The sequence below is a fragment of the Leguminivora glycinivorella genome, chromosome 6, assembly GCF_023078275.1.
Source record: "Leguminivora glycinivorella isolate SPB_JAAS2020 chromosome 6, LegGlyc_1.1, whole genome shotgun sequence".
Taxonomy (NCBI): domain Eukaryota; kingdom Metazoa; phylum Arthropoda; class Insecta; order Lepidoptera; family Tortricidae; genus Leguminivora; species Leguminivora glycinivorella.
This window is the reverse complement of record NC_062976.1, coordinates 9,251,806-9,540,163: the sequence shown is the minus strand read 5'-3', so window position 1 is coordinate 9,540,163 and position 288,358 is coordinate 9,251,806. Positions and strand designations below refer to the sequence as shown.

Below are 288,358 nucleotides of genomic sequence, written 5' to 3'. Positions count from 1 at the left end.
TTTAATCCGGCATTCCATATGGAATGCGGTCGCCGGCCGCGCACCGCCCGCGCCGACGCCGCCTCTCTCCTCCATGTTTTCTTATCCACTCGCTTCCGGCCACCATATGGGATAGTGGGATAGGACCGAATCCAATAAGAATCCAATCAGCATAATACTCCTATCGAAAACTCGTATTTTGGTCCCTTATACACTCCGTATCAATCAATTGATTAGATGACGTCATAATGTATACAACAACTGCGAACGAGGAACTGTTTCTTTTGATGAATCCCAGAGCACGAAGAGCAAAACAACTACAAGAAAAAGTAGTGTACCGGGTACAGGCTTATTAGTTACCGATTGTTTATGTGCGCGAGTTATCTTACGCTTTTATATCGTTTGGATACGATTCGCCTGCCACGTCGCGGTGAATTTTCGTTATGAGGGTACGAAGTAAACAAGTTTTTGACTCACCTTCGTGAATATGCCACCGATTGTTAAAAATATCCACAAACTATAGCACAGATAATACGGTTTTCGTCCGTATAACACAATATTCACCACACCAAAACGACAACATAAATAAACGCAGCCACAAATCCCAACACGGTTCGGTTTGGAGCAGCGCTCTCTCGTGTTCGAAACGCAATGCGTCTCGGGAAAATGCACTGACACAGGGCGGGGTTGTCGAATGTCATAAACGGTCGGTTTCAGTGGTCAGAGACTTGCAGTGCGAACAGGATGGTCGCGCGGCACTAGCGCGCGGCTCGGCGGCGCGGACGGGACTGGGCTCTCGGGCGCCAGCGGGGCGGCGGGCGGGCGGTGTCGCGCGCTATATTGGCCGGCGCGCCGCGCCGACAACGACGTGGCTGTCGCGACTCCGAACTACCAACTACTCCACGGAGCATAGAAAAATCAGGATAATACTAAAAAAGTCCTTATCAAATCTGAAATATGTGGTTACCAACTGATGGAATTTAAGTGCTGATAACTCACCCACGGTTATACCTACACATGAATTTAAACGGAGGAATGTACCTACGCAACAACGAAGTTTTGCAGATACATAATAACGCAAATCGCTCATGTACATTATACACAGCTGACCGAGTCTTTTATATTCATCCTGATTCTGTTTTCATTAATATAAAATGACACAACAGACAATCATTCTTACCCTAAAGTTGACTAGAAGAGAATGTAACTTTGCTATTGCATCGCTGTGAAAAGAGTTTTCCAACATAAACACGCCTCAGTTAGGTCGGGGGTACCTTAGCTAGCAGTTTCCTGGCCGTCTTACAATTGCTGCACTTTCTTTCCCATTGTTGGTGCGATTAAATCAAACGTCTCCAGTGATTGAGCGAGATTAGCGAATGCGGCGGCTGGTGGGGGCTCGTTAGTGCACTTGCCGCGGGTACTTTCACCTATGCAAGTACTCGCGTAGCTGTCACTTGCACATGCAACTAATAACTCATTCACACACTGACGCCCCTAATTCAGACCATTCTATTACTTTTTCCAAGTTAAAACTAGGTATTGCCCACGTTTGCAATTGCACATACTGACGATCGACTCTTTCGAGCCTCGCTTTCAACTAAATTTCTTCTACCAATTTAAGAAATAGATAAGACTGAAGAAAGTCAGAAATTTGACAAAATGTAACTTAATTATATTTTGGTAGAGCCTAAATCATCAAGATCTTGATGATTACATAAAATATGCCCCCGCCCCATTAAGGGTTAACTGCGCACATCGGGATAGTATTTCTTTGCCTTTTCCTCGGAATCCAGACAGAAAATATAAACCCAAAGATCTCTCGCTTACAGTATATCTGATTTGTTTTGATATTAGAAAAATCGTGTTCACTCCGATTTTCACGCTCCTGAGAACGACTCTATTTCCCACTCATTAAGGTCCAAATTAAGGTGGTCTTGTGGAACCTGTATTTGGGATGGCGTATGTTCAAATATAATTGCACCACAGGCATCACAGGGACTTTTACACTGCATCCAGTAGTAATTAAAGTACAGACCAATTAGTTTTGCTTATAATTTCTAACTTTCATAACATTCTTGATAAAAAAGGACCAGGTAAAATGGCATGCGTATAGGTGCTACTGACCCATGTGGGGGACAATTTCGCTGGCATGGTGGGTCAGTAGGCAGAGCGCTGGAGTATCGACCCAAAGGCCGTGAGTTCAAGTTTCATCCAAGCCAGTAATTTTCCACTTTTAAATTTTACTCACTATTTATTTTAATAAAAAGTTAAAAATAGATCTCATTTTGATTGAATATGTTAAACCTTATTTGGAAAATCTTGTGGAATAAATCTGGTCGGTAAAGGGGTTAAAATAAGACTAACGATATATTTTTTAAACTCTTACAACGTCCCTATGCCGTTCCAAACGTTAAGTAATTTTGTTGATATCGCTTTAATACTACATTTAGGACAAAAAGCGGTGACTGAAAATGTAAATTTTTCATTTTACGAGACCTTCATATTCTCAACATGGCTGCTATAACGCAAACATAACTTATGATAAACTTTGCAGCTCCAGTCATGCGGATCCGGTTTTAATTAAACTCGTTTTTGATGCTGATTAATCGTATCTTATCATAAATTGAAATGGAATGTGTGTGGAAAAAGAGTAGAAAATAAAACTACACATTATTTTTAATTTTTATTGCTCTTGAATGCAAGAGAAATTTCTCGTCAGGTATTTGTCATATGCGGTATGAATACGGGGTATTACCCTATGAATTAGTCAGAATAGTCTGTTTATGAGTTCTAATTCGTTGGTATTTCTTACTTCTATATGAGACCCTTAAAATAATAAAGGAAACTAATCCAAAAAGACTTCAGTTCGACACATAAACTAAAAACCCTTTTATACTTGTATAAACGTTATGACAATAAACAATAGGTACGCGAACACGTACAAGGGTTCTTTGAAACGTTAGTATATTGAGTAAAGATAGCAAAAATCTTAAACACAATTATTTTTATAACCTAATAAATTGTACTTTTTACAATAAACTGAAACATAATGAAAGTGTAAAATCAACTGATTGTATTCAATCTACGGGATTCATTCGGCTCGAAGGACCAAATTACGTTATCACAAGTTTATATATCAGAAATAAAATAACAAGATTGTGCATAACCAATTAATTTTACGCAATCCGGCTCGAAGGACCAATAATGTTTGTTTACAGCCACGGATGCCAGGCCGGGTCCATGCGGCAGAGGTTGTCGTGGCTGGCGGCGGCGGTGACTAGAGTAGCCACCTTGCTGTCGGGGCCATCGAACTGGGCCAAGAAGGTGAGCCGGCCGGTGATGGCCGTCACGGCCTTGGTGACCATGTTGATGATGGTCTCGTTGTCCATTTCCATGGGTTTGTTCTCCGCGGAGGTGCCGGCGGCGGCGGCGAGGCCGGACTTGTCTTCCAGGCGCTTCCTGTAGCCGGTTACCATCTCGTCTCGCAGGATCGTGCGGAGGATCGATTGTATCTGAAAATAATCATTGGATTAGACCACTCTCTGAAAACAAATATTACAAATTAGCTACAACAGCGAAAATTAAAGGGGCATTCCAAAAAGTGACGTACCTACGAATACATAGCGTAATTATTTTAAGCTAAGAAGACGATACTTAGCATTTTGACGGTATGTAGGTACTAAGAGCCTAAGCTATTGCAAATTCAATCAAAGACATTGACTGACTTCTAAAATGTAAAGCAGCAGTAAGCTAATAGAAATAACAAGTGGATTATCATTACCTTGAAGTTAGGCGTGACGAGGCACCGCGCGACGGAGATGGCGGAGGCGGTGAGGGGCCCCGTGATGCCGATGGTGGTGAGGAGCTCCGAGATGTTGGGCGTCAGCCGGAACGGCACCGGACGGTTCCCGTCTAGTTCGCCTGCACAACAATCTACTGTTTAGATCTACGACTCTACGTTTATTATATCTTTAAAGAATACATGAATCGTTTTAGGATGAAGAAGCGGGTGAAGCAAACCAAGCCAACTACATGCAACATTTGTTAGGGCCATCCCACACTCAGTCTTTTGAGCGTTGGCGTCTAGTCAACGCTATAGAAAATAATGTCGCTGAGCAGTTGCGCCAAGAACTGGCAGAATGCCGAAGCTCGAGAGACTAGTAGAGTGGCACTTAATTAGAGCGAAAAGTAGTGCTAGAGTACAGTAAACATGTTATCAATGAGTTTATGAAAGCCTTCAGAAAAAAAAACATACGAACCAAAACGTGAAATAAGCCCATGCAGTCCAGTTTGCGTGCGTGATATAACACCATTTACAAGCCAGTGTGAAAAAGGGTACTTAAAATGACGTGTGAAATTGAAACGCATGCAATATTGTTTATTAAGCGGTATTATAGTAAAATGTGAATTAATTAGTCAAATTTCATAATGGATGAATGGATTAAACATCCATTCACTTGTACTATGTTTTTAATACGCAAATAGTAAACACGAAACATATAGCACCTACCTGTTACAATCTAAAATTTAACGCCAATGAGTGTGAGGTATATATTTAAACTCTTTTAGTTATTATTAGTTTATTAATGTTAGACAAGCATGTATTCCATTTGTTCAAACTTTCATAAACCGTATTGCACCTAACTCTTTCTGCAAGAAATATGGGTGAAGCAAATAAAAATTTAACAGGTGAAATACAATCCATAGAAAAAGAAAAAATAAAACACAATTGCATATTAGTTTTCAACATTGAACCCATTACAAACTTAAACACTCATGCATAATACCACAAATCACAAGTAAAGATAAAGTCGCCAAGCGCAAGATTGCAAGAAAAGGACAACATATATTATGAAAGTATGTATTACAATATGTACTACATTTTTACACTGATCCGGATCGTTACAACGGTTCAGTATGTAAGTGTTGATATGCACGAAGTACGGATCCGTACCCAAATCTAACGTAATAGTACATCCACAAACTTGACTAACAGCGAACACAAACAAACACGAAGTTGTGGAGAGGCGTTTTGCCCGTTCTGTTTGGTTTTGCCAATGATCGGCATCATTGTCGATTTTGTACAAATCAAAGGGAAGATCGACAAACAGGCACATTATCCAGGGCTGTGGCAGATGTCACTCGCTCGTGGTCACGCGTCAAGTACCTACACGCTAACTGTTCATTCGAATTAACAAGTGGCCGAGTGCGCCACGCGCCCGCCTGTGTAGTCGCGTGGCACGTACCTACTATCCTTCTGAGTTATACGTAGTAACTAGTATTGGTGAAATAAAGCGTAGGTATTTGTCGTTTTGCGGGCAAGTGAAGGATCTGTTACATTACTAACTTATTAATCTGTGGCTGGGGGTGCCGTGTTTGTGTTCGGTGATATAGCCGCTATGAGCATGGCTCAACCCAATGTTAGCTCTTACCTGTGGTGTCGTCGACGTCGAACTTGAAGTAGGACACGTTGAGCAGCCCCGAGTCCTGGTGCACGTACATCATGTCGGGGTTGAGGCGCGTGAGGTGGAGCACGTACTCGGCGAAGCCGGCCAGCGAGAGCTGAAGAGTGAGCATCTTCCTGAACGTCCAGTAGTCGGTGGGCGCGGCGAACGTCGCCGCCGCCCACTCGCGGAGCATGCCTTTTGGCACCATCGTAGATTGCACCTGGTCAACGATTCAAATTATTTAACAATTTGTTTTTTTATCATGTAGAAACGTCTGCGAGCGATATTACATACTTTTTAAATTAAAGGAAAAATTAACACCTCCGGCAGGACTCGAACCTGTGACCTCCTGCTTTGCCGGAGCTATCGCGCTCCCAACCGCGCTACGGAGGCCTGCTGGATGTGTGCGAATATCCACGCGTTCCCTCAATTCTTAAACGCCTTGAGGTGGCGTATAGCAACATCTACCGGTAAGAATACATCTTAACAGGCACTGGAGTCTCAATTTACATTGAGAATTCGCCAGTAACAATGTGCTAACCTATACTAAATTTGTATTTTATCACGTAGAAACGTCTGCGAGCGATATTTACATACTTTTTAAATTAAATAATTCTGATTTAACAATTTTCCAACAACTTATCTGAACAACATAATCTGAATCCAGCCAACACTTATCCGACTTTAAAAAAATACGCAAGAAATAATCGAGAACCGGTATCAATGTGAATAAGACTTAACATTTTAATAAAACGCCAAGCAGATCGACTGGAACTTTGTCGGCATACAATGATTGATATTTGGCTATATGGCTATAGCCGCGCGCGACAGTTGCCGTCATTATAAAGTATAAACCCAAGTTTTTCGGCACCCCATTCAAAAAACGAACCCGGGTCTCCTGCTCACGCACAGCAGCGTTAGCGGCTGAAGTCCTTTTTCTGCTGTCTATCTTTGAAATCTAGATGCCGTTGACCAACTCTAAAGGCGAGCAATGTGACCTTGCACCTCCTAAACGAACATGTTACTTGATTACGGTATAACGAGAGAGATGGTGTGTGGTCTATCTATCATACAGTGTATACGTACCTCCCGTAGAATGTCCCTTAACACCTGGTGCGAGGCCTGCGAGCCGCGCGCCTGCACGGCGGCCAGCCGCTCGTAGTAGCGCGCCACTGGCGCGTCGTACTCCACGCCCCTATAACATACAATTACAGTTGTATAGAACATCAAAGGTTGTGGAAACTATCTCTTTACAAGTAGAACTATACAGTCTATAGACTGGATTTGGAATTTTTATGTGGTTTTCACTCAGAATCGCGAGCTCTTTCAATCCTAATAGGAGAAAAAAAGTGTCTCCAGATTTTTTCCCCATTCCGTTACCACTTTTTCATACATTTTGTATGGTGGTAACGAAATGGAAGGTTTGAATAATGTATAGATATCTTGGGACATTTTTTTCTCGTATCAGAATCGAAAGACCTCGCGATTCTGAGTACGAATCGCGTAAAAAATACCCGTGTTACAAAAAAAAGTGGGGTGGACAACTTTGAAAAAAATGGCCCCTATACTTATCCACAATTTACCACAATTTGATGTCTTCAAGAATTAGGGCTATGAGTAAAGTAACATGAAAAAAAAGACATGAAATACCTGTTGGCGCACTCGGTGCGGTAAATATCCAACAGCGATATCGAGCTGGGATTGTCTTCTACGAGACGCATCTGCGGTGACACCGAAACGACGCGCGGTACTGTGAAATGCAGGAATCTTCTGGATGTTTCCTTCTGCTTGCCCAGGTAGTGGTTGAGCATGCGGAGCAGCTGCAGCACGCGCTCCTCGCGCCGGGCGTCCCCTAGGCCCGAGTCGTTCACGACCAGGTACGGGTATATCTTCCCGTTGTGTCCGCGGATGTACAGTCTGCGCGCGGACGTGTTGTGTTTCTGCACGATCTCGACGCGCGGCATGAAGCGCGCTATGCGGACGTGGTAATGAGAATGCTTGGGGAGCAGGAACTCGCCGGGTAGCTCGACCTCGGCCGTCTTTAGGCTGAAGTTGGATAGGAATCGGCATTTCTCTTCTATCAGGAATGACCTGAAAAAAAAAACGTTTATTTTTGTTTGTGCATTACCGAAGTGAAGATAATAATCCTCATTATTTTTTCCAAGAAATTGTATCGCTAATTACACCGGTGTTATCGGACATAATAACAGCATTGCACGGCTACACAAAATGTGTGATAAATAAGTCGTTAACGTTTTCTAAGAACGATTAAATGCTAAAATTTCTTCCTGTAATAAGGGTTCCGTAGTCAACTAGGAACCCTTATAGTTTCGCCATGTCTGTCTGTCCGTCCGTCCGTCCGTCCGTCCGTCCGTCCGTCCGTCCGTCCGCGGATAATCTCAGTAACCGTAAGCACTAGAAAGCTGAAATTTGGTACCAATATGTATATCAATCACGCCAACAAAGTGCAAAAATAAAAAATGGAAAAAAATGTTTTATTAGGGTACCCCCCCTACATGTAAAGTGGGGGTTGATATTTTTTTTCATTCCAACCCCAACGCGTGATATATTGTTGGATAGGTATTTAAAAATGAATAAGGGTTTACTAAGATCGTTTTTTGATAATATTAATATTTTCGGAAATAATCGCTCCTAAAGGAAAAAAAGTGCGTCCCCCCTCTAACTTTTGAACCATATGTTTAAAAAATATGAAAAAAATCACAAAAGTAGAACTTTATAAAGACTTTCTAGGAAAATTGTTTTGAACTTGATAGGTTCAGTAGTTTTTGAGAAAAATACGGAAAACTACGGAACCCTACACTGAGCGTGGCCCGACACGCTCTTGGCCGGTTTTTTCATGATAAATTGGAATTTTCAACACAATTTTCCTTTTATATCATTTTTGTGCTAACCTTAATTGGTCTGAATTGTATCGCCGTCGTAATGGGTGTAGGAGATATTGCTTATTCAAAAGTTGGCAATTGCTGAGCAACCAAATAGGATGAAATTGTCGTCCCACGAAAGCTCTTATTTTTACCGCTTTTATTTTTCCAACCACGAACTTCGCGCATAGCTATCTGCTATTAAGGTATTTATGTGTGCCGTTATCTGAGTTTAGGGGCCTTATTGTCGGTATTTGGATACGCGGCGTCGTATTTGTATACGAACATCGTTCATAACGCCGTAAGCGCCATCGACAAATAAGGTCCCTTTACCCAGATAACGTCACATATAATAGAGTATATGATACTTACTTGGGCAAAACCTTAGTCTTCGCCTCCAAAATCTTGACCCACTTCCTCAGCTTCTGTATGAGATTCTGCAGCTTCATCGCATTGGGCTGTGTGAAGTCGAAGTCGCTGGTGAACTGCGTCTTCATCTTCTGGAACACCGGGTCCTGCACGGTGGCCTGCGCGCGCCGCGCCAGGCTCTCGGAGGCGGCTGAAGAGAATACACCACTTGAAACATTTTCTGTCGACATACAAAATATACTACTTGTATAATATATGCATTCGCTGAAGCGAGGGATTTAATTAAATATGCATACGGGACAGGGTCCTTCTGAAAGGAAATGTAATTATTTTCATCTAAATGGCCATCGCTTTGCAGGCAGACGAGCATGGACGAGCGATAAATGATAAAACATCAGGCCCTCCCTATCGAACTTACGAATAGTGCGATAGGGTCGGCCTGATGTTTTATCATTTATCGCGCGACCATACTTGCCTGCCAGGTCGAGTAAGTTATGTATATTAAAATTTCGACAATGACGACTCTTTAAATTAGGTGGCTTTAGAAACTATAAATTTACTTCATCATATTTCTTCTACAATAAATATAGCTTTGTATTACTAATTAATGTGTGTGTGTGTGTATTTTAAATTAGTTTGTATTTATTGTAAACGCTTATAAATCGCTTTATTAGTCATGCCAATGAAAGACGTCAGCTAGCTAAATAACAATAATATAATTTGCGAGTTCAAGATTCGAACCTTTCAGGAAAATTATTACCCACCGTTCATTCATTTATTTTGAAGTCAATCTAAATAAAAATGAATCCCTATTTTCCTTGGTCAGTCGTCCATGGTATTACAGCTGGGTCGATTTGTTTTAGGGGTTTGTTATTGTAACGAGAAGGGTACGATAGATTTAGGGGAACCGAAGTTCGCTGGGTCATCATTCCTGAATGATGAAGTTGAGCGCGTTGGCTGACGGTTGTGTCGACATCACGTGGCACTTGGTCAGCCCAGATGAACCGAACTTCACCGCGTCGTCTAGAGGTAAATTAATCTGTATACTGACTTATCCCGATTCCAATGCAGATGCCGAAGGTGGAGACGACCTTCTTGATGAAGTTGAGCGTGTGGGGGGTGACGGTGGCGTCGGCGACGGCGGCGCGGTGGTGGAAGGCGACCACGTGGCACTTGGCCAGCCCCGCGCGCAGCTGCCGCAGCACCTCTTCGTACCAGTTCTCGCGGAACCACACCATCTGGGAATGGCAGGAAAGAGTGTTAGCATCAAACTCTCATATAGTCAATTAAACTTATAGAAGCAATTACCTCGCCCGGATAATGTCAAACGTAGACGTGCTTCTCAACGCTGCTAGTTGCCATTGCCATTTAACTCATAGTCTTAGTCATTTGTTCGCTGGTAATCAATAAACAGACGCACTAAAATAAATTGAACTCGATACTCAACTACATTTTTGCATCCTAATTCGATCCGGTCGCCGCATGTCAATCGTACATAGGTACATGTTATGTCCTAACTTAAATTACAGTCGCCGAAGATACCAACAGATTTTTCTGATATGAAAGTGTTTATCCCATAGGTAATAAAGAATAAAACAGCTCATTCTAGAAAAAGTAACACCATTTTGATATGTCACCTGATCAACGATGCCCTCTAGCGAGGAGAGCACGGTGGGATGTATCTCTCGTTGCAGCTGCATGATCTTCGAGCAGCGCCACATGGGCAGCGTGGCCTTGATGGGGCCGGTCTCGCCCGTGGGACCGCCGCTGGAAGACGATGCGCCTTGCTCTGCCGTCCTTCCCGGCTGAAACAATGTCATTTTAATTTAGGAATTGTCGGTACATCGTGTGATTAGCAGGCGTATCATGTCATTTCGAATCAGTTTCTCGCCCGACATCCATTTCAAAATCGCGACTTACTTTTCTGCTGATTTAACAAGTAACTAGTTACTTGTTAAATCAGCATGTATCTGAAGTTTCGAGGCTAGCCTCGAACCGAACCGAAGCTAGCCTCTAAACTTCAGATAGGATACTAAATAGGCTTAATACTGGCTATTTAACTAAATTGAACAGGAATCTAGTTACAAAAAGCACAACTAAAAACGCAAAATATTCAATGAACGCGTATTATACTTGATAGGTACTTACAGCGGCAGACTGGTGTGGTAGATTCGAGGCCAAATTTTCCGCGGTTTTGTGCCTCTCGCGTTGTTCTATCTTCAATGTCAAGTACAGGGTCCGAATAGGGAAATACACCGCCTGCGGGTACAATCGTCCAACCTGCACAAAAAATAAATTATGAACTATTGAGTTATTGAGTTTAGAACATACATAGTTATATTCTGGAGGTAATTTATTTGATAGCGGTAAGATTTAGAACCAATTCTAATGACAATCATAAGATCGGGGTGCCTAACCAACGTTTACGATCCAAAGCCAGGCTGGTAAGCAGTTGCAAAGGAGCCACTGTACGAACAGCACGCCACGTGAGTACTTGTCCAGTGATGCAGATTTCCTAACAGTATAATAAAGAGAACTATGACTAGTCGACTCGTCTTATATCACCGTTCACCTACACGAGCTTAGACTGTGGGCGCAGGAACGCGCCTCTTTCATATATTTGATCGCCATTATTCGAGGTGTGTCCTAAGTATTGCAGTAACGGAGTTAGGCACTGGTCCTATCGCGAGCTAGTAAACTATGAGCTATCGGCTATAAAAACGAAAAAAAGATAATCACTCCCGTGTAACACGGCGATGTTTATAGTTACTCGCCCAGCGGTGAGCTATCAATATCGCCGTGTCTCTTTTATTTGCACGGGAGTGCTTATCTTTTGTTCGTTTTTATAGCCGATAGCTTACTAGCTCGCGGTGGGACCAGTGCCTTATACTAAATACTTACGTGACTCAGCAAGTTAAGGATGACGTTGCCGTCGTACTGCACGAGGCAGGCGAGCAGCTGCGGGATCCAAGGAAGCCACTGAACCGGCGGAACCCCTACTGAGTATTTGTCCAATGCCTCCGCTAGACTGTTCTTCTCGTCATCGTAACTTAGCATCCAAAGGACCTGAAATTATAGAGGTTATGTTACCAACGACACAATAAGTCTTCCTAACTAGAGAACAATCCTCTTTGTATTTTGATTTTTGAATACATACATACATACATACATACATACAATCACGCCTGTATCCCATAAAGGGGTAGGCAGAGCACATAAAACTACTAAAGTTTCAGGGCCACTCTTGGCAAATAAGGGGTTAAAAGAAAACGAAACTGTGGCATTGCATATTACAGCAAAATAAATTTTTGACTATTTATAACTAGACAATTATAAACTATAAATTTTACTGAACGTTAGATTGACGCTAATCTAGACCTGAAAGAAAGCAATCGAATGATCAAAAATACCTTAGCGCAGTATTTCCTCGACTTAGATTCATTCTGATGCCGGCAAGCGTGCAGGAAGCACGTCATAGCCGACACTCCCACTTGGATCTGTCGCGGGTCCCTGATGAATATCTGCTCCAAGTAATCTCCCCACAGTGCCCAAGCTTTCACCAACGTGTCGTGTAGTTGTACTGCGGCCGCGAATGCTTTGTTAGCATCTTCCGAACGCCCCAACTGAGCTAATAGCAGTCCTTTGAAGGCGTAGAACTCGGCAGTCATTTCTTTTGTGAAATATTTGAAGTTGGTTGATTCGATCATGTCAAGGCCTTCTTGTAGTTCGTCCTTGCCCTCGGTCCAAGACATTTGTATATGGCACTTGACTTGCTGTCTGATTTTCTGGAAGCAATCGACTATCGGGACGCTTGGGATTGTGTAGATGCGGTGGAGCGAATCTAGGCACACGCCGGAGAGACTGTGTTTTCTTGCTATTTTTGCGAAGTGGATTATTGCCTAAAAAATAAAAGAGCAATTTAGACAAAGAGATCGATCAAAATTTGAACTTATTCAAGAATATTAGATAGTCAAATTAAAGATACTGACCTGGGCACTTGCATGGACACCCAGCATGCTATGGTTGCTCGCGTGGTCTGTCTGCGAGTCGTAGTGTGAAGCTATGAACTGATAGTGGTGTTGTCGCCACGTGAATATGGCGCCCCAGTGAGACAGCGGGTCCGCGACAACAGGGAGACGGTTGCGCCACGTCTTCACGATGGCTTTCATGTCATGGAGTGACGTAGGTCGGCTGTGGACAAGACCCTGTGAACAAGCATTATTTCAGTGATTTTTGAATATAAAAAATTGTGTACATCGTTTTTAACACAGACACGTTGTAACAGTTTTTTTTTTAAAGAAGAGGCATAAGACAACGACATCAAGCACGCACGGTTTAAATGTCTGCTCCAAGTAATCTCTGCACAGGGCACAAGTTTTCACTCAAACGTGTTCCACCCTCTAGCCACCGCGTACATAACATACGACCCAAATGAACTGATCAACAACTACTCACGGTGTGTATCTGCGCCGCTTCGCTAAGCTCCATGAGTTGTTGCGCGGCCCGCAGTAGCGGCAGGTGCGCGTGCGACACGACGCGCGGCAGGCGGCGCCACTCGCGCAGGCACTGCGCCGCCGCGGCCTCCGCGTGGCGCTCCACGCCGCTCAGCTGCTGCTCCACGCCCGCGCAGATGCAGAGGTAGCCGCGGTACAGATTCACCAGCCACGCTGCAAGAATACAAAGTAAGTAAGTTTATTTGCAAAGAATAAGTAGGTACATACGAGTACATTAGTGTCTTCGGTGGTAGGTGACATTTGGTTGCTTATTCTGCTATTTGTACAAGAAAGTTAATGGTGCACATTTCAAGTTTATGTTGCGGTTGCCGTGAAGGTTCATTTAGATCGGGCAAACGGAAAGTCTTAACTTCATATAATTATGTATCATCATCATCCTCCTTGCGTTATCCCGGCATTTGCCACGGCTCATGGGAGCCAGGGGTCCTCTTTGACAACTAATCCCAAGATTTGGCGTAGGCACTAGTTTTTACGAAAGAGACTGCCATCTGACCTTCCAACCCGAAGGGTAACTAGGCCTTATTGGAATTAGTCCGGTTTCCTCGCGATGTTTTCCTTTTCCGAAAAGCGACTGGCAAATATCAAATGACATTTCGCACATAAGTTCAGAAAAACTCATTGGTACGAGCCGGGTTCGAACTTCGAACCCTCCACCTCCGGATCGAAAGTCACACACTCTTACCACTAGGCCACCAGCGCTTTTTATGTATATAAGGGTCAATTTGCAACTTTAAAGTTAGCAGAATCTACTAACAAATCCGGACGAACTTGCGATTTAATATCAATAACCTCACCGTTAGGAGTGTAACCTGCATCATTGGGTTTGCAGTCAGTTTGCAACAGTTTGTCACTGCTAAAAGCACTACCGGCTTACCTTTGAAATGACAGCTTATATTTCTTCAAAGACATATCGTTAACTCGATGCACCGTTACAAAAGCACACTCCTAACCAAATCAACAAGTGTTTAGGTATCTTTTTCGAAATAAAACCCTAGAGTTTCAGCATGAGTTAGGTTTACCACCTTATTTATAAATGGGATTTAAACTTTACAAATAGGATCAGCTGGAGGAAGGAATCTCATATAAGCAGCAGTAGTTACTTACCCAATTCTTTAGGACAGTTGTACTCCACTTCAGCAAGTGCATCCTTCATAGTCGTCCAATTAGGGTTCCTCCACGCGCTCTCCAATATAAGGAACGGATCGCGAACGCTGCGAGTCAACCCTAGTTCAAGCAGAGAGTCCCATTGGTTCAACTCTTTGGCACATTTGATCCAGTGCTGCGTCCAGAGTGTGCACTCCTTGTGCATGTTGTATGAGGATGGATTGGCTGCGTACTCTTGTTTGAGTTTGCTCATTGCGGTGTCGTAGGCGCCCTGTGAATTGCAGATATTGTAATTTAACGCAAAAATACATACAAGTTTTCTAAGCATAGATATTTTTAGATTTTCATTCTCAACTAGACGGTAGGATTAGTAAAACAAAGACACAATTGATGGCACTAGACGGTTAACTTGTAAAAAAAGACGAGATGATTTTTATGAATGCAATGCATACCTGCGCCAGTTCGTAAAATCCTTGCTGCTCGTAGGCAATCGCAAGGTTGGTCTCGCGGTACCGAGCGTGCTTCTGCCACAGACCGGACCACATGTCTTCTTCTTGTAAGAGTTCGTACATATCGCTCAGGGAATCCAATATTTCCTGTAAAACAAGAAGAAATAATGATATAAAAAATAGTAAATTTAATCGGGACAGAAGTGACCTCTTTGGGTGCCGAAATAAGGTCTTATTCACCGGCAGCAACACAACTTTATATCGGTTGAGCGTGAAAGGTAAAAATAAGAACTCAATGAAAGGTAAAAATACCCATGTCAAATGAGAACACAGTGAACTGGTCGTATGAAGGAACGCCTTGATACATGTACATTAATTTTTAGTGTTGTAATGAGCTTGTAATACTGCAATGGAAATACTCACGGTGGGAGTAGTAGTTTCAATCTCGTAGTCGTAGATTTCCAACTGTTCCTTGGGCACGCGACCGGCAGCTTGGTCGATCGCCATTTGCTCCAGGTTCAGAGTCATGCGGTGCCACAAGTTATGAGTCTTGCCAAGGTACTTCATCATGGGCCTGAAAACAATGAGTACTTATTTGCCTATTCTAAAAATAATATAGGCGAAAATATATCTATCTTCAAATATTTGAAACCTTTAGATGTTTATAATAATAACTCCACGGCCGAATTCGGCCACGGCGACCGCTGTCAGCTCCGGTGCTGTCGCTGATGTGCTCGCAAGTGGCTGACGAAACCAATCTTGGCAGTAAATGTTCGCGAACATTGCGGGCACAGGACCTTTTAACCGATACAAATTGGAGTACAGATGTAGTGCGTATTTGTCATGCTAGTTCAGTCAGTCTCAGTACATCTTGTACTGAGACTGACTGAAATAGCATGACACGTTCGTACGTTTCCGTAACAATACGAAGGCAACTCTTTTCTCACTACATCTGTATGGAATTGAGTTACTTACGGTTTAATACTGACGGGTGGGTTGCACCTCGCAAGAGCTTCTATGAACGTGTTTAGAGCGCTTAGTGGTTGGTCCCTTTGAGTCACGTGGATGCCAGAGATTATGAATGGGACAATCTCATTCATTATTGTCTGAAAAACAAATACAGCAAATGAATATTAGACTAAATGGGGATGTAGGCAATGATAAAATTAATCACTCCCAACTTGCTACTAATGCAACGCTGAGATAAAATCAGAACCCGCCAAATCCAGCAAAAAAAGTGAGTGGCTATCAGGAGTTGCCATAAATGGAAGTGAGAGGTCACTTAGCGACAATAATCAATGTTCATTCCGTTGTAAAATTTCACTGTCTAATTCAACGAGAAATATTTATTAATACTATCTGTAAGAAAGTTTGTAAGACTTACCGGAAGTTGTGTAGAGTCAAGCGCACTCCAAAGAGACGGGAAGAGCCGTAGCCACGTATGATGCGCCAGTGCGTCATCCATGTGGCAAAGTTGCGCGCACGCTACTACAAGTTGCTCCGTGCGGACGCGCCGCGCCAGTTCCAGGAACTCGGACTGCTTGGCGACTATTTGGTTTAGAGAGCGTTGTCTGAAACAAACATGGGTTTTAGGGGCAAGTATAATAACGCACGGTAATAAAGACGAGTTTATTTCGATTCAAAAATAACGCTAGCACAACTCGAAATCTAATCTAACCACTAGGTCAGCGTGATGCCAGAAAAAAGCAATATTTTTGTAGAACTAACGTGGTAAATAGCCCTGAACTTAAAAAACGTGGAATCTGAAATTGTGATCAGCGTGGTAACCCTTTCATATTGCGCATAAGTGCGCAAGAAGTTTTTGGATCTAAGTGACATGTATCAGGTGAGCAGAGCAGGCGACAACTTTCATCAGAACTGGTGATGTTTGATGAATTCAATCCTATGATCAATAAGGACATTAGATTGCACCTGCTTTGTTTAAAACGTACCTATTTGGAGCATTCTTGATATCCTCCTTCTGATTAGAACTAGAGTCCAAGTCCATGTCCAACACATCTTCCTTGTCAGGATCCAGCGAGCTGTCTCCATAACCATCGCTGGACTCCTCTTTCACCGCACTGAGTATCACGAACGACTTGCGTTCCTCGCTGTCTGCCCAGTTGATGACTGCTGATATGCTTGGTAGCAGGTACTTGGTATTTGATAGGCGGATTTGGGTATCTAAAACAGGAAATTGAGAAAATTATGTATTGCCCATTCTTTTTTATAGTCGATTAATAAGTTTGCAAAGTCTATTGAAGGTAGGGTTTCCATCTGTAAAATTTGGTAACCCGCACAAATATCGTGAAAATCCATGATTTTAGAGCCCAAACCCAGTCATGTGAAAAGGTTTTTTTAAACATAGTGTAGTAAAAAACAGTTGAAAAGGTCGTAATTTATCTTTAATAAAAAGACTTTGATTTTCTTAACCTGGACTACGAATGGAACCCCCTCTGGATGCTCCACGGATGCCCTCTAAACTAGGACTAATCCGGGGAAACCTGGACGGATTGTAACCCTAATTGAAGGACAACTTTTAAATAGTACACCTTGATCCTCAAAGTACTTAGAAGGATGTGTGGCTTCATGGAAATCTGGGTCTTAATATTACAACAACGTAAGGACTCACTGGATACGCAGGTGACAAGGAGCAGTTCCAAACACTGCTTGATCCAGAAGTGCTGTCCGATATGCTCCCAATTCTGTGAGCAGATGATATAAAGAAGCCGATCAAAGACGCGTCGACGGACGCTCTGGTCGTATACTTCGAAGAATTTAGCGCGGATGTGCGGCTGCGGGCAGCGGAGGCCCGCTAGGAAAGCGGGCTCTAACTTCATAGAGAGCTCGGTCATTTTTAGCTGGTCGTCTCTGTAGAAACAATAATAGCATATTGTTAGCTAGTTAAGAAACTAACGACTGATGAGTACCTAGACCTACTTATAAAATCGTATGAAAAGTTCAAGTTTATTTATGATATTGGGACATACAGGGTCTTTTAGTGTTTCAGTAGTGTTGAGTGGCCTTCGCCACCAATTGGTTTTGTATGATGTAAGATGAGCTTAATTATTCCACGCCAATGAACTAATCAAAGTAAACCCTGGTCTGCCACTCACCTGTAGACATAGTTGATTAGCTCCAAGAAATGCGCATTGAGTTCCAAGTCCTCTGGGAAGCGTTTCTCTACGTAAAGCATGAGTTTGGCGAGCAGGATCGACTTCTCGCGCAGGGACGGCGCGGCGCCGGCTGCACTGCCCACCGCTGGGGTTCGACACTTTACCCATTCCTCTACCATGCGGGTTATGGCTTTCATCACCTGAAACAACAAGTCATCAATATCAATCATATATGCCAATGAAATATTCTTTCAGCTTGGGCAAAAATACTTATGATTGTTCGCCTGTTCTTTTAGGCCACATTTCTCAATCAATTGTCAATGCCATTAAATTTTGATAGTGACTTAAATAATTCTAGATAATTATTGCATGTTAACTTTAGAAATCTTTCTAAACGAGGCAACCAACCGCCCACAAAGTAAATAGCTTAATGTAAAATAATCACCTTAGCATCAGTAGTTTTCTCGATAAGTCCCACAAGCACGCTTCCAATGAACGTCTTCCTTGTATCGCCAGGCATTACGGACACGCGCGCTTTGAGTAAATCTAGCGCCAGTATCTGAAAGAAAAGCATAGTGTCAAACAATATTCATTGTTCACTGTGACTATACACACGTTGGGGGTACAACGACAAATTTTTTCAACATCTTGAGCGGGCAGAGCAGTGTCGGAGTAATACAACTGTTTCTATTCACGATGCCTTAGCTACACATGGATGGAGTGACGATGTGGTTTAGGTAGCGGACTCGACAACCTGTAAAAACAATAAGCATTATAATCTAGACTCACCAGTAGATCGGAGGTGGAGGCGTCAGGGTTCGGCGCTACATGGTCGCGGGCCATTCGCTGCAACACCCTCATAAGCGGTAGCAACAACCGGTCGATATAAGCAGGATTTGAAGCGCAGCAAGCCTTCAACATCATGAGCGGGCCGAGTAGGGCGCCCGCGCCGCCGCCGGCGGCTGACTTCTCGTATGTCGCGAGGCCTTCGAACGCGTATTTGCTGACGCAGGCGTAAAGGGTTTCCAGCTCCTCATACTGGGGAAGAAGAGGCTTTTTAATGGCAAAACTGCAGCATGTTTAGGACTATATTTTAATTACTACTAAAACTGTAGGCTAAATGGAACGAACGAAATCTTAATCGTTTATTGAGTAGCGTAAGGCCTCTAAAGCTGAGTCGGTACCCCCATCCCCAAACTAGAGAAGTTAAATTATGAGACCGGAATAAATAATTAAACTAGTAATGTTCTTAAGTCTGTAAATAAAGTATTACAATCAAAGGAGGTGTCACTATAAAATAGGCTCTTCAAAATAAAAGAAGTAAATTTCTAAAATTAAAGTCGCACTTATTGTGCTGCCTTGATATGAAGATTCTGGAAGATCAGCTCATGTACCCATCAACCAATGAAGCTAGTTAATGGTAAAATAACTCACACTTTGAAGCTTGCGCCGCGCCCGTCGGCTCCGTCGGGAACAGAGCAGTCAGCTTAGCCAGCAAGTTGTGCGTCAGCCGCACTATCTTAGCGTTAGTAGACGCGACACACGCCGCTAACCCGCGCTGCAGCGGTTTGAGGGCAGCTAACGTCTGCTCCCGTCGGAGGACGCCCAGCAGGAACGCGAGAAGCTCGAGAGCGGTGCACGCATTGGCACAGGCCGCTGCGTTGCTGTCCGCTGTCGCGAACACCTGTGAATAGGAAAACATTCGTAATTTTTGTACGTTGGTTTGACTACGCTTCCATAGTCACTAGCGACTTGATGCTTGAGCGAAGTTGATGTTTGCCGGCAACTTTTCGAAGTTGCGAAAGGTTGATACTTTCGCAAAATCTTGCTTTCTCAAAATGTCTTACGGATGGCCTTTTGAACTACGAGTAGATTGCCTTCTTTCCTAGGGTTTCAGAATTTTCTGCATATACATTACCTACATTATCTGCTCTAGTAAGATCAAGGCTGACACGTGACATACCTTGTCTAGCCAAGCCAGTTTAGGCTCGCAGTGATGTGGCCACACGTCAGGTTTGAGCGCAGCCTTGAGCAACTGTACGCAGCGTCGCGACAACTGCTCGCCCGGAGACCCACCCGCCGCGCCTGCCGCTACACTGCCTTCGTTCACCTGTACAAAAGGACATTTTAAAAATAATTTAATTTTATTGTAACAAATGTTGCACACTCTTACCCATTAGCACTGAGAGTCATACCACGTCAGATACACTGTTACAGAATTCGACTACACAGAAACTTTACGACAAAGATCACATCATTCACATCGACCTGTTGGCGGTTGGCCGCATTAGGTTCTGGGCTCGCGCTGGCTTTTGGCCTAACCCAACGCGTGCTTTGCGTCATTCGTGGTACTAACCTGACAGGCCAGGCGCAGAAGAAGGTTGACTACCACGTCGACATGTTGGCGATTCAGCGGCTTCGCTGCGTCAGGCTCAGGCCGCGCGCTAGCTTGAGGGCTCGCCCATCCAGTATTGAGCGCTTTGCGCGCCTCGCCCGCCATGTCTTCTGATGAGCCCCGCTTTACTGCGCCGCTGGGTGATGTTGCCACCTGTTTATAAATAGTACAGAGTCAGACAAAAGTTGCCATATGCTAGTTACATAGAAATAGTTTATAGAAATAAATAGTTTAATTTTTTTTTTTAGTTATAATAGTAAATCTTGAAGGACATACTGAACCCGTACAGTCACCTGGAATAATTTGTGTTCGAAAGGCGAAAAATATCTCATCATCCTACTTACGTTATCCCGACATTCATTCAAAGCTTTGACAACTAATTCCAAGATTTGGCATAGGCACTAGTTTTACGAAAGCGACTGCCATCTGAACTTCCAACCCAAAGGGTAACTAGCGTAAAATATCGAACACCATCTTATTTGTAGAGCAGTAAGAGTGTGAGAATTTCACCACCCCCTTTCTTCCCGTGGGTGTCGGAGAAGGCGACTATGGGATATGGGTTAAATTGTGGCGTAGGCGAGAGGCTGGCAACCTGTCACTGCAATGTCACAGTTTCGTTTTCTTTCAACCCCTTATTTGCCAAGAGTTGCACTGAAGCTTTAGTAGTTTCATGTGTTCTGCCTACCCCTTTATGGGATACAGGCGTGATTGTATGTTATTGTTGTAAGAGTGTTTCGGTGTCACATAGGTATTTTTGCAGCCTTCACCACCTATGCCTCTGTGTCACTCACCACATCATCGTGCGTGTGGTCGCGTATGCGTTGCAGCTCCCATTTGAGCGCGACTTCGGCGAGGTCTACGGCCAGCCGACGGTGTTCTAGAGACGCGCTGGCGGACAGACCGAGCCGCTGCATGGCGCCCACCATGTGGACCACGAGCGCGTGACGGACGGGGTAGTACACCTGATAAAAAAGTAAAAATTTACATACAGGAAAAAAAAACATAATTGAGAGATCATCAGTGTTGAAATTATTTCAAATGTTCATCATGTAGGAGCATCTCACCACTTTTGTAGTGTAGTCTTTATTTAGCACACATTTGTAGGTACCAGAATATGTTTTGTTAGCCCACTAGCATAACCACCAAATTAAAATTTTGAAAAAACCCCCGACTGCGACATAGTAGATCGATTTTCATGAAACATGACTAAGAACACTCCCGACTAACTCAGCTTTTAGACAAAAAAAAATCTAAATCGGTTCATCCTTTCGGGAGCTACGATGCAACAGACAGACACACACACAGATAGACAGACAAACAGACACGTCAAACTTATAACTCCCCTTCGTTTTTACGTCGAGGGTTAAAAAAATATTCCTGCCATTTTAATTTTTACACCTCTAAACAGAGTACTAGGCTAAAGGATCACACTAGAAGTTATGGGACTCGCCAATTACGCTTGAAACTTTAATTACCTTATAATGTTTCACAACCAGCTGCAGTATATGGAACAGCTGCTGCACCGAATGGCCGTCCTCGACAATGATCTTCTTCGTCCAGTGCGTGAGCATTGTGTTGCCGTCCTCCATACGCTGTGGCATCGCCGGAGTCAATATTTCAAGCGCTTGCCGAACTACTGATCTTGCTTCTACGGCGTGGGCTTTCAGAAGACTATGGAACACTGAAATAATGTGACAAATTTAGAACCAACCCCAGAAAGAATCAGAAATCGAGATGTTTACAATATTTTATCACATTTTTCAATAGCCGGGTCCACACAGAGCGAGGCACGCCGCTAGGCAATATGCTCACTCGGCAAACGTCCAATGTAGACGTGCTTCGGCTGAGGCAGGTTGCTCGGTCGAGCAAAACGCGCGTATGCCTCGCTCTGTGTCAACCGGGCTAAGATATAAATACTTTATACCAACCTTGTAACACAATTCGCTTGTGTATAGCGAATTTGGCAATGATGTGGCTCAGTAATAGATGCCCATGGTACCTGTAATAACGAAAATATTTAAAATACATTGTGACAATATGAGCATTAAATAAAACTATAGTGCTGCTGATATCTGCGGTACAAGCTTACCCGCGTACATATGACGCTGGTGGCAAATCAACACTACTATATCCTCCATTCATGATTAAGAGTCCGGTACGACCTCCGTCCGGTACAGATCTGCATTCAGTTCCGGACCGCCGGGTTTCTACAAAGTTTACTGACCTGGTCGCCGGGTCCACGTAGTTCTTTCCCAGCAGGCACGGCCAGGCGAAGGTCATCAGCCGCCGCAGCTTGTTGCCCTGCTTCTTGTTGTTGGCGTCGTGGATGTGGGCCGACGCCTGCTCTAGCAGCAGGCAGGCAAACTGCAGCAGCGAGATGCGAACTGCGTCCGAACAGGCGAACGGATTCTCCGGGTCTATTACCTGTCAGCAATAAATTTCACATGTTAAAACTGTTAAAATACATAAAATCATCTTACCATTACTTTCCTTTTCCTACTAAATTGCCAAATAAATCACGACTTACATTATTAATGAGCACCGAGACCACGTTGTCCGAATTATCTTGATACGGCGCCGGCGAGCCGCCAATGACCGTACGTAACTTCCCTAAGCTGACCGCGATGCATGGTACCTTCAGCTCTAGCGACATATAGGGCCTCTAGCTGAAGGCTTGGACTATATGTTTCAATATTAATCAAGACTTACATTATTAATGAACACCGAGACGACGTTATCCGAGTTATCCTGATAAGGCGCCGGCGGTCCGCCGACAATCTTCTGTCCCTTCTCGAAGCTGACTGCAAAGCACGGTATGAGGATCATCTGCAGGACTTTGGCCTTGAGTTCTTGAGACATGGAGTCACTAGAGAAGTGTTCGACGAAGTGGAAGAAGGCGAGGCGCTTCCAGTCCGCAGTGTAGTTTGAGCGACGGTATTCTCGAGGAAGTCGCGGAGGAACTGGATAAAGGAAATGGGTTTAGTTGCTGAATCTAGTATACACTTCAGGAAAAAAATGTGTTACGTATAAGCGAAAAGGTTAATTTTAGAAGTACATTATCATGACTCATGCGGTCGAAAAATTTGTAGTTTAGAAATAGAAACATCTAAAGAGGAATAAAATGTTACCTGGAAATCGGGAATAAAGCGGTCGCATAACGCTCTCAGTAGTTGGAACAGCAAGTTGATCTTGTCGGGATGGTGGCAGAAGTAATGTAGCAATATCTTCACGATCAACTTGGGCTCCTTCCAGTGGGTGCAATCTACGTTTTCTACCTTCTTGTGGGTTTCCTAAAACACAATTAAAAGTGGTCACATTCCAGACAAAGAATATTTAGATTCATATTGATGTACTTTCACATTACAAATGTATCCCCACCGGCCAGCGTCCTCCATAGGCGGCCTTATATGTTCATAAAGTAGTTATCACACTGACTGATGGGAATCGAATGTAAAAAATCTTGGCAAAAGCTTTATAAAACTCACATGATACTGGTCACTGCACCAAATCCTCTTCAACAGCTCAATCAAGTCATGCTGCGTCGACAACCACTGGTCGTCATACTTGATCAACAGCGAGATGACTCTAATCGCCTGGAACTGCATCTCCGCCTTGTCCGCGGGAGGGACGGCGGCGCTGGCGGCGCCGGTGTTGGCGGCGAGGAGCTGCATGAGGCGCGGCTTCTTGGAGGTCTGGAGAGCCTCGCGGTAGGCGGAGCCGGCCTCGGGGTGCTTCACGAGGTAGATGAGGAAACGGCTCCATTGCTGGTCTTTAATGTTGTTGTCGCTCATCACTAGGTCGAGGGTTTCTTTAGGGTACCTAAAAGTTGAATTTATTTAAAGACGGTCAAACAAATCTTGTCACAGGCGATAACCCTTTCGCTCGCAACAACGAGGTCAGATCTCGTTTCGAAAACAATTTGCGCTGTAGGTACTCTAATGTAAAGGTTTAATGTGAATTATTTGGTGTTGTATAGTCAATTAACAAAGTCTTTAAAGTCTAAATATATATGACTACTTTCATCATCAAATTTTCCTTCCACAACAAAATGTCCTTAGTCCCTATTTGTGTGAACTAGATCTGAGGGACGCGACAGCCAGAGCCAGAGCTATTAATGCTGCTGCCTATTGGGCATCTACTGTATAAATAATTTTTAAGAAAAAAAAACCGTCGCCTTTCGGGTTCTGGTGAAAGCTACTTGCGAATGTTGGATTATGTAGAAATGTGTAAGTATTTTTTAAAACTGCTTTTAATGCTTTAATTATTAGATGGAAACACAAATGAATATACGTATAACGTTAAGGTTTGAGGAGTTTCCTCAATTCCTCATGAATCCGATTATATTATAAGAAATCGAAGCTTGACAAACTTTGACTTCAAAACATATGCTTAACAAACATAACTAAATAAATGTCACTGTTCTGAACTTAAATGCATGCTTTTCTTACAAAAATACCAAAGTCACTATGAGTGTGCCGTTCAGGTTTGAGGAGTTTGGTTCTGGCCATCATCAGCAGTTCCACTGCACCAAATGTCACTGTTCTGGACGAAAGTGCATGCTGTTCTTATAAAAATACCAAAGTCACTATAAGCGTGCCGTTCAGATTTGAGGAGTTCGGTTCTGACCATCATCAGAAATTCCACTGCACCAAATGTCACTGTTCTGGACGAAAGTGCATGCTGTTCTTATAAAAATGGCAAAGTCACTATAAGCGTGCCGTTCAGATTTGAGGAGTTTGGTTCTGGCCATCATCAGCAGTTCCACTGCACCAAATGTCACTGTTCTGGACGAAAGTGCATGCTGTTCTTATAAAAATACCAAAGTCACTATAAGCGTGCCGTTCAGATTTGAGGAGTTCGGTTCTGACCATCATCAGAAATTCCACTGCACCAAATATCACTGTTCTGTACGAAAGTGCATGCTGTTCGTATAAAAATACCCAAGTCACTATAAGCGTGCCGTTCAGATTTGAAGAGTTCCGTTCTGGCCATCATCAGCAGTTCCACTGCACCAAATGTCACTGTTCCGTACCTAAATGCATGCTGTTCCTTTATTAACACAAAAATCACCATATGTATGCCTTTCAGATTTGAGGAGTTCCCTCGATTTCTCCAGGATCCCATCATCAGAACTGGGTTCTGAGAAAAATGGGACCAATCTGTATGTATATACATTCAATCAAAAAACGACGGAGATATCGAGGAACAAACATAAAAAAAAAAAAAAAACATACAGACGACTTGATAACCGTCCTTCTTGAGATATGAGGCGGATTAAAAACAAAGCAACCTCAACACGAAAAGAAAAAGTCCATATTTAAAGTCTGAAGGCATCCATGTTACTCACCTCAAAAGGAATTTAACGAGTGGTTCCCTAAAAGGCGAGCCAGCCTCGATCATGAGTGATTTCTCGGTGTGGAAGATGAGACGACATAACACGTCGATAAAGCGCGGCGACGCGGCCGGTATTTGGTGGAAGATTCCGATCAGGATTATGATCTTCTGCTCGTTCTCCATGTTCTTTGATACGCTTTGTAGGAAATTGCCGCCTGAAAGCAAACAATATATCAACTTTTATGTAAATGTTACAACAGTAATGAATCATACTATTTTCGTGTAGAAGTGTTTTTAGAGTGAGAAAAAAAAATTATAAATACACCGACAGTAGAACCAAGGATAATTTATATAGGATTTACAGCCTCCATACTAAGAATCATACCTCATTTTTTTGTCACCACCTATACCATCATACCTACAGTGATGAGGCCTACAAATTTATTTTTTTCAAAATGTGTGTTTCGTGATATCATGATATTAAAATAAAGAAGCATGACATTTGTTATTATAAAAAATAAGAACACGCAAAAATATTTCGGAAAAATATCATTTTGGCCACTTCCAGACTGCAAAACAGCGCCATCTAGTTTTAAGCCTAAAGTCCCATACATTTCAGTCGTAGCCTTGGTAGAACTAATTAATTCATTGAAATCTCTGCATTTTGAGATTAAAATTTCGTTTTTAATGGACGAGACATGTTTTTTCCGTGTACGAAGGGAAATTAGCTCCTCCAAAAGTGATAACATCGTATGGCAAGCTTCTCCGCGACTTAACTTCACAAACTTATACACTAAAAAACCGGCCAAGAGCGTGTCGGGCCACGCTCAGTGTAAGGTTCCGTAGTTTTCCGTATTTTTCTCAAAAACTACTGAACATATCAAGTTCAAAACAATTTTCCTAGAAAGTCTTTATAAAGTTCTACTTTTATGATTTTTTTCATGTTTTTTAAACATATGGTTCAAAAGTTAGAGGGAGGGGGGACACATTTTTTTTTCCTTTAGGAGCGATTATTTCCGAAAATATTAATATTATCTAAAAACGATTTTAGTAAACCCTTATTCATTTTTAAATACCTATCCAACAATATATCACACGTTGGGGTTGGAATGAAAAAAGAAATCAGTCCCCACTTTACATGTAGGGGGGTACCCTAACAAAACATTTTTTTCAACTTTTTATTTTACCACTTTGTCGGCGTGATTGATATAATATTGGTACCAAATTTCAGCTTTCTAGTGCTAACGATTACTGAGATTATACGCGGACGGACGGACGGACAGACAGACATGGCGAAACTATAAGGGTTCCTAGTTGACTACGGAACCCTAAAAATGTGGGTTTACTTTACCAACTATTCACAGAATTTTGCAAATATAATATATTACCAAAGCTTTAACATACCCCTGTTTGTCTGTATTGAATAATCCAACAGCTTCTTCAGCAGCTGCAGCAACTGTTCGCACAACTTTTCGCTAAACGTGGACGGGAAGAGCTGCGTCAAGTAGGAGAGTCGCTTGGCGCCGTTGACGCTCAGGTTTCGGTGGTCGCCCAGCGTCAGGAGTAGCGGTCTCATCACGGGGTGCACCATCTCCATGTCGATTTGGAAACCGGAGAGGAACTTCTGCATACATTCGAAACCGGCCTAGAAAAAATACAAGGTGTTATAGTACGATCTTTAAAAGTAATATCTTCTTAGGATTTCTTAAATACTTGTGTAACATTATTCATAATGATCTATGAAAAAAACCTGCTCTCATTTCTTGTCAACTTTTTAGTTAGAAAGTCGGTTTAGTTCCTTTTATCAATTTTATGAACTCAAACCTGGATATCGTTTTTAAAATTAAGACACAAAACGAATGTAATTCTATTTATTACAATGAAAGTGACTTCCTGTTTTTGGGAGTGGGTCTTTTGTATAGCTGCTATAGGTTAAAATATGATTTAGCAAAAGGGATTTTGTCGCTAAGCAAGAGCTGCACTTACTTGTTGTAACTCCTGGTCGTTCTTCTCCAAGGATTTGTAAAGCACTTGGAAGATCTTCTCGCGACAGTGCTTCTCCTGTATGTAGTGGCAGGCGGCGAGTGCCCTAAGGGCGGAGGCGCGCAGAGGCACTAGGTTCACGCCCTTATAGAATTACGTCACTAAGGCAGTAGTTACACTTACCTGTTGTAACTCCTGGCCCCTATTTCAAAAAGGCTACAATTGTCAGTGACATATGTCGAGCGACAATTGTCGATGACAGGTGACAAATTACAATTTTATAAAATATTTTCTATAGAATTGCTTACAAACATGACAGGCATTTTGCTACAATTGTATGTATTACAATTATGTTGTGAAACAATAATTATTATTTCTAGGCGACATATTTGTAGAATTGTCGGTGAATCTCGACAGGAGGATTAAGATGTGTCGAATTGTGTGACAATTGTAGTAATTTGTGGTTGACATACGCGTTGTGCAAAATGGCTGCCCATGCGAGTGGTATAGTGACACTATTAGTGATAGTGACAGTAATTCCTACCTATATACTTAGGTTTTCGTACTTAGTTAGGAGTTCCTGTTACTTCGCCGTCGATATAAGTTTCAATAATGCTACGTAAATATGAAATTAAATTTGTAGCAAACTACGGATATCTCAATTTATTTTTATCATTGTACCATCGGCAGCAATGTTAGTGCCTTATTACAAGGGCATAAAGCCTACCGATGATTAGTTAAGAGTGTTGCTGTTAGTAAACGCTATTGGCCCCTTCGTAACATTATTAGTACTTAGGTATATTTTTGAGATTTCTCTGCGTTAATACATATTATACTAAATTGTGTTTTTAAACTTATGTATCATAAAAAATACTACATACCTATGTACCTAAATAGCTATCATTAATATTATTTTATACTAATACCCTAAAATTAATTAGAGCGTTTTTAAATGAACTAGTTACCTTCGTATTTAGGTACACCGAATTCCAAATTCAAATATTTTTAGTTTAGAATAGTTTTAATTTGTTTTATTTGTTATTTGTATATTTTTATTGTAGTACCTAATGGTCAATGTTTTTACTTCTTCTTCTTTTATTCACGTTTATAAGAAATAAATTTTATATATCTTAATAATTCAAACTTATTAAATATTTAGTATAGTGCCAAGTTAGGTATATATATCTTAGATATTTCTATTTCTTTGCCATACACCCGTTTCAATGAAACGTTGAGCTATTCCTTTATATTTAAGTATTAACTTTCATTGCGGATATTAATTTGTTATCAAATTTATCAAATAACACGAATTTGCGGTCGGAAATCAATTTTAAGATAGTCATCTTTCTTATTATATCCATACTGCAATATTGTTTTTGAAACAAAATACTAACACATAATCAATGCCTACTTGATACACATAAATAATGTTACCGAAGAAAATTATATAATGGTGGGAGAGGATTTAGGTAATGAATAGTTTTAAATAAGTTTTATCGAAGTTAACAAAGGCATTTATATTTATAGTCAGCCAATAAACATAAAAATATCCATTAAATAAATTTACTTATTGCCATTTGAGTCAACTACTTACTATTCATAATTTGATACATTTATCCCTATGGTTAGTCGTGACAATTGTATTCTACAAAATTTGTCGCACCTGTCAGCGTGGTGAAACCAATAATTCTACATATGTAATATTTTGTGACAATTGTCGCACCTGTCACCTATATGAAATTGGGGCCTGGTCGTTCTTCTCCAAGGATTTGTAAAGCACTTGGAAGATCTTCTCGCGACAGTGCTTCTCCTGTATGTAGTGGCAGGCGGCGAGTGCCCTAAGGGCGGAGGCGCGCAGAGGCACTAGGTTCACGCCCTTATAGAATTACGTCACTAAGGCAGTAGTTACACTTACCTGTTGTAACTCCTGGTCGTTCTTCTCCAAGGATTTGTAAAGCACTTGGAAGATCTTCTCGCGACAGTGCTTCTCCTGTATGTAGTGGCAGGCGGCGAGTGCCCTAAGGGCGGAGGCGCGCAGAGGCACTAGGTTCACGCCCTTATAGAATTACGTCACTAAGGCAGTAGTTACACTTACCTGTTGTAACTCCTGGTCGTTCTTCTCCAAGGATTTGTAAAGCACTTGGAAGATCTTCTCGCGACAGTGCTTCTCCTGTATGTAGTGGCAGGCGGCGAGTGCCCTAAGGGCGGAGGCGCGCAGAGGCACTAGGTTCACGCCCTTATAGAATTACGTCACTAAGGCAGTAGTTACACTTACCTGTTGTAACTCCTGGTCGTTCTTCTCCAAGGATTTGTAAAGCACTTGGAAGATCTTCTCGCGACAGTGCTTCTCCTGTATGTAGTGGCAGGCGGCGAGTGCCCTAAGGGCGGAGGCGCGCAGAGGCACTAGGTTCACGCCCTTATAGAATTACGTCACTAAGGCAGTAGTTACACTTACCTGTTGTAACTCCTGGTCGTTCTTCTCAAGGATTTGTAAAGCATTGGAAGATCTTCTCGCGACAGTGCTTCTCCTGTATGTAGTGGCAGGCGGCGAGTGCCCTAAGGGCGGAGGCGCGCAGAGGCACTAGGTTCACGCCCTTATAGAATTACGTCACTAAGGCAGTAGTTACACTTACCTGTTGTAACTCCTGGTCGTTCTTCTCCAAGGATTTGTAAAGCACTTGGAAGATCTTCTCGCGACAGTGCTTCTCCTGTATGTAGTGGCAGGCGGCGAGTGCCCTAAGGGCGGAGGCGCGCAGCGGCACTAGGTTCACGCCCTTATAGCACGGCAGCTTGCCGAGGACCGCGTCCTCTGCCTCGCACAGGGAGAGCAGCTCGCGGAAGAATACCTTGTGCTCGTTTATGTTTAGGTCTAGAAGAAATATTTATAATGGAATTAGTCTTACCCTGGGGGCCGATTTTTGAGTCTCACGGCGTTCGAATTCAGAAAATTGTCACTGAAAATATTAGGCAATTCACCGTTTTCAACCGGTATTTTAGTGACAGTGAGACTCAAAAATCGGCCCCCTGTCTTGTCAATACCTTAAATCCATACTAATATTATAAATGGGAAAGTGTGTGTGTCTGTTTGTTTGTCCGTTTTTCACGGCCAAACGGAGCGGCGAATTGACGTGATTTTTTAAGTGGAGGTAGTTGAAGGGATGTAGAGTGACATAGACTAGTTTTTGTCTCTTTCTAACGCGTGCGAAGCCGCGGGCAAAAGCTAGTAAGCTATAAGTACGGCACGGATTCAGACTAGAATGCGCAAAATAAAAAAGTACTAATGGATTAGTTCTAACAGCCTACTGCAGCAAGCTGTAAAATGCAAAGATAATTTATAATTCATCCAATTTTGAGACTGGGATGAACAAGCGCGACTTGAATGAATTTTCATGCGAGAGCGCAAGTTGTGCTAAACCGCTTGGTCATATGTCAAGTCTCCGGAGATATAGGAAATCGAGGAGACTCTTTTCTTGCGATTATACTTACGGCATCACAGGTAAGCAATTTAAAATCAGTCTTTGGGTGATCAATAGCATAAAAATAAAAACAAAAGTCAAATTGAGTCGACTGACCTATAGTAAACAGCCTGGGCTTCAACGTAGTACAGAAGGTGGTGCCATCCATCAGACCCATTTGCGCGTTGGCCGGCTGGTGCCTCAACAGGTGCTTCTTCGGAGGAATGATGTCCGCTAGAACCTCGCGGTGAGGATCCATTACCTCTGTTACGGTCTTGCCTTGGAGTTCCGCTATCAGTTCGAGGGATTTCATTGCCTGTAAAAGTATGTTTTTATTTGAACTAAAAGATTACGATAGAAACGACCGGTCTGGCTCAGTCGGTAGTGACACTGCCTGCTAAGCCGCGGTCCTGGGTTCGAATCCCGGTAAGGGCATTTATTTGTGTGATGAGCACAGATATTTGTTCCTGAGTCATGGATGTTTTCTATGTATATAAGTATGTATATCGTCGCTTAGCACCTATAGTACAAGCTTTGCTTAGTTTGGGGCTAAGTTGATCTGTGTAAGGTGTCCCCAATATTTATTTTTTATTTTATTTATTTAAAGATAATTTCAATAGTCACTAGTCAACCATAGAACTCCTCATATTTCTCACGGTATTACACTGATGAACAACTGACTGTTGATTAGGACAACAATTGAAGATTGTGATTGATAACTTACCTGTTGTCTAACTAGCAGATGTGGACTGGTGACTTGAAGTACCAGTTCCTGTAGTACATCATGCAAAGCGCGCGCCTTCGCCGCTGCCACCTCGCCCTCCGGCTCCACGCCAGACACCACACACACCCTCACTAGCCGCTCCAGGTTCATCGTAGCCATATCGATAGCTCCTGAAGACACTTCCCCTGTCAGATCCATCATGACGAACAAAACCGCCTTGAGGAACGTGAACACGTGCTTGTAAACCCATTCGGGAGCCATTTTCTCGAACATAAACTTCACGGCGATACAGCCACCTAATTTTGCGTACCACGCACGCTCATAACATAACGCTGACATACGCTCAGCGAGATATTCCATAAGGGGTAGCCGGCATGCACGCTCTTTGCTTCCGAGAACGGTTGCTGCAGTCTCAATCATTAGGACTAGCGCCAAGTGTCCTGGCTTGCACAGTTCTTTCTCCTCGTGGCCCATAACGACGGCTATAGCGTCGACTAGAACTAAAGCGTCGAGACCTTCCTTCGGGTGACTGGCGCCTGCGAACGGCCCCGCTTCCTGAGCTATGGCTACTAGAGTGTAGTGACGCACGAGCGATATCATTGTTGGTAACACGTGGTGACGGAGCTCCTTGATCGCTGCGGCTACGAACATTCCCGTCAAAGCAGTGCGGTGCGTGTTTCGCACGATGGAGTTGGTGCATTTGTAGTAAGGTCCGTTTTGGGTTTGAATCTTTCCTTCGAGGAACGCCGGGTGATTGAATAGTTTTTGTAGCGTCGGTTTAGTGTCGTCCAGGTTGAGTGAAGCGGCGAGGTAGCACCTCAGCACTTCCCAACACTGGCGACGGTAGAAGGGATCAGTTGTACTCGATTTCAAAGCAGCAAAGGCCGTATCGATGACTTTGTCGACCTCGAAATCTATCGGTTTCGGTTGATCTTGGAAGTAAGCCTGTACCGCGGGCGGCGGCGCGTCTGTTTCGCGGTACTCCAAGCGCTGCGGCTCGATCATCATCTTGCGGTTGCCGCCGCCGAACTTGCCTAGAACTCTGAAGGCTATTCTGGCCACTTCATTATTCTGGAGCGTCCTCCACAGCGCTTGCATCAAATCTGCTCGGACAGGCTGGATATGCTCATACAAGAAGTCGGGTTGTAAATTGTCCACGCACAGCTCCAGCGTGCGCAGACCCTGAGATATCAACGTGTGGGAACCGTTCAGTGCGGACACCAATGGATCCATCAACATTGGTAAATAAGGCAATAGACTACTCAACCGAACGGGGACAGTTAAACACAATTCTACGAAAAGATCTTTCATATGTTGTTTATGAAGACCACTCTGAAGGCGGTTGAGGCCTTCCAACAAATTGGGGAGTAGCGGAAGAAACTCTTGGTAGAGCAGGTCGTGACTGCCGCCGCCGATCGAGCGGAACAGGGCTCGCAAGAGCAGGAAGTAGTTGTAGGGCTCCTTGGCGGTCATGGCGTAATCCATCGCCTTATTGACAATACTATGCAGATGGGGTCGCAACATTTGTTCGTTCTCCGTCGGGAATAAGCTGACCGAGCCGAACACCAGCTTAAATAATCTCAGGTACAAGTTAGACCTCTCAATATTGGTCCCCATTTCCTCCATCCGTTTGAGAAGGTACTCGACTAAAACGGTCGCGAATATCGGCGACGTCGCCGGATTTGAAAGGAAAGTGTTGGCGATTATTTGCAACGTCATGTTTTTATTGATTCTCTCAACCATGTGTGAGATCGTCGCAGTAAATATTTCTTGGAACGTTTGCGGGTTCATCATTGAAAACTGTAATAAAAAGAAAAATGTTCATACTTCAACATAGGATTAAATCTCACTTAACAAAGCCATAATCAACCAATGAACCTGATGTAAATCTGACCTTAAACACCCGCTACCCTAAAATTTGGATTCTTATTTCTATGCTGACATTATAGGTTGGATGTAGAAGGCAACATGGAACATATTTTTTTAAATTAAAGGAAAAATCAAATTTAATTTAAAAATATGTAATATCGCTCGCAGACGTTTCTGCATGATAAAAAACAAATTTTGCAATATGGAAGTTGCTAAATAGTAAAAGGAAGTTGCTAAGTCGGTAAATACTCACCACGCCACTGAAGTGCTCGAGAACCTCCTTCTCCTCCTTGGAGCGCACGTGTGGCTGCGCCGGCGGCTGCGCGGGCGCACGCGGCGCGGCCAGCGTGTAGATGTCGAGCGACTGCAGCCCCCAGCGGACCAGACGGATGAAGACAAGTGTCTCCCGGGCTGTGAACTGCTTCTGGCCCGCTATGGTGGTGGATGCTGTGCCTTCGGTGGTTGTGGTGCTCTGTATGAATGGTTGGTTTTGAATCATTTTACGAGACAACTAGGGCAATAGGGCGAATATACTAGACGATACTAGTTTTCCAAACTTAGCAAGACCATACTTGAAGTGAAAACAGTTATCGCGAAGAAAACTAATTTCTAAACAGCTAGAGTTTTATCTGTTTGTTGGTTAAGAAATGCTAAAAGTTGTTTTCCCTCACTTTCTTTTCTTTTTATCAAATTTAAAGCCAGTGACTAACAAATTTAATATTTTACAACGATATACAAAACGTAAAGAAATATCTCTATAACAGTTTGTACCTAAAACTAATTGAATGGCCCTGTTCCACTAGTTCAATAATCGCTTTGACACTTGATTACGTGCTATGTAATTTATAAACAGTATGAAACTGTACTACTCACCTTACACGAAGCGCATCCCCACGTAATAGTCTTCACGCCGCACACCAATGTTTTCACCAGCGTCCTATAGTCGCCCACATTCAGATTATTCATCTGAGAGCTCGGGAAGCCGATCTTCGACTTTTCTTCAGGCTTGGACAGGCTATCTAGGAAGTCTGGAGCTGGCTTTTCATCTTCTACTTTGATTTCGGTGGAGGTGGAAGGCGCTGATGTGGTGGGGGTGTTAGGAGTGGTGCCAGCGGCTACGCCATTGGGCGGGGTCATTTGTTTACTGGAAAAAAAAGGATTATTGCTCATCTTGTCATGACATGCTCCCTTAAGTTTGACTGTGCATAGATATCACCAGTTCGTTTTTCAGCAAACAACCCAAAATTTGGAAATAGTTTTGATCTTCAGCATGTCAAGTATCCTCAAAAGGACCTTGAAATAGTGCACCAGCTCAGTCATCGTGGTAGTCTATCAGGTTTAGGAGGAGCTTGTCGAGCTATTTAAATGCTAATATGTTTAAATCCTCAATAAAATATACGTACCACTTAGCCATAAGCGCAGGTAGCTGCAACTTGGATATAGTTTTGAACTTGAGCACAAAGACTTCGAGTATCCTCATGAGCAACTGTCTTCCTTGCGGCTGGGCGCCAGCCCCGGGCGCCGCTTCGCTTTCCGACCGCTGACGGATGCAGTCCACCAGGTTTAGGAGGAGTTTGCATGACATCGTTTGAATGCTGGAAGATAGAAATAGTTGAGACAGATACAATATCCATACCAAGTAGTAGCTTGGCTCAAACCGTGTGTCAACATTAGTGTAGGCAAAATTGTATCGTAAGTGAAGGTTAATAAACCAAACTGCTGAGTATAACCAGTATCCACTACAGTCTGCAAATGTGGTTGGCGCAACCGATGATAGTTGTTAGTGCACTAGAATCCCACAATTGACAAAACACCACAGCGTTAGGAGCGCTAAATCGATCTCACATATTACGTCCAATGGAGAGGTTAGTGGTCAAACCTGATAAGTTGAGCAATATTTGTTTTTGAAATTCAAACTACGTGCAATTTACGCAATGTTCACTTTATCTTGTTTTACCTCTAATAGTCCTGAAAAGTGTCCATATTCCACTCACCTAGTAGGCAACGATTCGTCATGAACATTCTTAGAAAAAAGATGTGCAGCGATGGCCAAGTCAGTCAACGGAAGGTGCTGTCTAACGTGGTGCACCAAATCCGCAAGTGTGGAGTATGCTAGAGGGCGTAGTGACTCGTGAACAGTCCAGCCACCTCCGAGTAACACGTCCTCGTCGAACAAACGCTCCATGTAGGGAACAAATTCTGAAAGGTTACCAGTGTTTTTATCTCATGTAGGATTGAATTACAAAGTTATAATCTTTCTTTGTCGGATTTAGGATAGCAAAATTTTTTAGCCTACTGGCTTATTTTATGTATATAATATGATATATGATTATGAATGATACAAGCGTTACAAATCAGTACTAGGTACTAATTGTAAGCAAAAATGGAATCTATAATGGGAATAAATTTCAAAGGAATTGGATTGCAAAAAAATTGAGAACCACTGATTAGTTATGACCTTATGACACTCTGCGGCGGCTAGGGCCAATAGCCTAATAGAGCTTTTTGAACTGTTTTTAAGAAGAAGTAATTAGAAGTATAGTATGAATTTCTTTGTACACAGACTGAAGTTTAGTATAAGAAAAAACTACTCACTCAGTCTCAAATCTGTAGCTAGAATATGTCTAGTTGCTATCACCAACTCCTTCCTTAGATGCGCCACTTCAGGTGGGCACAGCGTCAATAGGCCTATGATGCCTTTCACCATGAGATTGGCATGATTGGCAATTGTGTCCTGGTATATCCTAATTATGTAAGCTAGGAATGCTAGAGTTTTAATCTGAGCACCCATGAAGTCCACAAATACTTCTTTGTTGAATGATGCGGATTGTCTAAAAACAAATAATACAGAATTAAATAAATAAAAATAATTTATTTCAGATAGAGGTTCATAAATGGTTCGTAAAACATTTAAAATTAAAGCTAAGTCAGTCCAACTTTTTTCCATTTTATACACATAATTAAATTTCAGTTTAATTTGATTATGAAGTATCCATAATTATATTACAAATGAAACATCCATACTAATCTTACAAATCGGAAACTGTGTTTATTTGTCCGTCTTTCACGGCTAAACGGAGCTAGTTGAAGTGAGAGAGTGACATTGACTACGTTTTGTCTCTTTCTACCCCCCTCTCACTTCTCTCCATGAGGGGGTGTTTGTATGGAGCATTCTGCAAATATTCGAATTTAACGCGAGCGAAGTTGCGGTCAAAAGCTAGTGATTTTATTGCTGACATTTTTAACAATATAAACCTATGGAAAGCAATGGAAATTTGTGACAAAAAATCAAACAAATTCACTTCTTTTCATTGCTCTTGAGTAAAAAATACACAAGTTTATTTTTTTATAAATGAAATGTAACAGATTAGCTTTTGCTCCTTATAAAACAACTAGCTTTTTCCCGCGGCGTCGCACGCGTTAGAAAGAGACAAAAAGTAGCCTATGTCATTCTCCATCCCTTCAACTATCTCCACTTAAAAATCACGTCAGTTCGTCGCTCCGTTTGGCCGTGAAAGACAGACAAACAAACAGACACACACACTTTCCCATTTATAATATTAGTATGGATAACTTACCTATGTGCTGCCGCCGGTTGCAAAGTGATAGTCTCCATAATGAGAGGTATGAAGTTACTGACTTCCTGGTGCACATTCTGTTTGTACAGCTGGTACATCAGCACCACTATGATGGGCAGCTCTTGGATCACTTTCAGAGACAACACGGAGCGCGGTATGAGGTTGTACTGGAAAATTCAACAGATGACAGAGGTGGAGTTGTGAACTCCACCAGTGTTAATCAATTTAAAAATAGACTAGACAAACTATCTAAGTAGTGAAATCGTGCAAAGTGAACTATGATTTAGACGTACCAGCATCAGCTGCCTGTCTAAAACGAAATAATAATAATAGTAATAATAAACCCCCAGGGCAGCTTGTGGCGAGCTGAATGGGAAGTGGCGTCCCTTGGGTCCCATGCCCCCGAGAGTCGATCAGATCCCTCCCTCCGGCGTGCCTTCATTGACCGGCCGGAGTGAACACTGAGCAGGGGTCGCAGGACTCTCACCTCTGGCTTGCCTTAACCGGCCGTCCAGAGTGGGGTGCCAGAGCTATATGCTTGCAGGGTGGAAGTGAAATATGCATAAGACGCGAGTTGGCACAGTGGCTGTTTCGTACAGACTGGGTAGAAAGCGGCGCACACCTCTCCACACCCTGAGTCGCTCACGCTATGTTGTGCCCTTGTCGCTCCGTGCGAGCGGCCGTTTTCGGGGACCCATATAGTGAGTTGGCGAGTCACCACCTGCCTATTTTGTCATGTTTTGTAACATATGAGTAAGGCAGGTGCCATAGTTTTTCCAATAGCACCGGTTACGAATCCACTAGCAACTCAACATAATAGCCCGGTTTCTTTTTGTACCTTTATCTTACAATAGTTCTACACTAACCGGGGCTTGTCCTTGGGTGCATTACTATAGTGCGGACAGGGATAATCGCTGGTTTGTGTCACATTACATTTAGATTAAACTGTTCTAAAGGGCCTCTGCGCTGTTGGCTTCGGCCCCACGTATGCCTTACAAAGGTCCGGGACCCCATGGTCCCGAGATATGTAAAGAACAACAGTAATAATAATAATAATGAGCTCATGTAGTCAGACAATAAAAGATTTGAAATAGCTTGTGCATAAAAAATGATAAATAAAAATATAATTTCAAAACTCAAAAAGACCCTTCATTTATGAGTAAAATGAGATGTAAAAGTATCAAGACTGCAATTTAATGAGTTAGAATTTTTTGTACTTGTCTAGAGTCTAGACATAGCTGGGCACCGTTAATCAAATAGTTAACTTCGTTAATCGCTAATCCGTTACTAAAAAAGTTAACTTCGTTTATCGTTAAAGCGATACATTTCGACAAATTTAACGTAAGTTAAAGTTAATCGTTAATCCGTTAACACAATATTTAGTTGCATCAGTATCCACTATAACGTATTATATTTCTGTAAAAGGCCGAAGTACTCTAGGCTGCACGTGGAAGGCAGTGATCGCCTGAGCTACTGCCAAGAGCTGTGTCAGGAGAGATGCTGGCGGTGACGGGACTGTTGTGGCACTTTGGGCGGTAGAGGCTAGGGAAGCGAATGTGGTCGTAAATAGGGCTCGAATTTGCTGCCCTATCACTACAACAGTCGCCATGGTAAAGCTTAGGATTCACCGAATCAAAGTTAGTAAAAGCAAATCCACGTGAAGAATACTTTTTTAGGTAATATTTCGGACTTTTAGCAATCGACATCGGTAAAACCTAGGATTTACCGGCAAATCATAGGATTTGCCGTACTTCGGGCTTTTATAGTAGCGTTCAGAAGGTGTTTTTCGCAGCACAGATGGCGCCTGTGCCCTACTAGATTAACGATTAACGGACTCGGAGAAATTTAACGGAAGTTAACGAGTCCGTTAACATTTTTTCAAGTTAACTTAAAAGTTAATCCGTTAATCGAAATGTTAACTTCGTTAATTAACGATTAACGGATTAACGAGTTAATGCCCAGCTATGAGTCTAGACCCATATATGGTGTATTTAAAATATTGACAAAGGTACCTAAATAGGAGTATATTTAGTATAAACACAAAAAAAACTGGTACATATTCATTTTCAAGATAACTTGTGTAAAAATGAGCAAGGAAAGTATGATTATACAAAGATGGATATTTTCCTCTTTCAATAAAAATATTTTGCTAAAGAGTCGTTGAAAGTCAACAAATAGCATATGTATCTCAAGACTGGAAATTTTGTACTAAATTATAGAACACAAGAGTTGAAATGTGCAATGTTAAACTTAGGAAACTTACGGACACTATTATTTCATACAGTTACATAAAGAATGTTCATAAACTTATTCAAAAGATTACCGTGACTACACTCCCATCAAGTAACTTCTTCTCGGTGTGTATAGGGGTTGTGGTGTATGTCTCCTGCAGCAACTGCTCAATATTCACCTCCGACAAATCCTTCACCCTGATTGTGGGCTTTGGCTCAAATATTTTAGGCAAGTGGTTTGGCAAATCTGAGTATATACCTTTCACCCATTGCAGGAACTTGTGAATCTAAAATTAAACATAAACTTACATGACAACCTAAAAATTAAATCATTAAAGTATCTAAGGAATCAGAAGCAGAATTAATCCTTTCTCATGTAGCAAAATAAATCTACTATTGAATGACTTCACATCTTGGAGAGTAGAGGTATTGGTTAATGCTGGAAACATTCTAAAAGGAATAAAGTATGTTACCATCCTGTTATAATGAGACTGATCATAATTTTTCAAATTAATGTATGTTCTAACAATAAGGCATTAATATTATGTTTTCCATGCAGCAAACTTTGCTCAGTCACTAGGGTCGGCTCACACCGGAATGGCAGCGGCCGGCAGCGACGCGACGAGCACTTTTAGTGTGAAATAATTTTAAACTTGATCTACATATTTAAAAAGACTAATATGACTTGACTAACTCAAACTGGTCGCGCGGCCGCCCGTTGCGTTGTCAAGTTTGAGTTAGTCAAGTGATACTGGTCTTTTAAAATACGTAGATAAAGTTTTAAGTTACCTCGGCGCAGCAGCCGCTGCTCGCCGCTGCCGGCCGCTGCCGGCTGCTGCGCCCACTGCCATTCCGGTGTGAGCCGACCCTTAGCATTTATTTCTGACCATTAGTGGTCCTTCACTCAGCTTTGTGTCAAATAAGTTTTTAAAAATCAAAGGGCTAAGAATAAGAACCACATGTTATCTGATTATACTTACATCCACTTCAGTATTGTATGGTGGCCTATACTGTTTATGGAGTTCCATAAATATCTTCAAGCACACCAACACATTCTCCTCATTCTCAATCTCCATCAACTTCAGCATCAGTATCAGGATGTCATTCACATACTGCTTCAGTGTTTCGCTTATGGGCAGACGGTGAATCATTTCCAGAATCAGCTTCCGGACTTGCTGAATGTTGTACTCGGCTATAAAGTGAGGTTCTCCTTCTCTTAAAATTTTGAGAAATATGTTGAGCGAGTGAGCAAGGAATTGAGGGTATTGAGGAGAGCTCAGTATCACCTATAATGAAATAGACAAGTTGTTGACTTACAATAATTTTTGAGAAATTCCTTTAACATGGACAGTCACAAAAAACTTAATAAGTAATCTTAGGGACTTAATATTTTGACGCTCAGAGTGAATAACTCAAATATAAAAGAAATAATCAAAATAGTACAACGTAAGATTTAAATACATTAACCTATCAAAGGATATCAACCTTCTGTTAGTCCAATTTGAAGTCTTATGGGCTGCAAAGCACCAAACATTTTTAAAACTACTAAGTCTAACCCTTTAAAGAATTGAGTCTCAAAGGCTACTCAATCCTTAAGGTACCACCTACCGAAGTCTTCTGTAGGTCCTCACACCTTTAATACACTAGTTGCAGGGCTTACCTCGAAATTTTCACTAAGCTCTTGCGCAGCCTTCAACTTGATCTCATCCTTGGCGCCGGGGTCCGCCAACATAGTCACATAGCTCCTGTACGTGTTCATCTGGGTATGCGGGTCCCCCGGACCTCCCGTAGACATTGAGGCCATCATCGTGAAGTCTTGTTTTAAAGACCAAACTGCAGTCTTTCTATAAACTATTTAGTCGGCATGGTCTTTTCCGCACGAGCGCGGCTAAATCAGTTTTTATCGGTCTACATCCTAAAATATGCAGTGAACACTGGAATAACAGTGACATAAATAAATACGAATACTTAATTTATTTTAATTTGGACACTGAATTTTAATAAATAATGAATAATAAAAACATAAACTCCACAATCCACAAGTTTAGCCAAGCACTTTTTTTTAATGATGAGATGAGCACAGATAAATTATATCTGATGCGATATATGGGCGGATTTTTATTTTGTTGTAGCGTTTTGAAAAACTTGTGTTTTTATAAATGTTGTTAGTTTGAATGATAACAATTGTTTTTTCGTGTTCATTAGTCATTCATCTACATAAAATTCAATGAAATTAATAGCATTTTTGTAAGAACTGAGAAAAAAATTAACTTTAATCGGTGTTTCTGGAGCTGGGTGATCCACTGAGTTACAAACTTACTAATGTATAAAAATAACAAAAAAAGACATATATATATGTGAAATCTTTTATTAATATTAGAAATATTAACAAAATGAACTTAAATTTTAAAAAAAACAGTACAATAAACACAAAAGAACCCTCTAAAAATCACTTTTACATATCCACTGAGTGACATTGTGGTCAAAAAACTTTAAAACTTTTTCATAAAAACATAAAAATCTGTAGAAAAATTAACTATAAACTCCTATTAGATGTAAAGATGATGTTAGATTTATATAATATCATACTCACAGGTAGGCTAACAAAATCTTATAAAAATTTAAATTTACATCTAAGAAATTGCTAGGACAATTTCTCAGTGAAACGTAACATAAAACTAAGGGTGCGATTAACATAGAGCTAATTTAACTACGTCAAACAATTAAGCAAACTGTTTTTACGTGGATGTTAATATCTCAAATAAAAAAAAATTAAATTAACTGAGCCTTTTTCAGAAAAAGTGTACATATTCAGTGTCTTCAAAATATTTACTTTTTGGACTCATTTTACGCCTCACGTATGAAAATTGAGACCCTTAATTTAGTAATTTGTTTTCTTTGTATATTGCATCACATTCATGAAAATAATTAAACTTCCATATAAAAAAGTGACGATACATTTTTTTTTCATGTATATGATGTGAAAATATAAATGTGTACTTATAACGCGGCTTTATCGCTCCACTGAGTTACTTTTTAATCCACTGAGAAACAATATTTCTCAATGGAACGTAACGGTTACGCCTTTGAGAAACAAAATTCTGGTTGTAAATTAAATTATACAAACTCTTCCCATAAACGTTATAAATTATTAAAATAGTTATAAACTAACTAGTAATATGAACAGGTAGTTTCTTAATAAAATATACAACATACCTTCGAAAACGTTGTCACTATGTGGAACTCAGAAACGGACCTCTAAAACACGCTCGTAGTATCCTTCCTTCACGAGTTGTGGCGTGCGACTGACAACAAATAACCAATATGGCGTACACGGCAAGACATTATAATGTTGCCAGAATAAAAAATAACCTACCACTTTAGTAGTAAAATAAGTAAATATTGACGAAATTTCTCCGTAACTCAGTAGGATTTTCCACAGAGCCATTGTGGTTTATGTTTGAAATGATTTTTTAGTATTCTAAAACTATTTATGATAGATAAAGCGTTATTTAAATTAGAAATTAATGTACAAAGAAACATTTAAGTAAATAAAAACATATTGTTATGATACAAAAATAATATTTTAACGCATATGAAACATAAGTACTTCATGGTAGGACATGGGAAAAACAACACTTTTGTTGACTTCAAACAGAAGTTTTTATTAAAAATATGACTAATATTCATTCAAAACTAATAATTTCTGAAAGACAATTTATTTATTTATGCATAAATATCAAACGCCTGTAAAAAAGTGATATAAAATTTGTGCAATCTTTGTCAGAAGAGGTAGGACATGCCAAATTTGGTACCATACAACAAAAAAAAAATTTGCCCATATGAACACCAAATGTACACACTACCACAGAATTACAGTTAAACCAGAATGAGTAGTTAGGTCAAAAAGTGTGTCCACATGAGAGGTCATTGTTTGGGCTGGTGTCCCTCTCGCACTTACTGACAATGTCAACATTATTCAGTGACGTCATCACTGTCATACATTGGGGATACCAGTCAAAGTTCAAAGTTACTACCAAATCTACTAATACCCATTTGAACATATTTTTAATTATACAAATCTTTAATTTATTGGCATCAAAATAATTACATTATAATTATTTTTCAATTCTTTGAAATATATCGAAACCCTAGTTTGAATATAACACTAAAATAATATAAGAAGTTATAGGCTTCCCACAGACAGTCTTAAAAATTCATAATCTTAAAAAAAACTTGTATGCAATCTGACAGTTCAAATCTGTCAGTGTCTTGTCAGTGTCAGTTTGAACTGTCAGATTGCATACAAGTTTTTTTTAAGATTATGAATTTTTAAGACTGTCTGTGGGAAGCCATAAAGTCAGGTAATATACAGATAAAAATACTACTACCATGGTAACCTCATTAACACTGGCCACACGTGCGAGAGGGACACCAGCCCAAACAATGCCCTCTCATGTGGACCGTTTTCGCTAGTCCGATACGATCACTTTTCTGTCTCAGTGATAAGGTTCAATTTAGTATGGCAAAAAATGTGATTCCACAATCTAGTTTATTCATTCTAAATCTATGCACACTACACACATACCTTGTAAGATTAGATAATTGTGCAGTCTACCAACCTGCAGAAAAAAAGTATTTTAATATTATCTCATATTAAGATATGGTAACATTGCACTATGCTATCTTGTTTATGCCAAATTCTATATATTGTTTATTCCATGTCATCGGCATCGATGGATGCTTTTACATTATTTTTGTAAGAAAATAAAATGGGTTGAAGATGTAATGAAAACATCGTAGTGTTTGTGACAAAGTGCAATATATTTATGGGAAAGCAGCATAAAATGTAATAATGGCTGCTTTCAGGACAGTGTTATTCATAATAATCTGGCTTAGGAGTACAATAGTATACGGATACGACTTCATATCACAATACCCCAATCAACAAAATGAGACATTCCAATTCTATCACCTCGCTATTGATAAAGTTAGTGGACAAGTGTACGCGGGATCCTTAAACGCGTTACATCAGCTGAAATCCGACTTAAAACCAATACATGTAATCCGGACTGGGCCGAAACCCGATAATCCTATGTGCCATGCCAGTGGCTGTGATTCCGAAATAAAAACATCGCTAGTGGACAATGTGAATAAAATATTAGTGATCGACCAAGAGTCCCGTTTACTGATTGCGTGTGGGTCCGTCGCGCAAGGTTCGTGTTACAAATACAAGCTTGGTGACATTTCCGCGGAACCCGAGTTTGTTGCCGAGAGCGTAGCTGCCAACGATGCTGATGCCTCTACTTACGCCTTCATCGGGCCCGAGCGGTACATGTCCTGGGACCGATCAAACGTCCTCTACGTGGGCACGACATTCACCAACATCGGCGACTACAGGCACGACGTCCCAGCGATATCCAGCCGCGATCTCATGACTCTCCGCCTCGCCCAGTCTACATTCTCCAAGCAGAGCTCTATACAAATAGATGTCAAGTATAGGGATAATTTTTTGGTGCAATATGTGTATGGTTTTAATGCTAGTGATTATGCTTATTTTCTCATCATTCAAAAACATTCCCATCTCGCGGGTAATGAGGAAATGGGATACGTGTCGCGGCTGGCCCGGACTTGCGTTAACGATGACAACTACAACAGCTACACTGAAGTGACCCTGGAGTGTAATGTTCGGGAAGAAAACAATGGTAAGATTGAAGATGTCAATTACAATTTAGTTCAGGATGCTAAGATCGCTAGGGCCGGGACTAACCTGGCCACCCAGCTGGGCATTGAACCTGGAGACTCCATACTCGTCACATCATTTAGCCCATCTAAAGGTATCACTAATGAACCTGTAGCTAAGTCAGCAATTTGTGTATTTTCTTTGCAAGAGATAGAAATTAAGTTTAATGAGAATGTGCATATGTGTTTCAATGGTAGTACTAAATCCCGTAATATGGGATACATATCAGGCATGATATCAGATGGTAAATGTCCCAGTGTGGGATCTGTGGGCAACATACTTAACTTTTGTGAAGTAGGTCTTAAGATAAGTGGTTTGTATCCTATAAGAACTTCTCCTGTAATTTATTGGAATGATACTCTTGTAACCTCTGTGACTCTGTCAGTGACAGGGTTACACACTGTAGCTTTTCTGGGTACTAACAGAGGAAAGATGAAAAAGGTTCTAATAGATGCAGACAGGGCAATACAGTATGCAAGTGATGAGCTCCTGCCTGGGCAAAGGATACTGCCTGATACTACTTTATCACCATTTCAAAAATCTATTTATGTATTAGCAAAAAACACAATAGTGCAAATTCCTACAGAGAAGTGTACAGAACACAGTGACTGCTCCTCATGCCTCGAGTCCAATGACCCTCATTGTGGCTGGTGTTCTTTAGAAAAACGGTGCACTGTGCAGAGCATGTGCCAAAAAGGTACACAGAGTGCTCCCAGGTGGCTATCTCGGTACACTGGTCAACAGTGTATTGACTTTGAACAAATTATGCCTGACAAGATATCTATGAATGAGGTAACTACAGTGCAACTTGTCATTAGGACTTTGCCTGAACTACCTTTTGGTGATACATACAAGTGTGTTTTTGGTAATGCTCCTCCTATAGATGCGGCTGTGACAACAAGTGGCCTAGCTTGCCCTACCCCTGATCTTAAACATAGACCTAAAATATTGCCTAATCAAGACCATGCATATGTGCCACTCTCAGTACATTCATCAGAAACGAACAAAGATTTTGTCTCTAGAAACTTTGCATTCTATGACTGCTCCAGGCATACAACATGCCAATCCTGTATATTGAGTGAATGGGCATGCAATTGGTGCATTTATGATAACAGATGCACACATGACACATCTGTTTGCCAGAGGACTATCATTAGTGGAGAAAGTAACCCAACTAAATTACTTAACCATGGTATTGGACATTGTCCTCGAATTCGACAACACAAGCACCAAATACTACTCCCTAATAATGTACCCAAGGAGCTAGAGCTTGAGGTTGAAAATTTACCCCATTTGCAACCTGGCCACACTGGTTTCCAATGCATTGTCAGCATTGAGCAGGCTAACATGATTGTACCTGCCAGAGTTGAATCTAACCATTTCATTGTTTGTGACAAAACAACTTATTCCTATGAGGAATATGTGGGGGAATATAATGTTAGCGTAAAAGTGGTATGGAATCACAAACATTACATAGATACCATAAACATCACTTTGTACAAGTGTGAAATTCTTGGTTCACACAGGGAGCATGCAGACTGTTCCTTGTGCATCACCCGTAACTCAATTTACCAGTGCACATGGTGTGGAAATTCCTGTTCGTATAGTGAATCTTGCCTTGATAACCCAGTCACTGAATGCCCCAAGCCCCGAATAGACATGATCAAACCTCTGAGTGGTCCTATAGAAGGTGGAACAATAGTTACAATAGAAGGCAGCAATCTCGGTTTACGAGTAGAAGAAGTAACCGGAAAGGTACGCATTGGCGAAGTGCCGTGCGAAATAGTCGATTTCGAGGTTTCGGTTAGCATCACATGCCGCACTGGTCCATCTAACGGTTCTTCCGTGGCGCCAGTGATTGTTGAAAATGACGCTGGTTACACTGAGTCGTCAGTTTTGTTTAGTTACAAAAATATTAAATTGCAAGGTATATATCCTGCCCTTGGACCTGTTTCTGGCGGAACGCAACTAGCAATTGGTGGGCAGCACTTAAATATTGGATCGGCCATTTCAGCATACCTAGATGAGCTGCCCTGTTCCGTAAATAAAACCCAAACGTCCAATAGCAGACTCATTTGCATAACTCCGAAGGCCAATATGCCGCGCGTGATTCATACGATCACCGTTGCTATCGACAATGCTAATCGAACGCTAATGGGCGACCTGTATAATTATACTGCAGACCCAACTATAATGGAAATCAAACCTTTAAAAAGCTTCGTGTCAGGGGGAAGAATGATAACAGTTCATGGTACTAATTTGAACACCATCCAAAAACCACTAATGAAACTTTATCATGCTAAAGAGTTAGAACCTGTTAATTACACCGCTTGTGTTGTACTGAATTCCAATCAAATGGAGTGCCCCAGCCCTGCAATCAACAAAAAGTATAATGAAATTTTACAGGCAACTGCTTCTCAAACAAGTACGCCTCAGATAGCTATGAAAGTTGGTTTTGTAATGGACTACGTGGAAACGATGCACGATTTAGAGAAATATTTTAACCCTCCGCGAACACATATGGTTTTCGTGGAAGATCCTCACGTTTATCAATTTCCTAACAGAATAAAATCATATAAAGGTGACCCTCTTGTCATAGAAGGTGAGAATTTAATACGAGCAAGTGACGAGTCAGATGTTGTAGTCACTATTGGCACCCAACCATGTAATGTTACTAGTCTCACAATGCAACAGCTTCTATGTACCCCGCCAGAAATTCAACCTATGAATACAGACGAAAACGGTGTGCAAAACACAGACATCAATTTGCCCATGGTTGTAGTAAAAATAGGTAAAAATTTGAGATTTCCCATTGGATATCTTCATTACGAGTTATTACGAAATTACAATTTTCCACCCGAGGCAATAGCGGGCATTGCAGCTGGTACGTTCTTTTTAGTGCTTATTTTCATGATTGTATTGGTCATGTATCGACGTAGAAGTACTAAAGCTGAAAGAGAATATAAACGAATTCAAATACAGATGGATACATTAGAAAGTAATGTAAGACTAGAATGCAAGTTAGCTTTTGCTGAATTACAGACTGATATGTCAGACTTGGCAGCTGATTTGGAACATTCAGGTATCCCAACATTGGATCATGTAAATTATGTAATGAAAGTATTTTTCCCAGGCGTCTCCGACCACCCGATTCTAAACGTTCAGCGTCAATTTATTAATACACCACGAACTAATTATGACGCAGCAATGATTCAATTTGAACAGCTTTTGAATAATAAATGTTTCCTTCTGTCATTTATAGACACCCTGGAAGCACAAAAATCATTTAACATTCGGGATAAAGTGAATGTGGCTTCCTTATTAATGATAATTTTAATGGGAAAAATGGAATATGCTACCGATATACTAAAGTCGCTTCTACTGCGTCTTATTGACAAATCTGTCTGTAATAAACACCCCCAACTAATGCTCAGGAGGACTGAAAGTGTAGTCGAGAAAATGCTTACAAATTGGATGGCATTGTGTATGTATTACTACCTCAAGGATTATGCCGGTTCGTCGCTTTTCTTGCTATTTAAAGCAATAAAACATCAAATCGAAAAGGGTGTGGTTGATGCCATTACGCACGAGGCTCGCTATTCTTTATCAGAGGAAAAACTTCTAAAGGAGCAGATTGATTACCAAATCGTGACGCTGCACATTGTTCAGGATGATTTCGACGAAAAAGTTCAGTGCAAGGTTTTAGATTGCGATAGTATTTCGCAAGTGAAATCAAAAATACTAGATGCATTGTTTAAAAATACTCCGTTTTCAATGCGACCGTCCGTCCACGAAGTTGATCTCGAATGGCGACATGGGAGAGGAGGGCACGTGACTCTCCAAGACGAAGATGTCACAACGAAAACAGTCAATAGTTGGCGAAAGCTTAACACATTGGCTCATTACGGTGTTAAGGAATCCGCAATCATGTCCTTAATATCGCGGCAAAACGATAGTTTCAACACCCCTTATAAAATTCCATGCAAAAATTGCACAGGTATTTACTGTACTAACTCCCACATTAGAGTCGATAACAATGATCTAGATCACAATGTACATTTCTACCACTTGGTTAGACCTATTGAATACCATAATATAATAAACAAAACGTCCGAACACAGTCACAAGGCCATACCAGAGATCTTTTTAACGAGGCTTTTGTCAACGAAAGGAACCGTCCATAAGTTCGTTGACGATTTTTTCAGCACTATCTTAACAGTGAACGAAGTATTGCCGCCGGCAGTCAAGTGGCTGTTTGATCTCTTCGACGAGGCCGCTAGGACGCATGGTATCATGAACCCAGAGGTTGTTCATGCATGGAAATCGAACAGCTTGCCGCTCCGATTTTGGGTTAATCTTATTAAGAATCCCGATTTCATATTCGATATAAACAAAACGGCCACTGTAGACTCGTCGTTGTCTGTTATTGCCCAGACGTTTATGGACGCCTGCTCATTAACAGAGCACCGACTTTGTAAAGATTCTCCGTCAAATAAACTGTTATTTGCGAAAGATCTTCCCACGTACAGAGATATGGTGATACAGTTTTACCAGGCAGTTTCCCAATTACCTCAAGTAACCGACCAGGAGATAAGCACCTCTATGCAACAGCTTTCAGTACAACAATTAAACGAGTTTGATACACTCTCGGCCTTGAAAGAGTTATACATTTATGTCAGTAAATATAGAGAACAAATTATATTAGGACTAGAAATGGATCCACTTTGTAACAAAATGCACTTAGCTCATAAATTAGATAATGTAGCGTGCACAATGGAAGGTGACCCTACGTCTATATGCTGACTATATGATACCTTAAGTGAGGATTTAATTGCATTTACATAATTTTATTTATACATAACTATTTTGTAAAAAAAAGCTTTAATTTATTCTGAAAATACTCAGATCTAAAACAGATGTGTAAAAAGACTGTAAAATATCAGTTTGATTAAATCTAGTTAGGAAGGTTTATATGAAAATATTTTTTTCAGTGGATAATATAAAATACTTAAATTATATTAAGGATATCTATTACAATAATTCCTTCTCAAAGTTTTGTGTCACTTTTATTATTATTGGTGAATGTTACGCATTTACTCTCCCAGCGGCCATACTTTAGTGTCCATGCTATTTTTATAATTTAGGTAATTGTCTAGATACTCAAAATAGCAACAATAAATTGCTCTCTATTGTATTTGATTTCATTTTTATAGATCTGGCACTGTACCTCGATCAATTTTTATACTAAAAACTGAGTGTGTATGTATCTCAAAATATTTGATGTATTATGCTTAGGTGTATCTGTAAAGAGAGTTAAGTTTTAAGTTAGGGAAATGTTGTGATATTTGTATTTGGAATATTGATAAAGCATTATCAATTACCCCTTTGTAGTTGGTAATATAATAATATCAATATGAGTATTTATTTGTATTGTACCTAATGTTAACCTCTTTAAAATTGAGACTAGATTGATAAAAGCAGTTCAGACCGTAAAATATGACTTGGATAGTGAAATTGTGTCGGAGATATCGCTAAGTATTTCATGTTCATTTCTCATTTAAGCAAAGATTTTGAGGTGGTAGAAACTTCGTCAAATTAATGCTACAATTCTCATACCTAAATATATGTTACCGATACCGAATTGTCAAGTATCGGAACTAAAAATCCATCCATGATTTTAGCTTGATCTCATTTATTTTTGCTCAATTTTATGTTGCATATTTTTTCGAGAAAACTTTTAAAAATGAAGCTGTTTAGTCCGACTACGTAATTAATTATTATAATATTCCATTTACAAAATATTTTAAGATAGTATTATATAGATGTAACTTTTTAGTAAGGATAAGGCTCTCTTAAAGTTTTATATATTATTGACCTAGAAATATACTTATTTATCAAAACTACTGATTGTCATTGAAGTGGTACCGAAAATTAATCCTACCCCACCCTACCAGATTTTTTTTATTTCAGCCGCTCGAATTCGTGTATTTGGTTCAATAATTTTTTCGTTTCCACAGATTTTTAACCCCCGACGCAACGAAAAACGACGGGGTGTTATAAGTTTGACGTGTCTGTCTGTCCGTCTGTCTGTCTGTCTGTCTGTCTGTCTGTCTGTGTGTGTGTCTGTCTGTGGCATCGTAGCTCCTGAACGGATGAACCGATTTCGATTTAGTTTTTTTTATTTGAAAGCTGTGTTAGTCGGGAGTGTTCTTAGCCATGTTTCATGAAAATCGGTCCACTAGGTCGCAGTCGGGGGTTTTTTCAAAATTTTAATTTTGTGGTTAGGTTATTGAGTGATATAGCAGGGGGAAATTAGCTAAAATTACGGCATAATTAATGGAAGGTTTTTTTAAATTGAAATATGTACGTTATAGACCGAAGTTATTTTTCATCAACCCTCCCCACTCCTCCCTCCTCTGCGTCACCCCTCTACCCTCCCTTAAAGTGCCGAAAATGCGGTTTTTCTCGATTTCTGACAAAACTGTTGAAGATACAGAAAAAGCGCGTAGGAACGAAGTAATCCTTAATAAATTTACTACAAATCATTCATTAACACTTTGGTTCTAGCACTTATAGTTTACGCGTGATCCGTCACGAAAGTTGGTCCTTTGCTGCAAGCTTCTTTAGTGAATGTTAAGTTTTCGCCCAAAATGCATACGAAATCGTCGAAATTTGTTTGATATAACTAAAATATTGTAACTCATGACTAAAATAAAATTAAGGGGGAAAAATCACTACCATGGGTGGAATTTCCAATATGTCTTGGAATTCCAGTAACTATTTAAGACGTAATATTTTCACGGTAGTAGTCGCTAGGAGTACCATTGATCTATATAGTGTATCTATGACTGGGGATGAGCTTTTGGTAGCTGTTGGTAGAGCCCTGGAGTATCAATCCAGTAGCCGTGAGTTCAAGTCCCACCCATGGCAGTGATTTTTCCCCCTGAAATTCATTTTCAGTTTATAATATTTTAGTAATATCAAACAGATTTCGTAAGCAATTTGGGAGAAAACTTAACATTAACTAAAGAAAATTGCAGTAAAGGACCAACTTTCGTGATGGATCACGCGAAACCTATAAGTGCTAGAACCAAAGTGTCAATGAACGATTTGTAGTAAATTTATCAAGGATTACTTTTTTCCTACACGGTTGTGTCAGAAATCGCGAAAAACCGCATTTTCGGCTATTTAAGGGGGGGAAGAGGGGGGAGGGTTGATGAAAAATAACTTCGGCCTGTAATGTACATATCCCAATCAAAAAAAATCTTCCATTAATTATGCCAATATTTTCATACATAACTTTCCAGAAGCAACGGACTAATAGGTATATACGCGTTAAAGTCTCAGTGTAGTTAAAAAGCAACTATACAGCAGTTTGCAGTATGCAGGTAACTTTTTGAAGATGACAAAAAGTGTTATCTCCGAAAGGGTTTTTTATGGATTTGAACCTTATTACTATCATGAATTCATGATAGTTGCTTTTTAACTGATTCGTACTATAAAATCGAGGGACCACACAAATATGTATTAGATAATGTTATGTCACAAAGGAGCAAAATTACATATGACGAGAGCGTAAACTTAATTCAAAGCCTAACGAGAGATTCTAAAATAAAATCCTAAACTTAGTGAGGGATTTTGGTATTGACGCCCGAGGTGGAAACTATTTTTTTCTTCATTTCACATCGTCTATGAAAATAGTTACCTATTTGTTTTACAAGGAGGCAAAATTGTTGTGCCAATATTGTAACTGGAGCAAGCGACAGATTCCAACATTGAACCGCGAGTGTAGCGAGTGTTTCAAAAAGTGGAATCTTAAGCGTTGCGAGGGTTTCAAGGCACGAGGGTTAAACAAACTTTGCCGCCGAGTGAAACAAAATTTTTCACCACACCAACAAAATACTTACTGACTTTGCAACATCAAGCTCTATCAAATCTATCAAATTATTATATACTAGCTTTTGCCCGCGGCTTCGCTTGCGCTAGAAAGAAACAAAAAGTAGCCTATGTCACTCTCCATCCCTTCAACATGCCTTCATTAAAAATCACGTCAATTCGTCGCTCCGTTTTGCCGTGAAAGACGGACAAACAAACAGACACACACACTTTCCCATTTATAATATTAAGTATGGATTTATGATTCAAAATCATCATTAAGGTTTTTTTGGGTAAATTCTACCAGCCAGCTCAAAATATCAAGTTAAAATTTGTATGAAATTACTTTGCATGCACTCTTGTGGATGTAATACAATTTTGCAATTCGTTTCCGAATAGCGAAGTCTTTAGCAGTGGGTGTGGTGAAAAATCTGTTCCAAATAGTACATTACATCAGAGGCCGGGAAAATGAGGATTTCCGGCCAAGTGGGGATAGGGATACGAGGCCGGGAATCCGTTTTCACGCCGAGGCATGTATAGTGCTTTTCTCAAACATACAATGAAATTAAAAAAAATGCTCTGAAGGACAATATTTTATAAAAAAAGTTACTTTGCAGGCCTAGGCCTGAAAAATAATATGAAATCCCTTTACAGTCCTCTCGAGTTGTTGCGCCCAAAAAGCGATACTTCCCAGCCCATTTTAAGGAACGTAAAGACAATATTTCATTGCATGTTTGAGAAAACGTTATTTACAGCCCGGCAAGAGTAGAAAATAATGGGGCTCGTCTATGTAAACATTTTGCATGTGGCAACTATTGAGTCGCTTTGTATGAGGACAGTAAGTGTTGCTATGATAAAAAATAATTAGTTCCCTTTCTACTCCTTTTTTGCCTGTACTCTAGGGTAATCCGGGGCGGCATCGGTATAAAATACTAAACGGAATACGGGTTGCGTGAGAACCTGGAGTAATGAATGAAAGTCCCGAGTTCGTATTGTTTTATAATACTGTTTTAATATTCACATTCAAAACTCACAAATAAATAAACAATTGTTACTAACCACTTTCGTGGCTGAACACAGTAAGCTCCATCAATTACAACGTAGAAGGCAAAATCTAAACAATTATTGTGCATGTCATAATTATAAAAAACCTACACTTTTAGGCAACAAGATAATGATAATTAGCGATATAGAGATGCCTTTCATAAATATAATAAAATAACTTATGTCAGTATAAGACCAGTAGTAACTCTTCTAACAAACAATAGTAGTTATTACATTTATTACTGGTCTTTTTCTGTGCTAATGTGCTCATATAGAAAAGTGGCTTGCAATCACAGAAAGGTCCTTATTTGATTATGCTCTACCTATCTGCAATAAGTTCCGATTACAGCTGAAAAATTATGCTTATATTGCTCTTGCAGCATAGGGACCCTACTGTGATGAATAGCCACAAATATTGATATTGTACTTTTTCCACGGGATGTGTCTTCTAGCGTAGACATTAAAATCTCAATATGAACGGTTTTTATTCATAATTATTTAAACGCTTTAGGTTTGTCTGTAAACAAGTTGCCTATTCCAATCAATTCCCAAGTAGATATGTATTGTATACCTGACTCGTACAGATGCCGTCAGAAATATCGGAGCTGCCGAAGTGTTAATTAATATATGAACACACTGTAATGCCTTGAAAATAGAGGCGTGTACAGATATTTGTGAGCGCCTTCGCCGCTCCCATATATTTAATGGAGACATTCTCCAATACATTTAGTTTTTTGATGCTTAATCTTAGCATTTATGCTTCTAGGGAGACTAGCTCAGTACCTAACAATTTTACATAACACAAGGTATATTCTACAAAGGCCGACAATTTCAAAATCAAGCTCAGAATTCTCAGACACGTTGTTATGACCTTAGGTTTTCCCTAAGGCAATAAGAAGTACCAACATAATTTGATGAATTAATCGGCCCTAGTAGGTCCTCTACATTAATAAAAAGAAAACAATAAATATTGTTGCCGATATTCTTCATTAAAACTTTAACAACATTACAAATATACAATCATTTTTGTAAACGACGTATTGTTTCATGAAAGCACCAGCAAGCTTTTCTATACGAAGAATTTTTTGATTTTCAATCATTTAAGACACTCATATTTATTGAAAAAGGAAACAATTACACCTACATACATATTTGTTTCAATATATTATTATGTATCAGTACAATTTTCTAAAGTAGGAAGCCTTAGAACCACAATTTCAATGCCCGAATATCCTAACACTACATTTTTCGTTATAGGTAGATAATAATCATTTTACTTCCTCGGCTTTTACTTTAGAAAACCAAACTAAAATATTGCATAAACACAGCTCAATATTGTACTTTATATAATCCAAGTATCGTGCCATACATAAACTAGCCATTCTAAAGTTGGTATGTCTTCTATTGTCGATGTTTCACATCACATACTAAAAATCTATCGACCCTTGGCTTTTGAGATCAGATGGAAATAGTTGGTATCACAAACAAAATATCATAAAACCGGACGTAAAAGTCAAAGGCATATTCCGCAATTTACGATAGCAAACCCGTGTTCCTTTAGGAAGCAACCAGGAGCGCAAAAATTTCGAGGTCATATTTTATGTTTAAGGCAGTTTTTATTGACTCGTAGCCAAAATCAGAAAGGTGAGCTATGTGTCCGACATTTGCACATGAGTTGACAAAAGTTCAACAAATACTTTTGGATTCCATATCGATGACTTCTGATGCCGGTCACCTAATTATTGTTTAGAGTTAATATTTTAAGTATAACTTTATTAATGACAACAGTCTCACTGCTGCCATTAATAAGGAATGCGAAATTGCTACTTCATCCTTCTTACACTGGCAAGACATAACAATAACACACATTCGAAACACCCAGCTATAAAATAACTAGTACATATCTAGCAATATATTTTAAATGACACTGATAAGAACACATACTAACCTCTAGAAAAAATCAAGGCCGAATTAAAGACTGGCTTAAATTTGAATACTCAATAATAAATAATAATAGTTTAGCCACGCAGAAGTCATATGTGGTCCACTTCAAGGTTAATGTTTCAATCTAAAATTCCAATAGAAATTCGACCATATTGCAGATGAAGCATTGCATGCATTGGGCAGTCCCTACGTCCCATTCATCCATAGTTGTTACACTCTAATTTGAATCTTTCATGAACCAAATAAAGTAGCATTTCATAGCGTTTTGAAACAAACGAAATACCAATTTATTTATATGTAGAACAAGGTTCACATTCAAAATACGAAAACTATGGTGGGTCTTACGAGGATACCAGACACCGACCATTTTTGAGACCTTTCTCCTTAAATTACACATTCTCGCAAACCTCCGTGATCGACCATTAAGTATTTTGTGAATGTAAACAATAATACATACAATAAATAAATACACATTTCGGCGATCCTGGTACAGAATCCGTCCCTGAATGAAATGCTACACCGCATAGTAATTTAGTTCACAACTTCCAGTTTTCTTACAAATTATTTGCACTCTTCGGTTTGAATAAAGATGGTTAACGCGATAGTTGTGAAATAAATTAACGCTTTGTAGTATTTGTGCTTTACCTTTACATACTATAAACTGTTAATATGTCAAAAGTTAAAAAAATTTACAATATAAAATCAATTTGAGTTTGGTGACTATAAGAAATGCTATACATTGAGTCTAATTTGAAGCGATTTAAAAGTAATTCTAAATCTACTCGGAAAATTAAACTCATCGTTTAAAATAAGCAATAAAACATATCTTTCATAAGTACCTAGTGCAAATACAGTTGTGCATATTTTTAAACATTTAGAAAATACTAACACTCAACATAAATATAAATCATTGCATTGCACACCACATTTTATTTGAAACTATATCTATGTATAAAAAATCGCATCAATTTTTCCTTCACTTCAATAATATAATTGCAAATTTCTTCTACATCTAAATATAAAATATCACAATATTGAAAACCAAGCTAACCGCTGCAGTTCGATTTGTATGGAATGGGTTATTTGAGATTATTCAGCGAAATGCCATAACATGGAATTTATCAATACTTGACGATAACTGGTACACGTATCACACTCACAATTTCATTCGACTCGTTTTAATTTTAGTAATTTCTATGTGGTTATTTGGTTATTATTACGTCGTTCTGGCAGGGTTTCAACCTCTTTTAGTTTTCTGGTCGCATTATTAATCATTATCGTGTTGAGTCGAACCAATCTAACTCTGCAAGCCATTTGCAATACCAAAGTCTTATCATTATACATACATACATACAATCACGCCTGTATCCCATAAAGGGGTAGGCAGAGCACACGAAACTACTAAAGCTTCAGGGCCACTCTTGGCAAATAAGGGGTTAAAAGAAAACGAAACTGTGGCATTGCATTGACACGTTGCCAGCCTCTCGCCTACACCACATCAGCCTCATCATTATAGTCGTACAAAAACTTGATCTTTATAATAACACTCATTAATTTGGTTATATCCAAATGGTGGTAGAGTTAGTTTAGACAGACTATAGGTTGGAATATCAGTGGCAAAAAGGTTAGCCGGAAAAACAGGACATGTTTAATTTTATTATGCGACTAGCAACTGAAATCGGATTGAAACGCTGGCAGAACTACCCTAATGTCAGGTTTCATCCCTGTACCTATTGCACGGACGTAGCGTACAAAATTCCATGGACCAAGGAAACAGTATTTTTATACATAAATTATATTCGGGTAGAGATAGTTTTGTAAAACCTTCATACATGATAGGTATAGTGGTTTGTAGAGTGAGTACTACAGTCTGCTGTGAGATCATCTAATCTTACAGTGAGTCAGTGCCTGCAGATTTCTTCCTACTGTTCTACTATTGTTCCACGGGCGTAGCACACTAGTTGGATAAACTTTACCGCATCGGTGCGCCCCTATCGCACTTACAAATCGTGTGAAAAGGACGGCCTGATGACGTTATATCGTTTATCGCGCAACCGTGCTTGCCTGCCTGGCAGCCGCAACATTTATTTATTCTAGACCTGCTAAAAACTTTTCTGTTTACTTGGTCCATGGCAACTTATCCTAACCTAAGACAGTAAATACCTTCAAAAAGCTTTCCACAAGCGCGCCTCAAACATTTGATAGCTGGCGCGTCGTCAAACACATGTAAAACCTGAGGCAAATATGGTCTATGTTTTGATGGGCGTTTTGTCCAAAGGGTCTCTATAGACGATGGTGGCCGACTTGATGAGGTCGGGTTCCTCGTCTGAGACGGGGTCGGAGATGGACTCCATGGAGGAGCACTTGTTGTGCGCCATGAGCAGGCCGCCGGCGAGCCCGACCAGCGCGCGGTCGAGCCACGTGACGGGGTTGGCGTAGACGAGCCCGCCCTCGTAGAAGCCGAGGTGCCCGCCGTGGGCGAGCTCCAGGAACATTGTTTTGTCGTGGGAACCTGGAGGAAATCATGTTGTAAGTTTACACTTCTTGTTACCATCTACTACCTACTATTAACAGTATTAACCCATAGATGCATGGTATCGTATACTCCGTTTTACTTGCAAAATTATTTAAGAAGAATTGAAGTCTATGTCAATTTTAAACTTACTTACACAGATGATCAAGTCTCATTTTGACATCAATCTGATGTCTAAGTATGTAGACAGTTGTATAATTTTGATAGTATCGTTTTTGGTATGTACCATATCATCTAAGGGATAAGTAATAACCTTTTAGTACTATCGCGTTCAGCTTAGAACATTTGAATTACTATTAAATTAGGCAAAGTAAACAGCTTATAAACGTAAATTGTTGCAAAGGGTGACGGGTGTTACAGTTATTATTTGAAGAAAGTTGGAATATTTAAAAAATCAAAATAAATAGTCCCAACGTGAACATTCTTTATTGATATATTTCAACACCTCTCTCACTTATTTAAAGTCACATACAGGTCGAACGCGATTAATTAACATTATTTTACCTTTTATCCCGGATTGTGAGGGAGGCGATCGAAATTAAAAAATATCCTAAAAACTTTAACAGGGAAGACGGTTATAGATTATCGCCAACATGGGGACCAGTGATTCAAATGTTCAAACCAAAAGATCTATCTTCGGACCAGTGCGCGGATGTTGTGAGTGCTGTGTGTCGTGCGGTGGGAAATAAACATGAACTAAAAGCGGGTAGATTATATTTATTTGTCTACCCCGAACATTTATATAAATTAATATCGGGTAGTTTTGTGGTGTTTACATCTCCGGTGACACTTTGCTGGGACGTCAGTCTTCCGCGACCACGGCCAGGTTGCACGGTTGCGGTTTACGGTTTTTACGTTGGGAAAAAAGGTAAAATAATGTTAATTAATCGCGTTCGACCTGTATGTGACTTTAAATATGTGTACAAAGCGCGAGAACTTAAAGTGTTATACCTCTCTCACTGTTTATAATTCCGTCTGTCTAGCATATTTGGCACTTCACACTTTATCGATGACTCAAATTCCTAGATTGTTCGACGGCTAATATGTAACTGTTGAGTCACAGATGTTTTTATATCTGATAATGACTAAAAGAGGAAATGTACCATGGTTTGCAAATAAAGATTACTGATTAATGGATTACTGATGATAACTACGATAGAAGCAAGTAATCCGTCTGGATAAAACCACACCGCGTGTTTAATCTATCCTGCATCATGGTTCTACTTTTATCACTTATCACCACATCTTCCTGCCATCATCAGCCTGCTACGTTTTAAGAAGTATGGAAATTCGAATAGGATAATAGCATAATCATAATAGTAGGCTAGACGAGTAAGGGTCGTCCATCACACAAAATTGCTATTTAACTTTTAGAACCTCCACTCCCCTTTTCTCTTGTCAGGCTTCTTCCTATCTGTTTAGCACACTTGGCACATAAAAAAAAATTGCTTAGACATTAGAAATACATACATACAATCACGCCTGTATCCCTACAGCGAACAACTCAAGTTTCAGACTTTCAGTGCCACTCTGGGCAAAAAAGGGGCTGCAAGAAAACGTAACTAAATTGTGACATTGTAGTGACAGGTTGCCAGCCTCTCGCCTACGCCGCAATATAACCCGTATCCCATAGTAGACTTCTACGACACCCACAGGTGGTGATGAAATTCTTAACCGCCACGGGAAACATTAGAAATACTTACTAGCAAACTCTCTGATGAGAGGTAAGAGCGGTTCAGGTACTATGGGGTCGTCGCGCGCGTTGACGAAAACCATCGGGGTCTTAATGTTATGTAAGTAGAAGGCCGATGAACTCCACTTGTAAAGTTCCGCCACGGACTCGAATTCGTGCACTTTTCTGTAATAAACATGGAGATATGTCAGTGAAAGGTGAGAATATATTATAATTTATGCATGGGTAAGATGTAACCACAGAACTATATTTAGATAGAAGAAACAAGAGCATCTATTTTGTATAGGGGCCGAGCGTGTCAGATTTTGCGCTAAATTGCTACTTTCCTGTAAATGGAAATTTGTCTCAGGCCTTGCTTGATCTATGGTATAGGTATATGAAATTTGTGGATGTAAGGGCCTGGCCACATGGGCGCGTTGCGGCGACGCACCGCAAAAATTCTGCGTTGCGTTGCCGCGCCGCCAGTTTGGGATTAACTAAATATGCCGAATACCGAATATTTACCGAATATTCGGCCCATCTCTAATGTGGACGAAGGACAAAAGGACAGCCTTATAGACAGCAGGCAGGCAATTATGGTCGCGCGATAAATGATAAAAATATCAGGCCGTCCCTATCGCACTATTTGTAAGTGCGATAGGGACGGCCCGATGTTTTATTTAAGGCAAGTTTTATTTAAATCGATTAAATCGTAAATAGTGGCTTGCAGCTAAAAATAATGTTCAACTGGAAAAACCTAGGTACGTTTTTTCGCTAGAATCTACATTTTAGTAGGAAAATTTCTTAAAAATAGATTAAAATTAAACTGGTACAGATTTTTTTAATTATCCCATTATAGTGCCCTACTGCTGGGCAAAGGCCTTTCCCCTTGATTTCCTCAACTCCCTCTGGTGTTATTTTTCCGGCCATGCAGTCACTCATAAAGGCGTCCAAGTCGTCTCACCATGCATGCGACAGACCAGACGTGGCATGCACAAATACACTTCAGCATGGCGGTTTTCTTCCCTACTTACTTTAATATGTACAGATCGGGTGCCCTCTATTTCGCCTATCATTAATTCGCATAATATGAATTCGCATAACAGATTTGGCATAACATAATTGTTCATAACATTGAATAAGCATAATATTAAAAATGCATAATTCTTATTTCGCATAACAATGAATCTGCATAATTGAAATTTGCATACTATTATTACCTATAACTTTAATTATCCTAAAATGAATTGCCATACTTACTAACAGTATGGAGCAAGCGCTTGGATCAATCAGAGGCTGATTTCCCAATTTCGAGCGCTCGATTTTGAGTGTTTAATTTTATACTGTCTCACTTATTAAGCATTAAAATAGGCATTTATAATCCAACTAAGTATAACTAAGTATCACTTACCATCAGGTGTGATCGTGGTCAAACGTCTACCTATTCATACTAAAAAAAAAAAAAAAAAAAAAAAAAAAAGTAATCCTGCCTTCTAAGCCGCGGTCCTGGGTTCGAATCCCAGTAAGGGCATTTTATTTGTGTGATGAACACCGATAAGATTTGTTCCTGAGTCATGCATGTTTTCTATGTATAGAAGTACTAGCTTTTGCCCGCGGCTTCGCTCGCGTTAGAAAGAGACAAAAAGTAGCCTATGTAACTCACCATCCCTTCAACTATCTCCACTTAAAAAATCACGTCAATTTGTCGCTCCGTTTTGCCGTGAAAGACGGACAAACAAAGAGACATACACACACTTTCCTATTTATAATATTAATTATGGACGTATATCGTCGCCTAACACCCATAGTAAAAGCTATTAGCTTTGTATTGTGTAAGTGACCGGCCACATCAGAGCGTCGCGTGTCTCGGGGCGCGCAACGGACGTCCGCGCCACGCCACCTGAGTGTAATTCAAAAAACGTCTCCTCAGTACATTTTGTATAGGAAGGACGTAAGTAAGACGCGCCCCAGGTGGCGTGGCGGCGGCGTGGCGCGCCGCGCCGCCAAGCGGCGCGCCTTACGTCCTTCCTATACAAAATGTACTGAGGAGACGCTTTTTGAATTACACTCAGGTGGCGTGGCGCGGACGTCCGTTGCGCGCCCCGAGACACGCGACGCTCTGATGTGGCCGGTACCTAAGGTGTCTCCCAATATTTATTTATTTTAATTATTTAACTTCTTAGTATTATTTATTACTAGCTTTTGACAGCGGCTTCGCACGCTCAGAAAAATACCCAACTTGTTATTTTTGTTTAATACCCCTGTATACCTATAGATGACATTAAACGTCATTTACTTGACACTGACATTTTGAACATTTTTTTCGAATTTAACATGATATACCGGTTTTTTACAACTTAACTAGCCAGTCAATAGTCATTTGTTTTATTAGGGGGCAAAGTTGTTGTTCAACCGCACGTTCCAATACTGGGGGCCGATTTTTGAGTCTCACTGTCACTAAAATACCGGTTGAAAACGGTTGCCTATTATTTTCAGTGACAATTTTCTGAATTCGAACGCCGTGAGACTCAAAAATCGGTCCCCTGATACCCAATCAAGCGAAAGATTCCAATATTGAAGCGCGAGCGTAGCGAGTGGTTCAAAAAGTGGAATCTTGAGCGTTGCGAGGGTTTAAAGGCACGTTAACCTCAAGCGCGGGTCCAGCTTTGTGCCCAGGGGAGGTCACGTGGTAAAGGCCCAGGCCCCTCGGGGAGGTCACGTGGTCTATTTGTATGGCCAACCTAGGCTCCAGGGATCCCCCCTGGATCCACACATGGTTAACCTTCGTACGGCACGTTAAACTTTGCCACCGAGTGAAACACAACATTTTTCACCACCCCAACACGAACAAAATACTGACTAAAAAACATCAAACTAAATCAAATCCATCGATTTCTTCAATATTTAATAATTTAGTATTTTTCTGAGCGTGCGAAGCCGCTGTCAAAAGCTAGTAATAAATAATACTAAGAAGTTAAATAATTAAAATAAATAAATATTGGGAGACACCTTAGGTACCGGCCACATCAGAGCGTCGCGTGTCTCGGGGCGCGCAACGGACGTCCGCGCCACGCCACCTGAGTGTAATTCAAAAAGCGTCTCCTCAGTACATTTTGTATAGGAAGGACGTAAGGCGCGCCGCCAAGCGGCGCGGCGCGCGCCACGCCGCCGCCACGCCACCTGGGGCGCGTCTTACTTACGTCCTTCCTATACAAAATGTACTGAGGAGACGTTTTTTGAATTACACAGGTGGCGTGGCGCGGACGTCCGTTGCGCGCCCCGAGACACGCGACGCTCTGATGTGGCCGGTCACTTACACAATACAAAGCTAATAGCTTATACTATGGGTGTTAGGCGACGATATACGTCCATAATTAATATTATAAATAGGAAAGTGTGTGTATGTCTCTTTGTTTGTCCGTCTTTCACGGCAAAACGGAGCGACAAATTGACGTGATTTTTTAAGTGGAGATAGTTGAAGGGATGGTGAGTTACATAGGCTACTTTTTGTCTCTTTCTAACGCGAGCGAAGCCGCGGGCAAAAGCTAGTACTTCTATACATAGAAAACATGCATGACTCAGGAACAAATCTTATCGGTGTTCATCACACAAATAAAATGCCCTTACTGGGATTCGAACCCAGGACCGCGGCTTAGAAGGCAGAATTACTTTTTTTTTTTTTTTTTTTTTAGTATGAATAGGTAGACGTTTGACCACGATCACACCTGATGGTAAGTGATACTTAGTTATACTTAGTTGGATTATAAATGCCTATTTTAATGCTTAATAAGTGAGACAGTATAAAATTAAACACTCAAAATCGAGCGCTCGAAATTGGGAAATCAGCCTCTGATTGATCCAAGCGCTTGCTCCATACTGTTAGTAAGTATGGCAATTCATTTTAGGATAATTAAAGTTATAGGTAATAATAGTATGCAAATTTCAATTATGCAGATTCATTGTTATGCGAAATAAGAATTATGCATTTTTAATATTAAAGAAAACCGCCATGCTGAAGTGTATTTGTGCATGCCACGTCTGGTCTGTCGCATGCATGGTGAGACGACTTGGACGCCTTTATGAGTGACTGCATGGCCGGAAAAATAACACCAGAGGGAGTTGAGGAAATCAAGGGGAAAGGCCTTTGCCCAGCAGTAGGGCACTATAATGGGATAATTAAAAAAATCTGTACCAGTTTAATTTTAATCTATTTTTAAGAAATTTTCCTACTAAAATGTAGATTCTAGCGAAAAAACGTACCTAGGTTTTTCCAGTTGAACATTATTTTTAGCTGCAAGCCACTATTTACGATTTAATCGATTTAAATAAAACTTGCCTACTAAATTATCCATTTGCATATTGATCGTAGCGAAAACACGTACGAAAACGACGTACGTTTTTCTGTTTTACTTTTTTAAAGGCACAGGTCACACGTTTTTCATCAAATCTATGTCGTACCGTTTAGGTTTTTTGGCTAATTGTTACCAATCTTGAGTATCACTTTTTTTGCGCCATAATGAAAAAGGCCGTTTTTGGAAATTTTTTATTGACTCGAGCGTCTTTAAAAATAAAAATATCAAAACGTTCCAACACAGATAAGATTAATAATTAATAACAATCTGACTGGGAACAAATCAAATTATTTTATTGAATATTTTTTTGATTTGTTATTTAATAACCTAACAACAAAATTAAAATTTTGAAAAAACTCCCGACCGCGACATAGTGGACCGATTTTCATGAAACATGGCTAAGAACACTCCCGACTAACTCAGCTTTCAGACAAAAAAAACTAAATTTAAATCGGTTCATCCGTTCGGGAACTACGATGCCACAGACACACACACACACACACGGACAGACAAACAGACAAATAGACAGACAGACACGTCAAACTTATAACACCCCTTCGTTTTTGCGTCGGGGGTTAAAAAATAGTCTTTCGCTATATCGTAATGCTGCAAAGGAGATAGGAGGTGCAAGCACTAATTGTTGCCTTGGGCCTTGTCGTTTTTTATTTCGTGTATGATGTCTATTTCAATTTATAGAATAATCTGTGTTGAAAAAATCAGTCTACCTTCAAAAACCAGGGAGGAAATAGTCGAGAGCGTTGGTATGGAAATTGAACCATCCTGTATCGTCTTAAAAATATAATCGATTGTCGATTTAGCCCCGCTCCCCAGCTGCCAGCTTGCAGACCTGAGGTTGACTATGATTAAGAGAAGCATCTTAGCAGGTTGCCTCAAGGGCCTACTCCAAAATCCTGCCAGATTTCCGTCCATAGTCCATAATAGTGCGTAATTTTATTTTCACGAATTTATCGGATTCGGATCGGGCGTAGTTCGAAAGCGCTCTATTTTTAACGTAGGTACCTATCGTCATATTCAGATAGAACGAATATTTTCTTTACCTATGTATTTACAAATTGTCAAATCTTTTGGGAATTACATAAAAGTCATAAAATTATTTATTTAATTAAATTATGAAAAAAAAAACCCCGACCCCGACATGGTGGACCGATTTTCATGAAACATGGCTAAGAACACTCCCGACTAACTCAGCTTTCAGACAAAAAAAAATCAATCTAAATCGGTTCATCCGTTTGGGAGCTACGATGCCACAGACAGACACACACACAGACAGACAGACAGACAAACAGACAGACAGACACGTCAAACTTATAACACCCCTTCGTTTTTTGCGTCGGGGGTTAAAAATGTTATTATTTAAATCTACCCATCGATGTACCCATTGCGGAAATATAAATTAGAGAGGCACTCCATAAATGTCAATAAACCCTTAATTGCATGATTTTACTTTTTTTAACAATTTACAGATATATGACACCATGGTGGTATATATGCTGAGCACTGGAAAAATAATGAAAAAAATCTATCACCATTTTTTTAATATGAAACAACGTAACTAAAAAAAGATGATTTTTAATAGCATATTGAAAAATTCGAATATTGCTTAGTATTTTATCGTGAAAAACTTTACTAAATCTACTATTGATTCAATGTTTGTGATGCTTGGAAAAAAATCCATCACCAAGTAAAGAAGGGTTAAATATAAACGACACGAAGTTTAATTCGAACACAACAGTTCACAATTGCGAGCAGCGGTGACGCACCGCCAGTTTTGGCGGCGCGGCGACGCGCCGCAAAAATTCTGCGTTGCGGTGCCGCGCCGCGAGTTTTTGCGGTGCGTCGACGCACCGCGAGTTCTTGCGTCGCGGTGCCGCGCCGCAGATTTCCTGCCGCAAAAACTGGCGGCGCGGCAACGCAACGCAGAATTTTTGCGGTGCGTCGCCGCAACGCGCCCATGTGGCCAGGCCCTAACGGATAGACTCTGAGATGTAGAGCCACAGGATAAGTCGTGTTTTTTTTAAATAATGTCCTATCTATAGTGTAAGAGTAGGTTTAATGACACACAGACAGATATGACGAAATTAAAAGGGCCAGTTTGGTAAAGGGAACCCTAAAAATGTATGAATTGAAAGTCAAATACGGAAACAAACTACGTTCTCATCAAATGTCAATAAGCAATAAGGTACCGCACCCTTGTAGGTAAGGCTGAGCCTCAGTGGCTATGCCTAACAAAGCCCACTTCTTATTACGGGCATTTTCCCAAAACAGTTTTAGTTCATGTTAAATTACACATTACACCCCATTTCTACAAGTTACTTCGTGGTATCGAAGCGAAACTATTCATTTAATAGTACTAATGTAATAATGCTAAAACTGTATGCATTGTATGTTGTCTGATAAACCTATTGTTATGTTGTCAAAGTAAACGACGCGTGGTATATTAATTTGCACAAGTTACGTCAACCCATTATGTGATATCTTCCATTTCATCGCTCACGGCAAATTGCAAACAAATTGTCATATTGACATTATTGGTGGTAATGCGTTCTAGAAAAGGCAGAATTACCCACATGGAAAATCAGATGTTTGTAAAAGGCTGCTTTCACCGCGCGTTAGAGAGTCATATTCGTACTTTGGTTACCAAGCGACATAACGGTTTATGCGTGTAAGGACTATAAGGAAATATAGCGATGTATAAAAACAAAGAAACAAATTCATGAAATATGACTTTTATCTAAAATTATTTAACTTTATCATACAATCTTTTTTTCGTTTTGGTTAACTAAATAGTACAGTTTATAACCTGGAAAATAAAAAAATATTTTTTTCACACAAATTGTATGGGAAAAGTTTTTCTCGATTTGTGGATTTTCTAGCCGGAATTTTTTTGGTTCCATAGTTCCATACAAACTTTTGATCCTTGAGAGGAATGGGATCTTTTAGCATCAAAAAAAAGTTGGTGAAAAATGACTTTTTTCTCACACCCTACCCTATGTACCTATGTTTTTTCCAAAATCTGTAAACGCCAATCTTCATCAATTTGAAATAGATGGAATGTCTCCTTAGACCGTTTTCGCGTAGCAGCACGGGATCTGGTAGTTGCCCTCACTGACCCGCTATCAAAATATACCCTGTATATCTTTATAAAGCCAATTAGTCGAAAATTTTTTTTTTTACACATTCGACCAGGAAATAAATTTTTAAGTTATTTGGCGGTGTTAGAACGGTATAACAATAAAATGTAACAAAATCCAACCAACATTATTTTTTAATTTCGACACTTGCTTTTCGAGTTTAACTGTCAAACTTATATGACTGACAGGTCATTAAATAAGGCTTTTTTAGAAGTATCACTTCTTAGAGTGGTCGCTCCTTCAGAAACTAAAAAAAAAATTGAAATGTTGACTTACATACTTTTTGCAGAAATATTATAGTTGGAGACTCAATTTTCTTCCAGGTTATAAGTACTTTTTAGTTAACCAAAATGAAAAAAAGATTGTATGATAAAGTTAAATAATTTTAGAGAAAAGTCATATTTCATGAATTTGGTTTTTTTTTCTGCTGGCTGAACCACTGGGAATTATTCAACAAAACTTTGCACAATCGTACTACTAAGTGTAAGTAACTATAGAAAAAAAAACAACTTCTAATCATTAAAGGGCATTTTTTCTTCCCTTATCCTTTGTTTAGCAAATTTTTTTTATGGTGGGCCGCTAGAGGTTAATAAAATCCACTGAAATTAAATATTGCCTGAAAAACAAAAAATAAGGGACTAAAGCCAGATATATGTATATAGCAATACAATGTGGACATTTTTATATTCTGTCATAGTTACACTGTGACAATATTATTCAAGTGGACATTAGTATACATCGTCATAATTCCTCACATCTTTATATTTCGTCTAATATACATGTGGACATTTTTATACTTTGTCAAAATTATATAGAGACGAAATTATTCAAGTAGACATTTTTATACATCGCTATATTTCCTTTTAGTCCTTACACGCATAAACCCATATAAATATGGTTTAATCAATACTATAATTCCTGACTTTGTTAAGTAATTTATAGATAAATGTAACGTGAATGTATGTAATGAAACTAATGAATGAATTATCTTCTGTAACTGATTATTGAAACTGACAGTGTATGATTATGATTAATACCAATAAAAATCTATCTATCTATCTATGAAATCTGTGGTCTAAGCACAGCTCTGTTCTGTATGCCTTGGTAATAAGTAATAACGGTCCGGATGGTTCTCTATATCGCTCACCATGTTTTCTCCATAGTGTAAAAGGAAAACCATGCCTAATCGTGGAAAAAGATGCGAATGCCCGTATGAACGTAATGTAATGTGTGGGTAATGGAAATGGTAGATTGCACTGAATGATCATTAGCTGCGTGATTACTTTCCTTGACTGTCGTTACGTGCACATAATACCATACATGGCCAATACTACTTCTATAAATATCTACTGACATGAATGTAAAAAGACAGCAATTTTTTTTATGTCTCTTATGATATTGTAAGCTGTTTATGCCGATTTACCTACTAATAAATAAATAATTAGATAAATTACACATGAGATATTATACATAAATACGCATAAGCGGAACCTACTTACATATTTTGTACTCGTACTAAACTGAGATGTCTGGGACTGAGATTCGAACTCAGAACCTTAAAGCAGTGGTAACAACGACTACCCTAATATTGACTACGTCCATATATAAGAATTAAGAATTTATACCGTTGCGTGGTACGTTTCGTTTACATCTTTAAAAATGTAACAGCAAAGTAGACATCGAAATATCTCTGACGCCATCGCCATACCAACTACATATACATTATCGACTACTACACGTGCAGTCATCAAATATTTAGTCTTGGATACAATGTTACACATAGTTAACCTTAATTGACTTTGTCTGCCTACTAGTTTTAATTTACTTAGTTTTTGTTTTTAAAAACTAAGGCGTAGCACAGTGGATCGAAATGAATAAAAAATGGACATTCGCATTTTTTTCCAAAAATCCTATTTTAAAAAATGCTCTTCGGTTGAAAATGATATGAGAAATAAAAAATGTCATATAAAATTTTTCAAAATGAGGCTTATTTTAAGCAGAAAAAAATAAAATGTGTTTTTTTTTGTATGAAACTGAAAAATAGGTATCTTATTGTAAGAAAACCGTAACCGATCCCGCTTTCAAACCTTTACAATGTCATTGTCCTACTTTAGAACAGTAGAAAATAGTAAAAACCTTATCTGAGTAGGTGCCCTTTTTTTTGTAGTCCAATCAAAAGTCAGTAAATACAACATTTTTCTTAGTGCTTTATTTTTTTATTTATATTAAAAAAACGGTGTATTCATGACAATTTAGTATAAAAACAAAATATATCAAGGTTCTCAATTCGTCTATATGTTTTTTTATTATTATTTTTTTGTTCCACGATATCTCCGTCGTTACCGGACCGATTTTGAAAAATTTATTTTTGATTGAATGTATATGCATACAGATTGGTCCCATTTTTCTCAGAACCCAGTTCTGATGATGGGATCCTGGAGAAATCGAGGGAACTCCTCAAATCTGAAAGGCACACGTATGGTGATTTTTGTGTTTTTTAAGGAACAACATGCATTTACGTACGGAACAGTGACATTTGGTGCAGTGGAACTGCTGATGATGGTCAGAACGGAACTCCTCAAATCTGAACGGCACGCTTATAGTGACTTTGGTATTTTTATAAGAACAGCATGCACTTACGTCCAGAACAGTGACATTTGGTGCAGTGGAACTGCTGATGATGGTCAGAACCAAACTCCTCAAATCTGAACGGCACGCTTATAGTGACTTTGGTATTTTTATAAGAACAGCATGCACTTACGTCCAGAACAGTGACATTTGGTGCAGTGGAACTGCTGATGATGGTCAGAACCGAACTCCTCAAATCTGAACGGCACACTTATAGTGACTATGGTATTTTTATAAGAACAGCATGCACTTACGTCCAGAACAGTGACATTTGGTGCAGTGGAACTGCTGATGAAGATCAGAACGGAACTCCTTAAATCTGAACGGCACACTTACGAGTGACTTTGGTATTTTTATAAGAATAGCATGCATTTAAATTCAGAACAGTGACATTTATTTAGTTATGTTTGTTAAGAATATTGAGTTTTCAAGTCAAATTTTGTCAAGCTTCGATTTCTTATAATCGGATTCATGAGGGATTGAGGAAACTCCTCAAACCTTAACGGTATGCGTATATTTATTTGTGTTGCCATCAAATAATTAAAGCATTAAAAGCAGTTTTAAAAAATACCTACACATTTCTACATAATCCAATATTCGCAAGTAGCTTTCACCAAAACCCCAAAGGCGGCGGTTTTTTTTTTCTTAAAAATTATTGTTTTTTCTGATAGTTCTTTAGTCTTTACCCTGATGGTACCTTGAGATGAGACCAACAGGACAAATTAAATTAATGTCGCGTCAGGCTATCAAGTGCTATCAATACATAAATGTCGAATGCTACGTTAGCTTTGTAGAGGGAAGCTGCTCTTTTGTGGAGCGAAGCTACTCTTTACGCGGAGCTTAAACTTTTTTTAGAAATGTTGTAGGTGTCCCTTTTCATCAGGATCGCGTAGCGTGCAAACTTACCTATTTTTCAAGGCGAGATACTGATTTTTTTTTTTTCTTTATTGAAAGAGCTTTGTCACTGAGTGACGATGTCGCTCTGTAACTCTGTATGTACTACATTAAATAAGTATCATCGTCTACTTAAGCCTACATTTACAAGCTTATAAATTAACCTAGCGGCCTCTGACAGCGGCTGAGATAAGATGTAATTACAACCACCAATCTTAAAAAAGTTTTCCTCGTGAATCTCTCGCCGCACCGATTCGTCGCGGACACACTCCATCAAAATGTGATAAACATCTTCTTTTACATCGCACTCAGAACAGTTCGGTGATGGGACCTTACGCATCAAGTGAGCAAATTTGTTTAATGGAATGTGTCCACTTCGAAGTCTCATAGCAAGTGTTGTTTCCAGGCGATTTAAATTACAATTATCAAACCAAATTGACCTCGGAAGTTGTGGCTGAACCGTTCTGTACCAAATCCCCTTTTCCCGTGATCTTTGGTCATAGAACTCGCTCCACATTTCATGACATCGAACTTTTGCCAGTCTTAGGCGATCAGAAAAAGTAGGAACATAATGAAAATCTACCCAGTCAGTACAAGCTTCTCTTGCCAGTATATCCACAATTTCGTTTTCTGTAATGCCAATATGGGATGGTATCCATTGCAGCTTGATCGTCTTTGACTGCTTACTTAAGGACAATAATGTTTCCAAAACTGAGTAGGCTATCGGTGCTCCTCGAAACTTCGAGGTGCATTGAGCCAAATGATGCAGAGAGCTTCTAGAGTCAGTCAAAATTACAAATTTGTCACCCTGTATTGATTGAATCAAAGATAATGCCTCTGCAATAGCAATCAGTTCTACTTGCATAATTGAAATATCACTGCATATTTTGAGTTTGATTGATGATTGAGCTTGAGGATCATACAATGCTGCACCAGCACAATCTTTGTCTTTAGAACCATCCGTGTATATTTGGTAAAATGAATTATAATTAGCGTCTAGGTATTCAAGACAGACATGTTTCAGCTGGTTGCGGCTGTAGGATTTTTTAGGTTTAGTTATACAATCCAAATTTATTCGAATGAAATTCATGATATCAATATTGCTAGTCCATGTGTCTAAGGAAAACATACCCAACTGATAACTTGCATGAGTCTGAACGTCTTGAAACATCTTAGAAGTACTTAATAAAAGTGGTTCTTTTTAACCGACTTCAAAAAAGGAGGAGGTTCTCAATTCGACTGAATTTTTATTTTTATTTTTTTTATTTTTTTTTTGTATGTATGTTACTCGATATCTCCGAGGATCGTGGACCGATTTTCAAAATTTTTTTTTTGATCGAACGGGTCTAACCCCGAGATGGTCCCATTGGCACCAAGTCGGGGTCTGATGATGGGATCTTGGAGAAATCGAGGGAACTCTTCAAATGTTATAGGCACATGTAATGTTTTTAGTGTATTTTTCAAAGGTACACCAGTATTTACGCCTGATGGTAATAATTTTATGTGGCTGAGCTGATGATGGAAGGTCAACTCCTCAACGGTTAGGAGTTAAAGGATAATTCTTTCACTACTGTACACATATTCGGACTGATACATATAATATCACTAGGAACCACTAAAAATCAACAAATAAATTAACTTTTTAACAAAAAATAAAACCGCCTTCAAAAAAGCGTGTTACAAAACACGGAGAAACTAAAAAGCCAAAAATAATAAACCTTCGAATTCAGATTTCTTATCGGATTGCAATAATCTAAACATCCAAATTATAAACAAATCAATTATTTTTGGAGTCGGGGCCAGCCTGCGTATGGTTGGGTGGGGCAAACAGGAAATAGCAAGGCGACGAACAGGTCTGGTACCGACTACAAAAATAATTGATTTGTTTATAATTTGGATGTTTAGATTATTGCAATCCGATAAGAAATCTGAATTCGAAGGTTTATTATTTTTGGCTTTTTAGTTTCTCCGTGTTTTGTAACACGCTTTTTTAATCTCACTCTACGACGCTGGGTACACATAGCCAGGTCTTCAATCACATCAACAGACTGATTGCTAAGCAGCGCTTTAGATTTTAACCAAAACTTACAAGCTAAATACTGTCTGCGAATCAATAGAGGCTGTAAAAATAACTCACATTGCATACTATGTATAGGCGTGCTTTTTATAAAACCTCCTATAATGCGCATAGCCTGATTTTGGACCTTTTCTAATTTATAAAGATGGGTTTTTGCACTAGTGTCATATAGGAAGCTACCATAGTCTAATCTGCTTCTAACCTCTTCTTATAACCTCTAGCTAAATTATATGAGTGAGTGAGCCGGACATAATTAGATGTATTGGCCGATGCTTACATTATTTTATTTCTTGAAGCATCAACCAACTCAGTTGGGTTATTTTGTCATATTATGTAGTTTGACCAAATAAAACCTAAACCTGTATACTGTATAGGCCCCAAATTAATGTACCTATAGGTATTAAAATGTACATTTTACAAATTAATGACAAATTCGCAAGGAGCGATGGATCCTTTAAAGAAATCAACTTTCCATAAATGGTGTTACAAAAACCCTTGCATACTACATTTTCTGCTCTACAAAGCAAGTAGCAACGCATTAGTAATACAAACAGCAGCAACATATGATATGATTCAATAAACGCAACTATTGAACCAGCAACCTGCGTGTCATGTCAGGTTCCGACATTTATTTTCATGCTCATCCCACAATAGACAGGTTGATGATAGGTTGATCCCCTTGTTATTTTTTATTCTGAAATGTACAGTTTATATACTCACAATCAAGTTTTATTTGCAAGTGGCGCTTACAGCCTGGCAAAAAGAGTAGTAATTAAAAACTGGCAACATTGTAGTATCGTCCCTTTCAAATCAATGCATGTAAGAAAACAGGGCGCCAGTGCTGCCAGCAGCTGTAGGGAGAGATGTGAATACCCGTTTTCTATGACATAGGTACCGCACTTAAGTTCATAAGCTCCACGAAATGATCTAAATGCAATAATCATTCCCTAAAGAAAAGTCGCTTACCATTGCACATGCGCTTCTGACATTACGCATATGGGGTAGCAATATAAATGCAATCTTAATTATGAGCATATAAGTAGACTTAAGTAACCCTCAGTAATTATGTCTTTGTAATTTCTTGACGCAAAAACCGGATTTGGCGCAAGCGGCAAAACCATGGCTGCAATATAATGGCAACCTCCCCAAACCCTTTCTAGTTTTTTGTTTGCGTATCGAACCGGCCTCAAAGAGAATCGACCGGCACACCAGGTCCAGCTTGTTGCATTACATAAGGCTGATTTTTCACCATAGATGCTAAAAAGGAATAGGGGCATTTTCAGAATGTGGGTCCCCCCAATTAGCAAAAGTTGTTAACAAAAATTAACTCGCTGTCAGTCTTGTGACGACAATTAATCATAAAATCTGTCTAAAAATTTACTTTTTTCACATTATGAATGTAGATTATAGCTTAAAAGTTTATGTAATTAACACAAAAACAATATTTTTATTGAAATTTCATGCTTAATTATCGTCACAAAACTGACAGTGAGTTAATTTTTGTTAACAACTTTCGCTGATTGGGGGGTCCCAAATTCTGAAAATGCCCATAGAATGTTGTCTACCTAGTGTAGAGAGCTGCGCTAAGGAAATGAAGTGAATGAGAGCTTTATTCTAAATCGGGCAGAGTGGGACAAATTCGTATTCTTATTGACCTGCTTATTACGGCGCTGAGGCTGGGTTTGTGTCAATTCAGGTGGTTTGGTTTAGAGCCGGCGCTTAACGTTCATAAGCGCATCTTTTATTTTTACCTTGTATCGTGTCAAGTTGATGTTTTAGCAGGTACCAGGACCAGGGGATCATGTTTTCATTGAGGCCGTACATGCTCTCGAGTTCTGGGATGGGCACGTTGCGCTTGTAGGCACCCATTAAGTACCTAATCTACACAGAGTGATAGTTCTTACCTAGAATAGGCCTCGTCTAAGTCCGGCAGGGTACCAGCAGACACAATAGTGTTCTCATCGAGGCCGTATTTGCTCTTCAGGTCGGGGCTGAGCAGGTTGCGCTTGTGCCGCGTGATGATGTTGCGATAGTTGTCAGTCATCACGTAGAGGTAGAAGCGACGGAAGTTTTGCCATTGGAGGAGGTACACTAGAGTGCTGGAACAAAAGTTCTTTGTTAGTAAATGTTCTTGACAACATCCATGCCTTCAAATACTCGCTATTAGTACCTTTAAATAGATATGAGACTTGTAAGTACCGATTTACGGGTTACGCAGGAAATGAGTTAGATGCCAGAAGTTAAGAAGGATTTGTGTGGGATTCAGTCTTGAATCATTCATTTGTAAATGTAGATTTCGTAATTTTCGTACAAACTTATAATAGCGTATATAATAGCGTCATATTTTTAACCCCCGACGCAAAAACGACGGGGTGTTATAAGTTTGACGTGTCTGTCTGTCTGTCTGTTTGTCTGTGTGTGTGTCTGTCTGTGGCATCGTAGCTCCCGAACGGATGAACCGATTTCGATTTAGTTTTTTTTATTTGAAAGCTGTGTTAGTCGGGAGTGTTCTTAGCCATGTTTCATGAAAATCGGTCTACTAGGTCGCGGTCGGGGGTTTTTCAAAATTTTAATTATTATTCTGTTTATCTGTCTGTCTGTTTCTGTGTGTGTCTGTCTGTGGCTTCTTAGCTCCCGAAGGGATGAACCGATTTCGATTTAGATTTTTTGTTTGAAAGCTGAATTAGTCGGGAGTGTTCTTAGCCATGTTTCATGAAAATCGGTAGACTATGTCGGGGTTTTTTTCAAAAAATTAATTTTGTGGTTAGGTTATAGAATAATCAAATTCTTTTTACAGCCCAAATTATTCAACACGTAAATGCCGTTTGATAAACATCAAGTGCTGATAAATTATATATGATTATACAGAATGCACCTATAGCACCTGTCAATGCACGTGCATGTCATAAGGTAGCCATTAATGACATTGTAGATGGTGATAACGGATAGCCACAAGGTCTCGGTTATCGATTCAATCTGCCACCTGACAGGTCAAAAGAATTCACACCCCGCGTGGTGACTTTAAAGGACATTACATGACCTAGAACTTGACTTTTGCCGAGTACTTTTCGTTTTGATGTACAGTTTTATTACAAGTTTTGCCCCAGTTCAATATGAAAATGATACCATTGACAACTCCTTGGTAAGGCATAGGCGCTTGGCGCAGTATTTTAAAATTTGATAATATGCGGTTTTAGGAACCTATGTATCAAACGTTATTTGATATTTTTCAGTTATTTTTGTAAAATACCCCTAACCTAACTAACTTAAAAAATATAATAACGCCTCCGGGGTTGAAAAATCAGAGTCAGATGTCAGATAATGAGATGGGAAATGCTTTCGCAAACACGAAATCATTCATCATTATCTCATCAAAGACTCCCCATGTATCTCTCGGAAAGCTGCTACAAAACCTAAGGCAATGCTAATCTGATCATAATACGAGTAAGATATGGCGTGGAACTACCATATAAAATTGACCATTCAAAATGTGTCATGGGAAAAAGAATTAGCCATCAGCTGTAGCGAAAAAGCTACATTGATCGGTGTGAGAAAGAATGTCTTGAGAATATACCAAATGTTTTTGTAGGACAATCATTAATATTAAAGCAAGTACAGTGATATTGACAACTTTGATCCCAAGGTAAGACCTTCCTACGAGATTTCATATCAACGTTAGGACCAAACTTACATTCTCTATTAGCAATTTAGGTGGAACTGTAATTCGCTATTACGCTAGGCCCCCTCAAGTCATTGACACGTTCAATTTTATTATTAACCTGGTGACAATCCTGTTTTACTAGCCATGAGTGCCGATATCTGGTTTCAAGGGGGGTGGGAGCGATTGCAGCAGCTTAACAAAAATGACTGACGAAAATGTTGGTCTTTTTGACTGTCTAACTACTTTAACCTGACAAGAGATTGAACCAAGTCGAGTCAATTTTAGGATAAAATTAATATAGATGGTAAGTGCAAACACGGCAAGATCACGGTACCTATTCATTTTGCATAGCCACAATTCGGTCATAATAAAATCAGTACCGGGAGCAAGACATTCAGAGCTTTTATAATTTTGCATCATCAATCTGTCCAAAAATCAGAAGTAATAAAGCTACTATGCATGAAATTATAATTCAGATGTGATCATCATGCTCTTTAGGTGCTGCCACGAGGAAAAGGCAATACGTAAGTTCTGCCTCTCTAGAGAACGTTTTGGATTTTGTATAATAATTTTCCCGCTCGAGAAACTTCCGAATTTTACGCGTAAATATGGGCTGTGATATGGGCGAGTATATAAACATTCACAGTTCAAAGTCAATTGTTATCAGACAGACATAATTTATGTAAAAAAAGTAAATAAGTATTATCTAAGATAATTAGTATTGCAAATCATCCAATTCTATGAATTAATCAAACTGTATCAATGTCATGCATTGTTCGTGTTGTATCCCTGATAAAGAAATCCTTCCTACTTCCTATCCCTGACCTATGGAGATGACTTCTACCTATTGTTAACAGGGCTTTCGTCTGTTCCTGGTTTAAATATTTCGTAAACAACTAGTCCAGTTTCTTTTGTATTTTCGAATATCTATTTATCTGTCTATCTATAGCACTAATACACTTACAGCCATCCTCCAAATTGTAGCTCAACAGGATGAAGGATAATGTAAAATATGGGTGTACAAAAGTTATGTGGACAAATTAAGGAGCTATGGGACATATTTTCTCCTTAAACTCAAATAGGTATTCGTTGATCAAATTGCCGCCGAGGCTGATTAAAACTATTAGCTTTGTTTTCCTTTATCACTCATACATAAGAGTAGCCCTCTTAACAGATCAATCAGATCATTCTTGGGTCATAAATCCTTTCAGTAGGTACGGTTAACGAGTTGTACAACAGGACGAACAATAATACAAGGTACTTACTCAATGGCGTTGTATCCCTGGCATATTGAGATGCCTCCTATGATGCAGGAGGGCCTGGTGCGCTCCTCGCCCAAGTATTTGGTGATCAAATTGCCGCCGAGGCTGAATCCGACTAGAATTAGCTTAGTGTTAGGATAGCGCTCCGTCAGGTTGTCTATCATGTAAGCGTAGTCGTCGGTGTGACCTGCAACAAAATACATTGAATATAGAATAGAACAACTTTATTCAATAATGCTTAATTTAAAGTTAACTCATAACAGTGACATACATATGTTAAGTACATAGTTTTATTATATGCCATAGTTTTTAGGGTGGTTCACATAAAATATTTATTTATTTAAATTTTATTGCACAGTAAAAAAATGTACAAAAGGCGAACTTAATGCCAGAAGGCATTCTCTACCAGCTAACCTTTGGGCCAAACAGAGATCTATAAGAGCTTAATAGGTGCAGGAAATGTCCAATGACGAGAAATGGAATACCTACTAAATAACCATAAATGATTATATATATCATACAGCTTACTATTATATATATTAAAAAAATATACATACTTAAAATAATATATATACCTACTTACAAATACACATAAATATACATATAACATTATATATACATAAATATATATATATATATACACCGTGTTTCCGGTATCACTCAAAACCTCAGACACCCCAACTGATTTTTATTTTTTTAAACGTATCTAGAATATTCATTTTTAAATTTGATGTTTTTTTTTTAAATTGAATATTTAATTTTCTGTGCAGCTCTACTCGACTTTTAACTCTACACTCAATAAAATAATTGCTAGCTACCATCGTAAACCTTAAAACTGATTAATTGTGTACGTTACTGCAACGACATAAGGTTTACCAATAGACAGTTATGTCACTGTAAAGCACGTTAAACTGTGTCACAGTAAACTTCAAATTGGACAGGTGACGCAGTAAGCAAATTTAAGCCTAACATTCAAAATGACAAGGTTGTAATTAGGTAAGAGTTCAATTTGTAATGACTTATGATAAACTTTAAAATTAAAGTGACGCACAACGTCAAACTAGTAGCGGAAAAAATAATCGTCCAAGTAACCAGCCAGTATTAATACCCCTAAATACTGAAAAAGGTATGTATACAACCTCTAGCAATATGATATGCACAATGTTGTATTACGAATTTGTAGAATGGGCACGTAAACAATAACTTATAATACATATTAAAACAAAAAATATTACCCCCATCAAGATATAGCTCAATCGATTCTACTCTCGATTCTGAACAAACGGTTTTCAGGTTTTTAGTGTTAAGTGAAACAAGGTGTATATATATATATATATATATATTATTACGACTCTTAGTTATGAGACTTTTCTAAAAGATGTCTGCGCAACTTGATCTTAAACAGAGACTTGGTCTGACTTTGCCTTATGTCAAGAGGGAGATCATTCTAAAGACGAATCGCATGCATAGTGAAAGAGTTGGACATGGATCCGGAGCGATAGAGAGGCACTGACAAAATGAGTTTCCGGGAGGAACGTAGCTGAAATATGACGGAATGATGGCCAAATTGACCCAATATTCATCTACGTCGGTATAATTTCCATAAGTAAGAAAAACAAAGTTGTGCTATATTATGATATTGCTGTGTTTGGTCACATTAGCGCTAAAATAACTGATACTTCATTGTGTGCGTGACTGCGTGTTAAAGGCTATATATATATATATATATATATATTATATAGCAGCGATTAAAACCAGTCTCTTATGCCTATATGTCAAATGAATTTCCTAAATATAAGTTGTCATAACCAGAGATCGGACGGATTTGCGACATTCTTAGTGACTTACGTCATTTTAATGACTTTTAGTATGAGATGACGCACAAAAATCCGATCTCTGGTCATAACAGGCCAAAGTTATAAATACGTATGACTCGTAGACAGGTAGCAAGGTCACATGTGGGACAAAGTTGTTACAATTTTATAGGGTCCTTGTAAGTATGGAAACTGTTTTTGGCCTATGTATATCTAAATTGTAATTCTTTTATATGTGTTATTTTCGCTGTTTGTTTCCCATTATCAATTATCAATAAAATAAAATATGTTAGCGACCATTGTGCAAATTGACCCTATCTCATTTGCTGTCAAGGTCACAGAGTGATGAACTAAGGCAAGACGTGCAATGAGAACAGATTTGTTAAATACGATATTAACACATTTTCAAACAAATAATTCCATTTAGGTATACAAATTTAATTTCTCACTAGCTCGGAAACACGTGTTTTGTCCTTTAATACCAGCGGGTAAAAACGCATTTTATCCACTAGTGGGTAAAGTAATTTGACCTTGAATAAAGTCAAATTAACTGCTTTTAAATTGATAAAAGTAGGTGGATCTAGTAATAGAAATGATTTACCACCTGTGGAACTACTGGAAGCAGTGATAAACGCATTTTTTGCGTTGTAGTTTCCTCGCTATAGTGAGGGGAAAAGTTTTGTGTTACACTCGGGTGCAAATGTATTTTACTTCTCGTGTGTTAAAAAACTCGCAAGTTCAGGATTCTATTCTCGAACCACTCGCTTCGCTCGTGGTTCAACTATAGAATCCTTTCACTTGCTCGTTTTTCAATTCCACACTCGACGTTAAAATACAACTTTGCCCCCTTGTATAACAAATAACTAACTATTTCAGCAGCAGTGAATTTTATTCTGATTGTATATTTTTTTCCGAAATTCTATGAAGGTTCGTTAGCAGTATATTATGACATCATAACATCCATGATACACCAAACATTGGCTAAGTGATATCAGCAGTGCTTAAAAGCATTTTATTTATTACAACCAGTGGAAATACACCTAACCAGCATAAATGATGTTTCACATTTAATAAAAAAATGCGAACGCTCTCTAACGTTGACAAAAGATGCAACCCACCGTAAATGAAAGATTCTGTACTATTAGGAAAATTTATTGTATTTTAAATCAAAATTATGTCTTTGCGGCGGAAAGAAAAGCTAGTGAAGTAGACTAGTTTGATTAGCCTCTGCTTCTACTCAGGGGTTAAAAAAATAATTAAACTACACAGGATCACAGAGGTATGTCTAGGCAAAGACATATAACTCAGTATAGTATAGACCGATGAAGTCTAAGAAAAAAACGTACCTCAAAGCCATGGAGAAAAAGGTACCGTCCGTGGCCTAGATGGCGTTACACCTTTGGGGGACGCTCGGCTAGATGGCGCTAATATTCATATTTGACATTTTAACATGCTTAGCAAATCACGCTCAGAATATGGGCCAAATTGTCAAATCTGACGTTCAAAAGTTTTAAGCCTGTGTCGAGAGATGGCAGTCTGTGCACTGTGATTACACATTTTACTTTGACAGTAACTCAATATAATGCTCGATCCTCTTTGGTGTAGGACCTCTAGGTGAAAGGACGCTGAACCCCTTAACTTTGTATTACGACATCTATTTCAATTAATAAACATATTTTTGGTGATTAACTGAAAGTGATTTAGTTTGTTTCATGACCTGTTGATAACTTTCGTGATAAAAAGCATAATTTGCATTGCATGTGAAATTGTGAATTGTTTAAAAACAGTTCGCGTTATCAATATCCTTGTCGATAAACTATAACCATTGTTTTATTATGGAATTCTTAATAGCTAATAGGTATAGAGTGAATCAATGAAGTTCAGAATTTTTCTCTTATTATGAATTATGATATCGTAATATTTTTGATATTTACATATTTTGATTCAAATTAGTTCCTAGGGCAACACAAACAGTGTAATTGTATTCACTGCGTAGAAAGGTGTAGCGTCTACCTAAATGCCTAGACGAAAGTCAGTACGGAAACTTGCAATCAAGGCCGAGGTAGGTGATAAAGCATCTAGCTAAATTGTAATTATATGCAGGTATGTCTATTATTGTTAGTGTATTTAAATTATTAGAAATGTTAGGATTGCTGAACACTTTATATAGTAGAACCTACTAATTTATGAACAGAATGATGGATTGATCCTTGATTTTACTAATTCCTAGAAAAAATAATATCTTAAGAACTCGTAAATGTGGGTGCTCAGAAACGCGGCTATAGTTGTTTAGATATTTTTTTGTGTATTTTCATAATTCAACAATCATTGAGTAAGGTAAGATATTGTCGATTTTAGAAGCAATTTCAGGTATTTGAACTTTTGTGAAAAATGTACAACCGCTGAAGTCCCTCAACAAAAGTGGCTATTTAAATAAAATATAAACATTACAAACAGTTATATGTTACTTCTTTATAGTAGGATTAGTAGGTATGTTTATTCACACATGTAGTAGGTTTATGTTCATTAGTTTTACTCTTCAGTAAACAAAACAAAATATAAATAAACAAAAGGGCTATGTTATGTCGAACGTGTGATCAAGTTGAATCACCGGTCGACGGTCGATTATGTCCGAAAGACGGTGAGTCAAGCTGACCTTGTGACTACCTCACACTTGACTACTAATTCGTCATTCATTCTAACCGTTTACTAATACTTAATTTTCCATGAAAGTGATTTCGTATTATATTCCTTTTTAAACAGCAAATATTTCAATTGTTAACATTAAAAACGCATACTATTACAGTTATCTGAGTTATCAATAAAACATATTATTAATGTTAGTTATCAATTATCATTATTAACAAAGGTACTATGTTTTTGTATTACTATAAATAAAATATTCAAATCGAAACATACAAAAACAGGACATTAATATACTAAAGAAAATTACAGTAATCAATCTATCCATAATTTAGTACCTAAAGTTACGTCCTTACGACCTTTAGAAATCTTCCCACGAACATACGGGTCCATAATTAGCACTGGACTGGAGTAAAAAACATTGTAGTGAAATACCATAATAGGAGCTCTTTGTTTCGAATACAATTTCGATCTTTGTTTCTGTAATTTGTACTCATTAGAGCTTCACATGCATAGTGCATATTTTAACAGACTAGCTGGTATTTTTCTTAGTCTAATGTCTTAGGTAGGTTTATACATATAATTATTTAGTTAAATTACAGGTACAGAGCCAAAACGGTAATTTTTTTAAATACTACGTCAGTAGACTCGGTGGCAAAAAGAGGTATAAGGAAGAGATTCAAGATTCAATAGTTTATTCATGGTAAACACATAATTATCTACATAAGTATTACATAAATTTTACAATTAATATTAAAAAATGTATGACGGGGTTACCACGAAATGGTCCCGCCTCAGCATAGATGCTGACCCAGGGGTCAGCGCTGATCTTCCGGCGAGACCACGTACATTAGGTAGGTACCCCAACCCTTGTCCCGTATGCACCGGTTAGGATTTTCAGACATTACAGGACAAAAAAAACATGCCGATGATAAATAGGCTGGATAATAGGTGATAAGAATCTGTTTGAAGAAAGATGACGACAGGCTTTTTGGCACAAATGTTCTAGTGGATTACCAGTCCATGCTATCCGCGAGCTATAACTAGTATAGAATAGCGTGTCTTTCTTTGATGAGGTCACATATATGACATACCAATCAGAATCGTTCATTAATTCCAGATATAATATTGAGAACTGACATTTTTTATACCTATACATTTGCAACATTGTAATAGTATATGGGTAGATATACTAATGAAGAATGGTTGTCTCATTATAGTACCTACACTGTACAGTTAGTATCAAATAGTTACTAAGCATGACGTCACTTTTACGGAGATTTTTGATGCTGACTGCAGTATTGGGATTAGGCCCTATTTTTCTACGAAAATAGCCACAGTTTTATAATTATAAGGATATTATTTTAAAGTATAAAAACGATTTAGAAAACCAAGATTATAAAGAATGGGGTTAAGGCCATTGAACTTTATTCGTGGCAATTAGTTCTTCATTTGAATATTGTGCAATAATAAATAATTAAATATGTATATTAATAAGGTTAGTTTGGACATTTAATAGGTGCTGTTGCCTACTGCTGTTTCACAATACATAAGGGCAAGCGAGATCATGGGCGTGGCGCTGCCAGATCCATTATGAGGTACCGTTATCGAGATAAGCAATTACCATTTAAAGGAATGTGAATTCAAACGGAAATACACTACACCTCAAACGATCTTTAGAACTCGGGTTCTCTCAGCTATGAATACCCTAAGATTGAGATACCGACGCAAAAACCAGAGTTAAAGCGTGTGAATTTGTCCGCCTTTTCATAGCTCCATGCATAGTTCAAATTCATTAGGTTAAAAAGTCGATATAATGAAGAATTGACGACATAGATTTTTTAAGTGTTGAAACTAAACTTGCAAGATAACGTTCAAACAAAAAACAAAAAGCAATTAGTCGCATAGGTTTTTAAACAATTACCTAAGCTAAGCCGAGTAAATATGTAAAATGAGCAGAAGACTTTGGAAATTTCAAAGAATTTTCAAGGCCCATGTGTATGATTACAAAAGTTGGTCTATCATTTATTATGTAGGGTGTTTTTACATCATTTTGCTCTTTATTTTATGAATTATGAAGAGAAGACTAAATTGTATGAATGTATACATTACCTATATGTACAATATGTATGTAGTATGTAACGTCACTTGGTGTGTGCGTAAACAAGTATACATCATCATCATCATTCTGACGCTCAAACCATTTGTCACAACAATTTTTATTTTATTTTTTTATACTACGTCGGTGGCAAACAAGTATACGGCCCGCCTGATGTAAAGCGGTCACCGTAACCTATGGACGCCTGCAACTCAAACAGTGTCACATGCGCGTTGCCACCCCATTAGAAACTTGTACATTCCCTTTTGCTGTGTTAAGTACACAGCAAAAAGGAGTGTACAAGTTCTAAGGAGGGTTCGAGTTGCCGACGACTCAAAGGACAATAAACGGAACAAGTTAGTTCCGTAAGTCCTCCCGTCATCAGCACACCGCACCCTCGTTGAGCTCTGGCAGCCTTACTCACCGACAGGAACACAACACTATGAGTAGGGTCTAGTGCTATTTGGCTGCGGTCTTCTGTAAGACGGAGGTACTACCCCAGTTGGGCTCTGCTCTAGATTCGAGCGAGACGATATCCGCTGTGCTGTGCCCTACCACACAAAGCGGAATATCATTCGCTATGCCCTACCTCCAAATGTTTAGAATGTTAAGTTACAGTAAGATTTAGTTTAGGTATTAAGTTTATAGGTTAAGTAACTTGTTTAATCTTTTCCTTGTACTCCGTGTTGTGGCAATAAATGCATTTTCTTTCTTTCTTTCTTTCTTTCATCATTCGCGTGCCCATATCCCATTCATTTGGGATCGGCGCGAGATGTCTTCCTCTTCCATACCTCTCTATCACCTGTTATATCTTCATTTACTGGCTTTCGTTTTATACCATCTCTCATGCGGTACAGGATGGACCGTCCATCCACCCGTTTATATAACATCATGAATAAAATAGAGAAAACCAAAGCTAGTAGTGTTTAATGGCATGCTTTACCATCGAAGGAAATTGATATCCGTTTCCACTGCAGCTGACGCTTTTTAAGCGACACTTGCATCTTGCAACACCATCTCACTGTCTAGGAAAGGAAGTCAGTGCTCGCCAATCGGATGTTTATGCCGTTGCCAATGTCCGAGTTAGACGTTATTATTACTTGTCGATTAGAGAAGATATAGGTATAGGAGGTCCATATCGACCTACACACACATATCGACCTACGACTACGAATCTGATTTCGTATAGCTACGGGCGTTGCTGAGATAGCATCAATCCTGAGCCTGTCGTCTATGAACTTAAAAATACTCTTAGAAATTAAAACTTCAAGTATCTACTTACACGCACGCCAAACACCTGAGCCCTACTCAATTACACTGCCAGGTGAACTTTTCGGCTAGGTCGAGTGTGTCAAATCAAAGTCGAAAGTTACCTGATATTAAAACTATAGTTCGAATGTATACGTACTACGTAGTTAAAAGCTCGGCTTCACATGCGCGTTTTGAGAGCGTAGGCGGAGCGTTAGTGAGCCGCAATGATAGCGGTGCGCCGGACGAACGCTAATGTTGCGCCCAGGGGACGCCGGCGCAGATTGCGAGCGGAATGCGCATTCATCGCGCATTCCGCTCCGCTATCAAAACGCTTTATGTGTGGCGGAGGCTATGTAGCTACTCACCGTATGAGAATATTCGAGCGCCGGTAACGGGCACGCTGTTGAGCGCGCCTATGTGGTTGAGCACGGCGCAGCGATAGCCGTGCCACTGCGAGTAGTGGACGTAGGTTCGGATGTACACGCTTTCTGAGGTGTTGCCGATGCCAGGGCATATTGCTACTGTCACGTCGTCTGTGGACAAAAATGTCCTTAAAATATATAATGGTTACAAAACCTAATCGAAAATCTGGGGTGCAGTGCATTCGAGCGAACAAGATCATCAAGAGTCGCGCTATAAATAAGAAGCAACGGGTTTCCACGTCACACCTGTAGTTTGAGGGCATAAGATAAGCATGTTATAATGGAAAGAGAATTAACCCATGAGTATATAGATAAAACATTCCGCTATTCGCTACTTTTCCATCATGCACCAGGTTTGAGCAATTAACTTTCTACAAATGAATACTGTCTCTATTAGTTGTTGTTTGTAACCTTTTACCTTGTCTCAAAATCTTTACCTTTTCGTGCACAAAACCCTTTTCATGACGAACACAATAAAGGATTGAATGCTAGCGAACTAGATAACTCGTCAAGTCTAATGTATAGAAATTTCACTTTTTCTAACATGGAATGATTGTGAAGTGAACAAGATACCTATGTCACGCATGACAAATAAATACAAATGCGGAGGCGTGATACGACAGAGGCCTTTCATCATGACAAAGAGGCGAGAGTGAGACTAAAGACTGTTGCAAAGAGGAATATTTATTTTAAATACAAAATAGGTATTCCTTTTAAAGTTGGGCCAACCCTCCTAGTAGTTTATGAAGGCGTCGTTCCGTGCAAGAAGTGTTTAACTTCGTTCGCAAGTGCGGCGCCCTGTTATTTTAGTTCCCACTATTTGTTATTGTTATGAACGCTATGTGTTATTTCAGTCAGTCATGTCGAGAACGGAAAATACAGAATACCTACAGTTTTCATAATGGAAAATAAACTTAGGACAATTTACGATGAAACGGATTTCATGCAATATCGAATTGATCAATGTGGTTTACACAGGCTTAAAATCTATTTCAGTAGATAGCTATACTTGTGGCTAGTGGCACTCTATTGTCTGTGTTCTGTAACTTTTTAGTTCAGGTATGGTATGAGTTAGCGAGAATACATAAAAATAGATGCTCTATATCAGTAACTTCAGAACATAATTTTCTTACTATACAAAATCATCACCTATATTATAGGTACTCTCAGCAGGGAAAGGAAGGAAAGGCAGCCGTTTCCCGGAAAGTTTTATGAAATTATGACCCACTCCAATATGACACACGTAGAGTACCATGACAACATCATAAGCTTACTAAATACCTACCAAAAATCTATAGACGTGTCTATCCGTCTGTCTGTCTGTCTGTCTGTCTGTCTGTTTGTCTGTCTGTGTGTGTGTCTGTCTGTGGCACTCTGTGGCATCGTAGCTCCCGAACGGATGAACCGATTTTGATTTAGTTTTTTTTGTCTGAACGTAAAGTTTCTAGCCATGTTTCATGAAATTCGTTTGGGGTCCATTTTTTTTGTGGTTAGATTAGGTTAGGTTATTTCATAGTTTCCACACAGAATCGCGAGCTCTTTAAATCCTAATAGGAGAAAAAAGTGTCCCAAGGTTTTTTTCCCATTCCGTTTTACCATGTTTTCATACATTTTTTATGGCGCTTTGGCGCTAACGGAATGGAAGGTTTGAAAAATGTATGGAAATCTTGGGACATTTTTTTTTCTCGAGTCAGGATCGTAAGATCTCGCGATTCTGAGTATGAATCGCGTAAAAAAATAGTACCCATGTGAAATAAAGAGTGGGGTGGACAACGTTGACAAAAAATGGCCTATTTACCTGTAAAAGTAACCCTGACCAAGAGTTCCAGCGTAGAAAATTCTAAAATCGTTATCAATATTCTCAATCGCCCTTGCATAGTATTCGGATGACGGAGTAGTAGATAACTTTTTTCGATGTTCGATATTAGCGGTTTAGGCCCTTGATAATGCTGACATAACTATCTTTCATCGTAAAGGACGGATGATAAGATCATAAGATTTCACCTACATCCTTCCTTTCATTAGCAGTATGTGCGGGTGATTCATGTTCATGCTGTCATACGTATACTATAGTTACAGACACTATTAAAACGTATATAATAAGTAGTCAGAATGTATAGTTTAAAGTATTATATTATACGGTATGGATATTATTGATGACGTAAGTATTATATGTATTTTAATTATTGGGCGGTGTACCTACGTCCTACCTACGTCATATTTATAATCTGTAGGTGTAGGTCATGTTAGCAGCATGTACAATGATTGTTACAAAATGCCTAGGCATATAAATAAAAGCAAATTAGAACCATGAAAATTCTAAATAATCTATAGACTCAGCTATGTCCAATTAAGCTTTCTTCGCTTTAATTTAATCCAATTAAATTGCATAGTGGTAGAAGTGATTTATGAGTAATGACTTGTTCTGATTGCACTCATCAAAAGTATACATGTTAAACTTGGTGATAGACCTAGGCAGTTATCGACATGTTCTACATAGGTACATATAACAAAAGGTAAAGGAATTCAAAGGAAACGGATAATATTTCTGACGTGACAATTTGACGAAGAATGCCGAATTAGTCATAACTTCATAAGCAACTTCGAACGTGAGTGTACAATATTAGTAAATTTTAGACGATTTTTGGCTGGCATTAGGAGTTTGTCAACAATAACGTACTACGTACGTACGTTTGTGTACTTAACACAGCAAAAGGGAATGTACAAGTTTCTAATGGGGTGGCAACGCGCATGTGACACTGTTTGCGTTGCATGCGTTCATAGGTTACGGTGACCGCTTTCCATCAGGCGGACCGTATGCTTGTTTGCCACCGACGTAGTATAAAAAAAAAAATAAATAGAATTGCTAAAAACCGATTCACACAATGCTGGCAAAGCGATCTGCTTCGGTAAGTGCGGCGAGCAGAGCGGATCGAATGTATGCATGCAAACTAGCATTATACATACATCAGTATGGTAATAAAAAAATCCTGGTACAACACGTAGGGACATACTGAGGTCGCTTCGGCGTGCGGGGCGATTATTAAGGTGCTGTTACACGGGCAACACAATTGCCAGGAACTCGCATAGTTACCATTGCCGCGTTTGCTCCATAGTAGTTGGTGCGTATTGAACATACGCGGCTATGGTATGTGAATTCCTGACAGTTGCCCGTGCAACAGCACCGTTAGTGACCGGCCACATCTAAGCGTCGCGTGTCTCGGGGCGCGTCTTACGTCCTTCCTATACAAAATGTACTGAGGAGACGTTTTTTGAATTACAATCAGGCGGCGTCGGAGACGTCCGTTGCGCGCCCCGAGACACGAACGCGTTACAACGCTTTACGTACTATGGTATAAATGCCTACTACTGGTACAACACACTGGTATGAACAGAAAATTACATTATTCCCAGTCTCTTTCATGTGTGATGATTTTCGTTACAATTATTTTACTATGGTTTAAATCGTGGTATGGTTTTATGGTCGCAGATAAATATACCAGAGAAACCTAAGGATCCAAATGAAAATCTTAATGAATACTTTTATTACACGGGCGAAGCCGCGGGTAAAAGCTAGTTATAGTATAGATAGTATCTACTGTAGTTCCGTCTAGAAGACCTAGGAAATAGGAAACGACCTCCAAATGCAATGGAATTTAAAAATATACCTGGTCTATCTATGACTCAATGTACTAAGTTTGTAATTGGTTTCTGTCCAATGTCTATCTCGTCTTCACCTAGGTGTGTAAATATTTCCAATTTATAAATATCGTACACAAATGTCACGTACAAATTCATAGAAATATAAAGAATCCACACGTACGTCATATTGGCAAAACTGGCGCGAGTTCTTTTACCAACCAAAGTTCGGCTTCAATATTAATATTATTCATCTAATATTTCCACAGACTTTTGAATAGCGAAAACTTGCACAGGAAATTAAAAAAACAGCCCCCACTTTCGTCAATGAACGTTTTTGCTTTAGAAATTTATTAAACGGTTAGCTATGGGTGTTCGCGATAATATCTCTTCACAGAGGCACATTATAAAACATTCCTAAATTAAGGTCTTGTGTAATTTAACCAAATTAGTCTTTACAATAGATGTGAATTCGCAGGACATTGAAATGAGTAAATCTCGTACATGAGACCGAGGTGTGGTTTTTATCTTAAACATAGAACATACCTTCATGTTCAGATCCCATTGGTTCATACAGATCATAGGTGAGCGTTGATTTATCGGGTAGCACTAGGGATATCCGAGCACCGATTGGCCAGGGACAGCGGACCCGGCCGATGAGACTGTGCAGGATGGTTTGCACATGGCCACTGAAGCCCCACAAACGGGTTGGGATGTAGCTGCAATTAAAACTGGTGGTTAGCACTTTCTGTGCAAGTAAATCTGTGAAGTAAATACTCTCAAGTTTTTAGTTTAGTCCAGTGAAGTTTTTAGTTTTGCAAAACGATTGAGCTACATTGGATTATATTGCATTAATAAGCCATATTTATAGTTACAACTTAATCCCATATTGAAATGCTACATTCTGTTTTACCATATAGAAAATGCTAGACCTGAAGAAGAAAAAAAATATTCCAAGGCTATAATAATTATTTAGACTAGACAAAAACTTCAGCGAGATACCAGAGATAAAATTGACATTTGACCTAATCTTTAGCATAAACATAAATCACATTACATACCTACTAATAATTTGACATAATCTCTGTTTCCTATGATTAGCTGTTTCTTAGCTTGGCAATATAGATAATTCTAGTCTAAATTAATAAAACTGGGAGTAAATGGGTCAAGAAACTATTTATTGTTTTATCTTTATTAACCCGGTTAATGTTTAATGATTGACTTAACACTACAAATACTACAATTGATAAATATTTTTGTGTTTATGGGTTCAATAACAACTCGAGTATGAGGTCAGTAAGTAGTTGTAGCTGTAGAGGCAGGCCTAAGAATTTATTAAAGATTTAATAATATATTTGTTTAGTGCCTTACAGGTAAGAAATACAAATAAAGGAGTTGCAATGCAACACTAACTAGAAATTTATCAGATTTATAATCAACAAGGCCATGGTAACCATATAAAGGTCACCTGCAAGGTGCATTAGATTTAATTTAATTAGTTTAATTTGTTAGTTTATTTTAAGATACCTAGTTCTTAATAGTTAATGTATTTTTTCCTGTAATAAAATATTTTGATTTCAGATACCAGCATATAATATTAATAAGAATATAAAATAGGTAACACAGAAGTAAATAGAAGGAATATAGTCTAAGCATTTCATTAATGCTATTCTAATTTGGGTCAATTGTTTATATAAAAAAAGCACAACTTACTGTTGTGGCCTTCATGGTTTTTTCTAGATTGTTCTTTATCATGACTTTGAGATCATTTTTACTGGCTCATAAAATACATAAGAAGATATCAAGTATTTTTGCACTAAGGTTGCTATTACTGAGTGAAATTTATACCGAATATCAAGTGATTTCAAACTCGACATTGCCTCATATTTATCAGCTGATTTTGGTCAAGCAAGTTGAGAGGGCAGCACGAGGCCCTAAACAATCAATCAAGTATAAAATCTTCATGTTCATAAGCCGAAGTACTCGAATATTCCCGTCTCCATGCTTATCATTTCACGCCTTAACAACGTTTGCTCCAAAAATATTATGACATCATCATGCACGCTTGAAACTCATGAAAGCGTATCTACAAAAATGCTACAGTTATAAATGTATAACATAACTTTTTACTTACGGTTCGTAAAGGAAGGGTGAAACAAATAAGATATTTTCAATAAAACTTCTATCCCTTCCGTAAATTACGGGTTTCTGTGACTGGCTGTTAACATTCAGTATACGAAATAGTACGCATAATATAACAGCCACAACAGCTAGAAGAACGGTAGACATTTTTCAGGACGTCTTATTCACGGTTTTATATTTTAAAACATACTTTTAGCCAATAAGTTCACTACAGCGATAAGATCATGAAAATTGTAACTAGGCCATGAAGCACTCCTAGAGATGTGTCGCCGCAAACCGCTCAACTCGGCCCGACCAACACACAAACCGGTACTAAGAAACGAGCCGAACGAACGTACCGATCGGTCCCACTCCCACATGACTCAACTCGAAAATGTTGATAACGAAACCGGCAATATCGGTATCGGAACTGCAAGCCAGCGAGTGCAAGCAGGATAGCTGTACTTTCGCGCGGAAGTGGCGCCACGGCCCGAATCTGAAACACGCTCCCGGTCCGCCCGACCGTGCTCGCTTTGGTTTAACAGATGGTAACAGATGGTGCTCTTTTTCCTAATAATAAATGGGGAAATACATGGACCTTAACTCTATGGGGAAATATAACAGTTTACAACTGTAATTAAATGCTCCCGCTATTCTGCCGTTGCCGGCTTGCCGCCCTTACCGATATTCTGTGAATTCTGTCTCCGTTACGAATATTTTGATGAAATGAAATATATTTATTTGCATTAATTTAGTTTCAGTTTAGCTCGTTCAAACACAACTTTAATTTTAAATAAATAAAAAAACACGTTTATATCATGTGTTTCGGGCATAACTTGACTCGACTCAACCCGACCGACTTGATTCGTGTTCAATTTTGACGAATCGCTTCACACGGGCCAAACCTAACCGCTACATTAATACGCTAAGGACCGTCGTAGCAACTCGGTTTGGTCAAACCGGGTTGAAACCGGTTTACGTAGAAAATCAAACCGTTCAGCCCGGTTTGCGATATTTTCGGTTTGGCACATCTCTAGAAGATACTACGTATCAAATGACAAATGACAACTGAAGTAACTGAACTGAGTGAAGTGAAGTTAGTGAAGTATGAGTGAAGTGAATTTTGTTTGGCAATGGAACGATTCGAAACGATCTACGATTGGCCAGCGCGAAAATTGTTGACAACTTCAGAGTTGCTAGATAATAAAATTATTTGATCCCCTGAAATGCGTTGAACCAAAGTGATTCAATACTCTTTGGAATCAACTTTGAATGATATGTTTTAAGTCCTGTTGACCTTAAAAAAATCAACTTATAACTTGCTATCCTTATGGATAGAATTTTGAAATAGAATAATGCCATATTTTAATTAATATATTTTTTTCTCGAAGCTTGCAACATTTGTACAGTCAGCAACAAAGGGCCTACCGACTTCTTTGCTACCGACTTTACCGAGGGGCTACCAAAAATGCGTTATCTACGTCTGTCGCTTATCTCAATCCCCATTCAAAGTATCCACTAGCACTAAAACTTGAAAAATTCTCTCACAATAAGAGAGTCTAATAATTCTTATTCTTTAAAATGAAGGACTAGGTTAATACCCTCACACAGCGCGTTGATAGTGAAATTGTATCTGCTTCTGTATGCCTGTCTGCTAGCCGATGGTTCTAGGTTAAAACCTCGGCAATGGCTTTTGTTTCAGTGATGAAAGACTAATGATGAACGGTCTTAGCCGTTGCAGAGCTCGCGAGCCAACCGTCTAGCGACTCTAGCGCCCTCTCGCGCATCGTTGGACAAGTCACGAGTAGCGCTCGATTCTCCCAAAGAGAATAATATAATCACTTGCTTGAGACTGCCGGCTCTCACGAGCACTGCTCGCCCTAGCATAGGTTGGGTAAAGTAGTCCCTGGTGATAAACACAGATATTTATTTTGTGCCTGTCACTCTCCCTTACCCCCCCTGTATCGTCGCCTACATAGCAATTAGCATTTACTTAGTCTAGGGGGAGTCACCCAAAGCTGCTAGGTCGATCTGTGTAAGATGTCTTCTATTTATTTGTAAGTAAGGGGCAAGTTAAACACCCAAATCGATTTAGAACATAAATTTATTCGAGAGAACGTTCATGTCTAAAATAAACATGTATTTACCAATAAAAAACAATGCGAATGTTTCATCACTATTAAAACACATTAACATTATGAAGTAGGTACTATCAATATAACAAAGAAAAGTTCAGTGTCTAAGTAAGGAGCCAAATGAAAAATAAGAGATATCTAATTTAATTACGTTAATATCATTAAGTTCAATACTAATCAAACAATGCTGATGGTGGCTAAGGCATGATATTGCAGTAACTCTTGGGATTTAAGCTGTTAACACATTACCGAATTGCTCCAAGGTCATTCATACTATCTTGCAAGCGGGAGCGAGAGTTCTTTTCTATCTCTCACACTTACGTGAAAAAAATCCAGTGTCGCGGTACGGCGCGGTCGTTTATTAGTTACTTTAGTTGCAACTGATTTTCATAACTACACCTTATGACCAAGATTTACCAATCACATGACTCGCTTATGTCGGAGTGAGATAGCGCTAAGCATGTCCCTTTCACACCACACAAACCTCATCAATGTGATATAAGTAAATCTAGATAATATTAGCAGACGAAAGAAATTGTTCCTTTTGGGCATATTAATCATAAACCTTACAGTAAGGAAATAGGTTCTAAATTTTATTAATCAGTGAGTGTATCAATGTTTAATACACATGATAATTAGAAACTAGGCAGCCAAGCATGGTCTTGCGATAAATGATAAAACATCACATCAATACTGTGGCCTAACTGATACACATTTATTTATTTACTTATGTAAAAATCATAATAATATATTATGTAAATTATCATACATCACAAACTTAACATTTCCATTTTAAAGTTAAATATTATGTTTTATAAGAGCGTCAACGTTCGGCGCCGCAAACAGAGCAATGGCGGCGAGCGGCGCTCGCGCCGGGAACGCCTCTCCCGCTCTCCCGCACAACCAGTCCTGGCTCGCCCGCCATTACGATACCACGCGATCACGCAGCTCGATGCGCATGTTAAGTACCTACTTGATGTAACGACTCGGTGCCCTAAATATTATAATATATAGTGCTTAATAGTAATAAGACTTACTATACAACATTTTGTAAAGTGTTAATTAAATTGATTGACAAACTTATTCAATCGTTTATTTTATAGTGTGTGTAACCTCATAGTTACTACAGTGGTGAAATCCGACGTGAACATGGGACCGAAACTGGACGAATCAAGTGGAAGTGTGCCTTCTGACGAGGCAAGTGCACAACCGCCTGCATCTGAAAGAAGCTTGGCGAGGGATACCGGCGATGTATTCAGGGTGGGCATTAAGGTGCCGCCATTTTGGCCGGAGGAACCGGACATTTGGTTCGCCCAAATAGAGGGCCAATTCGACTTGCAGAAAATAACAAGTGACTCGACGAAATTCAATTATGTTATAAGCCACTTAGATAACCAACATTCGCGAGCTGTGAAAGATATTATCGTCAAGCCACCTCCAGAGCGAAAATATGAAAAGCTGAAAACAGAGTTAATACGGAGGTTAAGTGACTCGAAGGAAAAGAGGATCAAACAGCTAATGATGCACGAGGAGCTTGGAGAGAGGAAGCCGTCCGAGTTCCTGCGACACCTGCAGGGGCTGGCTGGCGTCAGCGTGGACGACGACTTCATGAAGAACTTGTGGATTGGCCGCCTGCCGCACGGGATCCAGACGGTGCTCGCCGGGCAGCCCAACACTTCGACGTTGGAGGACCTCGCAGACCTGGCCGACCGGGTCAACGACCTGGCCACCGCCGCGCCGAGGGTCGCCGCCGTCAGCAACCCAGTCCCCGGTTCGGCGTTAAGTGATCTCGCCCGGGAGGTCGCGGAGCTTCGGCGAGAGCTGCGCGAGATGAAGATGGGGCACACGAGAGCCCCCAGGTCCCGCGCGTCATCATCATCGCGACGCGACCGCAGCGGCTCTGCCTCTAGACGTCGTTCCCAGTCCAACTACAGGAAGTATCCAGTGTGCTGGTACCATAGCAAATTCGGAGACCAGTCGACCAAGTGCAACCGGCCGTGTGACTACGCCGCGGCGGAAAACGGGAAGGGCGGTCTGTAAATGCGGCCGACGATTGCCCTCCACCATCAAGAGGCCGCCTGTTCGTGACTGACCGATCTTCGAAGGCGCAGTTCTTGGTCGACACAGGTAGCGACCTCTGCGTCTACCCAAGGTTAGCACTTCGCGAGCGTCGCTCTAAAACTGATTATAATTTGTGCGCCGCTAACGGCACTAATATAAGTACATATGGTTATGTGAATTTAGCATTAGATCTTAATTTGCGTAGAGTGTTCCCGTGGCGCTTTGTGGTGGCAGACGTTACTAAACCAATAATCGGGATAGATTTTTTGAATTTCTATGATCTCCTTGTCGATTGTAGACGCAAACGTTTAATCGATAATACGACATTATTAACGGCTGCCGCCATCTCAGCCCACGGGTGCAATATTGCATCGGTAAAAGTAGTGACCGGCGAGTCTCAATATCATAAAATATTAGATGATTTTCCAGAAATTACACACGACCAGCCGGCGTACACCACACAGTACCACATAACACAGTACACCACATACGAACAACGCCAGGCCCTCCAGTCTCCTCCCCGCCCCGCCGTTTAGCCCCCGACAAGCTTAAGATCGCGCGACAGGAATTCCAGTCTATGCTGGCCAATGGCACAGCTAGACCTTCGGAAAGCCCGTGGTCATCACCACTTCACCTGGCGCCGAAGAAAAACAACGGGTGGCGCCCCTGCGGCGATTACCGTAAGTTAAATGCTCGCACAGTACCTGACAGGTACCCGATTAAACACATTCATGATTTTACGCATAGTGTTACAGGTTGTAATGTATTTAGCACAATTGACCTAGAAAAAGCGTATAATCAGATACCTGTCAGCCCTGAAGACATACCAAAGACCGCTATAACAACTCCTTTCGGTTTATACGAATTTCCGTATATGGGATTTGGCCTCAGAAACGCTGGACAAACTTTCCAGCGGTTTGTTGATGAAGTCACCAGAGGTCTAGATTTCGTTTATGCCTATTTGGACGATTTCCTCATTTACTCACGAAGTGAAGCTGAGCATGAGGAACATCTCCGCATTGTTTTCCAGAAGCTCAAGGACTACGGCCTCATGGTAAACGCAGCCAAGTGCGTTTTTGGCGAAAAAGAGGTAACATTTCTAGGATACCGGATCTCAGAGAGAGGCTGCAAACCGCTCGACTCCAAGGTTCAAGCAGTTAAGGATTTCCCGCCTCCGACAAACGTCCGGCAGCTTAGAGGCTTTCTGGGCATGCTAAATTTTTACAGGAGATTTCTCCCACGAGCAGCTCAGATCCAGGCCCCTCTTCACGCTTTACTGACTGGTTCGGTAAAGGGTTCGCAGTCCATCACTCTAGAAGGAGATACCTTAGCAGCCTTTGAAAAGTGTAAGGAGAGCTTATCCAATGCTGCGCTGCTGGCTCACCCCGACTGCTCAGCAAATCTTGCCGTAGTCACAGACGCATCAGACAAGGCGATCGGGGCGGTACTGCAACAGTTAAAGGAAGGCATATGGGAACCCCTTGCGTTCTTTTCGAGGAAACTTACACCTGCTCAAGTTAAGTACTCTCCCTATGATAGAGAACTGTTAGCCATTTATGAAGCCATAAAGTACTTTCGGCATATGCTTGAAGCCAGACATTTTGTCGTATATACAGACCACAAGCCGATCAGTTTCGCATTTCATGAAAGAAAAACAAACTGCTCGCCGCGTCAATACAGGCATCTCGACTTCATCTCCCAGTTCACAACGGACATCCGACACATATCCGGAAAGGATAATGTTGTCGCCGATACCCTGTCACGTATCGAAGAACTGGGAGCACCGGTAAGTCTCGAGGCTCTAGCCGAAGGTCAAGCTTCTGATCCTGAGCTGCAGAAACTCCTAAGCGAAGGTTCATCGTTGCAGCTGCGAAAGCTACATGTACCTGGCAGTAGTGTATCTCTGTACTGCGATGTCAGTACCCCAAACTCCAGGCCATATGTCAGTAAGTACTTTCGCAAGCAAGTTTTTGACAGTTTGCACTCTCTTAGTCACCCTGGGTCCAACGCGTCAGCTAAGCTAGTCGCTGAAAGGTTTGTGTGGCCCGGCGTCAAGAAGAACTGTAGAGAGTGGACGCGTGCATGCATTCAGTGTCAGCGGGCCAAAGTCAATCGACACGTGACTGCCCCGCTTGGTACCTTCAACTTACCACGCGTCCGTTTTAAACAGGTACATATTGACTTAGTAGGACCACTTCCTCTTTCGCATGGTTATCGGTACTGCCTAACAGCCGTAGACCGGTTCACCCGGTGGCCGGAAGCAGTACCGATCCAGGACATTACTGCAGAAACTGTCGCTAAAGCCCTAGTCACAAACTGGATAGCTCGATTCGGTTCCCCAACAGACATCGTAACCGACCGCGGAAGCCAGTTTGAATCTGAGTTGTTCTCAAGTCTGTCAAAGTTGGCTGGATTCGAACACAAAAGAACAACAGCCTATCATCCGGCATGCAACGGGTTAGTAGAACGCTTCCATCGGCATTTTAAATCCGCTATCGTATGTCACGCGAATGAGAAGTGGACTGAATCATTACCTTGGGTTCTACTTGGCGTAAGAACAGCTTTCAAGGAAGACTTACAGTCATCTTCAGCCGAACTGGTATACGGAGAACCTCTAAGACTTCCTGGGGAGTTTTTCCACTCAACAGCAGGTACAACAGACATGTCTGTATTCACCGCCAGGCTCAGGAGCTTCGCCGAAAAGCTAAGACCTGTACCAGCTTCTCGCCACATAAAGCCTAAGGTATTTGTTTACAAAGATCTCTCAACCTGTGAATACGTGTTTCTTAGAGAGCACCCGTCACGAGGCCCACTGCAAGCAGCATACTCGGGACCTCATAAGGTAATATCTCGAGATGACAAAGTTTTCAAGATTCTTCTCCACAACACAGAGAAGACAGTGTCCATAGACCGACTTAAGCCGGCCTTCACACTATCTCCAGAAGTTGGAAGCGATCACCCTACTGTGCCGCCTACGATATCAAATCAGGACTCTCAGCAGCATAGTAACCTTAGACCTTCACCTCAGCAACCTGATCAGCTGGTAATGCCTCCTACACCTACAGTAACAGCAGAAAATAAGGTCACTCGTTCCGGTCGTCGGGTAAGATTCCCAGATCATTACAATGATTATTATCGCCCTTGACGGTCTCTGGGGGGGAGTAGTGTGGCCTAACTGATACACATTTATTTATTTACTTATGTAAAAATCATAATAATATATTATGTAAATTATCATACATCACAAACTTAACATTTCCATTTTAAAGTTAAATATTATGTTTTATAAGAGCGTCAACGTTCGGCGCCGCAAACAGAGCAATGGCGGCGAGCGGCGCTCGCGCCGGGAACGCCTCTCCCGCTCTCCCGCACAACCAGTCCTGGCTCGCCCGCCATTACGATACCACGCGATCACGCAGCTCGATGCGCATGTTAAGTACCTACTTGATGTAACGACTCGGTGCCCTAAATATTATAATATATAGTGCTTAATAGTAATAAGACTTACTATACAACATTTTGTAAAGTGTTAATTAAATTGATTGACAAACTTATTCAATCGTTTATTTTATAGTGTGTGTAACCTCATAGTTACTACAATACTATTAGTAATAGGGACGGCCTGATATTTTATCATTTATCACGCGACCATGCTTGCCTGCCAGCTAATCACACTAGTAAAACTGAAAATAAGTTTGAGCGCACTTGTGTATACTCCACTAAACAGTTTGATTAAGACGCTACGATACCCCTCATTTCTCCATACAAACGCTCTCGCCTGTTTCCTCTCTGGTTTTTGAAGCTAGATCAATGGTTTTTTCAACACAGACTTTTATTATCAATATCTGTGTCGGACCGTTTTGCTTTTTTTGATATTTTTGTTTTAAAAGGAATTAGAGCCTCTCAAAGTTGGCCAAAACGGCTTAATTGAATTTGCCAGAAAGAAAGGCGTGGTATTCAAAACTGAGATCAATTATCCAAAAAAACGAAACGGTCCGACACAGATAATTTCCTTGTCATTCTGATTTCCAAATTTCGTAACGATTGGTTAAGTTTTGGAGGAGGAAACAGTCGAGAGCGGAACCTCGATTTTTGCAGTTTTTACGCGGGATTTCGCGCCTGAGCTGCAGTTGTCCCTATCGCACCAAATTTAGGGGCGGGGCTAAGTTTTTATATACGTACACTGAAATAAAGTGATGGGAAATACTCGACATCTAATGTCGATAATCTAGGGATGTGAAAAGTTATCGATATACTACGTCGAAATATCGACATACCGTGTTTGACGAACTTTTTAGTTAGAAATACGTACTATTATATGTTCATATTTAAAATTGGTGGTCCAAAAAAGACCAGTCTGCTCCGAGACCACGGGGACAATGCCGTCCTTGAAACGTCGGAGGTTAGTGTTTAAAACATAGTAATACGCGATTAAGTCCCGTTTGCAATTTTAAATATGTGTAAAAATCGTGAAAGTTTGAATCTGTATTATATATTCTGTGGAAATACTAAGTCCATATTTTTATAAGTATAGGTACGTAACAATTGCATACAGGTATAGGTTTATTTTATACATGCATAACTTTTCTCGTCATTGGTTTACTAGTAACAATTATAAAGTTATGCTGTATTTTACGATAGATTCCACGAATATTAGGCAACTATTTGGTATTCGGTCTTTTCAGCCATTTTGCCGAAAATTTGGTATTCGGTCATCATTGTTTATTTATTACTATTCTGCCGAACACCAATTAGGTAAGTAGTTATATTAGTCATATTATATGTACTTATTTACACACAATAAAAACAGACATAATATTAATAATTTAAGTCATGTTTTAAAATATTTAAAAAAACGATGGGCCTTATTTAGTAATACATAGTTTGTTCAGGTTGGTACCAGTACCTGCCCTTAATAAGGCCCAGTGCTTATATTTCTTCTAAGTTTTATCAATCATGCCGTTTTGTATATTTTCTTCGCAGACATACATACATACATACATACATACATACAATCACGCCTGTTTCCTATAAAGGGGTAGGCAGAGCACATGAAACTACTAAAGCTTCAGGGCCACTCTTGGCAAATAAGGGGTTAAAAGAAAACGAAACATACAGACATAGAATCAAAAAATGCCCTAAATAGTTACTTCTCTAAATAAGGCCCATCGCTCGCTTCTTAAGTTTTATAACTTTGTGTAAACATTGTGTTCATGAATTCAATCATCAATTTTTGTGATAAGTACTTATACTACGGTCTGTCGTCTAAAACACATTTATTCAGGACTATGCATTTAGGATATGGTACTCTAAATTAGAGGGGTTCAAGTCTTAACAAACAGTGCGTCAAGGTCAATGTGGTCAAGATAGGCAGACTTTATTTCATATTAAGTTTAAAGGGACAAAATTAGGTACTTAATTAAAGTAGTGTGGGGTAGCCTGCTGTCCTACGGGGCAATAAATATTATAATGTATTGTGTTTATGTGTATTGTGTATCATAAATACTGGGCGTTTGCGGGGTCGCCTTCCACTCTGAGGCCACCACTCAAATACTGGCGCTGTTGATAGCTCATCTTTGAAGATTATATCCGATCCATCTCTATTTCCGCAGCGCTACTTCTTGGGTATCGAAGGTTGTGAACATGTGGACACATGGGCGGCATGGGCCTTATTTCATACCTGCATCAAATAAGACCCATAGTTCTTCTGTTTAATAATACTTACTTTTTACTTTTTTACTTACTGCACGAAATTTTTGAACCATTTACACTTATCAAGTTATAAAATGTACATAACATTTCGAAACTTAATAGCCGGGCCTTGTTTGCATTGACATTACATATGCCCTTAGTAGGTAGATGAAATGAGTATTACCAACGTTTTAATTCTGCGGTAACAAAAATGCTTTGCCGAAATTAAATTAATTAAATAAAAAAAAAAAATAAGATCTAAATAATAAAAGTATATAAAGTATCTATACGTTTAAATAGCCTAGGTTTAAATTTAGCTGGCAAATTAGTTAAGCATTTTTATAGTTGGTATGCATGTTGGTAACCACGAAAAAATGCACATTTTATTACATTATGGTAAGTAATTAAATAATTAAATAAATATTGGGGACACCTTACACAGATCAACTTAGCCCCAAACTAAGCAAAGCTTGTACTATGGGTGCTAGGCGACGATATAGCGCAGGACACCATCGCGAGCGCAGACTTCTGGCCGAAAGGTGTGGTTTTTCGGCGATTCCGGGGCAACTTGCCGAATCCTACACCGGGGCAAACGACGCAACGGAGCCACGCTGTTACGTCATCGCCCAAATAAATTGTTTAGTTTTGAACTTTGTTTGTTTTTTTTTTCATGTTCTTACTTACTGTTTTTTTTTCTTTTTTGTTATCTAAGTTTCGTGACGCATTGGTTTTACTGTAATGTCATGTAAACATGTTTTTACTAATAAATAAATAAATAATACATACTTAAATAGATAACATACATACATACAATCACGCCTGTATCCCATAAAGGGGTAGGCAGAACACATGAAACTACTAAAGCTTCAGTGCCACTCTTGGCAAATAAGGGGTTGAAAGAAAACGAAACTGTGACATTGCAGTGACAGGTTGCCAGCCTCTCGCCTACGCCACAATTTAACCCATATCACCATTGCAGCAATTTGGGAAAAGTGCACCTACTTAATGCACAATTGCACATGGACCCAATTTTTTGACCCATTTACACTTATCTAATTATAAAATGTACATAACATTTCGAGACTTTTAACCGGGCCTTATTTGTATGTAGATTACAGGATGCCCTTAGTTGGTAGATGAAATGAGTGTTATATACGTTTTCTCAAACATGCAATGAAATATTGTCTTTACGTTCCTTAAAATGGGCTGGGAAGTATCGCTTTTTGGGCGCAACAACTCGAAAGGACTGTAAAGGGATTTCATATTATTTTTTAGGCCTAGGCCTGCAAAGTAACTTTTTTTTATAAAATATTGTCCTTTAGAGCATTTTTTTTATTTCATTGTATGTTTGAGAAAAGCACTATACATGCCTCGGCGTGAAAACGGATTCCCGGCCTCGTATCCCTATCCGGCCTCGCTCGCACGCTCGCTCGACCGTATATACCCACTTGGCCGGAAATCCTCATTTTCCCGGCCTCTGATGTAATGTACTATTTAATTCTATGGTAACAGAAATGCTGATATGTAAGTATAAATAAGTTTTATTTAATAAAAATATCAAAAGTATCTATACGTTTAAGTACCGATACCTAGGTTTAAATTTAGCTGGCAAATTAGTTAAGCATTTTTATGGTTGGTCTTGTTCTGTGCTAAGCATTGTATTTCTAATGCTAGGTAGGTAATATGTATACACAACCCTAGAAAATTAGAAATATAAGATGCATATGTAGCTTTCCATAAAGGTCCTTATGCTTCATATGCAATAAGATTTTGTTTGGCAGATTTTTTGTTAGAATTCTGCTAAAAAGTTCTAATTACCTTGGAACATAATCCGGTGTTTGGTAAGTATAATAGGTACCAAATTGTTACCTAGTTAAATTTTCCTACGCTGTCACTTCTGTCAAACATGTGCAAAAAAAAGAATAAGATTCACATACATTTTTGGTAGGTAGATACTGTCAACCAATTATGTAGAATCCTAGGCCACTCTAGAACCCTGTCGTATTGACACCGTCCTTTATTTGCTACAGAAGTCAGTTTTACTTTTACTGTGAAAGGGTCTAGATTGGCCTATGACCTAGGATTCAGATTAGTTGGTTGATTGTACGTACCTACTCCTATACTTAATATGGCTTCTCTTTGAAATCGAAAAGGTTTTAGCTTTTTACATACCGAATAACTTTATTTCGCTAACAATGTGACTATCTTAAAAGAAATCATCTTTTAAGATAATCACATTAAGGTAACGGCGGCTATTAACGCGGGTATCGAAATCGACGTCCATTACCGCCGCATTTGCAAATACGCATTTTATAGGCAAACCGACCAATTTCCTAAATAAAGTTACTCACACAAAGGAAGCCTGTTTAGTTGACTAACGCACATATAGGCGCTAGAGAGTGTGAATGAAAGAAGACACTCGCTATTTGACAGTTTTTGCCACGGGGCCGCAAGAAGAGGTTGTGTCATACTGACGCGTGACGCTAAACCTAAGTGAACTCCAATCTCATTTAGTAGTTTACGTAATAATTGTGGCAAATAGGTGAAAGTTATGCATTTTAAATTATTGTTAATAGTTTTCTACATGACTTCTGAGTACTTTTTACGTATTGTTTAGCCTGGAAATGTGTTTAAAGTGGAAATTAAAAGACAGCGGTGAAAGGCGCCATTTCGTGAGTAGATTCTATTACAGTAATGGTTAAAGTAGTGATATTAGTTCTTTATGCTTTATTTTAAGTATATGTGATCAGTTATATAATGTCTTACAGTTGTTTCAATCTTGATCTATTCACGCTATCAAAGAACTATTTACGTGGTATGAAAAATATTCAACAAAACCTTAATTTTTAGCAAAAACTTCATTACTGATTTCGTAGTTTCTATGAAAACTGTTAATTTGTCAATTTTTTTAATCATTGAGATAAAGTCTAAAGTTTACTTACCAGTTATGTAAACTTGGTTTTAATATAAAGTTGCAATATTTTATTTTGATTTGTAATGAAAATACATCTGTATGACATTGTTTTTATTGGTCGGAATTAGATTTTATTATACTCCAATTTATGCCTATCACCGATGGTACGATGGGATAACCCTCGGTAATGGAATATATAAAAATCTATTACCGATCCATGCAATATTTGTTTGGGTCGGTAATAGGTTCCTAAAGAAGTAACTATTACCGAGCGACATATTAGTCTTGTATCAAAATATGACATTTAGAGTACCGTAAGTACAGATTTCTTAGATGAAACTGAGTCTTCTGTGGGTATTCATAAAGGAAGATAGTATAGGTATATGTATTTGTCATAATTTGTATATTCAACCGTCGGTATTAAGCTCCGAATTTTGAGATGGGTTTCTATTTACCGATGGCAGAAAAACACTGTCATTCATACCCTCGGTAATGAAATCTCAATTCGCGTTAATAGAACCGCAGCCTGTTCATTACCACGGTAATAGAAAATTTAGGTATGCTGGCTTCAATAATTATTTTATGACATATAATAAACTAAAACGATCCAAAAACTCTTCAAAACTAATAGTTCAATAAATACTCTTCCATAAAAAAAATATTTGTGGTCGTTAACGAGCTTTGATACCCTTAATTTTTTGGAATCTTTTGAAATCTTCCTGAAGTATCACGTTAAATAGGCGCCATTACCTTATGTATAAGATAAGGAATTGTTTCTACCATTCCTTAAAACATTACAAATTTGCATTTTAGTCAAATCAGTACACTTAATATCTTCACGGAGTCCAAAACATTATGCATCAAGTCCGAAACTAGACAAATATACAGAGCGCTTGAGCGCGAGTAAGTACTTGCGCCGACGGCGGACGTGGGTGTGTGCGTGCGCCACGCGCACGCACACAGGGCCTCTCTGTGGGTGCCGCCCCCGTCAGCGCGACGGCGATAAAGAATAAAATGAACAGATTTTAGCTATTTATGTAAGGTACACACAAATGGTTGATTAATTGAGTTGATGTTACTTTTGAAAATATTTCTGACAAATAATTATGAAAATCAGTTGTTAGTACAGATTCATAGATGGAGCTACAGTATATTGAAGTCCTTACATACATACAATACAGCTGTATCAAAATACAAAGCAGTGTTAGACTCTGTGTAAGTTAACTTTGCACAAATGTAAAAAGACCAGAACAGATAGCATGGTCGCGCGATAAACGATAAAAACATCAGGCCGTCCCTACCGCACTTACAAATATTTCGAAAGGGACGACCTGATGTTATATCAATTATATCATTTACCGCGCGACCATGCTTGCCTGCCAGAGCGAAAAAGCGTCATTATAAACGTACGTATTAGACTGGTCAAAAAGAGAAATAAAAAAACAAAGTGTGATGTAAAGCTGCATTTTTGGTATGTTATTTGGGGTCCTTGGGGGAATCTAGGACTATATTTTGCAAGCAAAAAAATGGTGTGCTAACTTCGTAATTTAAAAAAAAAAGTAAAAAAATCTGACTTTTTTTGGTTTTTGCCGTTTTATTAAAAAACTATGCATTTTTGGTCAAAAGTTGCTTTGTAATGTTAAAAGCGCATTAAATTCCAAACAGTTTGACATCTTTTTTATCAATTTCCGTCAAATATTTTTTGAGATATGAAGCGTCAAAAAAAGAGCATTTTTCCCCTTTCTATGAAAATATTCTTTTTGCTCATATTTTGAGACTGATATCAGCAAAACAAGTCAGGCTATTACATAAATTGTAAAATAAAAATGTAGAAAATTTCACTAGCTTTCATTTAAGACCAAAAGAGTGCCAGTTATTTAAAAAAATAGGATTCGATCATAAGTCTAGTATAACTGGATCAGAAATAATCGGTGGATGGTAATGGCCAAATGGGATAGTTTACATATATTTACAGGAGGCGTAGCTGAGAACGAATTATTATTATTTGGGGGCTGTTCAAGTATTACTCAGACACATATTTGCGTATATCAAATCAACATTTATTTAGTAAGTTAAGTTTACGGTCAGAAAGAGCTCAGGATCGCCGCTTGGCGGAAAAAATATTTACGAGTAGAAAACCCTCATTAATTGAATCAGATTGTTCCGAAATTGTTCTTGTACGGACTGGTTTTTAAAGCATATCACTGAGGGTCAATAACATCGATGCAATCTCACGAGCGTTGTCGTGGACGTGCCCGAATCATAGTATTCTCCGTTTAACGAAATATCAGTACATAGTATGTGTTGTATTGCACGCGCAGGTCTCTCACCGCCGCGCAGGTGTAGTCGGACCATAACTCGACAGTATACACGCTTGTACAAAAACTGAGGAACAGCTGTCTTTTTACGCTGTCACTACATTTGGCGAATCTTCTAGCCAACATGTTTGCCCTTACTGCGGTGGCTCGCCTCTGCCTTTCTATGTCCTCCTGGTCTTTTAAACTGGACAACAAGATGTGGCCAAGATATTTCACTTCGTATACTCTCCGCAATTGAACTCCATCAAGAAAAAGAGGTGGTACATGTGTGGGCATATGTGCTGCCTCCATGAGCATAAATTCAGACTTGTCCGGATTGTATCTCACGTTATGCTGGCTGGCGTATCTCTCGCATTCTGCAAGTAACTTACGCATAGCTCCCACCGATGGTGCTAGTAGGACCATATCGTCTGCATATGCGATGTGATTTATCATTTGCCCATTGATGGAGCAGCCAACCTCGGTACTGGTCAAAGCTTGCGACAGCCCATCCATGTACTCGCTGAAGAGAGCTGGAGACATACTGCCTCCTTGTCTCACGCCACAGTTTAGCCCGCTGGCTGTGGAAGAGTTGAAAAAAAAAATGAAAATGAAAATGAAATATTTATTTTTCAAGTAGGCATATTACAACACTACCATTCCATTATTGACTTCCATCTTACTACGTTCTTCTGCTGGGAATACCACTTCTCCAGTATCTTAATAATTGGCGTGGGCGCTTTCCCTTCCCGTAGTTTATTCCACAGCAATTGGTGGTCAAATACAACTCAAGTGGACTTTCTATCACTACAGGAGTTGTGCCATCAAGATGCAGAACCAGGACCCTCAAAAAGGAAAAAGTAAAATGTAACAAATTCTGTTTTATTTTTCTAATTTACTAAACTTCAAAATTTTACTGTATTTTATTTCTTCATTAGTAGTAGTCAAATCGATGCAAAGTTAGCTTAGACAATTTTTTCAGATAAACGGATATCAAAGAAAGTAAGATCGAATAATAGCACTTTCAACCTAAAACTTTTAACGTAAACTATTTTACCTTAACCAATCTACCAGACTCTTGGCTTCTCTATTAATAGATTTTTTTTGTTTACCAAAGTAACTATTCGTCTTACTGACCTTTATTTGCACTAAAACTAAAGCAAAATAAATTTTATACAATGTTATATTGCAATATATACCATATCATGAAGTATTTTGCAGATATTTGTCTAAAAATATTGGCAAAACGCTACATTTTATAAATGCGTCAAAAATTAACCTTTTTTGACGCTTCATATCTCAAAAACTATTTGACGGACATTGATAAAAAAGATGTCAAACTGTTTGAAATTTAATGCGCTTTCAACATTACAAAGCAACTTTTGACCAAAAACGCATAGTTTTTTAATAAAAAAATAAAAACCAAAAAAAGTCCGATTTTTTTACTTTTTTTTTAAATTACGAAGTTAGCACACTTTTTTTTTGCTTGCAAAATATAGTCTTACATTCCCCCAAGGACTCCAAATAACATACCAAAAATCCAGCTTTACATCACACTTTGTTTTTTTAGCCGATTTTCATGTAAGATTTGACCGGTGTATATGGGCACTGAAACATTTTTCATTGCACGCCTAGTGACCCTAGTGTTATAAATACATATTTAACGTATGTGATACATAATGTAATGCATGACAATACAGCTAGGCAAAAAAAGTGTAGAAATGAAACTATTTTTTTTTATCATAGCAACACACCTGTTCTCATTCAAAAGTGTCAAAAAGACCCTCAATAGTTGCCACATGCAAAATGCCCCTATCATTGTGTGTGTGTGTGGATTGAGTGAGCACCTTCCGAAAATAAAAAAAAATATGCTGATCATTTAGTAAAAGTTCTAAAACAATTGTAAAACGAATCTCTGAATTTGTAAAAAGATAAATCAAAAGATACAGCCATTAACATGTGCTCACTCAGTTCTCACAAACTACCAACGAAAACAGTGAATATATTCATTTAACATATAATATTTATATACTAACATTTAGTAAAAAAACACGGAGAAACTAAAAAGCAAAAAATAATAAACCTTTGAATTCAGATTTCTTATCGTATTGCAATAATCTAAACATCCAAATTATAAACAAATCAATTATTTTTGCAGTCGGTACCAATATTAGGGTGTTTCATATTTGTATGGGAAAAATAAAATTGTGATATTTTTTCTGACTTCGCTCGGCTTTCGGTTCTAGCTTATCGTAAACGCCTATATACCAAATTTCAAGTGATTTGGACGTTGTTTAGAGGTCGCACTGGATGAACAGTTTGAAAAAAAGTCGCTAAAAAGTAATGTTACTCAATTTTAGTTTCAAATAAAACAATAGAGTAGTTGTAACTTATTTGAAAGTAAAAGTAAACTTATTAAACTTAAAATACAACAGTTGTAACATCCATTCTTGATAAAATAAGTCATCATCATCATTTAGCTTACATGTGTAAGCCGCAACCTTATCTTTTGTTCGCAAGTAGTAACGCATTTTCTGTGATGTTCGACGACTTTCAGCGAGAACCGTTTTGCTCTTCATCTTTGACTGGAGCATTAATTTTTATTATTAAATATATAGGTATACTTATTCTTCTTTGCGGTATGATAGACTATTGTTAGACTATCGACCAAGTCTGGTGTTAGGGCTACAATAATCGCTAACATCCTGGACATTAAATAGTTCGAAGACAAAAATCAAAAAGGTAAGTACGGTCAATATACTTAAGTCAAAGAACGATCTTGTTTTCTTCTTTGTCGTCACACTCTTGGCAGAGTGGTCGTGGTCGTCACATCAGGGGTGGTAGCAAGCTTAACAATGCATCGACATTCCTTACGCATTCGTAGAGTGGGCCACTAAGTGCAGCCTTGACTTGGCTGGTCCATCGCATCTGAACCTTGTCCAGGATTCTCTTAGCTTTCTTCTGCAGCACCACATTTCTAGGAAATCTATCTTCTTTTCCTTGAAGTCCACGTCTCAGCACCGTAAAGAAATATGGGAAAATAGGGAGATACTAATGCCCTGACAAGTCGCATTTTAGTGGCATTTGTGATGAAGATTCTCCATATTTTGCCGAGCCGGTCCATGGCGGACCTGGTGATAGCCAATGTGCCGCTTGATATCATCCACCTATCCTGTTATCAGTGCCCCGAGAGGGCCGAGAGACCACTGCTTCATGCCAAAAACAGGACAAAAAACCAAAAAAACTTGTTCCTTAGAAGGAAGTCGAGCGCCCAAAAAAATACCATAAGGAACCTTGCCTAGAAACTAAATGCCACGTCAACTAGTAATTTTTTTAAAAGAACTTTCTTCAATATAAAAACTTTTCATTAAAATCACTTTTAAACCACCTACTACAAAAAGTTACATAAGTTTTGTTTCTAGCCTTTCCTGCGCCCATACTAACTTCTTCAGACAAAAGTTGCCACAGTGTGCGACCTCTAAATATTGTCCGATTTCCCTGATTTTTGGTATATGGGCTCTATATAGGTGTAGAAACAAGAAGAAAAGCGAAGTCAAAGATAAATCAAAATTTTGGAAAAATGAAACACCCTATAGGAACATACATACATACAAAAAAAAAAAAAAAAACATTCAGTCGAATTGAGAACCTCCTCCTTTTTTGAAGTCGGTTAAAAATAGGCCAACCTACCTCTATAAATATTAGATCACCTAGTGACGTATTTAATTTTTTACAAATAGTTTCCTATGCTCACTCAATCCTCACACTTTTGAAAAGCCGAATTTTGATGAATAACATAAGATTTAGACCGCTATTATATGTGTATAGTTTAGTAAAAGTGAAATGGGAATTTGTAAAATACAAAACGAACCACTAACGTGTCAGGTTTTTTTATAATAAATTTTTGTAAGTGCTCACTCAGTCCACATGTTTTGAGAAAGTTAAAAATGTAAATATCTTACGATTTGTAGCACCTAAGACACTCGAAAGTACTTCAACATTTAGTAAAAATTTTTATCTAATAATATTTTATATTCGTTGTCTGGTTTTAAAGATATTCAGACATAACTTTTCTCATACAAATGTATCAAGTAGGGTGACCACACTATGTCGGCTCCTGATTTCCCCCACCTTCCCATTGTCATATTGAGATTGGGGAGTTTCGTTCAATTTTGATAATAGTTTATATTAAACTAATACCATATTAATTCTCCATCTGCAAACTGTTTTTAGGTTATGTTCTTGGCCTAGTGATGATGTGTATTGTGTAATTTTTATCGACGTCAGGATAATAACCATATCGACATCTATATCGCTCGTGCGTACTGGCGCGACAGAGCCAGACTAACTGGTACGGCGTTTCGTTTTCGTTTGGCGTCGGAGTAATGCCATTCGGCTACGCACGCTGTAAAGCTGCTAACACATGACCGTACGAGCACCGTACCGCACCAAGGTCATCCATATGGATGCTTGCTAGCTTGTAAATGGGAGCGAGAAATAGTTATTATTTTCTCGCTCCCACTTACAAATCCGGTACGCTCATCTGTTAGCACGATTAGATTACCAGGGTCTGGTTTCTTACTAGTGAAGTATATTCTTTGTTTCTTACCAATTATCATTCATGTCCTTTTTAATGCATGAATGTCGATATGGTTATTATCCTGACGTCGATAAAAATTACACAATACACATCATCACTAGGCCAAGAACATAACCTAAAAACAGTTTGCAGATGGAGAATTAATATGGTATTAGTTTAATATGAACTATTATCAAAATTGAACGAAACTCCCCAATCTCAATATGACAATGGGAAGGCGGGGAAAATCAGGAGCCGACATAGTGTGGTCACCCTACTTGATACATTTGTATGAGAAAAGTTATGTCTGAATATCTTTAAAACCAGACAACGAATATAAAATATTAGATGGTGGATATTTAGTAAAAATTTTTACTAAATGTTGAAGTACTTTCGAGTGTCTTAGGTGCTACAAATCGTAAGATATTTACATTTTTAACTTTCTCAAAACGTGTGGACTGAGTGAGCATCTTACAAAAATTTATTATAAAAAAACCTGACACGTTAGTGATTCGTTTTGTATTTTACAAATTCCCATTTCACTTTTACTAAACTATACACATATAATAGTGGTCTAAATCTTATGTTTTTCATCAAAATTCGACTTTTTAAAAGTGTGAGGATTGAGTGAGCATAAGAAACTATTTGTAAAAAATTTAATACGTCACTAGGTGATCTAATATTTATAGAGGTAGGTTGGCCTATTTTTTACTAAATGTTAGTATATAAATATTATATGTTAAATGAATATATTCACTGTTTTCGTTGGTAGTTTGTGAGAACTGAGTGAGCACATGTTAATGGCTGTATCTTTTGATTTATCTTTTTACAAATTCAGAGATTCGTTTTACAATTGTTTTAGAACTTTTACTAAATGATCAGCATATTTTTTTTTATTTTCGGAAGGTGCTCACTCAATCCACACACACACTATCATTTTATACTATTTTTTGCCAAGCTATACTTCCAGTATGGATGGTGGCCATATTTCTGAAATATCTTAAAGCTCACAAGTTTCAGCCATTCCAAACGAACTGTTACATTTATTGCAATTTTATTTTAGTTCTTATTAAAGTTTTGTGATTTATTAAATTTCACAAATCAAATTATGTGGGTAATCAAATTTGCAATTTATACCACTACCTAAATACATTTACCAGTCCACCTACCATATTATGATTTATCACCAAATTAAACCATTTATTCATTTCGTAGTTTCATACAGGTTGATATAAAAGCTGCCATGAATGGAATAAGTGAATGAAAGTATTGGTAGTGGCACTAGTGGCTCTGATACATGTGTCACTGTTACTCATACAATTTTATTTTATTTATACAATAAATGTTTCGTTTATTCCGTTTGTACCAGGGTTATAAGAGCGAAAATAGAAGTTCATCATCATCATTACGAGATTGTTTCTCTTTCATTCTATAGGAGTTATAAGGATAATAGAGAAAGATGTTTCGATTTGTGAATTTCGATTTTGCCGGTAATAGCCCCGCTTTCGTAAATAAGTCTGCAGGCCTAGCACACTTAATGTGACGCAGACTATTGCGTCAGGGGGTAATTTCCGCATCTTTTCTAGCACTGAAAGAGCAGAGCAGAGAAATGGTTTATATTGGTGATAAATCGTACTACGCTAGGGCATATGTAATAAAAAAAGTAGCATGCTTAATTTTCGGTTGGAGGCATTTGTTAACATCTAAATAATAGTATTTTGTGACACTATGTATACATGTAAAACAATGTTAACAGTTATTAATGTGTGATATATGTATTATATATTTTCCGATTGAAACAGAGTGAGCAATACGTTATATTAAATGCCTATATAATATATGTTAAGATTGCTTATTATTATAATTGTAACATCCTTTGATGAGATAGGTTGTCTGGAAATCACTTAAGGCATTGCTATGTGAACAATCTAGGCATAGCCATTATATGGTTGCTATCTAATTAACATAATTATATTGAATCAGTTACTTTTTCATATTTCAGTTATCTCGTTACTATATCGTTACCATGCTAAATGTTACGTTCGTTACAATCTAAAGTTACGTGTGTATTGCAGTAGCCTCACCATGGTTTTGATATTGACAGATTCACTAGTGTCTATGTAACTCGCTTTCTATTCATATTGCTAGTACTGGCATAATAGTGCAAGCAAGATGTACAGAAAATAAGTTACTCAAATGTTTGAGTACCTATGTCAGTGTCAAACTAATCGTAAGGCTATGCTTCAGGCCATGTAAAATCAAGAGATCGTTCTGAGATTACATGGATCACTCATGTTGATTTCAATCCGTCTTAAATTGGCAAAAGCAATATTCATTTGTAAAATGTCCTTACAAAAATATGATAGACAGCTATAAATATATTGCATAACTTAGTGTCGTATTAGTGTACACGCCATAATGAAAAACTTAAATATAACAAGTAATATAGTAAATACTTATACAAATGTATAGAACCCACCATTGTAATGTTACAATTCGACCCGATGTTATAACCATTTGGGTCGCGTTTTATGAAAAGGCTAGTAACCTACAATCAAAGTTTACCACTCTTTCTAAAAACTATGTATGTTACAAAGAGCGTCAAAACAGGTATTAGGTTAAAAACGTTTTATAATATGCGACCATGCTATCATTCGTCAATAAATATCTGTACATGTCCTTAATTAAGGCGTACACCTAGGCAGGGACCACGTCTCCACTGACGCGGCCCCACGAGCGAGCCTCGCGCTCGGCTAAAAAACTATACAAACTAAAAACAATACAACTTGTGATGATAATCAGATTTTAAAAATATAATGGCAAAATCATATCTATACCTATTCTAAATTCTAATTTTCCTCGTATGTACTCTTATCAAGAATCCTTAATTTCAATAAAAATTAACAAATGATTAAATTACAGCAGTAAGACTTTCTAAGTAGAGAAACTTCCCAAATTAAACATTTTACATATGTTCTATCAAATAAATAATGTAATATTAATGAGCCTTAAAAATGGCGTAGTTGTGCAAAATGAACATTGAAATCTAATAATGTGATGTGCAAATCTATTTATGAAACTACTAATCATCTCTCTTGTTTTGCTTAACGGTGTAAAAATATTTCTATTGTCGATAAATAATTAATACTTAAATGGAAAAAGACCCTATTTCACGACGTTTAGTTAAGCTGCACCCTCATCTGAAGATCGATTAAATTAGCGTGAATTATCTGGGACAATCATTAAGCTACTCTAGTGGATACAATGCTAGTTCATAGCGTCATCTACTCCAGCGATTCTCAATGAATTCAATATGATAGCACCACATCCAAAAACCAATCCACACATGTTCAAATCACTTCACAAAACCACGAGTTTTTAAGAGAATTCACTGAGTCACGTTCACCTGTGAGACAGGGCAATCCGCTCACGAATCACTTTCACAGTTCACTTTCCTCATCGTGAAATAGCCTCAACATGATGGCCCGCTGTCACTACACAAGAGTTTATAAAGACTTGGGGCTGAGCAGGTTCGCCGCTTGGTGTCAGCGTATGAGACAGGTGAGGCAGAGCTCAGCGGATCCGATGCAGTCGTCGTGACAGAAGGCGCCGCACTTCTTGCAGAGGATCATGGCGCGCAGGTTGCACACGCATGCGTCGTCTGCGCCCACGCTGCGGCACCGCGTCACGCTCTGGAAACGAAACATGTCTTATATAGTAAGATCTACCATATATTTTCCACCCATCTTCACTCACCATCCCCTTTTCTTATGGTAGAAGTCGAATGTGGGATCTGAGTTCCATTGTGTTGTGGGTGATGGGCTAGTAACCTATCACTGCACTATTACAATTTCGTTTTCATTCAACCCCTTCAATGCTAATAGTGGCGCACTAAAATTTGAACTGTGTCATAGGCCTTTTAATAGTGGGAGTGGTGGGCTTGCTCACCACTCCCACGGTTATAAATCAAGGGTGAACAGGCATCTTCTGGGCGAGCTCACTCCATCGTAGGCCACCTCTTTGGTTGGATTTAGTGTCAGGCGGACCGACCGCGCGGAGCGATCCGCACCGACTAATTTATTTATTTATTATTCAAATAAGTTACACAGCATAACAGTAAAACGGCACTGTGAAACTAAAAAATAAAAACAATACGTATAGAACATAAATAGTAAAAAACAGATTAAAACCAGACGAAAAAAAACAGTATTCTATTTAGGCGACGACGTAACAGCGTGGCTCCGTTGCGTCGACGTCTGACACGGCGTAGGGTTCGGCAGGTTGCCCCGGAACCGCCGAAACACGACGCCCTTCGGCCAGAAGTCTGCGCTCGCGATGGTGTCCTGCAGCGGCCATGGCACTCGCAACACAAACGAACTGAAGTGCACGTAGTGGCGCGATTGCAGCTGGAACACCCTCAGCGTGTAGCCAGTCTTCTGGCGAACGTACTCCACCACCACATCAGCCCTGGCGGAGTAGTGCAAGCGCGACACGTAGAGCGCCCTACTCGGGGTTAATATGTATAAAGTTTAGTTAAGGAGCGTTTTAGAGTAAAGCGGACGACAACCGCGTGACACTAAAACCAGCCTTAGCCTTTGGCTAGTCTGTGGCAAAGACTAAGCCCATTTAAAATAAAAAAAGCTAAACAAAAGATTATATAAAAAATTGGAAAGTGCTTACCACATTAGTATTTTGATTTGCAGGCGGAGCACTAGATGCCCTTGGTGCGACGTTAGGAGTCCGCTGGACGAGAATGTATTGTCCCATGTTGTTGGCTCTGTTATCATTCATCTGTAAGCAAAAATAGTTTATTTCTCAGTGGTTAAAATTACGTAATGTGGACGGCGATATGAAGGACTGATTAGCAACACCCTTTAAAATAGTCATATCAGGACTATCAGGAGGTAGTAATTCGGCTGGAAAATAATTTAAAAAAAGGCCATTTAAATTAGTACGAATAATACAGAATGTTTTATTCGTACAAAAAGAGACCGTTAAAATTATCACGCATAAAGCGCTCGTCGTATCTACTTTCATAGGAATAGGTAACTGTTTCAGCAGCTGTGACGGCACAATAAAGCGGGCGACAGCCGGCGAAATGCGTCGACGTTTGGGTTATTGTGGATATAATAAATTTTGTGGACACAGAAGTTTTACGGTACGGCACATGAGTTTTCGATAATGTACTTGTACCTCATCATTCTTCTTCTTTTTCTCGTTAGTGTTACATAGCCCGGGCTTCTTAGTGCCTTAATGTAAGTAGGCTGCCCTGAAAATGTCGGGAATACAATACTTGAGAACTTATTTTTGACATGTGTGTTGTACCTCTTTATTACCACCATAGTTTAGTCACACCTCGGACACTGGCGATCAAATATATGAAAGAGGCGCGTTCCTAGCACACAGTCTAAGCTCGTGTAGGTGAACGCGTACTAGGCTTGTATGAGTGAAATATGACAGGTCGACTGTTCGCGTTTTTGACAGGCGGTACCTGTGAGGTAACCGAGAGGGGGTGGGCGGCACTTTCAGCGGGGAGCGGTAGTGGCCATACTGTACGATAGTACTTTTTATTATACTGTGGTTTAGTTATAAACACTGGCCGCTTAGAAAAAAAAATAATGTTCGTTTTTCAATTGTTTTTTAAAGTCGTCGAGACGCTGGTGAACATGGAGCTGTCCCGTGAAAGTTTTAGGGTTGGATTACTGGACTATCCTCCGTACAGTTCCTACCTAAGTCCCAATGTTTTTTTAACATTCCCGAGAACCAAGAATACGTTGCGTGGTCAGCGTTTTCCGACACTAGAAAAAGCAGTCAACGCTCATAAAATGGCCATTTTGACTACCCCCACACTTCAGAGCTCCATAATTGTTTTAAAAACTGGTTCGAAAGAATGAAAAAGGCATTAAACCTAGGAAGAATGATTCTTAAAATGATAAAAGTACTTTTTTTGAACGCATATTATTTTTAATTCCCGAAATTTTCAGGGCAGCCCACGTATCATTGCGTCCATCACGCAGCAGAGACAACTATATCTGAGCAGCACTCGCGACGGTGGCGGTGGCGCGATAGGTCCGCTGAAAGGGCACAGGACATGCACATACCTCATTGTGCGGCACGACAGAGACGGGCAGCTGCCGGAGCAGGACGGGCGGCGGGGGTGGGGGCGGCGGCGGGGGCGGGGGCGGGCGGGCGGCGCGGGGGCGCGCGTGAGCAGCGCGGGCGGCGGGCGCAGCTGGCCGCGCAGCGCGTCGCGGTTGGGGCTGTTCTGGATCACGGCCTGGCAGATCTGGTAGCTGCGCTCCAGGTTCACGGCGCCGGGGGGCACTTTGTTGGAGCTGCGGCTTCTGGAACGGTGATTACGGTTTGACACGATAATTTATAATTTTTTAAATCGCTTTTTTAATTGGTTATCGTGGGTTATCGTTTTGCGAGTTCTATAAACTGGATAGACGGGACTATGGGAGTCGACCGTCGGATCGGCCGCCTGCCGTCACGATGAGTCTGACGATGTTAAAAGACGGACGGTGCTCTGCCGACTCATCGAGTGGGCCCTGCGAAGCGATCGCACGCACGGCGCGGTAACGGAGCGACACTTGAGAGAGGCTGAGAGGTTGTTGAGAGGTCAGTCTGGAGTAGCTCGGTTTCCGGTGTTTCGTTCGGCAGACTGCCGGCGTTATGACATTTTACACTTCTGACCTGGATAATAGGCCACGCCCTTGCGACCAGATCGGCATGCAGAGAGGTAAAGGCCAAATGAATGTGCTTTCTGAAGTAAAGGTCTACGGATCGCCACTCACCATCTGCTCACCACAAGCTACCCCTGCTTATCATTATTAAAATGTTATTACCTGTTTGATTCCTTTCCCGATTTTGACTTCTTCCCCGATGGCCTCACAATGTTAGTCATAGTAGTTGAGCTCACAGGTGGGTTTGCAGCAGTTGTACTAGAAACTAGACTAGTTGCAGGTTCACTGTCTGTCTTAACTGAAGCATCTTTCATTGACTGACAGCTTTCTGATGAATTTGATGACTCCATGTTAAAATTTGCATCCCTATCTTCTTTATACATACAATTGTCTTCATTCATATTCGTATCCTCCATGCTTGTTTTCGAATCTTCACAGAGATATTTTGAATTTTCTATGTTTGCGTTTGAGAAATTGTGTAAGGCAATAACATCATTTGTTAAATTGTTCTCTGTTTTCCATGATACTGCTGAAGTTTTTGGTTTGGCTGGGTCCTGCATGCTGTCATCGGGATATGATACCATCTGCAAAATAAATCCTTTTATTATAACGATTCTTTTACCACGGTGTCCACTACTAAACCCAAAAAAAAATTTCTGACTTTTGGCTATACCAGTGCCGGCCTGTGTACTCTATCAGGGTAGAGCGAGTTTGAGTTTAAGCGCTGTTGGATATACTACGCTAGAAAGAAATATCGCGAGCGCAGCGAGCGCGATAAATTTTCCCCTTTTATACGTCCCTGGGGCTGATAGTAGTTATTATGTACATATCATAGCAAACAAAATGGAGTACCTAGTCCATCAGAGCAGTCAGGAATGCAGGCTTGAAATGAAAACGAGATTTCGAGTGTAGTGAGCGCGAAGTATTGACTAAGTTGTTCAAATATAAAACCTATGCAGAAAAAATTCGCGCTCGCTTCGCTCGCGTTTATTGTTTTCTCTGTTTTTAGCGTCGGGATGCCCATTAAGGTGTTTTGCCACTACATGCCTTTAGGTTTCCAAGTGCTTTGAAGTTTTCTCATCGTCACGCTTATTATCCTCCTATGCTCCTTTGACTTATTTTATCAATAAAATTGCGCCTCTATGTGACGTTTTGCGCCATTAGCTTTATGAGGAACTCCGCTTTGGATTGTCGGATAGATACTTAGAATTTGGACAGACACGTAACTTTGTCGTTTTCACGTCGCCCTAGCAAAAACACCTACCTTATGAATGTGTACATGGTGATATTATGGTGCAACTTTCCAGTTAATCTGAATCACAATAACTGAATTTATTACCGTACCGACCCCCTCGCCATTTTGGAATATGTGGATGGGGCACGCAATGTAAAGAAAAAAACCTGGACTTTTCCGCATTTACGATTTTGGGCCGGATAAATTAAGGTCAGCTAGAGCATGAAGATATCCCTCATTAGCAATCACTGGGATGGGGGACAGGTACATACTATACTTGTCATAAAAAGTCTACGAGACAATTCCAAGTTGCCTTAAAATCACTACCGGAAATCCATCTTTGCTGTCATGGATGTGGCCAACCCAAGAAATCATATTATTATTTCAATCCTTTTTTTTTTGGCGCCAAATTTTTCCCTGACCTCCAAATCATTTCCCTGACTTTCTATGACCACTATGAGCTTCCCTGACTTTTCCCTGACTTTCCAGAAAGTGGACACCCTGTTAACTTTTAAGAAGATAGATAAGAAGAAAGTTTTACTGTAGGTAAATAAAGAAATTTGTTGAGAATGTACTGAGGTCTGACTTAATGTTATATAATCTCCAAAAAAAAGTAGTATGTAGTAGGTACTTACAGATGTGTTGGTTACTTCCATAATAGGGATTGATGAATTTTGAGGCATAGGCATTGTCACAACAGCAGTAACATCTAAAAATAAGAATATTATTGAATCAATCACATGTTAATTCCTTTTGACAACTTACTTTAAGACAGTAAGGAAAATTAATTTATGAAATACCCTCTTTATAAAAGAAGTTGGTTAAAAAAATATTTAAATTATTTTTTTGATGTGAATTCTAGGTAATTTGGCCACAGTTCAAAAAATATAAATAAGAAAACTCACTTGTCTCACTCATGTAAGATGATAACTCCATTAAATTGGGATGTGATGCATATTTTACATCTTCACATTCTGAAAAATAAAAATATTCATGATCAGTATTTAAATCATTTATTACAAATCTACATGAGGTAATGATGCTATATAGACTTACGAGAAGTCAGGATTGAGAGCCCTCCGGTCTCCAATATAAAGGACTCCGCATCTTTAAAATGTTCATCATAGTAATTATGTACAATATTTTCAGTTGATCTTATTTTTTCAAATTTATCACAACTATCCTCATTCTCTTTTTCATTAGGTTGTTCATGAACTGGAACATTTTGACTGTTTATTTCTTGGTCAGGATTGTGATATGATTCTATCTTCACATCTTCAGTTGCAGTGTCTTGTGGTGAAGACATGTCAAAACTAGAAACATTTTTATCTTCTCTAGAAAACTGTTCAGGTATGAATGCTTGAGGTGAAACAGGAGCTGGGGAGTCTTTAGTTTCTTCCTTAACATTACAAGGGCTCTCCACCATTTCTGTGACTGAATTCTCACATTGTAGAGTATCATTAGTGTCATTTACTTCTTCACTTGTTCCAATGTTACTAACATTGTTGTCAATTTTCAAACTTGATAATGAAGATACACTTCTTTCATCATATTCATAGCCTGAAGCAGTTGCCTTGCTGTCTTCACTGTTTGTGTCCACCTGGTCTTGTTCCGGATATGTCTGTTCATCACTTGGACAAATCTGATCATTGGGATCATTTGTTTCACCATCAGAACAGTTATTGCTCCTTGACTCTTCAACATTTTGTGTTAAAAAACCCAAATAGTTAAATACTTCTTCATCATCATACCTGATTCTTTTTGGTATACTACAGTTTTCATTGTCATTGTCATCACTCAGTCTCTTAGCAGTTTCAGAAAAGAAAGCTTCTGTATCTGTTTTATTTGTTTCATTTTCTTTAGATGCACTTGAGTCTTCAACTGTTTCAATATTGGGGTCCAACTCTTGCTTAACTTCACTTTTTTCTGCTTCTGCATCTGGTAGCAACAGAGGATCCACAGGTGTGGAAGGAACAGAGTCATCCAACCTAGGCGCTGATGAGGAGTCAGAAAAATTAAAGTCAACTTGACATTCCACATAGCCTCTTTGAGACTTGGCATGTTTTAAAGGGAGTAAATCTGGGACTGGTGCTGATGACTTTGCATTGGCAGGTTCTTCCACCACTTCGTCTGCTTTGGCAGATGACCGGGTGACTGCCCCCACATTCCTTAATCGTTTACTATTACTGGATGATTTACTTTTCTTAATCTTTGGAACAGTACTAGTACTTGTAATGGATGCTGTGGGTCTCAATTTAATAGTTGTCTTTAATGAAGGCCTTTCTGAATTTAAACTCAGGGAAGATTTCTCTCTTCTAAATTTTTCTCCCCAAAATGGTTCAAAATGTTTTAACTTCCATGGGTCAATTTTGCTTTTTTCTTTTTCTACTTCTGACTTTATTTTCTGCTGATTTTCTGGAGTAAATTCACCACCCGAGAGACTCTCCTGCCACTCTAGACAGGCTCGGGCAAAAAATTCGTTATTTAGACTAGAAGAACTTAGGCGACCAGAAGGACTCGGGCGATCCACACTTGGAAGCAGCTGTCCAAGCTTGTACTGGTACAGAGGCGGAAGTAATGAGAATGTATGTTTGTTAAGTAGTGCTCTAATGTTAGTGTTAACTAATATTGAATCAGGGGTCTCTAAATCTATGCAGCCTTCTCTAGTTTGTTGCAACTGTGCAGCAGTGGATAATTTCTTTCCACTTCGTTTGCGAGGCTTGAGACAAAATCCTGGTATACTGGCAAGTACCTCGCGCATAGTAGATAATTTACTAGAACTAGTATTTGTCTCCGTGTAAGTCGTAGCTGCTGTCCATTCCCTGGCCTCTGGTGGTGGAGGAGGTGGTAAAGGCTTCACTATAATCCTTGGTAGAGGCCTTGAATGATTTGAACTCTTTTTTCTTCGTTTTGACTGTTTCCGCGATGAGTGTTTGCTCGATTTTGGTTCTGGTGGCTCACCATCTTCTGGAATGCGTACGACGGAATATTGCTCACTGATATTACAGGATAAGTATTTACTCTCTGACGAATTGTCAGAGAATTCCATATCGTTCTCCTCTACATTTGCAGGAGATACATCGAGCTCCATCGTGACAGTATGCGTTAAATATTCTTATTTCTAAGAGTGTGAGCAGTTTTGAAATTAAAATAATGTATTTATGCCGACAACAGTCACAATTTCAACCCATCGTGAATACGTATATAATGTTACACAGTTCTCTCCTAGGATGTATTTGTAGTTTTAAGATGAATCATAACACATTTATATCCCTGATTTTCTTAGGATGAATACAATTTTATTCACTAGTATTTCGCTTTTTTAAGGACAAGAGCAAAGCAAAATGTCACAACAACACCAAGGAAAATGGATTCCATCCAATAAGTCGCGTTCAGATTAATTAATACTGTTAAGGGGAAGACCGTTTAACATATAAATTATCTCGATGAATGTTCTTTTTTTGTGAAATTCCATGAACAAAAATTCTTACATTTTACAAAGAAAGCGATTAATACAAGACTACATTATGCATACACAAATGCTCCAAAATACAAATACAAATTTATTCTACCCTTTTCTTTATTTTTTACTTTTGTTGTGCTTGTATCTATTGTCTGTAGAGCCCAAAGCTCATGTTTCATTCGTTCATTCATTCACCATATACTTTACTCAGTCTGTGGTTTCAGCGCGGCGGTCGTTGTGAGGCCGCCATCTTGTTTCTTTCGAGAGCCGTAATGTGATTGTGGCCTCAGAATTATACAGATTTTGTGGTATTTTTCGGAAAACTTCAATATAGTGTGACACAATAGTTTATAAGACATATTTAGTATTGTCTGTGAAGTGCATTAGTTTAAAGAAGTACAATGGGACGAGGAAGGTAAGGGCACGTTTTTATGTTAATTTAATAAGTGGATGCGTCATGTAGACTGCATAAATTCGTTTATAATAAATTCTAGGGATCGTAGTCGTGATAGACGACGCAGCCGAAGCCGGAGTAGGAGTCGAAGCCGCAGTCGCAGTCCTCGCTATGGTCTTGGATCGGGCGGCGGTTACGGTGGCGGTGGCGGTGGCGGTTATGGCGGAGGCGGAGGCGGACGCCGCAACAACCCGGGCGCTAATTTGCGTAAACCAAAATGGGATTTGAACAGACTTAAGCCTTTCAAGAAAGACTTTTATGTTCCACACACAGACGTTGAAAACAGATCAGAGTCAGAAGTAGAAGCATGGAGGAGCGAAAATGAGATAACTTTGAAAGGCCGCAACATCCCAAAACCGACGCTTACTTTTGATGAGGCAGGTTTCCCGGATTATGTGATGGACGAAATAGATAAAATGGGCTTTTCAAGACCAACACCTATCCAGGCACAAGGCTGGCCCATTGCTCTCAGTGGTTATGACATGGTTGGCATTGCTTCAACCGGCTCTGGCAAAACTCTTTCATATATTTTACCTGCTATAGTGCACATCAATAATCAGCCCAAATCTAGCCGAGGTGATGGCCCTATTGCTCTTGTATTGGCTCCTACCAGAGAATTAGCACAACAAATTCAAGAAGTATGTGACAAATTTGCTAACACTTCCAAAATTCACAATACTTGTCTATTTGGTGGTGCTCCCAAGGGCCCGCAAGCTAGGGACTTAGATGCAGGTGTGGAAATAGTGATCGCAACTCCAGGACGTTTGCTTGATTTCCTGGAAAGTGGTAGAACTAATCTAAAACGCACAACATATTTAGTACTTGATGAGGCTGACAGAATGTTGGACATGGGATTTGAACCCCAAATCCGGAAAATCATTGAGCAAATCAGACCAGACAGACAAACCCTAATGTGGTCTGCAACCTGGCCTAAGGAAGTACAAAGTTTGGCATCAGAATTCTTGAAAGATTACTTACAAATCAATGTAGGTTCCTTGTCACTGGCAGCTAATCACAATATTCTTCAAATTATTGATGTTTGTATGGAATATGAAAAAGAAACGAAATTGAGTACTCTCCTTAAAGAGATTATGGCAGAGAAAGAGAATAAAACCATTATATTTATTGAGACTAAGCGCAGGGTAGATGACATAACCAGAAAAATGAAGCGTGATGGGTAAGTTAAAACTGTTTACTAATGTTTGAGTATGATAGACAAATAATAATAAAAAAAATAGTCAATTTTTGATATCCTTTCATATTTTTGGGGTCATAGAAGTAATATCATTTGTTTTGCAACTATCATTTTCTGTTGGCACAAGTGCAAAAAAGATGATCATTTTTTTTTTAATTTAAGTTTCTTTTCAGTCCTTCATGGGATTTCATTCTTAGTTCATGACCAATACAAGCCCAAAGTATGAGTATGAAATGATTAGTTTGTACTCAACTATGTTTTTCCATGTAGGTGGCCTGCAGTGTGCATTCATGGTGACAAATCTCAGAGCGAAAGAGACTGGGTACTGCAAGGTAAGATCTGAACAAGGTATTATGCATAAATGAATATTGATTTCCTTTTGTTTTATTATTATTGCAACAGAATCAACCTATATTGAGATTTAATATTTATTACATAAAATATATTAATTAAAATGATTTGCGCTAAAAATTCGCCCAATACTAATTAAATATGATAAAAGAATAACATGGATTCGAGAAGCGGTGTCAGATTGAGATTCTCAGGCGATCGCCGTGGCATCGCTGCCGCAGGGCGGTGGGAGTGGGGCGGCGCAGGCCGTGCGATCTGACTCGTGTCTGCATGTGCAGGCTGGGGCGCTGCGGCCGCGCGGCGACTGGGCCGGCTCGCTAGTTGTGCGGGCTAGTAGCTAGCCCTGCGGTCTGCGGTAGTCCGCCACCCTCGCACTGCACTGCCCGCGGTGCCGCGGCCGCTCTGAGCCGCTTCTCGAGCGTGCGGCGAGGCTCGCCGCTCGTGCGCTCGTGCGGCGTGTCCGACGCCCCGGCGAGGCTAGCCCTGGCGCCCTAGTGCCGAGGCGCGCTCGCCGCCGGCCACGCCATTCGTTCTCGATTATTCTTTTGCGTGTATTGTCCTATTATATACCAGGAGACAGTACGATTTGTAAGTTTATTCGAGAAGTTATGGAATGTTATACCCAGTAAAACCTGCAACCCTGACTTGTACCTGTGGTCTTTGTATTTTTTAGAAGTTATCTGTGACATTATTTATTTATCAGTTTCTTCTATTGTTTTCATTATCACTTATCGTTTTGTTCCTAAATTTACTGTCTATACGTTTTAATTGAGTATGGAAAAGAGAGCATAACATATGGACAAATGAAACACATGTTCAACAATCATGCATCGGGTCATCATCAAAGATACCTTTGATTCAAACTATTTTCTTCATAACATTTAACTACAAGATTGGGTAATGTATACATTAACGATTTTACTTGAATTTTATAGGTGAACTCCATTGTGAATAAAAGAAAATAAGAAGTATCACACCACATGGAGCTTGCATACGGAGCATACTTAAAGAGTCTTGTACTAATATTTTTAACAATCTTTTACAGATTTTCGAAGTGGTAAAGCTCCTATTTTAGTAGCTACGGATGTAGCCGCTCGTGGCTTAGGTATGTTAAATTTCGTTAAAATCCATTCTATTCCTTGAAACTAGGTATTATTTTTTTATATACTAATGTTTTCTTTGTTTTAGATGTGGATGATGTTAAATTCGTCATAAACTTCGATTATCCAAGCAACTCCGAAGACTACGTCCATCGCATCGGAAGGACAGGACGTACCAATAAGACCGGAACGGCTTACACATTCTTCACTCCCTCAAACGCAGCTAAGGCGGCCGATCTAGTGTCCGTGTTGAAGGAAGCCAAACAAGTCGTTAATCCCAAGCTACAGGAATTAGCAGAACGTGGGGGTGGCGGTGGCAGACGTAAGTAGAACGCAGTGTTTGAATAACATTATAAGTCATAATATTTCATTATGTATACACATCGTAACTGTTTCAAATGTTTGTGCAGGGCACCGCGGCCGCGGCGGCAGATATCGCCGCGGCGGACGCCGTTCGCGCTCCCGTACACGCTCTCGCTCTCGCGACCGCCGCCGCCGCTCTCGCTCCCGCTCGCGCGACCGCCGCCGCCGCCGCCACAGCTCATCCCGGTCTTCGCGCAGCAAGTCCTCGAGATCGTCCAGAAGCCGTTCGCGTTCCCGCTCGCGCTCGCGTAGCCGCTCCCGCTCAGGCAAGTGCAGCCCACACAAGGACGCTCCTTCTGCCGGGCCGCAGCCCGCACCCCAAGCTCTGCTGCCGACGCCGAAACCTCTCCTTCCGACTCCCGTTATCGGTCCCCAGTTGCCCCCGAACCCGGCTGACCGACCCGACGGCAAAGGTCCGGCGACGCCTCCCGGTCGCAAGGACGCCCCTCGAACTACTAGTAATGAAGTTAGAAATACAAATAATGACAATTCAAATTACGCGCGACAGATGCAGGCGCCCCCTCCAAATCAAGTGCCACCACTAATGGGGCTCAATCCTATGAACATGTGTATGCCCCCCATGAACGGCCAAGGGTTCGTGATGCCCCCCTTCTTCCCCGCCGAGCAGTACGGCGTGATGGTGCCGCCGTTCGCGGCCGGCGCCATGGTCCCGGGCGGCTGGGGCCACCCGCCCCCGCCGCCGCCTCCCCCTCCCCCCTCCGCGCCGTCGGCGGCCAACGCTTACGACAAGTTTAATTACGGACCGCACGGCTCGGGAGAGAGCGACCTCGAGCCAGATTCCAGGAAGCGAGGACCTCGCAAAGGCGGGCTCGGCGGCTCGGACCAGGGCGCCTCCCGCGGCGGCCTCGGTGCCGACCCCCGCGGAGGCCTGGGCGGCCTCGGCGCGGACGCTCGCGGCGGGCTCGGCCTCGGCCTCGGCGCCGGCCTCGGCCTCGGCGCCGGCCTGGGCTCGGGCGGGGGCCTCGGCTCCGACGGCGGCGGCGGGCCTCGCGCCCGCGGCGGCCGCGACCGGCCCCGCCGACGCGGAAGAGGACGCGATACCAACGATTTTAACGAATCTTCGGGTGGCGGCGGTCTCGGTTCGGACAATGTCGAACCCTCGGGATCCGGCGGCCTCGGCGGGGGCGCCGGGTCCGCTCCCGGCTTCGGGTTTCCCTCTGGCGGTCCCGACGTACCCCATGGGAGCCTGCTGCCGCGCATGCTTCCTCAGAATGGCGGAGAGATCGTGGGGCCGCAAGCTAATTTCACAGCGTTCGGGTCCTATGGACAAAAATCCAACAAAAGACAGCAAAACGAACAGTACCAGAATGATTCTAATATGTATAATGGAGCTCCATACAATAACGGTTACGGTCCACAAGACATGGGCCCGGGCAGACCGCAAGGTTTTGGTATGTTTCCGAATCAAACCGGTCCAGGCAATGCGCAGGCCGGTGGCTCCATGGGGTATAACAATGACCGCCAGAGGAATCGCCAACGACGGTGAAATTTTTGAGGTTTGTTACCTTCAAACGAAATGCAAACTCACCTCCATGCGTAACTATCACTATTTTCTTGTTGTGCCAACTATAAGTATGCTTTTGTTATCCTCACGTGCGTGTTTCCGACACTAGAACTGTGTAAATTCACTAGTAAATTGTAGGTGGTTTCATGGTTTATGAAACATGGATTTTTTTTTATGGTTGGTACATCATCCACACCTCTAATAATTATAAACTTTGTGCTTGTATCTTCACTAAGCTAACGTTATTGTTTTATAGTAATTGATATTTTATTGCAGAAAACGGACACAATGGGGATTCGCGACGTCGCAGAAGAAGATAGAACGCGGCCAAACCTCAACCAAGGAAGGAGTAATATTGACTGAATCTTTCAGTGACAATCTTGCAGTTACGCTATCCGTATATTTCCTTCTTTGCTTATGCATAAATCCTATTTTTATATATTTTAACTAGTATCATTAATATGAGAACAAAAATAATACATTGAAAACATTTCAGTATAATTGTAGAATACCATTCCATGTATTGTATGTATTTAGGGATCACATTTCTCAGTACTAGTATTTTATAGAAAGCTTCAATAGTATGTTTGACATAAGAATATGAACTGTGTTTAAGAATCTTATTGAAAAAGATCATTTCAATTAGTTTAGGTTAATATTAGACTTAGTATACCATAGAGTTCTTTCGCGGGACTGGGATACCTTCTAATCATCTGCAATCTCTTTTGCCCTAGGTACAAACATGTATTAGAGTGATTTGTATTTTATTATTAATTAGCTTTTGTGTGGTGGTATGTAAGTAATTTCTTGAGTAGTTGGAATTTAGATTTGTTTCCATTAATCCTTAAAGCCTAATACTCCCAGAGTTATCTTTACACTTTCTTAGCATCCAAAATGTTGGCTATGAAAGTGTTGTGTTGAAACTGATCATCCTTGGTTACTGCAATTTTGCTATTTTTATTGTTCTTTTCAACAGTGTTAAAATAATTGTAATTACTATGGTACATGTTTGTAATTTCGTAACCCATATTTATAGTCTAATGGCGAATTGTAATTGAATATTGTGAGATAAATGATTTGGTTATTGTGGACAAGTACACTAAAATGAGTAAAATGCGAAGAAGGCAGCACACTGCATAGAAGTGATGCTGATTGTAATCAACTATTAGGTATACACAGTTTGTACATACATCATGTATGGTCTTATAAAATAATGGCAGTATATCCTAGGCTGTCATTAATAAATCCTGTAATTCCATTTTTCATATACATCTCTGTATAATTACGTGAGCGTAATAAATATTTGCACTTCAATTAGTTGTTTTTCATTTTGGTAGCATATAAGTTCATTCAGGTGATTCGGGAACAAAAAAATCGGAGACATAAGTGGACTAAATCTAGGAACATACTACGCGGACGTCCGCGGTCGCGCGACCTATCAGTGTGCACGGTTAAGTGTATATTCGTTGTCTAGATCCGCGTCCGCGGTCGCGCGACGGCGGACGTCCGCGTAATATGTTCCTAGCTTTATAAGTGGACTAAGGCTCCCCACAGACAGTCTTAAAAATTCATAATCTTAAAAAAACTTGTATGCAATCTGACAGTTCAGATCTGTCAGTGTCAGATTGCATACAAGTTTTTTTTAAGATTATGAATTTTTAAGACTGTCTGTGAAAAAAAAGCTAAAATCCCACAGACAGTCTTAAAAATTCATAATAGGCCAGGCCTAAGGCTTCCCACAGACAGTCTTAAAAATTCATAATCTTAAAAAAAACTTGTATGCAATCTGACAGTTCAAATCTGTCAGTGTCAGTTTGAACTGTCAGATTGCATACAAGTTTTTTTTAAGATTATGAATTTTTAAGACTGTCTGTGGGAAGCCTAAGGCCGGCAACAGACAGTCTTAAATTTCATAATGTTAAAAAATCATAATCTTATGAAATCAGATAGAGTGCACGGATTTCCATACAATTTCGCAACTGTCCACACAGTCTTATTTTTTCAGATTGATCTGACAGATTGCGAATAATCTGAATTTTAAGAATGTGTGGCAATGTGTTGATCTGAATTTTTCAGATTATGAATTTTAAGACTGTCTGTAGCCGGCCTATGGCTCCCCACAGACAGTCTTAAAAATTCATAATCTTAAAAAAAACTTGTATGCAATCTGACAGTTCAAACTGACACTGACAAGACACTGACAGATCTGAACTGTCAGATTGCATACAAGTTTTTTTTAAGATTATGAATTTTAAGACTGTCTGTGGGGAGCCTAAGGCTTCCCACAGACAGTCTAAAGCTAGGAACACACTACGCGGACGTCCGTCGTGAATCGACCGCGGACGGGAATCTGGACAATGGAAATACACATAACCGTGCAAACTATCGGTCGACGGACGCGGACGTGGCCTTGAGCGCACGGACGTCCGATCGAAATCTGGCTCTCTGGATGTTTTGTTCCGTGCACACTGATAGGTCGCGGTCGCGGTCGTTTTACGACGGACGTCCGCGTAGTATGTTCCTAGCTTTAAAATTCATAAAGCTAGGAACATACTACGCGGACGTCCGTCGTAAAACGACCGCGACCGCGACCTATCAGTGTGCACGGAACAAAACATCCAGAGAGCCAGATTTCGATCGGACGTCCGTGCGCTCAAGGCCACGTCCGCGTCCGTCGACCGATAGTTTGCACGGTTAAGCTAGGAACACACTACGCGGACGTCCGTCGTGAATCGACCGCGGACGGGAATCTGGACAATGGAAATACACATAACCGTGCAAACTATCGGTCGACGGACGCGGACGTGGCCTTGAGCGCACGGACGTCCGATCGAAATCTGGCTCTCTGGATGTTTTGTTCCGTGCACACTGATAGGTCGCGGTCGTTTTACGACGGACGTCCGCGTAGTGTGTTCCTAGCTTAATGTGTAATGTCATTGTCCAGATTCCCGTCCGCGGTCGATTCACGACGGACGTCCGCGTAGTGTGTTCCTAGCTTAATCCATGGACTTTCAATAGGGACTGAGCTCACACTTTTTTTGCCATACTAAATTGAACTTTATCACTGGTGCATAAAAGCGTTCTTGTCAGACTAGCAAAAGTGTGTCCACATGAGAGGGTCAAAGTTGGGGCTGTTGTCCCTCTCGCGCGTGTGACCAGTGTTAAAGAGATTACTATAGTAGTAGTATTTTTACCTGTATGGATAACTAAGTTTATAAACTTCTTAAATTATTTTTGTATTATATCGAGGCAAGGGTATTAATACCTTGTAACGAATTGGTAAGTCATTATTATGAAGCCATAAAACCAAAGATTTGCTCAATTAAAAAAACCTTTAATTGGGTATTAGTAGATTTGGTAGTAACTTTGAATATTATATAGTATCTCTAGTATAATAGGTATCTCTTGACAAGGATGGTCCATTTTAAACTTCATACATTGCATACAATATATCCTTGTGATGTTGCTCTAAAGTCTAGGGTGGGAATATAATATCAAGTATTTTCTAGGTATAATATTTACAATTGAAACAAATATAATTATGTGCTAATGAACTTAAAATTAAATGATTTTATACATTTATTTAAGTTTAAAACAGATACCAAATAAATACACTATGTTAATTAAAGCTATATTAACCCTACTGGTTGTCCAGGCACCAACATGTGTCCATAATCTCCTGATGGTGATGGATGACTGGCAACTTGCAATTGCTGTCCAAGGTTTTGGGACTTTCCTATTATCAGTTCCCAGCGGCCATTGTCACATTTTTTGAACTTACACCCTAGTCTATCTTTCAAAAGTCTACGCAATGTGTCTATTTGTCCTGGAAAATTGTATTCATTCCTGGCAGCAATCAGGATTTTCTTTACAGTTAAGGCTTCTTTATTCACAGTTTGAAATCTGTGGATAATTTTTTTTATGCCTTCTATCATAGCATCATCTATATCTAATCTCTTCTTGGGACTCTTTCTTTTTCGAGTTATTGTTGTGAAGTTAACTGTATCTGTGTCTGAAGTTCCATCAATTAATGCAGCTGCTTTGATTCTGAGTGCTTCTTTTTTTATACTTCTGATTGTGCGCTCCGGCACGCCTGTGGCTATAGCGGTGCGTTTTAAAGCTCGATGTAGTGGTAATAAAATGTATTTGTTTCTTTTCTCCGTTTCAAAGTAAGTTAAAACTTTGAATAACACGTTACGCACCTCATTACTTATTGCCTTTCCTCTGCCCATGGCTATAAACAACTAAGTACTTATTTATCAATTGCTTTGAACCAACACACTTATGGTTTTTAAGAATTGCAATGCCGAAACATGTTAAAAATAAATAAATAATAAACAAACTTGTACGATGCCGTGCTGAGATAACCGAGTCACTGACACTAATGACAGTACTTTGACAGTGACATATACATCAAAGTTGCCAAGTTACAAGGCATGTATTGAATGGGGGCTTTATTATACACGGAACCCTAAAATAATTAATTGCTTTAGTGTTGCCATTTGTGACCGCGCCGCGGTCCCGGGTTCAAATCCCGGTAAGGGCATTTATTTCTGTTATGAGCACAGATATTTGTTCCTGAGTCATGGATGTTTTCTATGTATATAAGTATTTATATATTATATATATCGTTGCCTGAGTACCCACAATACAAGCCTTATTGAGCTTACCGTGGGCCTCAGTCAATGTGAATGAAATGAGAATGTTGCGATGGATGTGTGGTATGACAAGACTGGATAGGATTCGGAATGAGTATATAAGAGGAAGCCTGAGAGTAGCGTCAGTGACAGAGAAGTTGAGAAGAAGGGAAGTAGATTAGCATGGTATGGGCATGTAAAGCGGAGGGATGAAAGCAATGTTATAAAACGAGTGGTAAATATGAAGGTGGATGGATACAATGGTAGTGGAAGGCCTAAGAAAAGATGGATGGAATGTGTGAACAATGATATGAGAGTGAAAGGTAATTAGTATGGAATAAAATTATAATTTAAACTAGCTTTTGCCCGCGGCTTCGCTAGCGTTAAATTCGAAATTGTGGAATGCTCCATACAAACTGTCACCCCCCCATTTTAGGGAAGTTGCGGGTTAGAAAGAGGAAAGAGGCAAAAAGTAGCCTATGTCACTCTCCATCCCTTTAACTATATCCATAAAAAAAAATCACGTCAGTTGGATGCTGCGTTTTGCCGTGAAAGACGGACAAACAAACAGACACACACACTTTCCCATTTATAACATTAGTAAGTAAGTATGGATGTGTCGATTAATTCAAACTCAGATAAATCTACTCTAACCACTTGGGAGATTATTGGAAAAAAGCGATATATTAATACAAATCTAAAATATGGTAGATTTCTTTAAGAGGACTACGGAAACCTGAGATACTATGTATGCATAGTATGGAGTTACGTAGTTTGTGTACGTTCCCTACTCTCATTGTTTCTATGGTTATTATTTTGTTGATATCTAACATCATACTCTAATCATTCACTTTAAATAAAAATGTGTTATACAAATAAGTCATAATAACAGTAACTCCCCTTGTAACAAAATGAGTTTTTGTGTGGATTTGGTTTCAGAAGATTCTTTTTATGAAAATATTACTTTGGGCGTAACTAAACTTTTAGGTCAGTAAATAACTTTCAATGTGTTATGAAAACAAATTTATTTGTAATATTTGTACATATATCTATGTAAGCTAAACAATAATACTATCATAATGGTAAAAAAATCCTAATAAGAGTTTGTCTTATGCTTAGGCAGAAAGTGGAACCCATCAGGTACAGGCCCTAAAAGCATTTCACTAATCTTGATCCAATCTTGGCAGTTCCCAGAGGCCATTAGGGTTTCCAAGTCATTTCTACCAAAATAATTGGGAGGTCTCTCATTTATTTTTTGTGGTGGTCTCTCAAGGAGGCCTACTGGTACATAGCGGTACAAAAATGATAGCCACTCTAATAAGAATCTCCGCGTATTTTCTACGCCCTGGGTATCTGAGCCCCAGTGTTCAAGCCCATAGTTTGTATATTTCTTTATAATGTCGAATCTTTCACTGCTGCTGATATCCCAGAGTTTTTGCTCTTTGATTTCAGTGAACAGCCATGGTTTGATTAGAGCACCTCGTCCGATCATAACACCTTTAACTGTAGGAGCTATTTCTCTTCTTTGAACATAATCCTCATAGCTCATGATGTCACCATTGCCAAAGACAGGGCAAGGATTAGCTGCTTGAGCACAGGTTTCAATATACTCCCAATCTGCTGATCTTGTGTACCTAGCTTCCCTGGACCTCCCATGTAAGGTGATAAGGGAGGCACCACATTCTACCAATTTGGGCACAATGGTATGAGCAATTTTCTTGTCTTGGTAAACTCCAGTCCTAATCTTCGCAGTAAATGGTATACTTAACAACTTTGATGCGCAGGTAACAGAAGCCTCTAAAGTAGGCAACCTGTGCATCATTCCACTACCACCTCCTTTCTTATAAATTAAATCTATAGGACATCCAAGATTTAAATCCACGAAATCTAGTTCTGTTTTTTCTTGTAACAACTGAGCTACTTTTGTTATTTGCCAAACATTGGTTCCGCATATTTGTGCCCCAAACAAGTCCTCTGATTCATGCCTTTTGACTAAAGCCCACTCTTGTTTCATTCCTTTGAGGAGAGACTCACATAGAGCCATTTCTCCACAGGTTACATCTGCCCCATACTCTTTGCATATTCTCCTAAATGGTAAATTACCAACAGTTGTAAGAGGACTGAGATATAGTTTATCCTGCCAATCAATAGTCTTTCTTTCTCTAGGTAAAAGTTTGATCAAATCTTCATCAGTAATAACACCACTTTTAGTATCTTCTGTCTTCGTTTGTTGATCTGGTTTTGAATCCGTTTTTCTTTTGTCCAAAACCTTGACTAGTTTCTCAGACAGGTCAAAATTATAGGTTCTTTTTTGTAAGCTTATTTGAAGCTCTGTTTGGAGAGTATTTTTCGTGTCATCTTTCCATTCTTTGGCTTTAATTTCATTTACCACATTATAGCCCTCTGGTGTAAGATGGCTTGATCCAAACCTGCAGGCAATGCCCCGTGGGCATTCACCGCGAAGTTGAAACAAGTGGCATTGGTCCCCTAAATCCTTTGGCTTATTCTTTAAATACTCTAAGGGGTTATGGATAAATTTGCAATTGTTATACTTGCAAGTTTGTAAGTCAGCTGCCGATTTTATATTAACAATGCTAGGGCATGACTTACTTTGCTTGTCATCTTGATAGGGTTTTGGTCTTGCCTTGTTCTGTCCCCGTTTCCTTTCCCTAGGTTTTTGTTGTTGTTCCCTGTTATCACCACTTTTCGTCTTCTTGTTATCTATATTACTATCGTCGGTAGCTTCGTCTAGTTTGCGTTTCTCGCAAGAGTTCGTGTCTTTTTCATTTCCACCATTTTTCTCGGGCATTTTGATAACAAACTCCTCTTTTATGCCACACACTCCAGCATTTGTATTAGCCATGTTACTAAATTGCCCTTTAACACAGCAATTTAAAGGAAAACTATTTAATTACTAATAATAAGCTAATAATCCTATTAGGTTATAAATCAGGTCAGAGCGAGCTGAGCCACTGAGCTGAACGAGAGAGAAGCAAATTATACAACTGTCAATGTCAAACACACGTGTTTCTGTTTGTAAAGCTAGCTTCACTGTTAGTTACGTTTTTAGGGTCCGTACCAAAAAGGTACAACAGGAACCCTTATTTTAAATCATAAGTAAACACCTATGTAAAAAAATGAACCCGACACATGATAAAAACATTAAAATATATTATTTTAAGAGTCTGACCCTCGAATTTGCAATGTGACGGTGGAACGCCGTATTCCTTGCGACCGTGTCGCTCTATCCACTTGGGAGCAACGCCATTCTGCCGTGTTGCCTGAAGATCTTCGAAATTTCTATGCCTCAAGTGATGGATTTTTACTTACTTGGCACTACAAGTATTCAGGTAAGTAAAGTAGCTATAACCAACGACCGTACCGCCCTTGCAGTTTTTTCAAGTGAGAGCAAAAAAATAGAACTCTTTCTTGCTCCCACTTGGATAGTACGTGGATGACCTTGGTGCGGTGCGAGCGTATGTTAGCACTTTAATAGTGACTGCACGTGTATGTAGCAGCGGGAAGAAAAAAATATTAGTATACAATTTGCCTGCGGCATAGCCATTAGCCGGGGATTCCCCTGATCCGTCGTTGTAGGTATTTTGGCAAAGGCAATGTGTTTGTTAGAAATAGTGGGAACACAGTTTTTTCAACTGAATACTTACTAAACTTCTTTTTTCAGCTGATCAAATATTGCCAGTTGGTTCCATTCGAGTGAACTCCTTGAATGAACTAGTCCTTTCGCCAGCTTTGAAGGATCTACTGGATTTCTCTTTTACTCGACCAAGCACGGGGCCACGACCGGTTCTCAACACCAAGAGCAAAGTGTTTGAATTGGATTCTTGTAGAACAATCGGCAAGGTTAGTATGAACTGAAGTGACCGAAAAAATACACGAGCTCTTTTCCTTAGTACACATACAGCCATTAGGAAACCGTAGACTCACACAACACACTTGTTATAAAGTGGCGTATTCTCATTTTCTCCAGTCTACGCTTCTGGTGCTTTACAAGGACGTTGACAAGTGGGAAACCGCCAAGACCGTTATGTATACTGTAGATTTACGTTTATATTTGATCGAACCTTTCGGTCGTGACATTACGTCCTTGGTTGACCTGTACGAGTTTTTCGAACTACCCGCGGTTTAAAACAATATATACCTACCTACTGCATGTAGAGCCCGTTAGGCATGTAAAGCGACATAACTTTTATCGAAATCTTTAAAACTTTCAGACAAAATAAAATAAACAGCTTGGCAAAATAGAGTACCTAGAAATTAATAAGGTGGAGGTTCAAATCAGTCAGACGACATTACGATGTTGCCACTTTTTAATTTCTACTCTTTATTTTATTCTAGTTATAACTTTCAAGGTATGTCTGGTATACACCGGAGGCTCATGGTCGGTGTGGCTGGGCACTCGATCCGGCGCTTGGGGCTGGCTGGCGGACTCCTTCACGCAGTATTTCAGGATGGCGCTGGTGCACCTCGGGCTGCCCGGCTGGCAAGCCGCCTTTGCGGACCTGCCGCCTATACCGTGGGCTGAGGTAATTATCCTTCAATTTTCAAGAAGGTCGACGATTCATACCAAAAAAGGTGCAAAAACAGCCTTTAGGTTTAAAATGTAAAAAAAGAGTTTAACCGTAAAAATATGAAAGTGAGGAAGAGTAGGCACGCTCAGTTTGGTAATAGAATAAGGCGCAGAATTCAAATTTCCGGAAGGATGAAAATAACTCTTCTCATATGCACTTTTCAATTTAAGCGGCTTATTATTATTTCCTTTATTTATCTTCCTTCTTAAGTTAGGTTTTGTACAATATGAGTATAAAAGTAAAATAAAAATAACACTTACAAAACAATATAAAACATATAAACACATTATAAAAAACCTAACCTAGGGTGCCGCCAGCAGCGGGGCAGGGCCCAAGCTGTAAGCGGCTTATTATTATTAGGTATATTTGCCAGGGGCCCATTTCTCAAAGCTGAAAGTTACAAGCGGAAGTCTCTTTCCAACTTGTCATATTAGACATTGACTTCCATTTGTAACTTGTAGCTTCGAGAAATGGGCCCCAGATCTCAATCTAATTCCCTTCGTAATCCACAGCAACTGTTCCTTCTCCTGGCACCGCATCTGTTGGAGAAAGTTGACGAAAAGCCTGTATCTTCGTCATCGTCCGAAGCGAGCCTCAACCACATCGACCCGAACATCTTCAAGGCCTCCGCGAGGCAGCACAAAAACGTGTCCAGGCAGACCAATGCGTAGAACCAGGCAAATTAAAAACAGATTTTAACTAAGGTTCGGTAGCACTAGTGACCGACCGAAGATCATGTTTCGGCCAAAAAACGGCCGAATCTTTCGAAATTGTACTTTTGGGTCACGTTGGGATCACTTTTTCAGGATTTTAAAAGTTCCTGGTAAGGTGATATTTAAGAGTTCAAAATATTTAGTAATGTGACAGACGGACAGAGTCGCACCATAAGGGTTCCTTTTTGATACGGAACCCTAAAAATGACAAATAGTGAATACATGACTATGAGTAGGGTCTAGTTGAGTATAAAAACGATTTTATACATACATATCTTCTAACGTTTCGGTTTCGGCCAAAACTAGAGCCAAGGCCGAACCTTCGCTTCCGGTTTCGTCAAGAAAACATGTTTCGGTCGGACACTAGGTAGCACCAAATCTGTCACCGTACGTTTGCTAAATTTTGTTCAATAATCTGTTACATATGCTTGGTGCAACTGTGCCTAAGGCTCCGCACACACGGGCGACAAAACTGTTTTGTCTCCGTCGCTCGGTCTATGGGCTAGTATGAAGGTGCGCACACGAGGCGACGCAACTTTTCATACAAATACGACGGAGACAAAACAGTTTTGTCTCCCGTCTGTGGGGGGCCTAAAGCTTCATATTTAACTATCCGTTTTGTGTGTATTTTATTGCATGACAACGAAAAGATTGTCTGATATATCTAATTGGTATAAGTTTCGTTTGTGTTTCCAATCACTGGATTGTAAAAATGGGAGACAGTAATCTGATAAAGTGAGATACATAAAACACTTTATAATTACGTCTTCATGACGGAAGGTTACAGAGGCGTTACCCTTGCACGACTTAGGAGCAAATTTATACCAGTTCAGTTATGTTATGGTAAATCATGAGCTGACTTGAATGAAATCCAATAAAACATAATAAAATTCATTTTTTCTTTTATTGGCCAGCCAAACAAATAAAACAAGCCAAGCAAATTACATACTGTATATTGAATAAATCTTGATACAATAAAATTTATAGCTAAATAACAAAACAAAAATGGACGGAATGTGAGATTCTAAATGAAGTATCAGCTAGTTTAATAAATGTAAGCTTAAATTTAAGTATGTGATATAAAAGTAGGTACATACATTATAAAACTCATGCTAGGCCATGGTCAACCATGATTGCAGTGTTGAAACATTCTGTCGCAGACATTTTGAAGAAGTTTTTGTCCTACGTATTCAAGTCCGGTTTGAATTAGGCCTTAAAAATGTTCGTTACAAACCATAATTATTATTATTTCATCAAGTTTATGTGGGCGTATCTTGTGATGTCTTTGTAAAACTGTTACTTCCAACCTAATACTTGAAGAATACTTAGTGTTTAAAGCAGAAATACATAATGCATTTTTATGCGAAACTTATTAATAGAGATTGTAAAATAGAATTTAAACTACGTCTAGATCTAAGATATCTCTTTTGAGAACACAAATTAAAGTATGGTTGTTAGGTGGGACATTTAATTTTGAACACTTTCAATGGTGAGGCTATGGAAGGAGTTTAAATTTAGAGCAGATTATTTAGGTGTTGATAGTATTATATAACATGTGGTAACGTTGCGTGTTAGTACAGAGAGAAGGATTGCAGATCACTGGAATGACTTCAATCTAATATAAGTTAACGCGTGGCACAAATAGGTGATAACTTAAGTAGGATGAAACATACCTAGACTACAAAATGCACTAAGCCTGCAGTGCAAAATTAATAATTATTTTTTACATGATTTCATGGTAAATACCTACCCACGTTAAACTGTACTACATCATCGATAAAATTATACATTTTAAAGAATACTGGTTTGATATTCTTTATAAAAAAGAATATACGAGTGTATATAATAGATAATTCTTAAAAACTTAGCGAAATCGAGATTTCATCCTTAAACTATAAATCTACATACAACCTGTGATGTAGGTATGACTTAACCTAATACAAATTCATTTTATACTATTCTAAAATCATTCTAAAAAGCAGTTCGGTTAAATAAAGAGTAAACATAGAATATAAAAGCAAAAAAAAATATAGTTGCCTAGTTTATATTATTCCCTTCGAGGTCTCATGTTTTCGTGCATCTTTCTCAGTCACATTAATTATGGTTTGATTGGAGGAAAGAGAAAGATGTCCGCAATTTAGTGACCTTCGGTGTTCGCCATAGGCATAGTGTGCTGTATGGTGAGTGAAATAACGGCCCATTTAAATAACGTGTCAGGCGATGGCAACTTGACCTTTTTACTTGTAACATAATTTCTGATCCCGGTCATAGAAAATGGTACATTTTATACGCGTCGGCTGCGTGCGTCACGCTGCACGCAGTGTCAATGTATTGAATTTGGGCTTGCTGACCAATAAGGGCTTCTAAACGATTTTCACGTGTTCAGTCGTACGAATCGTACCTACAACGAAGTATAATTGTGGTAATAGAGAGCGTGTGCGTCTATGATGCGTAAGTTGTGTCGCTGTTGTGAATGGTGATCACGTGATCAGATCGATGATCTCGCTCTGGCGCTGTATCCGCTCTCCTCTAACCCACACGTGTTACGTGCAGAAGTGTGTTAGTATATCCAGCTGACGGGGACTTACTGGTGATCAGTAGAGCGTGTGTAGCGCATCCAAGATGCATCCATGATGCGAGAGTAGGTAGTGTCGTCGTTGTGATTGGTGATCAGATCGATGTTCTCGTTCTGGCACTGTATCCGCTCTCCTTTAACCGTTACGTGCATAAGTGTTAGTATATCCAGCTGACGGGCACCCACTGGTGATCAATGGAGAGCGTGTGTAGCGCGTCCATGATGCGAGAGTAAGTGGTGTCGTTGTTGTGATTGGTGATCACGAGGTCGATGTACTTTTCGTTCTGACGTTGTATCCGGGCGCTCTCTTCTAGAGTTTGCTTCATGTCTTCTTCCTGTTTCGTAGATAATGGTTTTATAATGGTAGAAATACGAATATAGAAGTAGCGTAAATATTAAATTAGTCTTAGAATACATAATATGTTAATCTATGCATATTAATTAATTACGAAGTAAATAAACGATTAGGTATTGGTAAAAACAACTATAAGCTTTATGGTCGATTATATATTATGTATCATGCACACAACAACTAGAACATTAACATTCACTGGATCTAGATGCATTTTAAAGACAAAACCTGATTTAATATGTGTGTTCCAGCTAGTTTTGATCTAGCTATAGCTGAACAATGTTCGCATATACACATTTCGGCTACCTAATGATTCTCCGACAATTTTTTAGCCGATTATTGATTCGCCGACAACGATTCGCTGAATGCCATTTAGCCGAATAATCAAACTATCGCTGTCACTTTTGGTCGAATAACGTTACGTAGAATCTTGATTCGCATACAGTTCAGTTCGCTTCTGTGCAAATTATCCGAACTATTATTGGACATTTTACATTTAGCAAAGTAATATTTTCGTTTAGGCCACGTTTAGTCGAATAACGTTTCACATTTTATACATTGTTAAAATATTTTCGAATGAATGACTTATCGCTGTTGTAAAAAAAATACGCACTTATAGACACTTTTTTTTCTTACATACATACATACATATGATCACGCCTGTAGCCCATAAAGGGGTAGGTAGAGCACATGAACTCTTAAGTTTCAGTGCCACTCTTGGCAAAAAAGGGTTAAAAGAAATCCAGATTGTGACATTGCATTGCAGTGACAGTGCCCTTAACCCATACCCCAGAGTCGACTTCTACGACACCCACGGGAAGAAAGTGTGTGGGGGGGGGGGGTCTTGAACAATGTATAATGTGAAATTCTTTTCGTTGCGGTAATAATTTACATATATATACTGGCAATATTATGTTCGGTAAAAATTTGGTGAGTTGAAAACAACAATACATAATTTACTAAAATTAATCCTTAGAATCAGAACATGATGATTAATATAAATAAGTAAATGAAATAAATGTGAATTACTCTTACAAACGATCTAACAACTAGATTCTTGAATTCGCAGAACACTTTGTACGCAAGTTCCAGGCTCCAGCCAACTCACCAAAAAAAAAAAAAAAAATACTAAATGATCACTGTGTCAAGATCACAAATTGTGTTTCGACCAATTTTGTGTCGGCCAATTTTTACAATTACTAAATGATTGTTCGTCGAAAAGTAAATCGGCGTATCAAATTTCTGCCTACTGACTCCGTTTACGAACGAATATTATGCGAAATGAGAATCTTCCAATCGTTATTCGGCCAAAACAGACGTCGGCGAATCGTTGTCGGCGTACCGAAAATCGGCGTATTTTATTTCGGAATATCAATCGGGCACCACACATTTCCTACGTATTCATGCTTCATGCGTTCAGATTGAGCATCTGCAACGGACTTTCGAAAACTTGTAAAACTATCTATCGTCCTTTATTCCATGGAAATGATAAAAATAATATAACATTCCAAATAATATTTATCAATTAGACTTATATTGATCGGGATATAGACCGGGATTACCTTTTTGATTTTTGTCGAGCTCCCGATGATCACGGAAAACTGATGAAGGCGGGATGGATGTCAAAGTTCCATAGACAGCGCGCGATCTAAGCTCCTTCGCGTTTTCCGTGATCATGATGAATGCAGTTGCGTCGAAATATCGGGAGCTCGACAAAAATCAAAAAGGTAATCCCGGTCAATATAAGTCTAATGAAAATAACCGTGAATCATTCAAAACTTTTAATATTTATCAAATACATTATGTTACTGAAGAAAAGGAATCATTAAATTGATTTTATATTAAATTAAACTATCGGCATTAAATTAGCTTTTGCTTATAAAATCAATAAAATAAATCTTAGAAAATCTATCGGTTAGTAGTTATATAAATACGTTTAAATCGTTTGAGATTTTCAGACTTACCTCATAGAGCGAAGCGAGGGACTCTAGCGTACGCGCGCGGCGCGAGCTAAAGCGAATGGAGCTCTGGCGGTCGAACTAAACATGCGCACAACACAGAATATATCAAACACTGGCAGTAATGCATGCTACACACAGTTTCACAAACGTTTTATATGGAGGTTAGGAGACAACAGTGTCAGTCGTCCGCCCCATCTAGAAGCTATAAATAACAGTTCCAAATATCTTCAGGTTGGTGTTAAAGTAGATGTAAAGTCTTGTTGTTGACGGACTGAAGTGCAGTCAGTTGATTTTTTATTTACAGCTCTATCACATTGCACTTTGCACATGATTAACGCGAGAGTATGTCGCTGCGAGAAAGATCACAAGTCTCCTTCTAATCGTATAGTAATGACATAAGGACGGGTAGTCTATCTCGCGTTCTAATTCTCGCGCAAATCATGTGCTAACCCTGCTAGCGAGAGTCGTGTCTAATGCGCGCAGCGGTGCAGTCGCATTGATGATTTAATTCATATAATTACGAAATCGCGCGGCTCGGCCGCTGCCGGTATTTGACGCGATGGCAGACTCTAAACGGAGGCAACCTGTCGTGAACGAGTTCCTCGCCTTTCTTCAAGAAAGAGATAAGCTCATTCTGGAAGGGGCGATGGATGCGGTGAATGCTGTCCAGATGAATTCGCGTGCATCAAGGTTCACTGTCGAAGACATCTGCGAAGCAAAGAGAGTGTTGTGCGAGTCCCTAGGAATCGCCGGCACCTACGTTCCTCACCGGAGAGGAGATGAAACCGGGAAGAAGAGCCTTGAAGACATTATGAAGATCTTCAAGGAGTACAAGGACCGAATTCCGGAGTTTGTGGCGACAGATATCTCCATCATTCCGTCGTGCGATCCGGATGACGTCAACGTTCGCAGCTTGTTAAGGGAAATCGTGGCCCTAAAAACAAGTTTAGCTGTAGTTATTACTAGGTTTGAAACCAGCTTGCAAACAATCGCCGAGTTACGTGACGAAATTAGTTGTTTACGTAATGCTCCTGCTCGGTCAGCGGTTTCAGACCTGACGTCCGATCATCGACCTGACAACACTAGTGTCGAGTCAGGTAGTTTGCGCGTTGACACAATTAAAAATGTCGCACGCGCCGCTCCGCCGCCCGCGCGCTCCCCGCGCGTGCGGCCGCCTCCCCCCTCACGTCGAGCTCACGTCAGCGGGCATATGCTGATGTAGCCGCCCTAGCCGGTCAACGCAACGCCGCAGCGAACCAGGTCAGCGCACCTGCAAAGGTGTGTGAAGAACGGGCTCCAATCAAGGAGAAGTCCTCCCGTGCCGATGTGGATAAGGAGGGGTTCACACTGGTGCAAAGGAAGAGCAAGGCGCGTAGGGCGCCTCGTACGACTCTGTGTGGTACCGCGGAGCCGATTACTTCTGGTCTGCGAGTTGCTAGACCGAGTAAAGCGCTCTACGTGTCGCGCTTGCATTACTCCGCCGGGGCTGATGAGGTGGTGGAGTACGTTCGCCGGAAGACTGGCTACACGCTGAGGGTGCAACAGCTGCAGTCGCGCCACTACGTGCACTTCACTTCATTTGTTGTGCGCGTGCCGCGCACGCTGCAGGACACCATCGCGAGCGCAGACTTCTGGCCGAAGGGTGTGGTATTTCGGCGGTTCCGGGGCAACCTGCCGAATCCTACGCCGAGTCAGACGACGCAACGGAGCCACGCTGTTACGTCGTCGCCCAAATCCAATGTTTAATTTGTTTATTTTTTGTATGTCTTTTGTATTATTTTTTTTTGTAAGTCTTGTTTTGTATTTTGTAGTTTCACAGTGCCTTGGTGTAAACTGTAATGCTGTGTTACTTTTTGATTAAATAAATAAATAAATGTTGTTAGACTTGAGAAATGAAAGCAAGGCGCGCAACGAGACGTGCTAATTGCGCGCGTTCACTCGCTTTACAAATCGCTAGTGTGATAGGATCATTAAGGTTTATTGACGTACACGTTTTCGTTATTTGTGGTGAAGTGACATTTTCAGACTTCAAATTGATTACGTTTGTGAAACTGGGCATAAGGATACTCGATTTATATAACAACTAGGAAAACAAAAGAACGTAAAAAAAAAATACTGTAAATTGGCATTCCAAAAATAGATGTGAACTATTTTTTTGGAGTCAGGCAAAAGTTCACGATTATCTAATCACATTACGTTTCTATACTGGCATTCAAAGGGCTTTCTACTCGTATTTCTATTTAAAATCTAGGGGGGCATGAAAATCAGCTTTATTTCGGGTATAAGATAGTATCACACTGACATACATTAACACTTTCGCTACCAAGAACCCGACTGTCGGGCACACCGCTCGTAGAAGCGTAGCCGATTACATGGGTTTCCCCGTATGTAGCGAAAATGTCGTAGCGCCGCGTAGAGCCCGGTTTCGAAAGTGTTAATATTTTCTAGATGGTTTCTCAGATCAACTTTGGACCCTTAGCACACGGAGCGTAACGGCCCGGCCACGACATTGGTCTAAGCGCGACAGCGGCAGCCATACGTGCGAATGAAAAGTCCCATCGCTCTGTCTTGCTCCAATGTATGGCCGCCGCTCACCGCTGTCGCGCTTAGACCAATGTCGTGGCCGAGCCGTAAGCGTAAGTCGCGAAGCGTATCGCCGTCGCTCGAGAGCGCTAAGAGCACAAAACTCCGCATATAGCATCTTCGTCTTACTAATGAGTTACAGTTTACACAGAGAGTTGAGAACAGTTTACTTAATAATCAGTTTACACTTCTAAACGAAACTAATACGACGAATGTGCGCTTAGCTAGAGGCCAGATATCTACGCTTACGCGTTCTCTTACGGCCCGGCCACGACATTGGTCTAAGCGCGACAGCGGTGAGCGGCAGCCATACGTGCGAATGAAAAGTCCCATCGCTGTGTCTCGCTCTAACGCATGGCCGTCGCTCACCGCTGTCGCGCTTAGACCAATGTCGTGGCCGGGCCGTTACATTCTACGCTCAGTGCGTTAGTATAAGGCCTGAGACCTGAGTGGGCACTCGGTGGAGTGGAGCGTTCAGCGGGCCGTGTAGCGGGACGGGCGAGTGTCCACCCTATGCAGCGTCGACTCAGGACACCTGTACGAGCTTCTATTGTTTGACATGCACGCCGCACACCCTGCCCCGCTGCATAAATATGATCCTCAGCCCTAACACTTAGGGCCAGTTGCAACACAGTTAACAGACACATCATCACGCGTCAGAGGTCTATGGAACTTCTCATATAATAAAATTTAGCGAACGTTTTGACAGTGACAGATTGTTTGGTGCAACCGACCCTTAGCAGAGTATAATGACGACTCAGTAATAATTCTTCTAACAAATTTTGCGCCGCGCAGTATGTCCTTGAGTACCGCTCTGCGCGAGCGAGGTGCAGAGAGTACATGCGGAATTGGATGATGCCGGTCACGTCAGTACGCGCCGCCCTGCCAAGGTCGCGCGCGGCGCGTGTGTGTACTGAGACTACTGAGTCGTCCTTATAATGTGTCCTTAGTCAGTTAGACAGGGTGTGTACCGTGAGGTTGCGGTTGGATGCGAAGGTGAGGTTGCGCAGCTGCTCGATGCCGGGCGCGGCCACCAGCACCACGTACGGCAGGAACTCGCTGCTGTTGTGCAGCAGCTTGAGCGACGCCGGCGCGCAGTCCAGGATGCACATCTTGCCTGTTATACGTCAATTATGTATTAACACTTTCGCAACCAAGAATCCGCCCGACGGGCACTCGAGAACATGCTTAATAAGTTACAAATTAATGACCAGTTTCTGACGTAGTGCCCCATATTATGTCTGGTAGTGAATGTGTTAAGTTTACTAGAAATTGTCTCGTAAAAATAATGGTGGACGCTGCAACAAAAAAGCTGACGGCCCGGACAAGACATTGGTTTATAGCGATAGATTGGAGAGAGACACAGCGATGGGACTTTTCTTTCACACCTAAGCTGTCGCCGCTGTCGTCTTAGACCAATTTCGTCGTCATTAAGGCTAAGCCTCGGAAAAGGTGCCAAATGTGTGTGTATGAAGACTATAAAATAATGAACATGTATGCCAACTAAAGGCAGGTTTTCAAGAATCACGACACCTGGAGGCTGCTAAGATTCACAAAGGGTTGTAGCGCCATTAGAAGTAAGTAATAAAAAAATTGGTCTCGTCAACTTTCAAAACACGTTGCAAAACAGGTTGCGCGACTCCAGAGTTCAGATAGGTTTGTTCCGCTTGTTGAATATACTAGTTGATAACTAGTTGTTTCGAAATAGATTTCGCGCTGTCAGTGTCACTACAATCTATCACCAAAAATGACTCAATTGTCAGAGTTAATTTCATAAAATTGAGTTCTACATTCTAAACTATAACATCGTTTATTGGCTGGTAAATACCAACTTGTGCAAGAGGGCAGATAGGTGAATATAACAAACGTTTAAAACATATGTAGGAGCTACTTACCCTCCTTAATAACGGCTCTGATGGAATCCAAGTGGGTCCCGTAAAGATGCCCATTATGCTCTCCATACTCCAAAAAGCGACCCGCGTGTGCGTCGCGTTCCATCTCTTCGCGCGACACGAACCAATACGACGTGCCGTTCTCTTCTAGTGGCCGGGGAGGGCGGGATGTATCTGGAAAATAAAAATTACTGGTTTTCTATGTCAAACTTCTATGTCAGCATAGTACTTCCTAGAAATAAAGTCAAGGATTACATCCTCTAAGCTAATGTTAAGGACATTTACAGCCTGTGAAATATTTATTTTTCAAGTAGGCATATTATATTACAATGCGCATATGTAAGAAGTGTATAGCTTTATAGTAAGTGTCAGATGGGTCGGAAGCGGAACCTAGTGAACTATCGGAACTTTTGATCTTCGTCTTAAGGTAGACCATTCAATGTAGTGCTAAAACTCGACTTAAGAACGCAGAGTACGGCGTTACTTTTTACAGCGCTTACAATAAGATAAACAATTAGACATCGGCACCAAAGCTCTCGTCTAGTTCTTGAGCGCGCGCCGGCCCACGCCGCGCGTACCAACTAAAGCTAAAACCCGACGTAGAAACGGCGGCGTGCGCCCACTTCATACAGCACCAATGCCTATTCCCTATAAAGCGATATACTTACGTGGCACAACGGCGCCGAAACGGTCGGGATGTTCGTGTATCATCCGATTCTTGAGCGTACGTCGACCCACGCCTCGAGTACCAACTAGCGCTAAAACCCGGCGTAAGAATGGCGGCGTGCGCGCTACTTCTTCGTACAAAGCTAACTCTGCGCCTTCTAGCTGTACGCTCGATCTGGACTCATAGACGAACTTTTTCTTCTTTTTAGATATCTGCGAAAAAAAAAACAATCTATGAAAACTTAAACTGACTCAATTGAGGTTCGAAATTGGGCACGATTTGACCAGCTTGAGTAAAAAAATTGTCAATTAATCAAAAGAACAGTTCGAGAAAAATCGTGGAAAGAAATAAGAACAGAAACCCTTTTAGCTGGATTTCCTTCAGTTAGGTAATTTTATTTTACGTTGTATTCAAGACATCTCTCACTTTCATAACAGTCAAAACGCTCAATATTTTTTACTATATAATAATCTTAAAAATACAAAATTTACATACCCTAGCTCCACATATGCTAATTTTATGAACGAAGTCTGCTTCAGGTGGCACATAAGCTTTTCTTCTTTCCTCCAGTTCTGGGGAAGGTATTAGACCCACCACATCAGGGTTTTCTACATGGCTCGCTTGCCACCAGTTGGGGTCTTTTCTATCTGACACCTGAAATAATTAATGTTAATACAATTCATTTGGCATGTATTAGGTCTGCATTAGGTTTGATTTGGCAGGAATTATTCTAGTGCCATTATGACGAAGGACTTTTCTACTTCAGAAAAAAATTAAATAAGGTTTATAAAACCATTTGAATACGAAAACTTTTGCATGAAATGTATAAAGTTGTATAAATTGTAACTTACTTGTAAAATATCACCCTTTTTAAATTCCAATCCGATTTCTTTACATGGTAATAGTGTGTCTTCCTTCGGATTATAGTCAAACAGTGCTCTCATGTAACACTGTAACAGAAAGACATAAATTAAAAACAAAATAGTACAGTACAGCCGGAATAACAAGAAGTCAATGTGACAAGGTATAGAGATTATCACATATTTAAGCCAGTGACTGTATATCTCCCTCAAAGTTTAATTCAGACTAAATCATTTCTATATTGGCTGTAATATTGCTGCCTTACTGGAGGTCATATAGTATATGGAAGCCCCAAGCAAGCAAGCTTCTAGCGATGCAATATTTGTCCGCAAACTAAAATCCATCCTACTCAAAATGGCTTGCTATACTTTGGATGAGTTCCTTGATACCTACGGGTCATTGACTGGATCGTGTACCTACTAATGTAATATGTGTGTCTGCATTACTTAGAATACTCAATGTGAAATGTGATTTTTTTTTCTAAATAATCATTGTATGTAAATAATTGACGTGTAAATGTGAATATTTTACCAATAAACATCTATATCTATATCAGTAAAACACACAGTAAATCATCACTGTGCACAGAAGTGTAACACATGGCCCTAGCAACATCAACTAATCAGTTAATTACTAACTCAATTAACATAGTCATTCCTTAATTGATATACTCACACTAAGCTTATTTGTTAATTGAGAACATTTTTCCTTAAGGTTAGGTCCCACTTTTAAGGTAACCCTATCGTTAGGCTTGGACACTGCCTCTTTGAGCTGCTCTTCAGTATCTACTTGTACTCCATCTACTTCTAGAAGGACATCTCCTATGGAGAGTAAGGCTTGCTTAGCTGCAGCACTGCTCGCTAATATTCTAGCTACTATGAGTTGGCCATGCTCATCTGTTGTGACCTGGAAGAAAAATAAAAAAATTCAGAAATTGTATGAACAAAACATTGAAATAATATTGTGTTCGGTTAGCATGGTAGTGACTATACTCAGACTAATAATATTCATTTGAATAAATCCTAGGGATAGACTGTAAAATAGATTGGCACCATTCTCAGATGACCATCATTACTAAATGAAGTATTCAATTGATTATACTTGCACTATATTCCTACATGAGCATGACTCATACTACATTAATGTGACATAATTATAAACAGCATGCAATTTCCGTGCAAAAATGTGATGATCTTATTGGATGATTAGAATGTAGCAATGAGTCATTTTTGCATATGTAGAAATCAATTGAAGAACTTTCAGTGATCAAATATGTATCCCCACACTTTTCAATGTAATTGTATATATAGTCCTCCATGTCGTATCCGACAACGGCGACCTTTACAACTTTCTCTGATGAGCACGTATATGGCTCGCAAAACCGAACTTCGTTTTAAATATTCGGTCGCACTGTGCGCAATAAAGCTGCCCTTGGTCGTTATATGTATACGCGTAGGACGGTTTTGGGCGAGACTTCCGTTGAAGGCGCTTTTGGTCCAGGTTCTCCAGTCGAGCTTCCTCAAAGGCAGCTACTGGTGCCGGCATCAGAATAGCATCACCCCATTCCATCCCGTGGGTGTCGTAAAAGGCGACTAAGGGACTACTGTGACAGATTTATACAAAAACCATTGATCAGTCACTGCATTTCTTACTCCTATCAGTCGTACCGATCACACGGTCCACTGATGCCAGGGAGTGAGGGACGAGAGAGTGGGTTTGCAGAAGCGCAACTGTTCACTCACTATAATCTTATCACGCGCAGATGACCTTTTGCAACGTTGTATATACATAGACAATGACACTCATTGTTGGAGTTTTGGAAATGTAGCTCAAGGATTAATATGAAATAATATAACAAAAGACTATTGAAACGCTCATATTTTATTTTAGAAAGTATGTTACATGAATATGTTTGAGAAGAAAAATGATTTTTAAATGCATCAAAGTAAAGTTAAACTATGAACTGCACTTGTGTGGTGTCTAACCAGGGTAAATATTTCATAGAATTAAAAATGTTATACTTCAATTTGAATGAATAGGTTTGGTAGGGAAACCACATTCATAAGGTGTTAACCACAAAATCTTGGGTTGAATTTCCATTAGCTAACAACAAATAATGCTATAAGAACAATCATACTGTATCTTAATATGAGCAGCCCAAATTTGAGCAAGAAAAATACAACAAAAAGCTGGTAATTATGATGATAATTAACTAAATAAGGCATTGACATTAACAATGGAAATTGTTTCATTTAAAAATGTCTGTAACTGAAATAAATGAGGCATACAATAAATTCCCTTATATTTCACGATCTCTTTCATAATCCTCTTTCTGCACAATGTCTAATTAGAAAAATTGGAGGTAAATAGTAGTATTATTAGGACTATGGAACATTGCTTACTTGGTGTACTCTAAATCCTAAAATGTGCAGGATACAGATTTTCACAGCATAACAAATGCATAATGATCAGAGATCAGATTTTTGTGTGTCATCTCATACTAAAAGTCATAAATGTATATATTTTTAGTTAGTTTATGTATATATATGATTGTACATATTTATGTATGTATATTGATGATGCATATAGTATTTAGATAGTGACTTATATCTATTTAAATTTCTGTTTTATTTTCCGCACCAATTTTAAGTTTCTGTTTGGGCCAATGGTTGACTGGTAGAGAATGCCTTAAGGCATTAAGTTTGCCATTTGTACTTAATGTTAAATAAATAAATAAAAGTCATTAAAATGACATAAGTCACTAAGAATGTCGCAAATCCGTCCGATCTCTGATAATGATAAAAAAAAAACTCACCGTTAATCCTAAGGGCTGTCCAGGCACTTTCCTAAGGCCTACAACTTTGACTGTCTCCACAGGCATGTCTCCGTTTTCCTCAGGGCTAGTTTCTGCGCCTTCTGCTGAGTCTTTGTTTTGCTTAGGCGGTGGCTCTTCAATGCCAGATCCTCTTTGAAGCCACAAGGCACCTATTGCATCATGAGCATCTATTAAAGCCTGAAAAATAAAATGTTCTACAGTTTGATCAAGTGTAAATGTGACGCTTTACTAGTACAAGGACCAAAATTATGACGTAAACCGGTTTGGAGAAAGTACATAACAGTACTTGATCCTGCACAACATGCAAATTTAATTTAATTTAAGGAAATTGAGTTATCAACATTTTGAATGAAACACTAGTCATTTAAGAGTATCTATACCGCTGAATAACGTTCACAACTATCGTTCTAGCTGTCGGTAACATCACAAAAGCGAAACTAAATTAACGCAACAAGTACGCTTCGCTATTTATCAACACTTCATGATACAGTACCAGACCTGAAATAGCATCAAGGTAATAAAATATTGTTTGGAAGTGATTCCGCATCTAAACATACCTTAAAATGTATTCTGGATAGCAATATCGCGAGTTCCGCTTGCTCAATAGTTCTGATGTTGTTGCCACGATACTCGCTCAGCGACCGTATTATGTTTACGTTATCCAACGATACGGGTTTTACGACCAGGTCCTCCTCTGATTCGATGGGCTGCAATAATAACACTAGCACTTCATATAAATCCAACAAGATTCACAATGGAACTTCCAAAACAACAAACGGCGTAGGCGTGGCACTTGGTTTTAATGAATGAAAAGTAATTAGGTGAGGTTAATTAATTGAATAATTTACAACATTACGTAAAACTATCGTTAGTTAACTAATTTATCAGTCATAAACATAATATTCTGTTGTAAATTACGAGAAATCTGTTAGACGCGGAAAACATACCCGCCGTTTCACTTCCCTACACAGTACACAACTAAACACAGATAAGAAAATAGTATACGAGTTGTCAGAAAAGTTGCCATGTTGAATTGCTATAGGAATGTGCTATTTCCGCTTTTTAGGGTTCCATAACTATAACGGACCCTTCGTTTTTTAAAGTGGTTGATTTTTTGTGGGACGCTATCTCTTAAAGTTCTTCTACCGACTAAACAGAATTCACTGAATTAACAGATTGAATAACAAATAAAATATGGCGCTCTTTCAGAATAGAAAGTACAGCGAAGTTTGTAGAAAAAGTGATATATGGGTGGTCAACCAAATCTTGGCACAAATAAAGGAGAGAAATTAAGTTTTCTTATGGGAATTAAACCTTTGCCCTTACATTTTCAATCAATTTTTAAGTGTATGGCTCGCTGATGATTCCGCCAACGTCGAGGTTTAGGCAGGTACTCGTTTTATGACGATAATTGACCGGGGAGCCTTCCTTTTTTCAAATTTGGCGCCTTTTTTAGTGCCAAGATTTGGTTGAGCGTCGTAAACTGCAGATAATTATTTTGGGAATGAAAATTCTATCTCATATTTAGAATATTATTATAACCACTTTCGATTATGTATACTGAAACACACCCAAAACATCAGCAGAAAAAGGAGCGAAATTCAATTTATCTACGGGAAATAATTTAGAATCAGAGTATAATATCATCATATTAGATTCAATCAATTAGATGCAGATTGTAATAATATTTTACAATAAACAAGTTTATTATTACTTACCTCACTTTTTCGACCAAAATCGGGACTTTCAACAATACTTTTCAAGAATATTTCGTCATGATTCGATAGATCATCCTCTGGTTTTGGCTTTTCTTTTTCTAAAAAAAAAGATATGTGTAGTACAGTCTTCCGTGTAATTTACTAGGAGAACCCTATAATGCGAATGGGAACAAGAAGTCCCTTCAAGTGTCTTAATTTCCTGAACTTCTCTATACCGCTCGACTGATGTCTCGAGTTGGTAGATGTATATTGTTCCATTAGATTAGAAGGAAATTAAATGGGAACGAGAATGAACCGACTGACTGTGCAGATTTGTTATATAATAATATTTACGTCTTTATTCACTTTATTGAAATTACAGTTTTAATTAATTTGCCCTGAAAAGCTTCACATGTCTTCATGTATAAGAGAGCTGATGCTGATTTTCGTAAATACCTGTAACCAAAATTGATCGATCCAGCTCTAAGTGACAGGTACCTATTGATTTTCATCACAGATGATTTTCATCGTATAGCTAGCTTTAGAAAATGTCTTATTAAATGAATAAAGTAATGCGCGTTTTATACTGCGGTCTTTTTGATGGGCCATTTCAAATTAATTTCAAGTACCTTGTCCAACTTTCGGACACGTTCGGTGGAGTGAGATAAAACGAGAAATGGAGCCATAATTTCCCCTATTTACTTTTATGTAATTTTCCTTCCATCCAAGTTCGGCTAAATAGGATTTCTAAACAGGCGATCGGATAACAGAAAAAATTAAAAATGGAATGGTATGGCAGGTATACTCTGTCAAACAAATCTGTCAGTAAATAAGAACAAAGAAAACTATATGTATCCTCTTCTATAGCACCCTAAAGAAAAGGACGCATATAGTTTTCTTTGTTCTTATTTACTGATAGACTTGTTTGACAAAATAAGTCGGTACTGTCGGTAGGTAGCACTAGGTAGCAAAAATAATTCGTTAAGCGTAACATAAATAAGTACCTACAGGGCTTAACTAAGTACCTAAAGTAGGAAATGTTTAGATTACACGCACTACAACAAACATAATTGAGCATTTCTTTTTTTTTGCCACTTTTATGAAGTGTGATATTTTTGAAAAAAAATATGCTATTTCTACTCAGAATTACTAGCCTTTTCAATCCTAGTAGTTAAAAAAATTGTCCCATACAATTTTTTCTTATTTTGTTACCATTTTCCGTAGGTACATGTTGTATGGGGCAACAAAAGAGGAAAGTAAAAAAATGTATGGAAATTCTGGGACACTTTTTGTCTCCCAGTGAGATTGAAAGTACTCGTGATTCTGAGTACAATTGACCTAAAATTCCCTAAAACAATAAAAAAAAAATATTGGCAAAAAAAAAAAGAAATGCTCAATTATGATCTGAGGATGTCTTGTTTATTGCCCATTAACAGACCAAGGTATATATTAATTATATGTATGTATTTATACTTACTATTTCTCTGTTCGTAGGAGTCGGAAAATGGCAACTTCGTGTCTCAAATAGGCATGATGCATCGATAAAGGTTCAGAGGTAAGATTTCAGTGGGTACTTATTTATAATTTGGTATCATTGTTACCTACTATTTTTATTAACCAAGGATTTTGTAGATACCAAAAGGTATCGAAAGCTTTTCTGTCCGTGTCCACATACAACCAATACATATAACCCTTCTTTACAAAATCGCTTAAATTACCCTCCATTAAGGCCATGACATTAACGAACCTCGCAATAAAAACGACTCAGTTAACAATCATAACAAACTATTTGGAAGGACCGGTGGAGGGCCGGATAACATCCTTTTGGGGGCCAGAAATGGCCCGTGGGCAGGCCTACGTCACTCGCACGCGGTCGCGCGTTAAATACCTACACGCTAGCCGTTCATTCGAATGGGCAAGTGGCCGAGGGGTGACACGCGCCCGCCTGTGTAGTCGCGTGGCACGTACCGTCTACCATTCTTCTGAGTTTTACGTAATAACTTATTAGTATTAGTAAATAAAGCGTAGGGTATTTGTCGTTTTGCGGGCAAGTGAAGGATCTGTTACGTTAGTAACTTGTTAATAATCTGTGCCGCGGGGCGTACTTTGCCCTCCACACTGTTTCAAGACAACCGTTATAAGAGTGATCTCTGGTTATGAGTAATTCCAATAAATTTTGAACGTTATATTACACTTCATCGTGTGCATCTGTGCAACTAACTACCCCTGCACCTAAGGTTTTTCTCCAGTGGTTCTTTCGGCGGTAATTAGGCACCAGCGTGTCAAACTTTTGTCACTAGGCACATTCTCCTGCCAGCCTTGTTGTCGCGGCTGTTGCTCTCGCATTGGACTTACTAGCCATTTGTGGAAGTGCCGCCTTGTGCCGCACTTATGGAAGCTTCATCATTTATTGTTGATGTTAGAGGCCAATGGTGAATGGATTTTGTAAGCAAATTTTTTTTCGTGCGATGACAATGCTGTCTAATAACAGTACTTGTTCCCATGTAACCCGTGAAAACTTGCGTGACCATCCTATACGAGTATGTATGGGGTTACCTATACGTTCATATTTGAGTTATCATCACTAGTATACTACAACACCAGACTCTGATACTGACAGATAAGGTTTCTTATCGTTGTTGCGATGTTTGGGGTGGCGTGACATGACTTTCGGGACGATCGCCGATAGCACGGACTGTTATGATCCGTGGAATATTAAGTACCTAGTTGCAAACCCTGGGAAAATTATAATGTGGCCCTTGGATGGGTGGGTTTACCTATTATGCAGTGTACATACTCTCTTGAATTGTACGACTTTTTGGGCAAAGGCACAAGTGGCACAACACTGAAAGTTGTTAAATTAAGGGGATTTGTAAACTGGCATACCTACTTGTGCTTTTTAGAAATCACTCAATCTTGTAAATAGCTAAGATAATAATATGAAATTAACAAAGCAAAGAATTTTAGTAATTTACAGTTACACCTACCTACTCGTAATAGCTCCTGTCTTTGTTGATGAGATGACTGACACATGAATCTTATGAAAGTTTTTATCAAACTTTTATTATTAAACAATTAAACCAATTTACATTTGATGAATTTATTTTGGATGGCGCAGTTATATAATTTAACACTCTTTTTAATTTTTTATGAAACTTGATTCAAATATATAATTTTTTGAAAAAACTTATTACCTACATCCGAAAATATGTAATCTACAAAGTAAAGCAAGAACGTATAATGCGAATGTATCTTAAACGACTTTAATTTTTCTCTGGCTAAAAGCTCAGCTGGTTACTGGATTACTGTAAAAGTGTAAACTACGTGTCTAGATTAAAATATGAGCCGAAGATATTTATTTCTACGTAGGAAGTGCCTATCAAACATTTATATTTTATGATCATGGCAAGATCTATACATTGGTAGTAAAAGGAAGATTTATGGATAGTTAAGCTGTTTGTTATGTTAAAATTTCTAATATTAAAAAGTAAACTTATACATTAATAACTAAAAATGCGCACGAGTTTGTCACAATGCCGGTAATGTACAATCTCCTGTCGCTTTTACTGGCTAAAGTATTTCGCGGAAAAGCAACACAACACTCCGCTTTGAGGTTATCTCGTCCGCCAACAAACGGCACAATATAGGAGAGCGGAGGGTTTATTTTTTAGCTTACCTTCGTCCGGTGGTTTTCCGAGCGCGAAATCTTTGAATCCACGCCAGGTGGTGTACCGGCCACTGCGTCGGACCATCATCACGGATCAGCGGGAGGGACTGGCGGGCATCGCGGGATCGATGCGTATAGCGCGTCGCGCGGCGCGGCGTCAGCTGAGCGCCGTGGCGTCACGGCGGCGCCCGCCCTGCCGCGCCTGCGCACCGCACGCTTTCGCAACTTACAGCCCGATTCTAACAAACACATAAGACTTCAGTACGATATCCGAAAGATATCGTTCAGTCATCGCGCGTCTCGTCCGCGCCGATACAACTACCGGCAAGCACGAGTGAAATACAAATTATCCGAATGATATCTTTCAGATTTTTTCTTTTATCTGTGTGAGTTAGAATAGACCTACTTTACACTTTTCGTCTACGAATAATGTTTCTGAAAGCGCGTTTGAAGAAGTTTTATAGCTCGTAAAAATCAGTACGGATACTCATATAAGTAGTTTTCATTTAACGTTCATCTATATTGACTTCTCAGATAAACATACATGTATAGTTAAGTAGCTCGAGAACGAATTTTCATAGTTATGTGAATTAAAAACAGCTTTTTCAGTACAGATGGTGTTTTTTTACGCACTAGTGCGAGAAGTGGTTCATTATATGCCAGGTCGAAACTTCGGAGTGCCATCTGTACTGAAAAACGTGTGGTACGATACTTGTGCGAAAAGGAAATTCGTTACTCGTGTCGATTTAAAACACTCCCTTCGGTCGTGTTTTAATTTATCGCCACTCGTTTCGAACTTCCTTTTATTCGCACTAGTATCCTAATGTACTATTTTGAAGGAATAATAGGCCGGTAAGCGTTTGCGCAGTCTTTTGGGAATTATCGTTTCTTTATTTTCATTGAAATACTTACTGTATAAATAACCCACTTTCAAGATGCACAATGCTCACTTCTACACTCGTAAAATGACAAGAGGAAGCTAAAGTAAAATGAATACGTAGTCCTAGCACGCCGATAAATGCTAATAGCTCTTTCAGCACTATTTTTAAGTCAGTAAGTATTTCATTAATCCGTTTATTTATTATGACCTGAAAAAAGTACCTACAAATGAAAATAAACAACGACCTAGTCTCGCGCTACTTTATATCATATTTTGTTTAGTAGCAAATTTTGTTTTGCGTAAGTGCTCGTTAGATATTAATTATACAAGAAATCAAGACGATAACATTCAAATTGAGGCAGTTAGCAACATACACAGACACTTACCCACTAGATGAATCAAGTAACACGGTTATTTTGGCACGCTTACGTTTATACATTAAAATCACAATTACAAGAGCTGGAAAAAATATACCTACCGCCTCTTCGCCTAAAATATCTGTATTCGCCTGGCTTGAAGAAGTTTGAGTTAAAATTGCCTCTTTTCAGAAAATAACTACTAATCAGACAGTTTAACATTTCTGCTTCCCGGAGGTGTAGGCAGAGACCATGGATTTCCACTTGCTATGATCCTGACATACATTTCCGTTTTCATAACATTTCTCACACCCGTTCCCTGCTTTAAGGTACTCCTGACCTGACCTTTGGTCAGGTTATCCCAGATTTGATCAGGTAAAGTCCGCCAATGTTTACCTATTCCAACTGTGGCTCCTACTTCTCCCTTTTACAGCTTTTGTCAACCTTCTTTACTCATTCGTTCCCCGTGTCTAAACCATCTGAAAATACTTTTCAATTTTTGTCAAATTTTTTTTCGTTTTGTATTTTTTTTGCAGAAACTGTGCAACACTAGGCTGTCATTTCAACTTTTATATTGTGCAGTCTATTAGAGATAGTCTGTGTAGCAACTTATCTCCTGCCGTCCGTGTTAACGTTAGCAGTGTTTTGATAGTTAACTTATCGCTTTGTTTCCAAGCGCCCTGACCTTTTTTGTTCCACAAATTTAGGGCATAAGGTTGCCTATGTCAATTATTTCATCAATTGTGCTAATTTTGTCATTTTCAGATAAGACATTTTCTAATCCATACTAGGAATACATGAAGTCGTCGTAACTAGAATCTGCGAGGAAAAAAAATAGTGCGTTTTCATATTATCTGATCCGATATCGGATATAAGACCGATATCCTATATATTTGCCATTTGCCATCATCATCATCATCACCACATATTTGCTATTTGCCATAGACATACTTCCAACATCCGATATCGGATCGGATAATATGAAATTGCTGTTATTCCACGACTTTTCTCTTTCCGTATATATAGACATGTATAGACATTTTTATAAAGCTCGATATTACTGACGACTGTTATGGTATTAAACTCTACATAATTAGCCAAAGACACATGGAGACAAATTATAATCGTAGATATATACTTAAAAACTCAGATACCCATACCATAGGTAAACGAGTAGGTAAGTCATACTAGCAACTTTTACTATGGGACCTCTCCGAAATTGCGAATAAGAAACATAGGTACTAATTGACAAGATCATACAATCAAGTGTTTGAAATCGCCAAATATTTTTAGCGAATTTGGGGTTGAGCCCATATCCCATACCTATTAAAACGTGCACAGTATCTACAGCTATGGTATGTCTGAGATTTTGAGTGATTAGTGTAACACCTTGTATAAAAGTTACAGTGGACATGAGATCTGACTAATCTGACAAAAATAGTATTGAAATTCTTTCGCGTGTCAGTAGGTAGGTAACGTACCAGACACGCGTCAATTATTTATAGCAAGAAACCTTGTTACATAGTTGATAAGTTAAATCATTGAACTTTGGAGTCGTTTCAGCCAGATAGTGGCCATGCCTACCTTCTGAATTAGGTTCTTTGGCCAAACACCCGGAATAACAAGATAATCGAATTATCTGCCGCTTAGCACTTGTTTTTTTTTACAAATGACTGAGAAATGTAATATGCTGTATTAAATGTAAACATGCTGACAAGAGGAAACTAAAGTGTGAGATAAGATGAAGACAAATTAAAAGCTTTTAAAGTTTTAATCATCTTTTTCCTTATGTTATACCAGGATTATCCGGGTCCGCTTTTTCAACTAGTCACAGGATTTGGCATAGAAACTAATTTCACGACTGACCTTTCAATCCAGACTCCAGAGAGCAATCTATTCCCATTTTGGGATTCGTGTGGTTTCCTAAACATATTTTCCTTCACCGAAAAGAGACTCGCCAAATATCAAATAACATTTCGAACATAACTTCCGAAATCTTATTAGCAAGTACGAGCCGGGCTTCGAACTTCGATACACTTATTGGCTGGGTGCGAAGTACCTGGTGGGAGAACCACGAATGATCGCAGCGCGCACCGTGGCCAAAAAAGGAACCCTCGGCAGACCAACTGTCACTTTTTACAGCGAAATTTACGTATCCGTGCATTTAAAGTAAAAATAAATAAATATGCGTCACGATACTTCTACGTAGGTAACTGTACGAACACTAGGAAAAACAGTGATCACATATTTTATAAATAAATATGCACAAGCAAATTGGAAACGAGACCAACAAATGAAATAGATAATCGCTGTAAGAGGAAAAAGTAAGTAAACTAACATATTTTTAAAATAGACAAAAATTCTACATTATTAACGACACTACATAAAAATAATCGTCTCCAATATACATGAAATGCGTTATTACCTAAAATCGGTTTACTTCTTTATTTACATTTCGTGAACTCAACCGTGAGAAACTCTGTGTGTACTTATATTATTACCTGGGTGGCTAGCCGAATGGCACAATCGCTCACGAAACGCTCACGAAACGAAGCGCTAGTAGATATCTATCTCTATCGCGCTTGCGTATTGGCGCGACAGAGCCAGCGGCGTATCGCTTTCGTTTGGCGTCGGAGAAATGCCATTCGGCTACGGGGCCTGAAATGCATTGATTGTGTAATTTTAAACGGAGTTTAAAAAGGTGAATATTATTATCAACACTATCTACCTATATACATATATAAAATGCTAACGCTAATGTACGTATGTCCGGGGTTTTCTCTATCACTATCAATTCCAATCAACCCCCTGTTGGGGTGTCTCTAGATGAAAGTAAGGGAGTTTGGTCGCGGTGGGTGGAAGTGGGTGGCTGTGGGTGGCGAAAATGTTAAAAAAATATATATCTGTCCTTCTTCTGTATTGTACATCTCTACTTCTGTATCACGCAATATAATTTTAAATGTGTCACGCAATATAAAAAATGTGGGTAAGTGCATCTGTACTTATATATCTGTATATTGATTTAGACTAACACGATTTGCACTCATAATTTTAGAACAAAACGACCAACGGAACGTCTGTTCTACAGCAGAAAAGTACGTGAAGCGATTGAAATTAGGAAGCATCGAAATTTCAACCAAAATGAGGGACAGGGAATTTCTTCTTCGTGGAATCCAGTGATTAGCAAATGTAAGCGTGAAAAAACACCGAGGGACACACCGGCTGATGTCGTGAGTGTTGTGTGTAGGCAAAGTGACAACCCTAGCGCAAAAGTGAATAATCAAGAACAAGTGCGGGTAGTTCGAGAAACTCGTGCGGCTAGAAGATGTTGATGCAATTCCTCGCCAGTCTACCCGTGACCACGAACATAATGTGATGTTCGAAACGTCGGGCCTAATATAAATGTAAGTGTTTACGCGATTAAGTCCCGTTTTGTTCTAAAATTATATATCTGTACTTCTGGAAAGTTCTAAAAATTTCTGAAATGATCTAGAAAAGTCCAGAATGTGTGTAAATGTTTCAATCGATATGGAATGTTCTAGAAAGTTCTAGATACTTCTGGAAAGTTCTAATATTTTCTAGAATAATCTAGAACGTTCCAAAATTTGCAAAACTGAATGTAGTTGATATAGAATGTTCTGGAAAGTTCTGATATTTTCTAGAATGATCTAAAACGTTCCAAAATGTGTAAAACTGAATGTATTTGATATAGAATGCTCTGGAAAATTCTAATATTTTCTAGAATATTCTAGAACGTTCCAAAATGTGTTAAACTGAATGTAGTTGATATATAATGTTCTGGAAAGTTCTAATATTTTCTAGAATGTTCTAAAACGTTCCAAAATGTGTAAAACTGAATGTAGTTGATATAGAATGTTCTGGAAAGTTCTAATATTTTCTAGAATGATCTAGAACGTTCCAAAACGTGCAAAACTGAATGTAATTGATATAGAATATTCTGGAAAGTTCTGATATTTTCTAGAATGATCTAGAACGTTCCAAAATGTGCAAAACTGAATACAGTTGATATAGAATGCTCTGGAAAATTCTAATATTTTCTAGAATGTTCTAGAACGTTCCAAAATGTGTTAAACTGAATTAAGTTTTACATATTTATGAAATTTATACATTATTCCATAAGTTTTCAGAACTTTCTAGAACATTCCATATCGATTGAAACATTTACACACATTCTGGACTTTTCTAGATCATTTCAGAAATTTTTAGAACATTCCAGAACATTCTTATGAACAACATTAAGTTTTACACGTTTTGGAACGTTCTAGAACATTCTAGAAAATATAAGAACTTTCCCGAACATTCTAAATCCATACTATCCATACTTCCATACTATACTAATATTATAAATGCGAAAGTAACTCTGTCTGTCTGTCTGTTACGCTTTCCCGCTTAAACCACGCAACCGATTTTGATGAAATTTGGAACAGACAATCTTTAGACCCTGAGACAGAACATAGGCTACTTTTTATTTCGAAAAAAAGGGATGAAGGGGTTGAAAAAGAGGTTGAAAATTTGTATGGGATTTCTTAATTTTAAAAGATAAAACCATGAAACTTTATATTTTAGCACTTGATAAGAAATCATTAAACATATATTTAAAGTCACATACAGGTCGAAAGCGATTAATTAACATTATTTTTACCTTTAAAATAAACATGGTGGGAAATAAACATTAACTAAAAGCGGGTAGATTATATTTATTTGTCTACCCCGAACATTTATATAAATTAATATCGGGTAGTTTTGTATTGTTTACATCTCCGGTGACATTTTGCTGGGACGTCAGTCTTCCGCGACCACGGCAAGTGCAACCTGGCCGAAACGTTGGGAAAAAAGGTAAAAATAATGTTAATTAATCGCGTTCGACCTGTATGTGACTTTAAATATGTGTACAAAGCGCGAGAACTTAAAGTGTTATATCATTAAACATCTTGATAAGGGATGATTTAGATTTAGATTTAGATTTCTTTATTGGTAAATTTATAACCAAATTTACAGGTCAACAAAAATTTGTACATTACAATGTGTAATACAGTTCATAAACAATTTATATACTCTTTATTACAGTGTTACAACCAGAATAACATATATAAGCATAGGTATTATGGATTTTCGGGACAACGACTCCTTTTGAGGAACTCGTTGATGTTATAATAAGCAGACTCTAATAACATTTTTTTGAGTTTGCTTGTAAATATAGCATCGGAAGGTGATTCTTTTATGTCAGTAGGTACACAGTTGTATAGATTAGGGCCGACAACGTCCAGCATCGCACGGGCCTTCGCTAGCCGACGGCGAGGGGCACTAGTAGGACACGTCTGCGCGACGGTCGATGGTTTATTTCGCCGTAGGTTTTATAATTTTTTAGGTTCGAACGGACGAATTTGCATGCCGTTAATATGTAAACACAGGGCAGAGTCAAAATACGGTGCTTTTTAAATAACTCCTGCGCTGGGTGATCAGCTGGTTTTCGGTCAATAATACGTAAAGCCCTTTTTTGCATTTTGAACATCTTGTCTCGGCTAGCAGATGTCGCCCAAAGATCAACACCTTGTATTAAAATGGAGTGGAAATAGCCAAAATAGGCTTTTCTGACGTTCTCACTCGTTAAGGTTGGTGCCAATCTTGAGAGAGCATAGCACGCCGATGACAGCCTGTCACACGCGTGGTCAATGTGCGGTGTCCACGTCAGCCCGGAGTCGATCACGAATCCCAAGTATTTGGAGGAGTCCGTTTGGGGTACAGGAACGTTATCTGCTACTATATTAAGTGGTAGGTATTTTTTTCGCAACTTAAAGTGTACAATATTTGTTTTATTTACGTTGAGCAGCATACCGTTGGATGAGAACCACGAAGCCATTTGGTGCATCACTTGACATAACTTTAGTTTTAGAGAGTCTACATCTTCTGCGTTTACTATAAGACAAGTGTCGTCGGCAAACATTACGTATTCCGGGATATCACAAGCTGTTGAAATATCATTCACCAGGAGGAGAAAAAGGTTGTTTCCCATTATGGAGCCTTGAGGGACCGCACAGCTTCCTATTGGATCGAGGTCAGATTTGGAACCGAGAACGTAGGTGCTCTGTTTGCGGTCACTCAGGAACGACGCTATGATATCATGGAAGCAGCCTGAAAACCCATAGGAAGATAGTTTGGCGAGAAGCAGCGCGTGATCAATCATTTCGAAGGCGCGCGACAGGTCGCAGAAGACGGCGGCGACCTGCCGCCCGCCCTCGAGGTGCGCCGTCACCCGCGCCACGACGTCACGCGCCGCGTCCACGGTAGACCTACTAGGCTGGTAAGCGTATTGTTGCCGATTTAGCAAGTTGTTTATTGTAATGTGATTCATTATCCTGGTACTCAACAAACGCTCAAAGATTTTAGAAATTACCGGTATGAGCGATATAGGCCGGTAATGCTTAGGCAGATGCATTTCGCCTTTGCCTTTATAGATGGGTTGGACCTTTATCTTCTTTAGAACGCTTGGATAGGTTCCCTGACACACACACTCATTAAACAACGTTAGTAGCAGTGAGATGACAGTCGGAGGCAAATAGTCAATAAGGCGAGTCGACATATCATTTATATCCTTTGATTCCTTTCGTTTGATTTTTTTGCATGCGAATATCATCTCATCCAGCCCAAACGGCTCGAATTTAAAAGGCGGGCACGTAGCAGGTAGGTATTGCGTGAGGTACGTAAGTGCCGTGCTAGTGCACGGTACGGCATTGTTAACGTTGGTTTCGATGTAATACCGGTTTAGCAGCGCAGCGGCGGCGGCGGCGCGCGTGCCTACGCAGTCGCCAGCTGACCGGCTAACGAACACATCGATAGCACTATTACCTTTATTATTTTTACATGTCTCCGTTGATATGACACGCCACATGCTCCTGCCCATGTCATCCTTGCAGTTAGATATGCAACCGTTTATGAAATTACTACGTACTTGCCGTAATTTTATCCAGTATTCATTTTCCAGCTGTTGTAGGTGCGTGCGAGACTCGACGCTGTCGGAATGAGTCGTTATGTAATTTTTCAATTGTGATATTTTTACACGTAATTTCCTTAAAGAATCGTTGACCCATTTGTGTCCAGTTTTTTTCAGTAACTGTTTTTTTAGAGGGAAGTATGTTTCAAATTTATTTTTGACGACATTCATAACAAGTTCCATAGCTTTACTAGGACATGATGTTTTTTTGAGTATTTCGTCCCACTGATATGTATCTAGGCACTGACAAAACTCCTGTTTTCGTTGTTCTGAGAAAGTTCTTTTAAGAACATGCGAATTTTGCTGTAGGTATTTGTTATGGATGTCAACAATAACATTTATACACAGGTGATCAGATAGGTTTAAGTCACAACAAGATACATTCTTCACATCTGATTTTATTATATTTGAGTAGGCATGGTCGATACAGGTCTTACTAATATTTGTTATTCTGGTTGGTTGATTAATAAGTTGTCTAAATCCAGATTGTTTTAATGTGTTCAACAAATCTTTAGAATAATTGCATTTAGTTAGAAGATCAATATTAATGTCACCGATAATAATTACATTAGAATTTTTAATTAAATTTAAATTAAGTAAATTATTTAACATACTCAGGTACATCGAAACATCACCACTCGGCGGTCTGTAAACACACACGATAATCAACTCTAAACCAATACACTCGATCGCGCATATCTCGAACTGCGATTCCACCGATAGGTCCGTTATCTCCTTCCGTTCCATGCAGGGTAGGCCGGATCTCACATAAATACAACTTCCTCCGCCCGCCTTGGTCGATCGGCAGCAATGAGCGATGAGATTGTAGTTTGATATATTCGTAGAAACTATCTGGTTCGATTTTAGCCAGTGTTCTGTCAGACAAAGCACGTCAACGCGATCGCGCAGCTGGAGCTCGGCTTCGATTTTATAAGTCTTGTTTGCAATTCGATTTATGTTTTGGTGAAAGATGCTTATATTAGGTGTAGGTTTGATAAGTTTCTGTGCAGGCGGGTTAGGCACGGGGGGTGCTGACTTACTTTGTCTTGGGAGACCTTGTCTCCCTGGGCTGGAGAAAGGGCCGCCACTCCGTTATACAGGTGTTCAGGGGCCAGGCGGTTGTTGTGAGAAAGTCATCGTACACTGTTATCGGGATACCTATTTTATATGACTTATAGGTATTCCTTTTGGACGGGATTTGTTCTGCTGTGTACTGGAAACCGTCTCGTACATTTTTAAGGTGGCAAATTATACTCTCAGGTGTTGATTCGTTGTCGAAGAAACATCCGTGTACGTACTTACGAAACACAACTCCACCAATTTGGGTGTTTTCTGCCGATCCTTTGATGGACACGGGAGTCGCTTTGTGATTTCGACAGCGCTGTTTTCGATATTGAACAGGTATCCAATCCTCTGCATCAGATAACTCATCGGAGTCTTGTGTGTCACTCGTGCTTGGCTTTGACCATTTCTTTGAGTCATTTTTGTTTTTATTTTCACTGTGGTTGTTATTCTCTGCTTCTTCGCTGCGGTTTATGGCGGCGGTGATGATATTTTCGCTTTGTTTTTGTGTTTGCGTGGCGGTCGGCGTTTGAGATGGTGAGGGGTCTTGTTTGTCCGTTTGCGGGTTGCATCGCTTGGTTCGTGACGTTTTCGTGCTTAGCGCTGCAAGCCTCTCTTTCGTGCGCACAGCAGAGGCGCGCTGTTTCTTAGGCGCGGGCGCATTTGTGAGAGGAGGACGGCTAGTGGGAGTTGTTTCGCCGTGGTTTTGTGTGGATTGCGCACTGTTGTTTTCCTTATCGCTGACCGGGTTAGATGAGAGTTTAAACGGTGTAACGGATTTTTTTTCGCGTATTTCATCGAAAATCACGTCTAATTTTAAGCACAGGTCGCTAACTTTTTGTTCTATTGGTTTTAGTAATTGTGTGATTAGGTTTTTTAGGATTTCACTGTCACTTTTCACCATTTTTGTTAACTTTAGCGAAATTTACGGAGAGTGATCAACAGCGACGTATGGCCGACCGCGCACGACTGAGAAGGGAGAGATAGGGATAGGGATAGCGATAGGGATAGCGATAGGGATAGCGATAGGGATAGCGATAGCGATAGCGATAGCGATAGCGATAGCGATAGCGATAGCGATAGCGATAGCGATAGCGATAGCGATAGGGATAGCGATAGGGATGCGGATACGGATACGGATACGGATAATATGGGTATCGTTAGAGGGATACGGATAATCGGTCGGCGGTCTCTTACAATCAATGTGCTCTAAGACGATCGTTGTTTGCTTGCTTGAAGATTACGTTTGCGATAAGTATAAGCAAAATGTAAAAAATTGTAAGGGATAATAGAAAAAAGTACTTTTTACCCACCGATCATAGTGTCGAAATACGGGCTATGTGGGATGTTTATAAAGGTTTCCCCAGCGTATATAGAATTACCTACGCTGTGGTCGATGTGTAATATTTCTACAATCATTGCAAGCAAAAGTATTATGTGCAATAGAAATAATCGCAGATAAATATACCTACAGAGAAACCTAAGGATCCAAATGAAAATCTTAATGAATACTTTTATTACGCGGGCGAAGCCGCGGGTAAAAGCTAGTCTAAATATATAAAAGAAGAAACTGACTGACTGGCTGACTAACATATCAACGCACAGCCGAAACCGCTGGTCCTAGAGATTCCAAATTTGGCACGTAGGTTCCTTATATAATGTAGTCGCTACGGGACGAGACGGGACGGGCCGGGACAGGAATAAGGTTAGGGATAAGGATAGGGATAGGGACAGGGACAGGGACAGCGACAGGGACAGGGATAGGGATAGAGATAATATGGGTATCGTTAGAGAGATATGCAGGCAGTGTAAAACGCAGTGCAAAAAGCAGGCGGCTCAGTGGGAAGGGATCGTTGTTGTAAGGGATAATGCAAGAAAGTACTTTTTACCCACCGACCATTAGTGTCAAAATACGGGCTATGTGGGTTGTTTATAAAGGTTTCCCCAGCGTATATAGAATACATACCTACTCATACCTGCTACCTACGCTGAGGTCGATGTGGTAACATTTTTACAATCATTGCAAGCATTTCTTTAAAAACAATAGTATTATGTGTAATCGAAATAATCGCAGACAAATGTACCTACAGAGAAACCTACGGATCCAAATGAAAATCTTAATTTTTGTATACGTTTGAATAAAAATACTTTTAGTACGCGGGCGAAGCAGCGGGTAAAAGCTAGTAAATTTATATAATCGAATTAAAGGGCCGTTTTTACATTATCCGATCCGATATCGGATGTAGGAAGAATGTAAAATGTAAGATTTATACGCTTTCAGGTCTTCATTTATGTATTTAATAGATCATTATTACTAAAAATCGATATAAAACGCAAAAATTGCGGATTTAATGCCGATGGCACTCTCCTACAACAGTTTTTGTCCGAGGCACCATCGAACTGCCGATATCGGCAGGACGCTTCCGACATTTTTTGGCATGCCGGACCCCCCGCCAGTTGTCGGCCGATAATATTTGTTTGTGTGCGTATATAATGTATATATATGTTTGTAGTAGTGTGCGTGACAAAAATGGCGTCTATAAAGCTAGGAACACACTACGCGGACGTCCGTCGTGAATCGACCGCGGACGGGAATCTGGACAATGGAAATACATATAACCGTGCAAACTATCGGTCGACGGACGTGGACGTGGCCTTGAGCGCGTGGACGTCCGATCGAAATCTGGCTCGCTGGATGTTTTGTTCCGTGCACACTGATCGGTCGCGGTCGCGGTCGATTTACGACGGACGTCCGCGTAGTATGTTCCTAGCTTTAAACAGCTGCTAATGATCAAAATTCAAATTAGTTGAAAATCTCCATTGAAAAAAAAAAGGTTGTAAATATCGGTCCGAATTGCGGATACTAGTTTTTTCATCTTTTACTATCTTAGATATAGTTGAATGTAAAATTATTTATTTTGCCTGACACTCGTATTTTTTATGCTCGTTATCTTAATTTTACAATATAATATTTAGGATATAGTGCTTATAATTATTAAATATAAAACATTTTTTAAATATTTTTTGATACAAAATCATACTTCATTGATTTGGAACAATGCGTTTTATCGGACCGACATCCGACACTATCGGAAGCGTTTATCGGATGTAGGATGTCGGTCCGACATCCGATATCGGATTGGATAATGTGAAAACGGCCTTACGATATTTCATTAAAATTATTTGTTTATTTACTTACTCTTCGTATTGAAAAAAAAAAGAGAGAAAGTCATTTGGCGTTTCAAAGTCCGCCGTAGTTGTAAGGTGATGCTGTCATCCGTGTCATCGTGCTCCCAGCCAATACAAGCTTTTCAACTTTGTATAAGTAAGGACAGTCACGTGTGTGTGAATCAATTTGCACTCAGCTCGTGTCATATCTGCTGCTACTGATGTGCCGACGGAAAGTTTCCAAAATTCTGAAATTTTCATATAGGAAAACTTCGGAAACTTTCAAAACTTTGTATGGACAATTGTATGGATGGAAAATTTCCATTTCTTAAATTTAAATTCCCTTTATTTTTCATGAAAGTTTCGTGAATTTTTCAAGAAATTTAAGATTTTTTTGGAAAGTTTCCGCAACTTGCACATCACTATCTGCTGCTGTCATTCGCTGTTCGTTAACAGTTATTTAGAGAACTTGATAAGTGATAACCACGTTAATGTATATTTTTAGGACTAATTACTTAGTTACTACATCGGAATGTCTAGAACTATAAACAGTTTTCAAGAAGTTCACTCAAATTTTACTAAATTCGTTACCGTATAGATAGTTTCCGTACGGACTTTTCACAACTTTCGTATTCCAAAATACTTAACAATTTTGATTTTATAAGCGGACCAATTTTATTTTCAAAGAATTCAGGGACATTAAAGCATAATCAGTAAGGTGACCTTCGAGCGCATTACGTAACTCACAAATCGTATCAACGCAGCTACATGCAACATTATCTACTATGAAAACTTCGTCGCCATTTCATCTCCCGAACCTGACGTCACTCGCGGAAAACGCGTACACATCAACACTTCGCGGAACCGTATTAACTATCCATTCTGCCACGTTGTTAATGCTTGGCTATTGATTGTTATTGTTATGATAGCGGTATCGCGGTGTTGTCGCGTGCCCACCCTTATCTCGGGGTCACAGGTCGCCGCTATAAGAGCCGGGTGCGCGGGCGTCTTGTCACATTCCGTTTCGGTCCGCACTAAATGCGACGACGCAGTTTTTTACACACTCTCAAAATCAAGTGATTATTTTCCCCTCCAAAATGCCGTGGACGAGCACTAACAGGTAATTTTTGTTTGAAATTTTAAGTTACACCTATTCTTTTTTTAATTATCTTTGTCTTTTAGGAATCATTTCAATTTTTTTAAAGTTTATTTTTTCTTATTATTTTACGAGTAACAGTCATCAAGTGTTTTGAAGTTTGAATTACTTTGTGGAGTTTGTAGCATCACTTGAAGACCTGTCTTGTCTGTTCTACTACTACTCTCGATCCAATCTCTACATTTCACGTGACGTGACCTGACGACCTAAGTTCGCTCAGACCACAGTATCTTAAATTTTTATATTTATCAAGTATATTTGTTGTAGAATCTATGCTAAACCATCGAACACCAGCGGAGGGGAAGGCCCGCTGCTGAGTCAGAGCGGCACGAAGCCGCTCTGACGGCCGCAGCCGACAGCGGCGGCCGGTTCGAGTTTAGCGACCACGGCTACGGCAAGAGCTCCGTCAAACTTCTCCACGTCCATCGCGATGGCGACTACCACACCATCCGCGAGTTCGAAGTCTCCACGGAGCTCAAGCTCTCCTCTGAATCTGCTTACATCATCGGAGACAATAAAGAAGTCGTTGCCACTGACTCCCAGAAGAACACCGTGTACCTCCTAGCCAAAAAGCATGGAGTTAAAACACCTGAAGAGTTCGGAGCAGTGGTGGTCAACCATTTCTTGTATACCTACCGACAGATTGTTGAGGCGAGGTGCCGCGTGGTCGAGTACCCATGGGAGAGGCTCCAAGCAGGAACGCCCCATAATCACGCATTTGTATTTTCACCAACTGCAACTAGGTGGAGTTTAGTGTCACAAGCTCGACACGGTGAGTTCAACCATCCATTTAAATAGAAACTTACAATGCTTTTTAATAAATTCAAACCAAGTGATAGTTTATTCTTTACCTCTTTTTGTGGCAGTGATGTTAAGTTGGCGTGTCTTTTGTAATACAGAGGCTGTGGTGGTGAAGTCCGGTTTAAGCGGTCTACGAGTACTGAAGACTACCCAATCAGCCTTCGTAGACTTTGTGCAAGACGAGTACACCACACTAGCTGATGCCGCTGAAAGAATTTTCAGGTAAGACATATCTTCAAATCTTTTCTTCGATTTATTTAATATTTGCCTTTGGCTAGTCTGTGGCCAAGAGTAAGCCCATTTATAATAATAATAAAAAAAAATTTACCAGTGCAATCTGCAATCAGTCAACGCTCGCCACAAGGGCAGCTTGTGGCGAGCTGTTGGGGAACAGCGACCCCACGTACCCGAGTGCTCCTGGGGAGTTCTGTTACCCGTAAGGCGGGTGGGTGGGACAGCACTCTCTACCTCTGGCTTGCCTTGGCTGACCGTCCAGAGTGGAGTCGTTAGGGCTACATGCCCCAGGGGTGGAAGTGAAAATTTGCATAAGACGCGAGTTGGTACAGTGGCTTAACAGCCACTGGGCAGAAAGCGGTATACACCTCTCGACACCCTTGAGTTCTCACACCGGTGATGCCCTTGAGCCATCTTGGATGTCGCTTTTTGTGGGGGCCCATCTTGTGGGGACGAGTCACCGTCTGCCGGAAATAAAATTGGATACCGTTTTATTAGGCAGGCGTCCGGTTTTTTATCCATAGCCCAGTATTTACTCCATCACTTTCATCAAAATAGACCAGGCAGGCAATTATGGTCGCGCGATAAATGATAAAACATCCATCACTTTCATCAAATCGTCTATCGCGTGACCATGCTACCCGTACAGTTCATTTTAGATTCCATTAACTCTCAAATAGTCCTTACACCCTGGCGGGTGTTGCCGCTGCGTGTGTCCCATGATACGGGCAAGGGCAACATCCGCTCGGTGTACCCCTTACATTTCATTAAAGTGTCGAAAGGGCCTCTACGTGTTGGCTTCGGCCCCGCGCACGCCTCCCAAAGGTCCGGAATACCATTGTTCCGTGATGGGAAAGACATAAAAAAAAAAACTCTAAATCTTTTGAGTATTTACAACACAAGCCTTCTAGAGATTTAGTAAATTTATGGGATTTAGTAAATCCCTTTACTTAAGAATGTCCGAAAATAATTGTTTTTCTGCACATGAGATAAAAGTAGATGATCTGCAATTTTACTTGCTTATTTTAGGCAGTTTTCGAAGTTAATAGTAAAATATATAAAATATAGATAAAAGTTATTATGGATCTAGAAAAATTCTTGATAGTTTTAAAATTTCCTCCTACAGTACGGTAGTGGAGGCCGAGTGGACATTCGACAGCATGCGGACAGCGGACTTCGACAACGCATGGCTGACAGTCAAGGACGCCATTCTCGACAAGTTCGCCGGGCCGCCAGACGTCGGTGTCTACTCTCCGTCCGTTCAGCACACGCTGTACCAAGCTGAGAAGACTGTGCTGGAGAAAGTAGCTGAGGTAAGTTTTGATAATATTTAAACAAACATACATGCATAAACTCAGGTCTGTTTTCCCAAAAGGACTAGCCAGAGCGCAGGAAACTGCTCAAGTTGCAGTGTCACTCTTAGCAAGGGGTTCTTAGCAAAACAAATTGTGATATTGGATATTGCAGTGATAGGTTGCTAGTCTAGCTTACACCAAAATTGAACTCATTTTGGGTGATGTAATTCTTAACCCGTCACTCATTCCGTCAATATTTAAAAGCATATTAAAATCGGTATAAATCAAATACCAAGATTGCGCCGGTATCCTTGGAGTGTGTAAACAAAGACTGGCCTTGTTATTCACTTCCTTATACTGAAGGATATTCAGAAACTTTAAAGTGACCGCGGTCAACGCTTCGCTGTTTTATCAATAAAGATAATGAGTAACGTCATGTGATTTCGCTCAAGTTAGCCAATAATATGTACTATCTGAACGGTCCAACGTATCTTGTTGGTCATGTGCTCAATATCAGTACCTATTCTCTCGCAGACGATGTATGATGCATGAATCAAGTAAACAAAATATTGTTGTGCACTAATTAATCTAATTATCTTGTTGAAACTGGTGTATTGCTGGTCTGATTGTAAAATCTTGCGAGTTTAAAGACCGATAAACTACCTCATTCCAGTTTGGATATCGTTCTAATTATTCGTATATATGTGGAACAGTTACGTATTCGTATACCTACTTCTCGTATAGAGTTAATATTTAACATAAAAAGTCTAACTTCATAAGTAAGTAGGTGAAAATGAACATTTGTGTACTACTCCAAGTAGAAATTTCTTACATGAATCAATTTAAAATCTCTACACGTCATGGAACCGAAAACTTTAAAATTGTACATTTTAGGCAAACAAATACATTTTTTTTGTTTTAAAAATATTGTTAAGATGACCTCCACGTTTTTATAAAATGTGCGTCACCTTACTGCATTGTTTAACAGGCCAAAGATTATCAATATTTAAGCATTCCTTATCTTATTCATCCGAAATACATTATTACTAGTGATTATCAATACGTCAATTAACAGTTAATTATCTTTTTCTACTCGTCGACTGTAATCTGTCAATTAAGACACCACAGACTAAACTATAAGTGCTACCATTTCAATGTTGGATACTTTATGGCAGTTCCAACTCAACTATAATAATCTCATTATAGTTGACTTTTAGTTAACTGTAATAATTTCAAAAATAGAATTTCATTCAATTTCTATACTAATTTGCGATACCTGGCAAATTTTTCTGCATTTTTTTATCTTTCGCGTTATCGGCCAATCAGTGACGGTTATTACAAGCAATTGGTTGCTAGGTAATTCGATGTTGATACAACGGTGAACGACGCTATTAACATTAATTTTAACTTGCATGAATGATGATATTTCTGTCCATTGATGATGAAGATGATGACTCGTAGAAAACGTATTGTATACAATAGTGATATAATTAAGCTTTTCAGTCGAGTACCATGTTTAGGCCACGAAGCTTGCTGAGTGGCCTAATAGTAAGGTACGAGTATTTGTATAAAATACTATTTTGTAATTAAATATTTGCGAATGCGTTACACTATACTCTTATCAATGATAATTGATTGTAAATAATATTGCTTAGTTGTCATTCTTTCTAAATTTATTTTTCTCACTGCACCCACATTCGCGAATTTCTGTTTGGCCCTATGGTTGACTGGTAGAGAATGCCTTAAGGCATTAAGTCCGCCATTTGTACTTTTTTTTTCAATTGTGCAATAAAGTTTAAATACATAAATAAATAAATCTAGCTGCATAATATGTTGCCACAAAACTAGGATTTGAATTCACCGTGTTTTTACAAAAATTAACCTGTTTTTTTTTTCATTGCAGATCTCATGGATCAAAATGACGATGCCAAACAAGCACTACCTCAACATCGACATGTCCAAGTTCCCCGCCAACGTGACGAAAGGGGACCCCCGTCACCACATCTACCAGCCCATAGACAAACCCGCGGGCCTTATTTACGCCCAGCTACGGCGCAAGCCGAAAAGCCACTTGTGACGTCACGTAGACGCGTAGCGGCGTAGAGGGCGCTACGAAGTTTTACCGCTACTGCCTACGGGCATGTCTCTTGTGTAACGCACTTGTCTTTTTGTCACACTGGTAAGTGCAACTGTTCACTTGTTGCCTTTTTGTGACACGGTTTTGTTCCTACATTTTGAAGGTTGTAAAGATGTGGCTTGGTCTGCGTAATATATTCGGTGTGGCTTGGGCTCGTCAAAGATAATATCGTTATTTGGGTTTGTCAAATATGATTTGGATGGTGGCCGTTGTCATGCATTCTTTTATCAATGTATTCAGTAAAGTGTAACTTTCTAAAAATAATTTAATTGCTCGGCAAACCATTTTAACTTATAATGAGAAAAAATTAATAAAATCTTTAAAATTGGTATAATTTACTTGCTTGTGTGTTTTTATATATGTATGAATGTTAACTAAGTTATATGCATAAGAGTATGCACTAGGCATTGAGCTCAATTGAAGGTTTGTAAAGTAAATGTACTTGCGAATATTGTATTAATGTTGTGAAAATGTTGACTGTATTTTTTTTAGGATTATTCTATTTTTAAGTATTTTTCCTTGTACTGTTTGTTACTTCATTAAAACCCTGTATAAAGTACAAATAAATTTGTTGAATGAATTTTGAGTGTTATTTCTTCATTAACAGCGATAAACACAAACTGTACATTCAGTTTTTATTGAAAATTGTTACAAATACAAGTAAGGTATACCTAAAATTGTAGGTATTAAAACCCGTTTTATTACGACATGATTTATTACAAAATCACAGTTGCTTTTACACGTTTTATACACTTACACGTTTAACATTGACTAGGGGTCACTTTGATTACTATTTTTATTCTATCGATTAAACTTAAGCAATCTTGTTCACACTTATTAACATGCGAGATCTTTTATTATTGTCGCCTACTTAATATTTTTAGAGTATGGCATACAATAAATACATAAAAAATTATAACTACTGATACTAATAATACTCCGTAATAATGCTTTAGGTTATTAGAAAAAAAAATACAAAATGTTACCTTATTGATCAAGCTATTAATAAATAATTAGTAATTGCGCTTTTACAATTTTCATTGCGCTTTGAGATCTGTTAAATCCAGGAAACATAACTTTTATAAAGTGTCTTCATAGTTATACTTCTTTTTTCAATTATTTGAGCTCATTTGAATTTTTTGGGATGGAGTAGATTCTATACTATATTTACTCTTTTCTTTACGGTACATAAAAAAGGTTTCGCCTTGTAGCCTCGGGTTCTAAGGTGGAATGCAGGATTACCCAGTGGGTCACAAGTGTGATAGGGAGTCACCATACCACTCCAATTGATCGGTGGCCTCGATCGACATCGGCATGCATTCGACGACGTCAATCAATAAGCAGTTTCTACCTAGAGAAATCGATCGATTAATTGGTGTGGTAACACCCTTTCTCTCTTTTGACTATTTCAAAGTATGTAGTGCGGTTATCACAAGAATACTCTAGTCATAGCTCTATTAGTGTTATTGATTCAATTATTATTTCAATTACGTATACAGTTCTTTCTACGATTGTTTAACTTATAATACTTTCTTTACCACAAAATTTTACAAAATAGTTCATATGCGTTTTGTTCCAATAATCTTGTCGGCTAATGCGTACAGCTCTTCCACGGTCTGAAAAGAAAAACAGAGGACTATAGTTACTTAAATATTAATAAACATTATTTAAAAAATCCCATTTTGCACATACGTAGCAAGTTCGTTCCGGCAACTAACAACATCGCAATTTGGCACACAACTATCGGGCCGAATCGACCTAATGCCGCAAGAACGTGGTCGTTTAGTCTTGTACGATTTGTAGTCCAGCAAAAAAAGTTCAAAATAAAATTAAAATTGTGTTGTCTCTTTATAAATAAAAGTGTGTAATAAGTTGTTTTGCAAAAAAAAAAAAAATTTTGGCACAAATTTTATCGCTGACTCTCCGAGACGTTTCTAAAAACCCCTTACTCGATGAGGATACGACATTTCATAACAGAGTTCCTATGACCACCTTTCTGCTCCAACATGAGATCAGCTCCATGATACCACCATAATATATTGCATTGTCACGTGGTTTACATATGTGTGCAAAGTTTCAGCTCAATCGGAAACCGGGAAGTGGGTCAAATTTAGCTTCTTAACTTATAAACATTCTTTGCTTGTAAAAAAGTGTCCAAAGCGAGACGACCGCACGACGCTACGATGTTGCCAATTTTTAATTTTTACTCTTTATTGCCAGGCTCACCAGGCTGTATAGTAAAATATTGCTTCGGCTTTCGACGTATCGGAATTCGGTGTTGCTCGAAGCACTTGATGCACATATGACGCGCGTGCGTAGCATATTTTACGTTACGAAGGTTGATACCAGACATATTGGCTACACAACGCGTAGCACTTTGTTGCGAGGCTGTTAGCAAAAAGTACGATGGCAAAAGCTTTCATTTCGAGGTCTGTGTGCGTACGCTCTGCACAAACGCTCACGAAACGCTCACGATAATATCTCTTTCGTAGTTATCTATCTCTATCGCTCTTGCGTATTGGCGCGACAGAGCCAGACTACCTTTCTGCGGCGTTTCGATTTCGTTTAGCATCGCAGAAATGCCATTCGGCTAATTTTTCTTACATGTTCTTGTATGAACCGCGTGGAAAGACACACCCAGGCCAGCCACAATGTCATGTAAAAAAAGTTTATAAACATTCATCTGATATGACATAGGCTTCATAATGCACTTCTGAAAAAAGTTATCAGTTGATAGATACCTACTTATATATAAGTTTGGTCACCATCGAAAATATGGTCGAGGTCAGTAACGACTTATACCGATTAATGTTCGCCCCAAACTGGATGCGTCCAGATATTCTTGGACACGATAAAATACACTGTGCTTTCGAAATCATTCAATAATTATGCTTAATTTTGTATGCATCTTTAAAACAATCAAATTGGGTTCAAGATTGTATCTTGTTTTCAACTCCTTGCTGATATAGCATTTTATTTAGACCCTATAATCTAAGCGCACATTGATGAGTCTATTCGTCATTAGCTTTTATTTAATTGAAAGAAAACGCCGTGCTAAACTTCGCGTCGTTCAATTTTTCCGGTTTCTTCAGTAGTATGTGCTCCTTTATATGCTGATTCTTGGCATGTCGATTCCAGCTGAACACATCGCGGAGAAGGCTGTCTTCTAATGAATTAAATTCACATTGTCTTCCTATATTTCTTAGGTCGGTGACATAATCGTCTATTGTTTCGTCTTCTGCTTGGCGCCTATTGAACAATTTGTGCCTTTCCATTGTCACGTTTATTTGAGGAGTGAAGTATTTAGTAATAGCCAGCCAGCATATATTTATTATGTAAGAAGAATGTCAAGAGTATTATGTGAAATTCATATCAATCCATATACATACGAGTAGATATTAATAGGCTGGTTTCCTACTAGCCAAATCAGCTTTTTTTATGAACTGTCAAAACGATTTGCTAATATGGAATTACTATGAAATACTGAGGAGTGAGGTCACGGTCAATTCATTTACTTTATATCTTTCTCTTTGAGTTATTAAATATAAATTATGTTTAAAAATAACTACTGTCCATATTATGTGGGGCTTTATTTCGTGCAATGCATAAAATATTTTATTCTAGATATACATACATACATACATACATACAATCACGCCTGTATCCCGTAAAGGGGTAGGCAGAGCACATGAAACTACTAAAGCTTCAGTGCCACTCTTGGCAAAATAAGGGGTTGAAAGAAAACGAAACCGTGGCATTGCAGTGACAGGTTGCCAGCCTCTCGCCTACGCCACAATTTAACCCAAATCCCATAGTCGCCTTCTACGACACCCATGGGAAGAAAGGGGGTGGTGAAATTCTTAACCCGTCACCACACAGGCAGGTTTATTCTAGATATATATATAATTATATATATAAATGTATATAAATGGGCTTACTCTTAGATCCGCATATAATAACTGGTATTTCTAATAAATAGAACGTCTTAGGGAAAACTATGTCTCAATAGAATCTGGCCTTTCCAGAAAGTCTTTTCACAGTCATTCAGACTCGTGATGAGTTAGCTCGATAAGAGAGTCCACAGAGCAGACAAGTCTATTTTCTAAAACGTAATGAGTGCAAACGATGTAAACGCTTAGGGAAACCAGTGTAAGATGATCTTCCTTCTGTATACTTAGCACGTAGATTACCGATTACAATGTTCACTAGTTCTTTCGAGTATTCAACTAGCGTGTGCTTGGTTAGCTATAAGAATGCGTGTCCAGCTGTCAGAGGTCGCTAGTTCAGTTTTCATCTCCGATATCTGGTTCAGACCGGATTGACACGAGCCAGTTTGTTTATATTTGATACATCGGGCCAGTTAGTACATTTAGTGCTTCGAATTGATATTTAATTCGAAGACATCACGGTGCATTAGTTTGCACGACAGTATAATTTATTATGGTCGGGTTAAATAATTTTGCGATTTATAAAAGGGTCAAAAGGTATAAGCTGAACTTGCTTCGTTATCATCAAAGACATTATATAACTCCGTATAGACAGATAAAGTCTAAGAAAAAAATGTACCTCTGTACCATACAGAAAAAGGCACGGTGGGCTAGATGGCATCACACCTTTGGGGTACGCTCAGCTAGATGGCGCTAATATTAATATTTGACATTTTAAAACATATCAAGCTAAGAATATGGGCCAAATTGTCAAAACTGAGGTTCAAAAGTTTTAACCCTGTGTCAAGAGATGGCAGTCTATGCACTGTGATTACATATTTTACTTCGACAGTAACTTTCTATAATACTCGATCCTCTTTGGTTAGCATGAATTAAAGTCATTGCTTTTAATCAGGTGCAGTCAACGTAGATAAGCTCGCAATTATGCAAATTTTGACTGCACATTTTTATTTCAATGACATGCCAATGACAAAGAGCGATAACATTAAAACAATATCAGTTTAATAACTTGTAACTTGCTTTTTACCAAGCAATTTGTATGTCTTAATCTCCAGCAAACTAGTGGAAGTCTCTTCAAGTGATTTTATTGGTCTCGGATAATAAAACTCACAGTGCTAACATGAAAACCACAAAAAAAATCACTAAGCAAATATTGATGTATCAGCATTCACTCTAGATGCTGCCAGAAGAAGACATAAGACAGAAGGTTTCGACTGGGGGCATGGGGGACAACTTCGACCGATTGATTTTTTCCATGTTTTACACCATTAACTTGACTTTCAACTAAATACACGTGCACGTGGTCATATATGTGACCAGTGGACACTCTATTTAATAAAGCACAAAATATAAAACATGGAAATAGTTATTTGTTTTACAAGGGGGCAAAGTTGTTGTTTAACCGCATGTGCCAATAACAAACTTTGCCACCGAGTGAAACACAACATTTTTCACCACACTAACACGAACAAAATACTGACTATAAACATCAAACTAAATCAAATATATCAATCTACTCAATATTTATGATTCACAATCATCTTTTACACGTAAATTATACCAGCCAGCTCAAGACATCAAGTTTAAATTATGAAATTACTTTGCACTCTTGTGGATAAAATGCAATTTTGCTATCTGTTCTCGAATAGCAAAGTAACCCATTACCAGTTGGTGTGGTGAAAAAAATTTTTTTTTTAAATCCCAGTCGAAATTGTCCCCTGTACCTTAGTCGTATAGAATTTACCAAATGTACTCACCGTAAGAGTTTTAAGCGTCTTCACATCCTGCGTCTCATACTTGATGAGCGCGAACTGTTCATCCGTGAACCGCACGCCCTTCTCCACGTCCGCTGCCTTCTGCAGCTCCAGCTCCTGGCGGACCCTGTCCAGCAGCTGTTGAGGCGTCAGCTTCTCGCTTTCCGATTCTTCCTCTACCTCTTCTTCGTCGTCGTCGGCGGACTGAAATTTGTCAAATAAGGATGGAAATACAGATGTAGGTGTCAAGACCACTACGTTTATAACCTAACCACAAAATTAAAATTTTGAAAAACCCCTGACCGCGACATAGTGGACCGATTTTCATGAAACATGGCTAAGAACACTCCCGACTAACTCAGCTTTCAGACAAAAAAAAACTAAATCTAAATCGGTTCATCCGCTCGGGAGCTTCGATGTCACAGACAGACACACACACAGACAGACACACACACACATACAGACACGTCAAACTTATACCACCCCGTCGTTTTTGCGTCGGGGGTTAAAAATCGCCGTCAATAGAAATTGTCAACAATGTAAACAAACCATCCTGTAAAATATCAATATTCTAGCACAATTTTATTATTTTAAAGATTGAGGATCATAATATAATATGAATTGATCAAATAACACATGGATTTAGCCAGTATCTGATGAGTTAGAATGGAAATTAAAGACATTTTGACTACTTACAGGGTTTGTTTTACATTGTTCACAAATTCTATGGACGGCGACTTTAAGTGAAACTGGCCCCGTAGCCGAATGGCATTTCTGCGACGCGAAACGGCGAAACGCAGCAGAAATGCAATCTATCTCTATCGCTCTTGCGTATTGGCGCAACAAAGCTAGACTGCATTTCTGCGGCGTTTCGCATCGCATTCGGGGCCTTGCCTGGGTATGTCTGCCGCATGCACCCTGAACGTGAACGGTGGGTCAAATGGTCACCGAGTGGGGACCCACAGAAAACCGTAGAGGGTGCAGGCCGGGGTTCGGAAAAACCGAAAAAGAGATGGCGGGATGACTTGGACGCATTATATCCACGTTGGCAGGATTACACAAGTGACAGGGTTGAGTGGAAGAAGCGAGGCGAGGCCTTTGCCCAGCAGTGGGACACTACACCAGGCTATTAAAAAAAAGGATGAAGAAGCCTCTCAGTTTTGGGTTCAAATCAAGAGTGAACAGGTATCTTCTGGGCGAGCTCACTCCATCGCAGGCCACGTCTTTGCCTTTGGCTAGTTTGTGGCCAAGAGTAAGCCCATTTATAATAATAATAAAAAAGAAATGATATTTGACAAGGATGTTTTAGCTTCAAAGTTAGTTTTGGATAGACGTGATGGCGTCGAGCGCAATATTCCACATTCAAAGGATATTTATTTGATTCCAATGAACCACGCGTCACGCGCGTGGTTATGTGGGTATGATGCGAGATAATATTATGAAATGTGATGTTTAGAAGCTTTTAAAAATTTCGGCTGATTGTAAATAAGATATGTTGAACCACACTATGAATCTCGTTATTAATTAAAAGGTTTCATAGACAGTTTAAGTTTTTTTTCTACTCTCGTACTGTTATTCGTGACTTACAAGGTCGTGCATAGTACTTTAAAACCCTACATAAAAGATGTCAGGACAAGTCTATCTAGTCTATACCCTGAAAACATTTAGTAGCAGTAGCACGATATAGCTGTTACAGTTCAGTAAATACATTGCTACCAACTTAACAAACCATTCACTTCATCGTAGAAAATTAAAATATTGTATGAAATAGGTACATTGTTGCCAACCTTAGAATGTCAGATAAAGCCTGGCATTCGCAGAGTCGAGACGTTCGTTTTCTGCTGCGATCATTGGCGACGCGTCGAATCGCATTCAAATGTATGAGAACTCGATTCAACTCGACTTGATTCGTCTTAGTGGCCAGGCTTCAAAGAACCATGTACCATAGACAGTTTTATTTTCACGTTTGCACTCAAACTGCATATTCGAAATGGTAGGTGGTCCACTAAAGATGACTGAAAGGTATTTATTGAATTTATAATTTTCTTTCAAAGTAAGTGCTTGGTCTTGTTTAACTGAGTAAAAAATATTTTTTCGGCTTCGCCTCAGGTATAAGTTGCACTTTTTGAGTATCGTTTTATAAAACAATCAGAGTATGTTTTACCTGAATAGTCTTTTGCGACGCCTTCAGTTTCCTGTAGAAAGCATCTGCTCGTTTCTTCGACGCCCTCTGGACCTCCTTATTGACCATCCTCCAGAACACGAAGACAGGGTGGTGGTACAGCTCAGGAGGACACTCCTTCAGCGGAGTCTTCCCGACGAGGATGAGCCGTTTTAGACGCTCCATTTCATCGAGCTAGAAGTTAGGTATGAATGACATGGCATACTCAATAATAGCTAGGTGCTTAAGAAAATTTGTAGATAAATAGTCATCTAAACTTTTAGTAGTAGTAGTAGTAGTAAACACTTTATTGCACAGAACAAATTACAAGTACATTGAATAATTATAATGGTTATGTACAAAGGCGAGCTTATCCCTTTAAGGGATAAGTTTTATGATACGTAGAAAGATGCCAGTTTTGGTTTTCAAGTCAATGTTATTTCAGTATCTACATCAGGGGTTCCCAAATATTTCATTCCCAAGCAAGTAATATAGCATTTGATCCTGTACCCATCCTTATAGAATAATATCCCCGCGAGCTTACCGTGGGACTCAGTCAATCTTTATAAGAATGTCCTATAATATTTATTTATTTATTTAATAGGAATCCGTTATAAAAGGGAGTTGATAATTATTCCCTATCTAGGAATGTATGTCGATCTGCTATGAAATAGCTTTTATAATTAAGTATATAACATTGTGGAAATTGCACATACTTAGTTGGAATTTCAAAAATCAGTTTGCTCAACTTATCGGGTTTCACCAGTAAACCCTCCATATGTTGTGTAATATTTGTTATGATGCGCTTTCACACATGCTTCTAGAATCTCTTATCTAACCTATGAGATCGATATAACCGGTTAGCACCACCTTTGTAAACATAAACATTTATCAATAGGCATTTGCGCTGCATAAATGCGGTGACTCACATCACAGCGGCCTGTGATACAAGTTAATAGACTAATTTTTATTATTGAACACGCGTTACTTTATGACCGGGAACCGTGTATACGCGTGTAATACACGTGTAGTCGATGTGTGGTTGACAGTTAATCGGTCTATGCCATTCAACTTTTGATGGAATAATGGATGTGTGCGAAACCGAACAATGGTGGCCTTCGTAAATGGAACGATTCTGAGTATTGCTAGGTGGTATTCGTTTTACACCTAGAAAGTAGTAGTTTACCCCGTATTTGCATTCACTGAAATCTATCGGTCTCTGAGGTTTTGATTCAAATAAATCAGTGATACCAATTCATGGGCATTTTCACGAGAAGAATCCAAAAAACTTTTTTTTTCTAAAATAGGTATTTAATGTTTTTTGGTGTTACATCGTGAGGAAACCGGATTAATTCCAATAAGGCCTAGTTACCCTTCAGGTTGGAAGGTCAGATGGCAGTCGCTTTCGTAAAAACTAGTACCTACGCCAAGTCTTGGGATTAGTTGTCAAAACGGACCCCAGGCTCCCATCAGCCGCGACGAATACCGGGATAACGCAAGGAATCCTCAAGGATGAGTTAAATTTTATGTTTATCCTACTCAGAATCACGATCCATTTCGATCCTACTAGGTGAAAAAAAAGCGTCCCAATTTTTTTTCCTCTTCATTACCATTTTTCAAATACTTGGCATGTACAGCGGTTACAAAGTGGAAAATATGCCCAGTTGTTCGTGTTTTAACTACCCATCTTAACTGACCGATAACAGCGGTCGTCAACACCTCCCGTAGTACGTAGTGGGTAAAAAGATTCAAAAACTTTTTTCCAAAATCGGTAGATTTAATGTTTTTCCTACTCAGAATCACGAGCCCTTTCTATCCTACTAGGCAGAAAAAAAGCGTCCCAAATTTTTATTTCCACTTCGTTACTATTTTTCAAACACTTTGTAACCGAAGTGGAAACCATTTTTTGGTCTCTCGTTTTTTATCCTAGATCAAAAGGGCTCGCAATTCTGAGTAGGAAAAACATAAAATTTGCCTACCTTAAAAAAAAATGTGATTCTTCTCGCGGTAACCGTAGACACGCTATACTAGGTACTTAAACTATGATCACACACTTTCTTGCAGTCCTTGCAGAAGAGTTGGCGTTTCAGCCTTCGAGGCTTCTTCTTTTAGATCTACTTACAACCCTCAAACTTTCTCCTGTTAGAACTTAAAAAATATATAGCCGCTTTTTGCAAAAAAATCATTTTTGGCACAAGCTTTTATCACCGACTGTACTTTTCTTTCAACAGTCATTTACTGCTCTCCAAGACGTTTCTAAAAACCCCTTACTCGATGGGGATACAACGTTTCATGACAGAGTTCCTATGACCACCTTTCTGCTCCACCATCAGATCAGCTCCATGATACCATAATATTGCATTGTCACGTGATTGACATATATGTGTGCAAAATTTCAGCTCAATCGGAAACCGGGAAGTGGGTCAAATTTAGCTTCTACGTTTTGACGCACACTAACATGTAAGGCAAGCTTGTAACAAAACTTGGTAAGTTGTCAAGCAAAGAATTATCTCACAGTTCGGTGAAAAACACGCAAATTCTGCGAAAAGTAATAATAGTATCAAGTCATGTGATAGAGCTATTATTTTGAACATTATGGGTAACCTTTTCTTTATCAAATTAAATGTTAGCTCGTGTAACGATATCTGGCGGCACGTCGTTTTGTTTAATAAAAATATTGATGAAATTTATCAAAGTTCAACATTTGTAATTATATAATTTTCACGTGATTGTTGAAACTTCTAGAGCTACACTATCTAATAATGTTAGAAATAGACTATATTATCTATGTTGACAACGTTTCATAATTTGTTAAGTGGGATATATAGAAAAAAAATCGGTAAATGGCTACCAGCTGAATAGTACAAGATACTTAAGTAGTTTTCAGATTATTTTTTTATTTCATCATGCAACAGTGTACCCGGCCCGGTGTGTAGGATCGGCCGTAGCCCCAAATACAAGCGCGCGAAGCCCGAGCTTCGGGTCTTCATTGCGAAGTGTGAACTACTTGTCATTACAAATTACTTATGTCATACTTTGAGGGTTTCGTTGACGGCGTGGATGCGGTCTTTCAGCACTGTCCGTCAGCCGCTCCAAATGTAGATTATGCTCAAACTGCTTAAGGTATTCACGACTCGGAAGGAAATCCTTTTGCGAAATGTTCGTTGACAACGTGAATGTATTTCTCTCCGTCATATAAGACTTGTCCTATACTCAAGATACTCACAACTCGCGAGGTGATCCTCTTTTTGAGATTCTCCTCGTTGACTGCTCGGATCCGGTCTTCTAGCTCCACCATGTAGGCCTTGTCTGTCAACCGCACCAGGTGTCCATGTGCTCAAACTACTCAAGATACTCACGACTCGGGAGGTGATCCTCTTGTTAAGGTTCTCCTCGTTGACTGCTCGTATGCGGTCCTCTAACTCCGTCATGTAGGCCTTGTCCGTCAGCCGCACCAGGTTGGAGCCCATGTGCTTCTCGAGCCGCGCCCGGACGTGCGGGTGGGCGAAGCTGCGGGAAAATAAGAATATACATTAATGCCTCGTTGGCTTATTCTTAAAGGGGTCCTTTGACGAACTGCCCACTGGACGGCAATGGCTTTGTCAGTGAGAAGTAAAAAGTGACAACCCCGAAGAACTGACGAATCGTTGCCATTATTGGGTGTAGTGGGTAACCTTCTTTTAACATTTCAGGTACTGAATTAAAATGTAACTATTAGTAAGACATTGAACAAGGGTTTAGAATTCGGTATGTAACCTGAGCAAGGACAGACATAAAAATTGTGTCCATGTGGCAACCGCGCAGTGGTAAAGCTGCATGTTTATGGATGTTACCTTCAACTTACATGTACAATTACGACTCATAAGTACATAGATATACTGACGGCTGAAATAGGTAATATGAAAAAACAATCGATAACCCGTGCCGTGAGGGACATTAAATTTGTTTCACTATCCATCCGTATCAACTTCCGAGCATGAGCCTTCTACGAGTGTGCTTTCGTGACATAAGCGTTAGCAAAGTATAATATTGCTTAATTAATTAAATGCATAGCACTTTGCGTTATCAGTCTATGAACTACCTACAAAGCATGTATGTGACGTAACGCCTTTCTTCCCGCATACGTGCCCTTACTGGGCAGATATACATTTTCACTCATATACTTAATTATATCATACGTCAAGGATTCATTCATATGTACATGAATGAAACACAAGTGCTAACTACTCACCAGCCCGCGCGCTCACTTTGTACGTTGCGGTTCGTCTTGAATGATTTCGGTTGCCGCGAGCCGGCCGCGAGCGGCCCTTCGCCTTCACCGCACGGTTTCAGCAGTTTTGACGCGAGCTGCCAGTGTCATAGTTGAGACCTTAGCGCTCGAGGCTGGCACGGTATGGCACGACCCCCCTCACATACACATACAGCTACACCATATTTTCGTGTAAGGACGTATTCATATAAGAATGTTAAGTGGTCTTTTCATCGGATTAACGATAAAGACACTTCGTGTGATAATTCATGATATTAACTAGCTTTTACCCGCGGCTTCGCCCGCGTAATAAAAGTATTCTTATTGAAACGTTTACAAAAAATAAGATTTTCATTTGGATCCGTAGGTTTCTTTGTAGGTACATCTGTCCGCGATTATTTCGATTAAGGTAAAGCGGGGCAATTCTCGACTGGAGGGCCATTGTAACTGATCTATTTGCTGTACGGTCCGGTTTTGGCTGACTGTACCTTACACATATTAATATTGTTTTAAAAGAAATTCTTGCAATGATTGTAGAATTGTTACACAGCGACCACAGCGTAGGTGCGAATATGTATGTATTTTACCTATATAAATATTTATACTGGGGAAACTTCATACAACCCACATAGCCAGTATCTCGACGCTATGGTCGGTAGGGTAAAAAGTACTTCCTTGCATTATCGCTTACAATTTTTTCCATTTTGCTTATACTTATTGCAAACGTAAACATATAAAAGGCAAGCAAACAACGATCTTCTTACAGCACATTGAATGTAATAGTTTACGGATGCAGGATACTCGCCGATGCCTACTTACTAATACCTTCCCACTGGGCCACCTGCATTTTACACTGCCTAAATATCGATTGCCGACCGATTATTCCGACCCCAATCCCTATTCTTATCCCCGTCCCTATCTCTATCTTTGTCCCCGTCCCCGTTCCGTCCCTGTCCCCGTCCCTCCCCTATCCCTATCCCCATCCCCGTCCCCTATTTTTATCCCTATTTCTATCCCTATCCCTATCCCGATCCCGATCCCTATCCCCACCCCTACCCCTACCCCTACCCCTATCCTTATCCCAATCCCAATCCCAATCCCTATCCCTATCCCTATCCCTATCCCTATCCCTATCCCTATCCCTATCCCTATCCCTATCCCTATCCCTATCCCTATCCCTATCCCTATCCCTATCCCTATCCCTATCCCTATCCCTATCCCTATCCCTATCCCTATCCCTATCCCTATCCCTATCCCTATCCCTATCCCTATCCCTATCCCTATCCCTATCCCTATCCCTATCCCTATCCCTATCCCTATCCCTATCCCTATCCCTATCCCTATCCCTATCCCTATCCCTATCCCTATCCCTATCCCTATCCCTATCCCTATCCCTATCCCTATCCCTATCCCTATCCCCCTATCCCTATCCCTATCCCTATCCCTATCCCTATCCCTATCCCTATCCCTATCCCTATCCCTATCCCTATCCCTATCCCTATCCCTATCCCTATCCCTATCCCTATCCCTATCCCTATCCCTATCCCTATCCCTATCCCTATCCCTATCCCTATCCCTATCCCTATCCCTATCCCTATCCCTATCCCTATCCCTATCCCTATCCCTATCCCTATCCCTATCCCTATCCTATCCCTATCCTATCCCTATCCCTATCCTATCCCTATCCCTATCCCTATCCCTATCCCTATCCCTATCCCTATCCCTATCCCTATCCCTATCCCTATCCATATCCCTATCCCTATCCCTATCCTTATCCCAATCCCAATCCCAATCCCTATCCCTATCCCTATCCTATCCCTATCCCTATCCCTATCCCTATCCCTATCCCTATCCCTATCCCTATCCCTATCCCTATCCCTATCCCTATCCCTATCCCTATCCCTATCCCTATCCCTATCCCTATCCCTATCCCTATCCCTATCCCTATCCCTATCCCTATCCCTATCCCTATCCCTATCCCTATCCCTATCCCTATCCCTATCCCTATCCCTATCCCTATCCCTATCCCTATCCCAATCCCAATCCCTATCCCTATCCCTATCCGTATCCCAATCCCAATCCCAATGCCTATCCCTAACCCTATCCCTATCCCTATCCCTATCCATATCCCTATCCCTATCCCAATCCCAATCCCAATCCCAATTCCAATCCCTATCCCTATCCCTATCCCTATCCCTATCCCTATCCCTATCCCTATCCCTATCCCTATCCCTATCCCTAACCCTATCCCTATCCCTATCCCTGTCCCTGTCCCTGTCCCAATCCCAATCCCAATCCCAATCCCAATCCCAATCCCAATCCCAATGCCTATGCCTATCCCTATCCCTATCCATATCCATATCCCTATCCCTATCCCTATCCCAATCCCAATCCCAATCCCTATCCTTATTCCTATCCCTATCCCTAACCCTATCCCGTTCCTGTCCCTGTCCCTGTCCCTGTCCCTGACCCTGTCCCTGTCTCTGTCCCTGTCCCTGTCCCTGTCCCTGTCCCTGTCCCTGTCCCTGTCCCTGTCCCTGTCCCTGTCCCTGTCCCTGGCCCTGTCCCTGTCCTTGCCCCTGTCAAATTATCATGCTAGGAGGTGAACTTTGAAAAATCCTTTCTTAGTGCTCCTCTAAGGAACTTCCGTGTCAATTTGAAATCTCTTGAACCACAAGTAAAGATAAAAACTAAAGCTATACTTATGGCTATTTTGGATATTTTAACCCCATTGCACAATAACAGGGGAGAAAATTTCTTTTCCACCTCATTAGATTTAAAAATCGTTGTATTTATCGTGATCAGCGACCCGATAAACCATAAAAACGATACCCATATTGTGTTTTTGACTTTACCCCCTTTGCACCCCTTTAGGGGTCAAACTTTCAAAAAACCTGAAACATGTATTTAGTCATATGTCTTTAGGAATCCTCCTGTGAAGTTTCGAATAAAATAGTCAAACTAATCTTGTTTCCCCATACAAACTTTGAACCCCCATTTCACCCTTTTAAGAGGAGAATTTTGAAAAATCCTTTCTTAGTGCTCCTCTACGCCATATAAGGAACCTATGTGCCAAATTTGAAATCTCTAGGACCAGCGGTTTCGGCTGTGTGTTGATATGTCAATCAGTCAGTCAATATCTTCTTTTATATATTTAAACCCCATTGCACCACAACAGGGGAGAAGGTATTTCACTTCCGCCTCGTTAGATTTTAAAAAACGTTGTATTTATCGTGATCAGCGACCCGATAAACCATAAAAACGATACCCATATTGATTTTTTGACTTTATCACCCCCTTTTCACCCTTTTAGGGGTTAAATTTTCAAAAAACCTGAAACACGTATTCAGTCATATGTCTTAAGGAATCTTCCTGTGAAGTTTCGAATAAAATAGTCAAACTAATCTTGTTTCCCCATACAAACTTTGAACCCCCATTTGACCTCCTTAGGAGGTGAATTTTGGAAAATCCTTTCTTAGTGCTCCTCTACACTATATAAGGAACCTACGTGCCAAATTTGAAATCTCTAGGACCAGCGGTTTCGGCTGTGTGTTGATATGTCAGTCAGTCAGTCAATATCTTCTTTTATATATTTTTTTGATATTTAAACCCCATTGCACCACAACAGGGGAGAAGGTATTTCACTTCCGCCTCGTTAGATTTTAAAAACGTTGTATTTATCGTGATCAGCGACCCGATAAACCATAAAAACGATACCCATATTGATTTTTTGACTTTATCACCCCCTTTTCACCCTTTTAGGGGTTAAATTTTCAAAAAACCTGAAACACGTATTCAGTCATATGTCTTAAGGAATCTTCCTGTGAAGTTTCGAATAAAATAGTCAAACTAATCTTGTTTCCCCATACAAACTTTGAACCCCCATTTGACCCCCTTAGGAGATGAATTTTGGAAAATCCTTTCTTAGTGCTCCTCTACACTATATAAGGAACCTACGTGCCAAATTTGAAATCTCTAGGACCAGCGGTTTCGGCTGTGCGTTGATATGTCAGTCAGTCAGCTTCTTCTTTTATATATTTAGATGACTGTAAAAGAATGTACTTAAACGAAGAAAAATATCATTAATTATATGTTAAAAGGTACATTGTCCCCAAGATGTATGTCTTTATATGGGATGATGGTAGAGAATATGGTAAACCTCTCTATAATCAATCATCATTTTTCATTATCCCACTAGGTGTGATACGATCCATTTTGTTAATTATATGACTCTTTAGGCACAGGAAATAGTAGTAAAGATTGGTATTTATACTATTTAATTATTGATATATTATATACCCATATTTTATTTCATTTTATTTATTGGTATTTAGGACAACACCAGCCGTAAATATTCAACTTACGTAAGTATTTCTACATAGTCTTAGGCCAATAACAGTTATCCGTTGATTGATATTAAATAATGAAAACACAAGCTCAGATACTCCAGATAATGAGTATGCAAATCCTTCAAAATCATGAAGATGTGTTGATTGTGAAAGCATATCTTCAGAAAAAGGCTCATTTTATGCCTTTGAACGAATAACACAAAATAAACTATTGATGGTTAGAATTAGAACTATTAGAAAGATACTAAAATTTAGGCACCAAATAGATTCTACTTTTAGAGACTGTTAACGGTTACTGCTGTGATATTATGCAATGTGGTTCACTACTTCTAAAGTGTAAATAAAGCCTACTAGCAAGTAGCAACTTACCCCGATTATTACATCATTTTAAATGTTATCTTCATTACAAAATGTTAAATAATCAAACCATTACGTGCATATTTTTATAAAATTATCTGTTTATAAAATACAATAAAAAATATCACACTTTAACATTCATATGACCTTCATTTAAATTAAAGCCAGAATTGTGATGCAGTTATTATTAAAGGAATTTTATTTATTATTTATTATTTATTTATTTTAATCAATAAGTAACACAGCATTACAGTTTACACTAAGGCACTGTGAAACTGGGTGAATCAACTTTTTCTTGCCTGTTATTGCCATGGTTACGGTCCCCTGAGTCACGCTGGTTTTATGCAAAATTATGCTATTTAAACTATGCAAACATGCAATTTTCTGGTGTTAACAAGCCCTTTCCTTAATTTGCCACCTACAAACAAGGACTACATGCATGCTTGCATAATTTCAGTAGCATAATTTTGCATAAAACCAGCGTGACTCAGGGGACCGTAACCATGGCAATAACAGGCAAGGAAAAGTTGATTCACCCATCTACAAAATACAAAACAATACATAAACGATAAATTATCCGTCCATAGAATTGTAGGTTCATGGTGCTTACGTATGAAATCTCAATAAACACTGATCATTGATATACACAGGCCAAATTTTACACACTTACCTACCCATAGTGACCTTTTCACTTTTTATAATAATCAAAAAATCGAAAATAATCAAACGGAGAGCCAAGGTAAAATACATAAAAGAAAAATCCTTTAAAACATTTCCAAAAATAGAATTAAACTATTCACAGAGAAAAATAAGGACTTAGCCTGGCAAAAAAGAGTAGAAGTCAAGTAGAAATGAATATGGGAGCCACCGTCTATGTAAACTATTTTGCATTGGTAACTCGTGCATCACTTGCACATGGGAACATCGAGTGTCGCCATAATAAAAAAATAATGTACCATATCTGAGCAGCTCCCGACAACTTTGTACATAGCCACGTCAGCAAATTTTAATTGATCCTATTTTGTTACCAACATTTAGTAATATAAATCGACTTTCGTAAGATATATAGAAGATAATTGTTGTAATTAAGAAAATATAGATACTAGAGAACCTTAATGGCGTAATAAAATTTACTAAAATCTGAATTGAGATCAAAAAAATCTTGGTAACAAAATAGGAATAATAAAAACAAATTTAACTTTTTCCTTAATTTTTGTACAAACTTTTCGAGAACTGCTGATCTACTCTTTTGCCATGCTGTACGTTCGTATGGAAAATTGTTTCCTTTCCTAACCGCGGATCTGCAATCTGCATACTCCCCTAGTTCTCGTGACCATAGAAGGTTTATACGACGACAATCATAAGGTATAATGGTTTATGGATAGTTGATATATTGCCCGGTTTCGGAGTAGTTAAAGCTATTGAACTACAAAACTGGTAATAAACGAGCTCCAGTGAGACGCCGCGTTATATAAGCAACCTTCGTGGCGTAACATACAGGGCGGGGTCTATGGGGGCGTATTCTGAACATTTCTTACAATTTCGGAAGGTACTTCCTGTCACTCTTAATAGATAATTATTTAAGTGTTTTGGCTTGTAGCTATTTGACACAGATGAGAATGATGCAACTGATGATAGCCGAATTTTGAAATGACTTTTTTATTGTCTACATGTCGTAGTAAATTCTACAGCAATTTTGGCTTCACCCGAGGCATAATGCGCATATTAATGAAATTCAAACTTTGGTTGATTTGATTACTATAAGTATTTTTGGAATGAGGTATAACGCGAGAGACTAGTCGCTAAAAGTTCCGGTGTTGATGGTAGCCTCAAATGTCAAATTTCACTCCTTTTGGATGTGAACGTTACGCGCTTTTTTATTAAAATTGCAAATTATATTTTATGTTATGTTTTCGGATCAATAAATAAAATTTGAAAATTTATAATAATAATAACTTTATTCCGCCAGTAAAACATCAACAATGACTGGACAATCGACGCATGTACTGTGGTCTACAGTGGTGCCAACTGGTGAGCTCTTAAGTAGGTAAGTATTAGGTACTGCATATAATCGTGTCTGCATTTTTGTAAATCAACAAATTGTTCTGCAAAATTTCAGATTAATCAAATATAAACTGGTAAAGATAGGTCTACTGCTTAATTACGAATTCAGTAGGTACCAATTGTTTCGATTATGGATAAGCATAACCTTGACCACCTCTGAAAATTTAAGTTATACAACTTAAGTATTGGCCTATTAAATTATATGCAATAGTATATTTATTATAGTTGCATTTTAGTACAGTCAGCCAAAAAAGTGGTTTACCACTTTTCGTCCTTAACATAGAGCAGAGTCGAAAAGTGGTAAACCACTTTCTTGGATGACCGTACCTAATTTCTATAAAATATGTAATTTGGTAGAAAAGTATTGGCATTTGCTTGGTGGTTTAAGTAAAAGCTTTAGGCACTGGATTTTTTTGCAGTTTTTTAACATAATGATAGGCTCGTGAGCAGGATTGAAATGAATGAAGAATAGTCTGTGCCCAACATAAAATCCAGTTACTAAGTCTGTAGAGATCGTTAATTAGGTAAGCTAAAAAATCTATGCTTTCACAAATTATCGTTTCAAAAAAAGGCTACAGCGCGACATCAAAGGGCAGGAAAGGTACTACTTTCTTCACTATATCTTTTGACAATTTTTGGATGCACAAGCAACAATTTTGCGTCAGATTTTGCAAAAAAATTGGTCTCGGTTCTCCCAATTTATCTGATTTCTACTGCTTTATGCTATGTTGAACTATAACAACCAGAATATTCCCTGTCGGTAGGTAAGTTGTTCGCGTGCCGCTCATTCTACCTGTTGGCTCGTCTCAAAAACGACAGCCGCCGACGTAACAGCCAAAAAACACGCCATCCAGGTGATATTTAGCGACTCAGACCGTAAAAACGTTAAAGTTTATTACTTAACCCTACTTCTTATCATCACCAAATATTTTTTAATACAATTTAAACTGATATATTGTGTTACTGTATGTTGGGTATGAATAAAGAATGTATCTACCTATCTATCTATATTGATAATATACGCACCCATTGCACAATGCACATGCATCGGATTACATGAGATCAGAGTGATCAGACATCATAGCCAACATGTAGCAGTAGTGAGTAAACGTTTTTCATTGGGAGCCAAAATATGAAGGAATTTTAGAAGCGGGCCAGATTTACACCAAAAAAGCATCTATGGTCATATCACATACCGTTCGCGAGCCGGGCATGGCCCGCGGGCCGTACCTACTTTGTCCAGCGAACGTAGCGCAACTGTGTCTGTTTTATTCGCACGGGAGTGCTTTTCTTTGTTCGATTTTATAGCCGATAGCTTAGCTCGCGGTGGGAAGAGTGCATATATCACACATCAATTGATTCAGAAAAGCGATTTGTTATGCAGGTGACGGTAAAAGCCTGGCATGACAAGTCATCGTTCATGGAAATACAGTTCATCACTATTTACGAGGTGACAGTTGAAAATTGAAAGAAAAGATTCGAAGCATCCTCAATGGGAGTGACTCATGCAAACTTCGGTTTTGAATAAAACAATCGAGTATCATAATTGCGTGGAAAGAAGTGTAGGTAATCGCGAAGTGATTTTTTTTACAAAGACACGCGATCTGTTCAATTATTGGCGGTTATTTGCTTGTAATACAACTTGTAGTACAGATTTTCCTTAATTTGTAAGTAGTTATTTTCTTATAGATGTAGTATCAACCTATGCCCGTGGAACAATCTGGCTCTCTCCCGAAAGCGTACAATCTTTTGACGAAGTCAAACAATCAACATCTGCCGGCGTATCATGCTTCCAATTTTATCACTTATCAACGTGGATAAAGCATCCGTCACGATTTAGCAAGTATGTCAGTGTGAGAGTGACAGATGTCTTATCCATGTGGATAAGTGATAAAATTGGCAGCATGATACGCCGGCTGGTGGTACTTAATAAGTTTTTCACCATACCAACTGGTAAAGGCTTTCTTTGCTATTCGAAAACAGATAGCTAAATTGCATTTTATCCAAAAGAGTGCAAAGTAATTTCGTACAAATTTTAACTTGATGTTTTTTTAAGCTGGCTGGTAGATTTTACCTATAAATGATGATTTTGAATCGTAAAAATGTTGTGTTTCACTCGGTGGCAAAGTTTGTTTAACCTTCGTACCTTGAAACCCTCGCAAGTCTCGCAACGCTCAAGATTCCACTTTTTGAACCACTCGCTACGCTCGTGGATCAATATTGGAACCTCTCTCTTGGTATCAACATTGGCAATGCGGTTAAACAACAACATTGCCCCCTTTTACTATTTAAGTACCTGAAATGTTACCCATTTTTAACCTGAAAGTGAAAGCACTTTCTCACACAGCTCGGTCTATTCCATGTGCCTACAAACGTTTAGTTTGTTATTTTGTCTAGTCAAACATAAAGACTCTATATAAATTACTTTCATTAATTACCTAAGCTTTTAAATTAAGCGGTTCATATATGTTTTTTGCTTTATCGTAAGAAAACGACAAAATGCGTTGAAGTTCCAAATTGTATGGAGTTTTATAAACAAACAAAGCCGCAACTCCCGTTTACCAAATTCTCGAATAATTCTGAGGTATTTTTATGATATTTTAATAGCCGAGTCAAAGTGCACAAACCTTTTCGTTATTTATTGCTTGTGTTTCACCGCCACTTCGACAAATCGGAAGTGTGTAAGTTTTATTCATGTTCTAATTTTTTTCGTGTAAATCTGTAAGGCCAATTTTTGTTTTGCTTAAATACAATACTGATTTTTAACCCCAGACGCAAAAACGACGGGGTGAGTTTGACGTGTCTGTCTGTCTGTGGCATCGTAGGCATCGTAGCTCCCGAACAGGTGAACCGATTTAGATTTAGTTTTTTTTGTTTGAAAGCTGAATTAGTCGGGAGTGTTCTTAGCCATGTTTTATGAAATTGGTCAACTAAGTCGCGGTTGGGGGTTTTTCAAAAAAAATATTTTGTGGTTAGGTTATGTCACATGACTCACATGAGACAAATCAGTGTCAATTTTACGATTACTTCCAACTTCATCCGAAAACCGAAGATCCTTTAGAAATCTCGCGTATGACGAGTTATTATTAAAATGCCAGATTGTGCACGAGTCAGTGCGCGAGTTGACTCACTCATGAAGATTTATTTTTTAGTTTGTATTTGGGGCACGTATTCTGTGCACTGCGTCACACGTTGCGTAGGGAGTACTGTCGTCATGTGTAATTCGGGAACGATGTAAACACACGCTACTCACGCGACTTCGTAAACTTTTTTAAAGTCATCGCACTCTTAACAGTCTTTTTAATTTTTGGGCGACTAAGATGACTACGATACCCTACGGAGAGTGACAAATTGGTCAGTGGTCTACGCATCCAGGTTTTTCACGCCCGCCCGAGAGTAGGTCCTGCAGCTACAGGCCCTCTAGCCTAGAGTACATTCGTTGAGGCTCTGTAGCGTATCATAGTTATTATCCCTCTATTGTTATTCCGTATTGGTGCGACACATACAGGTTGTGTATATGTGTATTGTTCATAACGGAGCATTAGATAAGCACCTACTATACGGTTTGAGCAGGACTATGATTCACTCTTTGGACCTAAAGATATATTCCGGTCCAATACGGGTGTTAAAACTCGAATTTACATACTTATATCCGATAAGGCCAGGCCAGCCGGTCTATCATGCTTCCAATTTTATCACTTATCCACGTGGATAAAGCATCCGTCACGCTTTGGCAAGTATGTCAGTGTGAGAGTGACAGTTGTCTTATCCGCGTGGATAAGTGATAAAATTGGAAGCATGATAGACCGGCTGGCCTGGCCTTATCGGATATAAGTATGTAAATTCGAGTTTTAACACCCGTATTGGACCGGAATATATCTTTAGGTCCAAAGAGTGAATCATAGTCCTGCTCAAACCGTATAGTAGGTGCTTATCTAATGCTCCGTTATGAACAATACACACATGTGTCCTGCACCAATACGGAATAACAATAGAGGGATAATAACTATGATACGCTACAGAGCCTCAACGAATGTACTCTAGGCTAGAGGGCCTGTAGCTGCAGGACCTACTCTCGGGCGGGCGTGAAAAACCTGGATGCGTAGACCACTGACCAATTTGTCACTCTCCGTAGGGTATCGTAGTCATCTCAGTCGCCCAAAAATTAAAAAGACTGTTAAGAGTGCGATGACTTTAAAAAAGTTTACGAAGTCGCGTGAGTAGCGTGTGTTTACATCGTTCCCGAATTACACATGACGACAGTACTCCCTACGCAACGTGTGACGCAGTGCACAGAATACGTGCCCCAAATACAAACTAAAAAATAAATCTTCATGAGTGAGTCAACTCGCGCACTGACTCGTGCACAATCTGGCATTTTAATAATAACTCGTCATACGCGAGATTTCTAAAGGATCTCGGTTTTCGGATGAAGTTGGAAGTAATCGTAAAATTGACACTGTTTGTCTCATGTGAGTCATGTGACATAACCTAACCACAAAATATTTTTCCCCTCACTAGCTCGAAAACACGTGTTTTGTCCTTTAATATCAGCGGGTAAAAACGCATTTTATCCACTAGTGGGTAAAGTAATTTGACCTTGAATAAAGTCAAATTAACTGCTTTAAAATTGATAAAAGTAGGTGAATCTAGTAATAAAGATCATTTACCACCTGTGGAACTACTGGAAGCAGTGATAAACGCATTTTTTGCGTTGTAGTTTCCTCGCTATAGTGAGGGGAAAAGTGTTGTGTTACACTCGGGTGCAAATGTATTTTACTTCTCGTGTGTTAAAAAACTCGCAAGTTCAGGATTCTATTCTCGAACCACTCGCTTCGCTCGTGGTTCAACTATAGAATCCTTTCACTTGCTCGTTTTCCAATTCCACACTCGGCGTTAAAATACAACTTTGCCCCCTTGTATAACAAATAACTATTTTTTGAAAAACCCCCAACCGCGACTTAGTTGACCAATTTCATAAAACATGGCTAAGAACACTCCCGACTAATTCAGCTTTCAAACAAAAAAAACTAAATCTAAATCGGTTCACCTGTTCGGGAGCTACGATGCCTACGATGCCACAGACAGACAGACACGTCAAACTCACCCCGTCGTTTTTGCGTCTGGGGTTAAAAATCAGTATTGTATTTAAGCAAAACAAAAATTGGCCTTACAGATTTACACGAAAAAAATTAGAACATGAATAAAACTTACACACTTCCGATTTGTCGAAGTGGCGGTGAAACACAAGCAATAAATAACGAAAAGAGTTTTGAATGATTCACGGTTATTTTCATTAGACTTATATTGACCGGGATATAGACGATCCGTGATCCGTTTTCCGTGATCATGATGCATGCAACTGCGTCGAAATATCGGGAGCTCGACAAAAATCAAAAAGGTCTATATCCCGGTCAATATAAGTCTAATAACGAAAAGGTTTGTGCACTTTGACTCGGCTATTAAAATATCATAAAAATACCTCAGAATTATTCGAGAATTTGGTAAACGGGAGTTGCGGCTTTGTTTGTTTATAAAACTCCATACAATTTGGAACTTCAACGCATTTTGTCGTTTTCTTACGATAAAGCAAAAAACATATATGAACCGCTTAATTTAAAAGCTTAGGTAATTAATGAAAGTAATTTATATAGAGTCTTTATGTTTGACTAGACAAAATAACAAACTAAACGTTTGTAGGCACATGGAATAGACCGAGCTGTGTGAGAAAGTGCTTTCACTTTCAGGTTAAAAATGGGTAACATTTCAGGTACTTAAATAGTAAAAGGGGGCAATGTTGTTGTTTAACCGCATTGCCAATGTTGATACCAAGAGAGAGGTTCCAATATTGATCCACGAGCGTAGCGAGTGGTTCAAAAAGTGGAATCTTGAGCGTTGCGAGACTTGCGAGGGTTTCAAGGTACGAAGGTTAAACAAACTTTGCCACCGAGTGAAACACAACATTTTTACGATTCAAAATCATCATTTATAGGTAAAATCTACCAGCCAGCTTAAAAAAACATCAAGTTAAAATTTGTACGAAATTACTTTGCACTCTTTTGGATAAAATGAAATTTAGCTATCTGTTTTCGAATAGCAAAGAAAGCCTTTACCAGTTGGTATGGTGAAAAACTTATTAAGTACCACCAGCCGGCGTATCATGCTGCCAATTTTATCACTTATCCACGTGGATAAGACATCTGTCACTCTCACACTGACATACTTGCTAAAGCGTGACGGATGCTTTATCCACGTTGATAAGTGATAAAATTGGAAGCATGATTCGCCGGCAGATGTTGATTGTTTGACTTCGTCAAAAGATTGTACGCTTTCGGGAGAGAGCCAGATTGTTCCACGGGCATAGGTTGATACTACATCTATAAGAAAATAACTACTTACAAATTAAGGAAAATCTGTACTACAAGTTGTATTACAAGCAAATAACCGCCAATAATTGAACAGATCGCGTGTCTTTGTAAAAAAAATCACTTCGTGATTACCTACACTTCTTTCCACGCAATTATGATACTCGATTGTTTTATTCAAAACCGAAGTTTGCATGAGTCACTCCCATTGAGGATGCTTCGAATCGTTTCTTTCAATTTTCAACTGTCACCTCGTAAATAGTGATGAACTGTATTTCCATGAACGATGACTTGTCATGCCAGGCTTTTACCGTCACCTGCATAACAAATCGCTTTTCTGAATCAATTGATGTGTGATATATGCACTCTTCCCACCGCGAGCTAAGCTATCGGCTATAAAATCGAACAAAAGAAAAGCACTCCCGTGCGAATAAAACAGACACGGCGATAAGGATAGCTCACCGCTGGGCGAGTAACTATAAACATCGCCGTGTCTCTTTTGATTGACACGGGAGTGATTATCTTTTGTTCGTTTTTATAGCCGATAGCTCATAGTTTACTAGCTCGCGGTGGGACCAGTGCCATATATGTCACTTTGGTTTGGTGTGGTTGATCCCCTTGTTGTGACCGGTTAAAGAATTTCACCACCCGCTTCCCATATCGTCGGGTGTCTACGATGTCGTAGAAATTTGACTGTGGGATAAGGGTTGTAGTGCGCAATTGGGCTATTTCATTGAAAGTTGCCGCACTCTTTTCGTAACGTAGGATTTTTTTACGCGATTCATATTCAGCGAAGTTTTTCGATCCTGATGTGTTCATTGCGTATTGAGATAGATATCTACTAGCGCTTCGTTTCGTGAGCGTTTCGTGAGCGATTGTGCCATTCGGCTAGCTACCCAGATGTGTTCATTGTGTATTGGCGCGACAGAGCCAGACTACATTTCGGCGGCGTTTTGGTGGCGGTTTGTGTCGCGGAAATTCCATTCGGCTACGGGATCAGATAGGAGAAAAAAAAATGTCCCAAGATTTCCATGTATTTTTCAAACCGCCATACAAAATGTATGAAAAAAAATGGTAACGGTGGAATGGGAAAAAAACCTTGGGACACTTTTTTTCTCCTATTAGGATTAAAGATCTCGTGGTTCTGAGTGGAAACCACACAAAAAAAACAACTTTGAAAAAAAAATGGCCCAATTGTGGTGTGGGCGATGGGCTAGCAACATGTCACTGTAATATCATAATTTCTTTCAACGCCTTCATAACTAAGAGTCGCACTATAGGAGTAGGAATAGTTAAGTATTGGGAATAACGGTGAAAAGTCTGCAAAGCTCTATACAAACATATACGGGGGTGATTCAAATGACTTTGGAAAGGTCAATAACCTTGGTGCGGTATTTATTGTGATTAATTGAAATCGTCACTGGTTGTGGTTGATTTACACGGTTGAATATACGAAGTCGAAACCCTTTTGCGTGATTTAGAAACACAAATTTGTAAAGGGGATGGCAAGATTTGATATAGGTATACAGAGTGGGGTCTGTAACAAAGGCGAAGAATTGAACTGTAGGCTATTCTCCTTACACTGATCAACATTTGTTCAGTGACTTTTAAAAATTATGAAGTCTTTAAATTTTTATTTTTTCTTACAAAATAAATATTAGCTTCAATGTACGCCATTATTGTTGTCATTGACGTTGTCTGTCACACTTTAGACTTAACAGAATTCGCAATACATTACCTCTTAGAAAAAACTTTCAAGGTGATAAAAATCAAAATACAAGTTATTTTTAAAAGTCGCCGAACAAATGTTGATCAGTATAAGGAAAATAGCCTAGAGTTCAATTCTTTGCCTTTGTTACAGGCCCCACTCTGTATATACTGATATTTACGCTCCTTTTTGATTATGTCACTATTTACAGTATTTACCATTGTTATGTAAATTGTAAAGTTCTATTAAAGCTAAAAGTTCAAAAGTGGTTCGATGATAAAAGATTAAGTGTACGTAACATCACGTAATATTAACTTTGCGTCATTCGCACTACAGTACTAGTTTAACATAAATATTTGGCACATTCGCTGCTGGTGGTCGTTATCATCATACCATTAGTTCTCGGACACTGTGATAATATTAATATACCTATTTGTTCATTTTAGTAAGCTTTATTTTTAGCTGATTTTTTAAAATATAGGTCGGCGATTTTTCCCGATTTTAATGCACAGTTATATTTATATATCAAGTTTGCATACAGACTTTTATGTACTTTTTTCTGCAGCTGCCTGTACATATATTTTTTATGACAACTAAATCACAAATGCGCTCTGCACGGGAAGCATGGTCGCGCGATAGACGATAAAATAGCAGGCCGTCCCTATCGCACTATTTGTAAGTGCGATAGGGACGGCCTGATATTTTATCGTCTATCGCGCGACCATGCTTCCCGTGCAGAACTAAATCTTAGTCTGCTTGTGGAGTAGGTACAGTCACCAGCATAAAAATAAGTGACGATTTCTATACCTTGTCGCTTTTAATGTCAAACTAACATTTTCGTATATGACATTTCAAACAAGACGTTATTAATGAATAGAAATCATCACATATTTATGCCGGTGACTTTACGTAAACAGATAAATTTTTTGACAAAGTAGATTCCCTGAGATTCCCGTTTCATTTACATTTTAATAAGAATTTTTCCTACGAGTACATATTAGTCTAGATACCGCTAAACACGTTCGCGGATGTTCAGTCGCACCGCTGGGACGCTTATATTGTGTATGAAAATTGTTGGACTGCTATCTTTTCAAAATCATTTCCAGCGGGTTGTATAAAACTTGACACAGAATACCACTCTGTCATATCAATTGAAAGGATTTAAGAATTAAAATACTGTAAGTGAATCTTGAAACCTGCTCGTGTGCACTTTGTTTTTGTGTCAATCTCGTATGAGTCACGGTTCTCTTGAATTAAAGGAACACTATCAGACTATCACTCACAGTTCATTTTAAACATTTAAGTACAACACAAATATCGTGACTTTTAAACTATTTCAATACACTCATAAGTAAACAGATAGTGGTTGAAAAACATATGTTATCTTTATCAAATTTCTCGCTAAAAATTTGAGGAAACTCGCCAAAACAAAAATATTATCATAAATCACAAACATTTTATTACTTGTTCGATCAATGCCAATGGTTATTCGGCAAATACTCACGTAAAATACACATACATTGATTTATTTTATATAGCTGTTTTATTGCCTACATAGACTTTAGATAATTTTATTAGTTGCTTGCCAATAAACTAATATTTAGTTTCATGAACGCATATGTCAAACTTTTACGGATAACTTACTAGAATATTATAGAGTCTGGGGCCCTGTAAATTCCAGGACTCTTCTCTTTTCGAACAGACTCTACATATTAAATGATTTAATCCCCGTACGTAGCCAAGGCTCTACAACCAAAAAGTGGTAAAATAAGATTAAGTATAATTATTTTAAAAAGCGATTGTATCCAAGGATTGAATATGAGCAAATGTTTATGAGCAAATTAATCGCTTATTGTTAACGTTATCTCTTGGCTTGGTAACAACGATATACATTATGGCGGTTAAATGAAACAGAACCAAATGTGTTAAGACGCTACAGGAGCGAAAATTCTACAATGGAAAGGAGCCCCCTTTCAATTTGGGAATTTTAGTTAAATATATTAGTGTTATTAACTAGATTTATCAAATAGTTATTTGTTATACAAGGGAACAAAGTTGTATTTTAACCGAGTGTGGAATTGCAACACGAACTAGCGAATGGATTCTAGGGTTGAACTACGAGCTAGCGAATGGATTCTATGGTTGAACCACGAGCGAAGCGAGTGGGTCGAAAATAGAATCCTGAGCGAAGCGAGTAGTTCAAAAATAGAATCCTGAGCGTAGAGAGTGTTGCAATACACACGAGGTAAAATAACTTTGCATCCCGTGTGTAACACATAACTTTTCACCTCACTAAAGCGAGGAAACACGCAATAAAAACAACTGGAACATAATTGCACAGAAAAAAGTCAATTTGCGTTTATTACAATTTCCACGATGCACCGATCGACACCACAAAAGTTTCAAATTAAGAATCAAGAATAAAAATAGATACGAGTAAGTATATTTGGGTGCGTTCCGTTTCACGCGTTTTGAGACTGCAATGTTACTTACCTTAAGTAACATTCTGCGACAAGCGTTCTGAATAAGTACGAGTACAATGGGAGAGTCAAAAATACAATTTCTTGTACGATTTCGAGTGTCTTATGGTAAAATCGTGTTATAAAATTGTTTGAATTTTATGTTTTTAGTCGGATATAATCCGATATAAAATTGTTTTTACACTCGCATCACATGATTTGTTAAGACAATTTAAGCACAGGGAGAAAATTGTCCTGTCTGAGACATGCCTTTACAAGAAATTATATTTAAAAAAGTAACTAATGACACGTTCTGATTTCAAATATTCTTTGCACTCTTGTGGATAAAATGCGATTTTGCGATCTGTTTTTAAAGAATAAAAAAGTCCTTTCCGAGCTAGTGAGGTGAAAAATAACTTTATCATGGGTAGTCAGTAGGTATTCCTAGTAAAACAAATAACTTTATCATGGGTAGCCAGTAGGCATTTGAGAGAATCACCAGTCACGTGAAAGAGATAAAACGATATTTCAGTAATTTAGTGCTGATAAGTACGAATAGCTTTTTTCGATTGACATGCGTATGAAGTAAGTGGTTTCGGTGTGTGCAGACATAATAGGTACAAAACATGCGTAAATTTAATATAAACAATGTTTGATAAAACTGAGATTACTTCAACATGTCTAATTGAATATTTATAATTTTTATAATGATAATATAATACTAATATTTAATAAGATGTTACACACTGTACTTGAAGTACTCAAAATAATCACTAAGGGCCAGTTGCATTAACCACATTTGACAGACTCATCATCGTCACGCAGTAGAGATCTATGAAACTTCCCATACAATAAAATTTAACGAATGCTTTAACAGTGACAGACGGTTTGGTGTAACTGGCCCTAAGTGTAAAATGTCTAAAATATCGGTAGGTAAATATTTTAAATGAATATAACGTGATGTAATCCGATAAATTATTTTTATTACTTCATGAGGTGTGATGCAGCTTAAACAATCGGGCAGTAAATCAAATTCCGTCATATTGTTATAACGGAGGTCACGTCTTCGCCTCAACTGGTTCGTGGCCATGAGTATGCCCATTTATAATAATAAAAAAAAAATTGGTCAAGCACCTGAGAGAGGACGCCGTCCTCGGCGGCAGCGGGAGATCGGCCGCGCACTCCGCATCTCCCGCGGACCGGCGCCGGTCCCGCCCGGCCAGCAGTTCAATGGTCGTCCAGAACGACCCCTCGCTCGCAGGCCCCGACGCTTGCCGCTGCATGGCTCACTGCACGGCCCCGCGACCGAAGGTGCAATGACTGTCGACCCACCCTCACACCCCACGTAAACACGCGAACATTAATCTTGCCCTGACACCTTTCACGGGTAATTTGCGCTTTCACCGTCTATCGACACTTAGACTTCGAATCAGCCGTGCATAGTTCTTTTTAATTGGCGGCTGATTGCTTCCAAAGAACTGGCGCTTTTATTGAACCGATCAATATAAGTTTAAGCTATTGGTAAATGTTGCTGCAGCTTCGGTAGCTGAGTAAATATGATAGGCCTAGGTGCAGTCCTGTAGGTGGGGGTGACCTGGATGGCGCCAACGTCGCGACCGGGTCAGCCGGATGCCATCAGCCGACCTTCGTGGTACAAATGTAATTATGGTTATGATGCGGCGACTACCATTCACTTGTTTTACACGAGGAAGTAAAGAACATATTAATCATATAATATGAACAGTCAAATGTAAAATATGGACAACGCCTTAAAACGTCTTAAAACTAATAAGGGCATATTTTGAAAAACTTGTGTGCAACCGAAATTTTCAATCTTAACTGCAGAAGAACTTACTAAGTTACCAATTATTTGTATCTATAAGTACCTAATGTTAAATTTTTAGACACACTTGTACATATTACTTAGTAATGCCTATATATGTAGTTACGGTTATCGTCTTGGGACGTAGGTACCTTGAAAATCGTGTTTATTCCATTGAGTTTGTAAATTTCCTGCTTCCTAATTTGGTACTTGTCAATATAACGAAAAGAAACAGCTGATTATCTGTGTATCCTTCATATATTTTTTAATTTGATTCATTCTATCTATCTAAAAACATCCTTATCAATGTTTCATTGTTTGTTGAATTCTCAATTTGAACTAGGGGTCAATTAGCCACGTGTCATGTGATGAATCTTAAAATGATGACAAAATATGACAAAAAGCTCATAACAAGATAACTTGTCTTAACTATAAACACAGGCCTATATCTATTTTGCCACGCCTTCGCCTGTTGCCAAAACAATTTTTCTGATGATAAATATGAGAGTCATACCATAAGCAACTTTTTTAATCATAAGATCATAACAGAGTGGTAAGCCAAAATGCCAATTTTGCCCGACTAACGAAAGGAAACGACTATCTAATATCTTCTCTATTACGATTATATATTACTAGATTTTGCCCGCGGCTTCGCTCGCGTTAGAAAGAAACAAAAACTAGTGTATGTCACTCTCCATCCCTTCAACTATCTCAGCTTAAAAACCGGCCAAGAGCTTGTCGGGCCACGCTCAGTGTAGGGTTCCGTAGTTTTCCGTATTTTACTCAAAAACTACTGAACCTATCAAGTTCAAAACAATTTTCCTAGAAAGTCTTTATAAAGTTCTACTTTTGTGATTTTTTTCATATTTTTTAAATATATGGTTCAAAAGTTAGAGGGGGGGGACGCACTTTTTTTTCCTTTAGGAGCGATTATTTCCGAAAATATTAATATTATCAAAAAACGATCTAAGTAAACCCTTATTCATTTTTAAATACCTATCCAACGATGTATCACACGTTGGGGTTGGCATGAAAAAAAAATCAGCCCCCACTTTATATGTAGGGGGGTACCCTAATAAAACATTTTGGCGTGATTGATATACATATTGCTACCAAATTTCAGCTTTCTAGTGCTTACGGTTACTGAGATTATCCGCGGACGGACGGACGGACGGACAGACAGACATGGCGAAACTATAAGGGTTCCTAGTTGACTACGGAACCCTAAAAAATTACGATAATTCGTCGCTCGGGTCGCTTCGTTTTGCCGTGAAGGACGGACAAACAAACAGACACACACTTTCCCATTTATAATATTAGTAAGTAAGTATGGATTAGAAACGGTATTTCTAAACGACTGAGTACATCTGATTAAAACTTAATTTTTGTAGTGTTCGTGAATGCAACTTAAATAAATGAGTATTTCGGTCGGTACTAGTCGGTATTAAGTTATATCTTTATCTCTCATCCTCTGAATACGTTCTAAAATATCTATAAAACGGGTGATCGTAAAACATACATTAGCCGATTATTTTTGCCGAACCTAACCTTGTTTTGTGATCAAGATATTGATATTACGACGCATAGATGATCTATATGGCGTAAACAAATCGGTACTATGGTGATTTGAACTGAAATAAAAATGTCATGTACAAAGAAAAAATGACCAAGGCCTCCAAGTGTCCAAAGCTGGATTCGAACCAGCGTCCTCCGTTATCGCGACGGATGCCTCAAACCACTCGGCCATTCGGTCACGGTGGCAAGGGTCGAAATTTTCAAGTATATGACACAAACGCTGACGCTGCAGCACGCTGCGCAGGACGCTGGTTCCAATCCAGCTTTGGACACTTGGAGGCCTTGGTCATTTTTTTCTTTGTATATAACATTTATTTCAGTTTATAGTTAAAATAGTAGTATGTCTACTAAAAATACAAATTAAATTATTTTCTATGAGGATAATTTCATTTGTTCTAAGAATTATGGTCATTTGGTCATCCATATGAATAGTTCGTAGACGTTTCGGCTTGTTAAATAATAGTTCTTAGATAATTACTTTGATATCACATAGCCCATCGCTTTCAGCCAATAGGCAGGTTCTTTTTGATTCCATCAATTATTATCAACTATTTTTATATCAAAGGAAAAAATATGAAAAATGTACGCTTCCGAGACTTAAACTCACAGCTTCTGCCATCCGTGCATAGCTCTCAAGCAATTCATGAAGATTCAATTGAGGCACGGAAGTCACGCCGGACTTCGCAAATCGCCGGAAAAGTGAATTTTTCCATTTCTTCGTTTAATATTATAAAAATGTGGAGATTCGTTAGCAGACGTTTCTTTTTCGCCCGTGTTAAGAATTAACTGGTGAGCGCTGCTTCTGCGTTCGTCCCATGACATGGGCGGCTACATTTATTTGTAGGAACACCTTACAGTTAAACTGAAATAAATGTCATATACAAAGAAAAAATGACCAAAGCCTCCAAGTGTCCGATGCTGGATTCGAACCAGCGTACTCTGTTATAGGCACGGATGCTCAAACCACTTAGCCAACCGGTCACGGAGGCAAGGGTCGAAATTTTCAAGTACATATATGACACAATTACCGAAAGTTTACGGCGCCTCCTCACACCTTACAGTTGATAAGGAGAAGATTTAAAGAAGAAAGGAGAAGGCGTAAATGTCTGGAACACCATTGGGATATAGGATTATTACTAGGCTCTATAACTACACCTTGTTTTTATTGAATGCCGTTAACTTTAAGAGAAGATTGTTTAGTTCAAATACAATCAATTTCTCTAAGAAACTAGACTCTTAACTCTTACGGTTATCAAATTATTAAAAAATAAAATTAATTACTTAACACGTGTGTGGCATCCCTTACCACTTACTAATGTTATTTATTTTAACATGTGTTTAGTATTTGACATACTTGACAATGACTTTATTTATTTATTTAGACTTTATTGCACGACATAAAATTGTACAAATAGCGGACTTAATGCCTTAAGGCATTCTCTACCAGTCAACCATTGGATCAAACAGAAACCTTAGTTAGTGCAGGATTGTCAATATACGTAGAGATGTGACAAGAAACACAAATCAAATTACCCATGTATCCAATAAAAGAAAACTTAACTTATGAAAGTTATCTACTTTAATACTATGATTAAGGTCCTCTCACACTTATCAATCCGTTTATGGAAACGAAAACAATTTTTTTTTCAATTTTACAAAAAACGATACACTTACAAGGTGGTTCCTAATGATGAACCTAACTGCGTGTCGAATTTAACGGAAAACAAAAAAAAACACGGTGTATGATAAAACGGTGTATTAGGCGACTATGGGATATGGGTTAAATTGTGGTGCAGGCGAGAGGCTGGCAACCTGTCACTGCAATGCCACAGTTTCGTTTTCTTTTAACCCCTTATTTGCCAAGAGTGGCCTTGAAGCTTTAGTAGTTCCATGTGCTCTGCCTACCCCTTTATGGGATACAGGCGTGATTGTATGTATGTCTGTATGTATAATAAATAAAACATAGTCACTTACGCGTATTGTATGACTTTGAGCTGCCACCATCTCGGCACGTTCGGCATCACGAACCGCTTCATCTTCTTACGCCCCATCTCGCCTTCGCCCAATTCATCTTCGCCTTCGACCTGAAGGCGCAAGTGATTACTTGGTACGTAGCCGAATGGCACAAACGCTGACGAAACAAAACGCTCATAGAAATCTACCTTGATAAAAGTAGGTGAATCTAGTAATAAAGATGATTTACCACCTGTGGAACTACTGGAAGCAGTGATAAACGCATTTTTTGCGTTGTAGTTTCCTCGCTATAGTGAGGGGAAAAGTTTTGTGTTACACTCAGGTGCAAATGTATTTTACTTCTCGTGTGTTTTTAAACTCGCAAGTTCAGGATTCTATTCTCGAACCACTCGCTTCGCTCGTGGTTCAACTATAGAATCCTTTCACTTGCTCGTTTTTCAATTCCACACTCGGCGGTAAAATACAACTTTGCCCCCTTGTATAACAAATAACTATTTATATTTTGACGATCATGATGAGAAGATAAACATAATTTTGACATGTAGCAAATTTGTAGTGTAATTTTTATCATGAAATAAAGAAATCTGAATCTATTGTCACCGTGATTTATTTGCCATATAAGTTAATCTAACGTTTACTGTGAATCGGTTTTACAGTGGCCTAGGATTGAAACTGGTGGATTGTATGATGTTCCGCCTATAATGTCTAGTTTTATGTCCACGCTTAATTTAATTAATAGTTTTAGGTAATTAACATTTGCCAAATGCGATACTTAGAGGTTTCTTAGAGATTCCTGATTCACCCTTTCTTAGGGTTAGGGGATAGGTATCATCTTATTTTGTTGAGTGGCAATACTGATAATTATGTAAATATATCATCATGTTAAGATTAAACATCGTCTCGGCTTGCATAAATAATATGGAGCTTAAGTGTAATTTATCACCGCCAATCTAGATTTTAGCATCTTCCCGTCGTCATATTAATTAATACATTTTTTGTAGACTAGGCACTCAGTAGCAGTACATTAGTTATATTAGAGTAACGTTTTCGCCTAAAATTCAGATCTCCGTATTTCGCTTCAGGCTCCAGCCAATAGCCAAAAAATACATTAATTATGAAACGCATTGGTACCTACTAAGTACTTTTGGAAAAGAACCATTTATTTCATCAATATTACATAAAATCCGTTTTAAACTAAAGATATCTAGCAGTTTGTGTACTTACATTGAGTTTTACTCTTTTATTTTGGTCGTCACCTTTAGCTTCTTCAGGCATTTTGTTGGCACTTTCTTAACACTTTACGATTTTATTTACGCTTTAAAATGTAAGTATCAATACGAAAATTTAGAAAATTACACTAATAATTTAGTTTTAAATCTAAAAAATATACACGGAAATTTAGAAGGTTACGCCATAAGTGATTTGACTTGTGTCACGTTATCGAAAAAACATGTTTTGTCTATTCGGTATCGAAATGGTTTGTATACAAAGGTTACGTTACATAGCAACAAGGTTTAATAGGCAAACATGCAACATGCGTAAAGCCTGACAAGTTTTTATTTGACCCTCGCCACGTTGCGGATTTTCAGTTGAACTAATTTATTTTACTGGCAAGGATTAATATTTGACACCCATCGTCAAAAGTCATTGTATGTCAGTGATGTAAACGAGAAGTAAATATTTTCAATTTTCTAACGGTTTCATCGCAAATTTGCCCAAAATAATATTTAAAAAAGTGAAAATAATTATACTTAAGGTGATAATTTACTAACAACAAAAAAGGATGAAGGATTTCACAGTATTTCGATAACAATGTTCCGAAATCGTTTGTTGACATGTCCGGTACTGACAATTTATAGTGCGGTTGTCCTGTACTGATTATTTGGTTTCGATTTAGCTTAATTTATTTTTTGTTCTTATTTAAGGTGTCTGTAGCTCTGCCGTGAAAAATATTTATAGAAATAAGAAGGCCGTTACATCATTGACACCAGTATAAAACAAGGTCCCACGCAAAAAGAAAATAAACATCGACGACTTCGATAAAGGCACAAGATTCATGGATTTTAGGCGAGTATTTAAACCTTGCTTATTAAACTTTGATTCTCTAAAACCCTGTTTTCATTTTCTACAAATATTAAAGCGAAACCAGTACACGCTGTCCCCATTATATATGACGTCCGCACATTATTGCCATATGAAAGCGGTTTGTAGCGACACTCTTTCAGGGTCAAATAAAATCTTGTCAGGCTTTATTTCATATCACCCTTTCGGAATGGGGATTTTTATTCCTCGCTAGGCGGGAAGATAATGCACTTTACTGTTCTAGGATACAATTATTTCCTTTTTTGCCTAGGTACATATTTGGGAACATAAAGTGCGTACCTACTACTCATTTTCTCAGGGGTGATGTGAAAAGTGATAGGTATATGTCCAATAATTTTCACCTTGGGCGTTAACATTTTAATTCGTCCCTACGATTTTATTTTATAATTAACGCTTTCAAGCTAGCCACTTAGAGCAATTGCTCTAAAATTGTCAGTGGACTCTATTGTCAAGTAAAATAAAGGTGACAGCTGGTAACTAGAGCTACCAAAAGCAACATATTAGTGTAATTGACGCTTAATGTGGCAATGTCCATAGACGTTGCTTGCTGAAAGGGTTAATTTTAGTTATGTAATTTGCTTTGCTTCGATCAGGATGTGTGACATTCATTCACGTTCATGTAGGTATGTTACTTCATCTAAAATATTTACAATTATAGCTCTACACCTCATATCCAACTAATCGCAACCAATGTAAAACTTCTAGAAAAGGTAAGCATCAGTTCCCTTGCTCTTATCTTGTCAGGACATCACCGTTCCGCCTGATGAACGAAGGTAAAACTGAACACTAGAAAAAAAATGCAAAGGACAATCGTCATCGCCATCTAGATAAGATTCCCGAAATGAAACTAAAATTAAATGAGACTTCTAGGTTCGAGACTGTGAAGCAATCAACGTTTCAGCGGCCTCAAGGGCCACACGGAAAAAGTAGATAAAGTTGGGATATAAACAAAACGCAAGGTTACAAAAGTAAACAATTTTAATTGAGTCACACACACACACAAAAAATCACACGGCCTGCTCGTGTCCGAAACACTCAATCTCGCTGATGGCTTGCCGCTTGTTCTTCTCATGCTTTCGTGCAGCGAGCCAGCTTAACCGCAGGTCTGGATCTACGGGACCCCACTCCTTGCTCGCGCGGCAATTTTCGCGGATCCGCTGAAAAGTGAAACGATTGCTATATCACCTTGTTCAGGGCCTGTAGACAACTGGTGAACGAATCGCTACTGGATCTCATCTACAAAGCATCTGAAGACAAGTTGCAACGCTTTAGTTATCATGGTTATCTTTGTCTATCGTTCTGCCGCATTGGTTCGACAGAGTTAGTTGAGTTTTGTTCGCCACGGTCTACGACAAATGTATAATATAATATAAGTTTGTACAAATTACTTACATTTCTTTTACAGTTTATAAAATTTTAGATTTAACGAAACCAAAGTATGAAACTTTGGTTTCAGACTCGGTTTGCTGTTTGCCGTATGGGCCTCTTCCATCCCTTTCCATTTTTCCCTATCTCTCGTCTGGTCCATCTCCCCGCGAACTTAGGTTAATAACGGTAGGGGCCCTAAGTATTCTTAGGTTAAAGTAGGGCAATCTTTAAAACAAAAACGTGTAGCACAAAAAGCAATTTTTATTAGTTTGAAATTGAGCTCACATCTATGTATGAGCACTGTCGCAATTTATACCGCCAACTACTAGATAGACAAATAAAGCTATTTTCGATGTTCGAGTGTTTTATGGCCTGCCTGAATTCATGAATAATATACGACCTTGTTCTGAATAAACTTATAAATCGCGCTTCTGGGAGTACACGCCACTTTTCTTGACATTGCTGTGACTAGTATCTTTTTTAAGTGCCCTTTTTTCAATGGGTTCGCAGTATAAATGTTAGTTACCATCAGCTGTTTTAATACAGAAAATTAATAGGGATTTAATTTCGTGCTTGCTGCCGGCCTTTAAAGTACCTACTCAAAATTACAGTTTTCTTCGGCAAACCATTGCGATTTAACTATACTCTCGTTTGCAATACTTAACTTACGCCCCATGGTGCACAATATAATTATATGTATAAGAATGGTATACTTATTTGTATAAGTGAATGTAAGCAATAAAATCATAATTACCTGTATTAGAGGACCTCTAGATTGATAAATGACCTTGATGGCGTATAGCGGTATGCACATGACGGAGCATAAGGCGATACACAACCCCGCGAGGCCGGTGGTATCCCGCATTCCATATACGATTATAATCTGCATGAAAATGTGAAACATTTAGACAATAATGATGAATCAGACATTAACATTAATGCGTGCGAACAACACCAGTATCACATTATAATAAAGAGTACTATCGTACAGTATGGCCACTTCCGCTTCTCGCTAACAGTGACGCCCACCCGCTATCGGTTACCTCACAGTAACCGCCTGTCAAAAATGCGACCAGTCGACCTGTCATATCTCACTCATGCAAGCATAGTACGCGTTTACCTACACAAGCTTTTAGACTGTGTGCGTAGGAACGCGCCTCTTTTATATATTTGATCGCTATTGTCCGAGGTGTGACTGAACGGAACGGTCTCAGCGGTGGTCCAGCCATGAAGCAAACATTGAAGCAAACCTGATTGTAAGAAGACAACCATATCGGTCCGTTCCTGAAGGCAGAACAATGAAACGTAGTCCACATTAGGGTACCTAGATCGGCGGTCTGGATGCGAACTGCCGTCCGCCATTTGGTGACTCCTGATCTAGGCTTAAGGTTGAGGATCCGTATGTATACACCGCAGCTACCAGTGTGGCAGCGATAATCACAAGATCCACAAGGTATATCTGCGATACACTTACCAATAAGAAAGGTGGCACTATGTAACGCCACATAAATATCCAGAACGGTCTCAGCGGCCGTCCAGTCATGAAGCGGACATCCAGACTCAGGTTTGCGGTTCCGTATGTGTACACCGCCGCTATGAGCTCCATTAAACAAACCACCGGTGCTGCCGCGATGGCCACATGTGTATCTAAGAGGCTAATGACGTGGAGGCCACCCTGAAAAAAAAATAGTTATTTGTTATACAAGGGGGCAAAGTTGTATTTGAACGCCGAGTGTGGAATTGAAAAACGAGCAAGTGAAAGGATTCTATAGTTGAACCACGAGCGAAGCGAGTGGTTCGAGAATAGAATCCTGAACTAGCGAGTTTTTTAACACACGAGAAGTAAAATACATTTGCACCCGAGTGTAACACAAAACTTTTCCCCTCACTATAGCGAGGAAACTACAACGCAAAAAATACGTTTGTCACTGCTTCCAGTAGTTCCACAGGTGGTAAATCATCTTTATTACTAGATTAGCCTACTTTTATCAATTTTAAAGCAGTTAATTTGACTTTATTCAAGGTCGAATTACTTTACCCACTAGTGGATAAAATGCGTTTTTACCCGCTGGTATTAAAGGACAAAACACGTGTTTCCGAGCTAGTGAGGGGAAAAGGATTTTTATTATATTATTTTACAGAAGTGAAACTTTTTTCTCTGGTGCAGTTGCCAAAGTGGACCCCACTCTGAGAGAAATTTTCATTGTGAATTTAACAAGTTCGACTTGTTGCTATAAGTCAAACGTGTTAAAAGATTGAATCAGCCAAACGTATGTTTAAAACAATAAGTGTCATGTTGCTTTTATAAAATCGACTTGTTGATTCAAATATATTATTATTGTTGATTCAAAAACGAGTAACTTGTAGAATGTCACACTTAACAAAATCTAACTTGTTATTTGAACCAAAGAGCACGTAGGAGCTATTTTAACCAAAAAACTTGTTGAACGAACATGAAAACTGGTTGTTTTTTCCCTCAGTGCAGGCTCCCATGAGCTGTGGCAAATGCCGGGATAAGACGAGGAAGACGATGCAGTGCTCATACTTTTGAAATCAATAAAATCATTATTCAAAAGTTCTCTTAATTGTGATTTGTCTGAGGAACACAAAGCAAAGCGAGATAATACACAACACATGTAGGTACAGATACCTAGGTGTCCTAGGTACGCCTTTCGTAAATAAGTCAAATATCTTGCCCGTATTGTAGTGTAGATTAATTTTTAAACTGAATTCACTCAAACTATGTAACCTTGCTTGACAAAAGCCCATGAAGCACAAATGTAACGTGTCTTTAGTCGTTACATACAAAGTTACAGTCTCAATTTTAAGCTACACCAAGAACGATTTAATACTGGATTGACAAAGCCCATCCATACAAAAAAGCGTACCCCTGAAATGTATGGCCTTTTAGGCTTAAAACTAGATGGCGCTGTTTCGCAGCCAGAAAGTGGCCAAAATCATATTTTCTCCAAATATTTTTCCGTGTTTTTATTTTTTATATGAACACATTTAACCCCTCGGGCCCTCGTATGCGGCCTGTCAATTTTGGTCATTGAAATAGTGACCTTGACATTTAAAGCAATAGATTAAAATTCCCACGCACGGATCCGTGTCTAAGCATACGAGGGGTTAATGGCATATTTCTTTATTTTAAAATCATGATATCACGTCAATACACATTTTGAACAAATTGTAAGTTTCATCAGTGTAGTTATGATAGTATTTAACAGGTGGCGCTAAAAAATCGAGGTACGATTCTTAGTATGAAGTATGTAAATCCTATATAAATAATCTTTGGCTTCACTGAAACATTTTGCTGTTATCGTCAAACTATGCGATAGACAGAGTCACGCAACATGCCTAGTTCCTTTTGAACTATTTCTTAGATAGAACTAGGTTACTTATGCCATGTTCTTCACCATCGCATTGCATAATGCATAATTAATTATACCAAATGCTTGAAAGACATTTCGACTTAGGTATTTACATACCTGAATTTACTTTATCTACATCCACTTTCAGTAGATTTAGTTTAGTTAAAAGTTTAATGTATGTATTAGTTCGTAGCAAAGACATATGTAACTCCGTATTAGACGGATAAAGTCTAAGAAAATAACGTACCTCAAAGTCATAGAGAAAAACGTACGGTGTCCTAGATGGCGTTACAACTTTGGGGAACGCTCGGCTAAATGGCTCTAATATTAATATTTGACATTTTAACACATATCAAGTTAACAATATGGGCCAAATTGTCAAAACTGAGGTTCAAAATTTTTAAGCTTGTATCGAGAGATGGCAGTCTTTGCACTGTGATTACACATTTTACTTTGACAGTAACTCTCTATAATACTCGATCCTCTTTGGTTCGTAGTTTAGTAAAAGTTTCTAATGGGTTGGCAACGCACATATGACACCCCCTGGAGTTACAGGTGTTTATAAGTTACGGTGATCTCTTTCCATCAGGCGGACCAGAAATCTATTATCTATATAGTTTTTGTCAAGGTCAAACAGGAAAAAGGTGTATGAAACAGGGATTTCTTGACGTGATTTTGGGTTGGGTTGGGTCCCATAGTAAAATTTTCTCAGTATAGGCAAGGACCATTTAATACTAGACTGATATAGCCCATACAAAAAAGCGTACCCCTGAAAAAAGCTTAGTTTTTGCTTTAAAACTAGATGGCGTTGTTTCGTAACCCGGGAGTGGAAAAAAACATATTTTCACCCATATTTTTACTTGTTTTTATATTATACTATGAATAACTATCAAAAAACTTTATTTTAATATCAAAATATTGGCTCAAAACACAATTTTTACAAATTATATTTTTTGGTCGGCCTCGACGTAGTTGTGATCGCTTCGCTGGCTAAGTTTGTTCGCATGTTGTCTAATTATTGCCAAATAAAATGACTAGATGACGTTGGTGGACTAGGAAAATGTCACATCCGTTTCGTTGTTCATTAATATAATATACTTAGTGATAATAAACCTATATGTTGAGCTCAAATACGTTCAACAAAACGCAATCATTGTGACATCTGACATCCATGTCACATCACGAATGTCATTGTATGATTTATTGAATATTCATAATATATGGATATTAAATATTTTAGAATCGCAGCAGCAATGCGAGTAGAGATACAGAATTAATAACTGTATAAATTAATAATTGTATGACCAATGACCTCATACATAAAATTACCAGTTTAGGTGACAGAAGGCGAATCCAATTTGTAAACATTAAATGTGCTAAGGAAAATAATCTTTCCGATTTTCAACGGGACACGGCTGAAGGGGCGAGCTGGTTTCGACTGCGCCCATGCATCTCAATTGTCCAGAAAGTTCATTCGAAGATCATTTTGCTTATAATAATCTGAGTAATCACAGTGAATGGTTTGACAGTATTTCAGCTAACATGTAGAGAGACTTGCTAGCTTCGTCGGTCAGGCTTCGTCTTGGACACAACGCGGATAGTTAGGCCGCCAGGTGTGGCACTTTGGATTACGTTTTTATAATAAATTAATGATAGTTTGTATTGTTTTGGTAATATATTTTCTACTCGTATACTACTCGTTTGGTACTCGTATAAACCTAAACTGAGATAATAAATGAATAAAAGGAAATAATTAGTGAAACTCTGACATACAGGTGAAATACCCCGTAATGGACGGTGATGCCATTATGGACAAAAAAACACAAATCCTTAAAAATAAGTATCTAAAGTTAGCTTCTAAAAACTGACGGCTATGTACCATAAACTAGAGTTGTAGAGCTGTTTCATTTTGAAGTTTCAATTAATTCGGTTATTTCTGAAGGATTTGGCGACAAGATCAAATTCATCAGTTTACTGAAAAAAATATCAAGACGAATTCTTAGTAATGTTGCTAAGAGAGTTGAGTTCATGTATAAAATAATAAAAAAATAATACTCGGTGTAAACTTGAATGCGTTTTACTTACTGCATTAAGCATGAGATAAGGTATAAAACATACTAGTTTGTTGCTCCAAAGATATAAAGAAATGGCGTTATTTTGCGAGTGTCCATTACTGGAACCCAAAAACTGCCTACCTCCTATGATGGACAAGGAACAATTTACAAAACCAAAATTTACAAGAAACAATCCTATGTTAAAATAACTCAAACTAATTGTATTTATGGTATATAAAATTTACTCATTGAGTATCAGTTGGCTTTAAAAGTAAAATTTTAAACTTATTTCACTGTCCATAATGGGGGATCCATTACTGGAGAACTGCCGTCCATAATTGGAGAAAAAACACCTAGTTTTAATTTGTTAACTTTGAAGAAACCAATAAGAGTATCTATTCTACAATACGCTTGAAATGTAAAAGAAGGATAGGACATTCAAGATTTAACACGCTTAGCGGTAGAATTTTTACATTTATGAGTGAAATATCAAAAACAGGCGAAAATTTTTCTTAAACTGTCCATGATTGGGTCCGTTACCTTAAGTAATAATTAATGAGACTAAATGCGTTTTCACATTATCCGATCCGATATCGGATGTAGGACTGATACCCCATACATTACAGGCGCTATTTTGGATTTTTTCCATTTAAATCCTTCCGACATCCGATATCGGATCGGATAATGTGAAAACGGACTAAGACAATAGATACCTTGTTAGTGTTATATACCTATGCCTATGTATATCCCACCAAAAACATTCTGTAAAAAATAGCCGTCTCGATGGAGTTGCTTGTTTATCTCTAAAAAGTAATGAAATCTACATAAAGTTCCTTACTGCGATTTCTTTATTATTATAGTTAACTAGCCTTTGCCCGCGGCTTCGCTCTCGTTAAATTCGAAAATCTCTCCACAAACTTCCATCCTCCATTCTAAGGAAGTGGGGGGATATAAAAAGAGACAAAAAGTAGCCTATGTCACTTTCCATCCCTTCAACTATCTCCACTTAAAAAATCACGTCAATACGTCGCTCCGTTTTGCCGTGAAAGATGGACAAACAAACAGACACACACACTTTCCCATTTATAATATTAGTATGGATGTTGTGTGACTTGGCCGTTGAAGTGTAGCGGTGCTGGCGACAGATTGGTGTGTCATGGAGCACCTCTGGTTATAAACTTCTTTATACCCTTGTGTATAAAGAAGTTTATAAGTTTCATATTCGATGGTCCGAGCTAAGGTTCGTAAAGCCATGAAGCCGAGCTGATAATCATTGTCGCTAAACGCCGATCGAAACGCAGTCTGAAGTGGGTGATAAACGTACGATACGAGCAGGTATGCGTACTTATGGCTCGACGACCTTTTTCGATTGTGTGTCACCGTAAGTACGCGTAAAAACCGCTGCGCATAGTAGTCGACCATCCAACGCGTACTTGCTCGTACGCCTATCACCCACTTGACGTCGCGCCAACACTTTATGGAAAAAGGGGTTTTCGACAACTACCAATAAGATTTTAGACATTCAAAAATCTTCAATAATACTCAACTGTTTCGGTCGCACTCGTTCAAATATAGGATAGGATTGGTATGAGCGAGACGGTCAGGAGATTGATTGTCAACATGATATCTATCATAAACACCGTTCGAAATGGCCTCATTAAAATCTAAATTTTAAATATATTGAAAGTAATATTACTAATTATTGACGTCACGCTCAAAATGAAAGAGATAGAAAATTTGACAGTATGGTACTCTTTTGCATGATTGTCATAATTCAAAATAAGAACGATGACTTGCGTTGTAAACAGGGACTGAAACATGACACGGGCCCCTAGCGTCATCTATATACTTTTCACTGTATCACCTGTAATGCCGTTGAACTACCGCGTGCGTATTTAAAAAAATAACGACATTTTTATTCAAATGACACTCTTAGTGACATCTAGTGACATAGATTTACGGCTGCCAACGGGGTACGGTATTTAGTATGGACTCTGCTGGTCCTGTATTAAATGGTCCTTGGTATAGGGCAAAAGCAAGTACATTACTAGCTTTTGCCCGCGGCTTCGCTCACGTTAAATTCTAAAATTGCGGAATGCTCCATAAAAACTTCCACCCCCATTTTAGGGAAGTGGGGGGTTACAATGAGACAAAAAGTAGTGTCACTCTCCATCCCTTCAACTATCTCCACTTAAAAAATCGATTCGTCGCTCCGTTTTGCCGTGAAAGACAGACAAACAAACCGACACACACACTTTCCCATTTGTAATATTAGTATGGATGTAGGTATATTGTTTACCGCTCACCTCAGTATTGCAAATGATTCCCGAAAGGAAGAGCAGAACACACGTCAGAAAAGTTATCCATCGTTTATGCGCCCGTAATTTCGGAAACTCGTCCATGAAGCCAGCGATTATTGCCTCTATTGTCACGAACTGAAACAATATTGGGTTTTATTATGTCGTAGAGAAATTGACACGGAAAGTTGGGTTTTCGTTTATTGTATATTGGATTGGCATCCTGCCCATATCTTAATAGAAAATGTTGCTTAGTCAATAATACAAAGCCCCTTGATGTTTGTCGGATATTTCTGTGTGCGTAGCCGAATGCACAAACGCTCACGATAATATCTGTTTCGTAGCTATCTATCTCTATCGCTCTTGCGTATAGGCGCAACAGAGACTGCAATTATGTCGACGTCTGGCGTCGACGATTGCCATTCGGCTACGCCGGCTGGTAATATGTTAGAATCTAATCTAGTCCGTAGGACCGTAGCAAAGCTCAAACCTGTGAAAAATACGTTGAACGATGTGTGTTGATGTTCAGATAACATGTAAAATTGTCATCTTGATCAGAGGAATGTTAGAATTGGCAATTTGATATCACACGTGGATCACCTTGGATCAGCATTGGCTTAGGAGACTTGGAAGTAACAACGGTGAGGCATGTGATGAATAAGGGACCCGGTCCTGCAGAGGACCTACCCTACCATTTCTTATAGAAAAGTAAACAAGTAGTCCTTGCGCTTGTTTGTAATTATTTTACTTACCTACCATAGAATCAATACCTAAGAGAGTCGCCGTGGTCGAAATCGGCCGGGAGAGTATACCTAAGAGAACCAGCATGACAAAAAATGTGTCAGCCCAGAAGTTGGATGCAGCCGATGCAGGCATCATAGTTACAGCAGTAGGGTATGTGATGAAAGCGAAACCAGGGCCTCTCTTGGATCTAGCATTTGTTATAAAAAATTGAAAAATGTTTGGCAATCATTTTACTTACCATAGAATCAATACCTAAGAGAAACAGCATGACAAAGAACGTGAGGGCCCAGAAGTTGGACGCAGGCATCATAGTTACAGCAGTAGGGTACGTGATGAAGGCGAGACCAGGGCCTGCTGTGGCCACTTTGTCTATAGGGACACCTGCCCGTTCTGCGGCGAAGCCTAGCACGGAGAATACTACGAAACCTGCCCAGATACTAGTGCCGCTGTTGATTAGAGGAATCAGGATAGATGATCTGAAATTTATAAAAAATGTTTAGTCACTGTCAGTATGGTACTTCGTTATCTCTCGGTCAATGAATATGGTGTATTTTAACGTTACTAACCTTAAATTTTTGTAATGAAATTTATTGAAACTGGCCATACTGATTAATCCTCCCCAGCCAGGTCCGAGCGAATAGAACAGTTGCATAGCGGCATCTGCCCAAACCTGAAATTGGTAAATAACTAAGTAAATATACACAAATCAGATAGGTGCTAAATACTTATCTAATTATCTCCATCTATTCGAATAGAAATAATGATTATAAGCCTGTATGTAAATAGGATAGGCGCTTTGCTTGGTTTTGGGAATAACTCCTGGCGCGGACTATCGCACTGATTTTTCACGCGCGAGGTAACTACATGGATAGAAAAAAAAAACCGGTCAAGTGCGAGTCGGACTCGCCCACCGAGGGTTCCGTACAAACTTTCAAACTCCCCAGTTAAAATAATCTCATGTTTTCACATAACTCTAACGACTTGACTAGAAGACAAAAGTATAGGTACTAATGAGCATTATTGTGTATAGCGCCATCTCTCTGTGAATTCGCTAACTAATTTGCGCGACCATAGTATGTTGGTTTTTCAGGGATTATTCTTTATAATGTTAACCGATTTAAACAATTTTTACTTTATTGGAAAGAAGATGATTTACGTAACATCTCGTATTAATTTGAAGTACTATATACATCCGCAAAGGTGGGTAAATTAAAAGTAAAAATCTGAAAAGTTTTTGTGAATAAAAAAAAAAGTTTTCAAGATACAAACACGATTATATTTTTAATCCGTCCTGTAATATTTAGCATAAAACCAATGTTTCCTAAAAATTTCATAATTTTTCGTTGATAAACTTCGGAGATAAGGGGGGGGGGGGAACGGTATTGTTTTTTACATTTTCCTTCAAAATTATTTTTTTTTCCACAACAAAAAAATTATAAAAAATAGTTTATTTACGTTCAATTTGAGCTCTTTCTAACGATACCCCACTTGACCTAGTAACTTGAAATTTACAGGTTGCCCCCTTTCATTTTGGCCATTTTCTACAATTAAAATTAATAAATTAAAAAAAAATTATACCTTCTATTTGTAGAGGTTCACAATGTTCACAACTATTCCAAATTTCAAGTTGATAGCATTAGTAGTTCTCGAGATATTTAGGAATGTGACAGACGGACAGACAGACGGACAGAGTCGCACCATAAGGGTTCCTGTTGACCTTTTTGGTACGGAACCCTAAAAACGTTGTTCTGCTCCAATCGGCTTCATCTTTTGGCTTTTACTAAGCAGGCAAAAGCGATTCCGTCTCCATAACATGTAGGGAGATTATTCTGTACCTTGGAGTTTCCCAGTTTCTGCCAGTCGGGCCACACGTAGAACTTAATGCCCTCCCAAGCGCCAGGTAGCGTGATGCCACGAATGAACAGCACGCATAGAACCACGTAAGGAAATATCACCGTGAAGTACACTATCTGTGAACAAAGAACTTCTTTAGAACAAAATGTTACTGACTTCAAAACATTTATTAGGACTCAATTCATATGTACGAGTATGGTTTTTAGGGTTCCGTAGCCAAAATGGCAAAAACGGAACCCTTATAGTTTCGTCATGTCCGTCTGTCCGTCTGTCCGTCTGTCCGTCTGTCCGTCTGTCACAGCCGATTTACTCGGAAACTATAAGTACTACAGTGATGAAATTTGATGGGAATATGTGTTGTATGAACCGCTACAAAATTATGACACTAAATAGTAAAAAAAATTGGGGGTGGGGCCCCCATACATGTAACTGAGGGATGAAAATTTTTTTTCGATGTACATACCCGTGTGGGGTATCAATGGAAAGGTCTTTTAAAATGATATAAAGTTTTCTAAAAAACATTTTTCTTAAAGTGAACGGTTTTTGAGATATCAGCTCTCAAAGTCGTAAAAAGTATGTCCCCCCCCTCTATTTTTATAACTACGGGGTATAAAATTCTAAAAAAAATAGAGGTGATGCATGCTAATTAACTCTTTCAACGATTTTTGGTTTGATCAAAGTATCTCTTATAGTTTTTGAGATAGGTTGATTTAACTGTAATTTTGGCAGGTGTATAAATTGACATAATAAGTTTATTATATTTGCTGCTACGGAACCCTTTGTGCGCGAGCCCGACTCGCACTTGGCCGGTTTTTTGATATCTTTTGTGTCAGAATTGCCTTATTTTTTATCCGATACGGAAAATCATCTTACGAGTGATAAACCTAGTCCTACCATACCTAACTATGTACCTACTTACACATTGCTTTGATTTAGTTAAAACCCAGTCTTGATAATGTCCTGATAATAAGCAATCAAGGTAGCCCGTCAAACATTGTTTTTTTAGCAGCAATCAAAAAGTAAGCAATCGCAAGTTCGCAACATTACCTGCACATATTAGGTATGTCCTTTCTTTATAATTTTTTTACATTGGAATGACAACAGTAAAGTTTTGCAGACAAAAATAAATGGTAACCTAAATAAACAAACAAAAAAAAGTTTTTCGGAAAGTTTCGTGAGTGACAGCAGTAGCGTGCCAGGTTGACTCACCTTCCATCGTTTTCAATTCTTATGCACATTGCTAAGTAAACTCAGTGTCGAGTGTTTTTAGGGCGTTGACAAATTGACCCAATTTTCCTCAAACCTACGTCAAAAAGAGAATCTCAGTCAACAACTTTCTGCAATGAGGAAGTACACTAAATGGTTATGTTAATAAGATGTATCCAATGCAACCGATGTAGATGACGGAGCGGAGTGCAGAATGTGTAGCGAAGGCAGAAAATTGTCTTCGAAATAATGTTGTTATTTGACTGTGGTAAACTTTAGTATCTACGAAGTATTCTAGTTATTATAAACCTAGAATAACCTAACCACAAAATTAAAATTTTGATAAAACCCCGGCTGCGACATAGTAGACCGATTTTCATGAAACATGGTTAAGAACTCTCCCGACCAACTCAGCTTTCAGACAAAAAAAACTAAATCTAAATCGGTTCATCCGTTCGGGAGCTACGATGCCACAGACAGACACACACACAGAGAGACAAACAGAGAGACAAACAGACAGACAGACAGACAGACACGTCAAACTTATAACACCCCGTCGTTTTTGCGTCGGGGGTTAAAAGGATATATGTATTTTTTAAAGGTTTTTTAAAATATAGAATTGTTTTTGGCCGATTTACCTTACCGACACTCTTGACTCCATTGCAGATAGACATATACACTAACAGGTATCCGATCAAGTTGCACCAGAAGACAGGCCACACCATGCCGCCAATTTCATGAATGCCGGACGACATTCGCAACAACCGTATGCTGGAATAAGTGTTTTTTTTTAGTATAATGTTATTTACTAACCTCGACTCCTGTGGAAATCATGCTGTCACTGTGCTATTTGTTACACTGTAACTCCCATTTAGAATTGTATTAACTATTATTATAACCTAACCATAAAATTAAAATTTTGAAAAAACCCCCGACCGCGACATATTAGACTGATTTTCATGAAACAAGGCTAAGAATACTCCCGATTAACTCAGCTTTCAGACAAAAAAAACTAAATCCAAATCGGTTCATCCGTTCAGGAGCTACGACAGACAAACAGACAGACAGACACACACACAGACAGACACGTCAAACTTATAACACCCCGTCGTTTTTGCGTCGGGGGTTAAAAATAAATAGATACCTAAACAACCGCGCACATTAACCTAAGCTAAAAGTAAAATTTTGAAAAAGACCCCGACAATAGTGGATCGATTTTCATAAAACATGGCTAAGAACGCTCCTGACTACTTCAACTTTCAAACAAAAAAAACTCTAAATTATCCGTCGGGGAGCTACGATGCCACAGACAGACATACATACAGACAAACAGACAGACAGACACGTCCAACTTTTAATACCCCGTCGTTTTTGCGTCGGGGGTTAAAAACAGCGATTGAACTTAAAAATGGATTTAAAAATAATCGGTAAGTATTCTGAATTGAATAAAAATATCGTATTACTGGTAGAATTCGTCTTCAGGGGTTGTAATAGATCCATTGCTAGTAAATATGCTCGAATTACTCGTTATCTGAAATTAAATAAAAGTTAGGTTAATCGAAAATCACCAGAAAAACGTTTGAGACAAACCGATGACAAACGAGTTATACCTACAATAGGAATTTTGAGAACTTTTAGTTTAAACAACTTTTTACAGTTCTAAACTTATTTTGATAATTGTAACTGGTTCAGTCTGAAATAGGGTTAGGTTGGATTAAATTACTTAGGTCACTTGCACCACCGAAAATGGAGAGTTAACCCGATGTTAACCCACCATTTTACATGGAATTTGAAAGTTGACGCCCACTAACCTTGAGTTAAGCGGTGCAAGTGGCCCTTAGGTACATTGATTAGATTGTAATCGAGCGTGAGATGCGCAATCAGCATATAAAGGTATTATCAAAACCAATACAAAAATATAACAAGTTGTGAAACACGAATCGAGTTCTTGGTCTAGACATGTTTTAAATCACTTTCACGATTGAAATATGCAATTCATGCAATATTTTACTCTAAGCCATCCATTTTCTGAATGTAAAAAGACGTGAATTTCTAGAAAACGTCAACACTTCGCAGCAACATTTTCTTAATTTTTCGCCTTTAATGGCAAAGTTGGTATGATATTTATTTAATAGTTATTTGTTATACAAGGGGGCAAAGTTGTATTTTAACGCCGAGTGTGGAATTGAAAAACGAGCAAGCGAAAGGATTCTATAGTTGAACTACGAGCGAAGCGAGTGGTTCGAGAATAGAATCCTGAACTTGCGAGTTTTTTAACACACGAGAAGTAAAATACATTTGCACCCGAATGTAACACAAAACTTTCCCATCACTATAGCGAGGAAACTACAACGCAAAAAATGCGTTTATCACTGCTTCCAGTAGTTTCACAGGTGGTAAATCATCTTTATTACTAGATTCACCTACTTTTATCAATTTTAAAGCAGTTAATTTGACTTTATTCAAGGTCAAATTACTTTACCCACTAGTGGATAAAATGAGTTTTTACCCGCTGGTATTAAAGGACAAAACACGTGTTTCCGAGCTAGTGAGGGGAAAAACTGTTTACATAGACGGTGGCGCCCCTATTAATTTCTATTCCTTTTTTGCCAGGCTGTACATTTACCTCAACACATTTGTCAGTGTTCCAGTAATTACCGCAGTGTTGCCATGGCAGCGGAGTGCTGAATGAATGGTAAATGAACAGGATCGGGTATGACAGAATGGTGGAGAAGTAAACAATGGCTATCACGTTTAGAATGACAGCAGCATACCCAGCTCCTGTAAATAATATAAATAATTGTTGTTATAATTTTATTTTTACTATATTTTGCCTTTACTTTTATTTTTACTATCTTATTATATTTTTCAAGAGGTGGGACTCCTCGATACTGCGGTGATGGAATCAGTTCCATACCTCATAATAGTCATTATGATTTGATGTAGGTAAACATTAATAAATGTTAATTGTTAATATACTTACTATTACCATACCCGTGTTATGACATAGTTTTCAGTACAGATGGTGTTTTTTTACGGACTAGTGCGAGAAGTGGTTCATTATATGCCAGGTTGAAACTTCGGAGGCTCATCTGTACTGAAAAACGTCGTACGATACACGTGCGAAAAGGAAATTCGTAACTATATATATAGAAATCGCCACTCGTTTCGAACTTCCTTTTTTACGCACTTGTATCGTAATGTACTATTCTAAGAATTACTAGGTGAATACCATATTTTAATGAATTTATTTAGATACTTTGCTGGGATGCCAATTGTTTTTGAGGGAACTGAACTGTGATGTCTTCTTTTCATACTAATAAGGACGACGCTACAAATCCATTCGCTATGCCGCAAAACTCGAAAAAAATTGGCTCTTTGGGTAAAAGCCTCAAAAAAGTGACACATGCTTTCACAGAACTATGACTAAGCTATAGGTACATCAATACAATACAATACAAGACAATCCTTTATTGATAAAATAAAATTTTACACGTCAGGTACATTGGCATGCTTACTGCTAGATTTAAAAATTACAATAATTATTAATAGGCAAGGCTGGGCGAGCGAATTTTATAATTATATGTGTATATTTGTATGCTTACAGTTTTACTCATTTGATACAGTGTTAGGTTTCGTAATAGGAATCAATTGAATAGTGTGCGTCAGACACCAGTTTAGATTTGAGTTTTTCAAAGAAACATTTATCGCTGGTTGTTGATTTCAATTCGAGCGGGATTTTGTTATATACTTTCGGTCCTATCGTATGCATACACTTCTTAGACTTGGCTAGTCGTGTTTGCGGTGGATAAAGTTCATTTCGCCTTCTGGAAGCCGTACCTCGTGCGTTGCTGCGGGTCGGGAACTGTTCTATGTTGCGTCTCACGTATTTTGCCACTTCGAAAATGTATGCACACGGCAGGGTGAGAATTCCTGTCCGTTTAAAAAGTTCTTGAGCTGGGTGATCCCATGGGACTCCAGATATACACCGAATGGCTCTTTTTTGGAGTCTAAACGGCCTAAGTCGGTCCGCAGAGTCACCCCACAGGTCGATACCGTATGTAAGTATTGAGTGAAAGTAGCCATAGTAAGCTTTTTTGACGTTGCTGTTATTTAGGCAGGTGCTAAGTCTACCCAGGGCAAAGCAAGCGGATGACAGGCGGTTACAGAGTTGGTCGATATGCGGGCTCCACGTTAATCCTGAGTCAATTATCAGACCAAGGTATTTCACTTGATCCACCTGCGGGACAAGTTGACCGTTGCAGCTTATATGTAAGTCGTGCTCACTTTTACCACGCAAGCAAAAGCGGATTATATTAGTTTTTTCAACGTTCAATATCATACCATTGGCTGCGAACCACTGTGCCACTTCTTCCATTACCTTAGTTAATTTAATTTTGAGCATGATGTGATTTTCAGCCTCCACTATTACACAACAGTCATCCATACTAATATTATAAATGGGAAAGTGTGTGTGTCTGTTTGTTTGTCTGTCTTTCACGGCAAAACGGAGCGACGAATTGACGTGATTTTTTAAGTGGAGATAGTTGAAGGGATGGAGAGTGACATAGGCTACTTTTTGTCTCTTTCTAACGCGAGCGAAGCCGCGGGCAAAAGCTATAGTATTATATAAAAACAGATCTTGGTCTCAAAAAAATTGAATTAAAATCCAAGCAAACACCAACAAAGACGCTAATACATACTAGGTATAATTTGATGTTCTTAATTTCTTACTAATAAACAAGTACTTCTTAGAAGATTCTTGGTGTCTTACCTTTGAACAAAGGGTTTATGTTGAAGACAGAGATGCATCCAGTACTACCGAACTGTCCAAGAGTCGTCTCCAGGTACACCAACGGGATCCCGCAAGCGAACAGGGTGAGCAAATACGGGACGAGGAATGCCCCTGAAATTACATATCAACTAGAGGTACTTAATTGGACATTGGATTAATATTTTTCACAACAAATAGAACCTAAATGGTAACTTTAACAATCAAAAACCGGCCAAGAGCGTGTCGGGCCACGCTCAGTGTAGGGTTCCGTAGTTTTACGTATTTTTCTCAAAAACTACTGAACCTATCAAGTTCAAAACAATTTTCCTAGAAAGTCTTTATAAAGTTCTACTTTTGTGATTTTTTTCATATTTTTAACCGTCGCCTCATATCTCAAGAAGGACGGTTATCAAGTCGTCTGTATGTTTTTTTTTTTTTTTTTATGTTTGTTCCTCGATATCTCCGTCGTTCCTGGACCGATTTTGAAAATTTTTTTTTGATTGAATGTATATACATACAGATTGGTCCCATTTTTCTCAGAACCCAGTTCTGATGATGGGATCCTGGAGAAATCGAGGGAACTCCTCAAATCTGAAAGGCATACATATGGTGATTTTTGTGTTAATAAAGGAACAGCATGCATTTAGGTACGGAACAGTGACATTTGGTGCAGTGGAACTGCTGATGATGGCCAGAACGGAACTCTTAAAATCTGAACGGCACGCTTATAGTGACTTGGGTATTTTTATACGAACAGCATGCACTTTCGTACAGAACAGTGACATTTGGTGCAGTGGAATTTCTGATGATGGTCAGAACCGAACTCCTCAAATCTGAACGGCACGCTTATAGTGACTTTGGTATTTTTATAAGAACAGCATGCACTTTCGTCCAGAACAGTGACATTTGGTGCAGTGGAACTGCTGATGATGGCCAGAACCAAACTCCTCAAATCTGAACGGCACGCTTATAGTGACTTTGCCATTTTTATAAGAACAGCATGCACTTTCATCCAGAACAGTGACATTTGGTGCAGTGGAATTTCTGATGATGGTCAGAACCGAACTCCTCAAATCTGAACGGCATACTTATAGTGACTTTGGTATTTTTATAAGAACAGCATGCACTTTCGTCCAGAACAGTGACATTTGGTGCAGTGGAACTGCTGATGATGGCCAGAACCAAACTCCTCAAACCTGAACGGCACACTCATAGTGACTTTGGTATTTTTGTAAGAAAAGCATGCATTTAAGTTCAGAACAGTGACATTTATTTAGTTATGTTTGTTAAGCATATGTTTTGAAGTCAAAGTTTGTCAAGCTTCGATTTCTTATAATATAATCGGATTCATGAGGAATTGAGGAAACTCCTCAAACCTTAACGTTATACGTATATTCATTTGTGTTTCCATCTAATAATTAAAGCATTAAAAGCAGTTTTAAAAAATACTTACACATTTCTACATAATCCAACATTCGCAAGTAGCTTTCACCAGAACCCGAAAGGCGACGGTTTTTTTTTCTTAAAAATTATTTAAACATATGGTTCAAAAGTTAGAGGGGGGGACGCACTTTTTTTTCCTTTAGGAGCGATTATTTCCAAAAATATTAATATTATCAAAAAACGATCTTAGTAAACCCTTATTCATAATTAAATACCTATCCAACAATATATCACACGTTGGTGTTGGAATGAAAAAAAAATCAGCCCCCACTTTACATGTAGGGGGAGTACCCTAATAAAACATTTTTTTCCATTTTAATAAAAGAGGAATTATTCTTTCAAATTTTCCTCATAACCACTTTTCTAGGATCCTTGAAACCAAGGGTTTATTTATTCTATGTTTTAAGTGTCAGTGTGGATTGAATGGGATTTGTATAACTATAAAAATATTTCAACGTATTGATTCAAGTGATACATACATTATATATAGATTAGCTTTAAAATATTTACCTCCTCCATTCCTATAGCATAGATAAGGAAATCTCCAGACATTACCAATGCCAACCGCGTACCCCAAACATGATAACAAATATTCGATTTGGCTGCCCCAGCGTTCACGAGGTGCCCCCGTCATTTTATAGATGTTGCACACACTGATAACACCACGTTTTGCACCGCTTTGATATTTTGTTGTTTATTAACCCAGATTCTTTTTTTAGCAACTGACCGATCACGTTCCAACTCAAACGATAAACCCCTCGCGACACTGAACCAAGATAGATTACGAATTGTATTCAATTCAATAGGATAATGAGCTGTTGCCGACTGGTAGGTCAAAATAAAGGATATAGGCACGAATTTAAATTGTCAAGTGTTTATTTTGATGAGGTTTGTTTTCGTGTTTTTTAGAACCGGATAGCATCAATTCCGAAGCTGAAGTGGCAAGTCAGATTGTCAGGAACCGGCTGCTTGGAAATCAACGTGTCCGCTTCTGGTTTCCCTTTGGCCGCTTTCGGCGGACCTTGAGAATACTGTAGAATCTGAATATGAAAAATAAAATGAACATTTTAATATCTCTACAACATATAACAACAAATATTTTTCTGATTTACGGAGATAGCGGCACGTAAGTTTAGCGCTGAGTGAAATGTGGAGGGGATAGCTGCGCTTGGGGACGCATACTCTTCGCCCCTGTGAGACCTGTATTTTACTTCTGGACGATAACGGTCAACGCTAGAGTTTCCTGCCGCTACTTGTAGTCACATGCATATAATTCATAATCAGGCTAAACTGTATTGTTACCGCAAGGTCCCCATCGCCCCAATGTATCGCATCATTGGTGCCGAGCGAGTCGTCCCAGTGAAAATGCTGGAAGGGCTGACTCCAGTCCGGGTTTCTCAAGGCACAGCGGATGGTGGCGAGGACTACTCGGGATTCGCCCGGAGGTTGCTTGAGCGTTGTAGCGCTTTTACGCACCTTTTCCGGTTTACCTTGTTTGCCCATTATCTAAAATCAATATGTATATGAAACAGTTATATCTATATAAGGGGGTCAATTCTAAAAGGTGTAACAACGAGGCAAATTTATGGTCGTTGCCGCTAGGGACCGTTGAGGTTCCAACAGAAGATTCCTGACTGTCGGCTCTTGGAAAGTCATAATGTTGTTTCAGTGCACTTTGTTGTTTTCAAAGACGGTATGGTTGATAATCTCAGGAGTAGATCCTGCCCTAGTCGACTCTAAAACGAAGAAGAATAATGGCACAACTCACCACAGTATATACCAGTCTCAACGTAACCACCGTTTGAAAGGTATCCCTCAAGGCAACGAGGTTCGGACAGAAGATCCTGACCGTCGGCTCTTGGAAATTCATCATTTTATTCCACTGCAATTTGTTGCTTTCGAAGACGGTGTAATTAAGGATTTCTCTGGACTCTTTGGGTACCAGGCGGGCGTATACGTCAGATTCATGTGTGGTTGTTTCAAGTTCTGTTAATATATTTCAATATTTAAATACTGACTGGCAAGCATAACAGAAATAGTAGCAAAAGTATTTTTCGATAAGGTAGATTAATTGCTATTCAGCTGTAGACAACACGGACATGATAATTATAAGCTAGAGCAAGATTCAACTCAAGATTCAGAAGATAGTAAAGTAGGTATTACACTTTAAGTGACCATCAAATTGTTTTATTGCGTCCACAATGTTTTCAAATGGAAGATCAATATCCAGTTTCACGTTACTCAGCAGTGAACTATGAAATCTTCTCCTACAATAATATTTAGCGCAAGATTTAATGGGTATAGTCGGTTTGGTGCAACCGACCCTGCCTACGTTGGTGATGCTCGGGTGCGTATACAGATAGCTGCAGAATGCGCACCTAACTTTTACTTAACCGATTGGTTGCGTGACTTGTGTGTTCGATTTTCGAAAACTTTACGCAGTTACGGCGAAAAACTTAAGTCAATTAAAAAAAAACACGCCTAAAAATCGTAAAATGTTTATGACACGCTTCTTGTGTCATCCGCGCAGAAACGGTTAACTAATGAACTGCGCATCTATTTGCAGCATGCAGTTGCAGCACGTTTCCAAGCATCTAAATAAAGATACAATACAATACAAATACTCTTTTGCACACCTTGATAAAATACAACAATACAAACAAGGAATCAACACGAACAAAGGTAAACAACAGGCGGTCTTATCGCTAAAGAGCGATTTCTTCCAGACAACCTTAAGGTAGCCGAAATTGATAAATGTACATTATGTCAGTATAGGTGTCAACAAATTTGAAGAAATAAACTTATCGCACAATACAGACTAAAAAAATATATAAATAAACTTTTTAACAAAAAATAAAACCGCCTTCAAAAATAAGCGCGTTACAAAACACGGAGAAACTAAAAAGCAAAAAATAATAAACCTTTGAATTCAGATTTCTTGTCGTATTGCAATAATCTAAACATCCAAATTATAAACAAATCAATTATTTTTGCAGTCGGTACCAGACCTGTTCGTCGCCTTGCTATTGCCTGTTTGCCCCACCCAACCATACGTAGGCTGGCACCGACTCCAAAAATAATTGATTTGTTTATAATTTGGATGTTTAGATTATTGCAATACGACAAGAGAATTCAAAGGTTTATTATTTTTTGCTTTTTAGTTTCTCCGTGTTTTGTAACGCGCTTATTTTTGAAGGCGGTTTTATTTTTTGTTAAAAAGTTTATTTATTTGTTGATTTTTAGTGGTTCCTATTGATATTATACGTATCAGTCCGAATACATGTACACTAGTGAAAGAATTATCCTTTAACTCCTAACCATTGAGGAGTTGACCTTCCATCATCAGCTCAGCCACATAAAATTATTACCATCAGGCGTAAATACTGGTTTACCTTTGAAAAATACACTAAAAACATAATTACATGTGCCTATAACATTTGAAGAGTTCCCTCGATTTCTCCAGGATCCCATCATCAGACCCTGACTTGGTGCCAATGGGACCATCTCGGGGTTATACCCGTTCGATCAAAAAAAAAAATTTTGAAAATCGGTCCACAATTCTCGGAGATATCGAGGAACATACATACAAAAAAAAAAAAAAAAAAAAAAAAAAACATTCAGTCGAATTGAGAACCTCCTCCTTTTTTGAAGTCGGTTAAAAATACATAAACATACATACATAAAGATAAATAACTATATGCATAGCTACCTTACCTACTATGTCTGTTCTACTGGGCCCCGCAACTGACGGCAGCGTTTTTAGTCCCAACAACAGCTCTGACTCATACTCAGGCGGAGGCAGCATTTCTCTCAAAGACTCGTTGCGCCTGAACATCAGGAAGTTCCTTCGCTTAGAGTCCAAGAGTGGCAGCTCTAGTTCTACGTGGAACGTCGTGGTGGCACCCTTTGAATTGAAATTTTTACATTTATTAAATTAAATATTCTGCCCTGTAAAGACTTTACCTAACGAAAACAACTTTACACATTTAAGTAAGTTGGTAGGAAGCAAATATTACAAAAATTAAGAATATTTTGTCGGGTGTTTTTTCTATTAAAAATGGGCTTACTCTTTGCCACAGACTAGCCAAAGGCAAAGACGTGACCTACGATGGAGTGAGCTCGACCAGAAGATGCCTGTTCACCCTAGATTTGAAGGTTGCCAGGTTATATGACCTCGGAAATATATCCGCCGGCAAGGAATTCCACTCCTTGGCAGTTGAGTCTGAGCACATTATATAATTAGCACGAGAAGGGCCCGGACCGATTTGTAAGTAGAATTGTGTAGTAACGATTTATTTCGAATTTATTATACCTTTTCAGGTTTCGGAGGCTGAGGTATAGACATGATTCGCAGTACAGTAAAGTTGAAGTAATTGGACCGGTAGTCATCAGGGTGTGGTTCCCAGAAATCCTCAGGTCTATCCGTAGGCAGGATCTCTCGGGAGTCCAGCCATTGCAGGGTCGGTAGTCTCGTGGTAATTATGGAGCTGTAGCCCATACATACCTTGAATATACAATCAAAGAACTTTTAGCGAACATACCAATAAATGAGCAAATACCTACCTACCCAGAAAAATTAAAGTTTTTAAATCTGCTATTCTATCAATCGAAAAGGAAGAGGCCATGGTATTTCGCAGTATGTCCTCTGAGTTTGAGTGCCTGATATTGTGGAAGCCATGCTTATGCACAGTTTTTGGACCTGGAAGGAAGATGATGTTGCCCAGTCTGGGAACATGTAGTATATTACCTTATCAATGACCATGCTGATATAAGTCTACTATGGTTTTGCTCGGTGGTTAGAATAAATAGGTAATAGAGTTTATAGTAGCATTGAGATTACTAGCGCCATCTATCAGAAAATGCTCTAACTACGAAATGCGCCATGTTAGTACTTTACCGAACACGGGTTGCCAGCGAGCGATAATGCCTTGAGATACGGCAGCGTACCCACTCCATCTAGTACAGTGTCAAGATTATAGATGTCGTTGTCCGACAAGTCTAAAGTTGTGATAACTCGTGGTAGTCTCGGTAATCCTTGTAGACTATCTGAAAAAAAAAATGTCTTTGCAGAATATCCTTGTTCATTTTCAATTTTAGATTAGGTTATTTACAATATTAAGAGGGCTTTCGTGTGAAAAACAGTGAAATCGCAACCGAGCGCTTGATCATACCATGTGTGGTATCAAATTAAGTAAAGGGCTCTGCGAGTAGTTTACAAATATCTATCACATTATAGGACTTTTTCTACTCAGTCTAACAAAATATGAGAAAATGTCCAAAAGTGTTAATAATTGTGCCGGTGAAGGCTCGTCTTCAAAAAATTGACAAAAATAAATAACAGCAATTTATAATCACTAAGGCATAACAACAATTTAAGTAAACGTTGCAGAAGTAGAAAAATTACTTCGATGTGATGTAGATTTCCAAAGAAATTGTCATTTAATTTTAGGTGATTTCTGAAAAAAATTGAATTCGTCTTAGCCTCGTTTACTCTTTTTCAAAACCTTATAATAAAAATGTAGTCTGAGAAGATTGTAGTACAGGATATACAAATTATAAATTTACCTGTTTTAGTATTCAAAATTGTCCAAATTTTACAAATAAGATCGACTAATTAAGCTCTATACGTAAGTTTTTCTAAACGTGCATTAGAGAAAAATTCATAATTAATTTAGTGAGTTAGTTTTCAAAAATCTAGTCTCATAAAAATCAAGATAATAAGATGCTCTAACTGAAACTTGGAGAACGGCCACCACGGACTCAGCTGCCTACGTTGCGCCGATCGTTTCCCCAGGCACCACTCGATAAACGAAATAATTCGTCGTGCGATGCTCTCGGTAAGTGTTCCGTGCCTCCTGGAACCGCCAGGTTTGTCTCGAACCGATGGCAAACGTCCCGACGGGCTGACGCTGGTTCCCTGGCAGAGAGGGCGGTGTCTTATATGGGATGCAACGTGTGTGAGTACATTTGCTGCATCCCATATCAGACACACAGTTAAGACGGCAGGCTCAGCAGCAGAGACTGCCGCCAAAAACAAACGCCTGAAGTACTCTGCCTTGGAAGCCACTTATGACTTCGTGCCCTTCGCGGTTGAGACAGCCGGGCCCTGGGGAAGGGAGGCGCGTGAACTCTTCCGAGAGATCGGAAAGCGCCTCAGGGAGAAAACAAAAGATCCCCGTTCTGAGTCATGGCTTGTCGAACAGGTCTCCATCGCCATACAGCGGGGTAACGCTGCTAGCGTGATGGGGACCTTTGGACCCGGCATGGCCCAGAACGGGTTCCTTTAGGTATCCTTCCTACCTTTTTTTTTTATATATATGTAGTAATAATTGTTTTAAAATTATTTAACATTTTATTTTATGTAATTTGTTTTTTATACGCAAGTTTAATCATAACGAGTATTACTGCTATTATACTTCGTACTAAGTACTATAAGTAGTAATTAACTGTATATCTGTTGTGCACAATAAAGTGATTATTTTATCTTATTACCTATATATTGAAGTAAAAAACTTGAATTAAATAAATCTATTAAATAACGGAAAGTGTAGTATTTCGCCGACTAAAACTACCAATTTTACATTCTTTGACGTTTTTTTTAAAGCAGCCTTAATATAAAAGTAAAATACAAAACAATATAAAAATATATAATTAAGTACAGAATATTATTATACTTAATTGAGAAAACTTTAAAATTAAGAAGCTTTTACCAAAAGGCATTAATACCTGTTGACTTGACTAAAATTGGAATAGCTAGCTGCTCCGTAAATTTTTACCTAATTAGGTATGCGTATTTAGCATAGAATTGTTAATAATCACATCCCGTCAAAACTACGAGTGACTTTACAAACGTAGCCATTGTCTAAATGGATTACCGTTTGTCAATAAATTCCTAGCCAAGCCCAAATACAGCAAGGTTGACGGTAAGTATTCCGCGAACGTTTCAGTCTTCGATATCCGATTCGCTTGGAGCTCGAGCAGTTTCAGTCCTGGAGGAAGATATGCGGGATCGATGTCACCGATGTAGTTTCCGCACAGGTTCAATGTTACCAGTTTGGTGAATTCAGAGAGGCCGCTGTCTAAGTCGGTTATCTGTATAGAGGAATACTCGATAAAAAGTAGCCAAGACCGAATACGTCAGAACCTCCTTAGAATTACAATGATCATTATAATTCTAAGGAGGTTCTGACGTATTCGGTCTAGGCTACTTTTTAGCGTTCCGTAGAAAACTGTTCACGTAATGATTATCATAAGAGGTCATTCGGTCTTGCAAATTGGATAAATACCTACGTCTTTTTAAGAGACCGTCTGAAGTAAATAACTAAGATTTTATAGAATCTACTTATACTAATGATGTAAAAACTAACCGAAATGCAAAGTTCGTCTTGTGTTACGTTCGAGTTATTTGTTTGCCATTACTTGCAGAAAACCTATCTCTATTCTAAGCTGTAAACACTAACCTCTGAGTCGAAAATTCTCAACATCGGAACCTCCTTTAATTCTTTTTTCAAAAGGCCACGATCTCCAACCCTAACTGCTCTCTTTATAAGCCGCTCAACATTATCCGTTATACAGTTCACACTGTGGTAGCAAACCTTCCCTTCTTCATTGCTAAACCTATTTATATCCCATTGAGTTAATGGTAAAATTATCTCCCATTGGTCTTGAAGACTAATAGGAGAGTTTTCATCCAAAAATCCGCTGAGGATACTTTTCTGAATCCTGTTCTGAAGTCCTTCGCTAAAGGTGTTGTAGGTATTTCCTCTCTTAGGCATTTCGATCGATGAAACCTTCGAGCTAGGGCTTCGTGAGTCCAGTCGACACCAGTTTCAAGACGTCCTTGGAAACCTTGAAAAAAGGTACCAGCGTTACAATCAATAAATCCTTTGCAACCGAATATCTGCATATTTTATTTCGAAATCCTTATTTACCTCATACCTGTTTGTAAAGATTGGTTCTAAATATTGTTTAAAGCTACAAGGTAACGGACCCAATCATGGACAGTATAAGAAAAAAATTCGCCTGTTTTTGATATTTCACTGATAAATGTAAAAATTCTACCGCTAAGCGTGTTAAATCTTGAATGTCCTATCCTTCTTTTACATTTCAAGCGTATTGCAGAATAGATACTCCTATTGCTTTCTTCATAGTTAAAAAATTAAAACTAGGTGTTTTTTCTCCAATTATGGACGGCAGTTCTCCAGTAATGGATCCCCCATTATGGACAGTGAAATAAGTTTAAAATTTTATTTTTTAAGCCAACTGATACTCAATGAGTCAATTTTATATACCCCAAATAAAATTAGTTTGGGTTATTTTAACATAGGATTGTTTCTTGTAATTTTTGCTTTTGTAAATTGTTCCTTGTCCATCATAGGAGGTACGCAGTTTTTCGGGTCCAGTAATGGACACTCGCAAAATAACGCCATTTCTTTATATCTTTGGAGCAACAAACTAGTATGTTTTATACCTTATCTCATGCTTAATGCAGTAAGTAAAACGCATTCAAGTTTACACAGTGTATTATTTTTTTATTATTTTATACATGAACTCAACTCTCTTAGCAACATTACTAAGAATTCGTCTTGAAATTTTTTCAGTAAACTGGTGAATTTTATCTTGTCGCCAAATCCTTCAGAAATAACAGAATTAATTGAAACTTCAAAATGAAACAGCTCTACAACTCTAGTTTATGGTACATAGCCGTCAGTTTTTAGAAACTTATTTTAGATACTTATTTTTAAGGATTTGTGTTTTTTTGTCCATAATGGCATCACCGTCCATTATGGGGTATTTTACCTCATAAGTATTATAAATAATTGCTGCTCTCTCTCTCTCTTGTTACCTCATGTTGGCTGATAGAATTTACTTTAAAATGATCAATCATCATTGATCATTTATGTTCAATAACGTTCAGTTAGACTTTGTAAAAATACAGTTAGTATTTTCCTCTCGTTGATGTCGGTGGAAAAAATTACGTTTTAATCAATTATTTAACTCTTGTGCCTAGAAACTCGCGCAAAGTTCAAGATTTTACTTTTAGAACACACACGATATTGTTTTGGACACATAAGTACATAGGTACATTTTATGCATTGGACTGACACAGTTTCGAGTCGCCTAGGACTAGGACAACTAGGTGATAAACAAAAAGTACATGATAAAGTTTGGACTTTGGGCACGTTTGACGACATTCTTATTCAGACCGATTTTCAGTTTATTCACACAATGCTGCGTTTCACAAATTTGTATGGTTTTAATTTAATTTATTATTTAAATATAAATATCTGTGAAATATTAATGTTTGTAACCATATGAAGACTTTAATTACTTATTTATTCTGTATAGCGTACGTAGCCAAATGCACAAACCGCACTAAGATAATATCGTATCTCTCGCTCTTCCGGATAGGCGCGACAGAGCCAAACTGCCTTTCGATCATCATCTAAGTCAACTCGGAACGATTGTCATTTGGCTAGGCTGCCTGAACTGACCAGCGGGTTATTGCCCCTTGAATGTATGGGTATTAAACAGTTATGTTTTACTTTTTGCTGAGGGAGACTAAAATTATCTACAAATATGTTAGCAATTGGTGAAACTTATATATAATTATAATGTAAAGTAATACCTTCTAAAATATTATCGGGTAAGAAAACAAGACTGGAGTCACTTATTGGTGGACGTATAATCGGCGGTGGAGGTTTTTTGACGGGCTCTTTTGGCGGCATTTTCTAGTGGATAGATATTTTGATTGGAGTAAATGGACACAATTCTTAAATAATCGGAAATAAGATATTCAATCCATGTAAATATAAAACAACCTAATTCCTGTAAATAAAAACTTCAGCAGTGTCGTGTCAATATAGTGTCAATGTTGATTTTCCATTTCCCATGGATTTCCCTGTCGGTAAAGCAGTGCTCAGTTAATAGTTACTCTAAACTAAACTAGATGGCGCGGTAGTAGTTGTGTTTATTCGCGACTCGCGACACAAGACAGCGGTCAAAGTGCACGTTGTCTTCTATAAAACTTGAATACATTCTGTCGTATGAACGCCGCCTCGATTCATAATGTAGCTGGCCTCCGCCGCGGTGGATGCCAACTGTAAACATCTGCCGATATTATCGGACTTTTGTTATTAAAAATCGCGTGTGAAATATTAACCTCCTGAAGTCTCTGTAACGTGTGCTGTGCGCACTGTAATAAGTTGATGACATTGACGTTCGTCAAGCGGGAATTTCGAGTGAAGTTTTTTGATGAATGTAGTGTCCCGCGTCGGATTTAGTGTTTGTTCTCGGAGTTTGTGGAGTGAAAGTTGCTTGAGATGCGGTTATGGAGTGGCAGTAATGTTGCGGACAGTTCTGCTCGCCCTTGTGTGATTGGCAAGACATTGTACATAGGTATGTGTTTGCAATTCAACTTCCGGAATACAGGTGGAGAGGTAGTTGTTTGTTTTAACTAAGGCGAAAAGTACTTGTAGGTCCGTAAGAACATTATATCTACTTAAATATTGGTCTAGGCTAGGTATTTGTGTAATATTCTAAAACTAGTAATTAACGACGCCAGTAAATATTATTTTATTTATGTTATTATTTAGAGTTGTAGACGTAGACACCTAATATCGAATTCAATGAAGTTTTGTTAATAAATCAGTAATAAGTACATACTTTTCGTACTTTGTCCTGACCTACAGGTATTTGGGTACGTAGGTCAAACTAATTACTAACTGCACCGAATCAAACGTTAAAACACAAGGTAGCTCTAGGTACCTGCTTAGTGATGCTGATGTCTAAATCATACATCGAGGTTTCGGAATGATTTATATGTACTAGCAGAAAACATAGATTTTCTATGTACTTATATATCAGTATTTTTAATTCATGGTTTATAAATTAGTTTACTAAACAAAGTTATAAATACACAACAACAACTTACATCGGTAGTAGTAGGTGCCTAATATAATAATAGGGTTATTTAATGTATTAATTTAATTATGCGCTACAAATAATTCCCTTTTATGTTGTGGTTTACTAATGGGTGAGATTATTATAGGCAAAACTTTTGATATTCATATTTTAGGTTGTAAGGACAATATCAGTAAACAAATCGTAGTGCCTTGTGATTCCATTTAAATACCAATAATTAGTTGACTGAATTTTAACTAAAAAGGTGTCTGGCTATTTTATACTGTCATTTATTATTCCCCGTAGGTGCGTAGGTTTTCGCAGACTACGTCGGTGGCAAACAAGCATGCGGCCCGCCTGATGGAAAGCACTACCGTAACCTATGGACGCCTGCAACTCAAGAAGTGTCACATGCGCGTTGCCAACCCATTAGAAACTTGTATTGCTTGTACTCTCCCTTTTGCTGTGTGCTGTGTTAAGTACCTACATAACAAAAAGGAGTGTACATACAAGTTCCAAGGAGGTAGTAGGTACTTTGGTACTTTGTGTAGGGCAGTAGGGCAAACCTCTAACTTGTTCAGGATATCTATAGGTACATTCAGCACGAATATTCAGCAGTAGCGTATCTGTACCTGACTTTTGAGTATCACGTATTGTACAACCTTTAAACCGCTTTAATTATTGTGGAAATAAAAATAGAAAAGGTCCCAGCCATATTTGACATTAGGTAAATTTTCTACAACAAATTTTTTAATTTACGAATCGAAAGTTTTATTTGTTTCCTATAAATTTCATTGGCGTCATAAAAAGTAATACATACTATGTTAGTAACTATATAGATTTTATGGCTAGATTATTCAGAAATTCTTTCCTTGGATAGTTTTCGGTGTAACCCTTCAAAAGGCTGAGGATGTTTGAGCGAGATTTGTTAGTAAAATCCTCTCGAATCCCGCCGGAAACTCAGAAATTGGCGAGTGTGATGCAATTTTATAGTGAGCTGAATAACTAAAAAAAAGTCGTCCCGTCCCGTCATTATATAGGTTACTGTAGAGGTGAGTCGTAGGTTGCTATGCGATCGTGTGTTGCGTGATTTCGCTCGTCTTGATTAAATAAATGTAAACAATGGCTTTCTCATTACTTTTGGGCGACATTTAGTATTTTTGGAAGCGAGTAGAGATTAGTGTCCGACTAGCTGAAATACGGGGTAAAGTACAATTTGTCTAGGTTTTTTGATGTTGAAGGTGTCGATATAAAAGGTACTTAGGTATTTGAATTGTATTAATAATCCTAATTTTGATGTATAGTGTGAGGTGTATTTAACTTATATAATTTTTATGGCATGCAATGAAAAGACTAACGAACAAAAGGCAAGTTGAATATCTCTTTATTAAGATTGATACTCTACCAGTCAACCTTTGGACAGTAAAAATGTAAATCATGACCAATTTCGCTGAAACATTTTACACATTTGTATTGCACATGCACAATTGAACATTGTCATTGAAGCCCTCAATGTTCGTTCACGACATGCGAAATAAACTACTAAAATCTTTTCATCTTGGAAGTGGTTCGGATAATCGGTATTTCAAATTAAAAAGTATCGACCATAAAATTAATCATAAAATACAAGAAATTACTCATCGATCGGTTAAATGTAGTTGAAACCGGATACATCTTAGTTAAAAAGCGGGTTTAGAAGGACAGGAAAATGCAAGAAAAATGACACGTGCAGTATGGAGTATTTATCAGAATGTGATTAACGAAATCAGTAATTTTGTAGTGCTTCTGGTTTACCTACTGGTGATTTGTTTCATCAAGTGAGTATTAGCAGACGCACACTTTTCCATAAAACTAGAAAATATTGTTAGTTTCGCGAATACCATTGGGTGTAAATAAATAATTTTAGTTATGTTGAATTAACATTTGATAGGTGTTGTGAAAACTGGAAGTTTCAAATTGCGGAAGCCAGACAGACGGCTAAAATATCGGTCAATAAAATATACCTATTAACTCAAAAGAACTGATATTTTGTGGAGGGAACTAAAATATTACTAATGTTAAATAATGATAGCTGAATATTTTTATTATCACCTAGATGGGTGAAACATTACTCAACACACTGAAGGATTTAGTTGCATAAGGCGATTTTTTACTGGCGTAGGCCTGTTTGTCACTGACGAAGTATAAAAACGTTTTTCTACTTGTCGACTGTAATCTGTCAATTAGGACACCATAGACTAAACTATAAGTGCTAACTTTTCAGTGTTGGATACTCTATGGCAGTTCCAACTCAATTATAATAAGCTCATTATAGTTGACTTTAGTTAACTGTAATAATTTCAAAAATAGAACTTTATACAATTTCTATACTAATTTGCGATACCTGGCAAATTTTCCTGCATCTGAAACACATTTTTTTTTATCTGTCGCGTTATCGGCTAATCAGAGACGGTTATTACAAACAATTGGTTGCTAGGTAATTCGAAGTTGATACAACGGTGAACGACTCTATTAACATTAATTTTAACTTGCATGAATGATGATATTTCCGTCCATTGATGATGAAGATGATGACTCGTAGAAAAAGTATTGTATACAATAGTGATATAATTAAGCTTTTCACTCTCGTACCGTACTATTAGGCCACTCAGCAAGCTTCGTGGCCTAAACATGGTACTCGACTGAAAAGCTTTGTATTATATCACGATTGTATAAAATACTATTTTGACCTTCAAAAACGTTTTTGTTTTTCGTATGAGATCGGCTATAAATAGATGAAAGGTTTAGGCCGTTTTCACATTATCCGATCCGATATCGGATGTCGGACCGACATCCTACATCCGATAAACGCTTCCGATAGTGTCGGATGTCGGTCCGATAAAACGCATTGTTCCAAATCAATGAAGTATGATTTTGTATCAAAAAATATTTAAAAAATGTTTTATATTTAATAATTATAAGCACTATGTCCTAAATATTATATTGTAAAATTAAAATAACGAGCATAAAAAATACTCAGTGTCAGGCAAAATAAATAATTTTACATTCAACTATATCTACTAAAAGATGAAAAAACTAGTATCCGCAATTCGGACCGATGCATTACAAGCTTCTTTTTTCCATGGAAATTGTCAACTATTTTGAATTTCGATCATTAGCAGCTGTTTAATAGACGCCATTTTTGTCACGCACACTACTACAAACGTATACATACATTATATACGCACACAAACAAATATTATCGGCCGACAACTGGCGGGGGGTCCGGCATGCCAAAAAATGTCGGAAGCGTCCTGCCGATATCGGCAGTTCGATGGTGCCTCGGACAAAAACTGTTGTAGGAAAGTGCCATCGGCATTAAATCCGCAATTTTTGCGTTCTATATCGTTTTTTAGTAATAGTGATCTATTAAATACATAAATGAAGACCTGGAAGCGCATAAATCTTACATTTTACATCCTTCCTACATCCGATATCGGATAGGATAATGTGAAAACGGCCTTACAATATGAGTGATCACTCGCACTGTGTCAATATTTCCTGATGAGACGATAATTTAGTACCTATCTAAGGTTATTAATAGAACGTTACGCATGAATGGGGAACTCTTTTTGGCAGTAGTATCTTTTTAGTCATCGAATCTTGTACGTTTTTTTTATTTATACATTACTGGTAGATTGTAATTGTTAATCTATTAGATATCTCACAATACAACATACGAAGTGTAGTCGGTTTCTTTCTAATTTTATTAAAATGTTTTCTTATTTTATAATTTTCGAATAAAAGGGCTTAAATTCGTTCTAAAACTATTTCATTTCTATCATTTTGACTGCAAAATGAAGACGATTGACTTTAAACTACTTACATAATTATATCAATATAGAGACCTATTACATAAATTTAAATCGATCGTATCTGTATACATAGGTCACGAGGAGATTAACCCCAATACACTAATTATGTATACATTATGTATAGTGTATACGGTTTATACCTAGTTAGTTTAAATGTTAATTGCAAAACTGGTAGACATAAAACACAATATACACTAATTATGTATACATTATGTATACATAGTGTATACGGTTTATACCTAGTTATATAGTTTAAATGTTAATTGCAAGTTGACTTAATAAATAATGCTATGAATGTGTTTCTGCTCGAAGAGATGCCACTGTAGCTGAAAGATTACATCTGTAGGTAACTGTGTCATAATAACATTAATAACTAAAATTGTATGGCGTAGGCGAGAGGCTGGCAACCTGTCACTCCAATGTTACAATTTGGATTTCTTTCAACCCCTTTTTGCCAAGAGTGGCACTGAAACTTAGTAGTTCATGTGCTCTGCCTACCCCTTTATGGGATACAGGCGTGATTATATGTATGTATGTATTGTATGACTTTTTTTTTTTTTTTTATTTATTTATTGAATTACATAATCTTAACAAACATATATAATTACAAAAATACACCAATTACACACTTACAAACTAACACAAAACTAACACTTTTCCTAGGATTTTCCTATCTGATAAGTGATAAATTATTACGTTTTATCCTGCTTTGACAAGCACACAAAGCATACATTACTGAAGAAAACACGCTGCCAAACCTCCGTGGTGCTATTTCCGTAGCCGGAGCACCCTAAATACTGCCTCGCAAGACTTCTAAGGCGCTTTGACAGCTAATATGTCATGCAATGAAATGTTTATAAATATGAAATATTTTTAGCAAATACAATTATAAACCGTCTTGTTGTGCTGATTGTGAAGTGATAGTTATGCTAGTGCATTGTGTAAAACTAAATACGCCGTCTTACAGAGATGTGCTCGTACGTGCATAATAGACCTCGCAGAACCGGCCTCAAGGAAATACGCAGCTTGCAAACTGCACACCATTTGGTTGAGTAGGTGATAGCTTCAAGATCTCTCGCCTTTATTTTTATTTTTACTTTTTTTATATGCCGTTGTAAATTTGTATTTAAGTACCTAGTTTAATTAGAATCATTATTTTTTTTTTAGGTATTTTAACTGTCGTGTCGTGTGTTTGTGATAATGAGCGAGGAGGTAGCCAGACTTGTAGAATGTCCCATTTGCCAAGACCGAAAATTGTATAAGGGTGATCGTGGGCTTAAAATCCATCTAATCAAGACGCATGTTCCCAGGATAGACCCACCTCTAACAGTTACCACTCGTATCGACAGACAAGGTTTATCTGTTTTCAATAGGTCAACCTTAGCACCAGCAGACTTGCCCGCGAGGCTAGCCTCCCTAAAGTCCGGTACTAAAATAGCTAAGCGAATACCAAAAGGGGCTCGGGTAGCGGTAGCTCGGAGTTTAACGGAATGCGTGGCTAAGGTGGTATCCGACAATAATGTATCCGCGTGGGAGGCTTTGCTTACTTTCATGTACAGAAATTGCAATATTCCTCGTGACAAATCAAATCGAACTCTAGCCTCCATTATCAAAGAAAATTTACTCCATCCCAGGTACCCTGCGGAGTCCATGGAATCACCATTTTTAATTCAAGGCAATTGTAATATAAATAGCAAAATCAAGGCAATCGAAAACAAAATTTCGGACGGTAATATTAGGAGCGCCACAAATCTTTTATTTTCCAGCGACACCTTGGCCTCACGTTCCGCGGAAGTGTTCACCGCTCTTAAAGAGAAACATCATTGACTACGTTTCGTCGTTGCGAACGGACGTGCTATAATTGTTTCTCGCAAATTAAATCGTGTGCAAAAATATTGCCCCAGATCGCGATCGCGAATGCATCAAGTGCGTTTCTGTGTCACGCGTGTTTGTGCAGACTTATTGACTATGTTAGTTTAAATAGTAACTAAATAACTTATTGAAATGGATAGTAACGGCCAGAGCCCCTTTGGCAGGAGTTCAAAAATACAGCGTAGTCCTCCATCTACCCCTGTGCCGCCGCCCGCTGTTGAAGAGAATGCGCTAGCGCCCAGCGACCAAGAGCAAGTACTATCGACGCATGATATACAGCACTGGATAAAGTACATCGAGAAGTCCCTCAAGGAGATATGCGCCATTGCTAAGGAAGGAAAATTAAACTCGGACCAAAAAAGTCGTGTACACGATATCTGCCGCGGAGTTTCTTCAGGAACATCTCAAATGGCAGTCCTGTATCAGTCTCTGAAACAGACGGCTCGCCTGCAGCGCAACACTATTGACTCCCTTAAAGACAACCAGACAGTATTGTGCAGTATCCAGGCCCTACAGGAATCGATAGAGAAGTCCTCGAAAACCTGCTCTCCTTCCCCGAACTCGCCCTCCTTCGCCGATATGGTCAGATGTACCTCCAAAAACCTGGTCCAACCCGCTAATTTGAGCTCAGTAGCAATTTACCCTACTGACAAGTTGAAATCAAGTGAGGAGACAAAAAACCTTGTCCAAAAACTTATTAAACCTGAGCAGATGAAGCTTCACGTCAGAGCTTTACGCAAGGTTAAAAATGGCGGCGTAATAATTAGCACGGAATCCAAGGCTGATATAGAGAAGCTCAAGGAACAGTTTCAAAAAACACCTGCAGACCTGACCATCGATGAGCCCCGTAAACGCAGGCCCCGGATAGTCATCGTCGGCGTACCAACTGCACTGCCAGAACAAGAGGTTTTCAGCTGCATTTTCGAGCAAAATTTAGCCGATAAATTGACGGATACCACCAGAGATAAGTTCCTAGCCTCTATTAAACTTAGCCATAAATCGGGGAAAAAAGATGCTGAGACCGTCAACTACGTCATCGAAGTTCCAAGCTTGATACGCAAAGCCCTAGTATCCCAAAGTCGAGTTTTCGTCAACTGGTCTTCCTGCCCTGTGAGAGATTTCACCATTGTCACCAGATGCTTCAAATGCCAGCAGTTTGGACACGCCGCGAAATCCTGTAAGCAGGCAGACAACACGTGCGGGTATTGCGGCGACTTGGGGCACTCGGACAACGAGTGCTCAAAAAAGCGGAGCCCCCCGATGTGCGACCTGCAAATTTTTCAAGAAGCCCCACAATCACAAAACAGGTGACCTTGAATGTCCTGCCAAGAAACAGGCTGAGCAGAGATACATAAATTCTATAGATTATGAAGGCGCCTGCTGAGCGCCACTCCTAAGATCGCTTCTTGACTTTACACACAAGGTATACATACTAGGTTATATATATATTTTATTTATTCTTTAGCTTCATTTATAACTTTAATTACTCAGATCAATGAATACAACTATAATTAGCGATTTAGATACATTTTCAATATCAACTTCTAATTATTGTAATGTTGAATGCTGCAAACAAAGTCTATCCGGCTATACTAAACCACTAACAATACTAACTCAAAATATTCGTAGTATCTTTAAAAATATAGATAATTTGTCTGTTTTACTACAACGACTTAACCACCAATGCGACATAATTGTGCTGACTGAGTGCTGGCTAACTAAAAACGGCGGCAACCTGCCTGCCCTTGACGGATATGTAGCCTTCAGCAGTAAAATTAATCACAACCAAAATGACGGGGTAGTTGTTTACGCTAAAAAACTCTCGATGTCGTGATTGAAGAGACGAATTTACAAGACTGTAACAACCTACTTATAAAAATTGGCTCAGATATGACCATAATAGCTATATATAGATCACCTTCATTTAAAAAAATAGACGGGTTTCTAAACTCCCTAAGCCCCCTACTTCACACATTAGAATCTTCTAAAAATGTTGTCCTGATAGGTGATATAAATATAAACATTCTTCCAGAATGCAGAGACCCAACAACCCAAGAATACTTGAATTTCTGCTCCTACCATGGCTTACTCCCGGCTCATACCCTTCCCACGCATCAGAGCGGGTCTTGCTTAGACCATGTCATGCTTAAATCCCAGATACCATCTTTGACATTAGTTACTAATTCTTCACTCACTGATCATAACGCCGTACTACTAACCTTTAACCTCAAGGCTGTGAGATCGCAACACAAGCATTTATTTTCTAGAACAAATTTCAATAAACTCGAGAAAGATTTAAATAATATTGACTACGACCCAGTTTATAATTGTGCTGACGCTGATGTTGCTATGTCATACCTAATACAAAACATACAAAATGCCATCTCTCGTAACACAAAGTACACTCGGCCAAACAAAAAAATGCACAATATTAAACCATGGATTACTCCGGGGCTCATACGCTGCATGCGGAATAGAGACAGACTACATTTGAAAGCTAAATCAAACCCGGACAATTCTATATTACAGATCACTTACAAAAGGTACCGAAATTTTTGCAACGATCTCCTCAAAAAAATTAAAACAAATTTCGAAAAAAGTGAACTTGAAAAGGTTGGCAAGGATACCAAAAAAGTCTGGAACCGAATAAAGAACTTAGCATTTACTCCAAAAAATAATGACTCCTCTGCCTTATTAACTACACAAAGCTCTCCACTTTCATCTGCAAATTATGCTAATGATTATTTTGTTAATGTAGGCAAAAATTTAGCTGACAAAATATATGGACAGTCGGACAGCCCTAGCTCACATTATTTTCCTGCGACCACTAACCATAGCTCTAAGTCTTTTGTACTGCTTCCAACCGATGACTCAGAAGTAATTAGAATTATATCTGATCTAAGAGATAATTGTGCAGTTGGATGGGATAACATCTCGAACAAAATATTGAAACAATTTAAACATATCTTAGCTCCTCCTTTAACACATATTTTAAACAAATGCCTATCTGATGGAATTTTTCCTAAGTGTCTAAAAAAAGCTATTGTAATTCCAATATATAAGTCCGGTAACAAAGATAGTATCACAAACTATAGGCCTATATCCCTACTTCCTGCTATATCTAAAATCTTGGAAAAAATTATTAACAACAGGCTTGTACAGTACTTAGAAAAAAACTCATTTCTGTCAGATACACAATTCGGTTTCCGTTCTAAATTATCAACCTCCGACGCTGTTCATCATTTGACTCAAAACATTGCGCTAGAACTTGACAGGGGTAACCATACGATTGGTATTTTCCTCGACCTCGCCAAAGCTTTCGATTCCGTCTCTGTTACCTTACTGCTACGCAAGCTACAAAGCTTAGGAATAAGGGGAAAACAACTTGACCTTTTTGCAAACTACCTCAGTGACAGATTTCAGTGTGTGAAGGTGGGCGACGTCATCAGTTCTGACCTAAAAAATGAAGCTTTTGGGGTCCCACAAGGAAGTATCCTTGGCCCGACCTTATTTTTGATTTACATTAATGACCTTTGCAATCTTCCGCTCGATTGTGGTAAAATAATATCTTATGCTGATGACACCGCCTTAATTTTCTCAGCACAGACGGAGAGAGAGGCATACTTGCGGGCGCAACTAGGATTTAACATTGTAAATAATTGGCTACAATATCATCTACTAACACTTAACGCAGATAAAACCAATTATGTTAGATTTTTCATGAAACATAACCAATATATATCTGACCATCCTATCTACGCTCATCGCAATACCTGCCTTGCTAGCAATAGCTGTAACTGTCCATTCATCACTCCCGCAACTAAAATTAAATACCTGGGTGTTATAGTTAATGACACGTTATCGTTTCGACCACATATTGAAGCGTTAAGTAATAAAGTTCGTAAGCTGATATACGTGTTTAAAAGACTCCGTAATGTCTTAGACCTTAAATTAATAATGCAAGTATACTTTGCTCTTTGCCAATCGTTATTAACATATTGCATTACATCATGGGGAGGAGCAGCCAAAACCCTGCTTTTAATTGTAGAAAGAGCACAAAGAGCTATCCTGAAAGTCTCAACATTCCGACCGTTCCTATACCCTACTAACCTATTATATAAGTCCTGTAAAGTATTATCTGTAAGACAGCTATTCGTGTTAAGCACTGTTCTAAAACAACATAAAGCACTTCCTTACAACTCAGACATTACTAACAAGAGACGGAAAGATTTGGTTTGCAACCGGCTGACTGACCAAAAGCATGCCTTTTCACAGCGGTTCTACATATGTCTGGGACCGCGGCTGTACAATAAGTTAAACGCAGATTATCACATATATCATCTATGCTACGCAGAATGTAAAAAAGTTACAAAGAAAGCTCTAGAACTAATGTCTTATGAAGACACGGAAAACTTATTAACAGTTCTAAAATAACTAGAAATAACCTAGACAGAGCTACTTAATGTTTACAAATAAATACACCTACCTATGTATCCTTACGCTGATGCGATAAAGTACAACTGTTGACTCATTAAAATGCTAATAAGCAATAAGTATTACATATGGCTTACCATCTTTTTTTGCTGTACTTTTAGAATTATGATAGTTTTAAGTAGGTAACCTACTCTATTTATAAATCTGTAATGTAACTTATTTATTTTTTAGTTGAATACCTATGCAATGCACATGATATTATCAAATAATTTCCCTGTTTTAGTTTGTAAGTTATTTTTTCTGCCTGAGATACAGGATCTCCCTAGTTCAGGCACGGACATGGTGAAGCCTATTTTGTGTTAATATAGTTTATGGCCTGTTTATAACTGCTATTTTTGGTACATGAATAAATGATTTTTATTTATTTATTTTATTTTATCCGACACCCGATTCACCAGTGACGCTTCCCGAATCGCCAGCTACCGCACCGCAACCTCTACAGGTTACAGAACTTGCCACTTTGCAAGCGATTCGCTCGTTTCCAAATGGCTCGGCAGGCGGCCTAGACGCAATCACCCCTCAGCACCTTAAGGACTTGACAGGCCCACTAATGGGAGATGCTGGAGAGTCCCTTCTCACGGAGCTAACCGGTTTAGTAAACTTAATGCTTTCTGGCAGAATATGCAATGAAATTTGTCCTATTCTGTATGGCGCTAACCTCATAGCCTTAAGGAAAAAAGATGGCGGTATTCGACCGATAGCAGTGGGTAGTACGCTTAGGCGTTTAGCCTCGAAATTATGTTGTAAAGAGTTTCACACCCGACTTGTAGACAAGTTTAAACCTAAACAGCTTGGTTTTGGAGTAAAGGGTGGGTGTGAGGCCGCGGTTCATGCCACGCGTTCTTTTTTGGAGAGTGATGATTTCGAAGTTCTGCTTAAACTTGATGTTAGGAATGCGTTTAATTCTGTAGATCGGAGTACACTTTTGGATGCGGTTCACAGGGAACTTCCGGAGATCTTTGAATATTTAGTACAATGTTATGGCGAACCATCTAAATTATTGTTTGGTGAGAGGGAGATTGCCTCATGTGTCGGATGCCAGCAGGGTGATCCTCTCGGGCCAGTTTTATTTAGCCTCGTGATCCATCCTATAATCACCCAACTTACGTCGAAGCTTAATATTTGGTATCTGGACGACGGGACGCTGGGGGGGAAAGCTTCGGCAGTTTTAGACGATCTACAGACCATCATGCAACAGTTTTCTGAAATCGGGCTTCTGCTTAATTTTGATAAGTGTGAGGTTCTTATCTCGGACAAACTCACACCTAGCGCACGGACTGATGTAACGCAGAAATTTAACTGTATTGCACCGGATGTTGTTTTTCTAAAAAAAAAAAAAAAATCAAAATAATTTATTCAGCAAATAGGCCACAGGGGCACTTTTACACGTCACATGTACATAGGTATTTAAAAAAATATTTAAAATTGAGTTGAAATTACAATGAATGAATGAATGATTATTTTATTTGCATAAAACAAGCGTATATACATAGGTGTTAAAAAAAAAAATATCCACAGCACGATTCTTGTTTTGCCCCGACAGGCGTACAAATATTGTTTACTTATGAACTAACAAAACTTAACTAACTATATACAAGATGTATACTAGTCTTACGCACTATATTTATTCATGCAGTTCTGTACATAAAGCATTTCCCAAAACAGCATAGCTCGCAACAGTGACAATAAATCAATTATATATAAACATTTAATTTGAATTTACAATAAATAATTAGTATTAAATAATTGATTATAATTTACAATTTATTACATATTCATCAATGGAGTAATAACAATTTTCAATTAAATGATTAAACAATGTCTTTTTGAAAAGCAATGGGTGTAATTCTTTAATGTCATCAGATAGGATATTGAATAATTTGATAGCCATACAGTAAACGTTTTTCCTGGATAACGCTAATTTAGTCATAGGTAAAAGCAATTTAGTTCTATGTGTTCCACGTTTGGAGTTGGTTGTGATAATTTCAAAAAACGACATATGTTTCTTTATAAAAATACACATTTCAAAAATATAAAGTGACGGAAGAGGCAGTATACGTTTGGATTGAAACAAAGACTTACAAGGCGCTAAACTACAATTGATACTATTATATACTAATTCTAAGTTCTAACTAAAGTTAACTCTATACAATTAATTAGAGATGTAGAAGGTCTCTAAATGTCGAATTACAACCAAGAACTACACTAAATTTTAATATAAAAAGTACAAATACAAAAAAAAAAAAAAAAAAAAAATCTAAAATTACTTTAGAGGTGCAAATGACTCTAAATGTCACAACTAAAAATAAAATGTATATCTACTTAATCTAATTCTCCTTAGAGATGTATATGGTCTCCATGAGTCAAAATCATATATTTAAAATATTCACTAAAAGAAAGGAAACAAACGACAACCGAACAAAGTGTCCTAATTTAATAAAAATTAGAATTAAAGTTACTAAGTTATAACAGCCCCAGTAAGCTTAAACAGACCGGTCTTCACAGACGGCACCCGTTCACGAGTATGACGCGTATCTCAGCCATCGCCTCCCTCAACCTTTATTCGGGAAGGTGGCGACCCGATCAACGACGCCACCGCAGCAAAGACTTTTAAGTGTGCATGACATGTTCAAGCTGCCAGGCTAAATTAAATATTCAAATAATAAAACATAGCTGTAAGACACTATATTCTGTGCTCGTATGTTACAAAGGAAGGAAATATAGATTTATACAATAAAATTAAAGTAAGATAAACATTAAACACATAATCTTGGAGATGTATAAGGTCTCCAAGTGTCCACAACTAAACTTAAATAAAAACAATATAATCAGACGAGAATATGTTCTCATACGTCAATTGAACACTAGTATGCTTAATTACACAATGCAGAGAAAATGAAAAAATATATACGACTTCATTCATCTATTGACAAGCAACCACCTTAAAGGCATCCCTATCATCTATAATATCCTTCACAGTGTAGTACGCCTTACATAACAACAAACGCTTAATGCGTGCCTTAAATTTGTCAAATGGCAAATCTACTATATCGGTTGGTACTTTGTTATAAAAACGTGTACAGTTCCCGACGAAAGACGTACCAACCTTACGGAGACGGTGGGCGGTCACAGCAAGTTTATGTTTGTTCCTTGTGTTATAGTTATGGATGTCACTGTTAAGCTTGAATTCGTGGATATTTTTCCGAACATACATAATATTTTCGTATATGTATTGAGAGGCAACGGTAAGAATGTTCACCTCTTTGAATTTTTCTCTTAAAGATGCTCGACCGCCCAATCCGTAGATTGAACGGACTGCTCGTTTTTGCAGCACAAAAATAGCCTGAATGTCTGCAGCTTTTCCCCATAACAGGATCCCATATGACATAACACTGTGGAAGTAGCTAAAGTATACCAGCCTGGCCGTCTCTACGTTTGTTAGTTGTCTGATTCGCCTTACTGCGTAAGCTGCAGAACTAAGTTTGCCAGCTAAAGTGGCTATATGTGCATGCCATTGCAGTTTTGAATCCAAAGTGACTCCAAGGAAAACCGTTCGATCTTCAAATTCCAGCGTTTCACCTTTCATTTGGATCTTACTGTTATTTACCTGCTTAACGTTCGGAAGCGCAAATCTGATGCACTTGGTTTTCTTGGCGTTTAGAAGTAAGTTATTCGCCGTAAACCAGTCTGTTATGCTAGACAGTGCATCGTTGATGTTATCGAAGCTGCTTTCCTTTCTGTCAACTTTGAATATAAGAGAAGTGTCGTCAGCAAATAACACTATATCATGTTTATCTTGCACTAGTTTCGGTAGATCATTAATGTATACTAAGAACAGGAAGGGACCGAGAATTGAACCTTGAGGCACTCCAAGTGCTACCGGTGAACCTGCTGATTGAGTCCCATTGATAACAACTCGCTGAGTTCTGTCGGAAAGGTACGATGAAACAAGGTCAAGGGCAGCAGCTTTAACCCCATAGTGGCTCAATTTTCTCTTTAAATTCTCGTGATCAACGCAATCAAAGGCCTTTGATAGATCACAGAAAATTCCAACAGCATCTTGAGCTCTTTCCCAGGCGTCAAAGATGTGTTTTAGAAGTCCAACACCGGCATCAGTAGTTGAACGACCTCTGGTAAAACCAAATTGATTATTGTCAAGCAATTTATTTCTGTTAAAGTGAGACAACAGTTGATTAAGAATAAGCTTCTCAAAGACCTTACTTAGCGCTGGTAATATTGAAATAGGTCTAAAGTTGGTCGGGTCTGATTTCGTTCCTGATTTAAACTCGAACTTAATATTACGATTGAATGACTGTAAGCGCCTTTCGGAAATCAGTCTGCACACAGTGTCTTGTGGAATATCCTCTATCTTCCCGCCAAAAGAGGCTTTTAGTCCACAGTGGTCAGAACTCAAGGTGTTTATTACAGATTTACTAATCGCAATATCGTTACTGAAGATGTTGTCTATACATGTTGCACTGGTTGCCGTGATTCTAGTTGGTTCACAAAATAAATTTACTAAATTAAAAGATTTAAAGGTATTTAGTAACCTTCCACACAAAGGCGAATTTTCTAGCAAATTAATATTAAAATCGCCACATACAACTATAGTTTTCTGACTTCTAAAAACACGACTAAGGACTTCATCTATAACCGATTCAAATACATTATAGTCCGCCGATGGGGGCCTGTACACGCATACAACAATAAATCGTTCCAACTCGACACAAGAAAGTTCTATAACGCGTTCTACAGACAAGTCAACAATGTCTCTACGCTCTTTACTTTTTATACTATGTTTAACCATTATCAATGACCCGCCGCGAATGCAGGATCTTCTGAAGAAATAACTAACTATACTATGATTATTGTAATTAAACATAAATTCATGCCCTTTAAGCCAGTGCTCGGTTATACAGAGAATGTCAATATTCGAGGACTGTAAAAACAAATCTATTTCGAGTTCCTTGCTGGCAAAGCCTTGAATATTCTGGTGAACTAAATTTAATAACTCGGTTTCACTAAGCATACTAGCATCAATACGAGCAGAGCCGGCCGGTGCAGACGTTGTCGTAGCGGTTAGTTCTGTAGTTAGTTCTGACCCGCGACTCTCTTAATCTTTTGGGAGCTCCAATTTACGATGATGCTATTCCACCGACAGTATATTCTAAATTAAATAATTTTAAGAATAATTCGGCCCTTCTTTTCAAAATTAGTTCCCACATGGCTATTTACATATTAAGATTGTGTCTATTTACACCTAAATTTATGTACATACTACGATGCAGCCCAGTATGGAAATTTCCCGATCTGACTTCAGCCATTGATAAAGTGATTAAGGAGTCTTTGTGCGCAATTTTGAATGTCTCGGTGGATTCTCAAAGTTGGTCCCAAGTTACACTGCCGATAAAATATGGAGGGCTCAGCATACGCTCTACAGGCGACCTGGCTCTTCCTGCTTACCTCGCGTCTATCCACAGCACTGCGCTCCTCGTTGGCGGTATCCTTAACGTTACTAATCCCGCTGATGTAGCAGTGTCAGGCTTGGCGGATGCGGAGTCTGCATGGAGAGCCGGAAACCCGGGCGAGAACCCGCCAACGGAAAAGACCAGCCAAGCGGCTTGGGACTCTATAAAGGTTCAAGCTATTCATAAATCGCTTTTGGAGAGTTGTACTGATCCCAGTGAAAGAGCGCGGTGGTTGGCTATTTCTGAACCAGAGTCGAGTCATTGGCTTCACGCTTTGCCATCGCGGAACCTCGGGACCCTTTTGGATTCACCCACATTGCGTATAGCTGTAAGTCTCAGACTGGGGTTGAGGGTCTGTGAACCGCACCGCTGCAGCCGTTGTGAGGCGCTAGTGAATCCCTTAGGACGCCATGGGCTCTGTTGCCAAGCAAGTGCTGGCCGCGGATTTAGACATGCAGCGTTAAACGACTTTATAAATAGGGCCCTCGGTACCGCCGCTATACCGGCAACTCTAGAGCCAGTGGGACTGTCAGCGGCAGACGGTAAGCGACCTGATGGGTGCACGCTAGTGCCATGGTTTCTGGGGCGGCCGTTGGCATGGGACGTCACGTGTGTAGACACGCTGGCACCGTCCTACGTACAGCGTTCGTCCAAAAAGCCAGGTGCGGCTGCAGAAGATGCTCTAACCGCCAAATGTCGCAAATACGCGTTTTTGAAAAGCAACTATGAATTTGTGGCATTGGCGGTTGAAACCTTTGGGCCTTGGTCGTCAGACACCAAAAAAATAGTAAAAGAGCTGTCCGTAAAACTTATTTGTTCGTCTGGCGACCTCCGGGCAGGAGCGTTCTTTGCCCAAAGGTTAAGTTTAGCCCTGCAAAGGGGCAATGCGGCCAGTGTCCTGGGAACAATGCCTCGCGCAAAGTTACTAGGCCTATATGAGTAGACTGTAGGGTTTTTTTTTTCTTTTTTTTTTTGGTTTATGTAGTTTTGTATGACTTGGTACACCGGGAGGAACATTACATTATTCCCGGGACCATCGTCAAATTGTTCACAGAGAAAGAAAAACATGTTTCGGTTTACGAATTAATTTTCACCCTGTATTATTGCAGGAGATCACATACACACATCTCACGTCACTTCCGCCTGTGATCTGTGAGCAGTGAGCACAATCAGTGCAATTTGGATGATGCGTAAGAAAAAAGTTAAAACATGTATATGGCCTTGAACTAAAATTAAATATTGTAATCATTACATTGATTACCTGAATATGCCTTATTTCTGTAGATACGCTGTATTATAGGATATCGGTAAACGAAAGACGAATCAATACGGGTATACAGAACCAGAATTAAAAGGTCGTTGAATCGCGAATTATTCGCGATGGCCTGCAGACTTGCAAGGTTATTAAGATCGACGGAAAGTTATTGGCTGCGAATCTAAAAACAGAGACAATTTGCTAAGAATGGAATGTAGTACAGTTAGGAATAACAACATATAAATAGCTATTCAAAATTTAGTCTTAACTACAAACATTAAAAGGAAAATGTAAAGATTAGGTACACTATTGTCAGTATTATATCTGACCCTGTTTTGCCGTTTATAATAACGAATTAGCTGCACGGTAGCATTGTTCAGTGAGTAGGTAAGTACCACATTTCTTCTGAACAACATTTTTTTAAATCCAAGTTTACTCAAATACTAAAGGGCATAATGTCAAAATTATTAGCCTGATAAAATCAAAGTGGGGAAGAGGAGCAATACAATTGATTACTGTGATCAATATTTGTCTATTGGGTCCCTCTCGTCTTTACAAAGTTCTGTATGTATAATTCAATGGATTAACCTAAACCAAAGACATATGTAACTCCGTATAGACAGATAAAGTCTAAGAAATAAACGTTCCTCAAAACCATACACAAAAAAAGGTACTGTGACCTAGATGGCGATAAACCTTTGGGGAACGCTTGGCTAGAAGGCGCTAATATTAATTATTTGACATTTTAACACATAACATATCAAGCTAAGAATATGGGCCAAATTTTCAAAACAGGTTCAAAATTTTTAAGCTTGTGTCGAGATATGGCAGTCTGTGCACTGTGATTACACATTTTACTTTGCCAGTAACTCTACATATAATACTCGATCCTCTTTGACCTAAACAAACCCTAGCACCCTAGGTAACTAAATATACATTTTCTTTGTTACAGTTAAATAAAACAAAAATAAATCACCATGCCGTTCACAATGAAAGAAGGTGGCTTCGGCACCGGCGACTATGTGGCGTTCGGGCTGCTGTGTGCAGCGTCATGCGCCGGCGGCGTGTGGTACAGCGCGTTGGGGTCAAGAAAGAGGACTCTGGTTGACATCAAGGACTATCTCCTGGGTGGCAAGGCCATGAGCACGGGGCCAGTTGCCATGTCACTAATAGCCAGGTAAATATATGAATACCTACCTAAGTACCTGCTTGTAATCCGTTATATCTGTAGAAGCAGAAAAAAAGTGTGCAAATTTGGCGGTGGCTTGTTCGTGGCGTTCGGGCTGTTATGTGCGGCGTCATGTGCCAGTGGCGTATGGTACAGAACGCTGGGGTCAAGAAAGAGGACGCCAGTGAAAATGAAATATTTTATTTTCAAGTAGGCATATTACAATGCGCATAGGCTGGCGCAATGGCTTATGCCACTTTTTATATACTATATCTATTATTTTTCGCTAGTACAGCTAGCTATACTTAACAACTTATGATTATAGTCGATACAATCATGTATACAATATATGTTCAAATACATCCACAAAATTGTATATATACCTTGTATCCTGCTTCACGCTTTGGCGGTAAAAAATAATGGTAGCCAACGCCATATGCGAGTAGATGGTCAAGGGCGTATAGGTCGTCGCCTAATTTAATTACAAGTACCGAAGACAAATGTAAATCCGTATAGACAACTACAGTCTAAGGAAAAAACGTACCTCAGAACCATATAGAAATAGGTACGGTGGCCTAGGTGGCGTTACACATTAGTCACGTTACACCTCTGGGGGACGCTCGGCTAGATGGCGCTAATATTAATATATGACACATATACTTTACGGGACTGGGACGGTACTGTAGGAGACTGTTAACCCATATCAAGCTAAGAATATGGTCCAAATTGTCAAAATTGATGTTTAAAAGTTTTAAGCTTGTGTAGAGAGATGGCAGTCTATGCACTGTGATTACACGTTTTACTTTGACAGTAACTCTCTATAATACTCGATCCTCTTTGCAAGTAGGTACTTAGCTGTTAGTTTTCGATTTCGGCGGTTTGGGTTGAAATTAATGATTACTGATTAAACAGATATTTATGTGATGAATATTTGCAGTCCAGGTTTTGGACTAATGATTAATTGATGATTACATATTTTCATTGTGTCCAAGAGTACCGTCTTCTGCATCTGACCTCCTAGCGAGTCTTCCAAGGTAATGGTCGGGTCTCTTTGCTATCAGACTGTTTACTTTTAATTATTATACAATTGTGGTAATGATTCAATGTTTTTAATTACATTTGACATAAAGAGCGTGCACAGACATAATAAATAACATGACTATGATGATAAAATGTGGAGAGTAGGTATGTAATAACAAAATCAGAATTTAATTCTCACGTTAATCTTATCAGTATGAGAAGTGCTTTTAAAACACGGAGATACAGTTTTAAAATATTGACCTTTGGACGTGTAGGTACGTTACATATGTACATACGTACTTACTTTAGGAAATGTGTTTATTTGTAAATGTGTACACGTACAAAAATGGATTATAATATTACCGGTAATATTATAATCCATTCTTTCACTAATAATCGGTCAAGAACGGTTCTGAAATGTAAATTGAAACAATATAGCAATAGAAAAAGATAGGTAAAATGAGAGCGCTTTTAGTATAGGGTTTTTATATATTGGGTTGGCACAAAAGTAATGAGACACTTGGTTTACGTTTTATATTTTTTATTATTATTACAATACAAAAAGCTTAGTCGATGATGTAATCACCATTAGCATCTATGACTTCTTGCCAACGATCCGGCAAAGTTTGGATGCCTTTCGCCCAGAACTCTGATGGCTGTGCCTTGAAAAAGTTGTTCAACTCCACCTGTACATCATGGAAATCATTGAATTGTTTACCCCGCAAATGTCGTTTCAGGGCTCTAAACAAATGAAAGTCTGATGGAGCGAGGTCTGGAGAATAAGGTGGGTGGGGTATCGTCTCCCAGCCCAAGTTCTGCAGCTGTTGGCGAACGGTAGATGCGACATGAGGTCGAGCGTTATCATGTAGTAAAATTACAGTGGCTCGTCTTCGTCGTTTTTTCTTGATAGCAGAAGATAGTTCGGTGAGCTGTGTTGAATATTTGTTAGCGTTTACAGTTTCATTGTGTAATAGTTCATGAAACAGCATGCCTTGCCAGTCCCAGAAACAACAAAGCAAAACTTTTAAGCGGTTCTTTTGACTCAGCTTCGGCTGAGTTGGTGGCGTTTCTTCTCGAGGCAGCCAAAAAGCACGGCGCATATCGTTCTCATAATAAATCCATGATTCATCTCCCGTAACCAGATCAGTCAAAAACTCTTTACGTCGGGGTCGCAGCCAAAGTGATTGACAGATGGCGACACGGACTGCACGACTGGCGTCGGTAAGGATGTGCGGTACCCATCGAGCCAAAACTTTTCGATACCCAAGCTCATGCAGATGCTATTCCACAGCGTGGTGACTGCAGTTAAGTGCTTCCGCTAATTCACGAAGAGTAGCATCAGGATTCGACTGTAGTTCGCGGCGTAAATCGTCATCATTGAATGCAGGTGGTCGCCCTGAGCGTGACTGACTTTCAAGCCTCCTGTCTCCTGATTTAAAACGGTCAAACCATCTGGACACCGTGGCATGGCTTGTACTTCCAGCGCCCAATGCAGTGTTGATATTGTCAGCCGCAGCCCGCGCACTGTGGCCTAACAAGTACTCGTATAAGTAAAGTGTTCGAACTTGTCGCTCGTCCATTTTATTTCAATCTAACTAAACCAATCACGAGGGCGGCTTTATATACCCTCACATTAGAAGTACCTAGAATGTTCTACAACATACTAGAATATTATCGAAAACAATTAACTTAAGAAAGGAAATGTATAGAGTTTTGTAGAGTGTGTCATTACTTTTGTGCCAACCCAATATTATCTCTCCTATATCTCTATCATATCATTCACCTATAGTACTGTTAGCTCTTTACTTTTTTTTATTCTTTAGATTTTGTTTTATTAAAATAAAAATTCTTGTCAACAGTTACGTATCCGGAGTGACAATCCTGGGCACGCCAGCGGAGATCTACAACTATGGCACGCAGTACTGGATGGTGATCATCGGCGTGACGCTTAGCTGCGTGATCGTGGCAGCAGTTTACCTACCAGTATTTTGCACACTTAGGCTCTCGTCATCGTATGAAGTAAGTGACTAACTCTCAGACAGATCCTTGGCTACGTACATAGTACTGGATGGTGATCATCGGCTTGACGGTGAGCTGCGTGATCGTGGCAGCGGTTTACCTACCAGTATTTTGCACACTGAGGCTATCGTCATCGTATGAAGTAAGTGACTAACTCTCAGACAGATCTTTGACTAAGTACACAGTATTAGATGGTGATCATCGGCTTGACGCTGAGCTGCGTGATCGTGGCAGCAGTTTATCTACCAGTGTTCTACACGCTGAGGCTATCGTTATCGTATGAAGTAAGTGAGCTCCCAGACAGATCTTGACTAAGTACACACTACTGGATGGTGATCATCGGAGTGACGCTGAGCTGCGTGATAATTGCGTGATCGTGGCAGCGGTTTACCTACCAGTGTTCTGTACTCTGAGGCTATCGTCATCGTATGAAGTAAGTGACTAATTCCTACACAGGTCTTGAACTAAGTATACACAGTGGGTACTGGGTGGTACTGGTTGGTGAATATCGTCATCGTCATCGTATGAAGTAAGTTAGCTACCAGACAGATCTTCGATTAATAAATACATAGTGATCATCATACTGGATGGTGTTCATCGAAGTTAGAGGATATAAACTAAAAAAAACAACCACTAGATTTGTACGTTACTAAACAGTAAAACGAATGTACTCGTATGTTACGTAATTTTAGTCAGTGTTCAATTTTATGTACCTTTATATGTACAATATGTACATACCTGTCTGTATTCACTTAGGTTATGAACTACACGTGTAGTAAACCGAATTACGATAAAATAACAGTAAGTCAGGGTACTTGGTAGACTTCTCTCGTAATCATTATTGAATGACTGTCAAGAGAGAACTGACTAATTAACATGAAACAGTTGTCTTTGTTTCAGTTAAATAGCAGAAACGAGCTCGATGAAGTAGAGGTATTAGCAATTAATAAGTCACTAGTAATTATTGTCTGCATGTCTACTTCGTTATATTTGGAATTCTAAGCGACTTGAGATTTCATTGTATACTACATCTTTCGAAAGACATGTCCGTCTGTTAAATGTAATATTCTTGAGAAATTAGTTCATCAACTATTAAGTTTGCATGTTGCGACAGAAAACTGCGTCTTAAATAAAGATACATTCGACATTGATACAAACGATTCTTAAAAAATATGCGTCAAAACAAAACCAAGTTTTTATAAATTTACTATAAAATGAAAATACTTAAATCATAGTTTCTTATCTGGTCTAAGCTCTCTTCAAAACGAGATAGGATACGAGTGGGGTCGATACACGTTATCGGCATTAGGTAATCTGTCATAAAATCCGGTAGTGAAAGGCTGACAAAGTATCTATGCGGATATAGATAAGGTGTGGACAGGCCCACAAGGATAGTTTTTGTACCCAGATTATGACGTAATATGACGTAAATAATGATAATGATATACCCATTTTGGTTATCGTCTTCGTGATTTCGGTAGGTATGTCTGTTATGGCAATGATAAATGATAATACATTATATCACTGATGAACAGTGCTCAAAGAATCAGTTGTTTTGTTATATCAAGACTCTATAATGCAGTGATTGCTCGACTGTGATATTATTGTATGTATTTATAGCTGCTGAAATATATATATGTTACGAATAGATAACATGTACGTAAATAAATGCACGCCTGTATTCCGAAAACGGGTAGGCAGACAGAGCGCATGAAACGGCTCAAGTTTCTGTCCCACTCTTAACAATTAAGGGGCTGATATAATCAAAAATAAAAATAAATAAATACCTGTAATGAAAATGAATAATGAAAAATTACTGAATTGATTTTATACCGATTATGAGTTATTATTAAGAAATAATATAATAGATAACGTACCTATTAAGGTTTGTAAAATTGGTTAAAATAAAACAATATCTATTAAGTTAGTCGAAAAATAATAAAAAATAAGTGCTTCATTCAATAATAAGTGGTTTGATTGAAAATTATGCTGTGTATGATGAGACTGGTTACTGGTTAGGCCACTCTTTTATTTTTATTTTTTTAATAGCCTATAGTGTGTCCCACTGCTGGGCAAAGGCCTCCCCTGTTTTCTGCCACTCGTCACGGCTCCGTGCATGCTCTCGCCAGCCGCCACAAAATGAGTCCAGGTCTTTCCGCCATCTCGTCTTTGGTCTACCTCGGCCTCTGGTAGTTTGTGGCACCTATTCGGTCGCTACCTTGGCCCATCTCTCCGGATGCATCCGACAGACGTGTCCCGCCCAATCCCACTTGAGCTTGGCTGCCTTCACACCAACATCTGCGATACCTGTTTTGGAGCGCAGCTCTTTATTAAATTAATTTGGATATAAGTAGGTATTATATTGACGAATCCAAGCGCTCTCCCGGCTCGTATACCAATGAGTTTTTCTGGACTTATGTGCGAAATGTCATTTGCTATTTGCCAGTCGATTTTTGGTGAAGAAAAACATCGTGACGAAACCGGACTAATCCCAATAAAGCCTAGTTACCCATCGGGTTGGAAGGTCAGATGGCAGTCGCTTAAAACTAGTGACTACGCTGAATCTTGGGATTAGATGTCAAAGCGGACCCCAGGCTCCCATGAGCCGTTGCAGCTTGCAAATGCCGGGATAACGCAAGGAGGATGATGATTGACGAATCCAGGCGGATACTTAATTATTTTTAAAGGCTAATTAAACTTAACATCCATCGTAAGTGGTAATAAATAATGTTAAGTAGGTTACACATATTTTAACAGTGCAATTACATTTTATGTTTCTTTTTCACAACTTAATCCTATGTTTCTTTTTGTTCCAGTACTTAGAGTTCAGATTCAACCGTCACGTTCGGGCCGTAGCATCATTACTTTTCTTATTGGACGAGGTAAGTTACTAATACTACTAATTACCACCAAGTTATTAAGTAGGTATCCATTATTTGCAGTTTAGATAGGTTTAACTATTATTAAATCCATGTTATCTTTGCAATCTACAAGCTTAACAATGAACACACGAGACTGCATAAATATTATCATCTGTGATTAAAGAAAGATCTAGTCTTCTATGTTTTTTACAAATAAAATCTAGGTACTTAAGTTGATGTTTACTACCAAATATATTTCAAATTGTAAGGATGTATGTTTACATACATCGATATCTAGTATTTAGTTGGCTATGTAGATGTTGTAAGACTTGACCTATGTATACCGGGTACCTATATCAAGATATTGATGCCAAAGTAATTATTAATTGCAAGTATTTTTAGAACAGTTTTTATTAGAACACAACTAAGTAGTTCTTTGTTCTTTACAAACACTTGTCTTGACGTACTGACTAACAGACGTAACCTAAAAAAAGCAAATCAAGGTATAAATAAAGACAAATTCATCAATTATGAAACAATTATTGAGGTTGTTGTAATATTGTAATATTACATAAAAACACAAACGTTGATTGGCGTAACATATAATTTGCCTAATGTGTTCGGCACAAAAACACAATTTTTTTAAATTACTGTATGACAATATTTAAATATTTTAGTAGGTATTTATTTACATTGATATAGAGTATGATAATAATAACATAATTTAAATACTGAAGTCAGAAAATCGAGATTTCAACATGTAAATACGTACCTGTCTGCGTAAGGTATACTTACTTATGTAGTTCAGTGCTCAATAAACCCCTGAACAATTATTTACTGTTCTGTCTCGTCGATTATGACTGAAGGTTTATGAATAATAAAATGATGATAATTCATGATATTGTATAAAGCAAATGTTGCTTGCTTATCTTTTAGTGAACGCTAAATAAATACTGTGTATGAAATGCCTAGGCGTCGGTGATGGTAAATCTTTTTAGGTTAGGTACCGCAAAACTTGTAATTAGTAAACACTCGCAAGTGATGGTAAGTTTTTGACGTCTTAGAAGTAAAACCACTAACTATGGTCCAAAATTAACTGTAGGGTGCATTGAGGTAATTTCGATGTACAGAAATGCTCGGGTTTCGAAAGAAGAATCTTGATGTGATGGATATAATGGTGATTTTTATGTGACTTTCGAAATTAGACGACTTTCGAAATTACCCCAATGCACTCTAAATATTTCGTTCAGGTTCAGTTCAGTTTTACTATATTTTTTTGTAATTCTAAGGCAGACTGATTATGGATGAAAATACTCGGACTACATTGGAAATAATACTTTTTTTAACTTTTGGACTTGCAGTATTGGTTGGTGGTGGACTATATGTAGTTGGGTATTAGTTTTAGGAAAAAAAATCTTGGACGAATACGCTATTGAGTAACATAATATTTAAAAAAAAACATGGTAGTCTTCCGTCTTCGAAATAAATGCTAATTGGTAAACGAGGTAATATTTTGTACAGGCATTTAACACTTTATCGAGAAAAAATGGTTATTTTCATATGCATAACACTTTATGCCTATACGACGTCACATAGTCACCTTCTTTCGCCGTTTTAAAATAAAAAGGTTGGAAATTCATCACAAATTGCAAAAAAAAAAAATTAAAACGTTTCTACAATGTTAAGCGCGTTAAACTAGGTAAAACACCAATTTAATGCAATGACGTACTTTTATGTTCACTTACGCAAATAATTACAAGAACATATTTGTTTGTCGATACTTCATCATTTAATTAAAGTGACACAAATAAATAAAATGAACAGGCAAGGTTAAATATTGACCAACTACTTATTTAGCATTTATTTTTATTATAAATTAAACTAAAGCATTATGACACAATGAAGCAGGTGGTCACTATATTTTTCTTAATTACATGAGAGGTCTATTTTTTTACCTGCGTGAGTTACGCTTAATACCTAAGTACATATTTTTTATTCATTTCATAAATATATCGATACTAAGTACGTACTTTTATGACTTAGGTATTTATTATTTTTACAAATCCGAAGGCATTCTCATCATTTTACAAAGTTAGGCTTAGCGTAAGTCTTAGCTTAAACCATGTTTGTACCAAAATTGCGACGGAAAATTACTGCGAGAGCGTGCAAAAAGCTAGCTAGCTAACCTGTCCGTAATGGTCAAAACCAAAATACTGTTCGTGAGTCTTATTCCCTGTACATACGTTTCAATACGGATGCATATTTTTCGAACAGCCGGCCTAACCGAAGTGATGATCGTTGATGCTAAGTGGTGATTGAAACACAGTCTCTGTCGCGAAACTATATAAGAGCGATAGGGAGAGCTATATGCGTACACAGCGTAAGCGATTGCCACGATGGTCAGGCACCCAGGTTAGAGAGGTCGTTCGCATTATTTGCAACACACGGACTTTGCCCGGTATGGTGTCGATTGATTGGTATCGTCAACATCAATTGTCCGCTATTGCTCATTATTGATCGCAAACGAAGATACCGCGGCATTTAGGTCCCTCTGTAACTGACAACAATCGCTGGCAAGTGACAGTTTTTTTGATGAACTTTTTTTTGTCGAAAGATTTTCCTGCAATTTTGTTCTATTTTTAGGCTATTGAATACTTAAATAAATAAAAAACATATATTTGACACTTCGTCGAGAAATTAAATATGTGCTGGCGCGTATGAAAGTAGTTCACCTCAAGACCCAGCCTTGTATCAGCTGACAGCTCATTTAAAATCTTTAACTGTCAATCTGTAATATTTTGTATGTACATTACATCAGAGGCCGGGAAAATGAGGATTGCCGGCCAAGTAGGTATACAGACAGAAACAATTTTGTAGAAGTATAATTTATTACAAGTGAGGAACTTAATTTCATTGATTATAGGATAAAATAGGTCGTTTACGATAAAATAAGATCGATTCAGAATGAACGGCTAGTATTATTGATTAAATGAGCATTTCTTTTTTTTTGCCATTTTTTTTTATTTTGATTGTTTTAGGGAATTTTAGGTCAATTGTACTCAGAATCACGAGTACTTTCAATCTCACTGAGAGACAAAGTGTCCCAGAATTTCCATACATTTTTGTTATTTCCTACCCCATACAACATGTATTTAATAAGAAAAAATCGTATGGGACAATTTTTTTAACTACTAGGATTGAAAAAGCTAGTAATTCTGAGTAGAAATAGCATATTTTTTTTCAAAAATATCACATTTCATAAAAGTGGCAAAAAAAGAAATGCTCAAATATTTTAATTTAAAATTTAATTTTACATGTCAGCGTTCATATTTAATTTGATGATCGCATCATGTCATGTATATTTAAGCAAAAGGCTTAATTATAATTACGTGCGTAACAGAAAGATTCTCGGCCAAGGCCTCGTTCTGAAGACGGACTTTGTACGAAGTACGCTAGTTGACATCGTGATAAAATCCCTCAACAATGTCCAATTAAGGTTGATACACTACAATAATAGGAAGTAATTAACCGATGGAGATGTTTCCATACTCTAAGGTTGGAAAGATCATTTAGGTCATTGTCCAAATACAAATAAATATTATAGGACATCTTTACACAGATTGACTGAGTCTTCGGAGGAAATATAGACTGGAGTAGCCTTCATGTTGCGTCTACGTACAAATAATTCTGCCAAGATTCGCGGGAGGTGAGGAAATAACACATGTAAAGGAGTACTCACAAATGCAAAAAATATTATTGTCAATACACACGCACATTATGATAAAAAAATAACACATGCTCATTATGATGCACACAGACATATCACACATGGAAATACTTCGTAGAAACACAGTGTGTACGGACACTAAATGCGCACGTGTGTGTCTCAAACTATAGGGATGAAGCAGGCATCGATAACAGAAGTCGATAATAATTAATCAAGCAAATTATAATTTTAATGATGTCGTTGTTTTTTCTAGATCTGTTTAATGTTTGGCACTATTATAATCATATTAAAATTCACTAATGACAATCCTGGGTAGTAGGTATCACGCGGGTGGACAAGCGATGGATAATACGATTAGTAGGTAAAGAAATATTTGACATTTTGACAAAACATTAATTTATTTTTCCAGACTAACTAATCAACGACGTTTACTGCGGTTGGTGGTACTAAATCATTATAAACAAACTTGGTTAAATAAATAAACTAGAAATGGTTTAGTCTTCATTAACTGTTATCAATACTGGTTCAAAGTGAAAAGTTTATTAAGTACATGTAATAAAACTCAAATCATTCTCTTTCGGAAAATTGCAAATATATTTCAAATAAATTGTGTGATCAAGGTTTGCAAATCATACTTTTTTATCGATAGTTGGTATTTTATCGACCATGCCCACATCTCTAAGACGAAGTCTCGGTCAAATGATTTTTCTAATTTTCAATTATCCTTGTCAATATTATTATATGCTCTATTCTAATTGCAATGAGGTTAATTCTTACAAAATATATAAATGAAGTCTCGTGGGGAGTGCGTCTTTTTATGAATAAATTGATATATAAATATCGACCCTATTTTAAACCACATTAGGTAACTTCTTAAACAGCAAAAAATCGAAGTCTCGTGGGGAGTGTTCGTGACGTAATTTCTACCCACCAACAAATTTCAAATCGATTGCATTCGATCACATAAATCGATATTCGATGACGTATGACAAAAATATTATCATTTAGATAATAAAAACAGTAATACAACAATATTAAAATTACTTACAAATGGAATATTATGCCATCTTTTTGCAAACTTGAGGTATTTGAGCGCTTATTACAAGTGTTCACAGCACACGCGGGCATTTTTAATTACCAGTGATATGTGTCGTGGCGATTCTGTGAATGAGCATGAATCGATTGTGAAATTGTATTTACGTGACTTTATGAACATTTGTTCAAGTTTTTTGGCAGAGGGGTAAGTAACTGAAAGGCTACTCCAGTCTATATTTCCTCCGAGACTGAGTCCCACGGTAAGCTCAAGAAGGCTTGTGTTGTGGGTACTCAGACAACGATATATACATTATACAAATACATAGAAAACATCCATGACTCAGGTACAAATATCTGTGCTCATCATACAAATAAATGCCCTTACCGGGATTCGAACCCGGGACCGCGGCTTAGCAGGTCACTACCCGCTAGGCCAGACCAACACAAACAAACAACAAATATGTATCTACAAACATTTATTTTATAAGTGAGCCTTTTCATCCGTCTTTATTTATTTATTTAAACTTTATTGCACAAAGAAGAGACATGTACAAATGGCGGACTTAATGCCAAAAGGCATTCTCTACCAGACAGTCTCTATCAGTCTTTATAGATAGCTTGATAAAAATGTTACTTGGTTAAAATTTTATAGTTAACATAAAGTTTCGACGACCGGTCTGGCGCAGTCGGTAGTGACCCTGCCTGCTACGCCGCGGTCCCGGGTTCGAATCGGGTAAGGGCATTTATTTGTGTGATGAGCACAGATATTTGTTCCTGAGTCATGGATGTTTTCTATGTATACAATTATTTATATATTATATATATCGTTGTCTGAGTAGTCACAACACAAGCCTTCTTGAGCTTACCGTGGGCCTCAGTCAATCTGTGTAAGAATGTCCTATAATAATATTAAAAATAAAATAAATTAATACAACGCAGGGCAGCTTGTGGCGAGCTGTTGGGGAACAGCGACCCCACGTACCCGAGTGCTCCTGGGGAGTCCTGTTACCCGTAAGGCGGGTGGGTGGGACAGTACTCTCTACCTCTGGCTTGCCTTGGCTGGCCGTCCAGAGTGGAGTCGTTAGGGCTACATGCCCCAGGGGTGGAAGTGAAAATTTATATACCATAGATCAAGCAAACGTATCTACTTAGCGTGTCAAATGAACTCAGTGAAATCCACTGAGTTGTCCGTCTTTACTCGCAGCTTGCAGCTTTCGGGCGTCAATTTTTGTAAGTTGAAGTCAACCAAAACATAAAAAATGCCTCGTTACGTGATATTAAATTGCAACAACACAAAAATTATGAACAAGCAAGAGCCTGAGACATATTTAAAATTACAGGCAAGAATCAACTTCAGTACAAAATTTGACACGCTCGGCCCCTATACAAATATATGAATTTGTTTCTTCTATCTAAATTAAGTTCTGTGGTCTATTACAAAGTAGTTTTTTTTACATTCCTCTAATTTTTTATCTAAAAGTTGAATCAATACCGTACATATCAAGAAAATAATAATGCATTTTATGATAATTTGGCTTTATTTTAATGAGTTATGCGTCAAATACTCGTGAATCTAGGGAATCATTGATTATGTATTTAATTTCAGGTATTGTTCCTGCCTATGGTCGTATATGTACCTGCATTAGCATTTAATCAATGTAAGTAATATTGTAATTACTGTTTTGTACTCACCTTTAAACTTTTTACTTTGTAATGAAAATTATGTTTAGGGATTAAAAAAGTAAGTATGTAAAATAAGACTTTTATACTCTCCATCCCTTCAACCGTCAATTTTTTTTGCTTTCTTCACCTGCATATTTAATTATGTTTAGGTATTGATTAAGTTCTAACTTGGTCCTAACCCTCAAGTGCAATCACAGTGCAACATTCTAAGTATTAAATGACAGCTGGCATCGCGTCCGAAATACATAAATACATATAACCATCCAAAGAGCCTGCACCTTCTACTTATTTATGTAGGCAATAGAAGAATAGGGTCCCTATTGCATAGAACTGCAAGACAGCATTTTCAAATTGTGGCTAGCAATAATTTTGTGATGATAATTGAAAACTAAACTAGTAAGCATACACAATAAGTAGTTGTCGAAGAAAATATAAATTGTAGGTACAAGGGCTTTATCAGAAAGAGATTTTCTCCAAGAAGAGGCACCTTATCGGTCGAAATGTAGATAAGTTTGATTTCCATTTTATTTGCAAGCTTTGTCTGACGCTTTCCTTGCAGTGACGGGGTTCAACGTGTTTTACGTCGGCGGCCTCATGGTTGCCATTTGTGGGATTTACACAGCATTAGTGAGTATTATTTTGCCTTGCATTATTATCTTTATTTAGTTATTTGAAAATAAGTAGCGCTTATAATGAGTAAAATGCTCCCCAGAATGCAAAAACTATATTTAGACAACGACTGTAGTAGAATTGCTGTTGTAGTAACATGCTAATGAAGAAAATGGTCAATGTATGTACCAAGCTATGAAGCTTCAATAACTACATTCTCAGTTAAATGTCAGAAGTGTAAACTTTGCGCTGTAGAAAGAGCCAAATAGTACTAAATGTATGACTACTTTATGGTTTCTCTTCATACAATCTTTAAGTACCGCAAAACACTCAGCTCCTATGGTTCAAAACAAGAACGATTTAATACGGGACTGAAAAAGCCCATACAAAAAAGCGTTCCCCTGAAATGTAGGGGCCTTTTAGGCTTAAACCTAGATGGCGCTGTTCGCAGCCTGAAAGTGGCCAAAATCATATTTTCCTCAAATATTTATGCGTGTTTTTATTTTTTATAAAAACAAATGACATATTTCTTTTTTTATTTTAAAATCATGATATCACGTCAATACATATTTTGAAAAAAATTAAGTTTTTAGGCATCATCAGTGTAGTTATGGTAGTATTTAATAGGTGGCGCTAAAAATCGAGGTACGATTCTTAGTGTGAAGTATGTAAGTCTGTAAGTCCTATATAAATAATCCTTGGTTCAAAATATGTTTGTCTAAAATCGTTCATGTTCTTATGTTTCTCTGTACTGGCTGATATTACGTCTACGGAACTCAAGGACTTTAAAGTCTTTAATTGTGTGTATGTGATACAGGGCGGGCTAAGAGCAGTGGTATGGACGGACTCGGTGCAGACTGGTGTGATGTTCATTGGCGTCATTCTGGTGGCGGCGGCGGGCACAGTTGCCGTTGGCGGCTTCTTCTCAGTGTTGGATGTGGCCACTCAGTCCGGAAGAGTGCAGCTCTCAAAGTAAGCAACTAGTTCAATACTGTGGTGCCTAATAACGTCATTCAGCAAGGCTCCTTGAGCAAGTTATAGCAAAATCATAAAATACCGGGACTGGGGTGGGATTCTGTAGCTATGTCAAAGCGGTTCAGCTCAACTTGCGTTCTCGCGCGAGTCCATATGTCAAACGTGACTTCAAGTAGGTATGGATAGGATATGGGTTCGCGGGCGAGCGCAAGTTGTGCTTGACCGCGAGATGTGGTATTCATTGCCGTCATTCTGGTGGTGGCAGTTGCATTGTAGTTCAGCCAGGCAGGGTGCAGCTCTCCAAGTAAGCAAGTAATGAAATATATTAGTAGAATTTTCGTATTAATGGATGGAATCAGGCGTTACTTTGCCCATGCTAAACGTAAACTAGAACTTTCCTTTGCTAATCCGCGAATAGCAAAGGAAAGTTCTAGTTTACGATTAGAATTGTCACTACCTTTCCCAGGTGCCCTAAGCGAGCCAACGAGCCATGGCAAAATTCGAAGTAAGAATATGGGTATCTATTTACACAGGGTAGTTTAGGACCATCGGGGGCATCGGATTGTATTATTTTATTACCAATCGAGTATTACGCACCAAATTGATGAAGACAACAAGCACCGTCGTTTTAACGTTCTAATTTATATTTAATGTCATAGGTAGACTCTTACTAGGCAGAAGGTGGCCCTATTTCTGCTCCAAAACTTTCTACTTTAATGGGCAGTTGCATCAACCACATTTGACAGACACATTATCGTCACGCAGCAGACGTCTATGGAATAAAATTTATCGAACGCTTTAACGATGATGGTTTCATGCAACCGGCCCTAATTGTCCTATTTAACCTTTACTTTTATTGCTATAGATAAAATTATATAGTGGCATAAGTAGCGTAAGACATCATTTTGTCTGTCTTAAAGATAACAAGTTAAACATTTTTACAGCTGAGTAGTTAATAAATAAACCATGAAAATGGTAGTATTTTATTAACTATAAACAAAAGGTCGTTAAAACAACGACACTTATCAGAAAATGTTATGTTTACTAAAGGTGATGCAACTAATCTGCGGGGTTTTGGTAAATTGCTTTATCCACGTGATAAAATAAGTGTGACATTTTTGTATATCGTGATTTTAAGCGATAGCGCTGCGCTGTGATGATGTTGCCACGTAAACATAAGTAAGGTCAGTGTGGGGAAGACCGTCTACGTATTGACAATAATATATCTACGTAACCTCCGAAGGTATACCAGTTTTTCATCCTTAAGCCATTGGTCTTGAATACATATCCCTAGGACGAACACTAGTTAACAATAAACTTGATTCGTGTTTCGAACTCGAGCATCGAGTTCAACATGGTTCCGCAAAAAATTAAAATAAAATAGAAGCAGTCGGAATATTTGTATATCATGTATGTAACGTAGTCATTTAATAACCGTTCTTTCTGACTAGTTCTATTAATTAACTTCGAAATACAGTTTTGGTAATGATTCGTATGGTGTTACTAATATCATTCGAAAGTATTAAATAAAAATGACATAGTTGTGAAGAATTATAAGTGGTGAACAGAACTAAGCCTACTTACACTGCATTACTCATCATCATATTTAAGTTGGTAGTGTTTGTATAGATTGTGTAACATGCGGCGACAAATATTTCAAAAGAGAGTTATGTATTTTAGAAATAAAAGTAAGCATTTTGAATCCAATTATTTATTTAAACAGAAAACATAATATTTGCGCACCCTTGACGAAACATATTTGATAAAGGTTGTCCGTCAGACGGCAGAAACTGAACCCTGGAGGCACAGAGGGTCATATCGAAACTATGACTAGTGGCACAAACTGTGCACTTCTCAAGCAAAATCATTTCGTCTTCCACGTCGATATATATGCTGGCGTTAGGAAGTGCATCAAAAAAAGATTCTATCAATACATTCTTCGGAAGATGTATAGACATGACTTGTATATTGTTTGCTATTTTTAATAACTGAAACAAATATCGATACCTCTGGGTTCAATTGGCGTAAAGGACATTTTGGCGAAAGTACAGTTTTGTTCAGAATTTCAAGCGCTATCGATCTGTGTAGTTAAAATTTCGAGATCTCTTAAAAAGTTGCCTTTACGACCAAGATTTTCTACTATAGACTTGCAAAAATAGCTTTTCTGAAGGGGCGTAAATATCAAGTCATTAAATATAAATTATTATTTGTGTCGTAAAGGAAATCTACAAATAAAAATATAGTCGTAAGTCACCTTGATATATATTGTTGCCCTTTAAGCCCTTACTTTTTAAGGATCACTTTCTATAGTGGTGTGGTAAAGTTGGGCGTAAAGGACAAGTTTTTTTGTTCTTCGTCCTTTACGACCAGCACTAAAAATATTTTATCCGCAATCGTAATCGATATCTTTGGGTTCAATTGTCGTAAAGGACGTATAATGGAGGTTTCCAAGAGAAAGATAAACCCACTTTTTTGTTTTTTTGACCTATATTAGTGACGTGTTGAAAAATATGCAGATTACAAGTATCTTTAACCTAGTGTAGCAACCGTAGTGATAAACTAAACGATTTAGAAGATAGTCGGTTGTAAAGGACACGTCAAAATGCTATTAACGTCCTTTACACCCATGATTTGATAGGGTCGTAAATGACGGTCTTAGATGATTTTTATACAAATTCGGGGCGTAATTGTAACCGAAATGGTACAAATATATCAAATATATAACAAGTTTACAATTAAAAACTGGAAAAATGTATCAAAATGTACTTAATATGGCATAGAATAGCTACATTAGTTTAATGCAGTGTATTATTTATCTAAGCTATCTTAGCAACAAAAAAGAACAATACTATTTTATATCCAGTTTTGTAATAAAGAAACAATATTTGCTTAAAAACTATCTAATACTTAGGCAACAAATTCAAAGTTATTTTTTTAGTATTCGCCGCTGTCTGAATAGTCAGTAGGTTAGGCATTCAGCCTTTAATTCTAGCAGGGAAACGCTTTCGTAGTATTATTATACTGCGGCGAGATGTAGGTAATTAAAAAAAACACTATGGTAATCAGGGTACGTACCCAAATGCACAAACGCTCACGATACTATCTATTTCGTAGCTATAGTTATATATATCTTTATCGCTCTTATTATTGCACCAGACTGCATTTTTGTCGGCGTCTGGAGTCGACGATTGCCATTCAGCTACGCCGGCAGTAAACTTTAACAGTAGACTATACTAACATTTAGTGCGACAATAACAGGTGCGTTTCGCTAGCGAATGAGCGTTAGCGTTTGGTGACTTGGCTATGTAAATACCCAGGTACTTAAAGCATTGACTATAATATTTCTAGGATTGAACTCATAATTAAGATTATTCTTATTTAACAGGTTTAAAGACTAAATAACAATCTTCTGTTTTAAAATTATCAAAAATATGAATCAACATAGTAGGTAGTCTTGACTACAGTTACTATTATTTATTAGTTGGTCACAGTTTGTATACGCGTCCTAACTTGCGTTTATAAATAGGTACTTAACTCTTAGTTAATCTTACAACTTCTTTAAAGCTACTTTAGACTTAAAATTACTGTCGTATTAATATAGTCTACTGTTCACAGTTGCTGATTAAAGTTTACGTGATTACCATTAGTGTTTTTATATTTACTTAAACTACGAAAGCGTTTCCCAGCTAGAATTAAATACTGAATTCGTAACTTATTGAGACAGCGGCGAGTACTAAAATAATAACTTTCCAAAATATTAGATACTTTTTAAGCAAATGTTGTTTCTTTATTGCAAAACTGGATATAAAATAGTCTTGTTCTTTGTCTTTGCTAAATATTTAGAAAAATATACACTGTAACACTATTGTGGCTATTCTATGCCATATTAACTACGTTTTGATACATTTTTCAAGTTTCTCAATTGTAAACTAAGCTAAAAACAGTTGCCATTTGTACCATTCCGGTTACATTTACGCCCCGAATTTGTATAAAAATCATCTAAGACCGTCATTTACGACCCTATCAACTCTAATTGTTCAAAAAAATCGTGGGTGTAAAGGACGTTCATAGCATTTTGACGTGTCCTTTACAACCATCTAACTTCTAAACCGTTTAGTTTATCACTACGGTTGCTACACTAGGTTAAGGATACTAAAAATCTACATATTTTTCTATAAACGTCACAAATATAGGTCAAAAAACAAAAAAGATATAAACATTTTTCTAAAAAAAAGTTGTTTTTTGCTTCTCCTGAAAACCTGCATTTTGTCCTTTACGCCAATTGAACTCAAAGGTATCGATATTTATGTATTAAGTATACAAATATTTATGTAAATATTTATGTATTAATGACATCTGAATCTCTACTGAGTTTTTGAAGTCGTAATCGAGCAAAATGAGGCAAAGGGTGTTTATTGAATCCTGAACGAAGTAAAGGAATCTCTAATCTCGCTACGCTCGGGATTCAAAATTAGTATCCTGAGCGTAGTGAGGGATTCAAGTATTAACGCTCAAGGTGGAAATAATTTTGCTACCATGCGACATATACAATTTTTCACGTCACCTATGAGGTAATTACCAAAATATTAATAATGAATGTACCTACTGCAAATCAGTAGTACGAACTTAATCTACAACAATTTATAAACGATCATGAAACATAATGTCAAAACTCTTTTCATTGAATTAATATGTTATACTGGCAACATAAAATCCTTGAACAGAAAAGAACCACTCAGCTCCTCCAAGACTCGAGTTTGTAATATTCATACTCCCCGAGTTACACACAATGTTTTTCATCACACTTGGAACATAAAAATATGTAAAAAGATAAAAAAAATTGAATACGGTACTAGAAATTTCATAACTCCCTTGGGAGAACGATTTTTCTATAACTCACGCTCCGCCTGCGTGTACAATCACATTTAGTGTGCGAGTGTGACGAAAAAAATTACGCATTCATTCATACTGTAGTGACTATAGCAAAACCAAGCATTGCTAAGAAATGTTACCAAACTAATTCACGTATCTTAATATCCTATTACGTTTTCTTAATTAACATAATTTCAAAAACAGATAAGTAGTTGGATTTATATAAGCCTGTAATATCGTGACTAAATTGTATTCGCAGGTGTTCGTTGGAAAAACAGTATTATGCAATATCTGGACCTGAAAAGAAAAGGTTATGAACCCCATCTACGGGACATATGCCGGTCTTGCCTTATAAATAGAAAATGCTTATATGTTCAAAATTTCAACGTTATTTTAATAGTTATCTAGCACATTCTTCCCCGTTATTACGTAAAATATCAATGATCATGATTTTGGAACTTAGTCTCATATGAAATTACGCGACAACAAGCACTAGACGGTCTTTCTGTGCTCATCGCGGGAGGACGGTCAACCCGCCGAGCCTTAAAAAAAGTGATTTTTATCACTTAAAAGTACCTTACTTCACCAAAATACTGTAAAAGCTTTGTAAAATATAGTATTTTCTATCCCATAGGACCATGCGCATTACGCCAGACTGCATTAATTATAGAGTTTTATCCACTCAAACTTTATTTCAAATAAACTATGACGGTCTTGCCCGCACTGACCTTAAAGTATAATTATATGATCAGCATATCCTCACAGCTGCGCAAAATGGTGACGGCAAAGAATTCTTAGAACAAGATAAATAAAAAGAAACGTAAAATGTATAAAATGCAAGACTGTGCTGTCAAAATTATCGACGGTATCAATATTGTAAACCGCATTTCTATTTGCAATATTGGTACTAGAAGAATCATGGTCTAGTCTAGGTCAAAGAGAATATAATCACTACGTTTTAGTCTAGGTCTAGTATGGGTTTTTGTCGCTTACATTACATGTCGCTGTTTTTTAGAATTACTAAGTTAACATATTTTTTGTATAATCTTAGTTTCTTATATAATTATGTAAATATGTTCATGTAAATAAAGAGATACAGAAGTTTTTTGTTAAATTTAAAGTACAGTTTACATTTATATATAACTAGCTTTTCCCCGCGGCTTCGCTCGCGTTAGAAAGAGACAAAAAGTAGCCTATGTCACTCTCCATCCCTTCAACTATCTCCACTATAAAATCACGTTAATTCGTCGCTCCGTTTTGCCGTGAAAGACGGACAAACAAACAGACACACACACTTTCCCATTTATAATATTAAATATGGATGAATATCATCCTCACGGGCCTCACAGCTGAGCAAGAGCGGTGACGGCATTGAACCACTAACTATAAATGCAGGTGCTCACAGAACTAGATGCAAGCCTGTGCTGTCAATATTGTATGAAGTATATCTACAGTTTACATATTACTTATGTACTTAATATACCTACTTGTGAATATAATATACCTACTTTTTTTCGTAGTTGGAGCTTTTCTCCTTACGAGCGTCAGACGGGATGGGGCGCCGTTTTCGGCGGCATGATCTACTGGACGTGTTTCAACTCCGTTAACCAGACCATGGTGCAGCGGTACATTGCGTTACCGTCTAAGCGGCAGGCCATCTAGTAAGTACTTTGTAAAAAAATATTATGTTCATGTTATTTAGAAACTGAAATAAAAAAATACCAAAATATGGTCTCCAGTGCCGCGGGTTCGAACCCCGGCTCGCACCAATGAGTTTTCGGAACTTATGTGCGAAATATCATTTGATATTTGTCAGTCTCTTTTCGGTGAAGGAAAACATCGTGAGGAAACTGGACTAATTCCAATAAGCTCTAGTTACCCTTCGGGTTGGACCATCAGATAGCAGTCGCTTTCGTAAAACTAGTGCCTACGCCAAATCTTGGAATCGTTGTTAAAGCGGACCCCAGGCTTCCATGAGCCGTGGCAAATGCCGGGATAACGCAAGGAGGATGGTGATAGTCTCCAGTGCCCGAGGCTTGGACTGAACCAGCGTCCTCTATAATCGCGGCAGATGTCTATAAACCAATCGGCTACTCGGGTCACAGCTACATAAGTCGATTTTTTCCGTTATATTGCAATTTATTTCGGCATCTAGACTGGCAGATAAAATTAAGTCTTAGTAGATACTGTGAGTCCTACAAAAAAACAACACAGGTTAAAATATGTTCATTTCAACATAATCGACATTTCTGAAGAGCATTTTAAAACTAACTCGTCTTAAGAAAGACCTATGTAGTATGATCTATCTGTAAACATGACCTAATTACAAGTTATATCACAATCAGCTATAATTGTTTATCTGCACCAGATTATTATGACTAGTCAGAAACAGACAACGCGTTTTTGTATCGAGTAAAGTATCAGTTACGTTTAGCCTATTGTACTTGCTTATTATCTTTGTATTGTGTCTAGTCGGTCGACGTCAGAACCTACGTCAATAAATCATGAATTAACTGACACGACAGATTTGAATCACAGGTTGCAGTTATTGTTTAATTTGCATTATTGTCATCTATTCAATACAATTCAATAACCTATAAAACTGTATAAAAGTTATACATTTTACGTTATACATGTAATACGAAGAGCATGGAAACAGTTACAGGCTCTAGGAACAAGGTCAAGTTATACTAACTAAACCCACGGGAAGCATGGCAATAATCACATACTTAAATCTATGCCCACAGCGCTCTAGCCATGTTCTGCTTTGGGGCCGTCCTAGCCATATCACTGTGCGTGTGGTGTGGCCTGGCCGCGTGGGCCGCGTGGATTCAGGGCGGCTGCGACCCCGGCGGAGTGCCGCTGGTTGATGACCGCCTGCTGCCAGCTTTTGTCACGTATATCAGCAAGCTGCAGCACCTGCCGGGGCTGGCTGGAGTGTTCTTAGCTGGTGTTTTCGGTGCCGGCTTGAGGTAAGCTCGCTCCTTTGTTCTTTGCTCTTCATAATCACCCCATTCACTGAGAGACCTCTCTGCGTGTGGTGCGGCTCTGTGACGTGGGCCTCCTATGTACAGGGCGGTTGCGACCCTGGCGGAGTGCCGCTGGTTGATGACCGCCTGCTGCCAGCTTTTGTCACGTATATCAGCAAGCTGCAGCACCTGCCGGGGCTGGCTGGTGTGTTCTTGGCTGGTGTTTTCGGTGCCGGCTTGAGGTAAGCTCGCTCCTATGTTCTTTGCTCTTCATAATCACCCCATTCACTGAGAGATCTCTCTGCGTGTGGTGCGGCTCTGTGACGTGGGCCTCCTATGTACAGGGCGGTTGCGACCCTGGCGGAGTGCCGCTGGTTGATGACCGCCTGCTACCAGCTTTTGTCACGTATATCAGCAAGCTGCAGCACCTGCCGGGGCTGGCTGGTGTGTTCTTGGCTGGTGTTTTCGGTGCCGGCTTGAGGTAAGCTCGCTCCTATGTTCTTTGCTCTTCATAATCACCCCATTCACTGAGAGATCTCTCTGCGTGTGGTGCGGGTCTGTGACGTGGGCCTCCTAATCCTCCTATGTACAGGGCGGTTGCGACCCTGGCGGAGTGCCACTGGTTGATGACCGCCTGCTGATGCCTGCTTTTGTCACTTATATCAGCAAGCTGCAGCACCTGCTGGGGCTGGCTGGAGTGTTCTTGGCTGGAGTTTTCGGTGCAGGCTTGAGGCTTGAGGTAAGCTCGCTCTATCAACCTGTTCTTTGCTAGTCTTTAGCGCCCCAATGTGGTGACGGTAGCCGCCTGGGTGAAAGATGGCTGCGACCTCGGCAAGCAAACTGCATCATTTGCCGGGGCGCTTGCTGGCGTGTCCACTTAATCACATAATTACAAGTATTAAAATGTTTGCGTTCGTGAAAGTATGGTTCAAAGCATGGTACCTAATTCTGACTAGGTCTTATTTAAATATATTCATCATTCATCATTTCAAAGACTCTTTTCTTATTTAACTTTCTTTTGTCTCAGCTCGCTGTCGGCGGTACTGAACGCGTGCGCGCTGGTGGCAGTAGAAGACATAATGCGCGGCTGGTTACGCTGGCACCTGAAGCCCTTGCACGAAGGCATCATAGCGCGAGTGGTGACCGTCGTGCTCGCCATAATCTCTCTCATCATGCTGATAGTCATTGAGAAACTGGGTGGAGTGCTGGGTAAGCCACAACGACTAGTGTTGCGCGGCTACATGAGCCCTTGAAACTTGCAAGTTGAATCTGAGGAGACAGCTCATGTGGTGATTGTCTTGCTCGCCATTGTATCCTATTTTAGAATACGAGTAGGTATTTCTTGATTTATTTCTTTCTTTGTATTTTGTGTAAAGTGCCTGTGTATTGTAAGTGACAAGTTGCCGATACTGTTCGGTTGGTCACGTTGGCATCTGAAAGTTCTTCTATGACGGCATAATATATCCCCGCGTCCCTCGATCTTGATAATCGCTCCTCACGTTGAATGTTATTGAAAAGCGAGGTGGAGTACTTGTAAGTCAATCAATATCATAAAATTAATTTATAGATCCGGTAACACGCAAAATCTCGTGCAAACATTGTTTTGTCATAATATTTTTTTAGTAAAGTACGTTTACGTTGACGTACCAATTAGTACTCAATCACTTACGTCAAGATCTTCAAATATTGTGCAATTTTGATTGATGTATGTGATACATACCTACTGCAGAATTTTAGATAAGATACAACATAGGATGAAGATGAACTTCGAACCCCGATTTTTGTGTACATAAGTACGTAAGGAACAACGCAGGAATAAATAAATAAATAAATAATAAATAATAAATAAATATTATAGGACATTCTTACACAGATTGACTGAGGCCCACGGTAAGCTCAAGAAGGCTTGTGTTGTGGGTACTCAGACAACGATATATATAATATATAAATACTTATATACATAGAAAACATCCATGACTCAGGAACAAATATCTGTGCTCATCACACAAATAAATGCCCTTACCGGGATTCGAACCCGGGACCGCGGCGCAGCAGGTAGGGTCACTACCGACTGCGCCAGACCGGTCGTCAAAATAACACTAAATTGCATGCAGTCCAACATTTTTTTTAACAAGCGTCAAAATAATTAAGTATTGTAAATTGACAGACATCACTAAAATAAAATTCAACATTAAAACCTGATTCCAGGAGTCGCAACAGCGCTCTCAGCGATCGCCGCCAGCGCCACCTGCGGGATTTTCACTCTCGGCATGGCGTTCCCCTGGGTGGGTCCCCGGGGCGCCATCGCGGGCGCCGTGGCGGGTGCCATCGTGGCTGGAACCACGTCAATGGGCATCCAGGCCGCCTCGGCGCAGGGACTCAGGTCGCCACCCCTCAACTTCACTATGGAGTGCATTAGGAACTCGTCGTACGTGCCGCCTGATGATGTTTTGGTGAGTGTCCGTGCATGACAAAAGTACACATTTGTCGTTGTCGCCCTGGTGGCCCTATGTGAGTTTCGACAAAAAACTCTTTATGTACATAGTTACATACTTATTTCATCATCCTCCTAGCGTTATCACGGCATTTGCCACGGCCACGGCTCATGGGAGCCTGGGGTCCGTTTTGACAGTTAATCCCAAGATTTGGCGTAGGCACTAGTTTTTACGAAAGCGACTGCCATCCGACCTTCCAACTCCAGTTACATATTTATTAAAAAAAAATTAGGTCAAACTTTTTCAGCACACATGACATTTTATTGCACTAGTGCGAGAAGTGGTACTTTACGAAACGTCGTACAATACACGTGCGAAAATTTAAAACACTTCCCTTGGTCGTTTTTTTTAATTTATCGCCACTCTTTTCCGCACTTTTATAGTAAATAATGTCGGTACTGTTACAGCGTAGTTAAATACGGCAATTTACCTGTACCTATGCGATTTTACACACAGAGCTCTAATCTTCTGTTTTTCTTTACTTTAATTTTTGACTTTTTGACTGGTTTAAATTATGCATAACTTGTTTTTTTAATTTAAAAATCCACTAATTACATCCACAGGATCCAGAAACAATATTCCCCCTATTCCGCATCTCGTACCACTGGATCGCGCCGCTCGGCCTCCTCACGACCCTGATCGTCGGCGCCGTGATGGGCTACCTGCTGGACAGCAAAGCATCCATCGTGATGGACAGAGAGCTGTTCACGCCGGCCATATGGCGCTGCCTGCCGCCTGAGGCCCACGAGAGAGCCGGCGAGGTGCGCAGAGCTGCGATGCTGGATAAAGATGTGGAGCCGGCGCCGAATGCTCCGCTTATATTGACTCCTGTAGCAGCTAAGGTAATTATCACAAATATATTTGATATCGGCTGTAACAGAACAGCTCCTCGTCCATGGTGATGGACAGAAGGCTGTTCACGCCGGCCATATGGCGCTGACTGCCGCCTGAGGCCCACGAGAGAGTATAATATGTATATATGAATAGCATTCGCACTGATACGAGTGAAACATGCTTCTGGCTCAATAAATTATATTTTTCTGCAATTGATATAATAACGAAATGAACCGCAAAATGTATGGCCTTTACAAAAAATGAGTTTTGTTAGTTTTGCCTAAACAATTAATGTTAATTTGTCCACCATACCCACTGCGCACGGTCAATCGTCATATAAACGGATGTCCACCGCCGTTGCCTTAATTTTTTCATAATTTTACAGATTTTATTTTACTGATCAATTAAGTATATAAGTAAATTCGATATGTGATAGATTATATTTATTATGAATATACGATTAGTGAAATAAAATCTGAAAAAGGCAACGACGGTGGACATCCATTTATATGATGGTGCGCAGTAGGTGAGCTGAACAAACCAAACTTATTTTTTGTGTAAGTCATACATTTTCCGTTTATTTTGTCATTATTTCAATTGCGGAAAACTAATATAATACATATTTTTGAGAAATTTGTTAGTTTTGTCAGTATCTGCCTTATAACAACTTACTTCTGGCATCAATACGACATGTTTTTTTTTTATTCGCCGTTGCGCTGCGTTTCACAAGTACCAGCTTAATGCATGCGCGATAATTGAAAAAATAATAGCATTTAGTGTCAGAATATGAATTTGCTTCCCAGATTACAACAAGCAGTGAAGTGTAAACTTAGTAGGTATTTATTTTCATGAACGAATTCAAAAAATGCCTGGCAAAATGATTGCCGCAAATGTACCTAAGATATATTTGACCCCTAATATTGTTGCAGGTTGAAATGAACGGGGAGGCCACGGCCGGCAGGTCCGGAAGATGACCTGTGTTCTGAAACATACAAGGTCTGAATTATAGCTACTTATGACCACAAAATACCCAATAAGTATACTTCACATTATCTTACTTGTGGGAAAAACTTTGATGAATCTATAAGCAGTTTGTGATTGTGACGGAGTAGGTACACACTATTTAGGAAGAAACGCGTGCGTGTGCGATGTGATATATCTATTTTGATGTTTGTATGAACAGTCAGGTGATATCTACAAACACTCAGGATCATAATACAAGCGGTCTAGCACAATTTTCCTTCTCATGCACGAGTCAATACATCTAGTAGGCTTGTGCCGTTTCGTTCGTTGATCTGAGCGCTCCGATCTCGTTCAATGGCTCCCACGAACTAGTTCGCTCTTTTAGGTCTTCTGCTCATTTAGTTCAGCCAGACCAGCGACCACTGCGGTCGGAAAGATCAGAATGAATGGGACCGAATAGTGTCGAAATTATACGAATAGTCCACAGATAGTAACCGGACCGAAATAGTAACATTCCGGACCGAAAGGTTGTAAGTAACCGAAGTTAAATATGAAAACTAGACGTTTTTGTGTTGCTCTGCTAAGTAGCTCTCGCTCTCGGTCGGCGCAGTCACACACTCATTCTCGATCCAAACAGCTCGCACTCGCCAATCTTATACTGAACTAAATGAGCAAAGACCGATTCACAGAGCACGGAAAGATTCAGTTAATTTCGGTCATTGATGGGATTTTATTCCTAACAGTTCATAGTTCGTGAACGACACAAGCCTAACATCTAGCACGATTTCAAGGCTTGACTTGCGAGCGAGAACGCAAGTTATGCTAAACCGCCTGATAATTAGGTAGTGGTATAAAATTGGATAATGTGCTATAAACAGTGCTAGGTACTGCCAACATGCAAAATAACCTTAATGGACGGGGCCAATGTAAATGTTACATATTGAATGCTGTAAATTATAGCAGTTACTCGTATGACCGCTTGAATGAAATAAAGTGATAATTCGTGATAACTGATAAATATTGTATAGTTCCTAGCAGGCAAGCATGGTCGCGCGATAAATGATAAAACATTAGGCCGTCCTTATCGCACTATTTGTAAGTTCGACGGCCTGATGTTTTATCATTTATCGCGCGACCATGCTTGCCTGCCTAGTGTTATAATTTATAAATAATAATCACTTCGCTCTTTATTCATAAATAGGCTTCTTGAAGCGCGTTTATGAATAACGGGAATAAAACACTAGGTAAGTAAGTAGGTAGGTAAATAAACGACTACTTATCATAATAGAAAATCAGAACGATGAATAATTTATAGTAATTATAATATTCTAGAAGAGATGTAGGGAACAAATCAAATTATGTTATTAAATATTTTTTGATTTGTTTTTTTTTAAGTAGTGACACTACTATATAAAAAAAATTAATAACATAATTTGATTTGTTCCCTACATCGATAGATGGCAGCACCATCTCTCTCGTTTAGACGGAGAGCTGGCAGGATTTTGGAGTAGGTCCTTGAGGCAACCTGGAAAGGTGCTCAGATGCTTCTCTGATCATAGCCAACATCAGGTCTGCAAGTCTGGCAGCTGGGGAGCGGGGCTTTATCGAGCTATGAATTTTTAAAGATTTAATTTTTTGAGGCCCAAAAAAGGTGTTTGAGGCAACCTGGAATTATTAAAAAGTGAAAATAGAGTTCCTCAGAAGTCGCATAGTATTTATGCCAGATCATTTGGCCGGGTCCTTCACCGTGCCAGAACGGTACAAAGTGGTAAAAAAAAAATTCCAAAAAAGGTTCTTGAGGCAGTCTGTCATTTTTACCAGTGAAAGATGAGGGTCTAAATAGCCATGG

The 288,358-nt window shown here is 38.9% G+C and overlaps 15 protein-coding genes across 21 annotated transcripts; 6 read left to right on the top strand and 9 right to left on the bottom strand.

The window, feature by feature from the left end:
- Positions 1 to 2,676: 2,676 nt before the first annotated feature.
- Positions 2,677 to 41,484, bottom strand: LOC125226848 (transcription-associated protein 1-like). The gene is given in 48 exon segments (XM_048130980.1): positions 2,677 to 3,491; positions 3,761 to 3,900; positions 5,412 to 5,646; positions 6,513 to 6,621; positions 7,077 to 7,517; positions 8,681 to 8,897; positions 9,729 to 9,915; positions 10,315 to 10,482; positions 10,826 to 10,957; positions 11,579 to 11,743; positions 12,088 to 12,576; positions 12,667 to 12,882; positions 13,133 to 13,344; positions 14,296 to 14,566; positions 14,748 to 14,891; positions 15,168 to 15,318; positions 15,720 to 15,850; positions 16,129 to 16,315; positions 16,697 to 16,928; positions 17,377 to 17,615; positions 17,861 to 18,060; positions 18,306 to 18,419; positions 18,650 to 18,897; positions 19,295 to 19,544; positions 19,824 to 19,970; positions 20,217 to 20,408; positions 21,047 to 21,217; positions 21,731 to 21,936; positions 22,184 to 22,254; positions 22,480 to 22,679; positions 22,965 to 23,179; positions 23,182 to 23,215; positions 23,384 to 23,545; positions 23,741 to 24,074; positions 25,603 to 25,804; positions 26,994 to 27,234; positions 30,206 to 30,441; positions 31,145 to 31,343; positions 31,752 to 33,551; positions 33,874 to 34,092; positions 34,494 to 34,764; positions 35,024 to 35,215; positions 35,615 to 35,819; positions 36,216 to 36,451; positions 37,199 to 37,365; positions 39,522 to 39,716; positions 40,410 to 40,715; positions 41,090 to 41,484. Coding segments are annotated over 48 exon segments (11,526 nt in total). The 5' UTR covers positions 41,237 to 41,484; the 3' UTR covers positions 2,677 to 3,191.
- A 2,677-nt stretch (positions 41,485 to 44,161) lies between these two features.
- On the top strand, positions 44,162 to 51,119 carry LOC125227174 (plexin-B). Its single transcript, XM_048131406.1, has one exon. It carries the CDS (start codon positions 44,285 to 44,287, stop codon positions 49,973 to 49,975), a length of 5,691 nt encoding a protein of 1,896 aa, XP_047987363.1. The 5' UTR covers positions 44,162 to 44,284; the 3' UTR covers positions 49,976 to 51,119.
- A 2,914-nt stretch (positions 51,120 to 54,033) lies between these two features.
- LOC125227015 (abhydrolase domain-containing protein 2) lies at positions 54,034 to 92,526 on the bottom strand. Its single transcript, XM_048131205.1, has 7 exons — positions 92,268 to 92,526; positions 90,680 to 90,852; positions 86,438 to 86,605; positions 78,270 to 78,453; positions 75,248 to 75,442; positions 60,272 to 60,426; positions 54,034 to 58,547 (listed from the first exon to the last, which is right to left on the bottom strand). The coding sequence occupies exons 1-7, from the start codon at positions 92,420 to 92,422 to the stop codon at positions 58,285 to 58,287; spliced, it is 1,293 nt and encodes a 430-aa protein (XP_047987162.1). The 5' UTR covers positions 92,423 to 92,526; the 3' UTR covers positions 54,034 to 58,284.
- Positions 92,527 to 95,090: 2,564 nt separating this feature from the next.
- On the top strand, positions 95,091 to 100,038 carry LOC125227448. Its single transcript, XM_048131766.1, has 2 exons — positions 95,091 to 96,541; positions 99,741 to 100,038. Exon 1 carries the CDS (start codon positions 95,539 to 95,541, stop codon positions 96,427 to 96,429), a length of 891 nt encoding a protein of 296 aa, XP_047987723.1. The 5' UTR covers positions 95,091 to 95,538; the 3' UTR covers positions 96,430 to 96,541; positions 99,741 to 100,038.
- Positions 100,039 to 115,595: 15,557 nt separating this feature from the next.
- Positions 115,596 to 123,260, bottom strand: LOC125226825 (polycomb protein Asx). Its single transcript, XM_048130940.1, has 7 exons — positions 120,908 to 123,260; positions 120,757 to 120,825; positions 120,487 to 120,560; positions 118,780 to 119,201; positions 118,033 to 118,275; positions 116,612 to 116,722; positions 115,596 to 115,623 (listed from the first exon to the last, which is right to left on the bottom strand). Exons 1-6 carry the CDS (start codon positions 122,940 to 122,942, stop codon positions 116,719 to 116,721), a joined length of 2,847 nt encoding a protein of 948 aa, XP_047986897.1. The 5' UTR covers positions 122,943 to 123,260; the 3' UTR covers positions 115,596 to 115,623; positions 116,612 to 116,718.
- A 281-nt stretch (positions 123,261 to 123,541) lies between these two features.
- On the top strand, positions 123,542 to 129,616 carry LOC125226824 (ATP-dependent RNA helicase dbp2-like). Of its 2 annotated transcripts, none has more exons than XM_048130939.1 (7): positions 123,542 to 123,729; positions 123,809 to 124,945; positions 125,234 to 125,295; positions 126,360 to 126,419; positions 126,503 to 126,736; positions 126,825 to 127,043; positions 128,579 to 129,616. In XM_048130939.1, exons 1-7 carry the CDS (start codon positions 123,716 to 123,718, stop codon positions 128,620 to 128,622), a joined length of 1,770 nt encoding a protein of 589 aa, XP_047986896.1. In that variant the 5' UTR covers positions 123,542 to 123,715; the 3' UTR covers positions 128,623 to 129,616. The 2 variants fall into 2 exon arrangements, with proteins under 2 accessions (XP_047986896.1, XP_047986895.1); XM_048130938.1 differs by having other exon boundaries at positions 126,825 to 128,294.
- A 4,202-nt stretch (positions 129,617 to 133,818) lies between these two features.
- Positions 133,819 to 139,383, top strand: LOC125226986 (tubulin polyglutamylase complex subunit 2). The gene is made up of 5 exons (XM_048131174.1): positions 133,819 to 133,926; positions 136,122 to 136,289; positions 136,622 to 136,800; positions 137,310 to 137,483; positions 138,041 to 139,383. Exons 1-5 carry the CDS (start codon positions 133,851 to 133,853, stop codon positions 138,197 to 138,199), a joined length of 756 nt encoding a protein of 251 aa, XP_047987131.1. The 5' UTR covers positions 133,819 to 133,850; the 3' UTR covers positions 138,200 to 139,383.
- Positions 133,948 to 135,924, bottom strand: LOC125226985 (tRNA-dihydrouridine(47) synthase [NAD(P)(+)]-like). Its single transcript, XM_048131173.1, has one exon. It carries the CDS (start codon positions 135,800 to 135,802, stop codon positions 134,033 to 134,035), a length of 1,770 nt encoding a protein of 589 aa, XP_047987130.1. The 5' UTR covers positions 135,803 to 135,924; the 3' UTR covers positions 133,948 to 134,032.
- A 584-nt stretch (positions 139,384 to 139,967) lies between the features above and the next one.
- LOC125226984 (protein PALS2) lies at positions 139,968 to 157,497 on the bottom strand. Of its 3 annotated transcripts, XM_048131170.1 has the most exons (12): positions 157,342 to 157,497; positions 153,687 to 153,784; positions 152,526 to 152,675; positions 151,948 to 152,145; positions 149,808 to 150,038; positions 149,123 to 149,221; positions 148,767 to 148,925; positions 148,273 to 148,483; positions 147,608 to 147,778; positions 146,684 to 146,829; positions 143,133 to 143,207; positions 139,968 to 141,151 (listed from the first exon to the last, which is right to left on the bottom strand). In XM_048131170.1, the coding sequence occupies exons 1-12, from the start codon at positions 157,418 to 157,420 to the stop codon at positions 140,975 to 140,977; spliced, it is 1,794 nt and encodes a 597-aa protein (XP_047987127.1). In that variant the 5' UTR covers positions 157,421 to 157,497; the 3' UTR covers positions 139,968 to 140,974. The 3 variants fall into 3 exon arrangements, with proteins under 3 accessions (XP_047987127.1, XP_047987128.1, XP_047987129.1); XM_048131171.1 differs by lacking the exon at positions 143,133 to 143,207; XM_048131172.1 differs by lacking the exons at positions 153,687 to 153,784; positions 157,342 to 157,497 and adding an exon at positions 152,916 to 152,941.
- A 6,417-nt stretch (positions 157,498 to 163,914) lies between these two features.
- On the bottom strand, positions 163,915 to 166,327 carry LOC125226916. The gene is made up of 2 exons (XM_048131095.1): positions 164,984 to 166,327; positions 163,915 to 164,721 (listed from the first exon to the last, which is right to left on the bottom strand). The coding sequence occupies exons 1-2, from the start codon at positions 166,325 to 166,327 to the stop codon at positions 164,701 to 164,703; spliced, it is 1,365 nt and encodes a 454-aa protein (XP_047987052.1). The 3' UTR covers positions 163,915 to 164,700.
- Positions 166,328 to 170,892: 4,565 nt separating this feature from the next.
- Positions 170,893 to 176,013, top strand: LOC125226917 (uricase). Its single transcript, XM_048131096.1, is given in 6 exon segments — positions 170,893 to 170,930; positions 171,234 to 171,298; positions 171,301 to 171,738; positions 171,866 to 171,989; positions 173,128 to 173,314; positions 175,200 to 176,013. Coding segments are annotated over 6 exon segments (1,011 nt in total). The 5' UTR covers positions 170,893 to 170,907; the 3' UTR covers positions 175,374 to 176,013.
- Positions 176,014 to 176,129: 116 nt separating this feature from the next.
- LOC125226918 lies at positions 176,130 to 211,753 on the bottom strand. Of its 3 annotated transcripts, XM_048131097.1 has the most exons (6): positions 211,442 to 211,753; positions 210,218 to 210,327; positions 186,655 to 186,805; positions 183,299 to 183,490; positions 181,138 to 181,338; positions 176,130 to 177,049 (listed from the first exon to the last, which is right to left on the bottom strand). In XM_048131097.1, exons 1-6 carry the CDS (start codon positions 211,490 to 211,492, stop codon positions 176,993 to 176,995), a joined length of 762 nt encoding a protein of 253 aa, XP_047987054.1. In that variant the 5' UTR covers positions 211,493 to 211,753; the 3' UTR covers positions 176,130 to 176,992. The 3 variants fall into 3 exon arrangements, with proteins under 3 accessions (XP_047987054.1, XP_047987055.1, XP_047987056.1); XM_048131098.1 differs by lacking the exons at positions 210,218 to 210,327; positions 211,442 to 211,753 and adding an exon at positions 205,981 to 206,199; XM_048131099.1 differs by lacking the exons at positions 210,218 to 210,327; positions 211,442 to 211,753 and adding an exon at positions 192,921 to 193,038.
- A 1,527-nt stretch (positions 211,754 to 213,280) lies between these two features.
- Positions 213,281 to 232,183, bottom strand: LOC125226914 (sodium-dependent proline transporter-like). Its single transcript, XM_048131093.1, has 12 exons — positions 231,945 to 232,183; positions 229,992 to 230,123; positions 227,844 to 227,998; positions 226,681 to 226,748; positions 225,856 to 225,988; positions 223,993 to 224,127; positions 222,724 to 222,827; positions 222,396 to 222,633; positions 221,423 to 221,551; positions 215,163 to 215,363; positions 214,443 to 214,571; positions 213,281 to 213,477 (listed from the first exon to the last, which is right to left on the bottom strand). The coding sequence occupies exons 1-12, from the start codon at positions 232,066 to 232,068 to the stop codon at positions 213,328 to 213,330; spliced, it is 1,698 nt and encodes a 565-aa protein (XP_047987050.1). The 5' UTR covers positions 232,069 to 232,183; the 3' UTR covers positions 213,281 to 213,327.
- A 95-nt stretch (positions 232,184 to 232,278) lies between these two features.
- LOC125226915 lies at positions 232,279 to 241,275 on the bottom strand. The gene is made up of 10 exons (XM_048131094.1): positions 241,256 to 241,275; positions 241,063 to 241,165; positions 238,895 to 239,282; positions 238,310 to 238,526; positions 236,332 to 236,480; positions 235,747 to 235,938; positions 235,149 to 235,338; positions 233,203 to 233,420; positions 232,737 to 232,940; positions 232,279 to 232,474 (listed from the first exon to the last, which is right to left on the bottom strand). The coding sequence occupies exons 3-10, from the start codon at positions 239,207 to 239,209 to the stop codon at positions 232,340 to 232,342; spliced, it is 1,620 nt and encodes a 539-aa protein (XP_047987051.1). The 5' UTR covers positions 239,210 to 239,282; positions 241,063 to 241,165; positions 241,256 to 241,275; the 3' UTR covers positions 232,279 to 232,339.
- Positions 241,276 to 241,428: 153 nt separating this feature from the next.
- On the top strand, positions 241,429 to 287,919 carry LOC125226920 (sodium-coupled monocarboxylate transporter 1-like). Of its 2 annotated transcripts, XM_048131100.1 has the most exons (13): positions 241,429 to 241,832; positions 260,232 to 260,456; positions 263,327 to 263,486; positions 266,303 to 266,368; positions 272,716 to 272,767; positions 273,352 to 273,419; positions 274,219 to 274,373; positions 280,769 to 280,909; positions 281,996 to 282,220; positions 283,245 to 283,426; positions 284,426 to 284,670; positions 285,276 to 285,554; positions 286,476 to 287,918. In XM_048131100.1, exons 2-13 carry the CDS (start codon positions 260,257 to 260,259, stop codon positions 286,518 to 286,520), a joined length of 1,818 nt encoding a protein of 605 aa, XP_047987057.1. In that variant the 5' UTR covers positions 241,429 to 241,832; positions 260,232 to 260,256; the 3' UTR covers positions 286,521 to 287,918. The 2 variants fall into 2 exon arrangements, with proteins under 2 accessions (XP_047987057.1, XP_047987058.1); XM_048131101.1 differs by lacking the exon at positions 281,996 to 282,220 and having other exon boundaries at positions 286,476 to 287,919.
- The last annotated feature ends 439 nt before the right edge of the window (positions 287,920 to 288,358 follow it).

Bases quoted from the DNA above. Each gene is read 5' to 3' on its own strand.
- LOC125227174 (XM_048131406.1), top strand. From the start codon at position 44,285: ATGGCTGCTTTCAGGACAGTGTTATTCATAATAATCTGGCTTAGGAGT.
- LOC125227015 (XM_048131205.1), bottom strand. From the start codon at position 92,422: ATGTCTACCGTTCTTCTAGCTGTTGTGGCTGTTATATTATGCGTACTA. The intron at 90,853-92,267 runs GTAAGTAAAAAG...TTTTAATTGCAG, and splicing joins TCACCCTTCCTTTACGAACC to CTACATCCCAACCCGTTTGT. The intron at 60,427-75,247 runs GTAAGAACTATC...TGTTTATTACAG, and splicing joins TTAGACGAGGCCTATTCTAG to AAAAGTGCACGAATTCGAGT.
- LOC125227448 (XM_048131766.1), top strand. From the start codon at position 95,539: ATGGGACCGAAACTGGACGAATCAAGTGGAAGTGTGCCTTCTGACGAG.
- LOC125226825 (XM_048130940.1), bottom strand. From the start codon at position 122,942: ATGGAGCTCGATGTATCTCCTGCAAATGTAGAGGAGAACGATATGGAA. The intron at 119,202-120,486 runs GTAAGTACCTAC...TTTATTTTGCAG, and splicing joins TGGAAGTAACCAACACATCT to ATGGTATCATATCCCGATGA. The intron at 118,276-118,779 runs GTAATAACATTT...TCACCGTTCCAG, and splicing joins TCGGGAAAGGAATCAAACAG to AAGCCGCAGCTCCAACAAAG.
- LOC125226824 (XM_048130938.1), top strand. The intron at 126,420-126,502 runs GTATGTTAAATT...TCTTTGTTTTAG, and splicing joins TGTAGCCGCTCGTGGCTTAG to ATGTGGATGATGTTAAATTC. The intron at 126,737-126,824 runs GTAAGTAGAACG...ATGTTTGTGCAG, and splicing joins TGGGGGTGGCGGTGGCAGAC to GGCACCGCGGCCGCGGCGGC.
- LOC125226986 (XM_048131174.1), top strand. From the start codon at position 133,851: ATGAGTTTTTGTGTGGATTTGGTTTCAGAAGATTCTTTTTATGAAAAT. The intron at 133,927-136,121 runs GTCAGTAAATAA...TATTATTTTAAG, and splicing joins GGGCGTAACTAAACTTTTAG to AGTCTGACCCTCGAATTTGC. The intron at 136,801-137,309 runs GTTAGTATGAAC...ATAACTTTCAAG, and splicing joins CTTGTAGAACAATCGGCAAG to GTATGTCTGGTATACACCGG.
- LOC125226985 (XM_048131173.1), bottom strand. From the start codon at position 135,802: ATGGCTAATACAAATGCTGGAGTGTGTGGCATAAAAGAGGAGTTTGTT.
- LOC125226984 (XM_048131170.1), bottom strand. From the start codon at position 157,420: ATGATGGTCCGACGCAGTGGCCGGTACACCACCTGGCGTGGATTCAAA. The intron at 153,785-157,341 runs GTAAGCTAAAAA...CTTTTTTTTTAG, and splicing joins CGGAAAACCACCGGACGAAG to AAAAAGAAAAGCCAAAACCA. The intron at 147,779-148,272 runs GTAAGTATATCG...TTTATTTTCCAG, and splicing joins TTTCGGCGCCGTTGTGCCAC to ATACATCCCGCCCTCCCCGG.
- LOC125226916 (XM_048131095.1), bottom strand. From the start codon at position 166,327: ATGGAACGGAAGGAGATAACGGACCTATCGGTGGAATCGCAGTTCGAG. The intron at 164,722-164,983 runs GTAATTTCTAAA...ATGGGTTTTCAG, and splicing joins GGCCTATATCGCTCATACCG to GCTGCTTCCATGATATCATA.
- LOC125226918 (XM_048131097.1), bottom strand. From the start codon at position 211,492: ATGCCTGAAGAAGCTAAAGGTGACGACCAAAATAAAAGAGTAAAACTC. The intron at 183,491-186,654 runs GTGAGTATCTTG...CCTAACTTCTAG, and splicing joins AGAGGATCACCTCCCGAGTC to CTCGATGAAATGGAGCGTCT. The intron at 181,339-183,298 runs GTAAAACATACT...GACAAATTTCAG, and splicing joins CGTCGCAAAAGACTATTCAG to TCCGCCGACGACGACGAAGA.
- LOC125226914 (XM_048131093.1), bottom strand. From the start codon at position 232,068: ATGACGGGGGCACCTCGTGAACGCTGGGGCAGCCAAATCGAATATTTG. The intron at 225,989-226,680 runs GTAATACGATAT...CACTTATTCCAG, and splicing joins CCTGAAGACGAATTCTACCA to CATACGGTTGTTGCGAATGT. The intron at 222,634-222,723 runs GTTAGTAACGTT...TATAAATTTCAG, and splicing joins TTTCATTACAAAAATTTAAG to ATCATCTATCCTGATTCCTC.
- LOC125226915 (XM_048131094.1), bottom strand. From the start codon at position 239,209: ATGCCTAAGAGAGGAAATACCTACAACACCTTTAGCGAAGGACTTCAG. The intron at 238,527-238,894 runs GTTAGTGTTTAC...TCCTCTATACAG, and splicing joins TGAGAATTTTCGACTCAGAG to ATAACCGACTTAGACAGCGG. The intron at 232,941-233,202 runs GTGAGTTGTGCC...TATTGATTTTAG, and splicing joins TGAGACTGGTATATACTGTG to ATAATGGGCAAACAAGGTAA.
- LOC125226920 (XM_048131100.1), top strand. From the start codon at position 260,257: ATGCCGTTCACAATGAAAGAAGGTGGCTTCGGCACCGGCGACTATGTG. The intron at 260,457-263,326 runs GTAAATATATGA...TCTTGTCAACAG, and splicing joins GCCATGTCACTAATAGCCAG to TTACGTATCCGGAGTGACAA. The intron at 283,427-284,425 runs GTAAGCCACAAC...ACCTGATTCCAG, and splicing joins GAAACTGGGTGGAGTGCTGG to GAGTCGCAACAGCGCTCTCA.